The sequence below is a fragment of the Grus americana genome, chromosome 20 (genome assembly GCF_028858705.1).
Source record: "Grus americana isolate bGruAme1 chromosome 20, bGruAme1.mat, whole genome shotgun sequence".
NCBI classification, from domain to species: Eukaryota; Metazoa; Chordata; class Aves; order Gruiformes; family Gruidae; genus Grus; species Grus americana.
Window position 1 is genome coordinate 10,878,307 of NC_072871.1, and position 288,358 is coordinate 11,166,664.

Here is a 288,358-nt window from a genome sequence, read left to right on the forward strand (position 1 = left end):
GGATCCCAGCTACAGATACTAGGGGTGAATTTCTCCATTGATCATTTTTATTGGCATCGACCCAAAAGAAGGCAAAACGAGGTGTTTCCTGGAACATTGGCCCACTGTAGTAGAAGATGCTAATATGGACAGTAGGGGTGGAGACACCTGAACAAAGCCGTACATCCAGCCTGCCTGTGGTCACTTAATGTCCTTTTCCTTCCCTTACAAAGTGGAAATACTTTTGGAAAATACCCCCTTTTGTTGCAAGTTTATACAGCATGTAGTCCAAAGTGGCTCTGGGCCATGATCAGACAGTGCTGTGGTCCAAACAGTAAATCTAAATTAACACACATCCTCCTGTTTTGTTACCAACTTCCGTAGCATCCCTGGCGAGGGTGCGGGCTCAGCTCTGCTCCCTTTGCGGGGGAAAGGCACCACAAAGCCGTACGTGCTGCTTTAAGGCAGGGCTCCATGTACCTCGGGCAGAGCATCACCATAACGTGATGCGGCAGTTGCTAAGGTAACAGCACCAACATATTTTTTCATGAATAGCAAAGCAAATTGTCATGGAACAGTAAAACCCACATATGTTGGCAGAATATATGGCTCTATTGCCCCAGGGTTACAAGTATTTACAGGCTGTTTATTTTTTTTCCCCCATCTTGAAAAATGATCCCACATGTGCCCACGTACTGTTTATGTCCAGAAACATCGTTTGCAGCTACCTTTGCCCACTCACAACAGAGACAGCAAAGCGATGCAGTGCGTTTGGCCAATGCACGTGAGGGGACTTCATCTGGATCTTCCACATCGCCCCCCACGCCTGAGCCTGCTCTTTGCTTTGCTCTTTGGCTGCCCCAGCTGACCACATCTTCAATAACTGGCCCCTTAATGCCTCCGCACCACCCGCAGAAGAGCCTCTATGGACATGCAGAGGAAGCTGGTCATGAGGATGGCGTGGAAAAGGCGTGGATTAGCCACATCGGAAAGGTGACAACACCCCCAGGGCCCACGCAGACCCGGTAGGAGGGACCATGAGGCAGGAGCAGGGCTCTCCCCACTCCAGCTGGAAACGGGAGCTGGAGAAGGTTACGCTTTTTCCTCGGTGGTGAGCACAGGCAGAGCTAATGCTCAGGACTCGGGACTCGGTCCCACCGTCACCAGCGGGTGGTGGGGAGCAGAGCTGCGGGGTGTCAGCAGCAGCCTCCGTCCATGAGGGACACGATGCTTTGGCAGATGCTTTCCTGTAGGCACCACGGCCACAGTGTGCTCGCATCTTTGCTGCAGAATGAATGTCCACACGGACACTGGAAAAGCTGCCTCAGTATCTGGCCATACCCTGAAGTGCTGTAAACAACCTAGGGCCAATTTCAGCTGATTTCAGGCAAATTTCATGGATATACCTTCTTCTCTGAGGACCTGGTCTCTTGGGCTGTTGATTTGGGGGCAGGCGAGGCCACTTCCCATGCATTTTCACCTGCTGTCTCAGCACTCAGGATTCAAAATGCGCCCAAAGGACAGAGGAGATCAGAATGAAAAGCAAGATGCATGCATGCATCTGAAAACATGGCATGCTTTTTTTTTTTTTTTTTTTTTTTTTTTTTTTAAGAAAACATCTCTCATTCTTTGCAGCTCTTCACCTTCCTGCTCAGAAGTGGGTTGAGGAGCAGAAACTGCCAGACTTCAATTCATCCACTAATGCTTCAGGGAGACCAAGTGAGAACAGGTCAGCAACCAGCAGTGTGCACGAGGAATGGTAAGAACCAGCCTCTTCCATCAGAGAGAAGAAATAATAACAGCAGCTGAAGAAAAGGGGAGGTGCAGGAGACAAATAATAGGAAGGAAACTGGAAAAGACAGACTTTGTGGCAAGAGAAAAAAAACAGAACCCCTTCCAGGTTGATTTCTTTACAACATTTGCAGCTCGTCTCTTTGTTTGCTGCACTGCATCAGCACACGGCTGGCAGCGGTGAAGAGGACCGGGCGGTGGATGGATGTGGGAGACAGCAGCCTCGGTGGCATCCAGCCTCGGTGGCATCCGGCCTCGGCGGCATCCGGCCTCGGCGCTGCAGCCAGCTGCACGTCTCCGATTTCTGCGAGATGCCGAGCCCTTTCCCCACTGCTGCATGAAGTCTCAGATGACCCCAAGGCAAAGCCTGCCGTCAACTGCAGCGCCTCAGGCAGCCACGGATCTGTTACAGTCTTTCCCCTGTCACTTATCTTGAGTTCCCTCTTCCCGGTGCAAGCAGCACGCAGGTATTTTGCCTTTGTGTCCCAGTGACTTCCCAGAGTCTTTACAGGTGTATCCCGAATTTCCAGATGGTTGCACAGCTAGTTCCATTAGCAGCATTGTTTTTTGCTTTGCTTTCTGGTATGGTCATATTTTTTCCCCTCATCAAACGGTTCAGTCCAAGCCGCACAGTTGGAAATTTTGTTTTGCTGCTTTTAAGGAGTAGAACAGTGCCTTTCCTGGCCTCTTCATTATCCAAATAATTCAAGGACCCGAGCAAGAGAGATAAAATCCCATGCCAGGCAAACCTGGCGCAGGAGGGCAGAATTTTCTGAAGCAGCCAGCCCCAGCCCCTCTGCAAACATCGCCTTCCTTCCTGGCACTTTAAAGTGGTTTTTGCACTTGATATATTCTCTTCAAAAGAAAACAAAATCCACATTAGTAGATTTTAAAGGGCTTGCAAGCTTCCCAGCAGCCTTGAACTCACACAAAGATCAGTGCTTCATGATAACAAACTCGTCTGCTACCCAAGCCAGGCAAAACCTCCCGCATTTTCCTGGTGTTTCTCACACCTGGAGGGAATCCACGCTTTATATCAGATTTTCATATCAACAAAATGGGGTCAAGGAGGATAACAACTAATATCAGAGACTCGACAAGCCCGAGTCACACAGGGAAGATATTGCCTCGTGCAGTTTAGCAGCCTGATCTCTTTTAAAATAGCACTAAATTGTGCATCCTTGCTTGAGAAGCCCCTTGCTTGGGAGAGATTTCAGCAGGCAAAAAAATAGCTGGAAAAGGTGAGAGTCAAGTCGTTTTGCAGAGTTTGCCTCTTTCTTTTTATTTGTGGTGCATGGATAACAGGCTGTCTGACTGGTTTATGGGGCTTTGGTGTACTCTCCAAGAGTTTTTGTGGTATTTCTGGAGGGCAGCTATTAGATGGAAAGCAGTATTTAATACTGTTCAGGGTTCTACCCTCTCAGACATTTTGCAACTACTGGAAAGATGCAAAAAGCCTCAGATTAAAAAAAAAAAAAAAGGATAAAATAATAATAATAAAAAAAGAAAAACAATACATCCCTGAATTTCCAGAAGTAATATTGGCTCATAGGGAGGGAAGTGCAGACAACAGCTTATGTTGCTAAAAAAACAAGTTTGCACTGTTTTGGGTTCAGTGTTTTAGCCAACTGCTAAGAACTTTAGAGTAAATCTCAGCATTTCCCAGGGCCCAGATTGCATATTGGACCATATACCCTGAAATGTTTTTATTTCATTTGAGTCCACATTATGCTGCCTACATATGGTGACACACACATTTCATTTTATGTAGCAGATGCTGCTTTGCTATTGAGAATGTAATATACTGAGTACATTATAGTATCATTTGGTCTAGGGTAACTGCAGTGTTTTTTAACTCTGATTAGCCTTAATTTTAAACCTGATTTCCTAAGGAAATGAAGCCTATGACATCCCTCTCTGTATGCGTCTGTACATCCGTGGCTTGTCCATCATTTTTCTATTTCTTTAGAGCTCAGGGGGGCAATTTCAGTGCAGTATGGGAAAACCCGGTTAGCTTCCCCTCACACTGCACAAAATGACTTCATACGGGAGATTAAATTCATGATACAGGTTCATGAGTCCTGGGAAACCGAGCTGACATGGCACTTTCCCCTAAACCGTAAGCACTTCTGAAAATTAAAGAGATAAGGGTAATAAGGCCATTCTGCAGCAGCACCTGGGAAGAGGTATCAGTCAGGCTGAGTTGTGCTGCTCTGCATACGGACAAAAGCCCATCTCCCTTTTAATTAGAAGCTGATTAAAACCTACAGGTGTTTTCAGCTTCGCTGACCTCCCTGCCAGCTCACCGTGTGGTTTCCCAGTTTGATCCGCAGAGACCAGTTTCCCGTTCTGGTGGCCATCGCATCAGGGCGGCCCCGAGCCCCGGCAGCAAGGGGGTGATGTTTGGCCAGAGCGCAGGCTCCGTCCTGCTGATTGCACCCAGCCCACCCGCTCTCATTTTCAGGCGATTTCCACAGGCTCAGCTGAGCTCTCTTCGGAGGCAGCGGGGCACAGCTGTGATGGAAACGCGTGGCACTGGGAAAGCCAGGTGACGTTTTTCTGCAGCTAATGTTGATGGTGCTCTGCACTTTGACCATCCTCAGCAAAATATCACGAGAGCACAAATAGCAGAATTGCTGCCTGCTAGCGCCCAGAATTCAGCTGGGACAAACAAGAGCTTGGCCCTTTGCTAAGGGACCAGACATGGTGGGGTCCTCTCTCCACAGATCTCCAGAGCTTGGACCAGAGCGTTTGGGCAATGGGCTTGTGTGCCGTGGGCCAGCAAGGGCAGCGTGTCCATGGCAGGTCGGGAGCTGGCAGCCCCACCTCTCTCACCTTGCGGGGACCCCCGTGACCCCGATGCCAGGCTGCCAGGACCTCAGCCCCCCCCCGTCGGCTGTGCCTGCTGCGGCGGTGCCTGGGCTGATGCACGGTGCAGCCAGCACCCCGGGCTCCGCACATCCCCGAATTCATGAACTCTGCTGTGATACAGTGCAGGCTCCACCAAGAATGGCCATAAACAGCACTTAGTGATGCATAATATATGAAAATGGCTCATGCTGAGCTTTTAGATACAGAAGGAGTTTTTTTTCCTCTTAATACTATTACAACATTCTCCTGCAGCCATGGAAGCAATGTCATAAATATTTAAAAGGAGGTTTAAAAGACCCAATCTGCGCAGATTGAATATTTATAGCCACCAACCCCCTGACCTTTAGATTTAGGGTACGGCATACATAAAACAGCCTTGTTAAACTGTACACCGCAGGTCAGCCTGGGGATCAAATCCGAACTGAAATCTCCTTCTGAGCGTTTAGTGTTCTTAAAGTTCCTCATGGTAAACCAACATAATGCAATAAATAGGGATTTCAGCTGGGGGGACAGGAGTGGGGGTGCAAAAGTGAGCCAGTCCTGTGGGGCTGCACGGGGCCGGGGCTCTCCTCCCCTCGCCTGGGGAACAGCCCAAATCCCCCGTGGGCCTCAATTTTCCAGCAGAGCAAATAAGAGCAATAGTAAACAAGCAAAAGTTGGCCAAGGTGTTAAATGCAGAGAAAAATGCAATATTGGGAATAACAGGAATCGCTCGTGTTTTTGGAGAGTTTCCTCCGGCCAGCTCTGCTGCCTTGGATTTGTCCCGCTATGGCGCTGAATCCCTGGTAACACAAACCCGGGTGTGCTCAGCCAAATCAAGGCCTCAGCGCCTTCATTCAGGTTTTTCCAGCAGACCTGCTGCAGTTCAATACTTCAATCAGAGCCAATCAGAGATTTTCAAAACCGCTGTGTTTCCCAGCTGGCACATGGGTTTTTTGGTTCTTTTTCTTCAGAATTATGACTCACGCTCAGTGTTTTCAAGTTAAAGCCCCACATTCCCTCTGCTCGCTCAGCTCATCAACCCAGCACTTTCCTCCCCAAAACTCCTGCCTGAGATGGAGCCGAATCTATCCTGGAGAAGGATGGAAAGGGGGAGCCCGCTGCACGCGCTGCCCTGCGCCCCGGGAACCTCCTCCCTGCAGGGAGGTGCTGGCGCTGGGCAGATGATGCTGGGGCTGGGAGGATACAGGCAGGAGCTGCTGGGAGCCAGGATTGGACCTCATGCTGGATCCGGCGTGGAGGTACAGCAGAGGGAATGCACAGCATCCATGCATTTGTGGGGGTTTTTTTTTTGTTGTTTTTTTTTTTTTAGAGTAAGGCAGGAGCCTCTCAAGAGCTCAAAGGCCCTTCAGATCTATTTGTAGGCAGGAGTTTGAAATGCTCCTCTGATGTATTTGCATATTTAAAAATAAGAGAGAGGCAAGAAGATAAAAGGGAAGAGTTTGTGCATGGCAAGCACTGACCTGCAGAACCCAGTGCTCACAGGGACCACGGAAAGGTGGCACCCGGTGACATCCCATTCAAGCAACTGGAAAAAAGCAAAAGCTACGAGGTTTTAAATCCATTTTCATTTGTTCTTGGCCTACTCCTGCCCTTTGCTTTTTCCTGATTTTTTTTTTGTTCTTCCCTCCAGAGGAGAAACCTCCCTTACCTGCCAGGGCTCACGGCAGGTTTGTGCTCCCTCGCAGACAGGCAGGGCTGGGGCCGCAGGTACAAGCAGTCGGGTTTCTGACAGTTCATGGTCTAGCTGGACTGTGCGTGCCAGAGCCCACGTGTTAAATAACCCAAGCCCAGCATGGATGAGCAAGGAGCAAGGCTCAAGTGCCGTTTAAAACTTAATGGGATTGGTAACAAGTGCTGATGGTTCAGTTTGGACAGTCACATTTTGAACTCATTTGCAGCGCGATGCCAGATGAGCACACTCGGATGCCACTTACAGTCCTGCGGGCGGAGGTGCTGCAGGGAACGTTTGCAGCTGAGTTTTTGTGTGTGTTGCCTTGTTTCCAAGTGCAATTTCCCCATCTAGCCGGTGATAATCAACAGGGCAAATGTGCTTTTATTGCTTTTCTGATGATAGGTTTTCCACGATTCGCGTCCACTTCTGCGAGGCGTTGCTATTCCTCTGCCATAGCGCTGGATTAATTGTGCCACTAACGACTGTCTACCAGGTGTATGTCACAAATTATCCATGGGAACTGGACATCATTTTTCTGACATTTCCAGATTTGTTAGCTGGAATTGATCCTGCTGCTACATTAGCTGGAAAATAAACAAAACCGCAGCCAAGCTGGCTGCATGCCTATTGCTAGAACCTGCTGGAAAAGACAAAAGATCCAATATTGCAATTAATAGGTCCACAGGGGCGTTTTGGGAAGTGCTTCAATGTCTTCACTTTGCTCTAACACTTTGCAATGCCTTCGGTGCTTCCTTTCAGACCGAACCAAAAGCTGCTACAGATAATCCCTGTGCTTCCCAAGCTCACTCCCCACGGAGACCCACCAGGATCTGCCTTTCTCCTCCTGTTAGTGTCCTCCCAGGGCTGCTGACAGCTCGGAGGGCTGCAAGGAGAAGCAGGGACAGCTGTCTCCACTCCTTCCATCTCGGTTCCTTGCAGAGACACTGGACCAGAGAAGCCTTTTGCCATCCCGGGCTCCGACGGCGGGTCCCTTCGGACATAACCAGGCAGCGGCTCCAGGTGCTCATGGGCAGCCAGGGTTTGCGCAAGGGAGCCTTTAACTCGGGTCTTTCTCTAGCCAACTCCTGTTCTTTGCAAACCCAAGGAAATATCCTTAAAATCCCCTTCTCCTCTCAGGTTTGGATGGTGCCAGAGTTCCTGAGGGTGGAGCTGGCACAGAGGCAAGGCGGCTGCTTCGCCTTCTTTCCCCAGGAAACTCTCCCGCCTGCCAAATCAGCCAGCGATGTTTCCTGCAGCCTGGGGAGCCAGAAAGAGAAACTGTAATAATTATTTTTGTATGTAAATAGCTGGGAGATGTTCAGATGGGAAGAGCTGTGCAGATCATGGAGAGTCTTAGAGGGTGCAGGAAGGTTTCATTAGTGAGAGTGGCCATAGGATGTACAGAAACGTGTGCTGGTGTTTGTGGGGTTAAGACTGTTGGGGTCCAGCTCTCCTCTGGGGTGGAAAAGGCAAAGAAAAAATTTGGAGAGGTAGAACCAGTCCTTTTTATGTCACTAAAGGAGCCATCCCTCTCCTGTTTCTTTTGGGAGCCTCTTTAATAAACTTTGCAGAGGGAAACGTTTTCTCAGAGCCATCCAAGGGGGTACCCTGGGGAATCTTTGGCACATGAGAATTTGGGAACGGTCTCACTGCTTTGTTCCCTCGTGTGTTCAGCAATCTTGTCTCCTGTTCCAGTTGTTCTTACAGGCTTTGTTTCGCTATATATCCATCTCTGAGCCTGATGGTCTCCACGGCAGCAAGGGACCTCTGGGAATCACACGGGTCCGTGGGGAGCCCTCCCTTCTTCTGCCCTGGGGTTTGGGCTTGGGGTGCTCTAGCTCCCTGGGTTTTCAGCACCTGCCTGGAACAGGGCAAGGAGCTGATGGAGTTAAGCCATTTGCAGGAAGGGGGAAGGTTATATACCTCATCCAAGGAAACCTTTATGGGTGTTTGACTAGCAGCTGTTTGTAGGCACTCAGCACATTAGCAAAGGTGCTGCTATTTATTGTGCAATCATAACTTTAAACCCTCTCCTTTTCTTCCCCTCACTCCACAATAATCAAAATGGAGCGATAAAAATCCAACCCAAGGGCGACAAATAATCACCTTTATAGTTTGTCCCTGGGCCTGATTTGCTCGCTGTTGGAAAGCCGGCTGGGAGCACGAGGGCTTGTTTGTGCTGCCTGGGGAGGGGGTGAGCAGCACAGGGACACCCCAGACCTCTGCCGTGACCCTCCCTGGGATGTCTGTCCCCCAAGGTGGGACCCAAAGGTGAATGGGGCCATTTCGGAGCAATCCCAGCCAAGCCACCTGATGAAACCTCACCAGTTTGAAACTGGTCCTGCTTCCTTTTTCTGTTCTCAGGGAGAAGAAAGAGCCAAGACCGTGAAGGGAGCTGAACTGTTGTTTTCACTGGCTCAAAGGCACTCTAATAGCCGTGTTTTTTAAAACTTAAATGCTTGCATTCAATCGTATTTGCACTGTGTACCATCCTTATCCAATGCAATCACTTCAAATCACTGTTCTTCAAATCCTCTGGGGCATCTGCAGTGAACAGAGGGCCCAGGTCAAATATAAACCTTCTGGCTTATTTGGGAATGTGTGTGTCAGTGTTACCATTGCATTAATGAACCATGTAAATCATAGCCAGTTGTTAAATAACGGAGGGGAGAAGGAGGGGAAGGCAGAAGGGACTTTATACCCTTTATACGGAGAGCTTTGCAGCTACAAAAAAAAATCTGTGTCAGTGTTGCAGCTTGCCAGCTTGGAGGACATAAGTTTCCCATCCAAATATTGCTTCTTCAGAGGCTCTTGTTGGTCCCAAGAGATCCTGTGGAAATTTGTGAAGCCCAACTTCAGCATGCTTTTAGAGGCATTTACAGAAGGCTGATATGAATGTAAATATTTTTAGTTACTAAAAAAAAAAAAAAAAAGAAAAAGGTAAAGGGACAGGTTGCTCGTCTCCTCCTTTAAGCTTTCCCTGCAGTGCTGGGATGCAGGGACCAGACTCTAAAGTCTGTCGCTGGCTCCCAAATACGCAGCGATGTTTCCTGGTTTGTCAATCACCCTTCAGTCTGCACATCATAAAAGCTCAGTCCAGAGAGGGGTTTCTCAGTTCCACATAATGTACTGCTATTCCTTTAATCTTAAAGGAAAAGAGAGGAAGGAACTGGGTAACCGGACATATTGCTTGGCTGGAATTGTATTTTTTTTCTGGCTGTCTCCCTTTCCTGCCCATCTGTCCCAAGAGTCAGCGTCCTCTCCATTTCACAGCCCATAACGCAGCCCTGCGTTGCGGACAGACTAGCTGGGTTCGCCATTTCATCCCTGCTTGGCTGGATAAACCCCTTTCCACCCCAGGCATTGGGGCTGACTGCTCATGGGCACCACCCGAGGGGCCGCACCGGAGCAGACAGGTTATTTAACAGCCAGGGGGGTGTAAGACATTGCAACTAGAGCAGAATACATCATCTTAGCAGGAAACTACCTGTCCTGCCCTAAGACAAGCACCCCCCACTAATACGTACATACCCAATGTTAAACAGTTACTGTATGGGGCATGGTTTGGGGGGGTTTATACTCTGTTTTTCAGTGCTGCTCATGTCACCTGTAAAAAGTTTCTATTTCCTATCCATTTTGTCAAGGAGACTTGATTTCCACTGCATTTCCTCTCCAGAAGTTTGGCACTTACCTGTCCAGTAGAAGTCTTTTATTTGCTGCGGATGGGTTGAAATTGTAACACAGCTTCAGTCCTCTCCTCTCCAGGCACCTTTCCTGAAAATACGAACCAGGATGGTATAAGGCAGAATTGTTACTGTAGTTATCATTTTCCTAAGTCATCTTTACTAAATTCATCGTGCTGTTCCTGCCTGCGGTTTGGCTTGGGTTACTGTTGGCAATGGCGTTTTGGGAGCTTTGTGTTTGACATCAGTTAACAAAGCAGGTGAGATAAAAAACAAACAGTTCATAATGATCCTCACCTATTAAAAAAACAACAAATGGGTTATTTCTAAAATTAGCTTTAAGTACTTCAAGTTTTAAATGCCCTCAACAAAAAGAAAGGAATGGATTTTTTGTAATTACCCAGATTACCATCGGCTGTGTCCCTCCAGGCTGTGGGTGCCGCCCAAAGCAGGCACCGCGGGAGCCTGCATTCAACCCCAGGTATGAACACGTCAACCAGGGAGACAGTTTGGTTCTGGATTTGGGTTTGCAGAACTGAAATACGCTTGAAAAGCTTTGGAGAAATGGTATCTAAAAGCTGTGGGTTGGGCCGACTGGTGATAAAAGGGACTGGGGAGCTGCAGTGAATCATCCCAACACACCGCACGTGAGCGAGCCGTACGTCATCTGCGCGTTGGTGGATGCGCCCTTTGCCACCCTGATCCGAAATACCCTGCTAAACACAAGAAGAAAAATATGCTAGGCACATCCAGCAACACTGGGATGGTATTTTCCCTTCTGTCCTTATTCTCAGCGCTAGACCGCTTAGATCATTTACTAGAGCTATGGAGGAGATGTGTTTACTTATGCTGGCTTGTGCTAGGTCAAGTCTGGAATCAGTCATCCACAGGGTAAAGAGTGACAGTATTTCATGCCCAAGTAATCTGCCTTGTGAAAGAAATGAAGCCTACACGGTGCTTGGGCTGATGTGATCTTTATTTTCTGAAGAGACATATTTCCAGTGCTCATCATCATTATTAACACAAATGCTCATAAACGCATGCACCAGGCGGCTGCTAGGAAACATCCACCGCAACAGCAGCCCGAGCGAATTCAATTTGCCCTGCTCTAATAGCAGAGCTGGTCCGTGATTAGCCAAGGTGGAGGCTGATAGATCAGGGTGGCTGGGGGGTTAGCTGCCTTGTTTCCCATTTTGGCTCAGCTGGCTGCGATTGCCCAGGCATTCCCTGCTCCAGCGCAGGGCAGAGCATCTCCGCATTGTGGGTACAGGCATCTGCAAATCTCCCCTCTTTGTGGGGAGCAAAGAGACCGAGCAATGGACTGAGCTTAGTGGTCCATGATGGAGATGTCGGCTGGCCATCAGATTTCAGGTGGTTATAGCTGCATCAGGGAGGGCTTCAAAGCAGCGTATCCTTGAACACGCTCTTCAACTACATACAAGACGACCCTCCAGCATATGTCCATGCCAGGGTTGTGCAGCACATGTTGGTGATTAATTGGGAATGCAGGTGGAAGCATGGCCAAGGTGTGGTTGTCAAAAAAGAGGTTGGAAATGTGCTGCTTATTTCAGAGAGCTCAGAGCCAGGTTAGCAAAAGTAGCTGAAAATAAAAACCCCGCCTAAATGTTTTTCCCTAGCTCCTCACCAAGCCAGCTTGCTGCTGCATCCCTGGAGCAGCGCTTAACCCTGTAAATCATCATCCCTTTCCCGTGATGGATCCCGAGCGAGATGAATTGGTGAGTTCGGAAGAAGGGGGAAAGAAAACACAGGAACTGCTAAAGAAAGTGTTGCCTGTTGATTAACTGACACTGCTTGTACACCAGTTTTCTACAGAGAGCGCGCAGCCCTGGTCTGAAGCTTAATGGAGCACGTTGGCACGTGGGACGCGGCTCGACTCACCCTAATTGGCTTCATCACCAACGCACCCGCAGCAAAGCCCCCATTTGTTTCACTTAGCTTCCCTCTGGCCAGCGGCGCCTTGCTGCGTAAAACCAATCCATTTCCATCTCCACCAGGCCCACAGCACTGCTGCAAGTTTTTCTTCCTATTTTGAGGCTGACATTTGCAAATATATGTATTTATACATAATCCCTTCTTTTGCTGAGGTGTTTTTTTAACCAAGCTAGAATGAGACGGATATACATGCCATCAATGCCTCAAACTGCACATTTTGCTTCTGCAGGAGTCAGGTATTTACGTGCTGGAATAATGAACCATCAGCGGAGTTGCTACAGAGTGACAGGGACATTCTGCATTTTATGGCTTTTTGTGAAAACAGTCCCCAGTCAATAAGTACAGATTTTCTCAGGAGGAGGAGACCCTATTTGCAATTGATATTTTCAGGGAAACAGTGAGCTCTGAGCTGGTACGAATCAGGGCAACAGCACAGGGTGAGATGTTGCTGCGTTGGAAATAGCCAACGATCAGTTCAATTGATCCTCATCTGGATGTGCTTGTCTGGGACCTGGAGTTGGAGAAATATAACAACAACATAAATTTCTATTTTCCCTGCTGAGTTCAGTGGATTTGAAGCTCCATTACACTACCGTTTCCCTGTGATTTGGTTTTAGGGTTTTTTTGCAATGGTTGATGCCTAATGCCAAATACCTGGCAGGCAGCATCCTCTGCCCTGGAGCGTGTTGGTGGCAGAGGGACATCACCCCGAGGAGGTTGTGGCTTTCCTGCACGCACAGTCCAGGACTAATCATCTGCCGGACACAAACAGAAAAGCTGGAAAAGATCTGAAATTTCCACTCCTCGAGTGATTCCAACAGTCACAATGGGACAGAAGAAAGGAAACTTTCCCCAAACAACGCAACCCTTGGGCAGCTGGAAGGAGCTCGCTGACGACCTGCTCCTCTGCTGCCAGCATCCTCTGGCAGCTCAGCCCCACAATTTAATGGGAGCAGAATCAGACACGAGGTTCAGCTGTATTTGCTGATGAGCACTTTCTAGAAACACAGAGCCAAGTTGAAGTGTAGTGCAGGTGTTAACAGAGTGAGCAGCAATAAAATGTTTTGAAATGTTTGATAAGAAACTGTTCCTTACTTCTAGGCTTGCAGTTTCCCTTATTTTTCTCCCTCTTTGAAAGATTTTAGGGCGGTAAGGATTTTAAATACATCCACATAATGCAGCTTCAGACAGCAAACAGGATTAAAACCCATCTCCAGAAAAGGAAAGGAAGTCAGATTACTTGTCAAAATTAATTTTGCCTTTGGATGCCATTACTTTCTACATTAAAAAGCTCTGGGGATTAGGAGATAAAAGAGCTAAATCCAATCTGGAGACAGGCTCAGAGGAAAATGTCAGCCAGCCAGTAATCCAGGCTCTTTTCTTTAATAGGATCCTCCTGAAGTCAAAGAAAGTGAGAATAATTATTTAACTCCATTTTGGAGTCTGGCTTCTTTATCGACCCAGCTCAGCATCACTGTTTCAGTGGTAAATCAACTGGTGGCACGGAATCCACAGCTCCCACCAGCTCCACGAGCAGTTTGCTTCATCCTCCGTGCAAAACGTGCCCTGCAAGTCTTTGTGTTGTTCACCGATAGATTTAACCACAACTAAACCATGCCCGGCCAAGCAGCAGGGGATGGTCCCCACCATTGGGGGCTAATTCTTCACCATAGCCCATGACTGGCAGTAAAAGTCCTCTCTCAGACATTTTTTCCTTTTTTAAGGGTAATAAATAAAAAAGTATATTATGCTGAAGCAGAAACGTGCCGGCGCATGTCCTTGTGCCATAACCACCATAAAAGTCCGGTGCTTTCCATCTTCCAAAGACCCAGAAGGACGCAGCCTTTTCTAGCAGATTCCCCTTATCTTTTGAGTAAGCCACGGAGCCAAAATCACAGTGTGCCCCAAATATCCTAGCACCTAAAAGACTGTAACCATGGTTGCACAGTTATCTGCAGGCATGGTTATCCGCAGACACGCATGTATTGACTCAGAGGATGATTTAATTCTTCAGCGTGGTACAAAAGACACGAGAAGCTCCGTGCCATCTGACATGCTGATGGATTCATGCCGAAGTTTTCTTTAAGCCAGCACTGGACAAAGATCTTTGGCTACCACTGTGGATGGAAATTAGCAATCAATAAACATCAAAGTGTGTTAGGGCTTAGTGAGAAACCGTGCACGAGCGGGGCTGGTGGGCACGTGTTCTGGTTGCCAAACCCAGGGAGATGAGAAGATGGGGTGTACTTGGTCTTGTTTAATGCAGGCCCAGATCATCCTGGGAATTCAGAGGTGGGCAAGAAGCAAACGCTAGATATGAGTGTGTTATTTTTAATAGGAGAAGAGGAGCAGGCATCTCTGGAGAGCTAGAGAGATCATGCACTGGAGTTCAGCTGAACACGCGTGTCAAACTGCAGGTCAAGAATTATTTTTCCAGAGACACTCTTCTACTCTAAAAAGGAATCCAAAAATAGCCTTGGAAAGAAGTGATAGGGCCCTACCATCAAGTAGGGAAAACAAAGGCTCTACTAGACCCCAATGACTTTGGGGCTGGAAAACACACCTTCTCATGTAGAGAGGGCAGCTGCGCAGCTTGTAGGTGATACAGAAGATAAGTAAATGCCTAACAGGATGAAGAAAACTGCTTTTAAATCCTCCTACGTGTTTGCTAAGTACTTTTCTCTTCCAGTTCAGGCACATGTTGACACGCCAGCAGGGAAGCGCAGGGCCGGAGTCTCTGGTGGTGTCCCCAGGCTCTGCACCAACTCGCCGTGCCAGGGGCTGCAGGAACAAGGCTCGGTGGTGCCTGCAGGGGCTGCCTGGGAAGCGGGCTGTCCCCACGGCAGGCTGCTGCTCTGTACGTCTGTCCGAGGTGGTGGTGGCGGCCAGGAGGTTGGTGCTTCCCATGCATCAGCCATGAAAAGCGCTTCCTGCCAGGACATCACAGGGGTCTGCGCAGGAGCAGGACTGCGCATCCCTTCCGCAGAGCTCCAGTCACCCAGAGCACACCGAGATAGCCCAAGCAGCTCCTTTTAATTTCTTCTTCTTGTTTTCCTCTGCTAGATCTAACACGGTTTCTCCCCAGCCAGTTGCCTGTGGATGCCTTGTTACTTCCCGGCAGTTGGCAGTGACAGGTAAGTGCTTGCACAGGGATGGGGAGGGACTGAATGTAGGTCACGAGCAATCCTTTGCTCCCCAGGAGCATCTGCCAGCGCTGCTGACCGCCTGAGGGCAGGAAGAAAAGCAAGCAACCCTCTGCGTCACCTCAACCCCCGGCAAAGCCAGACCCAGTGGACCCCCGCCGCCTCCCTTCCAAAATTAAAGACCTGCCTCTATCCTTCAGATCTTAAATATCACGCACGTGCAAGGGAAAAGGGCAGCAAGGCCATTGCCACCAACCCTGGCAGCCTGTGTCATGCCCACAACTGCTGGAAGGGGTCTGCCACCCATCCCTCCCACAGCCCGAAGCATGCCCGTGAGCGGTGCAGGTGCTCGGTGCTGGAAGGACGGTGCATGGAGAGAGGCACCACTCGCTGTATTTGTTTCTCCTTTTGCAACCAAACGTAGCATCTTAGATGTTTGAGCCTGGGGGTAGGTTAATTTATACAAATAACAAAGGGCAGTGAGGGGAAAAACTGCAGCAAATCCGGCCAAGTGGATGCACTTGAGGGGCTTCTGGAGCTGCCAACGTGGGTTTAATGACAGAGGAAACTGCTTGGGTGACATGATCCTACCGGGATGCCACCGTCGGTGCCCGTGCCAGCCCTGCCCTTCCCGCTTTGGCACAGGGAAGGACGCCCTTCACATCTGATTCATTGCTTTTTTTAATTAAACTAGCTGTAGGGAAATATAACATTTTCCTCCAGTAATTCATCCCCACGGCTCCCCTATTTTGTCATTTTAATTAAAGCCAGCCCCAGCCACAGTTTGGATGTTTGCAGCGATTAGTATTAAATCAAGCTCAGGCCTTAGGGAATGGCCCCTCTTTTGCTTTTTCTCAGGTTTTTACAGCAAAAACCAACAGGATCTGAGGCTGAACGCGTGAAAAGGGCAGCACAGCTGCCAATGCAGAGACTTCAGGCTTCCTTAGGGGAGATTTTAGCCCAGTTTACTGAGTTCCCACTGCCTTTGCTCATCACCTGGAGAGAGATGGTCCGGTCCAGGGCTCTGATGGCAAACGTGAGGACAACCAGCTCCTGGGGAAGTTGCGGTTGGAGGCAGGACCGTGACTGCCACCATCTCCTGCAAGCAGCTCTCAGCTTTCTCTGCGATGGAGAGTAGGTAACGGGGTTGTCACGCCCCAAAACTCACCCTTGGGGCTCCCATGGCTGAGCTGCATTTTTCAACCAGGTATCTCGACTTGAGTTTTCTTTGGAGAACAGCCAGCTCTTTATTTTAATTGTCTCTCAGTTAACCCACTCTGACCCCTCATCTTGCATACACAGAGCAAAAGAGAGTCCCAGACCTTAGAACGTGAGGAGGTGAGGGAGCTGGCAGCTCCGTTACCTGCCCCGGGCAGACGATGTCTGACCTGGCTCTGGCCATCCCTCCCTCCCAGCATCCTTAAAACTGGATTTTTCCTTAATGCCTAACCCAAACCTTCCTCTCTTCAAAGTTAAATAATCTGCCCAGAGCTGTTTTGATCATTGTCAGTGTTTTAATCATGAGCTATTCAGCATTTTTCTTAAACCCACGGCTTCAAGGTTAGGTGGTTACCTGGGAATCACACATTTTACTTTTAAAAAAAAAAAAAAAGCTTTTATTGTGAAGCTTTAGAGTGCCAGTGCAAAGGTGGAAAAACATGATCCATGCATCAGCTAATGGCTCAGAAACAAAGGAAGGAAGGAAAGAGAAAGGAACCCAAGAAGGATTTCCTAAATCTGATTTTTTTCACACAATCACAAGTTTACCCTGTGCCCGATTTGGAGTATATCTGAGCAGTAGGGCAACGGGGCTCGGCGTTTCTGGCAACCAGCGGTGCTCAGAAATTACTGCACTGTCAGGACACGGCTTCATCATTGCCATAATCTGAGTTTCACTCCAAGCTGCTTCTCAGCAGGGAGTGATTCCTGGAGGTGCACAGGACCGGACCCCGGCACGAGCCGCCTCTTCTGCCCTCCTGACCCAGCACCCGTCACCCCTGGGTGTCAGCACCCAGCCCTGCAAACCCCTGAGGACTCAGTTCATTTTAGCAGCCTGGCCACCCCGGTGGAGACGATAGCTGAGCCCTCATCTCTATGTCTGCCAAGGAGAGGAGCACAGTGGGACTCCAGCTGAAACCAGGCTGGCAGGACATCATTACCCAGGTAATAAAACTCGAACTAAACACTGAAGCCACCGGCTGAAGGCTAAAGCCACACAGGGCTGTGCACACGTGTGAGTGTAAAACTCCCCAAAGACGGCAGGTACCTTCTTTTGACATTGCAGATAGGTTCATCTTCTGCAGCGCAGGAGGATGCTCAGCGCTTCGCTGCGGCATGGAGGCAAGCACGCCGGCCAAGGGGGGAAGCAAAAGGGAGGCAGTACTGCCAGCTCCAACTACCTGAGCAGAAGCAGATGGAAGAAACAGGAGGAAGTATTGCAGAATGAGTCAAGGTGGTGATTTTGCACAAGGGAAAACTGTTCTTTCCGAAAGGAAAAAAAAAAGAAAAGAAATCTTGTCAACAAGTCCCTGAGATCGTGGCAACCAATAGCCCTCGCAGGGACACCCAAAATTGCTCCAGCTTTTTGCTAGATGCGAGCTGCAGTTAGGCTGTTCTGCTGAAAGCACGCACAGAAGTAAAAGCAATGCAAATCAAGGGCTGTGCAGGCAGAAGCAGGATTTGTGTTTTGGTTTCTCATCCCGTACACACCGCGGGGAGGAGAGCGGCTGCAGACAGTGGCAGTTGCTCCTTGCCCCCGCCCTGGCTCCCCCCTGCAGTTCTCAACACCTTTAGCAAAGGTGCCTTTGAGGGCACACATCCAGCCCCTGGATATCTACCTCACCTTGACCCCTAGAAAACGACACCACGTATAGACAAAAGTTGAAACCTGAACACTGAGACCTCAGAGAAATAGCAGCCACGTCTAAATGCCAAGCAAAGAATGAAAGTATTACAGCAACAACCTTAGCCTCCAAAGGGAAGGACCACAATGATTGCACTAACCTAGAAGTGCAGAAAAACCTAAAAAGCTCCTGCTTTCAGCCACTCAGACTTACATAGCCTCCTTGGTAATGACGTGGTACTTAATTAATAGTCATTAAAGTTACTCATCACACCTGATTCAGGCTTGCCTGTGACAAGGCTGCAGAGGCTTTCTGCGATGGAAGGCAGTTTAACCCCGTCCCTCCCCAGGACCTCTGAGCTGCTCCCTGCTCTCACCCAGCCATCAGCGCCTGCCTCTTGGGGCCCCCTGTGCACCTTGGGGTGCTGCACGTTAGCGTCAAGCTGCCTCCGGATGTTGGGAAGGCTGGGGCTGACCTGGGTCCTACCCCATGTCTCGAGGTCATATCTGAAACGTCAGACCATGGATCTGATCGATGCAAATATCTTTACCATGAAGCACGTTTTTGCCTTTTGCTGCATCACACACAGCTTCCTGCAAACCACGACTGGGGTGGGGGGGCAGAAACATAAGCCTGCAAAGTCAGGGAAGCATCACGTCAGAGCTCTTTCCTGCTGTCCTGGCCAGTCCCAGAATCAAAGCGCTGTTTGCTCTGCCACAGATGTGCTGCAGCTGAGGGAGGGGGAAAACGCAGCCCCCAGAGCTGCAACGGGGCTGCGAATGCTGTGGGCTTGCAAGGAAACACCTTGCACTGAAGAACTTACTGAACTGACCTTCCCAGAGTCTGAGGGCAAAGGGATGCATCAGGCACATCAGCACAGCTTTATGTGAGTGCTACAGAAATGCTTAAGAATAAATTAAATGCATCTGACTCCCCCTAGAACGAGGGATCAATCTCATTTGCACATCTCACCCACACCTCTCAAAGTGCTGATGCTGGGAGAAAGTTCCTCCGATTTTCTTTTTTTCCTCCTTGCCTGTCCTGGCAGACCTCTCCCCAGATCTCTCCGGAACAGCCGTACACCAGCGCCGTGCTGCGAGGATGGAGCCGAACCAGACCCTGCAGGGGAGGATGGGCACCTGCACACATTTTACTGCGTTTTTGGGGTGCCCCTTCGTGCACAAGCTCATCTGCTGCTGCTCCCTCTGTGCTGCCATCCCCAGCACCCGAGGGTTGGCAGCTCCTGCTCACGGACCGTCCCACGGGGTCTCTCCCCACCAGCTCACCCATTTCCAGCGGGCGCAGAGGATTCAGCGATAGTAAAGCACAGCTTGCTGTCACTAAATTTGGGTATTCTTGACAATGACATGGCAGGAATCGGCAATCCTGGATAAATTAGCGCTGGGGTATTGTTCCCCTGTGATGCTACCTCTGACCAGAGAGGAGCTTTCGTTCCTGGATAGGTCAGTATCTTCATATCCACCACGTTAGCTGACCCCCATGTCAGCCACTATAAAAACCAAGTTCTACAGAGACTTCGGCTGCAGGGACTCTGCGCGTTTTATTGCAAAGGAATCAGTTTTGCATTACAAAGGCCAGCAAGGAAAGCTTTCTGGGCTAGCTTCTCCTGGTGCTAAGATGAGCTATAAACTCAAGCTGACTGGAAGCGTAAAATATTAATTGTTCGGTCTACTTCTGCTGGCCACACAGAAGTAATTGCTATGGAGTAAAACAGAGAAAAAAAATCTATTTATATGTCTCATGGAGTATTCTTCCCCACAGGAAATTAGCACCTCTCTCCTAAATAGGGACTGTATGATTTTTAGTCTCTTTTTGTATGCTTGACACAGTTTTTTTTTTTTCTCCTTCTCTCATCCTAAAATGAACACACCTGCTGGGTAAACAGAAATGCAGGAGAAATGCTAAAGAATGGGAAGAAGTGTAAATCACAAGTTCTTATCACACATACTAGAGAATTGCCGGGGCGATACGGCTCTCCGGTTACCCGTGGAAGAAATCCATAGGTGTAAACACACGTGCGTACAGAAGAAATTGGAGGTTAAAGCTGAGACTCTTCTATGTAGGTCAGGTACATCTCCAGCGTGGATTCACGCGGGTGAGCATCAGCAAGCAGCCGAGGTCCCCACCGAAGGTGTAGGTAAGAGCACACGCTGTCAGTGACGGCCGCTTACGTCCACGTGTGCCAACGGGACTGCAGGCAAGGGAACCACGCACTCGCCTGGCGCTGGGTGTGGAGGGTGAGAGACCGGCGGGAGGGAGGATGCTGTCCTCCTTGGAGGAGATGAACAGGATTGTAACCCCTGGGCATGCACCCTTTGGGTTGAGGTGCTCTGGGAGGTAAAGCAGACACATTTCTGGGATTTCATCCTGATCGCTAACATTATTACTCGTCTACGTCCAAACTGAAGTGTGGTTTATGGTCAGGAATTCTTTGGTCATAAATTGATGAGGTCTGAATTCATTGGAGCCATCTGGGAAAGGACTCTGGAGCCTGCTGTGGTTTTTTGCATAAAAACATCTGGTTGAAGCACAGCTGGAATGGTCTGAACCTGAAACACCTCCCTGGAACTGCAGAACCGGGCAAGAAGCATCCAAAGGGATGTGTGGTAGGAGTGGGGTGCACGTTTTGTCAACAAAACTACTTGTTAGGAGTAAGAATCAGAGATGACTCGGTGCCTTTCTCCTCGCAAGCTTGAGGCTCTGGCTGGCACCAACACCCACCGACAGCCCGGTTTAACCCTCAGGGGTGCATTTATACACCACTTTCCATGGAAAGAATATTTACACACAATGAATAAAAAAAGATGATGTAGCATCAGCTCTATGGGCTGGGCTCACTGGTACGGAGTAGGAGGAAGCCTGCAAACCCCAGCGTTCATTACGAGCTGTACATCCTGCCTGTCGTACGTAATAGTCTGTTCCTAACGAAGCTTGAACTGAAGCCAGTGAGGTTGTACAAATGTAAGGGAGAGGAGAAAAAAAAAAACAACCAAACCCCAGGCCTTGTGCTTTAAATCTTGTCTGCTGAATAGATATCAAATATTACAGATCATTTTGCACCTGTGGGTGATGAGAGGCAACAACGCTGAATGCAGCACCTGCTGTATTTCATGTTTAGGCCTAGCACAGTGGGTATCTAAGAGAAATGTATTGGAAAATATAGCTCTGCACACGTTGTTAAACATGATATATATTGTACCAAATTCTTCAATGGCTCGGCACAGTCTGTTGAACCACTCTAATGAGGAGGAGGAGGAGGAGGATCCTTTACTCAAAACCACTAGTTTATGAATGTGGACTTCATACACTAAACTGGTCTGCTTTTTATCAGACTAGCTCTGGCAGCTCTGAGGGTGATTTGGAAACAGAAATCACTTAGTGCATTGCCTCCAAAACTGAACTAAATAAAACCCCAAGGAATAAGCCCATCCATGGTCGCTGCTTCCATCAGGCTCTTTGCACTTGACATGTTTTATCTGCAGTTATATTACCGTGGTGCTGCAGGAGTATCTGTCCCATTTTTAAGCGTATCAGCTTTCTAATAGAGATGCTCCAGTTTTATACTTTTCATTTCCCCCTCTGAACACCAGCGGAAAGGAAAGGGCGATGTTGTCAGAGATAGGAGGGAAGAAAGAGTATTTTATAGGGGTGCTCACCTATTCCCGTACACGCACACTCACAGCTGGTCATTGCTGGATCTCTCTCCGCAACCCTTTTTCCATCAGTCCTTGATGATGCGGAACATTTGCCGTGGGTTTTGAGGGATTAATCAGAATTTCAGACTGGAAATATTTTTTCCTGATGTTCACGCTCTGAGAACTGAGCCAACAGGCGACGAGCAGTAAATGCCTCCCATCCACTTGAAATTTGAGTGGAAAGCTGTGCCAGTATAGCTTAACAGGGGAGAATTTAACTGTAAGCAAAACCTAGACCGTCTCAGGTTGTTCCTGGGGCTCGATCAGACACAACCGAAATCATTAAGAGCTTTGCCAGTGACTTTATCAGGCACTTGATTCAGTTCCCAAGTGATCCAGTAAGAGCTGGCCTGGCTCCAGTTAGTTACTGATCCTCCCTTGGCACCACCGCACACTCGAGGGGTCCCCGGTGGTCTCAGGGAGCAGTTCCCTACACTGGCACCCCAGGGATGAGCAGAATACGGGGGACACAGAGCACGGGTGCCGCACCGGGATCTGCCTTTCCATCGCTTTCGAGAGGAGCGGCCCCTCGAAGGCGAGACGCAAGAGCCCCGTGTTTTCCCTGACCCATTTGCTCATCAGGTGAAGAGCAGCGCAATGCATAATCCTCTGTGACAAACAGATTTTCCCCAAGAATCCCATAAAGGACTTGGAAAGGACATTTATAGCTTCATAAAGCACTTTGCTAACGACTTGCTTTACCACTGCTAAATCAACTGCAATCATTTAGCGCTGTCCTCTTGTAACTTTCCACATTTGGTCTACGGGCGGGGGGGGAAGAGTGCTGACATTTGCAAAATACATCTCAACCCATATTAGATGGTGTTAATTAAAATGACTTGCTGGGTAATGAGCTACCAAAAAAAAAAAAAAAGGAGATCAATCAGAGTCTTAGCGCAATTAAAATCCAGCTAGCCCTGCCCTGCGCCGGTGTGGGCAGCACCAGTCGCTCTGGTCCCGGCGGCACGGGGCTCACCTTGCAGCTGAGCCTGCGCATCTTCCTTCGATGAATAATCCTTTCCACGCACCACCTCCTTCATCCCTGCGACACGATGCGATGGGGCTCGTGCCTTTCGTAGGATTAAACAACTCCCGCGGGTGCTCCCGCAGGCAAGAGGAGCAGCCAGGCGTGCCTCGGCAAGGCACCGGGTGCGAGCAAATGCCTCTGCTGCCTTTATTTCCCCAGCATTTCTCACCCCGTCCCCTCGAACCGACCATTTCCTTCATTGCTGGAGAGCAAACGCTGGTCGGGGAGGCTGCACGCAGTGCTGAGCCCCTCGGCTGCCCTGGCCCCGCTCACCGCGTGTGCTTCCAGCCCCGGCTCTGATCAACACCAGCAGATCAGTCAAAGGGTGTTCCGAGAACAAGAAAAAAAGCAATAAAGGGGAGGGGGGGGGGAAGCAATATTAACGAAACACACTGTTTCATCCCCAAAAAGGCGCCTTTCAGGCAGTTAGGCTGTAGTGCAGATTAACAGCGAGGTGAGCAGTTTATAACATCGCTGCGGGCACTCCGTGTATTTGAAAACTGAATTGCAGAATGAAATGTAACCACATCTCCAAAGTGGAGGATTTCAGCGCTCTATTGCGGAGCGAAGCTTGGCTGTGTATTCTCTGAGCATTTTGCAGCTTCTGCTCCAAAATTCATGTAAACATCTGCCTTAGTTTAAGTGCTTCCTTAATACCAATGCTTTACTGAGCAGGGGCCTGTTTCAGAAGACGCAGTACAAGGCTTCTGCCTTCTAAAGCTCTTATTAAGTGTCAGAACAAAATGGGCAAAACTTGCTGGTAAAAGGAGCCCGGCTGACAGTGCTGGAGAAAAGTGGCCTTTATTCATCTTCTGAACAGGTACATTCAGACAAGCAGCGATAAAAGCTCTCTGCTTTTCCCAACCCAGCCCTGGAGGACAATATGCAGAGATAGAGACGAAGTTTAGTCTCGCAGGCTTGCCACCGAATCCATACAGCATATAATAAATAACAGTAATGGTCCTTTTCCATTGATTCTCTCCTGAGACTGGCACCTGAGTTACCAACCCGGGGAATCGCAGCAGGGGCTCGAGGGGGGAGAGGCAGCAGCTACAGCTCAGCTGGGCTGCGCAGGGTCTCCCAGCAGTCACGAATTTTAGTTAATTCCTTCTCAATTTGCGTTTGGCTTTGAAGCAATGCTGCAGAACCAGAAGTTTGTATTTCCAGGCTCATTTACTAGATCATTACATGATGTGTTACGCACCGGGTCCAAAACATTCAAATTTCACTAATTTAACTGTGTTTCTAAAGAGGAGAAAGAGTTAAAACGGAACCAGAAGACACACAGTTTTTTTCCTCGCTAGGTCTCATCATCCCTTGCGTATTCAGACACACCACGGAGCTAACATACCTTTCAAATTTTTAAATAAACAAGTTATTACTGCACAAGTATCTGAGAGCCTCCCCGATCTCCTCCCCCTGTTCTTTCTTCCCCAGCTGTGTTTCTCGCGCGCACAATGGGAACCGGGGCAGAGCCGACCGAAATCAGCAGGAGGCTAAATAGGGAGAGGGAAGAGCATCTTCTGTTCCCAGTGCCCATGGGAGAGAGCTCTCCTCCCATCTTACGCTCGCTCCATTATTCTGCCATTAACAATGAGGCACAGCTGTGATGACTATGGAGGAGGAGAAGCCCTGGATGGGGCTCGATGAGAAACTCTTTCTCCTGCTCACACGCGCACATACACAGCAAAGGAGAGGAGAAAATTCCTACTTGTCGCCAGCAAACAGGCACCGTTAAGGGGATGCGGGATTTTGGCTGTCAGCCTCTGGGCTGTTCACCAGCAACAACTGGCATCATGGCACGGAGCCTTTCCCTCCTAACGCAGACCCAAATAATTGATAAGCGCTGTCAGAAAAGGTTTGAACGAAGGCAACTGTACCAACAAGCCATAAGTAGAGGCTTTTATTTATTCCAGCAAAGCCCCTGGTGCGTGACCCTGTGAATCAGAAGGATGGTCACATATGCACTTCAGATTTAATTTTCTTAAATTATGTATTGTTAGAACAGATGAGAGCTGGGGAAGGGTTCTGGCAAGCCCGTTCGTGGTGATATACTGAAGGCAGCTCTGAAATGTCATCGCCGCGATACAGCCCTTCAGAGGACAGGGCAGATCACCGATCCAGATTTAAGGCTATGTAAAAACTGGATCATGTGCAAGAACACATGTAGCGAGTTGTTATGAAAACTCCTCCGCCTCCCTGCTGACAGTGATAAATATCCCTGAATTTTCCCCAGCGAGTGATAGGAGTGCTAGCCTTCGCTCTGGGGAAGGCAGAGCCAGAGAGACGAGTAGGATAGCAGATCAGGAGTGAAGTGGATGGGGTTTTTATAAAGCAAGGGGGAGTCTAGCCAAGCAGGGATGAAGTGTTTTGACAAAGCTGAATACCTGCTCAGGGCTGGGAGAGCTCCGGGTGCCGCAGTCACAGGCTGGAGCGTGCTCTGGCAGCTCAGGATGGATGCGACCCCCCCCTCACCACAAAATCGCAGTGCATCGAGATGGGAGCGAGTTCGCTCTTCACACCTCGGGAGGACTGAAGCAGCTCCCCCACACTTTCACAGCCAGCAAAAGCGTTCGCATTTTCTTAAAGGAAGACACTAAGCAAACAAATGGGAGTATAAGGTATTCATCACTGTCTGAAAATGGTTCTCTTTGACTCCCGTGAAGTTCAAAGGGTAAAGTATAGAAGTGGGCACACTCAGCCGCACCTGAGCTGTTTCAGAATAGCTCTGCTATGTGCATTTTTAATTATCTGTGTTGAGAGAGCATGTGTTCTGGTAACTGGAATAAAGATGGGAAGATAAATATAAATCCCTTTTCAGAATGAATTTTTACAGAAACCAAGCCAAGGTTTGTGCACACCATCACTTTCATATCCAGACTTGAAAGACTCCAGATCTAGCACAGGGACATTTGCTGGAAGAAGATGGGAGCTCCTGACTCAGAGCAGTCACTAGTAAGAGTCAGTAGATAGATTCTACTGTTGTCTCTTCCTCACTAGTTTTTGGTTTTGTACAAAAAAGTAACACAACCCGGTTGTCTATCCCCCAAAAGCACTGGGCAATGTCAGGAGCTGCAGGGAGACTTCAGCATGTAACCAGCATTGGAGGGGGGAAGGAATCATCCTCTCTTTCTTGTAAACTTGGCAGGACTCCCTTCAGTAAAAAGCAAATAAAAAAATACCTGTGTCATTAAAAAAAAAAATCATCAGAGGTATAGATGCCAGAGGAGCCTGTTGCCTTTGGAAAACACTTATCAGCACCTTTGTCAGAAGGAAGCCTTACTTTCCTCTTTTTTTCATAAGCTACCAAAGATGATGGGATGCAGAAATAAATGATGAATGAAAGGCCTTAATTAAATACAAACCAAGAGGGACTTGGGGCACTGTATTTTAATTCAGTTTTCTGACACCACTTCATAAGCCCGAGGACAGCGTCTTACTCACATTTTGTAATGCAAATGAACTGCTGCGCTAGCAACCTTCGCACCCCATCCCAAGAGAAAAAGATGGGAGAGTTGAAAAGTCTGGAAAAAGCAACTTTAAGGGGCCAAAAGGAATTAGCCATTTTTGAGAAAAATGCCACAGCAAGCAGTTTGCTTGGGCTCCAAAAGAAATGCCCTGGGAGCTGTGAACATCCTCCCCAGCCAACTCGCTTAGGTGGGATTGTCACGGGAGCTGCCTGGAGCAGCGCAGGGAAATTCAGTCACCCTGAGAGAAAGGGCTCCTCTGAAAACAGAGGTTGTGGGAGAGGGCACGAGGGAAAGGGACTTTCTCTGCCCATCTTTTCACATCAGAAGATGAGCCCTTTTGGTTGGGCGGGAATGGGGTTCCCACAGCTCCGAGCACACGTTGGTCCCACGTGCATCGTGAATTTGGGCAAGAGGCAGGAAAAGTATGCTGTTGCCTCTGAGCAGAGGAGGGTCACCAGCCCCATTAAAGTGATAAGAAACATCTTCCCAAATACTTTCAGGACCTTCGTATATTCTACCCAAAACACCGAGCCTTCAGACCCATCTGGGGCTGACTTGAGTAGCTGCTCCCTGCAGCTGAGATGGTAAAGGCAAAAAGAAAAGGATCAAAAACCAGTGTTGGACTATTCCACTATAAACATGCAGTGGCCAGTTAAAACGTTAGCCCAGTAAGACCGCAAAGGCGTCTCCCAAAGTAGCATTTGATCTTCAGTCCACATCACCATACAGCGCAGGAAAAGAACTGAAAAAGCATTCCCTCTGTGGGCTTTTTCTTCTTTCTCCCCTAGTCCTTCCAGATCTAATAAACAGGGCTAATAGACAGCTACATCCAGAGATTTACTGCGTTTAAGCCTGACACAAGGATCCAGAGATGGAGCCCTTAAGCGCTGATTTGTATTCAGCACAAGCCATTAGCTCGGGGAGCAATGCCAAACACGGCGCTGAAATTCCTGATTTCGCAGTGGAAGACTTAAAAGGCTACTGGCACAATGTCATCAGAGATGGTTTGAACTTGTTCATGAGTTTTTTAATAAGACTCCCAAGTTCTCTGTTTGGGTTATGGGAGGATTTATGGGTTTAGAGAAGAGCGGTTCTCAATACATCTTATCAACATTTCAAACAGGAGAATAACTCTTTGGGATACAAGTGACAGGGGAGCTGGCTCCTGCAGCTGCTTGTGCTCCTGTTCCCGAGTCCTCATCAGTGCCCAAACAAGTCTGCTCTTTCCCAGACCAGCTCGGATGCTGGAGAACGGGTGAAAAGGCAGGATGCTCATTCACAACCTGTCTTGTGTTCTCATTTGCCTCCACTATCCTGAGCCTTTAAGTATTTCAAGAAGCTTAAGTGTTTTCAAGTCTTTCTCTTCAGTCATACAATTAAGACACAGAACCTCTTTCCCATACAATCTGGGGAGCTCACTGATTTTAGGGGGGGGGAGTCTCACAGAGCAACAAATGTCAGGAAGCCTTTGCAGGGTCAGGGCTAATTTGGGCTCATAGGATACGCAGAGTCCAACGTCCCGCTGAAGGAAGGGCAGGTACCATTTGCATCCCAGCGTGATCCCATCTCATATCCTCCTCAGAGGCCGGGCAACTGCCGGACCTGCCGCTGCCGGCAGAGCACAGCTCGAACGCTGGAGTCAGACTCGCTACTCATCTCTGGCAGACAAACTGACAGCTTCGTGTTCTACCATCAATATTAATCGGCTCATTAACAAAGGCTTGTAAAACCAGTCCCAGGGAGAGGGGGAGGGGAAGGAAAAAAAGGGATGAAATCAGCAAACCAATCTGTCTTTGGGATTTTTAAGCTTTTGACTACAGATTTCTCTCTTCCACCCGGAGTCAGCCAGAGCAGGGAGGGGGCGAGACCTGTGCAGTTAAACAAATCAATTGATGAATTTTCTCCATGACATTCAGGGGCCGAGTCCTGGGCTAATCGTAAAAAGGCACTGCCAGAGGATTTTAATAAATCCCTTTAATTAAGTGATATGTTTTAGAATTAAATTATGATGAAAACTATAAATCCTTTCCCAATGAATGGAGTTCAGGGTGCACAGAAGGAAAAGGGCATTCCTCTTCTTTTATCTCTCTGGTTTTTCCACCCATTAATACAATAGGATTCAAACAATTAATTATCAAACAATACAGGAAACCATGTCATTTATCGCCCTGCAATCCAGCCTTTTAAATTAGTGGGATTTAACGTTGTTCTAACTAATCCTGTGCTAGCAGGATGGTTTAATTTTTTTCCCCTCCCCTCTAAAGGGCTCTGGGGCTTTGCTCCAGGGTAGGTCCCCACAGCTGAGGTTGGGGCCATACTGCAACCACCCTGAGTGCAGGTAGCTCCACGGGATGTCTGAACAGCATCCCCTCTTCAGCACGAGCAAGTCCCCATCCTCAACTTGCTAAAGTCCCTTCAGAAACCTCAGCCCCAGGCCTCATCCCCGATCCGGTGTTCAGCCAGCCCACCCCAAGGATATATGAGCAAAAGTATCGTTCACGCCGCTTGACTCCCGATTGAAAGCGCAGGAAGGTGCCCTTGTGCACGAGGGGTTTACACCAGGAGACTGCAATAAGCTGGCACAAGGTAGATGGGTCACTTGTCCCTGACCCCAAGAGACTGTTCGTGCACCTCACTGATAACCACAGCTAGCAACAGCACTGAGACCTGCTCAGCACCAGCTTTGGCAGGACCAGATCGGTGTCCCGCTCGTGCCCTCACGTTGATCCCTGGGCACGCAGCAGGCACTCGCCTGTTTTGCTGCACGTTTTCCTGAAGTAAGAAACATCCCTGTAGGACCAGGCTCAGCACCTTGCAAAGTCCCATGGGAGAAACAAACTGCTATCAAGCAGGGACATGCAGGTAGAGCAAGAAAAATCCGTAGTTCGTTCATCTCGACCAGACCCAAAGGCAGGGTGGAGAGCAGCTCCTTGCTGTAGATCAGTGGCTTGTTAAGAAGGGGGCTGGTAGCGAGATGAGAATTACAGGGGGGGTGCAGAGGAGGGAAAGATGCATCTTGCTGTGATGCTCGCACCACCCTTCCCTTGCAGCCGTGCCGAGGTTGTCTCTCAATTCCTGGTTTATCTTGTACATTGAGCGCAGAGCTCTCACAGTTCAGTACAGGGAAACCTTGAACCAGGGCAGCGGAGAGCAGGAAGGAAAGGACTTGCATAAAGCCAGTTTGGCAGAAGAAAAAAACCGTATACAGCACTGTACACAAAGCTTTACCTGCTCACTAGGTTGCTTTATCCATCACCATTTTGTTGTATAACACAAGAGCTGTCTTATTGCAGCACAGAGAGAGTCAATAAGGACAGAGGGAAAAAATCTTAAAACCAAGACAGATTGTTCCCCAAGACAGAGCCTTGTCACAGTCAAGGCAAACAGAGGCTCTTTGTTAGCATATTTACCTTGCTCCACCATCATTAGACTTGCTACATAAATAGAACTGTTCATTTTCTTCTCCCAGCCAGCTCACCTCCTCCGTTGGGATAGCAGTGCAAACAGCGCAGGGTACCAGGCCATTGCAATATCCTTTTCCAACAAGGCTGATGGTAACTTCAGGAAAAAAGAAAGAGAAAACAAAAAAGAAAACCCAGTTGGAATAAGTGCTGAAAGGTTGCAAACAAGGCAAAGGAAATGCACAAGTAAATTAATATACAGTACTGAGAAAATAAAGAGATTAATAATAGGAACTTTCTTAATATTAACTTCTCTGTTGCTACAGGAGGACCAGTGCCCTTCTGCTGTTTCTGAAATCCACAGAGGCTGCTCCAGGGCCACCGATGGCATTTATCACACATTCACAGCTTCCCCTTTCACAAAGGCTGCCCTATCACTAAGCAATTTACCCCCAAAGCAAGCAGCACTACCACCAGTTAACTTTTTTCATGAATCCTCTTAAAAGGGGAAGTACTTCAGGGTCTATAAATTCACAGAATATTTTTGTGTTCATTAAAAAAATTTTCTATTGTTGAAATAAACCCCCCCCCCACAAACAAACACTAAAGCTTGATAAGATTTCTCAGTTTCCAAATACCGCCAGCAGTCAAACCTTCTGACTTACCTCCGCTTGAGCTCAAAGGACAAGCACACACACACAAGGTAAGGTTCTTCTGAACCCTTCTCAGTTGGCAAGGAAGAAGCCAGCAGCTGCTGGCTTTTTATGGGGCAAAAGCAATCAGGAGCCTCACCTGGTGAAAGCCTGGTTTACTACCATGTGCCTCAGCACTCGCCTTCTCAAATCTTGGTAAATAATGCAAGTCTGAATACTTTTCAAAAGGAAGGAAGACATAGGTAGCCCTGAGGTCTCCCGCTCTGGAAACATTTTCTGGGGCTTTTCATCTACTTTGCCGTGAGCATCACCACCCACAGAACAGGGGCACTTTGCACAGGGGCATTCACCAACGTCACCTCGGGGTGGCAGGTACGTGTCGTACCTCTTTATTGCCCAGCAGCACGTTGATCCTGTGCTTTGCTGTTTCTGGCAAGATGCAAAAACCTACAGGAATCACAAGAAATGCTAAGGTGAGAGAAAGAGGAACAGAAGCTGCTGTTTGCCCATCCCTTAGTGAAACAGAGAGCCATAAATTTCCCAATTAAAGTTCTCTTGAAAGATGGCAATTGATGAAACATAACTTATTGCTGGTAAAACACAATTGTTTTCAATAATTAATATACAAGCTACCTTTAAGAAAGGCAGAGGTCTTGCGGAGTGCAAGGTGCAATTATTGTTTCATTAAAGATTGATTACATGTGTGGCCAGTCATTTGAATAATGGCTGTGCTGACACCTTAAATGGAATGATAAATGAGGTTGGGTCCACTGCTGTGACTTGATGCACAAGTTGACTCATGAATGCTAGTGAGAAACAGCAGCATCTTTCCAGCCCAAAAGGTCATCTGAAATATTAAAGAGCTGAAGATCAAGTAACTATGAATAAGGTCAAACAGAGTGTTATGGTGACAGGACTGGAATTAATTAAGTGATAATTGTCCTACATTAATGCATTCATTTTTATTGTATTGTTGTTATGAAAGGAATCCAAAGGGATGCCCTCACGCAGAAGTGAAAGGCAGGGTGTTTATAACAAGCCACAGCAGAACAGTTTCTCTGCTCAGAGGGAAAAGGAAGGTGTCCGTTTTAAATGACAGGAGCCATCTGGAAAAGGCTGGCTGCCACCATAGCGGTGTTATCTGCTGGTGGGAAAAGTGCCATGAAATCTCTAGGAGGGAGGGGAGCCTCCTCTCTCTGATCGGCAGAGCCTGCGGGTCACCCTCCCCTCTCCCTGTGGAGCAGGACCAGGCGTTTGGGGCAGGGAGGGCAGAAACGCGGTGGCATTTCTGAGGCTGCAGCACGGCAAAACCTGGCAAAGGCTCAGGACAGTGCTCATTAAATCCTCCACGGGCGGATCTTCCCACACCTGAATGACGAGCCTGGTGGGATGCTCCTCATTCCCACTCGCACACTGTGCTGAGCAAGGCAGATCCAACCTCCCCAGGCTGGGGCTGGCAGCGTGGGGGTTTGCAGGAGGAGATGGAGCCCTTGATTTGCTTCCAGTAGCCATTGGGAGCCGCCTACGCAGTCATTGCACAGCCCTGTGCCTCCAACTCCCCTCAACGGAAACAGGGAAGGAAAGCATCCAAAGCACGTCGTCTCAGGGAGCAGAGAGGGGGGACACGTTTGTGACTAAAAGCACAGTTCGCAGCTGAGCCCTGTGCTCAGGGCCCAGGAAGGCGAGCGATGCTCCGTGGGTGTGCACGCCGACAGCTCGCTGCGGTGCCGATGGGAGAGCGGCCCGGGGTGTGCGCTGCTGACACATGGGGAACCAGCGGTGAGACTTCTCCCCTCACCCCTCAGTGCTTCTCACAAGCCCTTGCACTAGCATCGATGCTGATTACGCTCGAGACAAAAGTGCGAAGCCCGCGATGTTTTGGCCGTTGCACCCTTGGGTTGTCGTAGCTGGAACAAGCAGAGAAGGGGGCGAAGTGGTCCCCACTTTTCAATGGCAAAAATGTCCTTCTGCAGCCAGCAAAGTTTGCAAGGCAGGAATTACAGTAAGAAAGAACAAGTATATGTTGGGGGTAAATGCCTCGATTATATTCATGATCGGTTTTGCCCTAGACTACAGCGCTAAGGAGACCCTCTTCTGTCAAAGTCAATTAAATGGTTGCTTTTCTCCTAAAGCCCAGCAATAAAACAAGAGCTGTACACATCCATTAAACTGCAGTACACATCCATTAAACTTGCTTTTGCTGCTGCAGTTCATTTACTGCCAGGTTTGGACTTGATTCTGATCTCGTTTACGTGAGTTTTACCCTGGTGTAATAGCAGAGACTTCGCAAAATCAGTCCTGCTGATTTACTCCAGGCTGGTGCAGATACTGACACAGTTACAAAGGGGATGAGGCAGATACTTTCATTTCAAAGACCTGCAAATAATCTTTGTGCATCAATACACTCAAGAGATTAATGGTTTGCTAAACAGCCAGGTTATTCTACACACATACAAATCTATATGCAACTCATTAAAACAAATTTCTCCTGGAGATAGGAAAGCTTTCTCCCTGCAAACACCTTGAGGAGGTTTGTGCAGAAGAGGAGCGCTGTCTGCACGCTCCTCCCGTCCCCTCGGATCCTGGGAAATGGAGTTGGGGGTGACGACGGAGGATGCAATGCTGGGGCTGGCTGGGCCTCCTGCACAAAGCTGATGTCCCGGTGCGTAACGAGCGTCACTCCCAAGTTAGCAGCAGAGCGATCCTGGGCTGGGAACCTCCAGGCCTTCAGCTGCACACAGTTGTCAAACTACATCACTTAAGAAGAACAAAAGGGTTTTTGTCCCCTTGTATGAAACTTGGCTGGGAGTCTGCTTGTATCGAGAGGAGTAATGCCCTTAAGTTTGGGACTGAGTTTCTCCTCTGTGTTTTATCAGACACCAAGAGCTTTACTGGATCTTATACTCTGCTGTCAGCCAAGCCAATCCTTTTAAAATAAACTTTCAGAAAAACATCTCGAGCTTCTCCCCTTTACCGAGACTGAAATCCCTGTCCCGCTTCCATCCCCCCAGAGCTCTAGTAGTGCCCTGGGCACGGTAAATGTATGTTCCCTCCTGTGTGTTCAGGTTTTATCATACAGATGGTATTGGGGATAATGCTGTGACGGCAGATATAGCTCCGTCACCAAGCATGGACCGTCGCGCATGCAGAAAGTTTAACTTTTTGTAACTACTGTTGGTATTTCAAAGAGCTCATGGGGCATCTGCTCATCCGGTGCAAGACGAGGTGTTGAAATTATCAACACTTTAACGATGCCTTTGCTTTCTTAAGATTTCCTTAAGAAGTCTCAAGGTAGTTTTCTTAAAAGGAACTCGAGATGACAGGGAAATGGTAGAAAGGTAGAAAAGGGAAAGGGGAAATCCATGTTCGCCTGCAGGCAGAGCACGAGGGAAGTCAGGCAGGCAGGGGGACCCTTTCACAAACATCCACATATATTAAAAGCTCCTGTCCCAGTGGTTTCATTCAAAGTTGAGCCAACGCCTTTGAAAAGAAGATCCATACATCCCAGTAGGCACCAATACCTCCGTCCCTTTGCCTCCCTGGAGACTGTCCACCATTAGCTGCCCTGTTTCTCACTCCCCCGAGCTTCCAAGGAGCTGCGGATGCTCGGGAGGAAACGTGCACGTAACAGTAGACACCAAGAACTTCTCAGTTTTGGATGATGTGCTTGATGTGCCTTTGGGGTGACCCACGGTTACGGCTTTCGTTTTGCCTTTAGAGCCGCTGCAAGCACAAAGCTCTAATGCTGCGTGGCAATAAGCAGGGATGTAATGAACCTGATGAGAAAGAAAAGAAAAGGTCACCACGCCCTTGTCTATTAACGTGGCCCTAAAGAAAGACCCAGTGACTAATTAGAACTGTGGGCTTCACAGCTAGGAATACTAATCCTTACATCTGTACTGGCCTTAATTATCTACCTCTGTGTGCTTCTTCGTGAAGGGGAAAAACAACCCATATTCAATCTAATTGGCTTAATTTTTATAACTGTGTTCCCCCCTGAGATCCATTTCTAAACCAATTTGGACTCGTCTTTCAATATCCTTTTCTTATATCCTTATGATCATCTCATTCATTGTAATTTGGAAAGAGGCCCCATGAAAGAAAGAAAAAAAACCCCGAGTTTCTTTTATGTGGTGCATGATGTGAATTTCCTGACAGCAAGACTTCTGGGTCTCCTCCTAAGCAATCCTGTTTTTTTTTTATTCCTGACTAGAAATAAAAACTACATTTTTAAGAAAGAAGATGAATAACAACAGCAGCCACACTCCAGTGCTTGTGGAGGAATTGTCTCGATTTCAAAATCAAAATAGCCTGTTTTTGTAAATGAAAAGTTCAGCTTCAAAGAAGAATAAATTCATTCACACACAGGAGGGCCGACCGGTCTCTCCCTGCTCCCTGGTCTGTAAATCTTGGGCTCTCATTCTCTGGGCAGCCCAAACCCTCCAGAAATACCCCCCAAAAGCATGGAGTTTGCAAAGTCTTTCTCCTTCTCAGTTTGGACTTTAATTATTAAAGAAAAAAGAAAAAAAAAAAAAAAAAGGAAAGGTGAGAGCTTTGAGATTTATAGCATGCAATAAAGGCTCTGTACACAGTGATTTACACAGCCACAGCAGTGGTCTGGCTTCAGCAAGAAAAATACGTGGGACTGTATGACTTATGAGCACCCACCTGGCATTCTCAAAATTCTTACAGCAGCAAACTACCAGGTCAATAACCCTGTTAGTGATCACCACGGGACGTTAGGTCAGGGAACAGACCCCTACATGCGCTTCTGTGCATGTTTGCTCACTTTTTTGAACCACATGACCATCAATAGTTAGCAAGGACACACTATGGGCCATAGGCACGGGGGGGTGGGTGTACCTGCAGGTTCCTCATCATGGCTTTATGCTCGTTTGCGTGGCCAGCTGCACTAAAGCCATCAAAACCAAGTCTTTTTTTTTTTTTTTCTACTATTTCAAAACTAGGGTGAGGTCTCCATGGCTGCAGAGATGGGGAGCTGGTGAATGATGCTGGAGGGCCAGATGTTACAGAGGGATTAGGGTGCCTAAATCCCTTTTAAAATTCCAGTCTAAAAGTGTGATTCACACCCATCTTCAGCTGTCGAAAGGTAAAGCAACTGGTGTCAGGGGTGCTCTTAAACTGGAGCCCCTCAGTTTGGCGAGGACACGAATCAGCTTCTGAAAATGTGTGGTCCCACCTGCCTGAGGAGACTGCAAACAAACTGCAGTAGCTGATGCCAATTCCAAAAAGGATGTATTCCCTTTTTAATCAGTTCCACAATGTTTCCATACCCCGGCTGTCTAGGAGACCACATCTGTGAGTGTCACGCTGCTAAATAATAGCAGAGGGAAAGAATAATTTAGTGTGCAAGGCATGGGAGCTAAGAAATGTTTCTAGTGAAGAATTGAAAAGCACTGGGGAGCTGATGAAGATGAACGGGGAGGAAGGCTGACTCAGACAGAGGTGTGATGGTGTGGAGGAGACGTGGGGGTTGCTGAAGGAAGAGGAGGGCAAAGAGCCCCTAATTTCTGTTCCTCTCCATCGTGATGGGCAGCAGACCCATTCCCTGGAAATACACACTTCTGCAAGTGCCTCGTTTCCCTGGAGCTGGAGCGATGACAAGTTACGGCGTGTGAGAAGCCTTCAAAACATATTGATATTTATGGGACATCATTTCATTTGCAAGCCATTACAGCAAACCTCAAGCTGGGCACGAAGCTGAGCACCGGAATGCTCTCTCCTCCTGCTTCTTTTCCCTTTCCCCCACCCCTCCTGAAATACGAAGCACGCCTTAGTGCCGAAATATATATAGCCAGCCTAAAAGCAATGGAATAAATGAGTCAGCAGCATCCGAGTTCAGTAATGAGATAACTCCTTCGAGCAAAAGACGGTGAGAACTACACGCCATAGTTAAGCTCTGAAATATCAGCCCCGTGCCGATGGTCCCTCTCCAAAGGAATGTTTCATTTTGTTTTCTTGGAGGGAAGCGAGCGCTGCTGGTCCTGCCGGCCTCGACGTGGGGCGGAAGCTCCTCGATGGGGACAGATGGACCCGGCCGTGAGTCACGGCGGGGAGGCTCCTCATGGCAGACGGCGAGAGGGAAAAACAACTCCACGGCGTGGCAATCTGCCCGTCTCCCCATCCGCGCCAGCAAAGCATGGGCAAAGCACCGAGCAGGAGCAGCCCTTGCAAGCTGCCCGTCCTCGTTGGGATGCCCGGGAGAGGAACCAGGTCGGGTCCTTGCACGGTCCTTGGAGGCAGGTTCCTCAGGGTGGCTGGAAGACCGGCAGCTCTCAGCCCTCATCTGCAGCGCTGGATCCAGCCCCGCAGCTTCAACCAGAAGGAAATTGTCCCAGAAAGCGTGGGGAGAGGATGAAAAAGTCATTTAGCACCGTGCGGGGGTACAGGGACACAGGGGGAAAGGTGCAGGGGAAGAGGTAATCGGTTAGAAATTATTTTTAGCAGAAGTTTCTTGATCGTTAGCATATTAATGAAGTTTTTAATAATACGTTAACCTTTCCTCATTCCTTCACCCTGGAAAAATCACACCACTTCTTTGGTTCAGTGAAAAGGGCTGCCCTGGGGGGGGGAAGCGGTTCTTCCAGGTGATATAGTCGTTAGATTCAGCATAAGAAATAGGTTCCTGTGAAAAACACTTTTGATGGCTCAAGGTCCCCTCGAATTGCTGGGATCCTGTCTGCGGGGCAATCCAGCCCTCTGCAGCTCGAGGTCCAGCTCCTTTCTCAGGATAATCTCCTTTTTTATTTATTTTATATTGTCGCTGGCATTTATTTATTGTTGGTTGGATTTTATTTTCTCATAAGCAAACATGACTGGGTAAAAAAAAAAACTCAGCAGGGATAATAGATGCTTTGTAGGTGCCAAATATAAAATATCAGCAGATGCTACACAGGAACTAAAGGTGTTAAAAAGCTTTTGCTGCTCTCATGCTCCTCAGGAAGCACTGTTCCTTCCCTCTCTCCAAAACTCTATTTAGTGAATGAAACTGTAGTTTTCTCATACAGTATTTCATACAGAAGACTCCAGTTACTAACCAAGGATGTGCGCTAAGGCAGAGGAGATCTCTTCCTCCGTCTCGGAGAAAAATAGCTTTGAATAAAATTGATTTCTTCGCTCCTTAAAGCCTTTTATTTCACACAGGTGGCTCCCGCCTTTCCTGAAACAGAATCAGCCCAGGCAGACAGTACAGATGATTATGTATTATTTCTCCTCATTACTATCATTGCCACAGGCTCAGAAATATCTCCTGCATGCAACACCACTCATAAAGGGCTAAGATGAAACCTAAGCTCTGGACACGCCACGGGATTGATGAATTCAGCATCGGCCCTGGTCTGGTGGGTCTTGTAAGCTCCTATAATTTCATTTTCCTGCTGTGATTTATGACACAAGGTGGAAGGCCCTGCTTGTGTTATTTTTGAGGAAAGCGCTGGGGGTTTGCAAACAGCTTTGCACTTTGGGACCGAGCTGAAAGGGAAAAAGAAAACTGCGCCAACATCAGCAGCAGCAAATTGTGAGACGCTGTGCAGCTTTGCAGAAAGAAGGGACATGGAAACTTCTCACCGAGTGTCTTAGAGTTGTTGGTGGCAATGAAAATACTAATCTTTTCTTGATTGCCCGTCAACCAAAATTATTCATCCCGGGTGAGCAGATATTTGCAAGACTGCATTTCTATGGTATTTAAACATATGGGCAGGGGATCCATCACAGTGATAAATGAATCTCGACAGATTTAGACAATCAGCTGCACCCCAAATCTGGACAGGGATCGGGAACTTTTTCCCATCTTTGGGGGGAGCTGGAGCATCCCCACCTCTACGCGCCACATCGCAAGAGAAACCTGCCCTGCCGCAGGCGCACGCGAAGCAGAACCTGTCGCGGACGGGAGATGCAGCTTGGGCTCTCCGCTGTCACAGCCCAGGGGGGTCGGGGACCACCGGGACCCAGCCATTTGGACAGCAGTAAAGAAATTAACAGGTAAAACCAATATAAATGGAAGGAGATGTTTATCCCCTGTGGCATCCCACACAATCTCTGTCACAGCTGGATCTCCCGAACATCCTCCTGCTTGATTAATATACACCCGGGAGGTGATTCCCCCGCACACTCTGGTTCTGGAAGCCTGGCTCCAAAACACAAGGGGAGCAGCGAGACCCCCGTCCCAGCCAGGAACTGTGGGGCTGGGGACGCCTGGGGGCCTCTCCCTGCACCCCATCGTCCCAAACGAGCCTGATAAAAATGCGACTCTGCACCCTGCGTACAGGACCGAAGCCCACGGATCTGATCCTCGCCTGGCGTCAATAGAGCATCGGTGCTCTGCACCAGCTGGGGAGGGGTCCAAGACTTTGCCTTCACTGAGTGCAGTTGAGAAAGTATCTTCATGCGATCCTCTCTATAAATCATCTACACAACGCCTATAAATCTCAGCAGTCAAAGGGAGCAATACTCAATGATTTATTTTTACAGCTGGCTGAAAAATTTTCCTCAAAGCATCTCTTTTAGGAGAAAATGGCTTTTTAACAATATGGACATCTGGCAAAGTTTCTCATTTTGAAAAGTTTTTCATGCAGAAAAGAGCTGTTTCTGAAGGTTTCTGGAATTTTGAATGATGAAAGGAAAATTGAACATTTTGTCTTAGGTCTTCTCCCTCTTCCCCACAAGAAAAGGCATAAATATATTTCAACCTGATTTCATTTTACATTATTAGTTATGTTTAGACTTCTACCACGTTGGGGGGACACATTACGGGGCATCCATAGCATTACATGATACAGAAAAATCTCTGACCCCAGAAGTGTACAGTCAGGTTTGAAATATAATGGACGAATTATGAGAAAAGAAAACAGGCAGGAAAAGCTGCAGACTTGGAGAGGGCGACAGGCTGGGACCCGACCGTGCATTTAGTCCCTTTATCCACCTCAGCCCCCTGCGCCCTTGACAGAGTCGTTTAAAGCATCCTCTCCCCAGCGCTGGCAGAAGGGGTAAGGCTGTTACATCTGCCTCAGACTCGTTCTTGCTCCCGTAAATTCTGTCTCTGTTTTCACTCATTGACCCCTATTTGCAGCCAAAAGTCTTTCAGGGCTGCTGCGATAAATGGTAATAGCAGCTATATAATGAGATTTCCATTTCCCCCCACCTTCATTTTATGTTTCAGGCTTGATTACTGAACTCATATTTCCTCCAGATAATTTACATTATCTTGGCTGCAAACAAAGGGGCAGTTTATTATTTGCAATTGGCCTCTGCAAGAGGACTGTGGCTGTTCTTGTACCAATGGGTTTGAGCTCTGGATTTTTTTTTTTTTACCTCTGAATGATATTTCTAAGCCCTTTCCCGGGCGAGGAGAGATAGTGCATTTGTTATTGATAGAATTTCCATTTAAATTGAGGATGTTGCTCAGTGCAACACGTGTACCAGTTAAATGAGACTCTTTCCTCCAGCAAAAGGCAGCAAATTATATGAAGAAAAAAGAAATGTTGGGAAGGGGAGGGGGGAAAGGGAGAAATCACAAAACTTAATATGAAATCCAGCCGGATATATGCCTGCAATAAAACATTTAGATCTTAATAAGGCTGTGGGTAAAGCTTGGATTACACACCCAGCTTTATATGCTATCTGCTATTCAGCAGCTGCTTCTCTTGAAAGCTCCTTTCTCTGCTTGCCAATCCGATTAGCTCTCTAGAAAATTAGAAACAAAACAACATGAAATCTTTTGCTTTTAAAAAACAAATAGAAATGCAGCCATGAGAAGGGGGGTGGATCAGCCCCAGAAAAGCCTTTTCAAGTGGATAATGGCTCCATGGGACAGGCATTTCAGGTGGATTTCCTTTTAGTCACAAATTGTTATTTGTACTGGAAATTAAAGGGAGGGATCCACCGAACAATAGGAAAATGCATCGTGATGGGGTCTGCGAGGTCCTTCCAGCCCTGGGCAGCACAAAGAAGGCTCCAGAGCTGCAAGAGGAGGATGCGTCCCCCAGCTCTGGAGCAATGCCTCGGCTGGGCAGCCTCTTGCAAACAGATTAACGGGGTCCTGACCGCCCCTCCTGCCCCCCAGCTGGAGCTGGGCTCTTCTCCCCAGTTAAAATGCACCGACGCAAACCAGACCCTGCAGCTCTGCCCTTGCAACGTGCGGCCACCAGAATGGGTTTGGGCTAACGCAGAGTTCGGGTGCGGGACACTGAGCCCACTTACTGCAGCACAGCGAAGTCAGGCAGGAGGGGCTGGTGACACGGAGATGCTCCTGCCTCTGCTGAGGGGCAGCCCCGGGTAGCAGGCAGCGGGTGTCCAGAGCACAGGGGGTGTAAGAGGCAGCTCGCTCTGCCACGGATGGTTTCTAGCCAGGAGGACCCTGTGGTACCCGGTGGGATGGCTCATCTCCACCCACCTGCGGCTGCTTCCTATTTCTAATCAGAAAAATTGCCGATCCCATCTTATCAGCCCTGGGCAGCTGGGGCAGGATCCTGGGGACACGTGCACGCCAGCCCAAGTCTCATCATCCTGCCAGGTAGAAAATACCCATGCAAACTACCTCGATCCCTGCAAAAAGTGGAAACCAGCCTGCATCTGCTCCGGGAAACACGCTCAGGCACAGACTCAGCTGGCCAGGCTGTCCCTGCTCTGGGTGCTGGGGACGAAGGAGGGACAGCAGCACCGTAAGATGCTTTCTAGGACTAACGTGCTGAGCCATGTTTCTGTGCTGGGCTGGTTTGTTCCTCCCAGGCAGCACAGGATCCACATGATAGGCTTTTTTTTTTTTTTTTTTTTCCCTTTTTTTTTTGCCATTTCCAGGGTCACCTCTAAGTCTAAATGACAGGTGTGAAGTAATCCGCTCCATATTGTACGTTGGCGGTTGCTACGGGGGAAGAAATGATTAATTTATCACCCATTCCAAGATCTGAAGAAAGAAAGATAGAGAGGGAAAGAGAGAAGGAAGAGCAAGGAGAACAGGGAAAAAAAGCACCCTCAGAGTAATTCTGCCCGAGCTGCACAAGAGCATTATTTACGGTCCGAAACTCCCACAACCTTCTGAATGTGAAGCAGAATCACAGCATCGATAACATTGCGCCCTGATCAGAGGGAAAAGACATCTGAGAAGGAAGAAGAGGGAAATAATGGCACATTTTCAGCTAGCTGGGGAGATTGCAAAGGAATTTTAATTCCAAAGATGCTGAACAAAATTGCAGATGAGACTCTATGAGAATAAATAGTGTCTGGTCGTAGATCAGCACAACTTGATTTTCTCCCCTTTAAGTACAACGGTATCAATCTTTAGAGGGAGTGAAAAAAAATCAAGGTGGCAAATGAATTATTCCTCATACCTTTCTCCTTACGCAGGAGAAAAAAAAAAAACCCACCCCAACCAACCTTGCAGCCTGCGGCGTTGCGACCAGGAGAGGAGCTGGGGGATGCCCCACGGCCACGCAGCCTTTTCCCAGCAAGGTCCAAGCGCCGGCTGGAACGGGTGATGCTGCAGGAGCCGGTGTGTGTGGGTTCCCCATTACTTTATCTACAGTATTTAACACAAATATTTTGGACCTGGAGCATCGCTGACCTTATTAACAGTGTTTAATAGCAAATAGCTGGCTTTCAACCAAGGGTCTCAAAACCTTTTGGAAACATTTGTTTAATTAGATTATACAACACACACAGCAATAGCAATGTCTGTGTTTTGCCAGACATGAAATGGGGAAATTACAGGAAAAAGATAGGGAGCAAAGTATGGAGAAATGTTCTACATCCCCCTCAGAGCTACTAAAAATACATGCGTAGTGCTCTGTGTTTTCCAGGCCCTGGGAAAAACACTAATTAATCCCTGGGGAGTTTGCATGTGGCAAATGGAAAGAAGTGTTGGGGAGGATTTCTGGTCTCTTTTTTGACCAATTTCAGGCTCTGTACTCGAGTCCCACTTTTCTTCGCCAGGCAGACCAGGGTCCGCTGGCAGCGGTTCCAGATGGACGGGGCAGGAGCAGCAGCATGGACGCTCCAGGGACCGGAGCTGCTCAGGCTCACGGATGCCGTACGCCACACGCAGGGGTTTCTGCCAGGCCTCCTCTGCAGGCAGGTGACAGGGAACATCAGCAGAGGCATTTTTGGGGTGTGCTGACCCCTGCCATCCAGGTGGGCTGTCTGGCGAAATCCCTCCCGCTGTACGGAGCTGAGCGTGCTCTCCTGCATGGAATAACTGCAACGTCAGAATAGCTGATAGGAAAGCGATTAACTTTGAGTATAAAACCCATAAGGATGAGAGATGAGAGAGGCAATTTGGGACTGAATGGCTTTTCCAAAGATGGATTTCAGCACCGATCCTCTCTTCCCTGAGTGCTGAGGCTATCAGCTAAGTTCTGCACTATTTTTGCTCCTCGGACATCAGCCGCGAGGCTCCCCAGGCACCGCAGCACCCGGAGCTGGGGACGCAGGAACAACGAACGGGCCCCGCTGCATCAGTCTGTGCTCAAAGGCAGCGGTTCCTATAAAAAACATTTCTATTCTTCAGCGGGGATAGATAGATTAGCAGCTGTACTGTGCAGCAAAGGCACTCGCGGTCTGGGGCGCAGCGTGACCCAGGCATGCTGCTTTGCTGGGCAGGCTTTGGCAGAAGCAGCAACTGAAATGCAAAGCAGAAAAGAAAGCAGGGGGGAGAAAAAGAAGGTATTTATATACAATAAATATTTAATGCTGCTTAGTGTTTCCTCCAGAAGAAACTTATAGCAGGGATTAATTTTTACACATTCAGCCTGCTCCGCTAACGCCCTTCAGCAAGGTTAATCTTCGCCCGATGCAAGTTTGAAAATTAAATCCACGGTGGTGTACAAACTTCCTGTGTGGTTTGATTCCATTTCTTTCATTCGCCACCTAAATGATATATGCGTTTCGAATACACAAACACTTCCTCTTAGAGCAGATAATTCATGAATAGAGGCTCCCCTCCTTCCTTCTCCCCCTCTCTCCCTGTTGTGTATCTTAATTAATGTTTCAAATCTGGCAGGTTTTTGATTTCCATTTCAACAGGGTTTCTGATCAGCCTGCTTGAAAGGAAAACCTTAAAAAGGGGCAATTTTTTGCTGGTGGCTGCTCCCGCTTTCTCCTGAAATTCGACATCGCCGAGGAGCAGCTCCGGCTGGGGTCTGACCTGCAGCAAGATGCTTCGGCTCTGGGACGACGGGGCTGAAGGGAGGCACTTTTCCCAGCCAGGCTTCTTTGTGGGAGCCCCCAGCAGACGTCTGGATGCGAATTATCACTGCAATCCCAAAGAGACCACACTCTTGTCTATGGCGGAGGTACCCCACTACCAGGTCGCAGTCCCTGCTCGGCCACCCGGGTGAAGTTTTTGCACCTAAAAAGGCACCGTCAGCCCATCTTTTCCCTCTGGGTCCCCAGGGCTGCAGGGCAGCACCTGCCTTTCGCAGGGCTGGGACCACGGCTCAGCTATGCTAAGGGATGTCCCCAAGGTCACGCTGGCTGTTAGCACTGACACGATGCTCACCCAACACGGGTGCTCTGTTGCCCACCCCAGGGTGCTCGGGGAAAAGCCCACTGAGTGCAGCCCGCGGTTCCACCCTGCCCCAGCCGAGGAAATGGAGAAAAAGGGACGTTTGCCCAGCTAAGGAGCAGCTGACAGAAAGCCAAGCGCGGTGCAGAAATTTTTTCTGCAAAGAGGAACATCTCGTTGTCAAATTAACATATTAATAATTAGTCAGAATGAGAACGTTAAGTCCCAACGCAGGGCCCGAAGATGGCACGTTCGCTCTCTGCGTTCAGCTGTGTCGAGCAGCGATTCCAGGGGTGCCTCTGAGCACGACAGCCTGCGCCTTACAAGATGTAATTTTAGCGCTTCAGAGCTCTCTTAGTTATGCAGCTCTTAAAAAACAAGCGTGTTGGCTTCTCTCTGAAGGAGAAAAACAGCTTCTTCTTTAGGGTTTTCATGTGTTTGATTTCTTTGGGGTGTTTAATTTTGCTCCTGGCTATTTGAGAAAACCCATTAAATACAAGCATAAATTGCTAAGTTTTGTTTGCTATGAAGGTAGAAACATGCAGGGTCTGTCTGAACTATTGAGTTTGTGCCTCTGGAGAAAATCACTTTGCTGCCATGATGCCCCAGGATGGAAAAAAATCTGCAGCCAGAGAAGTCACAAGGAATAAATGAAATGGCAATAGGTGCCATAAATAAAACTACAGCGCATTAACACTCCCCTCGCTTTGGAGATCAAAAGCAAAACCAGCTTACAGTGTCGTGACTTGGGGAAAACCCAGCGAGAGCCCCAAATCCAGCAGGTTGATTACGTGCCCAGAGAAGATGCTGGTACTGAAGCTCTCCTTGATGCGAGAAGGGACTGTCATTCCCCCCGCAGCTAGATGCACCGAGGGATGAGTTAAAAACAAATTATTTCCAAGGCTGTAACGATCCAAAGGAGCACTCCACAGTGCCTTTGCAGGACAATCCTGGTGGACCAGAGCTCAGCGCTGGTGATTTTGCAGTGACGGTCCCCGGTCGGTTGCTGACTGCAGCACAGCATCCTGCTGCTCTGGACCAGCGGTCGAGACCAGCCCGGGGGGAAGCACCACAGACCTGCTGCCCATCCCGGTACGGGGCTGTGAGCACTGGGTGCCAGGGCTGGTATTCCAGCTTTGTGTGGTCCCGTCATTGCTCAAGTCATGAAGGTGTTGACCAGCTGCATGGGTTAAACAGCGACTGACAGATGTTGAGAACATCAGCCCAGGTTGGCTTCAAAGGTTGCTCTTGCCTGAGAGTAAGAAAAATGCATGGGAAGAAAACAGAAAAAAAGGAGAATTGAGAAGTCCCCACTGCAGTGACATGATTTATAGGTAATTATGATAAACCATCACTTCCCACCTGCTGCCGTCGCACTATGCAGCACGGCAGAGCAGAGGGGAAAGCGGAGCAAAAACAGAGAGCAGAAGAGGTGGCTGTGTGGGGTAAGCTCAGATTCAGCCCCCAGCAGCACCAGGCGGCTGCATGGCCACATCCTGCCCCACCACCCGCTGCAGAGCCTGCGCACAGGCTGCCCCGGCTGGGTGAAACACAACTTTTCTCTGGAAAGAAGGGCCCAGGTCGCCCTGGCAGAGCCAGGGTTGTTGAGAATCACAGAGACTGAGCGCAGCTGACAGCCCTTGCGCCAATAATTCCCATTACCACTGCAAGCTGAGACATCACTGAGCCTTTCCAGCCATGCTGGGGGTGAAGGTCCCGGGCATCGCCGCTGCCGCAGGCTGCAGCCTTCACCCGAACCCTGCGGAAGATGGGACGCGATGCTCTTGGCAGAGGGACCCCAGGCTTGCAGCGCCAAGCGACACCAGAATCAGCCCGATGCGACTCACTGCTGCGGCAGCGGTGTGTCCTGCTCAGAGCACCCATGTTAAAAAAATATTTAAAAAAAAAAAAAAAAAAAGGAAATTGTCTGTCTGGTGGAGCGCCTGGCTGGCAGGAGAGCCAGAGCAGTGAATTTGCAGTGGCACAGTTCCTCTGCAGGGTGTTAAGAGAGGGGACACGTCTGACTTGCACGGTGCTAGCTTTTGCTGGAGACTCTGCAGCTTAATTTCCAGGTGGTGGGGAACTGCCAGGAGGCATCTCCAGCTCTTACTATTTCTCACAGAAAGTCATGGAGAGGTTCCCCCCCTCCCCGGGCTGTGGGTCAGATCAGTTCTAGTCTTTTGATTGAGAATTAATAGAAAAAGTCAAACCAGGCCTGGCTGGGGATAAAGAGCTGAACAAAAAAGCAGCCGAACAATGAAAATAGCTCTACCTCACCTCGTACGCTGCGAAAGCCTCGCTCTACCCAACGCTTTACATATTGTTTTCATGCCAAGGCACATTCCTCTCCCCTTCTCATTACAGCCTCCCACTTTGTCTTGCTGGTTCTCTCTTTCCAGGAGAGCTTTAGTCGCGCTAAGGAAGCCCAATGCTTTGTATAAAACACCCATTCACAGTTTGTCTCCTAGGTTGTTTGCCCAAACTCACCTAGACCATAGGGAAGAAATGCCCAGGGTCTGGTCTCTAAATTTAATCACAGCCAACACCTCTTTTTTAGCCATTTTTATTTTTACCAGTCTCACGTAAACACGGTATTTAAGGAGCCGGGAGGAGCATCGCTCTGAGAGACAATAATAGAGCAGGGTGCCCCCCAACCAAAGCTGTTGTGTCTTGCAGAGAGAAAACTGTGTGATCACGGTCTGTCCCCGCACGGCACAGATGGGGCTGGAAGCGGTGTGGGGCAGAGCCGTGCCTCTCCCGGCGTGCTGCACCCCCAGCCGCGGGTCCCGGCCCCCTTCCCCGCCAGCTCCTGGAGGAGCGGGAACGTGCCGGTCGCTGGCGGCGCAGCCCCGGGGTCGAAGCACGACTAGAAGGAGCTGCATTTTGGAAAAGCCACTTTGCACCGTGCTGGGCGGGCGCTGCCGCGCAGGCAGCAGGGCTGGCAGATGGCGAGCACATGGCTCCGTCCCCGCCGGCCCCCGCGCAGCCCTGGCCGGGAGGCACCTGCACCAGCGCTTCATCCCGTGTGAGCGATGGGTGCACGAGGCTGCGTCCCGCGTGGCCTCCTGTCCCACGGGTAACCTCTCAGTGGAGTCTCAGGTGGCTAATACGTGGCTGAGCTCACACTAGAGGCTCTTTGCCCCGCTGCCTACTCTTCCAAACCAGGCAGGGATGTGCAGTTTTAAGGATAGTCCCTGAAGCAAGCCACGGGGCTCTGAGAAACAAGACAAGGAGCCAACAGATGCACAGCTAGCATGAGGACCTGGGTCTCTTCCTCCACAACAGGACTAAAAAAATAAACCAAGAAGGAATAATTCCCATTTTACCAGCAGAAATCAAGTCACTCAGCAATTCACGTTTTTACCTTTGGAAACAGCGAGGATGCAAATGTACCCATCTGCACGTCTGGGTCAGCTCAGCTAACTGGATGGGAAAAACTTCTCAGGCTTTCACCTTCTTTCTGATTACACAGAAGTGCACAAATCCCCGCCTAGCTAAGCCCCTACTTGTTAGAAAAAAAATAAAATCACGGGCAGAGCAAAGTAGGCACGGGTGGCACGGCAGCCTTGCAGCTTCCCCGGCTCAGGCTGGCTCAGCGGCTTGTAAAGCTGTTGGAAACACGACGGGGCTCGGCTGCGCGTGCTTAACTCTCACTCCCCGAGTTGTACCGGGGGTGGGTGCTGCTCTGCTCCCCCCAGGGCTGCTGTGGGTCCTGAGCTCGGTCCTCTCGCTCTCCTCGCTGCATCGCGAGGTCTGAGCTGCTACCCCTGTCCTCGTGCAGCATCCCCGAGGGGGGAGGCACCTGCTGCGCCGGGGCAAAGCCCCAGAAGTCTGCGTGAGTTCGGGTGGAGCAGTCCGGTCCCATCCTCACCCCCATCCTCAGAGCAAAACTGAGCTGTCTTGGGTACTCACACTCTGTTCTGATAATCTGCTGCTGGTTTCTGTTGTGGATCTTCCAAAAATAACCCTCCATATTTCACCTGGCAGACAGTTCCTGCACTGTGGCTCTAGCACCAAATCATGGACTTTCTGTTGCATGAACAAGAGGTGAAAAATATGCCATGGCTTCTGCGTCTGGCAGCTCCGGAAACAGTCAAATCCTCCCTCAGATCTCTGCTTCTTCCTAATGGCAGATCAAAGCTCCTCTCGGCAGTGAGACCCCGAGGCATTTGCTAGGAGTATTTGCTGCAACCAGCAATGATCCGTTGCAGATCACGACTGGCACGTCAGCCTGGACGAGGTCAGTGTCACCTTGAAGCAGCATCAGGATCCAAGTTACATCTTTCTAGCCAGATCTAAGTAATTAAAGCTATTTCCCCCCTAGTTTCTTTCCGCAGCTGTGGTACCGCAGCCCTTCTGGGCTCCATTGGAATGAAGATTTGGCCACAATACCCAAGATTTCCCAGACTGCTCCTATAAGCTAATTATACACTTAGACTAAAGGATTTTGGCAACTTCTATGAACATCTCTCTTAATCTGAGATCTACTGCTAATTGCAGCCAAAGAACGAAGGGGAGAGGCTGATGGGACACACAACTTGGCTTGGTCACGGCAAAGCTTTGTGCGTGGAGGGGGGGTATGCGCACGCGCGTGTGTTTGTACCGTACGTACCTGCTGCGCTGCAAATAAGGACAAGTTTCTAAGGTGCGGGCATCTTCTTGAACCTGCAAACCAGCAGCACCAAACGAATCATCTCTGCAAGAAGCCCCCGAGAACCAGAGCGATGCAAATCCAGCAGCTCCGGTGACTGGTGTTGGCAGGCGGATGCAATTTCTTACAGCGGTTTCCAGAGGAGCCGTCGTCTTCTTGCACGTCCCTGGAGTGAAACCCGCAGGGGGTGAGGAGGAAAGGATGAGCTAAGCGTCCCCCACGTCGCTTCCCCCAGCACGTCCTGGGGCCGAGACATGAGTTTGGGGTTCGAGGAGCTCACCAAGAAGCTGAAGAAATGGTTTGGTTCCTGAATTCCCCTTGGGGTGAGAAGATCAGGCAAGGCGAAGGCTGCGGTGCCAAGCAAAGACTCCTCGGGCGCCGTTGCCGCTGAGCTGGAGAAGGTGGAGAGCTGGTGGCCACCCGATCTTCTTGTCCGAGTCCCAGCCACTGGAATCCCCGGGTTGGATTTTGGATTTTTCTCACTGAGAAAAAAAAGATTCCAGGCCTGGAAGTTCTCCCTCTGACGGGTCTGGTTTATTATTTTACAGTATGTATTACCTTTAAGCACTTTCACCGCTCCTCTGATGAACTCTTCGGGCTCCACTGGGCAGAGGGGTCATGGGGAAATCACGCTGCAATCAACTTCAAGAAGACATTCACATCACGTTGGTTTAGGTGGAAACAGTAAACTTGATTTATTGAAAAAAATCTATTACATTTATTCCTTTATTACACAGGTTTAAAATATTTAAAAATAGCTCTTATGGGCATTACACTTAAATTTTAGGACATGTTTATTGGACTTTGAAGAAATGTACAATATGTCATTTGACACTATATTTCAAAGAGGGCCTTATGTACTAAAATTTTTTTCCATAGGTTTTATTTTTCTTATCAACATTTGTTCAAGTCATATATATTAAGGGAGGAGGGAAATAAAATTACACAAAAAGAATGTCTGCAAATACAAGTAGTAATTTTATTGCAATATACCGTAGCTAAGTGGTCTGGGGAAATCGGAACAGTTTGGAGCTCAGTACAATTACAACACTGTGGAATTCAACAGAGGATTTTTTTTTTCTTAAAGCAAAGAAATAAAAGGAAAAATAAAAGAAAAAAACCTCCCTTGATGAAAATTTATAACAGAATCACATGACCTAGACAGACGCACACGTGTGTACATACATCAACATATGGCTTATCTGTTGCAGAGAGGAACGTGCAACCTTTTCTGACCTTCCCGCTGCTCCTGAACAAGGCTCTTGCCAAGGTGACTGAAAAGCTGAATTCTCCTATATATTATTATACACTCCTTTTCACTGCTTTGCTGCCGGAGTCTGCAGTTTTTAGGGTAGCACCTTTATTTTTTTTTCTTTTTTTCTCCCAAGTGGGGAAAAAAAAAAAAACAAACAAGAGAGAACACAACAGAAGGGAGACGGATGGACACGGCTCTCCCAGACCAAAAAGCACCGCGCGGCATCGCCGCTCCCTCCAGCACGGCTTCGCCTCGCTTCCTCGGATGCTGCTGCTCTCTCCTTGGGAAGGAGGGGGGAAAAGACATCATATATAGGCTTTTCTTCACAGTAAATGTGATGTCTTTTCCTTTACGGTGAAAGACCCCCCTTGGCTCAAGCGTTGCTGTAATACTCCAGGCCAAATAATAATAATAAAAAAACCCAACACCCTGCAACATCTATTTTCCAGCCGAGAGATCTAAACAAGGAAAACGGCCAGGGAGAAAACAAACAAACAAAACAAATGGAAAAAAGAAGATGGTGTCAGCAGGTTGCGAGCCGAAAACGCTGCATGTTTAAAAAAAAAAAAAAAAAAAAAAAAAAAGCCATCCTGGCAGAGCCACTGTGGGAAGACCAGGAAAATTGCAGACTCCCGGGAGCGCTGGGCGGGCAGGCACCCACGCGGCTTCAGCATCGCGTCAGGACATCCAACAAATACATAAATTAGCACCACAAACATTCAGCGACTGAGTACAATCCGGTATGGTTACCACCGTATAAAATGCATGAATATTCTTGGAAAAGAAAAGAAAAAGGAAAAAAAAGATGTAAGCACATTTAATACTTTTTCTACATGGGCCGTATAAGCTACCGCAATACAATTAAGGAAACGAGCGGCTCTTCTACATAACAAATATGAAGGTGGCATGCATTTATAATCAAAGACTGTAGCAAAAGCCTGCAGTCTGTGTTCAAAGTGGCTAAAAAGCAAAGGCTGGTGGGAGATTGGCCAGTGGCAGGGTATCACCAGTGTTGTATTAAAGTTATTCAAATAGATAGCACCACAGAGACATGTAAAAATAAAAAGCACCTTTTTTTTTTTTTTTTCCCCACTTTATATTCGGAGAGGACAAATGGATTTCTCCTGCCACTGCAATCTGCCGCTGGGAATGGATTTTTTTTTTTGTTATTAGTATTTTAAAAGAATGCTGAAGGAAAAAAAAAATTAATTAATTTAAAACAGGTATGCTAAGGTAAGCAAGTGTATAAAAAGGCAAAGACTCAAAGCAGTTCCTGCTTTTAGATCAGGGTTGTGTAGAAATCTTGTTAGAAAGTGGCTTTAATTTCCTTATTTCCAAGCGAATCATTCCAAAAGGCACCTGTGGCTCAGGGGGCTGCTTTGATGCTCACTGGGGCCTCATCCTGCAAAAACTCGCGCCTGAGCCTAACTCCAAGCCCCTCCAGAGCCAGGCTTGGGCTTGGGAAGAGACAGGGACTGAGGTGGGGACTGAGCCGCCGCCTTCGTTCCCAGGCGGATGCTTGGCCGGGATGGAGGTGGGAAGGGTGGAGGTTGTGATACAGACAGGGTCACATGCATGTTTTGAAGCCAGAAACATTTAAACATTTAAAATAATATACAATACAAATATTTACTTATAAACATACAAAAATATAAGCACCTTTAATACATGGGAAAGAGATGCCCGGTGTGACTTTTTAGCTATCAAATTCACGGGGTTAAATTTTGTAAAGCACAGAAATTACGCGATTCGATGGAGATATTAAAAATTCTGGAAATGGCCATGACGTCTACTTGCTAGAGCTGATCCAAATCTCGTGGAAGTCACCGAAATGCCTCCGACGAGCTTCGGCAGGGTTTGGATTGGAGCCAGGACTGCCGGGGCTTCAACGTCAAGCTGAACATAGGAGTTTCAAGTTTTTTCCATTTTTCCTTAGAAACAAACAAACAATAACCTATAGACAAGCGCTCGGTATCGCTTCGTGGCAAGAAGAAGAAGAAGAAGAAGAAGGAAGAAGAAGAGGAAGAAGAGGAAGAAGAGGAAGAAGAAGTCTTTGATGGTGGTGGGGTCTGCTCGGTGGCCGTGGAGCGGCAGCGGTGGGAGCGGCGGTGGCGCGGGGACAGGTCTCCGGGCCACGCGTGCGGCGGTCGGTCATGCGATTCTGCGTCTGTCGCGGGAACGGTCCTCTCGGTCGGCGAGTCGGTACGTGTGGGTCCGGTGGCGCTGAGGAACTCGGGCAAAACGAGGAACAAAACAAAACGGAAAAAAATAACCCATCGCTGTCCAGTTTCAGAACGTGCATGTGACAAGGAATTCTTATTTTTTTTTTTTTTTAATTAATTAAATGGCGCAATGAGGTTACGAGGTTGCTCATTTGGAGACTAGTTTTCAGGTGGCTCTTAGCCCATGAAGCAAGCTGGTCCCACCTCGAATCCAAATTTCTGTGACGCTTCTCCAAAGTCATTGAACATGATGTCGACTATAGGTACTTGCTCTACTTTGGGCGTGTTGATTTCCAGGACAGTCTTCTGATAGCCCTTCTTTGCCTGATGGGGGGAAGAGGGAGAGAGAGGAGCTCTGAGGGTGCCTCCAACCCAACATCAGCAACTTAGCATCAATCAGCGTTCACCACTCAGCTGGGAATACGGTGACGACCTTGCCCAGGCATTTTCTGAGCTGAATTAGAGGCACCCAGCACCCAAACGCACATTTGACCTCAGATTTAGCAGACATCCTCCCAAGCGGGATGGTGACCACTGAGATGACTGTCCTGAGCCCAAACTTTGGAGCAGAAGCAGCTGCTGCCACGCAGATCGAAAGACACTAACTCTGCTGTCAGCACACCTCAGAGCTGGAACAAGAACCTGGTAAAATTGTTGTGGCTGTGGTATAGCTGTTTTGCCTCCCCGAGGACACGCATGGGTTGTTGAGCAAATGCGAGCGATTTAATTTGAATATATTAGTTTGACTATTATCCGAGCGCTACCGAAAAGATCACATTTAAAGTTTGATGGAATTCACAAGGTGATGTTGTCTTTTTATCGTGCCTGGTAGCCATACAGTTATTTCCAAAATATAAATAATTATTAGAGGAGCAGAAGTGCACCCGAGGGCATACAAAGCTGCACAAACAAGTGAATTTATGGAGCAGCTTTTGGCTCTACCTTACCCTCTGATTTGTGTGCCTCGGTAGAATAGGCTGTATCACAGCTACTGAGAAAGGGCTGTAAGATCAGGAAAAACACATTCAAATAATGGCCCCAACATCAGCCCTGGAGATCTGCCCGCGCTGGCTGCAGCAGCCTCAATCATGGTCGGAGCGCGGGTCCTACCAGGACCTCTGCCGCAATGCCGTGCCGGGCAGCCCAACCTCATTTTGCACGTGGTGGGGCTCAATCTTAAACATCCTGCCGGTGGTTCTGGGGGGATGACCTGCCAGGGTACCGGAGACAGGACAGGAACACCGGAGATGCAAGGCTGCAGTGAGTCCCCTTGGCATATTTTACCCCCTTTTTACAGCCTGCAGGAATGTCCCTAGCAGAGAGGAAGGACTGGGACTTGCTGGTTTGGAGGTGATGCCCAAAGCTCTGAGCCAGGAGATGACGGCTCCGTGCCCCGCCATCGCGCCGGGGCTCCAGCAGCCTCTCCTGCTGTTAGCTCTTGCCACGGTCGTTTAGTTGTGGCACCGGGACCGGCTGTGCTAACGGCCGCCTGTGAGAAGCAACCGAGCAAATAAACTCGAAGGAGCTGCAGTCCTCTTTCCGTGCAAATATCCCTCCTTAGGGAGAGGAATGCAGGGCACCTGAGCCAAATCGCTTAAACCGAAAGGGTTTTCAGCAGGCACATCTGCTCTAAAATGAGCAAGGTGGGATCTTGCAGCATCCCTGAGACTTGAGAAGGGAAAGGCAGAAGGTACTTGTTACCACGGACCCGTTGCCTTAGCAGGAGATAGGATAAACTTCCCCACACGGCTTCTGAGCGGTTCCAGAAGCGGGATGGATGCCCTTTCCCTCTCTGCGAGAGTGTTAAAAGAAGTGATTCTAACCTGCTCTTCCTCATTGCTCCTACAGTAAAAAAGCGCATGTGTGCCAGAACAGAACCACTTTCATCTTAAATTATGGGGAAGGCTTTTTCTGTCAAACATCTCAAACTTTCCGTCCCGTGGGCTTCAAGCGCTGCAGTTGCAGAGGGTGAGAATTACGCATGCTTTTGCACCAGCAAGCTGGGTCTCAAAATAAACGCAAGCAGCACCTGCTTTGCCAAATTTTTAGCTTAAGGGTAGATTTTTGAGAGCTCAATCCCGGAACCATCCAATGGAAGGAAGCAAAGGGAGGATGCTGGGCCCCTCTGGAAACCGCGGCCAAAGCGAAGGTGAAGAACAGCGTGGCTGCGCGGGGAGAGCAGGGCTGCAGCGTAACATCTGCTCCTGCGCGCTCGGCCAAAAAAGTCCCGGGTAACAGGGACAGAAAGAAAGATGCTGAAGGTTGCATCTGCAATGCGAGCAGGGATGCAGACCTCTGTCTCCTGCATCCCATAGCATCATCTCATCTTGCTGTGGGGTCAAGCCTTGCTTTGCGTTGTCCTCTCCCCAGGGCACAGGCGGCTCCCGGGAGGAGCGGGGACTTGCAAGCACAGAGCGAAGCAAAGCTCCGTGCTGGGGCTCCTCTGGCAGCTCAGGGGACGCGGGGCCGGAGCTGGCTGCACCCCCGCGCCCAGCACAGCCCAGAGCCCTCCTGGGGCTGCACGCAGCAGCGGTGCCGCAGAAAAAGCCCAACCAACCCAATGCCAAACCATTAATGCTTTGCCTCCCAGATTTCCTGAAAGCACTGGAAAAAATTATCATCGAAGCCTGCAAAACTCATACGGAACTGGGTGCCATCGCTTGCCTCTCCCCGTGCGAGTAAATGGAGTCAGAGCGAAGGCAAGGGGGAACATTTAAAAGCAACCAGTGGTTTTAAGCAGGTTCCTTCCTTAATGCACGGCCAGCAATAAAGCAAGCTAATCTAGTTTCTAGAGGTGCTGCAGCTTTCCCCGAGTGGAATCATGTATTCCAGCACAGGGAAGAGCAAGCTCGGTGCCTCCCGCACTGGGGACAATCCTCAAGGCAGCTACCTCAACGGGCACAGGAAATTTGGAGGCGATTTGCTCCGAGACAGATGGTGCTGGACAAGCAGGGGAGAGGGGGACAGACATCTCCAGCACCGAGCCCTTTTGCAGGGACTGGCCGAATCCGGCTCTGCCCACGTACCGCGCAGCCGTCGAGGGCGGCTCGGATGTAGGGGTTGTTGTCGTAGGACATCTCCTCGTCGTTGGAGCCCAGGAAGCGGATGGCCTTGTCGTAGCTGTCGGTGGTGGCGTCGTGCCAGGCTACGGACTGGTAGCAGTTGTAAGTGATGTTCTGGTGGGCCGAAGCGCTCAGGAGCCGGAGGAAAGTCATCTGCACCACCCCGATGGGGTTCCCGTCCGAATCCACGTAGGAGAGCTGTGAGAAGCGGAGAAGGGGAAACACTGGGCAGTGAGGGGCAACGCAACACGTCTGGGGGGGCTCTGAGGACCACCAGGCTCGCCCGTCGCTATTTCCCTGCGCACGGGGCTCGGTCTCACGGCCCCGCCGGGGTGCAGACACCGCTCCTGCCGCGGGGCTGTCCTCCTGCGGCCAGGGCACGGCTGCCGAGGGCAGTTTGTCTCTCTTGCTGGTTGTGAGCTAAAAGAAAAACCCCAAGGCTAACGCAGGGCAGGAGGAGAAAGGAAGGGAGATTTCAGCCCCGGCTGCAAAAATGTGCGGTGCTCAGCAAATTTGGGGATATGTGTCTCAAGTTTAAGCCAATACTGAGAACATTTCTCCAGCTTTTGAAGAGGAGAAAAAGTAGATTTTTTTTTAAGGGTTTGGGGCTTTATTTTCCTGCCATTTTGGACCTGATTTTCTGACCGTGGTGGGTATTTTGTTCTGCACACACTGGGATATTTTTCCTGGGCATCACCGTACTGTTTTTAAGCAATCTTTGCACTTAACCCGCAGCAATCCTGCTCCTGCCGGTAAGGCCTCCGTGCTGCCCTGCTCCGCGAGGCTACGCTCAGCTAAAGGGAAAATTATTTTGCTGCCCTTAGGGCACATCATGAAACACGGAGCTGCGCTGCCACAGAGATTTGCTCCATCCTGCACATCAGGCTCCTTTTCTCCCTTGCAGGAGAACCGTGTCTAGAAATGTATTTCTGCAAAAGACAATTTATTGTAACCCGCTCTAGCACCCTGGGGATTCAGGGTGTTCTGGGATTTTCTCTTGTACCCCACCAAGGAAGCAAACGGGCGGCAGGTTTGCATGGATAAACTAACTGTACTTGAGGTGGCATCTCCAGCTACCAGAGCTGCTGGTCAGTACTGTCGTCTAGAGACAGCGGGTTTCTTTAGCAACGACCAGGAGAACAATACAGGCACGCAAACAGCGCAATGTTCTTCGAGGTACCACGAAACATCAAGTCGTGGTGCAAGCTGCAAACAGTAGAAGAGATTCATAACCAGACAATAAAATCATGAGTTTAAAAAAAAAAAAAATAGAATAGTAAAAATAAATAAATATACCAACCGGTTGTCAGGATACCGTTGCACTGTCCTCCTGAGAGTTAAATATGACTGACCATGAGAGAGCCACGCATGCCGGGAGGAGAGCTACCAGAAAACCACCAGGACGTGGAAGGAGAAGGACACGAAATGCAGCTACGTGGCACACACCCCATGACACGTGGCACCACTGATCTGCAGGACCCACTTCCCTTATTTATCTTATTTCTTCTAATTTCAAATTAGTGCTTGGTTTGGGAGCCTGACTGCTCGTTAAGGGGTCTCGGTTGCTGTTCTGCCTCTGCAGATTGCACAAAGCCCTGTCCCAGCTTTGCAACTGGAGCTACTGGGAACCGGTTGCATGCACGAGGCTTGCTCATGGGAACAAGGTTTTGCAAAAATCAATCCTTTCCTGTTTTCTCTGTGATAGTATTTCCCTGTGGCAGATGCCATATGGCTGTGAAGGATAACAGGACAGGATGGGCGGCAAGCCTTGTTAGAGCTACTGAGAATTGGGTGTAACACACACAGAAGGAGAGCAGAGTCCAGAAGAAAACATCTGCAACCCTTCTATCCCTCGAAATGCAGTCTGGCTTCATCAGGAGAAATGGTAGGAAATCAGCTCCAAGTATGCTGTCATTGATTAATGATGGAGCAGAAGCATCACACCAAGACGGTTTCTTTGTATTTCATATTTACTGCATCCCTCTCACTTTAGATATCCCCAGAAGAAAAGAAAGCATCGTCACGGCTGCACGCCTCGTGCAAGCACCGAGATTCATACGGAGCCCCCCCCCGCCAGCAGCCTGCGCTCTCGGCAGCGCTGAACAGCCACGTGGAAATCCTCCCCTCGGCTTCGGGGATCCCACGGGCTCAGCCGCACGAGAGACCGCGCTCGGGCTGCGTGGAAAGGCACCAAGAACCTTCTCCATCGAGGGGACCTCAAACTCATTCATCCCACCCGCCTACACACAGATTTCAAATGATCTTGGATCCAGGCAAATGTCTCCCTAATTTACCAGTCTCATAGTTCCAAATACTGACTGGGGTGAAATGAGAGGTACTTTTTTTTTTTTAAAAAAAAAAAAAAATCAAACTTTAGTTTTATGGCTTGTGTGTTTAACAGTTTTGTGGTTTGCTTAGGCAGGTCTTCTACGTGCTGGTGGCTTTTTTCCAAACAGAAAATGCAGGACAGGTAAAAAAGCAAGAAAATGGCAACAGAGAAAGATGGAACGAAGGGCTCCAAGTAGCACTGAAATTCCAATTTAAAAAAAAAAAGGGGGGGGGCCCTAAGCTCTAGGTTGGCATTTCAGCCTCTAATGTAGCTGGTAAACAGCCTGGGGAAAAAAAAGCAGAGCAAATGGAGAAATGGACGTACTCATAATATTAACTGATGAAGTGCTCTGTAATTAAGCTATGAGTAGTTGCCCTCCAAGGAGCGACAAGGCTGAAGCCTTGGCTTTACGGCCTGATTTGGTGGTGCAGAAAAGCTGCAGAAGCCATATCCTTCTTGTGGGCAGAATCAGAGCAAAACGTGTTTAGTGGCGATGAAATGCGGCTTAGGAAAACAACGCGGTGATTTTCTTTGTTGTTTGCCTTTTAAGGTGGAAGTTTGGGGCAAGAAACCTCTGCCCTGGGGAGAGGACGACCGCACGAGGCAGCTCTCAGGGCAGTGTGTCAGAGCAGCCCCTGCTTTCAGGGGCAGGTTTTTGGTTTTATCCACCGAATATTTCCTTCTTCCTTAATTCTCCTGATTTGACTGAGCTCATTAGCTGCATCCTGCTAATCCTACAAGAATTGATACACACATGGGAGATTTCTGTTGCGCAAAGAGACCTGGCTTACACTAATCACTTGCTGCTCTGACATCCCTGACCAGGGCTCGGGCTCGGTGGGAGCAATCTATCCTGTTACAGGACAAAATACCAGAGCTTTTTCTCTGTTTTACATCTTGCTTGCTGACACCAAGCATTGTTTGACGTTAGGACAGTTCTTCGCCCTTGAAAAAATCCTTAATTGCGACTAAGTCAAATTCCTGTCCACCAGGCTCGGCAAACGCACGGGGCTCAAAATCCTCCTTTAAACCAACGACTTCGCATCTCCCAAGCTCCGGGGGTGGCACGGGAGTGTTGCTCACCTCCACGCGTGGGAGACAAAATCCATCCTTTGAAAAAAAAAAAAAAAACCTGCCCCAGACCAGAGACGTGCAGATTCACAGCCTCAGCACCGTGCCCAGCGCCGGGGCTGGAGCATCAGGATGGGATGCTCTCGGGAAAAGGTTACACTGCTGGGGGAGAGCAGCCTGCGGACACCCAGTTTGCTCTTGCCGTCATGGGAAGGGGAACTGCTTAGGTTCTCCTCGGAGACAGACCTGCAACAGCTCCAGCTCTGCAGGGTCCCCCAGCACATCCAAGGCAGGGCAAAGCTCGGCACCTGCTCCTAGGTTTCCAGTCAAGCAGACCGGAAAAAAAAAGCGTCCCCATTGGGTTTTGTTTCTTTTTCAGTATTCCACCTTAAATGTTTTTACTGCGACTTGTGATGGTTATTAGTCCAGCATGCAGAGTGCAACAGGTCCGGCCATACCAAAGCAGATGACGCGCTCTGATTCAGACTAGAGGGCCGAGGTTAGCCACTTACCAAAGACCCCCGCTTGTATTGACTATACCATGTGGAAGGCTGTTCTTTGGGCCAACGAGCCATTTTACTCTGTAAAATATGACACGGGTTAAAGAAAACAGAAAGCACCAAGATGCATCTTACCAGTTTACCGCGCTTGAATTCACTGAACCAGGAGCCTGGGTTTTCCTTTGGCCAAGAAGTAATTCTAGCCTAGTTTGTGGACGGCAAGGAGGAAAGAGAGAAAGAAAAAAAAAAAAAAGAAATAAAAAAAGTTACATTCAGTTCCACAAGCAGAGTCTGCATGTTTTATTGAAACTCTCCAACTTCCTTTAAAATGTTTTCTGAATCCCTGTACGCCAGTAACAAGACCAGTCGGCAGAGCCCTAAGGTGCCAGCAGCCTCTCAGGCAGCACAGGACGTCGCGGTGCTGCCGTGGCACCAGCCTCCTTTGCTAAGCACTAACCACTGCTGCCTCCTACGTACTTTGGATGCAAAACCAGCAGTGCGGTCTATCGGCAGGAGAGATCAAAGGGAAGATGGAAGGGGAAAAAAAAGGAAATATCAAGGGTAAAAGATGCATTCATCTTCACGGGAGGGCTAGGGTGGAAAAGCAATGCTGGTGATGGAGAAGGCTGCTGTCACTCCAGATGCTGCGGGGCTGGGAAAGGCAAAGAGCGTGATTAAGGAAAAGCCTCTGCCTGCCTCCTGTGTTTGCGCAGCAATGAGGTGCAGCACAGGCACTGCATCCTCCGCAGTCGGTGCTGGACCATCACACATGATGGAGCTCCAATTACCTGGAGCGACGCAGGGGGATGACCTTGACAAGAAATGAGCTGTCAAAGCATCCTTTATGGCAGCCCCGTCTAAGCAGATGAATCACTTTTCTTGAGTCAGAGCACAAGGCAGGAGCGTGGCTGCCGTCTGCTCCCTCACCCTCCCACTAGCTCCCTCACTTCTGCCGTAAATCTCTCCAAAACCAACGGCCAAGCTGCATGCGGGTGTCTTGGGATTGTCCCTTCCTTTCCAGTATGTGAACCATGAAGCGAGTCAGTGTGTTTCTGCTGTGTTAAGGACAGACTGAAAGGGGATATGGCTTAAACTCTGCTGTGCCTTACAATAAAACCACCCAGCCAATACTTTATGCCGGTCTGGTAGCTGTTTTCATTCCTCTACATGGAAAAAGGGCAGGCTGAAGCGCTTTCTTATTTATGACAGTATTGCAAAAGCGTGGCACAATTTGCATTTGAGGAGCATCGCAGTGGTCAGAAGAGCATCTCCACAGTGGATGAGATGGGGCCAAAGAGCCACTTGCAGAATCAGCGTGGCAGGAGTCTGAGAAGGTGTAAAATCATGGGCAGATTCCACTTTTTTTAGCTGTCGACATTTTGAGGAGAGCCACGGCAAGTTAATGCAAAGGAGAAGAAATCCATCTCCTATTTAAACAGCCCTAACAAAACTCAAGGAAGATTTATGTCGCATGTTATTTGTCCTGCGCTGGCACATATTTCTGGTGGATGAAATTCAGCGTGCAAACGGCTTCCACTGGAGCGAACTGCTTTGTCTGCACCTTATCCCAGCTGGAACACAACTGTGACACTGAGAGCTCCCCCAGGCCGCTTTGGAAGAGTTTCTGCTTGGCCAGTGCAAGAACTGGTCCCCAGGCATCAGGGACGGCAGCTCCAGAAAACAGAGTGCATGGATATGGGACAAAAATGATGAGCATGGTTGAGCTAAACACATCATTACACAAATAACCTAATCAGCCTTGTGCATCGGTGCCAGGAAGAGCGCTGAAGCTAGTTGCAATCATTTAGGAAACCTAATACCCACAAGAAACACCAGGAAAAAATGACAGGAGATAAAACATTTATCTGCTCTGCCCGAAGACACAGTAAGAGTAGAGGAATCAGCGGTGCTTATGCACGCAGACAGCGGAGCGGCAGCCCGGCTGCAGGAGGGAAGACAAGGAACGAATTAAAGGAGGCTCACGGGGAGCCGCGGTTCCTGCACCGACACCCGCTTCTGCCTTTGTAAAGCAAAGTAAAAAAATAAAAAATTAAGGTTTTAGCATTTATTATGCCTGTCCCAAATCACGGTTTAAATCTGACTTACTCAAAGAAATTCTCTTTGTAAACATATTCCTTATTATTTTAGAAGCCAACGTTGTATAACAAAGAAACGTTCTGGATCTTTAATCCTTACTCGCTATTGTTCAACTCTCCCAAAATTGACTGTCTATGAATATTCATATTAGGAAACAATCTCTTATCACCATGATATGGGGGGTGAAAAAAACAAAAACGTTGTGTGGACTTACTCCTTCAGATTTCTTATCAGGGAAGATGCAAGTCTCTCCACCGGCCGTGAAATTACAGTAAACTTTGAAAGAGTCCCTGGAACATCCTTGGTTAGGATCAACCCAGTATTCACCTGGATGCACGAGAGGGAAGAGAAGGGAAGAAAGAATCGGCACGGTGAGGGAAGGACGACAGGCACTTCAGCAACCATCCTACCAGGGATGCTTCACCTTAGTCATAGGCTACTATTTATATGTATTTTTTTAAAACTGGTTATGTTCTGATTTCAGATTAGACCTTACAGGAATAGTTATTTTGCATTGTATATCCCCATTCTTCTCTACACACTGCTGCTTTGTCGGCCACGTGGGGCACCAGGGCCAGGCACTCCCCAAATTTACTTCTCCTCCTGCGCTCGCTTGTAGGGAGGCAGGGAACCCACAGCGCTTTCCCCGCACCCCCTCTGTCCCGGGACACACCGTCTGGGAAGTCGGGGTGACAGAGCTGCAGATCCTTGCAGGTACGTGCTGGGTTATGTTGAGTGCCCAACGGATGCTTCATTTGCTCGATTTCCAGTTTCAAGGAATTCAGCGAGCCGAAAATTTCCTCCATGCCGTCCGCATAGTCCATGTAGTTGTCGGCATTTCCATCGTCCACCAGCTGGCTGGCGTCAATGTTTCGCCTGGTCCTCTTGGAAGACTGGATGGGCAGCGGCTGGATGACTTCTCCAGGAGGCCCCTGTTTTGTGGGGAGAGAAGATAAACCTTCTCATTGCATTGCTGGTGGGGAAGAGACAGAAGACACGGCCAAAGCAGGCACCAGCGCTGAGAAGCACCATCACAAGGTACACACTAGACGTGTAAAACACCCGTGACGGTACTGATGAAAACCACCAGGCTTGAACACCGGCTCCATCTTCTCTCGCCATCTTCCCATTAGTAACTCCCCCCTTCACATCCTGCTTTCTTCCCCAGCACCATTAAGAGATGCCGATCCGTTGCTAGGACCCCTGATATGCTGAATCTCTGGCCGGAAATCTGCTCCCTAACATTGTGACACCCATTAAATCTGGACCTCATTTCAGACTTCGTGTAATGGGTTCTACTTACAGGAGGCCCTGGGGGCCCAGGAAGACCCGATTCACCCTTTGGACCTGTTGGACCCTGGATGAAAAAACAAGGGAAAAACATATGAGTCACTCAGGAAAAAGCACTTGTCAATTGTATCGCTTCCCAAACGTTATTCCTTTCAACAGTCTCGTGGCAAAAAATTTCCTCCTCTCCCTTCAGGCACATAAGAGGAGTCTCCTTGCCCCCCCCCCCCGCCAAGAAGTCTGTTTTGGTTATTTTTGATGCTTAGGTAAGAGAAAAAGATCAAACACCTGGGGTTAAAGAGTCAAATTTTGCTTAAGCTTCCTATGGAAAAGGAAGCATCTTCCAATGCATGAAAACATTAACTCTCCAAATCAATTCAACAGTTTTATAAATCAAATAAAATCTTAAAATTAATAAAACATTGAATTCTGCATGGGAAAAAGACTTCAGGAAGTTGCCTAAGAGGAATTTTTAGCTGCCTGCATAGGAGATCTGTAACATGAAGCTTGCTTCAGTGTCGCATTTCTCACTAAGTTCTTCACTTTTCAGCTTGCCACCTCCCGCTTCACAGTCTATTTTTAATACCCTCCGCTTTACAGCAGTAGGTTTTCTCCTAAGGACTATGCACTGGATTCCTCCTTATGATCTTTGCTGAACTGATGTTCAATGAAGTACAGTGTGTGCAACAGAAACCTTTCCCAATTATCATTCCTGGGCTTAGGCAGCCTGAAAAGGCTGCGGTTGCTACAGTCATCTTTGGCTAATTGCCTTAACGTCACTGATGCGGGTGAGTCGCAGCAGGTTATGCACTTAATAAGAGCTCCTCAGCCTCTTCGTTTAACAATGTCTATACTCACTGATGATCCTTTAGCACCTTTGGGACCAGGTGGACCCTGTATAGAGAAAAAAAATACAGAAAAGAGTCGGTACGTTTCCTAGCAGAGAAGTCAGTCTCTCCTTAGAGAGAGACAGAGCAGTGTTACACAAGGTGGGGTTGTTTTTAAAATTCACTTCCTTTCTGTTTCCACTTTTCACATCCACTTGAGTTCAGCCTTGCTTTTATTTGCCAACATACAAAAAGCATTTGTGTCAGACCAATCTGTGTCAGTGCCCTGCGCTCCTGCCCGGATGGGGACTGGAAAAGCTGCTGTGTGATTACCGTAACCCGGGGCTGATCCTGGCTCCGTGCTAAGGACACCCAGCAAGAGCAAATGCTGGTTGCCCAAGGGTGCAGGCTTTGGGCATCCAGTGAAAAAACCACAAATAGCAAAAAAGTACAAAAAAAAAATTGCCATGTGATTGCAGATAATCCAAAAGAAACAAGGTGGGCTAATTTCCCTGCCTCGATCACGCTGCGTCCCCTGTGCCCATCTCTCAGCTCACGCGTCACCCCCCAGTACTCCTGTAACTCATTCCAGTGTTTTTAATGGGCTCAGCTGGGCAAACCCATTCCCATCAGCACCCTCATACTGGGTCAGGCCAGAGGGACTGTGCCAGGTACATCTGGGAGCACCAACGTGACTCCAGAGGGACTGCGTAGCTCCCAAGGAATTCAAAGATAATTATTTATTTGTCACATACCGGTAATCCTGGTGGCCCTGGAGGTCCAATTGGTCCAGAAGGACCTGTGATACCCTGGAAAATAAAAGCAGAACAACATTGATTTACATGCAGCAATGCTGGCCTGTAACTACACAACTAACATCTGCTCACAGATGACCACCCGGTTTTGGAGGACCCCATTCAAATCTGGAGCTTTAACTGGTGTGCATGATCCAGACGAGAGCACGACCAGGGAATCTCATCACTCAGGCACACAGTTTTGAAAATCAGTCCTCTAGATGCATATTTAATGTCACCATCCCTCCAAGTCTATTTAACTCTTTTCATATGACTCTTGGGAATCTGCTTTCCACTAAAACAGGTAATTTTGGAGCATCTCTACGTTTCGCATGTAGAATAAACTACATTAATACAGAAAATATTCCTCAAAAATTAGTGAGAGTCTCCTGCCATCTCTGCTATGCCGTACCTGCTCATGGGCAGCAAACCCCGCAGCTCAAAAGCACAATTCCATGAAGGTCTTACGGAATATTTACCTGCTCTCCTTTGGGTCCTGCCGAGCCCTGGGGGCCTGGGAGACCTCTGTCACCCTTTTCTCCCTGCTCTCCCGGCGGTCCAATAAGACCAATTAAACCTGGATGACCCTAGGGGAAAACAGCAGATGTTAATTATGATCTCTCGCCGGAGGTAAATTAACGCCAAAGCTACCCAGCAAAGACATTTCTAGATACAACCCCAAATGCCTAAAGCGATGGGAGTGCGTAGCTATCCCTGACACCTGGAAGTGGCAGAGCAAAGCACTAGCTTTTTGCAACAGAAAATACTACAAATGTAGAAGCAGAGCTGCTGCACTGGAGCGCCTGCTCATTTCGGGTGCTAACATATATTGCATAAATTTCTGCAGGACACAGAATCCTGCCCTAAAGCAAGCCAGGTGTCTGCACCTCCCTGTGCTACAGCGTCTCCGTTCAGGCAGAGCTGCCGTGGATTGCGAGGGCCAGCGTAGGGCAACGCGGAGATTCAGCTCCTCTGTCTCGCCTCGCTGCCATCGGTGCTGGTGACGCGGGGATGGGAAACCCATGGATCCAGACGGGCCCTGACACACGCTCACCCACAGCACGACCCGGCTCATCCCGTGGGGCACGCTCACTTTAAAGGTATGTCTGATGCTTCCGGAGTATGAGAGAGAGAACGCGGGGCTGGTGGCACTCCTCAGCCTTGTCGTGCCAGCTGCAGCACCCCTCTGCAATGACATTCTTCCCCCCACACCCAGACACGGACATCAGGTCATGCAGCGAGACCGTGCGCAGCGTTCTCACCTTCTCCCCTTTAGGACCAGAGTCTCCTTTAAGACCAGGCAAACCCGGTGGGCCCTGCGTGAGACGGGAAAAACGAAAAAGAGAATGAGTTAATGTAAAATGCGTTCACCCATTTCAATAAGTCATCGAATTTGATGGTCTTGACATACCATTGGGCCTGGAGGACCATCTGGGCCAGGGGATCCCGGGAGACCTTGTTCACCCTGTAAAACAGTGCAATTCCCTCAAACCCGTTGTTCATGCCAGCTGCGCTCCCAGCTGGGATTATTCAGATTATTCACCCGTCCTCATGTGGTCCCTGTGCCCTGGCTTCTCACAGGTGGGTGAAGGCAAAAGGATTTCTGCTCCTTTCATGCTCAAAGCTCTACTGGAAAAGGGACTTTGGAGCTCATGGAAACGTTACCCCAGAGAGTGGGTGAGCAGACCCAAGACTCAAATAAAACTTGCTGGGAGATGTTATTCATCATTATATTGTTTCCACTAAAAATGTCAGGCATTTAAGCACAGATCAAACATTACGCTGGGAGAAAGGCACCTTCCCAGGCAGACGCGTTACGGTAAAGCACCAGGAACAACCCTGCCCAGAAGCTTTCTCAGACTTTGCTCAGTTTGGGAATACTCACGACTGGACCAGGAATTCCTCGAAGGCCGTCAGGGCCAGGCTTCCCTGGAGCACCTTGGGGACCAATTGGGCCAGTCTTCCCAGGAGGTCCTTCCAAACCAGCTTCACCCTGGATGCAAGAGGCAGAATGGTTTAATTTGCATTGGGGTATCAAACGATCTTCTCAAATACGCTGCGGCTGCTGCCAGGATGTCGCAGAGCGGATGCAATTCCATGCAAAGCATGTAAAACTTCTGTTCTCATCTTCCTACTGCTCCGTACCCCTTATGTGCTGAGGACGAGTCTCCAAACTCCCTCACTTTTCAGCCTTGCCTATTTCTGCTGATTTCCAGCAGGAACAACCCTTTGGCTACGAGCTCTCCGGAGCAGGAAGCCTTCCTGAGTTCAGACCCAGGAGATGAACTAGCAGAGGACATCCTCCGCCATCAGCGTTCCTGCGGCTGCTGCAACAATTAGACCTATAAATTGCCATCACACTCTACATTTCCCCACCACCCGTACCGAAATAATCATGGTCCAATAACGCTGTGTTTGCCCTGGGAAGGGATGCAGGGCTGTGCGTGCTGTATTATTTACAACATATCAAATTGCCAAATATGACACTTTGTCATTTCAAAACAAGAAAAACATTCCCATGACCTTACCAAGCTCTAATTATCTCCACAGAGTTTGTTAAAAGATGAAACATAAGCTTAGACCTGAAGCCGACGGCCCCAAATTCAGGCTAATTTGTTGTAACACACAGCAAAATCAAATCACTGTCTGTCAGACACCAGCGTTGTCAGAGGGTGCTCCTTTCGGCATAAAAAGGACGCAGTAGAAGTGCAATCCCGTTCAGCTCTTACCTTGGCTCCCTTCTCTCCTTGCCTTCCTTCGGGACCGGCTGGACCAGGAGGGCCCTAGAGAAAGCACAAAATAGATGCAAAACACGATTAGATCACGCTGATCTGGAATAGCCTATTGGAATTAGCAAAATTGCTACAGCCCCAGGGAGGAAGACAAAATGGAGACAAATATCTCTGAAAAGCCTTTTAAATTAGCTTCTTGCTAAATGAATCCCCAGGCTCTGCCAGCAAGGCAGGAAGAGCAGGAGCACCTCATACTTGTATTTTCTTTTGGGCGTTAAAATCTCAGAAAAATTCCATAGGATTTGGGTGACAATTTCCCAGCAATTTCCAATGGCCGTGAATGGCGCATCGATTTTATTGTTGTTGTCACTTGTTTTACGTGCTAGTGCCTTGCGTTTACTGTAGACCTAGGAATAACATTTGTTTCGAAAAATCAATACAAATACATTTGGAAAAATACTCCTAAACAATCAGCTTACCCTTTTTCCTGGGGGTCCGGAGGGGCCAGGCTCTCCCGTGGGACCAGGGGAACCCTAGATGGAGAGGGGAGGAGAACAAGCCATAACTGCACCACGAGAGGCGGAAGGGATGAGCAAACGTGTAAAACTCGAGTCGAGATCTAGAGTTTGTGCTAAGCTGAGGCGTGGGCGGCCAGTACAACTCCCGACACCTCCTCGGGGGTGCAGGTGGTATCTTGTTTTATCCCTTCCCACCATGAAATACCATAAGGCGCAGCAAAGTTAAAATGAAAGGCTTAGAATTTGTTTTTCTGTAAGTTAATTTTTGCTTTCAGGATGTCTTGCTAAGCAGCCCGGACGGATGGCAGCAGCCAGGCTGACACAGACAGGACTGGACGGGCACCGGGGGACCAGTGCAGCAGAAGCTGGTGGGAATCAGATGCCGTACGTCCTTCTGTGTTAAAAGTCCTCGGACCTGCCCACAGAAACCGTGAGGACTGACGGGGAGCAGATCTCATCTATCCAGTTACTCACAGTCTGTCCAGGTTCGCCATCATCACCTTTGTCACCAGGGGGACCATCTTGACCCTAAAAAGGAAGAAGAAAGAAACAAGCAGGAGCATTTAGGGTACAAATAGAGTTGAGCAGAGCGTTAGCAGCAGCAGGTGGGGCTCAGCTGGTATTCATGTCACCGGGTACCACCCCTTCCCATCTCCTGTTGGGAACACTGGCAACAGCAAACCTTCTGCGTCAAATACACAGGAGCTGTGGACAGCAACATTCGTATGGCTACTGCCCCAAAGGCTGTAGCACGGTCAAACCGTCGTGGTGGGACTTCCTACTCTTTCCCAAGTAAAGGAAGAGTAAATGCCAGAGGAGCTGCTGATGAGTGAACAGCACACAGTCGTATTTCACAAAACCAAGAGGAGGAACCTCACTGCCCTTCTGTGAGACAAACACTTACAGCTGGACCAGGTTCTCCAGGAGGACCAGGGTCACCAGGGAAACCAACCGGACCCTGTAAAGAGAGAAGGAGCATATCCCCAAGTCAAAGGTATTGCATCTGGAGAACTGCAGAGCACTAGTACCTGTTACCCCAGCGACAACGTGGGCAGTCACCCCACGGAGTAAAACCCCAGTTCCCTCAGGCACAATCCCAGGTCACATCCCATCTTTGCATCTTTGGTAATTCCATCCTGGCACAGCCACCAGTTCAGCTCTGCATCCAGACTACACAGAGCTCCAGTGTCAACGCTGGGACTTTCATCTAGTTTTTCATAAATACATCGGACAAGTGACAGCGAAATCCTCGCAGCTCTGGGGAATGTGCAGATTAGAAGATTTTGCTTTTGCTTACTACATGATGTGTAACATTTTCCACGTGAATATCCTCTCAAAGCATTTAACGACTAAAACACTTCACCATTCTTCTCCATACAATGTCTGTTGTGCACTTCAAATGATTCTGAGACCAGCGTTCAGACAATAGGCTTCAATCAATAAAGTGATATCCCAAAAACCCATCTGTTAAGAGAGATGACTAACTCCCCTGCCTCCTCTGCTGTTTCATGCCATCTTTGCTTATCACGTAACAAATTTCTTCAGCCAGCAAGCATCAAAGAAGCCGGCAAGATAAATACTGTACCATTGTCATCTGGTATAAATCAGTATAGCTCTACTGGCTTCAATAGAGCTGCAGCAATTAGCATCAGCAGGGATCTGACCCTAGAGGTGCAGCTCCTAAATTCACATAAATTTCCTCTATGCTGTTTTGGAAGCTTCGCTCTGGTGCAGAGGACCTTGGCAATGCATAAGCTCAAGCACAGAGTAAACCTACTGCAGGTCATCTCCGTAGGGGTGAGTTTTCTGATAGCCTGCAGAAAGGACTGATAATTCCAGTATTGCTGGAAGATATGGTACAGCTGGGTCTTTTCCTCATTAGCACCCTAAAGAAGGGGACTTATACCCCATAACATTAGAGGAGCAATTCTCTGGCTAGTAAACTGTTTCAAATTTCCACAAAAATCTCTGGAAAACATTTTTTCATGCAGAAATCTCTGCTGGGCAATACAAGGAAGCACTGCTTGGGCAGGAGGAGGAACTTACAGGACTGCCTTTGGGACCATCGTCCCCTGGGGGACCTTTGGGACCAGGTGGACCAGCAGCACCAGAGGGACCTGCTTCACCCTTTTCACCTCTTTCACCTTTAGGACCCTGTAAAGGAAAAAGGGTGTTTCTGTTATCCACAAAAACAACTTACTGATCTCTAATTAGCCTTTAATCAATTCTGAGAAAGAAGCTCTATTTGTATCTCAAACCATGAGGACATGATTTAGCAGTCCCTTCCCACCAAGATTAAATGGTGTTCATGTTGTTCAGTCGTGGGTAGCCCATATTCGGTGACTAAACGTTAGTTATGCCATAAACACCCAGTAACATGGTGATGTGTCGCCCGATACCCAAACCATGGACATGGCTGGTTCAGTCCCTGCAGCCCCATCCACATCCATGACTCTGACCCCCCTTCAACCAGCTCCTCAGGGGAGACCACTGAAGAAAACCTCTTCTCCATCAGAGCAAGAGCCACCCTGTAAGCATACTTACCGGGAGGCCAACTTCACCAGGAAGACCAGGCTCACCAGATTCACCAGGTTCACCCTGCAGAGTGGAAAAGATGATGAGCACACTTCTATTTCTGCAGGGTGTCGAGTTTGCTGCTCATGTGGCAAAGCTCCTGCATGAGTTTTGTTGCAGTAAACTCCTGCAGGCTTCCATCAGGTTTGTCTGGATGCTTTACCTTCTCTCCTACTGCACCAGGATTTCCTATTCCCCCGGGAGGTCCCTGTGGACCATCTGCTCCTGGTGGTCCAGATGGACCTCTGGGTCCAGGTGGGCCTGGTGGGCCCTGAGAGAGAGGGGAGACAAATTTAAGACATGTTTCTTGGAGCAATGTCTATGTCAGCGATGAAAAAAGAAGTATGAAAGCATCTTACCATTTGCCCAACGTCACCCGTTTCTCCCTTCTCACCGGGTGGTCCTGGCAAGCCCTGTGGAGGTGGAAGGGAAGAGTTTTAGCTGTGAACATCCCAGGTGGAGCCCCAGCTCTCCTTACCCTAAGCCCTTTCCTTGATGCTACGAATTACCTGCAAGCCCACTGGACCGGGGGGACCTGGGAAACCTCGGGGTCCTTCATCACCTTTCTGACCAAAGAGGCCTTGCTGTCCCCTGGGACCTGGCTCTCCATCAGCACCCTGTGAGGAAAGAGTCCAACACAGCTCGGCAAAGACACAAGGCAGATGCAAAGCTCCATCCCCACCACCTCCTGCCGCAGCCAGCAGCAATGCCCTACTCAGGCGTTGGGCATCAGCGGCGCCAGGCAGAAACCGCCCATCTTTGCAGTGCTGCCCAGGACAGCTTATGGCAGGAAAGAGGATTTCTGCCCACAGGGACAATACTCACAGCTGGGCCAGGCTGACCGATTGGACCCTGCGGGCCGGTAGGACCTGGTGGACCCTGTCACGAAACAGAAGTGCAACGTCACCATTAGGATCACAGAGTAAAAAAAACTCACCTGGAAAAGGTGATGCCCTTCAATACAGCCTCCATTAAACACGCGTTCACTCCCAAAACAGAGAGGGAGGACAGGGTCGAGTGTCCCCAAACGCAAGCATCCCTCAGCCCTGGTGCCAATGGCACAGCAGACACGTCTAAATCCGTTTTTGCTCCAGCAAAGCAACACCACGCTGCTCAGTTCTCTCTAAACACTTATGTGCGATTCATTTTCCATTCCTCAGGCTCTGAGCAGCACATAAAGGGTGTGCTACAAGCAACTAGAAAAGGAACTACAGCCAAACACCCAGCTTTAATGGCAAGGGCTCCTCGTGTTTCACAGATATTTACATAGCACATGGGTGACATGGAAACATCTCAGTGTGCTCCTCGGAGCTGGAGGAGAAACACACTTCAGGCACTCGCTCTTTTTTACGTCGTGTGGGTATTTGATGAAGCGAAGGAGAAGAAGATGAAGCAATGGCAGGAAGAGATTAAAATGGTATCATCTTCCGTTTCCAGCAAGTCACACGAGATAACCACACTCCTCCAGGGAAGCAGCTACGACAATGTCCACCCCACTCACCTGCTCCCCTTTGTCGCCCTTGCTGCCCTTCTGGCCAGGCTCCCCGATCTCGCCCTGCCAGGAACAAAGAGGCACAATCAGTTCACTTGGTGACCACTTCCATATCTCAACATTCAAGCAACGGTCCTGTGTGTCTGCACCCTCATCCCAAAGATGCCAATTCCCACAGAAGTACCCCACTGAGTTTTGGAAAAGGCCAGAGATTTGGCAGCTCCAGCTGTAACCAAACCCTTTTGCATCCTAAAACTTTCCTGAGCTGCCACGCGACGCAAGAAGCATCGTTTTGCAGACCTCGTTAGCAGCGATAAGTGATTTGTCCCCAGCTAATGTTTTCTAAGAATCCTCCAGTCCGGAGAGGCTTAATGAGAGAGTGGGGAAAGGTAATTAATTTGGAAAGGCCAGGCACCCGTGGGGGGGGGGCCACCTGCTACGGGCTTTGGGGGAGGCTAACCGCATTTCAGCAAGCGCTTTGGCTGGGAGAACACACGCAGCCCGGTCTGCGGCTGCTCCCCAGATCGGACGCTGCTCGTCTCGCGGGATTGCCAGCGCCACAGAAACACCCTTGTGTTACGACCCCAGCACACCCGTCCCGACGCGGTCAGCACGGTGGCAATGGGGCACGTTGCCCAGGTCCTTCCCGGAGTGACCCTGCGCAGCAGGGAGCTGCTCCCACCTTGTCTCCATCCTCTCCGGGGGGGCCGACAGGACCTGCTGGACCTGGGAGTCCCACCGGGCCCTGGATGCCGTCCCGGCCAGCCGGCCCTTGAGGACCCTTCTCGCCCTGGAAGCAGAAGGAGCAGGCAGGTCACGCAGAGCTCTTCTCCTCCCTCCCATCAACCCAGTACATCCCGTTAATGTTTTATTCAGCTGCTAATGACCCCTGACTACGTGGGCATGTACAGCAAAACCAGTTTCCAGCTGTGTGAGCAGGCTCCCTGTGCTTGCTGTCTGAAACAAGACAACATTTCTGTCTCGAGAGATAAAGAACAAACAAATCTAAACAGTGAATACCCAGATCACAGCTGCAATTTCACCGCTACAGCAATATAATCAGATTTAATCTGCACCCTCTGCCATCTCTCTGTCAATGACAAACAAGACCTCCACTAATTTTTATTCCCACAGCCAATTTTTACTGATTTTGGTCCTGGCTGTCCCAGCACTCAGTGCCTGCTCCCTCCCTGGCTGATCCCCAGCTAACGGGGGTTTCTCGGGAGGCCCCAAGCTCCCTCCTGAGCTTCTGGACAAAGGAAAACACGTGAAGTGAAGAAAGCAATCTCTGCTGGCCTCCTGCTTAAACATCTACTTGTATTCCTCAGACCTGGAGCCTTCCATCAAATTTGTTTGTTTGCAGGAACTGAGCAGTGGATATTTTTCAGTTTCCTCGTGCATAATTTAATTGCATCTGAATCCTGGGTGCTCTCTTCTGAATAATTAGATGCCACATAAATGGCCTATTCATCTATCCAGCGATACATCATACAGGTACTTGGCAGGACAGATGTTCATAAAGCTGATTCACCAGGAAATTCTTGCCTCTGGACTAGCTGCTGGAGTTTCTAATAAGCCAGCAAATGTGGAATACAGTGGCTGATAAACACTTTTGATAACAACAATCAATCACAGTAAGTGTCCTCAGCCAGGCTGAAATCACTGATACCATTTGCTCGTTTTGCTGGGTCTGAAGCTGAGTTTGAGGCAGGCAACCCAAAAGTCCCTGCAAAACCATTTGGGAGCGAATTAGAGACACAGCCTTCCTTCTCGGGACTGTCACGGTGCTCTGCTCTTCAGAGACAGAAATAGTCATCCCAGCCCACTCTCTCCTGCCCGCACGTGACATTTCACGCGCGTGCCTGGGGAGCGAAAGACGTGAGAGCTTGCGCGGGCTGGCTGGTGGAGAGGGACCATATGGCAGGACTCAGCCGTGCTCTGCTGGGGCTCTTGCTCAGAACAGCTCTTTCCACGGGCACCAGCGGGACGGCAGGGAACACGGACGCTGCGGCAGCACGCAGCATCCCGGGAAGCAGAGACGAAACCTCTGCAGCACCTTCCTGTGCTGCCTCTTGGCCGGGGCAGTGAAGGGGTAAGGATTTATTTAGGCTCAGTGGATATCGCCGCTGCCGGCGCATCCCTGTAAGCGGTGACGGGGTTGGCTCACTCCTCTGCCCAGAGGCCAGTCCTGTGGCTGTTTGTCACTAGGAGGTCACACAGGCTGTCATTTTACCTGTGCAGTCCTCATCCCTTCTCGTTGCCTGAAGACATTTTGGTCCCTGGGATCACATCCATTTTTGATAGCCCATGTGTCCCAAACAGGGCTGTTGAGCAGCTAACGTTCAGTGGTTTGGTGCACCCAAGATGAGAAAATTCCTTCCTAATTGAATTCCTTCCTTTTTTTTTTTCCTTAAATCTTTTATACACCTGCCCCAGAGAATGTCTCCATGCTCAGCTTCCTACTACACACATTCCAATTTGACCCACAGCTGTTAATCTTTATACTGGTACTTACTGGAGCTCCCTTTTCACCTGCGGGTCCTGGAGGTCCCTGGGGGCCAGGTCGCCCTGGCAAGCCTATCGGGCCGGCTGATCCTGCGGGACCACGCTCGCCAGGAGAGCCCTGTTGGAGAAGAAGGAAGCATTAATTGGAGTATCAAGCTTTATCTCTGTACAGACAGAAAGAAATCCAGCAGTAGGATGCTGCAAACGCATCATGAGTGCATTTGATGGGCGACCGCCATGTGATGACTTGGTGCCATCAGCCCAAGGGATGCTGTAGATCTTTTTTTACTTAAAATCCCTGGAAAGGCTGGGTTCTCCTCTGGATGGTGCAGGGAGGTCAGTTCTTGGGGGCACATCACCAGCCTGGAACAGGAGCACAAGCCACTTCATGGCCAATGCAGCAGGGAGGCTTGGATGATGAATATTTTCTTCCAGAAGGGCTGCACTGAGCACGAATCTCGAGTGGGGACAACTTTCAGAGGGAAAGCTGGTGACTTAGGAGCAAAATTCTCAATGTCCTGAATCATCCCTGTTCCCTCAGCTTGTCACGTATGTTCATAAGCTGACACCACAAAATGACTGAGCTATTACATGCTTGTCTTGTAAAATAAAGCAATATCCAGCAAGTCGGTAGTTAGTGCAAAGGGAATAACGGCTAAAGCACTGAGCTGTGACTAACCCTCCGGTTTGGCTTGCCAAGCTTGTAAACGCGTTAGGTGGTGCCTGTAAGGGCAAGGATACTCACTGCTGGGCCTGGGGGGCCTGGGGGACCTTCGTTGCCTTTCAGCCCTGGAGCACCCTGGAGGGAGAAAAACAAAGTAATTTTGGGAGCTGGGTGCTGCACCGCCTGGGCACCCTTCCCACCGGCAGGACCGGGCAGCCTCTACTCACAATGGGGCCAGGGAGACCTCTCTCTCCGGGGAAGCCTCGCAAGCCCGGGGGACCGTCCTTCCCTGGGAGGCCAGCGGGACCAGGGTCCCCCTGCAACGACAGCGATAAATGGCTGAGGATCTGCAGAGTCCATAGAGACCCAGCTCCTCCCTCTGGGGTCAAGTCGTGATGAGATGCTGCAAAACATCACGTCTTTTCTGAATCATCCCTCTCCATCTCTGGGAGAGAGGCAGGCGTCCAGGCTTGCAAGGAGAGTGAATTCAGCAGGCTGCTGGTCCCTACCTTGGTCCCTTCTTTTCCAGTGAGGCCAGGAAGACCTTGTTCACCTGGGGGACCTGGAGGACCTGGATGTCCCCGCTCACCCATTGGCCCAGTCTCACCAGTCGGACCCTGAAGAAACAGAGATCAGGGAGAAGGTGGTGGGTATCAGCAGAGCAAAGAATGAAGGAAGAGGTTCAGGCTATCGGTTCATTCCTTTAGGTTGCAATGGGATGGAAGATGCTCCTTCCCTCAGCTGTCCCCTGCAGTGCCACCAGGAATCCCTGCAGACATGTAAAGGGACCTTGTTTTGGAAGGGGCAACATTGCACTTGACAGACTAGAAGCATTGGGATCCTCTGGAACGAAAGCGTTCACATAAATGAGATATTATTACTACAATTATTATGCTTAAGGGTTTTTTTCAATTGAAAACTTCCTCAGTACTCTACAATCGTGCTGATTCTTCTTTATATGGGGCATAAATAATGGATTAGGCTTGTACTACATGCAATTACTGACTGCCTCTGTGCTGTACGCGGGCACTAACGGTGACGAGTGTAACGTAAGGCCCGGCGCAGAAGGTTCCCAAGTGACCCATTTTGGAGGAGGACAAAAGCCATAGGCACAAGACTGTAACGTCCCTGCACGCTGGTGTCCGCTGGGATGGTGGTTGTAATTCATGTCACGCTGCAGGGTGCCACTTAGCGTAAGCAGAACGATAACACTGCGAGCGCTCGGCAACCACAGATCACGCTAACTACGCACAGCAGCGCCAGATACGATCGCCACAGAACCTAATTTGCACTTGAGAAGACAGACACAGTCAGGGAATTGCCCCTAATCAGGGAATTTACAAATCAGGGACTTTACACTATCATTAAAGAGGACAAATTAATTACTTGGTAATTAAAGAGCAACTTCCCCAACAGTTCAGGAGGTTCAGCCCAGAGCCAGTCCTACTCAGTCTAGGACTCTGCCTATAAAACTGATGCACAAGCCTTGCACGCCCTTGCACGAGGGGTACAAATTCTGGCTGCGCAGTTACTATTTCCAGATTGCACAGAGCTCATTGTGACTAAAAGGAAAATAGGGCAACTCTGACAGAATCTAGCAGCACTTGACGTTAAAGAGGGATGCATTTCTTCATAACAACGTGTAAGAGCACTCTTGCATCACACTTACACTGCCCTGAGCGCCCCAGAAGCTTTACAACCCTTTGAGATTATGTTTAACACTCTGGTTGCTTAAGGTCTTTTAGTGAGGCTGTGTGTAGCTGGTCTCTCTCTCACCCTACACCAACTTTACACCAAGGTAGTTGTTATGAGTTCAGAGGAGCCGCCTTGTTTACAGCAGCCTTCAGCCACGTCTCTTTAAATACCATCCTAATGCCTCGACGAGGTGGGCTGGGACCCGTCGGGGTATTTCCAACCCTGGCCAGGAATTCCAAAGCCATCAAGCTTGCTTTGACATGACTTTGCCTCCCCTGGAAGAGGAGTCTCTGTGCTGGGTAACCGGTGGTCCCAGCAGCTCCAGCTAAACCATCAGAGCTGCGGGAACCGGCCGTGCCGCACCGCTGAAGATGAGGGCTGGTGCAAGCACGGGCATTTGCTTCTTACCTGAGGGCCTACGACACCGGGGGGTCCCGGAGGGCCGGTCTTGCCTTGGAAACCCTGTTAGAGAAGGGAAAAGAGAAAGAGATGACACTTCCACCAAGGAGCGCTCCAGCGAGGGTCACAGGCTGCTGCTCCTCTGGCGAAGCTACCGACCAGGAACGGGTGGACACCCGAAGGGAAAAGAAACAAGAAATCAAACAGAAGGTGGAAAATGTGTATTTGTACGTTTATACAGGGACGAAGCAGAGGAAGAAAAAGGGATTCTCAAAGCTCAGCTCTGCTGTTTTGATGGAGCTACTGTGGTTTGGCTGAAGGACTGGCCATATATACATATATAAAAAAAGTCTGCTATGCTCACGAAACCTATCGAGGAAATTGCTATTAGGAAGTCAGAATGTGCGAGTTTCTTCATGCTGGGTAATTCTTAATAAACATTTCCCTTCTCCTGCTCCCCGTTCTGGTACTGGTTTAGGCTCAGCTCTGTTTTAGGCTTAGCTCCCAGGAGGTCGGAGGCCGGGTGACCGTCTTCCAACAACCTCCAGCCCTGCTGAAGCCCCAAACCCACCAGCCTCGGGGGCTGAGCGGAGCTTTATTTCCTTCATCAACATCTGCTGAAAGAAATCACAAATGTGTTTCTCTCCAAAAGCCGATGAGTAGCGAAGTCTCCGTGACAGCTACTCATAATGACATTTGAAGAGTGACAATAACGAACTATCACCACTGCAATTGTTTAGCTCTCCTAAGCCACTCTTTAAAAAGCACATTAATTATCATTCTTACTATAGCACGCTGACAAGCTTGAGAAATGTCATTTAGGGCACACAGGCTATTTTCTCATTGCCACAAAAGACGATCAGATAAATCCCAAGCCAACGGTAATGTGTCACGCTAAAAAAACTACTCAGTGCTATTCTGTAGCTGTCTGCAGATCCCAGAAAATATCCTGTCATTGATGGGGAAACGGCAGAACATCTTTGTGAAATGAATGTACAATTTAAACTCTTATTGTAGAAAAAATATTTCAGCCAGTTCTGTGCAGGACTTTTTTATTAATCTGAAGAAAGGTGTTTCCTTTTATCCTGTTTGAGCCTTGAGCACAGAGTTTTTAGAATTTTTTTTTTTTTTTGATTCAATCTTTGTAAATCCAATACGGCCAAATATTTCAGCATCCTTCAGTGTGCCTATCTGCTACTAAATGAAAAGTCCAATAAAGGGAACTATTTGACAGACAGATTTCAAGTCTAGGTTTTCTTGCACGAAGGTGCAGAGTGCGCTGACAAGGCTACTGATGTGGAAATAATAGTTAATTTGGTTTTGTTTCTCTCCTCGCTTTTTGGCACTGTGTAAGGGAAGGGGGACAAAAAAGGGACTTCTGCTAGCTGGGTCTGCACAGGTCTGCGTGCACCCCGAGAGGATTCCGGGGAAAGCGAACTTTGCAAGCTTGTTCATGGCACAGATTAAGAGATTTTTGGTTTTCTGGAAGGATTTGCCTGTGATAGGTAAGCTACTGCTGCAGTGAGTGAAGAAAGCTTTCAGGGAGTACTTTCAGACCCCAAATAACTGAAAGCCCATTCTCCATTCATATTCATGCAGACTTGGAGGTTGATGCTTTATTCCAAGTTGGTAACGGCAGATGCAAGTGAAGTTTTTACTACTACTTCTAATTTGAATGTAGGAGTACTGGATGTTGTAGATAACTCAGTGAAGGAAGACTAAATGTCACGGTCAGGCTCTGGCAGGTGAAAACTCTTCTCTTCACCTTTAAGTTAATCCTGACCTGAGAACTGTGCGTTCGAAAATACCACAACCAGTGTCTTAAAGTCGGTCTCATGGAGTGTAAATAAATGTCTGGTGTTGCACTAAGCAGTATTTGCATTGCCTTGCTTTGCAAATGCCAGGCAAGTTAATTAAATTGTTGTGTGATAAGTTGAGGGGAAAAAAATGCATAATGTGCAAAGCCTTTTCAGTGCCCATTTGCTAGGAAAGGCAGTGCGGGAAAATGCAAAGCTGAGGAGAGGAAGTTGTGGGTTTTTTCCTGTAAAATAAACACAGAACAAAGAGTCTATCTGCTAACATGCAGCATGCAGTGCTGGGGAGAGGGACGTACCAACAGCAGCGAACGAGCTGGATTGTAAACAGCTGAGGAAAAAGGAATAAACATCCCCAACAATGCCGAAGAACACTAATTACTGCATGCAGAGGAATACATGGCAGAAGGATCATTTTTTGCTTAGGGTATCCTGCAAGCAAAACACGTGCAGAAAATGGACCACCAGAGACGCACGACAGCCAGGGTATCATACCTTCCACATGCCTCATCGTTCTCCTTTGGTGAGAAACAATGATTACATCTGCGCAACAAAACCTTTTAGAACGGACAAAGCAGTACGCGTACGATACAGTGAGGTACCTAAACAGCCAGGAGCTGCTCCGTGGGTTGCAGCAAGGGATTATTGCTGGAGGGAGCTCAAGCAAAACTTGGCGAGGCCCTTGTGCGTAGCTTTGGCTACAAGGCAGCGTCAGCAGAGATGCTCTTCTCGCTCGGGTGCTAAGGCAGCGGCTGACACACGAGCGTGCTGCAGTAATTGGTGCGGACAGAAAAACTAGAGAAAAACCATTGCACCCCTCATCTTGGCCAGGAACTGCCTTCCTCTCAAGCCAAGCATGGCCAAAACTGGGCTGTAACTCTTCTCTGCTGTGCAACAGCTCTTGGCCTCGGTCACATGGTGCATCAAGAGGTGAAAAGCATTTATGTCTCCCCGTTGCAGGTTCCAGAGAAAATAAAACTGCCCCTGATCTAACGCAGCTGGGTGAGGAAAGCTGAGCTTGTGAAGGATGGAGCCCGTCTCGCGTGAAAAACTCTCTGCTACCACAGCCCTAGAGTCGTGTCTCTGGAATAGAGAGACGCAAAACCTCCACATCTCCAAAGGATGGAGTGGGAAAGAAAGTGCAGACTCTACCCGTAACGCTCCGAAGAGCAGAGGCACAGCCTTCCCCCTTGGGAGGCCAAAGGGACGAGCGCTTCGGCGAGTCCTTGGGGTACAGAGCCTGGCTGCTGCTTGGAAATCACCTCCCAGCTCCTTCTCCACCTCATGAAAGCAAGAGCCACACCAAGTGCTGGCTTGTGCTGACCCAGACTCAACCCCAACCAACGTCCTCCCACCTTGCGAGGAGCTGCCTCTTGCAGCACCTATCACAGCAGAAACCCAACTGCCTCTGATGCTGGCCACCAGCATCACTACACCTCTGCTCACGTTTTCTCTACGCACGATACGTATGACCTCCTCAATCTACTAAAGGGACAGAGAGAGAGGAGTTGGTGCACAACCTTCACATAAATCATCATTAGACCGACCCGTCCTGCTCAGAAGAGGGTTGCTTCCCGTAGACCATCCCATGCAGCTGGAGAGACACAGACCTCCAGGGAAAACAAACGTGTGGCCACATCTCCCCAGCTGCACAAAAGGGTTTAGAAAAACCAACCGGCAAGACGAGACTCAGGACTAATGATCTGCCCAAGATTTTTGGCTACTTACAGTTTCTCCTCTCTGTCCGGGGTGACCAGGCAATCCATCCTTCCCAGGAGGACCCTGCAGCAGAAAACCAGGGTGAGAAGGAACATGACCAAATGCTCAGTAGTAAAATTGTGATAAGAACTGAATCAAACCTGCTTGCCTCCTTGCATGAGTTCCCATCCATTTCACAGTGAAATGGGGGTGCTCAGAACCCTAAAAGATACGACCCCTTCCCATGCACCTCCCAAAGGAAAGATTTATCTTACAGGTCCGGAGCAGGAGCGAGCTGTTCAGCACAGGGAAGAAAATCGCTCCAAAAAGGTTTCTGAGGTGCCCCACAAGCGTATAATAATTGCAGTGCTATTCGGTTGTGCTGTCCTCCCAGGATACGGGGGGAAAATAAAGAACAGAGCAACCATGAAAGATCCTAGCGATATTGAGTCATTAGGAAATGAACATTTATAATCAGCCGCAATTTACTTGGCTATTTAAAATCTTAAACCGTCGGGTTATTATCGTGATGTCTCACTAATGCCTTTTATTGGGTACGTCACTGCTTGTCAGAGAAGCAGCTAAGACTGAGCTGGCACAGGCAGTCACAGCTGGATGGGAAAGATTTTATACATTTCTTCGCACGTTCTAGAGAGAGAGTTACTTACAGGGGGGCCTTTTGGTCCAGGAAATCCAGTCGGTCCTTGAGGCCCTGGTGGTCCCTGGGATGCAGAACAAGCCAGAAAACATGGTTAAGGAACCTATAACGCTTTGCTATGAAATACAAGCTCTGTGTGAACAGCAGATAAGCACAAAGCTACAGAAAGCCAGCTACTTCTACCCTAAAGAAATACCCCAAAGTGCGAGACGCAGCTTCCATCTCTTGAAAAAAACTGCATGGAGAGGTAAGAACCAGCCGGCACGTTTAACCGAGCGGCCTGTCCAGCTGCAAAAAGCACTGCCAGCATGAAGAGGGCTATCGACCACTTTGTGCCTTTCCCTCCCAGTGCTATGAAAAATAGGTGTTTTCCCAGCCCAGCTCAACTGGGAGCACCTGGGAGCTACCAGCTCGTGTGGGAATGAAGAAGAGGAGAGCTGGTGGCTTTGGGGGGGCTGCTGCAGGCAGCTGATGCTCCTCAGAGAGCTGCTTCCCCGGAGCGGCGTCAGCAGCAGCTCGTCCCTGCGGTCACAACCAGCAGATGCAAAGCAGGGACCAACTTCATGTATTTCCTCCCTGGGCAATTTTGTAGAAAATTTACAACCAAAACCAAACCCAGGGGGGGAAAAAAAAAAAAAAAATTGAGGCAAAAAATCGTGAAAGTCCCATTGTTTCAATGTTTTCCAGCTAGTGTGCTGCAATCTGGGGAAAGCAGCACGAGGTCCCAGAGGACCATCTCCTCCAGAAAACCGGGGCTCCGGCTGTCTGCACGACACCCATGGGTGACTCTTCCCATGGAGTGATGCTTCTGCAGGACACCCAAGCTCCCATCTGAGCCTTCTTTGGAGAGCTCAGAACAGACCTAAGAGCTCGCAGGTGACTTGTGAGACCCCTCTCCACACAAGCCCGTTTCACCTCGTACTTCTAAACAGATTTGTCCTTTTTTGCTGACCGAGGTACGCTAACCTGCATCCTGGCTCCAGCGAGCTGCCCTCCCCTCTCTGCTTAACAGGGTACTTGGTAGAATGCTCGCTGCAAGAAAACCCCCAGCACCATCTCAGCCCTGCAAACCCGCCTCGTCTGCCGTGTCACACTCACGGGCTCGGACTGAGTCCTGCTTTAGCCCCACCGGTTTGCCTTACCCGTTCGCCAGGAGGACCAGGGGGGCCATCACCACCAGAGTTGCCCTTTAACGAATAAACAAAACAACACACCATTAAAAAAAAATACGTATTTCACCATTGCAGCTGCTGCGCACAAAGACTTCAAATGGGCACCAAGCCCACGGTGACACCGTACCCCACCGCCTCCCCCGGCCCCTTGCTATTAATAATTCTGTATCAGGAGCAGCATCCAGTGACAAATGAGCAGCTGCTCGTCCCCCCCCCCCCCCATCGCTTAATAAAAATACAGGAAAGATAACGTCAGTGAGCTCAGGATATTTCCACCAGATAACGGCCTCCCTCTGAGAGATAAATGCCGCCGCAAAGATGAGGTATTTATCAAAAATTCATGCCGACACAAAGCCGAGACATTTATTTTTAAAGCCGGCAGTGCGGTGGTGACAACGTCTCGCTACAAAAGCTTCGCTTCCATCACACCCAGCGATTAATGGTCACTTAATCGGTCTCTGCAGCAGGTTCTGGATCGGCTGGCAGAAAAATACCTGTTTTGCCCAGTGACCAACCGCGGGCCAGCAGTGTGCATGCAAAGTGGCTCGGCGAGGTGCAAGGTTCTGGAGACCAGCAGCAATATACGTGCCCCTTCGCCCGTGGCACTGCCTAAGGCCACGAAGGTGGTTCAAATGCTACTAAAACACCGAAAAATAGAGCTTAGGGAAAGCGTCAGTGGGTCGTAGGGTTGTGCTGGTCCCCGACATGGGGGTGCTCCTTCCCCCTCGGGTTGCAATGGCTCTTGATTCGTGCATGCGCTTGATGTCCTGCTGAAACGTGGGTCAACGCAGTTTTAGGACCTGTGTATATGCTTTACGGTTGGGTTAGGAGCCGTTTGGCTGGGTAACGAAGCTCAGGAGGGCTCAGCTTTCAAAATGCAATGGAGAAAGGGAAATGGAAGGCGCTGAACCAGATGGTCTTTTATTCCAACACTTTTTAGTGCACAATTCCACCAGCGTCCCCAAAAAACTTACCTTTGGGCCAGGTTTCCCAGTGCTTCCCCTAGGGCCTCTTTCCCCACGTGGACCCTTAAAAAGACACAAAATCCAACATTTTAGCCCTTCTTGCTCCCCACAGCACTACACCGCGATCAGGCAAAGCACCCAAGTGCCTGAGCTGCACCGGGTCAACGAATCATCCCACCAGCAGCAAGGGGATGATGGCAGGAGCCTTCGTCACTGCCGCTGGAGGTCTGATCTTGTTATGACCTTAAACCATGGCCACTGGTGAGCCCCAGCCCCAAATCACTGTGTCCCCTCTGCTTAGCTTTAGCCACTGAAGGCCAGATCCTACCCAACGAGGACAAAAAATCAGATCCCACTTTCCCCTGGCCTTAACAAGCTTTCAAAAGGCACAAGAACGAAGAAATGGATCATTACCGTTGGACCGCGCTGCCCCCTTGGACCTGGTTTGCCAGGCGTCCCCTGGAAGGAGAAAGAAATGGAGTTAGTGGCCGGCATCGCAGGCTGAGCTCGCAGCAGACGGACCCGCAACGGAGCCTGTTGCACACAAACTGCCCCCAAAACCTCCCCGGTTCTCATCTGAGAATGAAAAGGACCAACAGCTGATTTTTGGCTTTGGACTCTTCTTGTTTCTTTTCATTTATAATGCTTGTACAGGCCTGGACAGTAATTCCAATGTCCAGATGATATCCAACATCCGAGGGAAGAAGTCTCTTCTTAAGAAAAACCTATCCCGAGTCCTTTGAAACACGAGAAGGACTCGCAAAGACGAGGCCACCCAACTCAGGCCAGGCAGTCTCCTAAAAAACCATCCAACGCACCAGGGCCAGCAGAAAGCTCTTCAGCTCTGCCACCCCAAAACCTACAATCCCTTTTCCCCCCGATCTTTGCTGGTCCCGAGGTGGGGAAGGGCTGGTCCTCGCCCCGGCCGGGACGCAGGCTGGCTCATGCCAACGCACACGCGTGTTGCGAGCCCCGTGCTGTTAAATATTTAAGGAACGACAGCAGCAGAGCAGGGTTCCCGCTCTGAGCGGTTATTTTACGCCACACAAGCCAATTAAGCTGCCCCACATATTTACAAATCTTTCTTCGTCTCCGTGAACTTTGCGCTAAACAAGTAATTGAAGACATTGTTTTGCAGCAGCGACAAAGCAGCGGGCTTATGAGATCTGACAGATGCACTCAGCTTCCTCTAATGGGGCACCGTGATTAATTCTGACAGAAGAAAGACAGAGACGGCTGGGTCCTAAACCTGGCATTGCATTAAGCTCCGTTACCCTGCGCCTAAAAGAAAACTAACGGCCTGGAGCTCGCTCCCAGAAAACACCGTTCTGGCTAGCGTCAAGTTACCACAAAAATACCCACAGGTTTAACCTTCTTCCTTCGGACCTGCAGCCCGCTGCGGTTACCAATCACCTGCTCGAGGAAGGAAGGGAAAGGCTCGCTATGCAAGGAACGCAGAACGCTTAAAATATCACTTGCCGTTTTCTGCCCCAAATCCATCATCTCACAATCTTCCCTTCTCGTATTTGGCACTCGTTAACCAGGCGAACATAAAACAGGAGCTGGAAAACTTTACGATCAACTTTCTTCAAGCTACTAAAATTAGCCCTGCTGAATCCTCCTTGTTCTGTGGCTCCATTTAATAAACCCTGCTGGCATACCTTTTTTTAATTAATTACAGAAATCATTTTAAAGTACTCCAGCTGGTTTTCCTTTAGCTACGGGAGGCTAAATTCAGAGCAGGTGGAGAGGAGTGCATGGGGCTACCTGCAGGGAGGCAGCACACACTCCTCCTCCTTCTTCAATTCTATTTTTAAGCAAAATTTTCTCCTGCTTATTGCTATCATTAATCACGCATACAGCACCGTGTACTGTTGTGAAGAATTTATATAGCACTGTAAATGTACACAGACCTATATTTTTCAAACAGGGATACCGAGGGAAAGGCATCTAAATTCAGATTATTTTCTAGGCACCCAAATAAATGATCTGGATTTCGGTACCTTCACACCCCCCCCGGGCTCTGTCAGACCGGCGAGCGGGGAGATCTATTACCCCGTGCTAATGGCAGAGGCCTATTAGCTCTAAAAATAAGACCACTTATTCACATCTAACTATTGATTTTACAATCAGGTTTTGAAAACGTCCAAGCTCGCCTCCGGCTGCGGGCAGCTGGGTGAGAACGGGCACGGCGACGAGCAGCCGCTCGCCAAAACTATGCTGATATTTAACAGGTCACGCTTCTCCAAAAACACCACATATCCCTTTTCCCCCTCCATTTTTAACTTTGCCAGCCCTTTTGTGCAGCTGAACGGCCAGAAGGTTTGGTTTCAGGTTCGGGGAGCTTTAGTGCCGCGGGCTCTGCCAGCACCAAAATCCCGCTGCCCGCGCCGGTGGATCTGCTGGTGCTGCTCGTCCGCCTTTGGTTTTCACCTTTTTTTTTTTATTATTGAAGGACTTGGGAAGACTACTCGTGTTGCTGAAATCACGAGCTTTGAAAGCTTATTTCAAATCCTAGATGACGACGACTGTAAGAGAAACGCGTGATTCATGTTATTTTGGACACATAAATAACTGCGTTGAATAGCGTGATAGTAATACCTTGTAAAAAGAAAAGACAAACAAATGATTTTTGGTTGTTTCAGCTGCAAATTGGGTTACTCCACAATGCACCGGAGAAGCAAATCATAGATAGTCTCTTTCCTGACTATACGCAGATGTGCTCATAAAAATAGCAAATTTAGTGGTCTCAGGAGAAACAGAGCGGGATTTACCAAATCTCACTCAACAAGGCTTACATTAAGTTGATGGTGTCCCTTTGGTTTGAGCGGTGTGATCCCAGCTCAGCCTATCGGTCTGTATATAATTGCTTTTCACTTATTTCAAATCGGATACTTGGGAGCAAAAAAAAAAAAAAAAAGGCAAACCAAAACAGTTAGTGAAAAATCAGTATTTCTGCTATTCTTAAAAAATTTTCAAGCTGGGCTCCTTCTACTAAAGGAGAGATTTGTGCATGAAAATCTCTTTCTCTACCCCTGCTCTCACATACAAACACACAGATAAAACAAGTGCTATCTGCTGGACTGGGTGTAAAACTGCATAAATGTTCCAAAAACACACTGGGGAGAAAAACGCTTTAAAACGACCATCAAGTAAACCAACTTATTTCTATTTCACAGAGGTGCGCCAGACCGTGCTCCCCCTTAGCCGTCGGGGTGCCTGTCCCTGCCCCTGCTCCCCAGGCACAAAATCCCCTCGTTTCTCCCCAAATTCCTGTCTCCTTCCTTTGCACCAGAGGTTTCGGGCGCCCCGCAGCATGCTCCGGAGCCCGACCTGGCCCAGGAGAGGGACGGTGTCCCCCAGGCACCCCTCAACCCCTGCGCGGGCACAACGTCAGCTTCTGAGCTGGAAACGCAAAAAACCCCTGTTCGGTCCCGAAACTGAAGCAACGTGTGGCATGCCCGGGGGTGTAACTAAGCGTCCTCACTACCTCCTCCTAAGAGCACGAGGCTCGTTTAGAATAAAAGTGAGCAAGCTGCTGATTTTTTTTTTCTCTTCTCTTGTCCCATCATTGCTCGGTCCTGCAGTCGGGTCCCTTCCCAGCACACCTACTCCCTGCTCAATCCTTTTCAGGCTGAGCACTGCCAAAACTCAACCAGTTCATCCCTTGGGGTTTCTCCCCATCTCATAAACCACCAGCTCCTGGTACCTGCTCCGCTCCCTGAAAGGTTCCCCATCCCGGCGGGCTGCCTCTCCATCCCACCAGAATCAAATTAGCGGACGGAGCGAGAGGGATGCGGATGCTCGGGGATGCAAAGCAGCACGTCCCTGCCCCGCTGCGGTGCCCATGTCCTCTTTTACACCACCCGAACATCCAGCCTGAGGATTTTATTGCTGTATATTTGATAAGGCGGGTGGTAATTACAGGGCTACAGTGAATTCAAGGCTGTTGTGGCAGCTGCCTTATTCATGGCCTCCCTCCTCCCGCCCGGCTGGAGCAGAGGGAGGGGAGAGGATGCTGCGCTTGTAGTTCAGAATGAAATGAAAATTAGTCAGTGGAGAAAGAAAAAAAAAAAAAAAAAAAAAAAAGAAGGGGGGTGGATATAAACCAAATTTCAGTGGCATGATATTAATGCAGTGCAAAGTGATTTATATTTTCTGGGCTCCTATCAAACACGTCTGTTAGAAGTCATTTGTATTTAAATGAGAGCAAAAAGGAAACTAATTCCACTTGCTCTCCTCACTCCCTCCTTTTTTTCCCTGTGACCAGAGCTGGCGCAGAAAATGATTTTATGTTTGTATTCTGAATCCTCTAATTCAAGCTTGTCTTCCACAAAATAAAAAAAATCACCGGTGTATTTGACAATCCCTCCTTGGGAACAAAGTCTGTGGAGGTGGGGCGAGAGGTAGAGACAAGTCTGGAGGACGGAGCCCCCACGTTTAAGGGTGTTTATGAATTTAAAATAGCTCCGGTTATTAAAAGGAGGAACTTGTACGCATGTTTTCATCTACACACTTTGAATCTCAAGTTAGGCTAAAGATGGTTCTTGCTGCTTCTGAACAGATTCACCCATCTCTAATAATTACTGTTAATTAAAAAGCTCTCCGCGCCCTGAGCAAAGTCTGACAGCGCGGGAAGGATTCAGGTTCAGAGAAATCTCTTAAAATATCTTGAGGGAAAAAATTTCCAGCGCTTAATTGGAAAGCTGCTGGCTGCAGAGCTGGCTGTGCTGTTCCTGGCATCCTCCTCGCCCGACAGCCGGTGTCGGGAGCCTCTTGCCTGCTCCGGGCTCTCGCCGGTCCTGCGCTCCCCGTGCCGGGGACCTCATCCCGGGATGCGAGCCGGTGGGACGACCCTTCTTGGGGAACCCCTTCGTGCAAAAGCCACCAGAGCACCAGCCCAGCAGCTGCCTGCAACAGAGCGTTCCCCACCTCCTGCCCTTTGGAGAGGGAAAAAATCAGCAAAGCGGCTCGGCAAAGCGGCTCTTACCCGTGTGCCCTTCTCTCCGTTGGCTCCTGGAAATCCTGGGAAGCCGATTGAGCCCTTGGGGGAAGAGCAAAGAGAGAGAGAGCGGTTCAAGACACTGGAAGGGGCAGCTCTGTCTGGCCTGGAATAACCCCCCCCAGCGAGCGCCTGCTGACGCCTACAGCTCCCAACGCTCTTTTTTTTTTCTTTTTTTTAACCTCCTTTTAATAAAAACAAAAATGAAGACAGACCTGAAATGACCTCAGAAACAAAATTTCATCCAAAAATAACAACAAAAAAAAAAGGTCCGTGCCTCACTAGGAGTCGCTGCAAAGGCGCAAGCCCACAGTTGCAGCGGGTGCCTGGGGAACAGGCAGGCTTTTGTTTTTTAGCTCCTAAGTCACTACGTTGGCACATGAAAATTTAACTCCTAGCTTGTTCCTTTCTGATGTAAGTGCCTGGAGAATAACTGCTGCTGCTGCTTTTAAAATATGAATTAGCGGAAGAAATGCAAAATAACACCTACTCCAGATATAAAATGCAAATTAAAAAATAAACCATCAACACCACAACCAGGAAACAATCTCTTGCAGATAATTATGTCTCCAGTGTTAAACAAGCCTGTGGTTTTTTTTTTTAAGCAATGAACATGAATAATAAAATATGATTCTTGGAGAAAAAAAAAAAGTTAACAAAAACATAAGTTCCCAAAGCCTCCGGGGCATGTAAAAACTAGGCTGTAGCCTTAGTCTATGTAGTGAAATTCGCAGCTTTAATTTAAAAAGAGCATTTGAAAATGGCCCAAATGAAGGTGGGCGTGTAGATAAGATACAAAGGATGTTTGCAAATCTGCAAATAGCAGTTTTATTTTAATTTCAGGGAGACCCTGATTCACTAGCTCTTCTCCTTAGTTAATTAGCTAACACTAGCGCAGACCTCTGAAGATATAAAAGATAACGCAGGGAGAAGGACTATTACACCTATCACTAGCAGGAAAGCCAAGATGGAGCCCGTTTACATCCATCCCCAGAGCAGTCCCGCACGCCCCGCCGGGAGCTGGTCCCCCACCTCGCGTGCTGCAGCCCCCGTCCCCGTGCATCCCTTCCCACGCTTTTGCAGGAGACCTAAAGCGATGCAGAACCAGTCACTGATTTCCACCGGCTAAGGGCTGGGAACTATTTTTACCCATCTATAAATTTGTCCTGCATGGGGGGGCGGGGAGAAGGGGGGGACACCGCTGCCGTTCCACCTTGTCCGTCAGAGGACTGAACCTGGCCGAGTTACCTTTGGGCCCTGCCTGCCCGGGTAGCCGGGCAGTCCTGGCACGCCGAGTTTGCCCTGAAACACAAATAAAAGGGTGTTAGCGTAGGAAAGAGAGATCTTGCGAGCAGCTTCAGATTTGCACCGGCAGAAAGGGGAGATGCCAAGGGCAGAGAAGTCAAGACCAAAGCAGGTATCACACGGGTGGAATAAAGCTGTCGGGGCACCGCGATCATCCTCCGCCCTCCCTGGGGGGAGCCCAGTGGGTTCGATGCAGAACGAGCGCTGTAAATGTGTTGGGGACCGAGCGGGGACCGGTTATTTTTTGCTCTCCTTTTGTTTCAACTGGATGCACCTAGAAAGCAGACCGGAGTCCACGACACTTTCAATTGCTCCGTTTTTTCCTCCAGTCTTTTTTTTTCAAGATGTTGCCCCCAAGCAGATAACCCTGAAGAGACCAACGCCTCAATGCTGCCGCAGTAAAACCATCTCCCCTGGGTCTCCTCTGGACTTTGTGTTGAACAACTCAGGCCAGCCTTCGCACAAAGCACCCACAGCTCATCTTCATCCCTCTGCCCTGAAACTGCCCCCCCACCGCCACGGTGGGCGCTGCCCTGGCCACCCACCCGAGACACCCAAAGAAAAGTGGGTTTTACTCTAAAACATCCCTGGGTGATTCCATCCTTGAGACTCACCTTCTCTCCAGCAGGACCAAGAGGACCGGGATCTCCATTGGGGCCAGAGCGACCTTTGGGACCTTCAGGACCATCCTCACCCCGGGGGCCAGGAGGTCCAATTTCCCCCTGTTAATCACGAGACAAGCGTCGATGAGGCGGGCAGGTCCCAGACCCTGCGTTTGCTGACAGCAATACCCTCAACAACTGCAATCAGATACTCCACGGAGCTGCTGATACAACTCGTGGAGAAAGCCGGTCCTCACCAAGAGGCTCAGACGAGATGGTCATTGAGTACATTGCAGAGCGTTATGAGAGCACCAAGCGCTCATTCACACAGCCTGGCCATTCTCTCCCACAACAGCCGTCTCTTCCTGTGGCCCAATTATCCCATCTACACGCAGCGCCTCTCCACCGAAACAGCCTTCATTAGCTCCGATTGCAACGCACCCTTTTACCCACCTCCCCGTTCCCAAATCGCAGTCTGATGTGCAAGCAAGCCCTGGGAAGTGTTTAATTGAGGGCTGAACTGGGCAACTGGAGAAGAAAGACCAGGCTGGAGCTTTTGTGCTGAAAATCATTAGGAAATCTGAGAGCGGAGAGGACCGAGCTATTAGCGTGAGTTGTTGTGACGCTGCAGGCTTTGGCACACAAAGCAACAGTTGTCGTTTTGTCACGCAGGGTAATAGGAGATGCTTCCACGCTGCAAACACAGGCAGCCTTCTTCTCGCTCCCCAGAAGCTGGGTGGACGCAGATTTATCTGCGAGGCTCTCGAGTACCCCTGGTCCTTTCGCTGCTCATCATAAAACACAAAGAGCTTGGTGGGGGGAACCGGAGGCGGCAGCTTTGTTTGAAGGAGCTAATGTCTACCTGCATTTGGCGAGGATGGGAGTCGCCTCCCTGAGATGCCGCCTTTGCTCCTTCCTTGGCAAGGAGTGGGGGCTGCGGAAGCTTTCAATTATTTCCATTGCTCAATTACACAATTAAACACCAGGAGAAATGGAGGATTTGAGGTCTACTTTTACAAGCCTTCATGCAAGGGATTAATCTTTCCTTTAAACATGGGGACGAATGACGGCAGAGCTCTCCTGATCCCTGGGCGGGCTTCAGAGCTCGGGGGGATGCCCAGACCCAGGCGATGCATCACTCGGAGAGGGGACGAGGACAGGCCCCTGTCCCCAAGAGCTGGCGCAGAGGACGGACAGACGTGCTGCAAAGCCAGGAGCTGCAGCCGCTGCCGGCAGCCGCGCGTGATTTGGGGTCCTGGTGGTCTGTGTGTTCCACCGATTTTAAAAGCTTTTGTGACCAGGCAACGTGCCCTGCTGCTGAAGAGACGAGTCTAACATAACACTGCACCCCTGGCCGTTTTCACAGCGCTGCTTTGGTTTCTATTAAAGTGTGTTCCCAGAAACTTGATGCTTCACGTTGATGGTATGGAAGCACATTAGACTCAGCAAATAAAGATGCCTACCAGACCCTAGATGTAATATTACGGGGGGAAAAGAGATACTGGAAATAAATATATGATACAGCTGCATCACGCAGTATTCCTAGCAGTCAAAGCAGCAAGACAGGGCCCTCTACTATTACTCAGTTTTATTTTACGTTCAAGATGGGACTAGCAAATTTAGGGATTTACAACTGCTGTGCTCGACGTGAACGCGAAACTCCCGAGTTCCTGCCTCGGGATCGGACGTGCCAGAAGGACTCCGCCAAGAGCCCACCTCGCCGCTCTCCCGAGCCGCGTTCGCACGGTAACGCACGGGCTTGAAAGGCAAAGCATCACCGGATCACATCGGTCACCTTACCCGGTCTCCTTTGATGCCCATATCGCCTTTGAAGCCAGGGAAGCCATCTTCACCCTAAATAACAGAGGGGAAAAAACAGACAAGGTGTATAGATGGGGAAAAAAAGAAAAAAAAGGCTTCTCTAGCCTCACCGTATGGCCCCTACCCGGGCGGACAAGATCAGGTCCCCGACTGCCCATCGCACTGGCTTCTGTAACTCTGTGGTGTGCACGAACGGGCGTGAAAACCCAGCCAGGCTGCGACCACCGAGGTCCCCGAGGGATGGCAGCAAGTATTCCCTACATCCCGTCCTGGGCGCAAGTCAAGATCACAAATCTGGCCCGATGTGAATAACAACACCCTGCCGGTACTGGGAACCAATTATTTCTAAGTACAACTGGTTTTATTTTCACGGGGGATGTTTTACACCGTGCTTCGAGGCAACCTCTAGGACAGTGGCAGTATTTCTTTCAGCCAAGAAGGTTTAATTGCAGAGCTCAAATCAATAATGTATTTCATCCTACAGCAAATCTCTCATAGGCAACGAAGACACAGTTCCCAGAAAGACTTTTAAAGTTTGGAAGAAGATCTCTGCCAGGATTCCCTAGCTAAAACTGCCGGCTTTGCTGCTGAATTGCTGGGGGCAGGAGCGAAGGAACACGGATCTGTCTTCAGCTCCACTCAGTCACTCAAGATGCAAATTTTGTCAGGAGGAAATCATCCGGGTGCCGGACCCTCAGCTATCAGTAATCAGCAAAGAGCTGGAAACCTGAGCGTGCTGCGGAGGACTCCCCGGTCCAAGCCAAGATGTGGCAGAACATCACGGCCGGTACCCAGCCTGTGCCTGCTCCAAACCCGAAGAGGTTACCAGTCCTTCGGGTGCTCAGCCATCCTGCTCGTCTAAGAGAAACCTCCGCGCCGGAGAAAACGTCACGGGCGGCATCCTGCAGGACGGGTCTGCAAAAATGCTCGGAGAAAATCAATCCAAATGTACGGTGTTAACTCACCTTTTCACCTTTGGTGCCTTTCAATCCACGAACACCATCTGCTCCCTTGCAGGAGATAAAACAAGACGTTACAAGGGTGTAGGTAAGCTTAAGAGTAACGAATCATTAATCATGCTGATTTTTGCTTTCTCTTCTGTTGACAACGGTAACCCTGCAAACTGTGTTGTTCCTAAACATATTGCTAATCAAATACCAGCCGCTGACATCTGGCTTTTGGGTCACTAGCATGCACCTTACAGTCACAAACCTCTGCTGACTTGATTCGGCAGGTGGAGTCGGTGGTCTCTGCCCAGGAGTTATGCTTCCAGGGGTAAAACTCACTACGAAAAGTTTTTCTGCGTGTATTTTTTAAAAAACCCCAGCAGTTCCACAAACACCTTGCCGGCACACTGAGTCCACTCGAGTATTCACAGAAAAAACAGTGCTCAAGCCGCGCGTGGAAACTTGGGAACTGAGTCCATTGTAAAACCTCGGAGCACGTCGCCAGAGATTTCCGTGCTGCTCTGCAGCAGGTAGCAGCGCCGTGTCCGACACCCCCAGCAGTTAAGCTTGGCTCTGTTTGACCACGGTGCTCACCTCTGTGCACGCATTATTTTTTTTAAAGTACCTTCAGGCACCAAAAGGAAGGGGGGGAAGGAAAAAAAAAAAAGTAACACGACTGGTGTGGGCATTTGTGACACGGTGCAGAATCCAAAGCTTCACTGAGGCAATCGGTCCGTGGGGTCCAGCCTGGAGGTGAGGTGCTGAGTATGGTCAGGATCTGTCCCCTGCTACGCACCAGCGTAAACCTGTTGGACCCCCACGCTTCCCATCTATCCTGCCCCTTGGGATAAACCATCACCCTCAGGTATCTACACCAGCTGTACTGTGCAATGCAATTCTTACAATAAAAACAGGCGGCTTTGGGGTTTTTTGGTTTTTTTTTTAGGAATAATATTTTGCTTAGGGTATTTTAATTTTTTTCTTCTCTTTAGCATGTCAAGAAAAAGTATAATTAAAAGTACATCAAAATCTGTGCAGCAGCATAGGGTTCTGGTAAGCGAGGCAAGATCTAAAAGTTATTTATAGCTGCAAACCCAACGAGACACACTTTTTTTCTGAACTGGAGGCTCGTGCAGTTAACAGAACGCTGCTTGTAGGAAGCAAAATTGCGTCTGTACGCACTACGGGTTTGGTGCATGACACACTTTCTCCAGATCATTCTAATGTGGAACAGTTCCACTTTAGCGGTAAACACAACAGCAAACCATTCCCTAATGGACCACTACATCTCAATCTGCAGCCTTGCAATAAATGAGATGGAAGCTTGCTTCGGCTAAATACATCCCGCTTACGTTTCGAAGGCAGAACAGCAAATGGGTTTCTGCTACTGAAAAAATATACAAGGGCTTTTAAGAGGGGTTTTAACGTCACCCATAGTCAGGCCCCAAGCTGTGTTTGTATCTGCTCGCACAGACCCCTGCAGATTCACTGCACCTTCGGGATGCAGGATGCATCTGCACCTGAACTAATACATCTCGATGGGCATAACAGCCACAGCTGAATGGGGGAAAAACACCCACCGCCGCCTTATCAGCATGCAAGCGCTGCAGGCAGCAGGAGCGAGGAAAGAGCTGGAATTCAGTCGAGTGAAAAAGCACATTGGCGAGACGCGCAAGCTTCGTCTAACAAGGTTTTGGATCAGGAGCATGAAAAGCTTGCTTTGTTTTAGTAATAGGCTATTTTGTTTTATTAACAAGCCTTGTTAAAGTTTTCACATTCTGGCTGAGATTTACTTTGGTTGTAAACTGGAAATGATTGGAATGGGACCGAGCCATGCTCACTTAGAATTAAAAGAGAAGTCTCTCCAAAGCGCTGAACGATGCTAGGAGGGGGGTACTGGAGAGCAGGGGGCTTGTAATCCTCATGGCCTGAGAGAAGACGCTGGCCAAGGCTCGCTCGAGCAGTAAATATGGTCAGTGGCGGCCCTCAGCATCCTGGTAGGGCATCCGTGCCCACCGACAGCGTTCATCTCCAACACAAGCCAGAGAATTCGAGTTGAATGAGCAATGCCACGGACGCTGTTTCTGCATCCTCCTTACCTTGACTCCGCGTGGTCCTGGATAACCGATGGGGCCCTGAGGACCTGGTGGACCCTGGGGTGAAAAAAACGCAAACAAGAAAAACACATCAGAAATCAATATGAAGGTGCAGCAGTAAGGAGAATGCGTGGAAGATAAAATATCCCAGCCACCTAGCTGCTCCAGACTGGGTGGAAATGGCAGCGGCCAGCTGGAAATAGCTCAAAATAGCAGAGCGCACTACAGGAACATCACCTCGGGTAGGTGCACCGGGCTGAGCCAACGGCAAAGATCCACACAATAGGAAAGGAGGATGAGAAGAGTCAGGAGAGCAACAACTTGTTAGAAAGGGGATTTATGCATAAGATTGCTGATTTGTGTTTTGGATTAAAGAAAAGAACAACTTCTCTGAAAGAGGAAGAACACGTTCTGCTGTGTGTCCCCCCCTCCCAAACCATCCAGGTTTCACAGTGACAGCAGAGCTTGTGGTGACGACGATCACAGAGAGGAGTCATTGCTTGAGGCACAAGTCTCGGGGTGACATCCTTTGGCCTCTGCTGCGTGGGAGAGGAGATGCCCACAAAGCTCCTTTCGGGCACCGAAAGCTGCAAATCCCCAAGGACACCACGAGCTGTGCTGGACACGGGGCCTGATACGCACCCTGCAAAATATCTCCTTCCCACCCTTACTGCCACGCTGCCTTATACCTGCAAATAAATCACGTTCTTTTAGCTTTTATTTTGCTCAATGCCCTAACTAAACAAACACCCCTCCGCTTCTCCCAGCCTGCGACGGACAGCTTTTTCCAGCCTGACAGCCAGACGGAGCCGACAGGTCCACCAGCATCCCAGCCCTCGCACGAGTGTTGGCTGGAGGAGACCTGCAGCACCAGCGCTGCTCCAAGATCACCTCCCTGACGTTTGCTAAAAGGTCTCCCAGCACGGGGAACACCGGCACAACCACTTATTGGCTTCTCATATTCTGCAGAGGCCAACGTTTGAATTTTCGGCCTCGTGTGACACCAGCCAGACAAACGGCTGCGGCCGCGGGTTGTGCTCCCTGCAGCACTCGCGCAAGGCTCGAGTGGACGTCCATCAAACCGGACTGCGCTCTAAACAAAGACATTTGACAAATGTAATGTTTTTCAACTGAATGGGACACAGCGGGAATGCAGATGGTAAATCTCCCAGACAGACGGATGACTCTATAATTCAAAGACTCTAGCCTCCAGCAATATTCTCAAATATATTGTTAAAGAGGGACTTTGAGGGGGAAGGGAAGAAAAAGGAAGACCAGGAATACAAAAAGAGTTATTTTCTGCGTTCCCTGTGCCACAAAAGATATTTATTTGTGTCTGATTAAGAGAAGGTTTCCCTTCACAGTTTCACTTTTCATGTCCACTGGGCTACGGAGCACTGCTTGCCAGGAAAGCTGGGAGAAGTTAAGAAAAGACCAGCCCAAGCACCAGAAGAGACTCCCAAGCAGAAAAAAGCCGGGCTCAGCTTTCTAATTTCCACAGGGTTTGCTCCTCACCAGCTCCGCTGACCCACATCCCCTGGCTGCCCGGCCATCCCTGGCACCCCATGGAGATCTGTCTCCATCCAGCTACCGTGACCTCCCCCTTAGCAGTGACGAGGCTCTTGTTGACACTTACCTGACTCCCCTTCTCTCCAGGAGGACCTTCCTTGCCAGGATGACCCTGTTAATAAAAGAGACAAAGAGGGAAATGGGTTGAGTGCACACCTAATGCTTCAGAAGCCAACGAGCTCGCTCGGGCAGCTATGATGTATTTGTGAGGGAAGAGGTGCTCTCCAGGAAGCTCTTTCTGATACAAGTAGCCCCCCTGAAGCCAACTTGCAAGAGTAAGCTTTCCCCAAAAGGAAGAGAGCTGCATTTGGCTCCTTAGTGGTATTCTACCTGGTTATTTTAGACTTTTACTCTTCACCACCTTTCACCAGAGGAGTGCAAACCATTTTGCAATACTCTTCACGTATTAGAACACCTCAGTGAGTTCAGCAGCAAGCAGCATATAAATTTTGCAGATAGGAAAACAGATAAAATTAACTCCGTGTGTTAGCAAACTTGTGAAGGTCACAAGATGCCCAGACTGGTCAGAGCCCCTCATTAATTTCCTAATTCCTAGAGTCCATTACAAGATGTCATGACAAATGCTCAGCTAACCTGCATCCCCGCTAGACGCTGGCTGGCTGGATGCTGGCCAGCATTCCTCTTGGGATCTGATGCTGAATAACTCAACATCCAAGAGTTTCCAACACATTCTCCTTCACAGCCCATAGAAGCCTTTTGCTGGGATTGCAGTCAGTAGAAAAGAAAAGTGTGAATTGCCTCAGATGTAGCCTGGGGTTAGTGAGAAATGGGGGAAATCCATGAAAGTAGTTTTTAGTGTTCTCCTACTGTCGGGACCAAAACAGAGTCAGGATGGAAGGTGACTCTTTGGTTGGCAATGTCTGTACAAAAGCAATAAGCCCCCCGCGAGGGCACTCACTGCACACCCAGGGAACTTTTTCTTATAGAAAGACGATGAGAGCACATCCAGCTGCTCTAAAGCCACCAAGACCTTCTGCACTCAATGGTTTCTTTACTTATGAACTCCCTTCTAAATACACAAATGACTTTCTGGCAATATAACGAGTAAAATCGTGAGACCGTTTTCCATCATCAATCTCCAGAACGGGAATGTCAGACAAGCCAGATTTCATAAATCAAGCTAGTTTAATAAAAAAACAAAATGACAGCTGTCATTTGTACACCAACAAAACGTAGGAGAAAATACAGTCTGAATTTGTCCTGTGTTTAAATGCCACCGAGAGCATGAGTGCACAAAGGGGGACATCTAACCGTGCCTGCCTTCAGCTCCTGATATCTGCGCCCCAGGGGAGGCAAAACGAAGAGCAGCAAGATTTCAGAAGCCCTTGTCCACTCTACACTAAATCATCACCATTTGCAAAATGCCCATCTCCATTACTGCTACTAAGATCAAAAACTGATGAGCAACTCGGCTGGCTTTGGCAGCGAGATGCTCCAGGCCCTCAGGGATTTTCAGATGTCTTCCGAGACCAATTTCTATAAAGAGAACACAGGCGGGTTTTTGTCCTTGGAAAGAGCAACTCACCCGCTTACGAACCTACAAACTGTCTGCAAACTACACGGCTACCCGTGGTGAAGGACCTGTGTCCATGCAGACCCAAACGTGCTCAGTTTGCAGGTCTTATCCAGCCTTCGGTCTGCATAAAAATAGACCTGGCATCTTCTCCCGATGAACATCCCTGGAGGCTGCTGTAGGAATTTCACATCGAAAGCTACAGCCTTAGAGATGGTCTGGGCTTTGCTTTAGCTGCTCTGTTGATTCAGTTAACAGTTGTACGAATGTTCGGAATGCCCTCCGTAGGAACGATAATCCCAAGGTGGGAAATGTAATTTTTTTTTTTTTTTTTGCCATACTCTGCATTTGCATTAGCGGAATGTAACTATTTTACATTTGTCATTCTTAAAACCAGGTGCCTCTGAGCTGTGTAAAAATGAGATCAGGTCTAAAGGCCGAAGATTTTTTAAGACCAATTTCCAGAGCAAGGAGCAAATAATGTTTAAAATAGGATTAGGAGGAAGCTGCAAGAATACAACACTGACATGCAATTTCAACCTGTTCTTATCACCGTTCTGCAGCAGCGCCCAGCGGCCCCGAGCGAGATGAGGACCCACCCCGTGCCAGTGCTGCAGTACGCATAACCACGCACGCAGCGAGACCGTCCCTACCTCGGTGAGCTGCCAACCCACACAGAACAGAGAGGAGAAACACGAGGAGGGGAAAGAGAGGCCCAGAGAGACGGTGAGAAGTACCTAGCGCTGCGAGGCTGAGCAAAGCTTGGAGCAGGGCAGGGCTTCTCGAACTCAAACCCTTCCAACCCAGCCGAAACGTGGGCAGGGTGAGCCTGACCTCGCGGGCGCACGTGCTTCACAAGCCCAGGGTGCACCCCAGGCTGGATGGGTGCAGGATCGGGCCCCGCAGCCCTGGCGCCAAGCAGAGACCTGGGAGAGGATGACTTACCGGAGGACCGTCTGCGCCAGGCATGCCGGGAAGACCAGGTTTGCCCAGCGGCCCCTAAAAGCAAACAGAAAATCAACAGCTGCAACGGCCGGAGTCCCCAGAGCATCGGAGACACGTTTCTTGCTTTGCCTAGCTGCGAAAGGCTGCAGAGTGGCGAGTCTGTTGGAAAAGCTGCCATGACTCGCAGGGAGTCGTCTTATTCCTGTGGGCAATTGTTCCCGCACGCTCGGATGCGGCAGTAGCAGCCCCTCGCGCAGACGCGATACGGCAATGAGAGCTCAGCAGGAGACCCCGGGGCACGAGGCATCGTGCTGCCGTCCCGCCGAGAGGGCACGATGCTGCACGTGTGTAAGCACAAGCTGGAGGACATCAAACTATGGGGCTCACTGGACTGAGAAATGCCCATTCTTTGGTGACAAATGACAAGACAATTCACTGGTGAAGGAAGATCGATAATTCGGGTCCGCCCCACGCTGCCAACGCAAGCCGGGGATCCTCCCGGGACACACGCCGTGTCCCTGCTCAACGGGAGCTGAGCAAACACCTGGAGAATTACTGCTCTGCAGGCAAAACTGTCCCCCTTGTTTAAATCCTGATGGTCCCAGGGCTGCCCCGGGGGAAGCGAGGCCAGCACCCACCCCGCGCCAACAGCAACGCAGGATCAGAGCGAGCTGGCGCAGGCGGGGAGCGGGGAGGAGGCAGGAGGAGGGGATCTCAGCTGAGCCAGCCAAATCCGCCGGCTCTTCCCATTACCATCCCGCTCAGACTTTCAGGCATTTAGCCCACAGAAAAAGACAATTTTCAGTCCTCTCCTAATGTTTTACCATAGGCTGCCTTCAAAATGTTTCTCTTAAGATGGGAAATGAATGCAAATATTATGAATTAGAGGTAAACCGTGCCTTCTTGTCTCTCTTCCGTCTGGAATGAGAGGCATTAGACTTTCATAGGCACGGCTGCAAACAGATGTTACATATGGGGCAAAGGAGCAGCTGAAGTAGCAAATGCATATTAATGCAACAGTTGTCTTAAGTCAGAGCTGCAGTATTTAAACGTACTTTCTCTCCTGGGGGACCGATCGCGCCTTGTGGACCTGGAAGACCCTGTGAAAAGAAAAAAAACCTAGGGTCATTAAGGAACAAGTTATTCATTCCAAATGCATTTTGGCAGCACCTCAGCTGAGCATCATTCTAGCGCCTGCGATGGCTAGGGATTTCCCCAGCTCCATTCATTCTCAAAACGTCTTGTGAGAGACAATAAAATTTCATTTTTGCACGGCGTGCCTCCTCTGGAGAGCTGGACTGCTCCACGGTGTGCAGCCAGGCTCATCCCCAAGGTGGAAAGAGGGATGCTCTGAGGAGCGAGACTTGCTGAGAGCCATGCAGAAGGCTGACAGCAAGGCTTGGATGTCTGTACTACCCATCTGGCTCCAGAGCAACCGGACCGTGGGATGCTAAAAATCAGACACGAGCCACAAGATGCGACTCGGCCCAAGAGTCTGCTTGGCCCTGGGCTTGGCTTTGCATCACGGCAGCAAAAGCCAGGTGAGAACCAGGGGGATCTGAAACCAGGAGCATTTTCAGTAAGAGTTTGGGCCAGCGATGTATCATCAAGCCAATTACCCGCACCTCTCAATATTGCTGGTCCCGTCTCTAGCGGGGAAGCGGAGCTCGTTCAAAATTATCATTCCTGTTCCCCACCCGTGGAAAAGGAGCCTTCCTCTTACCTGAGCGCCTGGGTTACCCTGCTGTCCTGGGGGACCCGGCTCTCCTTGCGGACCCTGCGAGGAGACAAGGGCAGAGCTGAAGGCAGGAGAGGCGAGAGCAGAGCCGGCGCTTTCTCGGGCACGGCGGCTCCCGCCCCCGCGCAGCCCCGGGTCCTCTCGCAGCATCTCGACGCCCTCTCTAACCCGCCGCCGGGACCCGAGAGCTCCTGGGAAAGGGAAACAGCTTCTTTCCACCGTGGGACAGGGAGGGGGGAAGTTACTGCAGGGCACACTCGTTCTCTGCACGGATACGCAGCCCAGATCGGCCAACCTGGCCTTGCGCGCGCTCTTCTGCAGGGAGCCCATTTCATCCGATTAGTACAAAGTAGGAGGCATATAAAGATTTTTTTTTCCCCCCCCTCAAGTTAAATTACTATATTTTGATATTCATTAGGACAACACACATCTTGATGAAAACGTTTGATCTTTCATGGGGAAATAATGTGTAATTCCATCACAAATTATAATAAATTAACATCCATTTGCTGTAGGAAGATACCCTCTGTGGTTTTCACAGACTCTGATAGGAAGCCAGACCAGGCTAAAAAGCAATTAGCAAATCTGATTTAATAGAGTACATTTTACCTTTCATTCTACATAAAATCTGAACTGTCTGTGAAATTTGCAGTAAAAACTTACCACATTCCCCTTGGGACCCGTTTGTCCATCCATACCAGCCACACCCTAAGGATTTAAAAAACAGCACCAAGAAAATATCTCATTATTTTGCGCCACAAAAGCAGAGAAATTGTCATAAAAATAACAAAACATCAGGAGGCCCTTTGGACCACGTGGAAAGGCAACAATTTTCTAAAGGTGTTTGGTAAAGCAGCCAATTCCACGAATCCAGATTACACTTTCAGAAGTCATTTCAGCGTTTTCCCTGCTGGTTTAACCTGCCTGCGAAGCAGAATCAGCGCCAGGTCGAGCAAATCCTGGCTAAGCACCGCAGCCGATCGCCTCCAACAGCGAGCAGGAGTGGAGCAGACAACGAAAAGGAACGACCGGACAAAAGATGCGGATGCGTCGTTCCGCAAGGCAGCGGGTGAAGGCAACGGGGCCGCGCTGCCTTGCGCCAAAACGAACGGCAGCGGGGGTCAAACCCTGCCTGAGCACCTCCGTTAAGGGGGTAACACGGTACATGGCCAGCTGGAGATGTCCCGCTGGGGGTTCCCCGCCACCATTTTGCTCTGGGGCAGGGCAAGGTACCTGGGCGTAACGGCGAGGGACGGTTTTGGGGCAGATCCTGAACCCTCGCTAAATTCAGCAGGACGAGGGGCTCAGGGTGAGGATGTCTCCGCGTCCCAGGCGGGGCTAAGGGCTCCACAACGCTCGCCATTACACACTGATCCCTCTAGCTCCAGCGGCAGCCTGGCTTTCGGTTTTTAAGTTCTGGGACTTCAGCGAGCTGCAGTGATTTACGCAGAGAGCCCTGCGTCGGCACGGCGACAGGTAAGCTGACTGTCTCCCGAATAAAAAAACGGCACGTTCTTTCCTCGGCTTTTGCCCGAAATATGGACAAACTGCTTTAAAGTCTCACCAGCCCTCAGGCAGAAGTTAATAGCAAAGCCGCTGTGTTAATAACTCTCAGTCTTCCTTTTCAGCCTGAGCGAGACGTTAATATTTACTCAGGTGGGCCAAATCTCGAGTTGCCGTAAATGGATGTGACGCCACTGAAAATGGGGGAGAATATGCACTCGGAGCCATAACTTTTTTTTTTTTAATACCACTTCTTTCCATTGCACGGATGTATAAAATTATGCAGCTGTATTATCTGCTCGAATGACTAACGGGGACAGGGTATTTGCCCGGCAAGCTGAGCTGGCTGCCGGAGGAGGGCAGCAGCCCCGGGAACTCACCGGTGGCCCCGGGGGTCCTGGCGGCCCCTTCGGTCCCAACAGTCCTCGGGGTCCCTGTTGGGGGGAAACAAACGGGGTTAGCGTTTCCCGTCCCCCTCCCCTGCGCTGCCGTGAGCGTGGATCGGGGCGAGCTCGTGCACGGCTGAGCGCCGCTCGTCCCGGGGAAGCGTCGGGGCTGGCGCGGCAACGACCGTGCTGGTTTTGCAGTACCAGCGGCTTTCTTGGTTTACAAACCGGTCAGAGAAATCCTGTGTTCACAGATCCTTGAATTATAAAGATAAATAATATAGGCACAGACATTTATTCTTTGGATTGGAAGAAGGCCCGCTTAAACCAATGGTTTTTTATTAATTTAATCATATTCCTGGATTACCCTGTAACGCGCACAACGATGCAAAACACTTTGCAGCCAAGTCGTTCTAGCGGGGGAGTATTATGAAGAATGACCTGACACCACTAATGGATCATTAGGGTTAGCATTTCAAAATCTCTCTGGATTTGATTTTTATCACTGACAATCTACACATCTCAGCAAGGCTGGAAAAGGTTTTCAGCCCGCAGCATAAATGTACGTTTTCAAAGGCATTTGGTTCTTAAACCTTAACCAGTCAGGACTCCGGGTATCATGGTGGGTTTTTCTTTTCCATTTCTGGCTTTCTCACCAGATTTAACCTCACATCATCTTCAGGGAAATGGCTAAGATCGGAGCATCGCATTGAATAAGCAGAGACGTGGCAGGAGAACTGAATTCCTTCAACAGAAGCTTGGCAAATCGCACCCTGCCATCTCCTCTACCTTCAGCCTTCAGGTGGGTTTGTGGCGAAAGGAAAGGGATGGGGTCTGGGGTGCACTCCGCTGCGGATCTCAAAGCTCATCTTTTAAACACGGGCCCTTTCTTAAACTGGGGACCGCAGGGGGACTCGGGGTATTTACAAGGATGGTGCTCGTTCACTGTCATAGAGGAAAATCGTTCTTGATTGATGGGCAGTTTTATCTGTCTGCCCAAATATTATACGTCCCTTTTTATGATGCAGAGAGGACACAGGAATTAAAATGAAATGTTACAGGGTAAAATAGGAGACATTAAGAAAGTGCCTGATCTTGGAGACTGCGGGGATTTTGATCCCGCAAAAAAAAAAAAGCAGTTTGCCAGGGGTCTGTCCCAGCCACCGGAGACCTTCATGGGCCAAAGCTTTGCACGCTGAGCCCCTGCAGAGCAGAAACTCTGCTCGTACCAACTGGCGATGGGAATTGGAAGGAAACGGAGCAGGATGAAGAGAAACAAATTTTCAAGTCCCATCACTAGCTTCAGTTACCATTACACTTGGAAAGACCCTCTGTTGTCTCAGAGCAGAAAGACAAACGTGCAGATTTATTTATAACAAAAAGTTTCCTGCAATGCAATTTATACCTTTCCTCTGGCCATCACAGGTATTTTTACTTGTGTTGCTGAAATAAAAATAAACTTCCCTGCATGCATTATCATCATTTAAGTCCCTCTTTTGTTACTGTGTTACCTGAGCACATAAATGCTTTTAAGAAGTTAATAACCCATAAGTTATTGCTTAGACATGTGCTAAGGAGATAGCTAGGTTGATTAATCTTTCTCAGAAGTTAATCAGACATCTCGTCTATAATTTAGTTCCAGTGAGTCCGTAAATGCCAACCCTTCCCTTTCTCACACGAAGTGTGTCCAACAGTTCTCATCAATTACTCTCAGGCCACCACGCTGGGCCTTAGAACAACAAAATAAGACATTTTGAAAGCAAAGCCAATGGCAAATGATAGATAGTTAACGCTCGTTTCATAACAAAGGAAATGCATTTTGGATTAAATAAGCAGCCGACAACCGTACTACACACAAAAACCTACAGCCAGCCAGAAGCAGAGTTTACCATTGCCAATAAAGTAAAAAATACTCGGTATTGGGGAAAAAAATGCTTTCAGAGTCTCAAATTGACAACCCAACTGTTCTTTTTCAGTGGGATGCTCCCTGAAAGCATTTGTTTGGGTTGGTCAGGAGATTTCTGTTCAATGCCACTAGCATCTCCTTCAAACCTTATCGATACTAGGAAGGAATCCTTCCCTAGCCCTGGTTCTGCTGCTCCGGTGTTAGCGGCGTGTGGAGGCCCAAACGCTGACAAACCCTGCAGATTTATGACGTTTAATGCGCTGTGAACAGAATATTGACCCTACTGGAGTCAGGGTAAAAGTCCTCCTGAGTTCAGTCCCGTCAGGATTTCATCCGGAGATTTAAAAGGGATCGCTCGCTCTGCACAAAACTAAGCGTGGGAGCTTCATGGCGAATTGCTGCCATTGCCCGTGCAATAGCAGACAAAACCATTCCTCACTGGAGTTTGCTACGAACACTCACGAAAACTGTATTTCACGTATGTTTACCACACATAATTTCTACCCCAGCCTACTCACCTGAATCCTAAATAACACATCAGGAATAAGGAAAGGTATGAGACCAATCTAAGCTAATTTAAAATTATAGGGTTTAAATTTCAAATGCTAGCCAGGGAGCAATCAAAACCAATGAGAATTTTGCTCATTAAAAAAAAAAAAAGAACAAAACAAAACATCAACCAAACAAAGAAACCCAGAAAGCACCTTCGCGGTAGCCATTCTGGTGAAAAATAGCAAAACAGAGTTGCTACAGCAAAGGTAACGCATGGATCTTCAAGTTCAGTCCCTGCAGAACCTCAGGGCTCTTGCTTAGCGCCAGAAGTGCTGCTCAACTCCTAAACCACCGCTTTTGTATCGAGACCTTGACCAAAGCAGAGCTGCCAAAGGAGATACTCACAGGTTCTCCAGGTAGACCTCTGGGTCCAACTTCTCCATCATCTCCCTGCTCAGCAGCGAAGGCACAGAGAGAAGCAGCAAAAGAGACAGAACAGACCAGTTATATTTCAGTCACATCCCGGTGTTCCATTCTTGTTAAATAATAATCACACCGAAAACCAGCTTCCCTGGAGTAATAAAGGGTAGCCGTGCATAAGGAAGACCTCGTAAGCCTGGAGACTAATACTGCGTGTGCAGAATTTACTGAGGATTAGAAACGCTGTAAGGATACTTCATAATTCATGTCGATGTTTATAAAGATGGATTTTGCTAATAGACAAGATATCGTAGAAACAATTCAGGGCATGCGAGTCAATAACTGCAAGATTTAGTACCGAGCTGAACGGGAAGCCAGCATGGCAACGCGATTTAGGCAAATTAGCCCACGGGCTCCTCAGATAAACCCCAGGCAGCAAAGGGGCAATTGCTCACCCCTCCGCTCCCATCGCCTGCTGACGCCCCGCTGATTCCCCAGCAGCGTCAGACGGTGCTTCCCCCGAGCAGCTCTGAAACCACCCCAACCCTGAGGCTCCCTCTTAGGAAATCAATCCCAGCAGCCGGCCCTTGCAAAGCCCCCTCTTCTGCTGATAAAATCCACGCTCTTCTTCCCAGTCGTGCCCTCCGAGCTTCTCTCCCTGCACACCTTGAACGGTTTCTTTTTCTCTCTAGGATTACAGTTCTCCAGACACTTGTTCTTCCCCCGCAAGACACGGCTTTCGTCTTTTCAACTTCAAAGCGCTTTACAGCCACAACTAATTAATCCTCACAGCCTCCTGGGGAGGAAGGTGTTATTATCTGTGCTTTACAGAGGACACAGCCAAAGGTGGAAAGAAAACATTGTGGAGGGGGATTAGAGCCCGGGAAATCCATTCTCGCTCCTGCAATTAAACCATGCGCTCTTCACAGCTACGTATTCAGCATTTTCAATCTCTCCTCTTAAACCAGCCCTACTAGACCAGTAATCACTTAGTCTGAGCTTTGCTAAAGGCCTTTGACTACTGACTGAACAGCGTGGAAGGAGAAGGGAACAATTTAATCTTTGATTCCCACATCTGTCTGGAATTCCTGTTCCCCAAATCTTGCTGCAGTTTGCTGGATCTTAGAAAAATCAGAAGTGATAGTTTGCACACCTAGAGGGTGAACGTTTTTCTGGTGTTATTTTTTTTAACAAAACCTGACTTTTCTGACCGGATCTTTAAAAACAAATTCTTCTTTTCACTTGTACTCCCATCCCCTTGCTCTGCTTTCCCTCTCACCACGGCCACCCAGGGATGCTTCCCCAGGACACAAGGACGGGGCGCTGGCGCTGCCGACCGGCCGCAGACGACATGCCGGTGCCGGCTGCTCTTGCCACGGCTCTGGCTGATGTTGCATCTGCTTCTTGTTTACAGGAGTTAGTTACGAATTCAAAGGACTGCTGAATCCAGAGACGGACTTACCCTCTCCCCATCCTCTCCGGGTGCTCCCGGGGGTCCGTGGGGGCCTGGCTCACCCTATAAAGAAACAACAGGAAAAGCTTCAGAGAAGGCAGAGACACTCTGGGAACAGAAAACATCGGGTAATGCTGAGAAACCAAGCAACGGGCTCGACTTTTCTGCCTGCACTGCGTGCTGAAGGCGCTCGTACCCTCCCGGCTCCCCGTGCTCTGTGAAGCAGCAGCCCTTCTCCACCCGCTCAGGACCACGCGTGGGCGCCAGCACCGACGGGCTGAAGTCCTCCAGGGACCAGAGCTCACGGGATTTTACTGGTGACACTTCGGCAAGGGCCTGGGAACCAAGCAGGCGCTGTAGTTCCTTCAGGAGAGGGACCTGGGCTCTGCACGCAGTTATTGCTCTACCCCAGCCATGCTATTCCATTTCTGGCTGATCAAGCAGCGCTCTCGGGCAGCGGCTCCCCTTTCCTGCGTAGCCTGTAATCGCGATACGATCTCCGCTGTTCAAACACTCCCTTGCTTGATCAAGCAATGGCTGCACTCTCTAGGGAGGGGAAGCACGCACAGCCTGCCAAAATAATCGGCTCCTTGCATTTTCCCCCGCACTGTTTAATTACAAAGCAAAGAGAAGAATCCCATTATAATTTTTGGCAATTTCCATCACCAACTGCACTGCCCAAAAGCAGGTTTTGCTTCTTGCTTTATTTTTTAGTCTTCATTTTATTAAAACAATTTCCCCCCCTCCCCTTCCCAATTTCAGGGATGTGAACGCTGATCCTGGGAGGGATGCTGTGACATCCCCCGTGCTCTTAGGGGACACTTTCATCCTTCCCTAATTATACCTTTGTGGCTCATCCCCAGCAATAGCTGCCCTCCTCCCAGCACCTCCCAGCCTCCTCCTGCCAAGGTTTCGTTACAGACTGTGGCCAGAAGACACAGAAGAAGATGACTTACTCTGTTTCCCTTCTCACCAGGCAAACCAGCCAAGCCATCAAACCCTCGGTCACCCTAAAAGAAAAACCAGTTTAGTACACATTTCCACCTGCTGTTGAACATCTTTCCAATTTGTTTCCTTTCTGTGTCAAGGAAAGATCGATTTTCTCCCTCAGACATTCAGCCTTCACCTCCCATCAGACCAGTGATGATTTCAAAGTTAATAGATTAAAAAAAAAAAAGCTCAAAGTAATTTTACCTCCTCCCTCTTCCCCCAGCACCTACAGTTTTAAATGTTTTTCCATGTGGATTTCAGAGCTCCATGAGCTAAAGCATCTCCCTTCTTCTTATTTTTAATCCCATGGAATTACGAATGACAATCCACTGGTGAGCAAACCGGACACTAGTGTTCCCACGCCTGCCAACAGGTCCCCAAACACCACCCTGAGCTTTGCTACCATCCATCCCATACATTCTTTTAACCCTCCTGGACACTCCAAGGAAACAAATACATACACAAATAAATTCTGGAAACTGTCTCAATGAAGCCAAGGTCAGAAGACAGATCTACTTTGACCTAAGAAGGCATGTCATCAGCTGGTAAATTTGGTGACTTCCCACGGATGCTTAAGGGTACGGCGAAAGGGGCGTCTCCACGCGACCCCACAAAGAGCTGCGCGCTCTGCCTGACCCCGACCTGAGCAGGTACGAAGCCAGCTGGGAAACTGGGGACGTATAGGGGACATACAGCCCCAAACTACCCATACTGGGAAGGCAAACCAAGGCAAGGATTTACGTCTTTTCTTACACATCTCCAGCGCTCCTGCCACTGCCTACTGCTGTAAATGCAGCTCTGGGCCAGAGAGCGCTTTGGGCATCCTTCTGGGGAGCATGATGCCAAGCCCAAAATAATGAGCTCTGCTAAAAGACCGGGTGTGTTAATTTGTGCTTGGCACAGCGTTGAGAAAGTCATGCAACCTCACGCTGGCGGAGCACAGGCAGCGCTTGCCAGCATCTGCCTGCAAATGACCGTGCAAACGTCCCCTGAGTGCGCTCCTCACGTTCCCTGCCCAGGTGCAGGGATGCTCCCAAAGGAAGCGGGCAACGCTGAGAAATTTAAATGTGAGGAAGAAAAAGCAAAACACCCTTAGGCCTAGGGCAGGCGGGCAGCAGGAGCCCGCCTTCCCGGGGCTTTTGCCCACGCAGCTCCTCTGGGTCGGTACGTGGAGAGCTCATGGTGAACCGTGGCAAGCCACAACAGGGTTTCTCTCCAACCGTGTGCCCCTTTCCAGTCTCCTGTGTTCTGCGGGGAAATGGGGACAGGAATGCACAGACACAGCCTTTTCCTGAAAGCCTCAACTTGTTGGAAAAGAGAGAAGACACAGGGGCATTTGCAAATCGTGGGTGACACCATCTCCTAACGCCCAGGGCAGAAGGCAGCGAGTACCACTCAGTAGACAGAAAAGTCCCTTTTTCTCTGTAAAGAGGTGAAGCCACTTGTATCTTCCCATACTAATGGTATGTGAAAACAGTACCAGCTCCTCCCTTCCGCAAATCCTTTACCCATCAGCAAGGAAAGGACAGTCGGTTACACCTGAGCAGCTCGGAGGACAGATCAGTCTGGCCAAGGCGCACCCAGGGTACCCAACAGCTCTTTGCTTTTGGCAGGTCCTAGAGCATCGCTCTGCCTCTGCTCACAGCAAATTTCCTTCTCCTTTCCAGCGCTGCTCGTTATTCTGTGTTCCCTTCTTCCCTGGCATCCACTCCTTTGAGGGCAGTCGACGCTCATTAAAGCACTTTACTGGATAAATGATTTGCAGTCTCCTGTCTCTGTATCAAAACCCCTCATCTATTCCAGCTTTAAGTATCTACATAATAAAGTACTTAAACCTTCTAATACATGATTCCCTGAGCAAACTTTCTCCACGTTCAATTTCAGTAGAACAGCTTCTTTCTTGCTTGGTAATGCCGGCAGATCACAGCTGAATGAAGGGATTTTGTCTCAAATAAAAATACAGGGCATTAAAATTCCTCACCACGCCTCCTACATTTCCTCACCCAGTTAACAGGTATTTTTTTGGTAGTTATATTTTAAGGTGTTTCCAACTGCTCATTCATGTTTTGTTTTTCATAATTGGGATTCCAAAGTATTTGTTCTACAACTGCAGCCAAGGGAGTGTGTTTCTTTCTTAAGAGGATCCGGCAATTTTCAAAAATTGCATTAAAAAAAAAAAAAGGGAAAAAGAAAAGAAAGATTGCTATTCTGCCTTCTAGGTGTGTGTTTAACTTCCCTCTCTCAAACGTGGAGCACACGACTTCAGAGGAGTCGCTGGACCATTTCAACAACCTCCTCCAAGCGAGGTGGGCTCCTTCTGCCAAGGGTCCCTCCGTTCAGGCTTGCTCGGAGGTGGATGCAATTTCTAAAAGCACTCAAACGCGCGGCGCTACCTTTGGTCCTGTCTGGCCTGGCATTCCCCGGGCTCCGTCGCTGCCAGCTCGTCCCTGCAACAGAGAAAAGCAAAGTCAGATACAAAGGGTAAGGCAGGACCGCAGAGACATCTGCTCTTTGGTCTGCGGCCGAGTGAAGTTTTTATTTAAGTCGGAGCTCGCCGGCTGGGGAGCAGCTTCCCTTGGCGAGGGCAAAAATGCTGGTGGTTTTTGAAGCAGCATCCCGGGCTCAGCCTGGCGCTAATGAGGGGTGTGAGACAAACGGCAGCGAAGCTGCTTCACTGTATGGGATGCTGGGACATGGTCGTTGATTCTAATTTGAAATAATTATCTTCCAGCACATTTTAAGATACGCTAATGACAATGTCTGCAAAGTGAAATGAGATTTTTTTTTAATTTTTTTTTTTATTTTTAAAGCTAGAAGTGGGTCACACAAAAGACTTTCTTCTTCTGGCAAGCCAAATCATGACGAGCCAGAGGATGGAGTAAAATAAAAAATCAGCATCAGGGATGTGGACAGAGCGAGCGAGCACGACTTATACCAGGTCCAGAACCCCTCCGGGGACTGGATCCTCCTCGCACGCTGTCGAGACTTGGGGACTGTCCAAACCAGCCCGGAGCGTTTATGCAGCTACAACCTCAACGCCACAGAGCGGGGAAAAAAAAAAAAGAAAAGAAGACAACAAAGGAGTGGGAAGCGTGGACTTGCAGTTCTCCACACATCGCCCGGCTTTTAACTCTCATCCTCATTTGCGTCTGCCCAGATGGACAGAGAGGACCTGGACAAGCCACCGGCTGGCCGCTGGCCTGCTCTTGTGCAACGCTCTGGGCGCTCAGAAATCCTTTGGCAGCACAAACAATTTCTAGCAGAAATTGGAGTTCACGCAGTCATCAGCGCAGCTCCCAGGGCACTCACCCTGCGGCCTGGTTTTCCTGCTGGACCGGGAGGACCCTGGATGCCTCGTGGACCCTGCAAAGCATCGAGGAGAGAGGAAGAAATGCCATCACCCAAAGGCACGACAGACGGACCCAGTGCCTGCTGGCATCACAGAGCAGGCGCTGCTGGGGCTTGTCAGGGTCACCAGGGCTACAAAACGGGACATGAACCCCTCGAGCAAAGCCCGTGGTCCAAAATACACAGGAAAGGCTCAGGACTGAGCATCTCCAGACAGGAATCGCGTGCGTTTATCCAGGAGGAAGCCTCTGCCTTGCAAGCAGCTTCACATCGTGGAGACAAATCACTTCCTCCAGCATTAGAAGATGGGAACTTTCCCTTACTACAGGATTTACAGCTGGGAAGAACAATTTCCCGAGCGTTAGCGAACTCCCCACACTCCAACCTATCTCGTATTTACAGGGCTCCTCCGCGGATGTCTTTGCAGGAAAGGACAACCACCTGCAGAATTTTACACTGTTGGCTTAAAATTATGTCTCGAGCCTGCATTTGGATACTCGAAGGGACATTGATATGCAAACCAGATGTTCCCACACCTTCCCACTGTCAGCTGGCACCAGGTTACCGAATCGCTCCCTCCCAACAGCCCCTAAAGCAGGACTGGCTGCTCCACACCTTCCCTTCCCTCAGATCCCCCCGTCACCCAATTCGTCCACACTCACCTGAGGTCCCATTTCTCCAGCTTCTCCCTTTAGTCCTCCACTGCCCGGGGGTCCCTTTGGACAGAGAACATGACTTACTACATTTTTCCACAACAGAGCCAGAGGGAAGATTCATACCATGTTAAGGAAGAGCCATTTGCGCAGGTAACCCAGAGCATCCACGGAGCTGGTGCCAGCTGGGTCTGCTCCGTCCTCGCTTGCCCGTTCACTTACCATGGGGCCCGGCCGCCCCGTCAGACCCATCGGACCCGCTGGTCCTCTCAGCGCCAACTGCAACGGAAAGAGAAACATTGCTCAGATGGTGCCTCTGCTTCGTTGCTGCAACGGGACAAAGCCACCATCGTGCCACCAGCCACACGTTCTCACCTCTGAGAGCCACGAATCCTTGGAGCAATCTCCATATCCCCAGTGAATTTACCCAAGAACGTCCAACCTGCTGCCCCACCAAGTCCTTTCTGCATTCACAAACGGGCAAAGCCCCCGGACGGCGCGTGGGTCTGCTGAGAGGACACATGGACCTACACCCCGCACATCCGCACCGTGCACGTGAAGCGCAAACCCCCTGTACGGACACGTATATACACACCCTGGCCCAGACCCAGGGCAGATGGAGGGGCGAGGAGCTGCCTGCATTTAAATCGGATGGGAATCTGCCTCTGCAGCTCAGATCCCTGTCCTATCATCGGGTATAGACAGCATGAAATGGTCACTTTTGGCAATAAATTATGCAAACTAAATGACAAAACTTTGCCTGAGCAGGCTACGGGGGTTTGTTCCCATACCCTTATGATCCCAGTTCAGTTTAGGAGGACTTTTGCTTTATGATCCCAGGAGTTCAATTTCAGAGGAATTTTTTTCCTTTTTTTTCTGGTTATTTTTTAACATGCTGTAAACGGAACGACAATTCTATTTGCAACGGGGGGGCTTTTAGCTCAATAATTAAGGAGTCACGTAACCATGTATCAAGTCAGTAATTTCCATGGTGGGTAATAGGGCTGGTCCACACTTTAAAACATCACTTGGCCAATTCGTTCTCTCATGACAATTCAACACTTTAAAAGAGTTGTAATTATCTGTGTACTGCAGTAATTAAAACCTACTCGTGATTGCACTTGGAATAGCATAAATATTGCACAAGTGCTGGATTATGTGGCATCTTTTTACAACACCCCATTAAAAGGGAGCTGCTCTGAAACACTGCCGGCTGGGACAATGTTCAGTGTCTAAAGAAAGCCAAATTTTAAGGGAATAAATCAACCTAATAATGCAATTAACAACAACGATAACAAGAAAAACAACCCCCCAAAAAAGGAAAGAAGATATCCTCCCCCTTGCAGGACTTCTTTTTCATTCCTGCCATATCCTGTAACTTCCCTGCAAAAAAAAAATCATTTATTTCCCTTTCTGCTTTGGTATCACGGTTTTCAGCTGCAATTGTCTGACAATAGGTTGAAGTTCACCAAGAAATGGATTTTTTTCCCTTTATGGAAGTATTCAACTTTTCATCCACAGCCCAAAAGTCACCCAGGGTTTGTTTGGTTTTTGATTTTTTTTCCCCCAAAAACTGAAAATTAAAAAAGAACAGAGAAAAGGGACTTTGGGTGAGGGGAGGGAGGTTCTTTGTTTTTCGTAACAGTCACAATTTTCAACAGGCAGGAAAAAAAAAGAACAAAACCAGAGAGTCTGAGAAAGCAGATGCTTCTCATGAAATGTTCATCTGGTCAAAACCCCTATTTCCCAGCAAAATAAAATGCTGATGGAAAAACTGTAGGCAGCCTTGAAATTAAGACTGACAAGGTAACACCAGAAGCATAATCCACCAATATTATTCTCAGAGCAAGGTTAATGGACAGGAAAATGCAGTGGCTGATGGCACCAGGGCCCTGCACTCTACCTGAATATGTATAAAATCAAACTCCTTTGTACAAGGGGAGCTGGATGGAAACCAGAACAGCCCCAGCTAAGCCAAAATCCTTGTTAGGAACCTAAAAGGGACATGTACCACCCAGCTGGGCGGAGACCCCAATGGGCTTTATTTCATTCAAGGGTGAAATAAATTGCTTTTTAGCCTATTTCAGCAGACTAGCCCAAAAAGTCTGTGCTAAAGCAACCACCACCAGCTCTGAATAACAGACACACATCCCAGCTGCAGACAGATGTGGGCTTCAGACCTGAGCAGCCACCTAAGCTCTGTCCCTGGATGTCTCGCTTGCAGGGAGAGGAGCAACGCCCCCAGAGCTGTGTCCCTTTGCGAACTGCCTCCCTAAACTATCTTATATTTTCCCCTTTACTGCAAGGGTGTGCTTACGGCCAGAATTTGGTCCCTCCTGGGCAAGATCGGGGCAAACGCAGCAGGAGGGCACTTCCCCATGCGTTCCCTTGTGCTGTATAAGTGTGCCTCTTGCATCTCTGCTTTTAATACGTCAGTGATGAAATGTAACTTCACACAAGCATTCATGGAAGAAAAATTTCAAAGCTGTACTGGCTAGAAATTAAGTTCCATTTTGAACAGATGAGTATGAATCCTTATCCACTAAGGTACTCATCCAGGCAGGGAACAGGAGTTGTACTGGGAACATGCAGGGCTGATCTTGTTTCACCAGCGAGCCTATATAATAAACACCGCCAGGGATTATTTGATCATCATTCAATAAGGTCATCCAAGGAAAAAAAAGGTTGCAAGGATAGTCATCATGTATTTCCAAATAAATACATTAAAGAAAATTGCAGTCAGCCTGTTGAGATTCGTGGAGCTGGGAGCAGCTTACATCTGTGACATACATTTAATTATTACAATTTACTGGGAGGAAAAAAAAAAGAAAAAGAAAAGAAAGAAAGAAAACCCCTACAGCACATACCACAACTGTTCATACAGGGTCTCGAAACTGTCAGCGTAACAGCAAACACTACTGAAGCCAACAGGTCTACGTCTACTGGCACCAGCAGAAGGCCTGCTCCAAGGTCTGTAGGCAATTTAAAACCATGTTTCTAGGGCCTGGGCTACTGCTGGCCATTAGTAAAAGGCCAAGTTATCCAGGTGTCATCACCTCAAGCCACACAAGCAATTCCATCTCAGATGAGAGGCTGTCACCACCACCAGCACCATGGATGGTACAAGTATGACGACATCTCCTTTGATGCATTTATTCTGGTCCTCCTCCGCTTCCTTGGGTGCCTGCTGCAAGAGACGTGCCCACCGCCCTTCACTTACCCTGGCCTGCTGCAGGATGGCTTGGGCTTGGGCCTCCTGGGCTGAAACAAGAGGTCCTTTAGAGCCGGCATCTCCTCCTCCACTGAAGCGGAACTGATGGGAACAAGATGGAGAAAGCAGGTCACAGGGTTGCCGTCCCTCTGCCGTCACATTAGCCTGACTCCTAAACAAGTCTGTTCAGCATGACTGACCCAACCCCATCACCGTCCTTCCAGACCACCCTATTAACCACGGGGCTCTCGGGTCACCCAGCTCACGGGCACAAACCATTTCCCACGTCCATGCCCGGACAGCAAATTCTGCCAGCTCAAAGTAACGCACAATAAGAGGGATTGTAGGCTCCGAACTGTAAGGACCTCACACACCACCGTTCAAAACTAAACACAACGTTCTCACAGCGCTGATATTCCCTGTACGGATGCTGTTGGCCAGGAGATCCCTGGAGATGGGGTTGCATCAGGTTATTTGGCTGTAGCTGCCCGTTTGCCCCGGGACAAAGGCTGTATTTCTCAAGTGCGGCAGTGTGCTTCAAAGAACAGAATTTGGCCTATTGTTCAAGCCAGGATCCTGCAGCACACAAAGGATTTAAAAACAACCAAGCATTGAAGTTTTCTTTTCCCAAGCTTGAAAGGGAAGGAGTTCAATGTTTTCTTCTGCCTCTTCCACCCCTAACAGCTACAAGCCCACTTTCCAGGACGCACACCCCTCTCCTGCCTTAATTGCATGTGTGTTTGGGGTTTTGCAAGGACTCTCCAGGCTGCAGAACCTACTTGGACGGCTCCTTCACCTCCATTTCACCTCCACATTTCGCTTGGTTGGCGCTAGGTACATGACCACGCGAACTTGGCAAGCAGATTTAAAGAGATGCAATTTATGGGTCTATGGTTGGTTACTGTAGGGGCCAACAAATGTATTGTGATGGCCAGCTAAGCTCCATGTTGAGCACTTGGCCCAGGCTGTCCTAGGCACCCTGCCAGGAGCCTACACAAGTATCACCCTACCATTTGGAGCCCTTACAAGAGCGCTGCGGTTTTTCACTAAAGACTCTTTCCCTTTTGTACCTAACCACTTATTTTCAGCAGCTGGTTTCCTTAGGGTTTTCTCACATCAAAGCAGACACAAAATATAACCGTTCCTTTAGCGTCCCAGGACCAAGAAGGCTGACTCAGTACTGGCTGGCTTCACGTAGGAGGAAAAAAAACTAATGCAAATTAACCACTGGTCATCAGAAGAGACCGGTTCGTTCAGGTGCTTACAATTTTGGCACCTGCTCTGAAGAGCTGTTAGAGGTTCCTCACTGTAGGAGGGACGGTTCTGCCTGGAAATTGGGCCCTTGGAGGTGTCTCAAGTTGCTGCTTCATGACTTCCACTCTCCAGCACCATGCCCAGTCAAAAACACTTAAGCTTATTCATCGCTTCTGGAAATTTTAACCTAGCTGCCCTGTGCTTTTGACCAGTGAAGAAGTTACAGTGCTTTGCAGAAAGTAAATTTACAAGGGGAACCATCCGGATCCATCTTTTATACTGAGGAAAATGTGTCCTCAGTGTAACAGTGATGGGAGACTTCTGCAAGAACAGGCACTAAGCAGTAGGAAAGCCAAGAAGCTCAACTCATTTAAATGCTTTTTTAGTTACACTTGTACTTACAGGCAACATCAGCATTGTCCCTGGTGGCCCTGGTAAACCATCTGCTCCTGGAAGACCTGGGCGACCAGGTGGCCCCTACAAGAAGAATAAGAAATAAAAATAAACTTCTATAGCGTCATTTTAGTCACGCCCATACATAAGCAGTTGTGGCTGTAAAGGCATATGTCACGATACAAAAGGCTCCCTGTCTTGACAGACAAGCATTGAGCACGTAGGCAACCCAATGCTATGGCAAAATTTTGTGGAAGTACATCTGTAAGCACACATGATTTTTCTTAGCAATTCCCTCTTCTTGCATCTTAGCCCCCATATTTCCAGGGTCTGCCATATGCAATTTTCAAGCCAGCAATAAAAGTCTCTACAATGTTCGACATTAATAGAATCAATGTTTAGTCGGGTCTGTTAAAATCTATTAAAAAAGTACATGAAAATTCATAACTCAGGTCACTGAGATAGACATGTGGAAAGATAAATACGTTTCTGTACATGTTCAGTCATCTAGGTCATTCCATTTTTCTCTCTCCTGTCTTTTTTTTTCGGTCCTAAGAGGCTACTTCCATCTACAATGGAGTGATCCTGTCAGCGGCTGTAAATCAGCAAAACTCTGAGGATCTCAATGGAGCCGTGCTGATTAACATCAGTTGAGTATCTTTAACTTGTACTAAAGAAACGAGCATGCAGTAAAAGATCTATCGATGAAGCTATAAATAATCAAATAGGGCCAATTTTCCCAAGACAGCCCATAGATTATTTGTATTCCCAACCGGGTACTTGGCAAAAAGTTTAAGTTAACCCAAATTTGAACATCCATCCAGCAATCCTACGTGCAAGTGAGGATGACATCCAACTACTCAATGTGCATGCGTAATTGCAATTTTCACACCAGCTTAAGGAGCCAAGAGTGACTTGATGACGTCCCGGTGAGGCCAAGAGCAGCCCTGGTGCTCACTTCATGGCAAGACAGACAGGACTGCCTGGCCAACAGCTCAAGCTGGAGGACTCGGACACCCCCCTGTTTAGTAAACACCAATAATAAATCCATCCGTGGAGAACCAAAGCTCCTGGAAGGGCAAGGAACAACCATCTATGTTAGTTCTCACTCTCTTCAACCTGCCCGAAGCCCTCCAGCCTGCGCGGACACCAGACAAAAGTAAGAACAAAACCCTGCCACGAATCGCAGACGTGCATGGACGCAGCTGAGGGACACAGGAGAGCCAGACCTTGCTCCAGCAAGTCACACACTCACCCCACAAGGCAAAGGGAGGTGGAGAAAGGTGGGGAAGTGAAACGGGTAACAAAGTGCCTAAAAATCAGAACATTTAAAACACCCAAACCACCAAAGCATTTGACGTGTTACTGTTGCCCCATCGTCTTCCAGCAAGATCTCGGTGCATCTCTTTGCATCTCTCCGTTCCCTCTATGCCATGTTCAACTTAACATCTCCCTCGTCATCTCCCTCATTAAAAGGAACCCAAAACATTCAAGCCAAAGTTTCAAGCGCTAAATCAGAGCCCAGCGCCAGGGGAAGAGCTGCCGCTGCTCCACCCCACGCACGGCTCTGGCCGGGCTGCGGCTGGACCTGCGCCGCAATTACAGGGCAGAGCAGCGCTGCGGACCAGGAGCCGAGCTCTGCACCACAACCGGCCTGGAATAACAACGCTGCTCCCAGCGCTGCAGCAGACAGCGCTGCAGCCAGTGATTTATCAGCACAAAAAAAAAAAAAAAAAAAAAAAGAAGAAAGCAACCACCCAGCAGCTCCCTCAGCGCCGAAGGGAGACTGCACAACACACCAGCCCATCCATTTTTCAAGACAAGCTCCTGATGTTACATTCGTGCTGTTTACTTAGTCTGGCCGACACCAGAGTCCCTGACTTCGCTGATGAGGTGCAGAGGGCGGTCCCATCTGTTGGGGCAGAAGCGCAATAAATAATTTAGGCCAGGCTCATTTTATATAATAAACTTTCTTCCCTCTTGCTCTTCTCCTTTAGCCCCGGTCCTGCACGTGATGGATCAGGAATGAGCTTGTTTATCTCTCGTTGTGTACTCTGCCTGACAAACGTTGATGCAATGTTTTTACACATCAACGCCTCTCTTTGTTTCAGGTTGGGTGTGTGAGGTCTCTTCCTCGTGGGGTGGAGCAGTGGGGGGCAACAGCATGGAGGGAGATCAAACTCATAAGCGCACTTTGTAAATTTAAATCCATGAATGCCTTTAAGAAATGCAGCATGCCAGACTCTCAGTTGGTGTAAATCTGTGTCATCTCATTATGTAAACAGAGATTTGCTGATATATAGCAGCCAGGGACGGGGACTTCAACTTTCATTTGGTGCAGTGCTCTAAAACGCCATGCTGAGTGCAAACACTAATGCAATATTTCAAGGGAATGTTTAAACTGAAACCTCGGTGTGTTAGTGCTCAGGTTCCTCGAGGAGCAGACGGCGACAGAGCGGTGCCCAGCAGCCCACAGTGCCGAGCCTCAAAATCTGCTTTAAGTGTCTGTCTCTCTAGGATTATTTTTGTGCCATTTTCAGCCCTGGTCAGAAAATTACACAACAGAAGATTTTTCTCGCAGTGTTTGGGGTCTTCCAGGTAAGGCAGCGCTTCCCATCTGATGGAAAAAAGGGCACCCTGAAAGCATCAAGCCTTTCAGAACCCCAGTGAGGATTTCAGGGATCCTACTGCACTTCCGAGATGCAAAACTGTCCTCAGGGGGAGTGAATCCTCTGGGACACACTCACTGCCTGGGCTGGGAAGATAGAGCTGTTACTGCTTTGTGACCAGCCTTCCCCCAGCAGCATCTTCTGATCAAGCCCCGAGCACCCAGACCCCCCGGATTTCCAAACGCTCGGCGGGGTCAGTGGCAGAGCTGCAGTTTGCTCTAACACTGCAGCTCATCCCATGCAAAGGAGCACACGAAATAGCTCTCTGGTCTTCTAAGTGCCATATTTCCCTCTTCCCACTGCTCAAAGAAACCTGCCGAAGTCATCCTAAACCGCCCTCCTCCCAGATCAGTCCTCTGGAACCTCCCACAAACAGGCTGCTCCGCAGCTTTGCCGGTGACGCAAGCTCTTCTTCGCATTGTAAAATAGCTGGGATAAATGAACAAACTGACACGATGAATAAAACAGAGCTAAATGTGTGTTGGCCAATATTAACATAGCTGAATGGTGGTGGTATATTAATTCAGTGCACCTGCCTGATTGCAAATAAAACGTCTTTCTATCAGATGCAGGCATAGGAAATGTTCCTCACCGTACACATATAAGTGTCATGTAAATTCATGAGCTATGCGCAGGGTTAATAATAAACAAATTAAAAGAGGAGATGCTCTAATTGAAAAGGAGTATTTTAATACAGTTGCAGTTCCTGGCTCTGCAAGTTCATCACTCCTCTAAGCGCAATATGTTGTATTACATTCTGTTCTGGACACTTAGAAAAGCAGGATGTGCCGTCTGTGCTAGAATGCAAATTACGCCTTTCGTTTCAGGGTGTGGAGCAACACCATCGGGGACAGCGCGTCTGCGGCTGATTGCCTTTGCCCGGCCGTTCCGGGGGAGCCTGGCCAGCAAATGTCTGCATCTGCCTGGACAAACGGCAGAGAGACAGACTCCCTCGTCACCAGGGTCAGCATCCATCCCGCCAGGCAAACGAGCGGAGGAAGTGCATCGAGAGGAGAAGAGGAAAAAGCTGGGCGATGTGTAGGACCCATGGAGGATGAAGACCCACCACGGGTCTGACGAAGCCACACAGATCTTTGACTAATCCTAGACCTGTGGATGTAAAACACTGCTGGGACCTTGCCCAGCTTGCCCGTCCTCCATGAAGCCCGACACCCAAGGATGCAGAGCCCTCCTCCCTTGGTCCTTCTGCCAGAGTAGTGCAGGAGGAACCAGGACCGTGGTGTCTCAAGGGTTAAGCCAACCTCTCTGAGCGGTGGCCCTGGCTCCCGGCCACGGGCTGAGCCCGCAGCTGCGTATTGACTTTCCGAGCTTGCAGGCACCCGATCGATGGAGCGCAGTCAGGGCCTCTCGTTCTCAATCATGTCACAAACACAAGAAACATTATTACTGTTCCATCAAAAAACGATAAATACACCGGGAGTGTAAATGGGGTGGGGGTCTTTACAGCAACGCCCCAGGGGGATGCGGGAGCACAGCAGCCGGTGGACTCCAGCCGAGTCCCCAGGGACCAACAAGGCAACAAAGAGCCTTAATTAAAAAAACCCACAGGGGCCAGGTTAGGGTCATTGCCACAAGAATGCCCCAACACCTGAGTCACCTCTCAAGTACCCCTTAAAACTGCAGCAGACGCTTCCCAGTGCGGGCCAGCAATGATTTTATTTCTTCCAGTGCCTGTATTTTGCAACGTGCACATCATCGGGCTGGGAGGTGCATAACGAACCTCTGGAGTCAGCCGGTTGCTTTGTCCTCCTGCAGGCAGGAAAACCGGGAGCCCAGTCCCTCCTGCCCGTGCCCCCGGGGAAGGCAGCCAGGCCCCAAGGGGTCCCAAACCCACCCCGGTGGGATGGCGATTTTTCCCATCTCTTGCTTTTTTCTGACGAGCAGGTGGGATGGAGAACCACCTCGATGGGTGGGAGAGGAACGACGGCAAGGGCAGTGCTAGGGAAGGACAAGAGCCCAAGGGTACATCGGAGAGACAAGGGAACACAGCTGGATTTTAAAAGCTGAGGGGAGAAAGAAGGGGTAAATATCAGCTTAAAAAAAACCCCACCTCCACAAGTTGAGGCACAGTGGCTCAGTCTCCACTTAACCCCTGCAGAGCACCAGGCCAGGAAGGACTCAGGGGAAAATATTGAGCCATTCTAATTGGTGTTTTCATATTCTGATCCATCCCTTCCTGGTCTATAACCGTGCTCAGTCCCTTCCAGAGGTGCCTCAGCTGGCGGTGCCGTGCCCGCAGCCAGGCTGGGAGTAAGAAGAAGTGAAGACCAGAAGGTCTGATGCACACCTGATGGCGACCGCAGAGGGAGCATCGCCCCAGCATTAAAAACAAGGCTAAGCTAAGGTGAGATCCTTGACAGCACAGAGATCTTGTTCTGATCAGCTGCAACGGAGTGAATTCTCCCTCCTGTTCTTTCTGGGTCTTAGGTTACTCAAGACAAAAAAAGAAAGGAAGGCCACAACACGAATTCTTAACAGCAGTCGCAGCAGCGAGCTGTGCTACGACACGCATCACAGCAGCACAACACCCCTCATCTACCCAGACCTTCCCATTTGAACCTGGTCATTGGCTTTTCCCACCATTTCCAGGCAAAAATCAGCCCGAATCTGCCAAACACACACAGAGAACCTGGGTCACCCCAGCTTATCCTTCCCGGGCACCCAGGAGGCAAACGGGATGCAGTTCCCCGTCTGGAACCCAACCGCTGGATGGGTGGGGGATGCTACGGCACACGCGAGCGTGCCACGGTAGCGGGCTGCCTTATCCGCCGGAAAAACGTACTCAGGACCTCAGTGATCAGATTAGGGAAGCGTTTGCCGATAAGCGCTCCCTTCCTCCGAAAGGCGTTTTGCATTCGCTGGGTGACAGCACTGACGGCAGCAAGACGTTACGTGTTCAGGTGCCATCTCCTGTGACCTGTGTTGCTGCTACTGCTCTCCTCCCTCCTGCGCTTTTCCAGGAGAAACTCTGGAAAAACCAGACCTCCAGGCAAGCCTGCCCTCAGAAACCCACCCGTAGGCACATTTTTTCGCCCAGGCAGCTGCGTGCGGGTACGCGCTTGCCTGGCTGCCGCTGTCGGGGAGGGGGAATAGGCTCGAGCTGTGGGTGAGGAAAAGCAAATGAGGAACGTATTGTACGAGGGTCATTTCAGAGACTCAGCTCGAGGGGCGAGGAGAGCAGGGTTTAATTTTTGGCATCGCCAAGCACATGGAAAGCTGCTCGAACGGTGCTCGTGCACCACTTACTGACCTGAGGCTCGAGCTCAGCAGCTCCCAAAACACAGGTCATTCCTGATGCCAGGTGAGGGCTCAGCCATAACAAATAAACGCGCGGCTCTGACCAAAGCGCGGTGCTAAACTACGGGATTTGAGGTCACAGTCCAAAAAAGCGCTTGGGAGCAGCTGCCTTCGATGAGACACTCCAGAGCTGGAGGCTTCTGCAGGCAGCAGTTTACAAAGCAGTTACTGCTGGGGACAAAACTGATTTAAAGTAACATCAAAACCAAACACGCAAAACTGCATTGCTAAAGCACATAAATCAGTCTCTACTGCTTGCTGGTACAGACCAATAATCCACCTACAGCAAAGGCGAGGTGCTGCACGACAGCCACCGTCCCACCGGAGCAGTCTGGGACACAAAACGGGCGTAAGGAACGACCCGCCGCAGGGGTGCTGCCGTGACCCTGGGACCACCCTGCACCCAAAGAAAACCAAACCCTCCACCGGGACTCAACACCGGCTGGAACGAGGATGCAGAATCCCTGCTTAACTTCATTTTACTGTGCTAACAGCTATTTTGTGTGTTTGCTTATCCTGTTTTCCCAGTGCCACAGCCCAGTTCCCACACTGGAACAAGCAGCCACGTGCCAAAGGGTGCAAAGAGAGAGCAGGGCGTTTGTCAGCCTTCCTCTTGGTTTTAACCTGGAGAAAAACTACTTCATGCATTTGACTTAGCATGGCTGTTCCCCAGCCCTTTGCCCCTGGATGCAAAAGTCTACCCTGTACCTTACCATAAGCTCCTTTTGGGGCTGACCCAGAGGAAATTGCTATTACAGGAGGAGTAGTATTTTAGGGCTCCAGTGATACGCCACAGTCCCATTTTTCACACACAAAACCATCCATGACTTCGGCCAAAGAGGAGAAAAAACACGGGTACTCACTCTCTCCCCAGGGTCACCCATTAAGCCCACGGGTCCAGTTGGTCCTGGAGGTCCTGGGAGGCCCTAGCATAGAAAAGAGGAAAAAAAATAAGCCATTAAAGAAAAACGTGTTGTTATTCGTAATATATTTGTACAACGAGCAGGAAAAGAATTAGAGCTTTCTGTTTGTTTTTGCACCAGAAAATTGACCCCGAAGCGCTCCGTACACATGCATGGCATATGGACGCAATAGAGCCCGGGAACAGCTGTGTGCTGAGCCCTCCACATGCACCCAGCACCCCGGAGCCGCGTGCGTCCTTTGGTGCAAGGCGTAGACAAAGCGTCACTTACAGCTGGGCCTTCGGGACCAGGTGGGCCTTCCACCAGCATACCCTAAGCAAGAGGAAGAAACAAAAAAAGCGATTAGCAAGGCACATCCTCAAAGTCGCTTTGACTATAGGGCTGGAAAAACCAATGCTTCATCTGTTCTTAAATATTTCAGGTCTTGCTGCTAGCTCTAGGCATCCCAGAGCTGAAGGGTTTCCACCCTCTCCGGATGACATCTCCTGGGTCCCCATTGCCAGAGGCACAAAAGGCGCTGCCCGCTGAAAAGCCAAATACCGTCTACGTGAACCACGCAGGGCACAGCTAGACAGCCCTTTCCCCCGGCACCAAACCCACCCTCGCCCCAGCGTGGGGTCGCAATCCTAACCACAACTCTTCTGCCTCAGCTCATGGCCAGGCAAAGGGCAAACCCCGGGGCACGTCCAGCCTTGATGGTGCTGGAGCGGGAGAAGAGCTCCTCTTCAGGAAGAAGCTGTTTCTAGACCCAAGCAGCTTAAAAAAAAAGTTAATAATCAAATTGCAAGTTGGGTTGTTTTTTTTTTTAATAAAAAAAATTACTTTCCCAGCAGACTGCATGCTGTGATTTACTCTGTGTACCTAGGAAATCACTGTGTGGGCAAAATGGTAGAGTAATGCTATTCCATTCCTTTTAATCTAAATATTTTGTCATAACTTTAAATCAGGTCTATCATGTACTCAATAAAATTGAGCTTTTTTTCTTTCCTCCCCACCCCCCCTCACGGGTATGTAAGAGGCAGGAAAGAAACCTCCCAATAAACCTGGCGAATGCTTTCCAGAAGACATTAGGATGATCTGTTGGGAAGAGCCCCACATGGAGCACTGCCCTTTCATCTCTGGAGCAGTGACCGTGCCCCCAGCAGCACCCAGGTCGAGCCAAAGCTGTCCCAGCACTTGCCAGCTCATCTGTAGCAAACAGGGACATTTCTCCTACGGGATGAAATCAGCCTGGAAAGATCCGCACGTGTGTGGTCAGCTTGTAGGGGGGAAGCCCGGAGGAAGCAAGTGCAGGGACTGGTCTCAGGTCGCTGCTGGCCGGTCTTCTGGGCTCAGGCTCTGGTGCTAAAAGCCTTGGCTGACCCCACAGCAGCCACTACAGCAGACAGGGCTGAGCTGAACGAATCTGAAATGTCTAGAGGAAAATCCAGGCGTTCCTGCCCCAAGAGCCACAGTCTCTAAGCCCAGAGGAGCAAAAAATAAGATAAAACATGCGCCATGAGCCATCCCTGCTTCCATTAGTGGGATGCATGTTTCTGCACTGCTAATACACGGCCAGTGCTATTTTCTGTCTTTCCCAATTTCCATACTACCCATTACCACCTCGTTTAAAATCTGGCTTCCGCTTCATTTGGATGTGTTAGGGGAAATTTTCTGCTGCTGTCATCACAGAAGTGCCTGTGCAGTCGTTCTTCACCAGTAAAGAATTTAGGTCAAAGACTTCGCCCCGTGCCCATTTTGACAGCAATTTCACTTTCTTCCATGGAGACACTGCTCTTTTCTGGGCGGGAATTAGGGGGGAACCCACACGCGTATGGGAATTAGGGGTGAACCCATACACGACATTCCTCCAACCTGCACTACGTATGAGCTATTTGCTGTTGGAGGCTACCAAGAAGAGGCGAGCTATGCTGACGGAGAAGGTGCCCTGTGAGAATGACATCCACCAAGCTCCTTTTCAGACACACGATGAGGACATTGCACAGGAAACCCCAGAGGTCCCAGCAAACCTTTCTCCGTATGGACACCCCAAGGTCCATTCCTGCCGAGACCAACGATGGCACATTTTGGTGTGGCAGGCTCCAAAACAGAACCTAATCATTGTCCTTGGGCTGGTGCAGAGCGCCACAGCCCACGTAGGTCTCCCCAGGATGTTTTTGGGCTGCTGGGTGCCGGCATTACCACGGTCTGAGCACGCACAGCACTGAGGGTCTGCTTCCCATGGCCAGCTGCAGAGCCTCGGGACGCTGCTCTGCCTGGGGGAAGAGTCTGGGCTAATTAGCCAATTTGCAATGCAAACATCCTTGGCATCTTCCCATATTTATCTGTTGGTTTATGTTGAGCTCTCGCTTTAGGGACGTCTGGAGATTCTCCTCGGCGAGAAACCTCCACTGTTTATATGATTGCTCATCAACGGGAGCGATGGAAACATGGGAGAGTTTGGGGATCAGGACCAGCGCGGGGACGGCACCGAGGGCGATCGCCTTGGGGGTAGCAAGCAAACGAGGGATTTGGGACTGCCCCAGGGGAAAACGGGGTTGCTGCCACTCAGTCAACACCCCGGGTGCTACCCACGAGTGAAGCTAGTATCACAGAAACAGCCCAAAAGCCGGCTGCAACACACAAAGGTGCCGTGCCCGGGCTGATCGAACCCTCCCCGACGGCAGGCGTAAGCACCAGGGTCCCCCCACGATGGACAGAGGGGATGGAGGAGGCAAAAGCAGCCTGGGGGTCCCAGCCATCCCCGGCTGCATCCCCCCTCACCCGGCGCCTGTGCTGCCCCGCTGCCTCCAGCGAGCGTCAGCACAGAGCAAGGATTGAAGGAGAGGCGGCGTGAAGGAAAAGGAGAGAAAATCCAGCAGAATCCGACTCCCGCGCTTGGGTTTGACTCCCCCTCTGCTGCAGCTCCCATCAAAGAAACAAGAGCTAAAGAGCACAGCAAATCCGAATTTCTCTGCTGAAGAGGAACTGCAGGGAGAGGGAGAAGGCGGCATTTGGTCTTGTTTACTTTCTGGCAAAAGCTATACGTGCTCCAGTGTTTTGAAATAGCAAAGGCAGCCAAATTCTTTCTGGATGATTAAACTTAACTATTTTGTTCGCTTTGTAGCATTTCAGATTGGTTCTGAACAGGGCAGGCTGGGTTCCAGCCATCTTCTTTGTGGGGTTCCACTGCCCCCCACCATTCCCACACTTCCGATAAGCAAATCGCTCGCTCCTCCTTTTGTTTGCAGAGTGAGAGCGAGAGGCAGAAAGGAAGAGAAGGAAGGGAAGGTCGGAAATGCTTTTATAAGGTACTCATCTACGCTCTTCAAGCCCCGCCGCTGCACCCCAGCTTCTCCCTGTCCCCCCCACCCCGTTATCTGCAAAAGCGTCGGGCAAAGGCGGCAAGGGAGGAAAAATTAAAGGAAAAATAATGGCCTCTGAGCGATGGGAAGTGCTGCCGTGACGCTGGGCGCCGTGCTGGCCCTCTGCCAAGGGAAATTAGGTTAATTGAGTTGCTGGTGTGCAGCGAGCGTGCGCTTGGCCCTTCGGGGACCAGGCTCAGGGGAGGTGGTGGCGAGGACCCGACGCCCCGTTTCCAGCCCGGGGAGGAGCAGGCACAGGGGTACCTCGGCATCCTGGCACGCAGCGAGGGACGGGCACACGGCCGCCAGCCGACGGCCACTTGCTTCGCTCAGCGGGCAAACAGGAGCCGTCCCCACCGCGGGGGCAGCTGGGCAGCGGCTCCGTCCTCACCTAAGGGGGTGCTCAGTTGGGCACCCACATTTTTTGCAGACTGCAAAAGGCACAGGCAGTTTATAACCATTCTTTAGAAGGAAAAACCACCCCAGAAACAGGCCAGGGCAGAATTGTAAAGAAAGCAAGCGCTGGGTTCCACTCCCAGGACGACACAGGGTTCCTCTGGAAGTGGAAAGCTGGTGGGACCCAGGAGCAAGCCTCTCCTCTCCTGCAGCTGTGTGCAAGGAGAACCCTTTTATTTCCACAGAGATGAACCCATTAGTTGCACAATTAAAGCCGGCCCAAAGCTGCAAGTTCAGGTCAGGATACGACCTGGCCGCCGGCTGCGGGCGCTCAGGGGAGCGGGTTCGCTGCCGAGCCGGGGGCAGCTCAAACCCCCCGGAGAGGTGAGATGTGTCCTCTGCCTAATGCTTCAATTCTAAAGGCCTAGGTTTTACTCTGGTAAATGAGAGATTTCATGGGAAATTTTGCACTTCCTTTGTAATTTAGGTCACTTCTTGAAGTTTAAAAAAAATAATAATTACAGTATTTTATATTAAATTTTTCTAAATGAACCAAGTAACTCTTCCATGGGAAATCTTCCTCCCAGCTGTACCACTGAGAGCACCAAGCCATACCAAACACACCCCTTGAACCTTTTTCCCTGGGGAAAAAACCCACACCAAAAAACCCCAGCTGGTCCTTACCGGCTCAATAATCGCAGGTTCCCCCTTCTGTCCTTTCTCGCCCCGCGGGCCACCGATCTGTAGCGCACAAGGGAAACACAAAGCCAGACAGTCAAAGCGGACATTGCCTGCATCAGCGTCACCACCCCGCGCAGAAACCGGAGATCCCGGGACAACTTCTGCAATCAAAGGACCGCTGATGTTCGTGTAGGAATGAAACGGGGCACCTCCGCCTCGCAGCGCGGGTGGGTGGCTCCGAGCGAGTTGCTCTCGCTGGGTTTTGCATCGCCAGTCCCTGTGCTATAATTACGGGAAGACAAAGTTTGAGCTAGGCTGACCCTCGATGGAAAAGGCACGCTCTTACCCCTTCGTAGATGGTGTCCTGGTTAGCAGGCATGCCGGGGCCAATGTCGGGAGAGACTGTTCGGTCGTAATAGTTATCGTAATAATTCCCATCATATTCTTTTATCGTTTCCTCCGTGAAATCTTTATCCAGGTCTTCTCCTCCTTGAGCAGCCTGGAAGCAAAAGAGCAGCAGCATGTCAGCCTGCAAATCTCTCTAAGGCTGCACACGCTGGAAATCTAAGGGGAAGACCGTGGGAGAAGAAGCTTTATGGTAATAGTTGCAAATAAAAAGCACAAGAAAAGTTAAAGTCTGGAGTTTTAAGGTCTCCAGTGACCTCCAAGGGTCTTCTCCAATGGCGGGCAAGAAGGACGGGGGGATCTTTATGTCAAAGCACACAGCCTGGCTTTCCCCAGGATTTCTCTGTCGACCCCTGAAACAACACTGCGAGTGTAAAAGTTTGAGTGAGGAAAACAAAACACGGCACAAAGCAACAGCTCACAGCAACACTAAAGGTCTAAAGAAACAGGGAATGGAAGTCCCAGGCTCCAAGCCCTACTCATCTCTCACAGCCTCAGTATTGGAGACACTGGATTATTTAGCGTAAAAAGTCACACATCCAGTCGCCTATTTAAAATGCACATCAAAACCAACGATGTGTCATTGTGAGTATCCAATTACAGCAGGAAATGTGGAAAAATCCAAGTTTGCTTCTACAAAAACTGAGTTATGGACCACAAGCAAGGAAATCCAGACAAGTATCAGAATTTCCTTGCTGCTCTCCATACTCCTGTGCTTTCTGCAGCCTGGCAGGCAACCGTCCCTTGGCATCCTTTAGTCTGAACAGCATGGTAAAGAACAACATGTGCTGATAGGGAGTTTTTTTGTTGCTGGTTTTTTCCCCATCCAGGTAATGACCAAAATGGTCCATAAATTGAATTATTTCCAGTCCTTCCCAGAGAAATTATTTCCTCACTACTATGAATTCAAAATCACTTAAATGCCACCACCACTTGCAGACTTTGTTGCTGTGCCAACACTACTCAGAAATCATAAGCATGAGCATCTGTATCCAAATGCAAGAGATTTTAACGTAAGAATAAGCCTAGCGCTAAGGCAATCATCCCTCTGCCACCCCGTCTTCTTTTACCTCTGCAAATACCAAGTGGTCTCTGCAGAAATTACAGTTTGGCAATTACTCAGAAAACTTGGAAAAGTTAGCATTATTTTTCCTCTGTGCCATTCAAATGCAGCTAGCGCTATCGCACGCATCTTTTATCCTGCTTGAAATCTTTCATCTAGGTTTGCACTTTGAAACCTTAAAACCTGTTTACCTTGCTACAAGGCTTTTGGGGATAACATAGCAAGCTTTTTTCAAATTGTCATTTCTTGACATTAATGTCAAAAATGTCTGGTTTGATATTTTGATTAAGATCCCCAAGTCAATTTGCATGGAAAGAGAAGATATTTTGAATAACTGGGCAGAGGAGGAGGAAAGTTCTCCATGCTGAGATTTGCAGGTGCTTTGGAGAAAAACCAAAACAAAAGCCTAAAAATAATCTCCTTAACAATGCTGTTAGACGCCCTGCATCAGAAAACAGTCCACAAAGAAAAGAGGAGGTCAAAAAGAAAAATCAATGTGCAAAAAACTGGTAACAGCTTCATTTAAATCACCTTTTAGTCTTCCCTTTAGAGAAAGTGATGCAGATACGAAGCTCTGGTATACGCATCTGGACAAGTAAAGCAAACCGCCTGATGAATAGCAGGCAATGAACAAAATATATCTGTCCCCAGCTCCTCTTGTTCACGGGAGTATTGCTGCCTACTAAATCTCAGAATTGCTTCACTGGCATTTATCACGGAGTTATTAGCCATAACGAAACCCAAGCCCAGGAGAGTTCTGTGACTACGCTGCCTCCAAAACTGCCCACACAGGCTCCAAAGGTTTCACTCCTGTACAACTAAATCCCCCCCCTTTCATTCTCGTTGTAGGAATTAGAGTCTTCCCAAAATACAGACAGGTGAACTTCAACAGCGACAGCCACGCCGCGCTCTTGCAGCAGGTCTGTGGCGGGATGCTAAAAACTCCCGTTCTGCCCCAGACCGACAGCGAGCAGCGCCGGGGCTGGCACCGCCGGCAGCTCGGGGGACGCCCGGTGTCCCAGCCCACCCCCTCTTCCTCCTGTGCAGCAGCACGGGGGGGCTCCGGCTGCCAGCAGAAACCTGGCACCACTTGAAATTACACCACACTTACTCCTGATCGTGAGCGCTATTTTTTTCCCTAAACTAGCCAAAAAACTTATGAGAGGTTTTTTTGGTTTTTGATTTTTTTTTTTCCAAAGAGCAAATCAACTTCTCCAGCCACTTTAGCAGGCCGTACCTCCCACTGAAACCCTGTTTCTGATAACAGGTATTAGGCAGGCAATTGCACACGTGAGCTCCCGATCCCCACTTCCATATTGCTCGTAAAGCACCTTGGTCTGCTGCTGGATTAAAGGATTTGGTTTCCCCAGGAGTTCGTGGCCGCAGGCAGGGCCCTTAGCTCCCGCCCCAAGTGTAAACCTAAAATCCATATCCTCGTGGGTACGCGTCCCTCAGGCTGGCCCTTTTTGGGAGTCTTTGCTGTGTCACGCTGCGTTAGCCCTCGCCTCGCTGCACGGGAATCTCCCCTGGCCGGGCACGTTGCGTCCTTTCCTCTGCTCACCAGCTAAAAGATCCACTGGAGCAACTGGAGAAGCTGGAGTGACCCTCCCACCGCAGGAGCGGTCAGTCCTGCAGCCCTCCCCATCCCAACGCCGTCTCTTCCGGAGCTGCGGGACGGGACGGTTCGCACCACCTCCCTGCGAGATGCTTTGCTGAGAGAAGGCTGAGCTTCCACAGAGGAAAGCTTCGCCGTGCGTTTCCCTACCTGAACTTTCCTTCTCTTCTATTTCCTTTTCCCAACAACTACAGGGGCCCTGAAGCCTCTTATTTCCTCTTGCAATTTTTTTTTTTAAGGTCACGCTATCCAACCTTTAATTCCTCTCTATTAGAAAGTTCAAGCTTGGCCAAAGATTTCTGGCTCTTTGTCAGGAAACGGAAAAGTTTCCCATCCACGAGTTCCCTCAGGTTGGCGCTCACATCCTCGCTACGCTGGAGCCTTTTCTGTTTCTCTCTGTGTATCGTTTTGGGCTGCTCAAACTCCTCCTCCTCCCCTGCATTTTTTAGCCCCCGTTGGCTGGACTCGATCCCCGCCACGCCACCGGCCCTCGGGGCGGCTGGCTCCCTCCTGCCTCGCTCCAGCTGCTCAACTCTTCACTTGGACACATTCCCCGACACCTTTTCATTCAAGCTTCCAGGTCCAACTCCAAGTATGTTGGCCAACTTTCACTGTCTCTTTTGCCACCTCTCCAGCGCCTTGAATTTTGACAGTCCCATAACCAAGCAGTTCTTCTCCATTCGAGGAGGAACCACAAAACTCTGGCAAGTCCCATCCCACCTCCCAGGAAACATCATCCCACCATCGACTCCCCTTGCTGATGCTCCTGGATAACAAAGAACTTGCCTCATCTAGCGTAGTTATTTCCTTGCGTGGTGAGTTATACAGCATGCAGCTGCACAACAATTTATCCCGGTCTCATCTAAGGATGAGACCAACGTTCGTCTATTTAAGCACCAATAGGAAAGGCGAGAACTGGGCAAGTCTTAAGGATAGAAGAGTCTCAAGTGCAACATATTTCAGTTGAAGCATATTAAAAATGTAATCGCTCCAACAGAAACGTCAGCTATGGGATCCGGACTGATCTCATCTTTGAGCAGATCTGTGCACAAAACGGAGGGGCTCTCTCTGGGTGAATGCAGTACTCTGAAACTAAGGGTTTGTCCCATTGGTGAATGTGGGGTTTTTTTAAATCACAATCTGAAAAACATAAAGATGCTATTCGGTAGGAATGACAAAATGAAAAATACTGATGTTCTCCATCAAATCAACGTTTTAAGGATATATACTGATAGCTTTGAAATAAAATGCTTTTAACTTAGATTTTAACACCAACCCTCATTTTTATTTTTGTTGGACAAGCACTTCACATAGGGAAGTGCAGGTGTCAATATGAACAGGTTTTTCCAGGGGAATAATCCTTAACCAATTCCTAAATATGTGTGTTCCACGCCCTGAGAAATCTGGAGTGAAAATACTTTACAAGAAACTTCCTCTCCCAACAGCTGCCCAAACCACTTACAGATTTACCATATGGACGATCACATCCCCTTTGCTCTCAGGGCTATGAAATACCAGAATTAATAAAAAACAAAGTGAAAAGAAAAAACGTTCATCAAAATTACATCGGTCTCATTGTAGGTGACGACGGTACTCGTGGGGAGTTCAGCTTCCACGGCGTTTTCGGTGAGTCCGCCCTGGGGGTCTACTTCTTCGTTGTAGTTGACATCTTCGTAGGGGAGAGGCGTGAAGTACTCTTCGTTAATGGTTTCATAGTTGTACTCATCCACAAGAGGGTCATCCACCGGAGCATCCCCTTTCGTCCGCTTGCCGGGGTCCCCTCCATCAGGTAACGGCGTGGGGGCAGGATAGTCCTATTGCAGAAGCAAAATGCCAGAATTAGAGAAACAGAAAGAAAATTCTGCCCCACCCTCCAGCTCCCCCTCTATAAAGGTGCCGTTTATCAGACGCATCCTTGCCAGGACCCCGCGCCGGTACCTGCTTGGTTTCAGGTCTCTCTCCAGCAGCCACTTCGGGAGTGCTGGGTTTGGTGGTGGGCGCTTCTGGCTTTACAGCTTCATCTACGTCCTCATAGTAGGGGTACTCGTAGTAGTAGGTGTCACCTTCTCCTTCCCCGTCGGTGTACTGCAAAGAGAAGATGAGAAGCGGGAAATAAGCACGTTCCTGCCAGCTCGTTTAGACATCATTTCACGTCAACGGGGCACGCTGTGGTGCAGATGTGTGCAGCGATATCTTTCCCTTCCTCTCGTTCATCGGCTGGTGAGACTCCGTGATCGAGAGCCTGGCTTTGGGCTGCTTTGGCAACGGCTGTGGTTGGAGGAGGTTCCAACAACCTCTTGGTCCTGTGGCACGTCCTCCCTTCTCAGAGGGGATGGACCTACCCTGCAGCAATTCAGTCACCCACGATAACACAATAAAAAAAAAAACCCAACCAAAAAACCATTATTTTTTTTTTTTAACCTCAGATTGTTGAGACCTCCCAGGTCACACATCTGACATATTCAGAGAGGGGAAGAAAACGTTTGAATCACACAGCCGCTCTGAGAAGCGGGGATGCTATTTTTACTCATCCGACTGCACTAATAGCATCCGTGTGACTCCCCATCCACCCGCGGCCCGCAGGCAGAAGGGCTTCAAACCCAAGATATTTTCAGCGTTTTCCACAAGGCGTCAGTCATTCTTCAAAATGAAATACAAACAAAACATTTGGTTACAGCCGGGCATGGCAAATTTCTTCGCCAGTCCATCGCTCCCACTGGCAGCAGACACCGGCGCGTGGAAGAGTTATTCTTACACAGAGCAACACAGCCCTAAGACAAGCCAGCCCTTGTTGAACTGCTGGCTCCGAAAGAAGAGTTTTATTTTCTTACTACCACGTATTTTGACCATACCAAAGCCTATTTTATTTTACTTATTTATTGTTTCTCCAGAAGTGCTGGCAGAGCGGTTACGGCACTTCCCCGGGGCTGGGCGGCTGTGCCTCGCCTGGGAGCATCGCCCTGCTCCCCAGAGCCCTGCTAGGCGCAGGTTGTTAATCCAAGCCCTAAGCTAAGCCAGAGCGGGTTGATGGTGTTGCAGCTTCGGGAGGATTCGGCAGGAACCCACGGATCTGAGACCAGCTGAAAGCAAGAGACCGGCAAATCAGACCAAAAGAGCAGCCAAGATGTGGAGAAGCAGCTGAGGATGCCAGACACTTATTGCTGAGCCCGAGACCTCTGATAAACGTGTAAAATTCAGGTGATGCTCCTCTGGAAATCAGCCACACCCAGACATTTCCAATTGAGCAGCAGAAATAAAAAGGTATCCTGTATTAGGGGTTTTTTTTCTTTCTTTTCTTTTTTAAAAGAAAAGATCTGAGGCTAACTCTTTGTAGAAAATATATTGAGCACAGCAGCTTATACAGATGAGCTGGGAGCATTTCTGCCAAAATGAAATTCAAAGTGCAAATAGATAGGTAAAAATGTTTCCCCCTCCTTTAACACCTGTTGTTTCAAAGATTATTGAAAAAGAACTGCTTAATCTTTTTAAAAGTTCAACAATAAAATTTAAAATTTCAAAACAGGTGCCTGGTTTGGACAGGGAAGGTCAGCATTCCACACTCAGCTCAGGTTGTCTCTCCTGCAAGTTTTCGAGCTCCAAGCAAATATTCATTCACTCCCTGGAAATGGGAGGAGCGCAGAAAAGGAAGGGAAACTCTGAGGGCAAGAGCCAAGACTATAAACCTGCAAATCTTAAAAACAAGCTGTGCCTCAGCTCTTACAGATGAGTCGCAGGGACGGTGGACAGGAGGAAGAAGCTGAGCACGTTTTGCAACCGTGGCGTGGAGCTGGATGCTGCTGCCCCAAAAGCATCCCCATCCCCGGACGCCCGGGTCTCCCCGGCCCGCGAGAGACACTTACGTATTCGTCCTGGTTGGGGTCCTGGGACTGGGGGGAGTCGGGGATGGCGGTGTCGCAGTCGGGGCTGTAGTGTTCGCAGTAATCGTAGGCTGCTCGGGGGTCCGCCACGATCAGGAGCTGCTGGATGTCGCCCTGTGGGGAAGGAAAGGGAGAGGGTCAGGGAGATGGATGGTGGAGCCACCAGCCTCAGACCGCAGTCAAGGGGTATAAAACACCGCCAAGAAATGAAAAGCAAAACACTTGGCAGGGTGACCTCCCTGGCACGGGCACGTCACCCGAGATGAGCCAGGCGAAAACTCTCCGTGTCCAGGGCCGGGTCAAGCAGCCGCTTATCTCGGGCTGCTCCGGGAGGTGGGAAGCCATCACGCTTCACGCCTGGTCCCAGATGCACCTCCCCAAAAGATAACCACATCTGCAGAGATGTCACCCCCGTGCCTACAATACAACAGCGCTGACAGCCCCAGGCAAGGCGGGCGCAGGAAAAATAAAAGGGCTCTACGCACCCCAGAGCAGCAGTGTCCTGTGGACAATAAACAAACTCCTTTTCTGCCTGGTCCCGTGCAGCTCTGCAGGGCTCTGGAGTTACCCTTCCCAGTCCAAAAAGCCATTTATTTGCCTCAAAACCTTTCTGCTTCCCCCACCCCGTCAGTTGGTCTCACAGAAGACATCACCCTTCCTTTCTACATCTTGCCTCACCTCGATTTTCCACCCAAAACAGCACGGCAGACGTAGAAAGACATTAGAAATGCATCTGATAATCAGAAAAAGAGAAAAGAGGGAAGGGGTTTGCAGCGGCTTATTGAAAACCAGGCGCAGAACGAGCTCATTAGGCACCGAGGCTGCTTAATGGGCCACTCGCTAGATAGCGAACGAAGCAGCCACAGCCCAAAGGTCGGAGCTGAAATCGCTCTTTAGTTCCCTAAAGAGCCACTGCATCACTTAACTGTAACGCCAAAACCCCGTTTATTCAGTAGACAGTTACATAAGGCAAGACTTTACTACTTGGGCTATTAGAGCTGATACTTGAATTAGAGAGGAAAAAAAAAACTTTTTTAATAATAGAAAAATATGGCTAAGGCATCAGGGGAAAAAGAAGGAGCATTACAGCAAAACTGAGAGGATGACTTGGGCACGTAATAGGAACCAGAAGCTCCAAACGGAGTCTGGCCAGACTGGCCAACAGCTCCATGGAAAATCAAAGGATATTTTCAAAATTACGGGCCAAATCTGCCTTTGTTCATACAAGCTGCGCTCGGTCCGGCCACGGGTGCCGCTGGGTCCATGGGGAGCTCAGCCTCCCGTGAACACATACCACTGACTTCACTTTTTCAAAAAAAAAAAAAAAAAAAAAAAGTACTGTTGACATTTTTGGCAGATATCTGCAGGGAAAGGAGGTTGCAAGGACTGTGTGGACCTGGCCGCATCCTGCCCAGCTCCGAGGGAAGAGGCACCTTATGGCTGCCCGGGGTTTCCCTCCTTGATTTCCAAGTTATCACACCCATCTCTGCAGCAGCTCACCATAGTGTCTGGGCACCTCTCAGGTGCTATGCAAGTTACCTTGAAATTGAGTGCTGGTTTAAGCTTATTAGTCATCGTTTCCCATGAATAACCTTTACAAAATTAACAGAAATGTCTGCAAAGTGGTTTTCAATCTTCTAGTTTAAGGAATAGTCTTTCCTTCCCTTCCCCCCCCCTTTTTTTTTTAATAAATCCATAGAGCAGTTCTGTCATTACTGTACTGGCTTTTTCTTTTTCAATGTAACCACCAAAAATGGGGATGCAGTACTGGGAAAACAGAAAATGCCAAGTTTGTGTCTCATAGAACATTTCCTGTATCCAGCCAGCTCTGGTCACCGCCCGACAACGTGACCTCCATGGGGAACTCGGCCATGGTGTGACCAAGGGGACATCACCCAGCCCTGAGCAGGGACTTGAGGGAGCTCTGGGGCGTTACGGGGTTACTCACACCCTAGAACATCATCCCTGTCTCCAAAGGCAGTACAGAGCAACGAAACAGGTTGTCTCTTTGGAGCTCCCTCCAGTGGAGGATGCCCAACCTGGCCAAGGTAATTTGCTTCAAGTTGATGATGTGAAGATCCTTCCAGCTGCTATTTCTGCACACAGGACCTCAACCACCCCTGCCCCTCACTGACAGCTGAGTTAAGCCATTTACGCCCTTCTCTCACTTAGGTGGTTAAAGCTCCCCACTTTCCATAGGGTTATGGGGAGTGTCCAGCACTGTTGGGATAAGCTGAAATAAAACAGCCACAAAAGCAGACTTGGTACTTGTCTCCGAGAGGCAAGGAAGGAAGGCTGAAAGCTTTTGCTTCCTGATAAGGTTGGATTTACACCTCAAGGAGAGCTGATAGTCCGCATCCTATAAGTGACCAGGACTATGACTGCGTTTCCTCGAGGAACAGATAAAGCAAAGAAAGGCATGCTGGCTAAACACAGTGCAAAAGGTTAAGCGGAAGAGAATTTGCTAAAGCTGACTTTGCTTTTAGTCTCAGCTGATGGCAGCTCCTGAGCTATGCATGGGGAGAAATCCTGGCTCCGTCCCACCCTGCTTCCCTGCAGCACAAGAGGAGCCGAGCATCGCCTGGGTCCGATGGCTCGAGGCACTGGCAGCTCCTCTGAGCACGCAGAAGGACATCACCTGCAAGTCCCAGGAGCCACGGGCTCAAGTCTCGGGTCCACAGCAGAAACCCCAACCTCACTCACCACACCAAGGGATGGTGTTGGCCGTGATGTTGCTGCCGACTGAGCAGGAAGGATGAACAAGGGAAGCTTCCCACTAGGTCTGGGATGAGAACCTAAGAAAATCAGCACGTAACTGAATAAATCTCGTACACGAATAGTACCAGGAAAAAGCGTGAGCTGCATCAGACAGCTCCTTCAGAGCTCACCACACTTCATGAGCATCATTCAACATGCCTACGATTTCCCCATTTCCTTTTCAAACCCAATCAATCACCTGCCCAGCAAAGTTCATCCTTTTCTTCTTCTTCCAGCAGCAACGTGCAAGCACGCAACATCAGAAGGAAAACCAACGCACCCGATTTTGGAGGAATGAGAGCCCCAGGGAGCGTCTGAGCTCAAGCACACCAACACGGGTTGAGCAGCTCGGTGCTGGGGGAAGGAGGAGAGCTCACAGGGTTGCTAGACCATTCATCTTTGTTTCATTAACAGCGAGTGCACGGCACTGGTGGATGCCCCGTGTTAACACTTGTAAAAAGCAGATGGGAGTAAAACCTTGTTAGCGAGATTCCCAGTCAACTGACCTCATCCCTCAGTGCAAAACAATAAAATGGGCTAATTTAGCCTGTAATAAAAAGCCCCACTATCTGAACTTCACAAAAGATGCACAAAGCTCTGCTGTCAAGAGCCCCATTTCTTTGATTTAAAAAGCCGACTTTAAATAGAGCAAGCCGTGCTGGGAGGTTTGCGAGCCTTTTGTGTCCTCTCAAGTGTGTTGCCGCTAATAAATTTCACCAAGAGATAGCTGCCCCCAGCCCCGGCGCGGGCTGACAAAGGCGGCAGCCAGCTCCGCTCCCTTCCCTCGCTCAAGTGTCTATTTGTTTCACTGTTATGGTTACACAAAACACCCAAGCCTCTCTCCTTCCTATGTCAGCATCTGCTTTTTTCAGCAAGAGCAGCGATAACGAAGACACCATTAATTTCCACCCCCCCCTCCACGCACAGGCACCGGCTACCGATTTTCCATGAAGCCTTTGTAAGAGAGAGAACGTACAATTACACTAAGAGAGCGGTTTAAAGACTTCGCCAGCCAAGTCACTTAGGTTTTTAAGACTTATTTTCAAGTAAAGAGTTATCTTGAGTCAGGGAGCAAGTCAGCAATTGCACTGGTGTTGCTTCGAAGGAGAAGTCATCGGCAAGATGTACTCCAGCCCCAGCCACCCGCGCAGGCGGTGGGGTCAAGTCCTCTTTTGGCACGTGAAAAGCTGGGCACACCGGGCTCAAGAAAGCGCTCTAGCAACTCGGATGCTTCTTAGCATGCAGGGGCAAGGCGTAGTTGAGCCTTCCCGGTTTGACGGAAAAGAAAATGTCAATTTTTGCCTGAAAATAATCAGTATTTCATCCATCAGAAGAGCTAGTTGTTAAAAGGGGAATAAATCACATTTTGACCTTTATTCCTAGAGCTTCTAGTGAAGAGGAAGAGGCAGGACAGCACATTTATGAAAATGATTGTGAATTGCGAGGCTTTTATTTGCTCCACCAAACAGATGTAACTGCTAACTGTCAGGACCAGTAAGAATCTGTCTGACATTTATGGTAAAGCCATTTATGCCTGATGACTCATTTGCTTTATGGATTAAGTTCCATCAAGCCAGTTTAATTCAACTCCCCAGCCAGCTCCCAGACAAGACTGGAAAAGCTCTTCTAGAGCATTTTTTAACACTTATTCTATATGTGTGCAAAAATGTCACATCACTTCCAATGACATCAACTTCAGTAACTTGGAGAAATCGCTGTGGTTCAACAAAACAAACAGCTGGCAAGGATAATCGGAGTGACTTCATCTGGCATTGGCAGCGGCTCCATAAATACTGGGATTCTTCGGGGCTCTCACTGCAACGCACCGACAATTAACTGGACTGTTGTTTTAGTGCGCTACCCCAGAAGTCTTAGAGACTCTTAACATCTGTAAGAATAAATACTGCTTCATGTGCTTTTTTAAACTCCTACATTTAAGCTGGATAACAACAGGCCCAGGATGTACAATAGTAATGCACACACACAAAAAAATCTTAATTATTGGAAGCAATTGGGATGTTGCCGAGTTTTATTGTGACAAACTCACTGGTTCCATAAACGCAAACCCAGTCGTGTGGCTTAAGAGTGGCAGAGGTTCAACGCAGCTCTATGATGAAGTGAAAGCTTAGAGATCCCACCCACCAGCGAGCTTCCAAAAAACCTAATCCCTGTCTCGGAGACAGCCTGCCAGCCCTCAGATGTTCCACTTGATAAAACCTGTCATCAGCACTCACCCATGGACGGAGGCTCTCTGCTAAGGACACGGCGGCTGCCCTGCTCCAGGGCTCCTTGTCTGCACAGGTTGGGGTAAGAGTGGTATCGGAGCAGTCAGGGAAGGGAAGCAAGGGGTGACCCAGAGCTCACCGTGCCCCCGGCTCTGCCAGCGCAGCGAGACCCCGAGCCAGAGGTACAATAACCGCTCAGAGCGTCGGGGCATCCTTTGTCGTACTGGCATCATCCCGGAGTCCCTCGTTTAAACGCAGCTGCTCCAGAGAAGAAGCCGAACCGCAGCGATGGGGTCAGAGGAAGCCTCATCACCCCTACCAGCCCCTGTGTCCCGAACCCCTCTCCATGGCCAGGAGCGAGCTCACCAGACAGAACAACCGGTACCTAAAGGGCATCCTTTGGGATTCCATAAATTTTGAGCTACAAAATGGGAAGACAATAGTTGAGGTCTGGCTTAAAAAGGAAAAAAAAAAAAGCAAAAAAAAGCTTGACTTGCACGCAGTCATGAGTCAGCTACAAATACTTGGTGGTTTGGATAAATCCAACCCGGACGTTTCCTTCCCCATCCTGCGCAGAGGGGTTGCAGGAATGGACGGGGCAGCTTTGCTGCGAGACCTCTGCTATTTCCCCTCTCGGGCTCCACTTCCCACAAGAATGGCGCGCTCTGGCTTTTGGCACTAGACAGGAGCCTCTTCTGAGCCCTCTTTAGAAAAAAAACAGGTTTAATTAAGCAGAAAAGGGATAGAAGCTTCACTAGAACCAAATACGGCTCCCAGGAAAAGCCTCGCAATGGCCGATAACGGTTTCTTCCTCACCGTATCTCTGCTGGGAGAGCCGGTACCCTGAGAGACCCTGCTCTCACGACACATCAGCCTAGTCCTGCATCCCCGCCCCAAAGCCGTCTGCATTTCTGATATTAAACTTACGGAACGCAAACTACAGTAATTATTTGGCCAACCCACATGCCTCTTTCCCTGACCACAGCAACTAGAAGAAAATAAACCCTTTGGCTCAAAGGTAATTAACCTCCCTAGTAATTTTTCAACCTTTATATTTTATAATCCCAGGGAGGAACCCAATTTCCTATCACGTGAGGATCCATCAACTCGCTGTCAGCCCCAGCCGCCGGCTTTGGAGCCGCTGGGTCCCCTCCTCCGCGCCTCTTCCCCTTCCCCGAGCCCGCTCCGAGCTGTCCCCAACACCCAGCGCTGCTCCGACCGATGGAAACACGGTGCAGGAACAACGCCACGTCGTGCCTCCTCCATCCCTAACTGCTGGATCCCCGGGTCAGCCGCTCCGTGGCTGTTTCTCAGAAGCTTTTCGGAGCAAGGGGCTGTATTTCATCCACATTTGCAGAGACCACAGCACGCTGTAGGTCTGTCGGGATAATATCGCAATACAAATTACCGGCAGTTTAGCAACGGCTCCTGACTGGAAGGGAAGGACAAGCGATTCTCAAGGAGGAGAAAAGCCAGATGGCTTTGCTAATTCTGGAAAGCTCTCCTGAAGAAGCTGTCGCTCTGCCAATACCCAAATACCAGGCAAGGACTCGAGCCATTAGCAGAGCAGCAGACACTAACGCGAGGTTCGTTTCCAGGCAGCTACTTCCCCCCCCAGCCTCAGCTCTCCTAACCGCGCAACGCAAATAACGCCCGGCCCTAACGCAAACACTCAGCCCCCGGCGCAACACCGAGCACCCGCAGCAAACGCGAAGCCAGAGCTTACGCCAAAATCCTTCTTTGTTTAAGTGACAACGCAGAGCTAATTCCCAAAGACAACATACAACGCGTTCATCGGCAGTATGGATTATTTACACTTCGCAGGCGACAGACGGACCCATCCGCCATTCCAGTTTCCTATTCGTGATGGGTGAGAGATTTTTTTGCCTTTCCAAATGGCTGAGTTTGTCAAACCCATTAATCATCGCTAAATTCTTTCTGCTGCTTTCCCTGGAATCCTCACCAAATCCTGGCAGCCCAGAGCCCTTTCCTCTCTCCGGTCCCACCTAACATCTCTACAGTCACCCTCTGCTACCCCGGTCCGCTTAACCGTCACGTCCTGCCCGGAGACCTGCTCGTGCAGGGACTGGCAATGCCCTGAAAAGAACAGAAAAGGGAGACGATGAAAAAACCTGACCAAGCTCAAATGGCCGTTTAATGATGGGGCAAGAGCCCAAGCCAGGCTCCAGATTCACCACCCGGACCACACGCTCTCATCCTCCCTGCACCAGCTCCCCGTCCCTCCACTGCCAACACTGATTCATCCCCAGGCACTTCGCCTAATTGAAACCTCCATCCTTTCAGAGGAGACATCTAATCACCAGTTTAAGGATCCCAAAAAGCTCTGGGGCTGCTTTATGCTTTCAGGCAATTGTCCTTCACCTTATTCAACCTTGACCCTAACTGACTGAGAAGGGGGCCGCAGCGCTCGGGTGAAGCATTCCGTGTGCGTCGCACACTTTGTTACCCTGTGCTTCCCACCGCAAGCCGTAAATGAGCGTTACTGGCAGCGGGCGATGTGTCTTTCCTAGCTAAACGCTGACGCCTGGACCTTGGAGGACAGTTTTTGTTCGAATATTTACCCAACGGGTGGAAAAACCCAGATAAGGCAGATTAGCAACCTGTCATTTAATTAAGATCCAGGAACTTAGGGGACGTAGGGCAGAGAGAAAAACAATCCTTAAGAAAGAGGCAGCTTGCAAAACAGGTGGCACTGGCAAAAGCACAGAAAGCATCAAATCTCCAAAGTGTTTACTGCAAGGCTATCAGCGCAATGCGTTTCTCCAGGGTTTTTGTTTCAGAGCTGGAAAAGCCGCTGTGGGGACAGCCCAGCATCCCTCGCAGGTCAGCCCCACGCAGCACCGACGGGGCAGGGCTGCACGAGAGGCACGGCACCTGGTAGCACGGGGGGGGGGGGGTTTCTCCAGCAAATGGGAAAAATTAAGCTGAGGGGGGGAAAAAAAAAAACCCCGCAACTAGAAAAAAAATCTGAAGGTAGACACAGCCAATACAGCGGAAACTGGACCGTGGTTTAAGTCTCCTGTCCTAACGCTGGCTGAGAGGCTCCTGCAGGAGCATCCCGGGTCAGGCGCTGCAGAGCAGGAGGCAGCGTCCGTCCCACGCACGTACCAGGGGACGCGTCCAGCTTTCCCTTGACTCATGTCTGGTGCTGCAAACCACCAGACATGGGCTGCGTGCTCCACAGGCTGCGCTGCAAAGCAGGCGAGTACTTTTAATAACTCTCGCAGCTAATTGCACAAGGGAGCAGGACCTACCCAGAGGAGAAATGACTCCTCGGCTTCTGTTTATCCTCACGCCTTACAGGCGGCCTTAAATCAGCCACTGCAAACGCGGTGGCATCACAGCCACGTCCTGCAGTCCTTTGGAACAGAATATTTGCAAGGTTTGGTTTTGCCCTTCCGCTTCAAGCTCCCTGCTCCCCTGCTAAGCCAGGTCCCCCCTAAAACCGCTGCCATCGGCGCGGCCAGCAATGTTGGTGTCTCTGCACTCCTCCTCCTTTGAGCGAGCACCAACACCGTAACTCTTTCGATGGGACGGGAAGGTACGGCCAGGGCAAAGCAGCAGCCAAGCGGTAGGGATTGCAGGAAAGGAAAAGGCAGCCAATATGCCTTAAAAAAATAAAGCAAATACAAAGACCTGCTAAAAACACCCAAAGAGACAGATATCCATAAATCAACAACCATCGTGCTCAGACGCTCAGCTCCGCTGGCTATTTTTATCTATTTATGTCTGTTAAACAGACCACAATATCTGCTAGGATTTTTTGGGTGTGAAACAATCAGTTACGGACACGGAAAGCGGGCTGGGATTGAACGCCTTCCCCTACCCAGCAGCCCCAGCCTGGCGGGACGGACGGACGGACAGGGAGAGGGGCTGCGTAGACCGGCGTGACAAAAGGCTGCTTTGTATCCCCTCCTTCTCTGCAGCCCGGCCAAGCGCTGCGGTAACACAGGCAAAAATAATACGAGAGGTTTCTGCGGCTGTTTTGCGAAGGGGAAAATTAATAGCGCACAGTTCAGGTTTTTAAAGGCAAAAAAAGAAAGAAAAGAAAACCCCTGACAGTCCCACCTCTCTCCACCCCAATAAAGAGAGGACATTACTCTCAAATTTCATTTTCCTATTGTAAAGTCAGTCTTTATATTTGCAAAATGAGCATTTTTAAGCTTTTTTTTTTTTAAAAAATTGTATGTTCTGGGCAGATGTCTGAACCCCCCCAGCAGATTAGAAACATATGTGAAGAACAAGGAATCCAAACCACACATTTTTATTAAACTGCATGACTTCTAGTTCAAATTTCATCACATCGAAGTAAATATTTTCTCTCTAAAGTAGCAGCTGCATGTTAGGTTATCCATAATAGATGCTTCATATATGCACACGTGCACGCAGGCGCCCATATATGCGTGCCCCGTGCTTGCTGATAAACTTGATAGATGTCAATGTGAGACCACACGGGCAAAGCTGATTTTGCAATTTTTCTTGTAAAACAACCCGCGCCTGTGCACACACATACACAATTTAAAAAAAAATAAAACTGAAAGGATTGCAAAACTTCAGAAATGCCACATTTAAGGTTGCATATCCTAAATCCATCACTCCGTACAGCCATATTAGCATATAGTCGTTAATTATTACCCAGGAACGTGATACTTTTCCAGAGTACTTCCACTTCACGTGATGCAGGAGTGACAGGGACGTAGCTTTCCTCCGTAGTCCCTTTGCACGCCATCTGCACGCTTCTCTAAGCTCAAAATGGATCCGCAGTGCTTGCGTACATGTTTCGCACATCCACGCTGCATATCTAAGCACGTATATTTACGTGTGACATCCGCAGACGCAGATGTTAAGCGCTGCCAACTTAAGCTCCTATACTGATAGAGGAGGAAAACAACCAGATGTGGATAATTTTGAAAGACTGACTTCCTAACGACTTAGTTTCCACGTCAGGCATGGGGCACGCACCCTGCTAAAGCCTGACATATCCCTAGCAGCTTTCCTGAAGCCAGAGCTTAATCCTTACCCCGGGCTCATCCTGCGAAAGCCGGGACATGTCAAACACAGCTTACAGAGCGCCGGGGCATCGCCTCCGGAGCCGAGCACGCATTTCGCCCTGCAGCACCGACCGCATGCCACGTCCACGGGGACGGACCCTGACCTGGCCAGCACAGCCTCAGGAGCCCACACCAGAGGCACTGATCTTACCACGAAGCAACCTGCAGCCAAGGGCAGGGTCCCCGTCCCACCCAGCCCGTTGGAGGACACCAGTACTCTCCACCAGCCTTGAACGCCTCCTCTGAAGGGCTGATCCAGGCCAGCTCGAAGCCAGCTGAGCAATGGGCCATTCACCCCCTCACCAAGCCAAGCCCTGATAATCTTTGGGATTTCCATCACCTGCAGCAGATGTAAAGCCAAGCCACAAGACCTGCTCGTGGTACCCGACCGTGCTCTGATTTCAGCCCCAGTAGTGCAAGAAGCCCAAACCCTCAGCTGGTGAACACCAGCTCCTGGGGGACCTTAGGGCTGGAGGATGAAGAACTGCATCCATCTACAACAAGCAGCCTGCTGTGGCTCTCCTGGCCAGCTGGGGACCATCCTCAGCTGACACTCTTCTCTTGTGAAACCATTTACAGATCTCGTGCAGTTAACACCTCCCCCAAGAACAGAAGATGGGACAGGAGCTGCAGTCCCTTGGCTTGCTGGGACTGAGTCACCGAAGGCCCCAGAGGTTCTCATAGCTGTGGGATGGAAACCTTGCAACGCAATCTATCTAGAGCATGCTACTTAGCAAGGCTTGACTGGAAGAAAACTCATTTGCTGGCTAATTTTTGGGTTGCTGGCTGGGCAAAGGTGTTCCTTCTATTTCAGGGGAAGAATTAAAAAAAAAAAAAGGTAAAAAACCTGCAGAGAACCCTTCCAAAGTGACTCCGTTTTCTTTGGCTGCTCCAATACTCCCATGAACATGGTAAATAGCCTGACTCTTTTTCCCCCCTCTCCAGTTTTGACTGAAAAATAGGAAACCCGATTCTGAGAAGAGCTGGAATGAGAGAAAAGCAGGTTTAGACTCCGCATGCAGGGCCAGCTTGGCAGAAGGACTTGGCACACTTGCACCATCTCCTAGGGAATGTGAGATGTTAAGGTCAGACCTGGTGTAGGTCCTCAGCAGACCTGATCTGTGCGTGCTCCTTGTGTGGGATCTTAAACGTTGCCTCCGTTCAGCTAGGCAGACCCAGTTCTTGCATTTTTGCCAGCATCAGGAGCTACAGCAGAACTGGGTCCCTACAAAGATCCTACCTAGAGGAAATACGTGGAGTAGAGCTGTTGTACGCACAGCGGGCATGCTAGAGAAGAACACCTTCGCCAAAGAAACAACCCAGCATTCAGGCCACCTCTAATGACACTACTAGCAACTAAATATTCACCTCTCCTGTGTATACCAGAAACACACTGAGAGTTATTTAATTTGAAGGTTTAAACTAGCACATGAGGAAGCATTCTCCTCTAATGAATTCATTAGGACAGCAATGCATTTTTTTGGCTGGTTTCCCCTGAAAGCAAGCCATGAGTGATGTCTTTGTGCAGCCACAGGTGTGTCCGTCTATCTCAATAACTCTTGAATCCGATGGCTGATTTCAATCACTTTTGACAGAGGAAAAAGGCTCAAGATAATTAAACTCCTATAAATATCATGGAAACAGACAGCCAGGTAAGAGAAAGGCATCGTACAAGTTCACTGTCTGAGGGGAGGCTTTGCAGCGTGAGTTCACATCTGATCAGACAGACATCTCTTTAATGTTCCTGCCATAGGAAAAGCTCTAAGCAACCACGAGACACAAATTAGAAGGCATCTAGACCTGACTAATCTCAAGGCATCTCTGAGGTTCCCAATTCCAACAACTGGAAAAAGATGAGCCGAAGCACCACAAAATAAGCAGTTCTCCTTGCATTTCTGCCTATACATGGAAAACACCCTCTTTGCTCAATTTTGCAGACCCAAGAAGAACGGAGGGGAAAACCAAGCATCTCCAGGTCTCAGCTAGCCAGCTCCCCTGGCAGCTCTCAGGGGGACATCACGGGACACGGCAGAGCCCGCGGGTTTGTTCCTACCTGGCATCAGATGCCAGCCACGTTCGGGCTGGCGCTGCCACCCAGGCAACCTCAGATACTCAAAGGCAGCAGCTTATCCCTCTGCACGACAGACCTGCAATCGTCACTGGCTCTCCAGCAAACACACTGGCATCAAACCCTTGGAGTTATTTTTTTCCTGCGTGACCACACAGCAGCTTGCCACTCTGTGATTTCTGCCTTCAAACTCTTCATTTGGTAACTTAAAATCAGCATTTATGTCATACTTCACACAAATTACAGCGTTGATCCCTAAAAATAGAGGCCCCACAACCACCGTGTGCTCAGTTGTCACCATCTTTACATCTCGCCCGAACACAACCTTTATAGCACGGTCACCAAACGGCTGCTGGGTTTCTTCCCCCCCTCCAGATTACAAATGCTTAGCCAGGAATAGTGTAAATCTATAGGAGAGCTTTGAAAGAAACGCTTTCAACCGCTCAAAAATTGTACCGCTGGGTTCACAGGTATTCTTTAATAGATGCACCCACCATCTGTTTACAGTATTAATACCACCCGCTGAGAGGGACTTCATAGCAAGCGATTATTCAAAAAAACCAAAAGCTATCTCTCAGATATCTATCCAGAATTTAAACAGTTTTCTCTTTCCTTTTAAGTTATTGACTATTCCAAAGCGTTTGCAAAATAACGAGTGCTAATAACTCCACAGAAGGTCTTCAAGCAGTTCCTTCCAATTGTTTTCCAATCTATTCACACGGTGTGGTTTTGTTCCCTAATTGAAGCATCAAGGCAGATTACGCTTCTGAACCCTTGCAAGCAGCAAATTAGACTATTAAAAAAATAAATCTCTTAATACTTGCTCAAAAAGTTTGCTTCCATGGATATGCTTAAGCAGGACAACTCAGGAGGCACTTTTGCAACTGTAGCCTCCTCTTGACAGTCAAGAAGAGAAATTTTCGTGCAAGGATAAAATAACGGGACAGAGTGACAAGGTGATGCTCTCCCTGACAGCCATCGCAAGCGCCCAACACGACAGGGGGGCTCAGACCCTGCCAACCCGCGATGCCGACTGCTGGGACAACCTGGGGAGGTACCCGACCAGGCAAAGTCTGGCTTCAACATCACTGGTTGCAGTGAAAAAAAAAGAAAGATTGTTTTCCCCTCCCCTGCACGCACACGTTGCCTGCAACTCCGAGGAGCAGGCAGCATCTTGCACCCACACCACCGCCCTCCATCAGGGTGCTAATTGCTTCGGTGGTGCCCCGAGGCCAGGGTGAGGGGACTGGTGCAGGTTGGCACTGCCTGGACAACAGCCCCACGGGCAGCATCCCACAAAGCTCACATTCTGGAAAGCTGTATTAACTGACAGCCTGCACGTTGTGGGAGGCATTTACATAAAGGGAGGACAGTGTCAGCCTGACCTTCCACTGTCCAGCATGGAAATTAAAAAAAAAATTACCATGAAAGCCCAGCCCAGGCCTCTGAGAAATGAATAGGACAAAATGAATGGATGTCATTGTCTATCATGATCTGCCAGCCCTTTAACTAGCAGTTAATAAAGCTGAGAGGGAGAGAGGAGAAGATGAAACAATGAGCAATTTTGAAATAACGCCCTCATTTTGCTCCCAGTCTATTCCAAACAGCATCGCCTTTCTGAAGCATACGTTCAATATCCTGCGCTCCACAGATCAGGCTCAAAAAAAAGTGATTTTCTCCATTTTCTTCATTGTGTTCCTTAGGAATTCCTGGAAGAAACCCAAGTCCCCATTTCCCCACGTCCTCCGCTGCTCTTTGAGCACCAGGTAGCCCAGGGCTGCCCGGCTCTCCTCCCCCCACCAGTGCCACCACCTCTCCGGGTCCCAGTTGCCACCACCCGAAGGCCATTCCCATTGCGGCGGGACCAAGGCACGAGGTCCGAGCAGCCCCACAGCCTGGCTGGTGTCCCCGTCCACAGCCTGAGGGCCAGCCCCGGGCAGTGCCCTTTCATCCGGGCTGTATTGCTCATCCAAAATGAGGAAATTGCAGCGTTTTCCTTGGAGAGGAGACGCAGCCTGGACGGGAGCGCGCAAGTCTCTGAAAACTCCACGTAAACCCAAATTAGAGCCCACAAGGCTGCCAAAAGCTGCCCGGCCTTCACAGTTCTTCGTGTGGTCGTGCAGACCCGACCACATACTCCAGTTCCCTATTTTCTTTACCAGTTCATTTAGTGCTGCATCTCCCCCATCCAACTTCATCTCCTGATGTCACCGCCGCACCAAGGGCAGATCGCACTGTTCCAAGTTTCCTCTCTCCATCCAAATCAAATAATCCAACTAATAACCGAGCTAAAGGGCTGGCTTTTTCCTATAGAAGTTATTTTTCAATGACATATGTGTGAACCATAAGGGATAGTTTAAAAACAGATTCTCCCTCATTACAAGCTGCGGCGCAGCACATCGCCGCGTTGCTCTTTTGTGTCTTCCCCCTCCGCGCCGAACGATGCCGTTTCCTGGCTCCGGTTTCACGTTGATTTATTTCCCTTTCATCTATGGAAAATTAGGAACGAGATCAGCTTCTGCTGGCTGCGCCGCCCACACGGAGCTGGATACGCCAGCGTATTGTAAGGGGGACTCTCTCACAGTGGAAAATATGTAGTAAAGTGAAGCTCTTGGCTTAAGTTACACATTTGAAAACTCGCTGTTGGAGCTGCACAGAGCCAAAGTGGAGGCAGTTGCTCAGTTTTAACTCAGCCCTGTGTAACCAGGGTCGTGGTGCCTGCCTGGGAGGTGATGGTCCCAGTGACCCACAGAAAGCTCTGGGCTTTGTTCCCACCCGGGCTATGGTGGAGGTGGGGGACGCAAAGGGACAGAGAGGGTCTAGAGAAGGTGGTGAGCAGTCTCAGGAGAGAGCTGAGGAGCAGCCGGTCTTGGTACAGAAAAGGAAGAGGCGGCAGGAAAGAAATCCAACCCAAGGTCTCCATCGACCATCTAGCCATGACGGTCAGACACAGCAGACGGCGTTTTGCAGCTCCATCAGACGATTCACACAACTGCTACAAGGGCAGGAAGAGCAACCAGGGGCAGCCCCACGCTGCCGTTCCGTGGATTTCTCATCCTCTGCCCTCCTCGCTCCCGAAACACTTTGCAAAATCCAGTACGAAACCCCAGGCGAGCCCTCAGGCAGCTCCAAAGCCCAAGGTTCATTTTGGAAAGCCTCAGCCTCCCCCAGTCTGGGCTCACTTCCATCACCCAAGAGTGGCTCTTCGCTTCTAGCAGCACATCAGGGCTTCCCACTCCCATCCCACAACAGCTGGAGCTCTTCTGAGCACTGACATACCTAAAAGCTGCACATCCCTTGCTTTTACTCCAATTTTTTTCCTCGTAGCTGAATTAATCTGGAAGCTGAGCTGCCGGTTTCTCAGCCCCACAGACGGGCTTTTCCATCCCCCGACTGCCACAACCCCAAGATCCACCCTGAGGTTTTCTCCTCAGCCCTCTACACCGAGGTGGCTCAGGATCAAGGGGTTTGTATACACAGAGGCTTTTAATCAGGACTTGGAATGTTTTCTGCCCCAGGAGGTAAATACAGAATCCAGGTTTTATGGATTAAAGGGAATGGGGGGAAAAATAGACCTGGCTGCCAAAGTTATCTCAGGATATAAATGGGATTACATGCTTAGCCTTGGGGACATCTGCTGACACACTCAGAATTTAACTTAACACCAAATTTTGGTTGGGAAAGAATTTTCCTGCATTTGGCAGGCGACAATCACCAAGCCATGGAACACCGAGCAGGACACATCTGCTGGGACCACCCGAGAAGGAAACTTTTGTGCAGGTTCCTATTGCTGTTTCCCACCAGTGCTGCAAATTTGGCCAGCGCTGCTCAGGAAAGAGCTGAAAATGGATAGCTGAGCACACGAAGGTGTAACACCTCTTGTCCCTACACCTTTCTCCCTCTTTCTCCAGGAAACTTCAGCGATGTTCACACACCTCTAACCATCCGTGCTCCAAAGTATTTCAGCAATTATGTTTCAACACTGTTAATTGTCCATGCAAGATAATTTAGGGGTTTTATTCCTGCAAGAGAACCCCTGTGCAGCATCCCCCATCTCAAATTCAGCATTCAAAAAGTCTTGCATTTAATCACAAAAGTCTGCGCAGCTCCCGTAACAAAGCTAATTGGGCACCACCCAAGATTTTCATCCCAAGAAAGGGAGCTGGGTTTGTACACCCTATGGCCTGAAGAGCAGATGTGAAGTTCTGCCCAGAAATGTGGTAATCTGAACAAAAACCATTAAGGAACAGGAATGGATGCAGCATGACCGACACGGTCAGCAGTAGCTGAGCATCACAGCTCAGATTTCGGTATTCTGAGCGGCAAGCTGGAAGAGGGTAAACATAATTTGCAGATAAATTTGCTTATACAAGGCATCAAAGCCTCAGGAAAACCTTGCTATGTTTGCAGACATTCCAGAGCAGAGAACAGTGCACAAAAGTAATATTCACCACAAATTCTCTCATCTCCCCACACATTTCGCTTCAGTGGCCAAAGCACTGTTTGTTCAAGCAGACTCGACCTCCTGAACCACGGCCAGTATGTGGCTACGTGTGGAGAACAATGAGCCCACGGTTAGAGACTTTTTTCCGTGTTCTTGGAGGGAATAGAAAACACATATACACACAAATACACAAATCCCATCCAATATTCTGCACAACTCATTAGGAATACCCTCTTCCAGCTCCCATCCCCAGGGTGATGTATTTATTGTGAACATATACATTCAATCCCACTCGGCTCTGTCAAAGTAAGTAGTACACCTGCACGCTGGGGATGTCTGGAGTGGGCTAGGATTTTCCTTTGGGCTTTGGCAAGCAGCCCAGACTGCCTCAAAAAAAAAAAAAAAATAAAAAGGCCTCACCATGTGTAAGGAACATGTGTTTCATTTGTTCGTACCTAAATGACAAGGGAATGGGTTGAACACAAAGTCAACTGAGAGGTTTCTAAGTTAGGATGCTATTTTCTACACTGGGTTTACTCTGTCCTTGCTGCACTGAGAGGCTATGTGCGTAAAAACCTAGCTCAGAGGAGCGACAGACTGCAAGCAGTGTCCTGCAAAGGCAGGACAATAGCATTAAAGACCTAAATTTCAAAAAAACCCAACCCCATCAGCTTGAGCACAGCCAGGTCAACACGGACACAAGCCCACCTCCCTGCCTGACCAGCTTGTAGCAGAGCTCAGTGCTCACCATCCTCTTCCTCAACGCAGTGGCTCTCCCACGAGTTTGGCTCAGACGAGCCTGTACTTCCTACAACGGTTTGCTGCAACAATGCAAATCAATCAAGCTTTTTGTATATGGAAAAGGATTTTTTTCCTATCCACAGGCTTCTATTCCAGAAATTCACTTTTTTGCAAATAAGACTAGTCGGTGTGTCACCCCATGCATAAAACAAGGTTCCCAAATTAGCAGGCAAGGGGAAACATGCTCTGATTTGGGCCAGTGGCACGCTATCGCTCTCTGCTCTCAATAATCACTTTTCCATATTGTATAACAATGCTGCCAATGAAGTTCAGCTGGAAACTTCTCCCCAATAGCAGGAGTATTTGGCTTCTTCCCCATGTTCAAGCTGAGGAAAATCATCTTTCCCAAACATGTCCCTTCGCTCTGCTCTTCATCAGTGCCCTTCTAACGCGCTGGGTCCCTTTGCGGTGCCTTTTCTGCTCCTGAAGCCCCGTCCTGCTGCCCGCTCCCAGCAGACATCCATGTCCACGACGCCACTGCAAACCTTGGCATGATGTCACCAGAGAGGAGCAGGTTTCCAGCATTACATCACCCTGTCTGGGCTCAGCAATCAGCCTTCTGCACCTCAGAGTTTCCATGGAAGAAACCGAGCCCCCTTCTCCTCCCTCCTGCTATCTGAGGTGGGGGGGGGGAAGCAAACTACAAACGAAGCCGTCAGCTGAAAGAGTAATGACACTACACCTAGGAGCATCCATCATGTATAACGAGCCTGCCTGGGCTGCTGCCTGCCAGCATTTACATACAAAGCTCTGCCAGGTGAATGTCAGGAACAACCAGACACAACTCTGCTCCCCAAACCCCACAATCCCTGTGGTAGATGGAAATTGTTTTGAAGGATGAGCTTTGCTTTCCAGAAACCACTCAGTTTTCCTCGTTAGCAGTTTCAATTGGTTTCCCCACTCTGCAGGAGGTTTCCCAGGCCAGAGAAAGTTAAGCAACAGCCTACCTGTCCTCTCCATGTCACAGCCCAAGATGACAGCAGCGATGGAGAGCCCCGCGCAGTATCGCTTAGCATCCTTCCCACCGACAGTTCTCGCTCAGCACCCTTATCCATGCCCTCCAAAACGGTAAAAGTTTATCTGGACCAACTAGCCTGCCAGGGTCCCTAAGTAAGCAGCCATCAGGCTCCAAACTGCCTATCTCAAACATAATAATAATTAAAAACTTGTTTATTTCCCACTTCAGTAGCCCCTGGAGCCATGGCACATCGTTGCTCTTGCAACCACTGTCCAGGAGCAGGTCGGGAAGCCAGCGGTGCCTCAGACTGGGCTGAGGTCCCGTGTCCTTCACCAGGCACTCAACGAAGGCATTACCGCTGGATTTTAATGAGGGCCAAGTGCCCCGTATCCCCAGCATTCACCATGCTCTGCTAACAGAATCGTAGAGGGACCCCTCAACAAGAGATTGCTCTGGGCTGGGTGCCTTTTCCCATTTAGACGACACCATCCCGCCGCTGCACTCGGGCTTGTGACGGGCGAGCAGGGCTCCCTGCAAACTGCCTCTCACCTCCAGGTACCTCAGTGCTGTGATGCTGCCAGCGCTTGAGACGCTCAGCCTGTACCCAAGACAATTTTATATTAAACAATAGGCTAAGCTGCACAGATACTGCACAAATAGGATGGCACAGCCAAGCATCAATTAAAAAGCCCTTACTCGGGACAACACCGAAAGAACTAAATCCCCTTTCTAGACAGCAGCAGCGAGGCCAGGACAGGCAGCCAAGCACATCGCTATTTCACACTGCCAGGCTTCCTGGGATTCTGCCTTCTCCCCATCTACTTCCATGCAGAGTCCTCCCTTAATCTCCTCTGCTGGACACAGGGATTACCAGGAGGGTGCGTTGGGTTTGTGCAGCAAGGTTTTGGTTATCCGCATTAACTAACGGAGGTGTCTGAAATCCGGACCCACAGCAGTCAGAGCCCTGTTTGACACAACCTATCGCTGGACGTTAGGAGCAGCCCCCACCCAGTAAGAGACGTCCATTGCCTTGAAGGTAACGCTCAACAGCGCCCAACTGGAGATGAAACCCGTGCGGGTCCTCCTGTAAGACTGGGGCTTGACCCTGGACAAAGTGCAGGCAGCAATAAGACCGTGCAGCTTCCTAGGCTGATGCTTAACTTGGCCATATCAAAGGATAAACGATGCACCGCGTAACCGTTAAACATCAATAAAAGTGCTTTTATGTTCTGTTAGAACAATAAAGCATACAACGCATGGGGAGACATGCTTTCTAAGTACGTTCAATACCAGCAAACTGCAATAATTATCTACACATGCCAATGAAGAGTGTCTTTTACAGTTTATGAAACAGAATTTACCACTGGCCAAAAAAAAAAAAAACCCAAATCAGAAAAGTTAGAAACATTAAATATGTGTATTTTGTAATCATGGCTAACAAGACTACATCATTACAGGCAACCCTGACCCAGTCACAAAGCTTGACTGCAGTCCAGATGGCTGAACTGCCAATTACCCAGCAAATCTAAATAAAAAAAACCCCAGAGTTTGAGCAAAGTGTATGCAAACAATTAATCTGATGTTTCCACCCAAATCCTCACTTTTCTTGCTGGCACCCGACAGATAGAGGTCAGATGAAATGGTGTCAGTTTAGGATTCAAACGAAACCACCTGAAGCACAGACTAACTTTTACAAGCTGTTTTGCAATTCTTATTCTGGACCCTGTCCTGCCCCTCCCCTCGGTACAGACACGCTGATAAAACCAGATGACGTCCCTGGGTACCTGTGTAAGGCGATGCTGTGTGCGAGACCTTGCCAACTGGAGCCAAATATCACGTTTTGATTAGTCTGACCGCATCACTTGGACTCTCGCACAAAAATCTCACCATTAATTGCAAACCCATCCAGAGGTATAATCCGCAATAATTGTAGACATTTCCTAGGCAGCATTGCTACTCTGGAAGAGCCGAGTTCTGTGATTTAATCCATATGTCTCGAGTGCACCATTTTGCTAAAGAGGATCTCTTAGAAAAAACAAAAGCAGAAGGAATGACGAGAAAACCAGCAACTAAATGGAGAATTATTAGGAGACTGGGGAAAGCTACAGACATCTTCAATAAAGAACCCTAACGCTGGCTCAGAACGTTTTATTTTCCATCATCTCACACCATAATATAAGCTGGTGGTGTAAAACATCGACTCTTTGCACTCCGTGAAAGGCTCTACAGCAAAAGAGGTGAAATCAGATTTGGCAGGGCCAGGAAAGCAGGCAGCCAGGACTGTAAATTAGCTTCTTTCAGCAGTCTGCCAAGGGAGGGAAAAATACACGGGAGCGTGTATCTGTGGTGCATCTTGACAGAGAAATTCACGCTAGTAAAAAACCCTAATTAAAAAGATGCTGTCCGAAGGTTAACAAAAACTTAATAAAGCATATGCTCTGCCCAGTTCCTTCCTGGATTAAGCCCAGATCTTGCGGAACACGATGGGTTCAACCCCACGCTCATGAGAAGCCTCACCGAGCTCAGTGGGGCCATCAAGAAGCTTCTGGTTTGAAGATACTGGGGACCTTGCTGCTCCTCCTGTAAACAAATCAGTAAGCCGTTCCTTGCCACGGCTCCGTTTCCATTTGCACGAGACCCTCCTGCAAACAGGAACAGCAAAGACAGCCGTGCCGAGGCAAGCTTGGCTCCAGATGTGAGTCAGACACGGATACAGAGCTGAGAAAGTCCAAAAATTTTAGTTACCACCAATCCGGCCTTCCCCGAAGCCCGCTGTACTAGTGGCATGTTTTCTACGTGCTATTGCAGGAGGAAAGCTATTTCAGCTGAACAGCAGGTCCGCCTGCAAAAGGAGAGCCCTAAATCCCTGTCCTCAAACAAACAAAATAAAAATACCCTAAGATGCGCTTACATGTATAGGGACCTGTTTTCCTTCGCACGCCTTTCGCTAAAGCAAAAGCTATTGAGCCAATCTTATAACCTTAGAGGGGAGCAGGAAAAATAACGTACAAAAACTTCAGCACTTTCCAGAGCTGGAAAAGCTACAGCCAAGAGCATGGGAAGGGAGGGAGAAAAACCTGACAATAGTGAAATGAAATCTGGGATTATCAACTGCAGTGATAATTGGGTTTTAAGTGTAAACAAGGCAGAAGATGAAAAGAGAGTTGGCATTTCAACCCAAGAGCAACGCAGCACCTGAACGGCCCCAATGTCTCAGCTAAGAGCATCGAAGCGTCTATTCTGCTTTGTCTTGTCGCGCCTTGAAACATTCAGCAGCCCTAAGAGCACCTCTGGCACCTCGCCCGGGCTTTCTGGCTGCCCCAGCACACATCGCTTTCCCTCCGTTTCTGATGTCTTGATTTCACTAGTGGTCTTCAAAAACACAAAGGAGAAAAGAGACTAAAAAGCACCGTCCTTTCAGCATCGTCCAAAGCCCAGCAGCGCGCCACATCTCATCCCAGGACAAGCTTTGGCATAAGCTAAAAGCAAATACTTCGTCGGCCCCTCACGATTTCACTGCCTTGGCAGATCCGTGTCCGCGGGTATCCAAGACCCTCTCACTTTGCACCTTGTTTGGCAGGATCAGAAGGAACCACTTGGTTTTACAGTACCAACTGGACCAATGAGACACAGTTATGGTACTCAACTCGACAAAAATAAGCTCCTCTTGCCTCCAGAGGAGCCAACAGTAAAAGACACAAACCTTAAAAAGCAATTTACACACGCACTAAGCTTTTCCACTTTTGGGAAAGCTAATTTCATCTACACCAATAGCAGAGACAACTCCAAAACATGATTTCTAGAGGGTCAAAGCACCAGTTCCCTTGTGGGACAGCCCTACAACATTTTAAACAGAGGAACCAAAAATAATTCACGTCAAATATACTCACTTCTTCCTAGGGTATCCTCAGCAGTTTTACCAAAACCTACTCTTTTTTTTTTTTTTTTTTTTTTAACCAATGTCCACATCACAATTCTAACGGTGCCAACGCTAGCTCTGCCAGCCCGGCGCTGTACGGCACTGGTATAGGCACAGCAGCTTCACACAACAGTCTCTTCCTGACAGATCAGAAGACAAAATGGGATTTTCAGCAGAAACGTGGAAGGCATCACATCTGGGAGTTTGGCAAGGTCTAGACGAGTTTCATTTTGCTCATCAGCCCATCGCTGGGAAGTGCTGGTCTACAGAGTAACACTGAGTAGTAAAACAGTGCTGGGGCACACACTACTGCAGAAACCACGCTTCTGTGGAAATACATGAAACTTTTCAAAACACCATTGCAAAGGGGTTAAATCCACCTAATCCAGCCCAGGGACGGTAACGTTTACCTGCCACAGGCGCTGTGCAGCACTTTCCGTGCATAAAGGTCCTCCAGCTGCGCGTGATGGGATTTCTCGGTTCCCTGCTGTAATACAGGCGCTGCTGGGACAGAAACGCAGCGCCAGCGACCTCGCTGAGCCAGGACCTGAACTTTATTTCAACCCACATCTGCTAAACCAGAACAACTTCTTCAGCCCAGAGCCGGCTGAGCTCTTTCCCACAGCAAACAGCAGGTTGGAAAAGCCAGCCCACGAGGAGATGCCACCCGCGTGGGTCCTGGGACGCGGTGGTCCAGTGGATTAAGCGAGTTGCACGCTGCTTTGGCTTCACGTGTCATAGCCTTGTCAGGCTTTGGTTGGGGGTGGGAGAGAGACCCTACTGAAGCCTGATTGCTTGCCCTGATGGAAGGAGCGAGCCCCAGGGAGAGAGATGCTGTACCCTGGTAAACCAGCGAGAGCTGTGTACGGAGCAGAAATTCCCTGGCGCGAGCATCTTCCAGGGAGGATCTCAGATGAAAACCCACAAAGCAGCCACGCAGCCCACAGCCACGGCTGATGGGTACAACGTGCAGAAGCGTACGTACAACAGCCAAGTAAACCCTCAGGAGAGCGAAGCCCTAGCCTGACGAGCACTCAACTTATTCTCAGCTCTTACACCAGCCCAGGCTACCGGGGATCACCCCAAGCAAAGGCTGACGGGTCAGCCCTGGGATCGACACGCCGCTGCCAGCAGAAACGGGCTCGCACTTCTAGTTTCTTGTTATCCGCACAAGAACCGATGGGATGCTGCACAGGAAGGGGACTCCCGCAGTCGATCACGGGCACGGACCAGGACCAGGCAGCTCCTGCGGCGCATGACTGCGGAGCGGAGGCAGGAGCAGGGCCATCACATCACCGGGATGTTTTGGAAAGTCTCCCTGGGTTTCGGGCAGAAGCTGCTTTGCTGTCTGGGAAAGGGACTTTCCCAAATTTCATCCTCCCTCTCTCTCTCCCTACGCCTATTAGAGTGTGCTAGGGCTTGGTTTCAAATGTATGTTTAAATAAGCACATCAAAAAGAAACAGTTAATCCCTCTAAAAATGAGATGCGTTCACATGTCTTCTGACTTCCTTCCCGTGCTGCTGTAGCCGCAGGAACGCTGCTCGCTACAGCCTGCAAGCAGGGAGAAAGTGTTTATCCTGCACCGTGGGCTATCTCTTTTCTCTCTCCTCTTTCCGCAGAAAGGCCCTTTGCTGTCTCACAACAGCATCCTCAGTCACAGCTTGAAGCCAGCCGCCACTTCCCAGCCCCGGCGCGAGAGCCTGTCCTGACATTTGTAAACTTCTGTTTCGAACAACAGCTCAGCACAAAACTTAACTTGTATAACCTAGGCTCCAGGCTTGGCCCCTTTTCAAACCTACCCGGCATTCCCCCAGCCGTACAGAGAGACCCACACAGCCTCCGAACTAATTGAATTTTAATGAGAGGAAGTCATTTTTCCACTGGAAGAATGTTGTGCTAGAGAGAAATATTTTGAAACTCCTCTAACCTTTCCTGCCAGGCTGCTGCTGCGGCAGAGTACGAGCGAGGAAGTCCCCATCTGGGCACTCGACTGATGAACACAGCAGAGCCGCTTCGCTTGCGACCCCAGCTAGACCTGGAGCTTAAATAATTACAACTTTCAAAACAAAATAAAAAGCGTTTGGGCTCTTACTTTATTTCAGTCCTGACAAGGAGAATATAAATTCCCACTGCTTAGAGCTCCTGCTGATCCATGCTGAAACACAGCCTAAGCCTTCCCCAACGCTGCCATCCATCCCGCTCCCACCTAACCGGGTTATTTTAATTTCCAGCAAAAGCAACACACACATAAAAGCCAGGCGACTCCACGGGTGCAAAAACCACTGGGGAGCATCTTGTTAGCTGAGGTTTGCAGAGCAGTTGCCTACAGGATGGCAGCAGCTTCATCTCACCGTTCTGCATTCAGACCAGAAATTACCATGTTTCTGGGAATACATAACTTTAACAGTTTACACCCATTCCCCATTGTTCTGAGCCACAACTTTCCCTACACCGTTTCTGCTTAGGCTTGCAGATTGCAGAAAGAAGAAAGGAGGTACCAAAGGAAATTAAGTTGCTGAGATATGAAGGAAATTATGTTATAGTCCACTGCCTTCACAAAACCTATTAATTACATTCAGTTTAAAGCCGCTGGTATCCTGATTAGCATGTGTGTGAATACCCCGAAACCTTCTTTGTTTGTTGAGAATGACAAAAAAAAAAAAGCACAAATACCAGAACTTAATTTTTTTTTAAATATATATGCTGTATAATATCAGTACATATAATATAAGACAGAGAGGAAAAAAAATACTTGCTAATTGTCCAGTTCTCTAAGTGCCTGCAATAACCCTACAGCTGCATCTTGTGCTCAGAACAGGCGACAGGCTCCAGCGGAGGGGAACGCTTGCTCCGTTCTACCCCACCTCCCAAGACCGAGGAGGTTTCACGAGCCCTCCGAGCCCGTACCCCCAGATAAAGCATTTCCAGCAAGGGGGCTGGTGCCAGCCCCACGGGAAGGGCTAACAGCGGAGCTGGGGAGCGTTGCCACCCAGAAGCGTGCGTTCCCTTCCTGGCAGAGGAATCGGCAGTCCTGACTCCAGGCGAGAGCTAAAAGCCACCGCAAGCTTCAGGGGCAGTTATGGAAACTTTTCATTTTGCAAAGTAGCACAACTGCAGGTTCCTTATGAGGTTTGGATGTGATACCCGGTTCTTTAAGTGGATCTACTAGATCCCCGGGCACAGCGGCTCCCCAGAAAAGCTCACCACTTTATAGAACAACTCCGCTTAAAATACGGCATCCAGCGCGACTGCTGGAATTTTTGGCAGAACGTCCAACACTTGCGAAAGACGCTCCAGCGCCCGTTAGACCCAGCTTTTACTTTCCGTTTTAATTGTTAAACTTCCCAGGAAACGTCTATTCATTTAACACAATCTAAAGGTTCAGCTCTAACTCTGTAACTGAGATTTTGGCAGCAGCGTTCAGCCCGTGCATTCTGCTCTGTTTACAGCAGACCAGCTCCCAGATGTTGGTAATGTTAAACAGACTGGAACTTTCCTTCCGAGCGACAGCGCAATGCAGACAAGAGCTGGCTTCGCTGTGCCTCTAATTATCCACGGATAGGAAATGTTCCCCATCCCTTTGCTAGGTTGGGGAGGCCCATGAGATACAGCTCTTCCTCCACATAAACGCAATAAAAACGAGGAGAGAGAGAGAGAGAGTCAATAGGTCTTAGTTTACACTCCGTTGCACTGGCGCTGATTTTCAGGGAAGCAATTCTATCTTGCAAGAAAGATCAGGGACAAGATTCTCATACATACGGAAGCCTCAGAAGTACGGCAGACCACAGAAGTTGAGATTGTTCATGAAATGCATATATTAAACTAGCTGCTAAACTATGGAAAGAACTTCTACCATATGCGCCGCGTCTATAAATAATCCTCTATCTCTTTGCTTAAATCAGAGGAGCTCATGGGAACATTCCCCTCCTCACGATTTTGGTTTGCTTTTTAAAAGCAGTCGCTGTGTGGGAGGGGACAGGGCTGCCAAACAAGCTGCGAGGACAGTCCCCTTATGTCATGGTACAAGAAAGCAAGAACCAACGGCCAACGCATGGGAAAAGAGCAAATTCCTATAGCCCCAGAGCGAACTGCGACTCGCAAGGGAGCTGCTTTACCCAGCCTTCATTCGCTGCCCCTATAACATTAAATCATAAACCGGATGAATGAACACCCTGTGAGCCCTTCCCATGCTAAATGAGCCACGAGGGCAGGAGCTACAGACCTACAAAATCCCACTGCAGGGGCTGGCCTAGAACCCCAGCGAGGGCGTGAAACCACAGAACCTCACTCCAGCAGGACATCCGACCCACTGTTTTCATCGTTACTACAGAAAGTATTTACCTGGACAAAACAAACTTTAAAAAAAATTAAATTGCGTACAACAGTGTTCTATTATAAAAACCCAATACAACTTTCAAAATGAGCTGTAAATACCTCGCCAACCAGAACCCAGCTCATCATCTCTGTGGAGCATCTCCAGAGCTGTTCATTGTCGTGACTTACCTCAAAGACTTCCTCATCCAATATCCTTGTTCCAAATACAATGATGCCATTGACGTCAATGATGGGATGGTCACTTCGCTCCAGGAACTTGGTTATCTTCTTTTTACAGTCCAAAATCAAAGTGATGTTTTTCTTCTGCACACTGATAGCTACTCTGTGCCACCTAGAAGAACGCAGTCCACAAATGCGTTAACCAGAGCCTTGGGCTTTCAAGAACAAGCTAACAATTGTATAACAATGAAGCTTTCAGAAACTGGTGTTCTGCAAACCTTCATGCCAGCCATCATCTGCAAACACGTGAAAAGCATCCTTGGGCAGACCCTGGAGATGTTATTTGAAACGGCTGTATTGACAGATGATGCCATTCACTTCTCAGCCCTCCAAACCGGTAGGGGAGTGCCAGTTCTGGCTTCAACAAGAGGCAGAGGGGGAAAACCCCACCGATAACCCCCTGGGCATCCCCCTTTTCCACCCTCCTTGTGTCCTGCAAAAGACTCGGTGTGGATTTCGCAAGACAAACTAATTTCTTAAGGCCCTTTGCAGCAAAAGCCAAGCGTTCCTATCCCCGTAAGCGTCAGACAATCTGCGTGACCGGTACGTGATTCACGCTTTTTACATAGGCACGATTTAGTCAAAGGGCAAAGTTTAAGAGTGGGACACCTAGCAGTAGTCAAAGGTGCATATATACATTTATATATACAACTCCTATTTCACACAACGTTCAACATGCTGGTATCGACACAAACAATGTACTGGTTTTTTTCCTTTGTGCACAAAATTTCACTTACTTGCCATCTGCTAGGTTAATGCCTCTAAAGAGAGGATAGTCTTCTGGGCCTGGCTTTCCTGTATGGTCTTCATACAGGAATACAGGAGATCTACCCATCTCCACACCAATTTGCTGGATCCCTTGCTCATTGTAAATTGAGATCAAGAAGGACTGACCTCCTTTCTTCGCTTTTACAGTGGTTAGAATGGAGAAGTCCTCTGGGAATGGGGAAGCTGGAGTGGAAAAGCAAAGAGGTTAGCCAGGTTTCCTTGAAAATTAATCCCTATAGAAACAGTCCTGTTGTCTAACGACCCATGGGGAGACCAGGGGTTTATCCCTCCAGATGTGCACGCATCAACTCTAAAAATTTATATTGGGCAGCATCTTAGTTGCCAGGTGAAGATCTGGCTTTTCCCCAAAGCCGACTGTGATATGGGGTTGGGATGGGTTGCAACCCAAAGTAGACTGCACCAGCAAAGCCAGTGTAGAGCCGCGTCCCCCAAGAGCTACCTGCTCTAAGGGCACATCAAAAAAAAAGTCACGGACAGGACCAAGCACCTTGGAGGCTCATTCATTTATGATCAGAATCTTTTTCCAGCCTTTCTGGCATTGTCACAGAACCAAACGCCACCCCACGTTTGAATGTGCAAGCAAAGGATGGCAAGGACTCCGCTGTTTTGGGATCAGACCATACCGCTGGGGAAACAGGGGTTTTGAAAAAACTTTTGGTTAACATCTGTATTATTTGCACCTAACCCTTAGTGTGCCCTAGAACTTTTTCAGGAGACAAGGCAAAAAACTTTGTTTCATATATCATGAGGTCCCCAAATTAACTTGTCAGAGGGACAGAGGAAATGCAGCATCCCCTGCAGTTAGGCACACACAATATTGAAGGGTTTTATTTAAGGGACTAGCGAAGTTTTGTCTATTCCAGGTGAGAACAGAGCATTCCGTGGCTTTGGCTTTCAGGGTTGGTGCAGACAAAAAAAAAACCCAAACCTGAAACCAGAAATAAATCTGGCAATCAGTAGGAGATGCTAATTTGTCTACATATTAAAAAAAAGCATCTAACAAAGTTCCTAGCTTTTTCTCCAAGCAACCCTGTCTGATCTCAGGTGATTCCTGTCTGTATTTTTGCAAGGTTTGGAGGATTAAAGCCATTGAAGCGTAGAGCAGGTACAGTCAGCACAGAGGCAACGCTTTGCACAGGGGAAGGGTCAATCCCCGGCAACACCAAATGACCACGATTGAAGTTCAGGGCAATACGGGCATCAAGTCACACCCTGGGCAGGATACAATCCGTCTGGAAAGATAAGCTCAAACTGAAAAGCCTGGATGCACATCCCAAAGAGGACATCTCAAAAACACCAGAGGCATTAGTAAAGGAGCTTTCTTGATCAAATTATTATTGGAGATGGGACCTACTGAATCAGAGGGTACCTGCAGGGATAACCTCCTCAGATGCTGCGGTTCAGCAGCGTGAGACTTGCAGGGTCTCTCTCCTTTAAGGTCCGGGCTTTCAAAAACAAGGATTGCATTGTACCACTGAGTATCTGCTTGAGAAATCTTCAGCCCTGGCAGGGCAGAGTGAAGCGGGGCAGCCCCGCCGCGGGCACTGCGGTGTGTGTGCTGGGACCATCTACGTGTGTGGCAGCCGGCGGCGTGCAGGGAAGGGAACAACACAATGGACCATTTTTAAACTGCAGATCCGCAGCCATATAAAAACCACAAAAAAAAGCGTCAAGCTCAGTGCCCATAGGCTTCAAATAGATTTCCTTCACCCCTTTAGGCTTCGCTTAGATGGTATCTCACAGCTGCAGAAGGGATTTTGACCCAGGGAGGGGACCAGGAACATGGGAGTGGGGAATTCTTCCAACCGCTGCAAAGCCAGCAAGTTCAAACACAAAGAGACCATGAGCTCACCCTCTCCTCTTCTGCCTGGGAGTTGCTTTAACTTTTTATTAATAAATGAACATTTAAAATGCATCTAGCTGCCTCGCATGGGGCAGCGGAGGAGGCACGGGCAGGCTGGGCTGCAGCAAAAGTGAGCTCTGCTGCAAACAGCTTGTGCAAGCAAAGACACCAAGTGGGACATCTGAGGGTGCCTACAGAGACACGCTGTGTTTGCACCAAATTAATATCCCTCACCTTAGTTAAATAACATTTAGAAAGAAACATAAAGCAGCATTCTGAACTGCGGACTCACAGTAATTAAATGCCATGATTACAGCCTGATTTCCCCCAGGAGACAGACCCAGATATTTGGCAAAGGCAGGCATCCGATTATTGTGCCTCCCATAGGATGCACTGAGCTTTATCTCCCTCCTGCTGTACACAAATCCTCCTGTAGCAATGAATCGAGACCATACGCCTTCCTGGTTCCAATTACAGGCTACAGTTTTGGGCCTTTTATGTAAAATAGTTCATGTCCAAAGTTTCATTATGAATCCACAATATAGTACCTTTCAACTTGGACAAGCTGCCAACTCATTAAAAAGCTGCTTTTAATTTTTTTTTCATTATTATTAAAATGTCTCCATGGTAATGCGAGTTTCTCAACCCAAATAACCATAATGGATGAATTATAGCTGACATTACTCTGTTACTACTCTGCTGTCCTGGCAAAATAACAATGCCTTCACTGTCATAGCTAGAATTGACCCAGGCTATTAAATGATGTATGAAAATGCATCCACTCAGAGCGCAATACTAATAAATACATCATAATAAATATATGAAGCACATACAAATTGACCCAAATCCCCTTAAAGACAATGAAGACACCACTCCAACAACGGGTTTGGGATTAAGCCCTTATATTAGTTCACTTCTTCAAATGAGCTCACGCTGAGAGTTGTCACACATCCATCTCTTCACTTAACGGCACCGCACCGATGCTGAATTTGGCTCAGCATTGCTCCTCTACCCCGTGGCCAAGTCCTTTCCGATTCACTACACGCAACCTCCCGCAAGGCAGCAAAGGGTTAAGACCCCAATTCTGCCGATGGAGCCATGGAAAGAGCCAAGGAGGGACAGATCCCCCACCCGCCGATGCCATTAGCTTCACTCGAGCAGACTGCATCCGTGGTATGCCCCAATATGCAAACCAGGGGACTCAGGCTGAGTTTCTTCTTTCCCAAGCACCACAATTGGGGATTAAAAGGTTCTTGTGCAATCTCATGGTCTTCAAAACAGGGAGAGCTGGGACCTCTTCCTAACCCAGATCCTGCAGGTGTATCCAAACACAGCCTCAAATAAAGAGCCCTGCTGCTGAGCTGGGAAGGACAGGAAAGCTTTAGCTGCTTCTTAGCAAAAAAAAAAAAGTAATCAGCAAAAACAATGAGCTGATCCAGTTTCTGACACAAACACAAAGCAGATCTGTTGTGCGAGGTGGTGTCATTTCCAGAGCCACTTTTCAAGGAAAACAGCTCTTCAACAGTGTCACCAACTTCTGGCCTTTTTCTTCATCAAGAAGACTCTCTATTTTGGAATGGCTTGTTTTCCTCGGAGATGACTGTTCAAGCTATAATAGAGATTTTTGAGCTCTTAAATATATATGCAGACACCCACAAGCAGTGTGGAGAATACAGTTTGCTAGAAGAATGCAAATGACATTTTCCTGGCTGCTACTGCAAACTTTGCCTTTCTTGCCTCTGCTGGAAGAGCACGGTTTTGCTGGGAAGCAGAACTTATTTAGGGAGCAAGGACAAAGAGCATCTCAGCAGATTTTCTCACTCTTGTGGGCTTGAAAAAAAACAGACAAGAATATATATATATATATATATATCTTGTTTTGCTGGCTGTGGAAGCAGAATGCAAAGCCCATAAAATTACCATCTTCGAAAAGCACGGACTTCTAATTAACACTAAATATTATGTACGGTGTACATTTGCCTAGAGTGCTCTATAGCAGAGAGGGAAAGTTATGCTACAACCCACCCGCCTGTTAACGTGAAATCACTAAAACCGCATTTTTCCTGGTACATTGCACTGCAATTACTTTGTTATCTTTATCTCTTCTCTCATTCATTTGGTGCTCTAAGCTGAAGTCACATCTAGTTATGGAGATGTACCGAGAAAACATCTGTTGATCTGATGGAAAACACTGGGGGTTCTTCACTTTGCTCTTCCCCTCCCATTTCCTTCGCAAGCAGCAGAGACAATTCAATGATTTTGGAAGTCTCCAGAGAGCGACAGAGCTGCTTCAATCACCCTGTGGTTGTCCAGATGATGAAATGATTGAAAAGTTGCTTGATGACACCAAGGAAACACCACCCAGATCTTCTCACCGAAGGAAGACAGTAGATGCAAACCAAGACCTCAGTGAGGACATACAAGCAGTAAGGTGGGACAACAGCAAGAAGATCTCCTACAGTGCTGAGTTCTGTCCTGTGACCACGACTCACTTCTGCATGCTGTCTTGCTGCGTTAACCTTCGTCATAAGTGGTGTCATCCAGACTCCTTGCTACGTTAGCCAGCCAGAATACTCCATCCTCGTTTTTATATCTTGGGGCCACCACTGTTTGCTGGTTTCCACAACACAATCAGGCAAGATTTCACAGTGGCTACAGCAACTACTGGAAAGCTCTCAAATCCACTACAGTCGTATATTCCAAACTGGAACCATTTTCTTCAAGCATTTCTGAGCTTGATGATACCAGCTGGGCCAAAACTTTGAGTCATTTCAGAAACACGGAAAGAAAGTATGTGAAAGCGGTTAAACACACGCTGGTTAGGTTGAGGTGATCTTGCCTTGGGACAGATGGATGGACTCAGGGACCACCACAGGGCCCTTGCAGCCTGTCCCTGGGATGACTATTCCCCATATCCACAGGCACAATCCTCCAGGACATGAAGACACACTCCAGCAGAGGGGTGCAATTGGGCACATGATGATATTATCTACAGTCAGCAAGGACTGTCCTGCCCTGGGCAGCAATAAAGACAAATACAGGCTCTATTCTGCACTTCTGCAGACATTGAAACCGCGCTTTAGGCAAAACTGAGCAGCTCCCTCACTACGAGCTGACCATGCGATGGCAGGCTACCAGCCTACAGCCCTGGCACAGCTGCTCTCCTCTGCACGTCAGCCTTTCAGTCCATATGCAAGACACAGGGTATGCTCCTGCTCACCATGGATTAAATATAATTCACCTGCTTATTGTCACAGCAGGGAAATAATGAAGACTGAAAATAACCTCAGTGATAACACGTGCAATGAAGGAAATACAGGACTGGAGGATGCAAACACATCGGCAGTCCAGCCTCGGAGTCCTCATTTAGACCATTGACAGGCTGGGTCTGATAGATACAGCATGTTAATTAAAAAGCATTGGTAGTGGCATGCCACATTACCTCTGATTTAGCTAATGTGTTTTGTATCATTAATTCTCTCACAAACACCAAAGGAGAACGTGCATGTCTGCTTGGCTTAAGTCATCTACTGCTTCACAGACGAGTTACACGCAGCACCTTTCTGCCTCGCTGCTAAACCTTCCTCAAAGGCACCGTCCCCACCAAACCTAGAAAGTCCCACCATGCCTGCTCCCCGCATTCCCCCACGCAAAACAGGGTTACAACAGTGCTCCTGTACGGCTTTGGAAGGAAGACTTCTGATGGTGACCACGTGTTCAAGACTGAAGCTCTCTGGCAGTGCGTAGTTTGGGTCCATAATGGGTCCAGTCTTTTTACAAGCACGTTTTACTCTACAGTAGTGACTGTCCCTCGGCCTGAAAAATTAAAAAACTCCAGTACATCCTCAGTGACAAATAAAGTGGTCAGCAGCCCACGTGCTCTTCAAGGGCTTTGCGAACTCCTGCATCTTAGTGGCTTTCTCTAATCAACCTCCAATTTCTTCGAACAACTTTTCTTGGGACATCTGTTCTTGTGGGGCAGTCTATTATTTTTATACGGTGATTATTTGTGTTATGAGAGACACCACAGCCACAGAATAAGACCCTACTGTGCTTGGCACTCCACAAACGTGGAACAAAACACAGTCTGCGTTCCTTTGCATCTTCCAAGTCTCTCTCCCCAGCTGGATGTCACTGTGCGATAATGAGACAGTAGAAACTTTCTAATATAGGAGGGAACAGATGTAGGCAGCGGCCACATCATCTGCAGGGAGAGCCGCCACCATGTGCAAACGCGTGATAAAAGAACAGCTTACTGTAATGTTATTCGATGGTTGAAAGTTTGCAGCTCCCTGAAACAGCAGAATCACTCCCTGCCAAGGGAGCACACTTGGAAAGTAAAGGACTTACGCAGTGTCCTATGTGTGCCTGCAGAAACTGAGAAAAGGATCAGATATATCTGTACGACTAATAAAAAGCTGTGGACTCACCAGGATACAGCTGCTTTGTCGGTGCACTAAGCTGAGCATCTTTTGTTACTCTATAAGCAACATCTGCTTCTTTCGAAGATCTTCTGCTTGTGCAAAACCCTGTTGTTTTTGTTATACCATCAGGTAAATTATGAAAATCTAATACCTTCAAGAGATCTGCAGGTTCAGCTGTAAAAAGAAAAGGAGAAAACAAGAATTAGCAGGCAATAAGACTGGCATTTGCTCAGATCCAACTCATTATTAGCCTGCCTCTCACAAATCATTCATCACAACTTTAAAAACAGATGAAGTGTTTTCAATACATCTGTAAATACAACGTTAATACCAGCTTCAAAGCTAGGATGCTGTACTGCTGGTCAGAGACACTAATTCAACGCGGAGGGGAACTGCTGATCAGCTGTCTGCACGAGGGCAGAAGGGAGAATATACTGTCTTATTAGCTATAGTAGTAATATTTTCTGGATGTCTTCACCCAATCTCCATCATTCAAGCGCATCCTGAAGATTAAGCATTAGACAGGAAATTCATAATTGAAGAGAAAGGCTTTAAATCAACAAGTTGCCATCACGCTTAGGTTGGTTGATCCAAAAAGTTGTTTTGAAGCAAATACCTGAGCAAGCTTCCCCAAAGGATTACGCACACGCCCCCCCATGCAAAACAACCACATACAAATTCACACTACCCAGGATAACAGGTAAACCCACAGCCATGCCTCGGGGGTACAAACAAGTTTTGGCAGAGCAGCATCCCAGCACGGTGCTGTGGGGCTCACGGGCTGTTCATGCTGCCCGCAGGCTCGCCCAGACCCCGGGAGGGCTTGTGCCCAGCGTCTGACGCTGCCTGGGGTGCAGGCAGGCGGCACAGGGCAGGGATGCAGCACAACTCCACTGCAGGCAGCCAAGTGCCCCCCCATAATTCAGCCCAGGCAAGTCCCATCAACTAATTCCCCTTCTTCCCCCCCATGACACACGGATTTCTGCACAGCCGCCGGCGCATACAAGGGTGCAGCTGGACTGGCCAACAAAACATGTACACTTCACAGAAGAGGTAAAATCCAGTTACTCCCCCAGCTTGGAAAAAAGCTCGTTCTGGTTTCTGTGGCCTCATCGTGCCGTCTGTCCCTTCAGCCAGGAATTCAGGGCAGACTACGGAGACAGCAGCTCCATCCTGGCCAGGAGCAGGCTGCAGCAGGGCACAGCACAGCCACCACCGTGCCCCATCCATCATCCCTGTCCCCCTCCTCAGGACAGCACAGTGCCTGGGGATGCCTCAACACAAGCTGCACGGGCATTTTGACTACTGACATGAAGCAAAAGACTCCTTTCCTTAACAGCCCTCCTCGACCACATCCCATTAGGCTCATATCCTGACTGCGGCTCTCACTGCTTCAGACATTAAACTAGTTAATGGAGAGCGCTCGTCTCACGCCCAGCACTCCCTACACCAGCAAAGTTGGGGCTGGTTCACCTCCAGATGGTCAGGTCTTTAGAACATTAAGTAATGCAAGTGCTATGTCTCATTAACCTCCTAATCCAGTCTTGCTCGTGTCAGGAGAGATGGTGTCTCCAAAAGTGGAACAACCAGATCTGACTTTAACGCTTAAAAAATTATTTTTAATTTTGACTTGATACTTGGAGCAAAGTGCTGTCAGAAAGATGAACCACCCAACTCAAACCCCTAGCAGTGCCCAAAGCAAATGTCTGCATGACAGCTTCATTTAGCCTTGCCTGGACAATATATCACAGCTGTATTCTTTTGCCACTTGATCCATTATTTTCCCCCAAAGAGTGATATCATTCAGATCTTCAGGGACAGGCACACATTAGATAGTCTGATGTTTGCAACAGTACCCAAAACAAACCCCCTGGGCTGGCTGCACCGGCTTCCATCAGGATCTTGGGGCATCTCGCCATGCTGCGTGGCCACGGGCGCAAAGCTTATCACCAGCTCGCAGAAGGACCACAAACAGCCCAACTGCATTCAGGAAGGTGCGTGGCATCGCTGCTACTGCAAAAATAGGACAGATCTCCCAGAGGGCAGGAAAATATAGGGGGGGGGGGGGGGGAAAACTTGCAAAGGCAAAAAAAAAGTGTGTGTCATGTTGGGTTCAAGTATATTACTAGAAAAACCGGAAGGGACAAAGAGGGAGGGGATTTGCAAGGGATATGCCATATGCACCTGGCTGCATCCAAAGGGAAGGGCTAGAGCACGCACATCAGCACTGGCCACAATAAACCACCCAGCAATGGAAAGAAATAGCATGAACAGATCTTCTACAATATAAAAAGTTTTGGTTACCAAGATGATCAGCCTAATATTTGCATGGAAAAATTCATGTACATTGTTAGGCAGTTTTTAAAAAGTTTCCACAATCCTGAGAAGTTGGGCCCTCAGTGAGACATTACAAACATATGGCAAGTCCAAGTCAACACTGCAGATAAACCAGCTGAGAGCGCCTGGCCCGAGCAGCACACAGCCGTAATGTTTCCTCATCTCTCTTACTCTCGTTAGACAGTATATGGATGACACATTTGTCTAAGCTGTCCTTGCCACTTAGACCTTCCTGCTGCCCTTAACCATGTTTTATTTCACACAAATATCTATGTGTGTACAGCCCAAGCTGTGTTTAAGCAACTAAAATTACAATAAAACTCCAGCTCTTCTTCCAGTTACCTCCCTGTGCTCCGAGAGATTCAAATCAGCCAGCTCCTATGAGCTCCTGAGCTGCCTCCAACATTTATTTAGGGAGGAGAGGGGAAAAAGGCAAAGACAAGGGGGAGGGGATGTGAATTCCAGACTCCTGACATCAGCCCGGTCCCTACGCCGGGTGTGGGGGGATTTGAGCCTGGCTCACAGCACTGCACATAAACCATCCCGTGGAGAGCGGCCACGGTGGGGCCGAGGTGTTGGCAGGAACAGAAACATCTGCAGAAGAATCCATCGTCAGAAAGCTCAGCTGCTGTCACGACAAAAACCGCGTGAGCATCGTCTCCTTCGGCGAGGGAGCCCCGGCGGATGGAGCCAGTCGTGGTCACCTCATAGGAAAGCGTACGGTGCCGGAGGAGTTAATGCTGCTCGTTGTCATGATCTTACAGCTGAAATTGCGCAGCGTGTTGCCAGGAAGGACGTGCGACATGAAAACAGAAGATTTCACCGGCTCTGATTAACAGAATGACACCACTCGCAAGCCGTACGGCAACTGCTTGCAAAAGCTCCCGCAGCAGATACAGCAAGGCGATGGGCATTCAAGGGAGCCGGGCGTCCTGCAGAAGCAGCCGGCTGGGTGCTCAGCCCCTGCTCAGAGCCCTCTGAGCAGCCCCCACCCATCAGCAGTGCCCTGGTGCAACGCTTCCCATCTGTAAAGGATGCTTCAAGCATCTGCCCACTGCCCTGCGCTGCTGTGAGCCTCCAAACACACCACCACGCAACTCCCCTTCGTTTTGAAGGAAGGGTCTCTGTACCCCCGTGACTATGATGGATTAGGTCAAAGCGAGATGTTAAAGTAGAACAACAGCCTGGGCATTGCACAAACAAACTGCAAACCGCACAGGTAGGTAACCAGCAGGAAATAACCTCTGCTCACAGATGCGCACGTGCATCTCACCTCTGCTTGCTCCTGGAAGTCAAAGGGGAGGTGAGGAGCCCAGCTGAAGCCCTACGGACCACTCGTGCTGCACTTCACTAAAAGCAGCGGTTTGAGTAGGACTTCAGCAGCGCAAAAGTCTCCAGCCCTTTCCATAAGGATGAGCTTCACGCAGAAGCAGCTCTTATTCCTGCAGAGCTAATCTGTTTATTTATTCCCCCTTGATTTTTCAGCCAAATCTAAACTCAGCAATCTCCTGTTAGGAGCTATGGCAGCATCGTGCACAGAAGGACAGAGACTGGACTGACCCAAACCAGGCCCTGCAGGGTATTTCTTACAAGCTTACACTGAGCTTAGCCTTCATCCGAGAACTGAATTAGCTGTTGCTTTATAAGAGCTTTTTTTTTTTTTTTTTACTTGCTATTTTATGAATCACATGGCTATGCAGCGTTACACACAGGATCATTCTTTCACTCGAGATGCACAGGGCTCCCCAAAGAGACCGGCAGCTCCATCCCTGCTGTGCTGGAGGATGGCAATAAACCTGGGACACAAATAGCCAAAGTTAGACCCAAAATCAGACCAGAGGCCGCCCCAGCAGCATCTAAAGCCCTTGAACAAGACCAAAAAGGAGCATTCCTTCCCAATTTAACAGAGCAGAGATGAATGACTTGCTGATGAACTGAGAGTGGCAAAAGGAGGAATTAAATCCATAATTCCTCCGTGTCTGTCCGAGGCTTTAACCACAAGAGCAATCCTTCTGTGTTAATCTGATTCCTAATTATTTAATTACCTGTTAAACCTGGAACAGGGGCAGCTGGTATTAAGCTTATAACTCTACCCCCACTCGGCAGTAGCCAATAACCACTTTGTCACATCAATATTAAAGCACATCACACCTCATTCATTGAAACATTCCTCAGCTTTGGGCACAGGCTCCAGCCAAAACAGGGTCAGCGTGGCCATGCCCTGCTACCCTCCCACCACGGCCAGACCGCCTGCTCGGACTCAGCTGTGGGATGCAGGAGCAGAAATATCCCCAAGGATCTCGAAAGGAAACCAGAGCATCATTAACACCCGAAGGTGAACGCCAGGGCACGCCGAACGCCCCTGCCTGTGCACACACCCCATTCCCAACACGACTGGGTTCTCCATCTCACCTTTCCTTTGCCTGACTATTCTTTAAATCAAATTTTAAGAGGGAAAGAGGTCTTAAGCCCGACTGATCCTCAGGGACACGTGCAATAATAAACAAGGATTTTTTTTTAAAAGCCACTACACTTGCTGGTCACAGAGCAGAAAGGGGACAACCAGCCCTTGTTCAGCGACTGCAGCAAAGGTCAGTTCAAGACTTTTTCCATGTGCCATCCACCACACAACCATTATGCAAAGGTTAAACAGTTCAGTTTCTCCACCAAGCTTGGTATTAAAGCTCAGACACTCCTAATTTTGTCTTCCCTGGCCAAGGCGTTTGCTTTGCTTTCACCAGGAGAAGCTATGCTGTCCTCGCTTCACGCCTGCCAGCGTGCCCAGAGAGGGCACACGCCCCCAGTTCCCTGCTCCTCATTTCATCACTCCCTTGGCTGCTCCCCAGCTTGATGTTCTTAAAAGGGGGATGGATCAGCAGGAAAATAAGACGTTATTCCCACCTCCAAAAAAAACCCCAACCCACAACCCAAGAACCTAACGGAAATGGTGCTACTGAAGTTCAGTGCAAGATGGACCTGCAGCTTCTGTAGACCGTGCCGAAAATCCCAGTATATACAGCATTAGCCAGAAGTCATTAATCTAAGCCATGTTTATGCCTGTAATAATAATTTTTAACACCTGAAGCAAAGCTCTTGAATGAGCCCCAAAACACTTTACCAAGCGTCAGGATACATAAGTCGCTTATACGTTACTTGTGGGTATCTGCACTTCCAGTGTCCGAAAAATTACCAAATTACCAATAACAAACCCTCAAAACAATTCTCTCTACCATCATTTTTCAAGGTCCTTAATTAAATCCTTATCCCCAAGGAAACCCGCAATATATAAACTTGCCCCTGAGCAGAAGGCAGAAGCTGTTGCAGCCTTGCGGTGCTGGTGACAGACATTCTCCGTGGCATTCCCTGCTTTATGCCGTGGTAATTCCGAGGCGGCTGCTCTCCCCGGCCACCCCGCACAGCCCATCAGGGTGAACTGAGCAGCTCTGGCCAAAAGACAAAGACAGACATTCAAAAAAGCACAGTCTAGATTTCCAGGAAATTATAAAGTTTAAATAGATTTATTTTCCCCAACTATATATGGCTGGTTTTATAAATCTGTTAAAGTTGAATTATGCACAAGAAATTTTATAAATCTGTTGTGAAAGTTGCCTTCAGGTTTTTCAGTGCAATCTTCAAGCTTTTCCAGCTGTCGTTTGGGAAGATTTTTTATTTTTTGTGAAGCGAAGCAATCACATGGCTCCAGGAGCAGAGACTTTCAGAAAAAGAAAGCAAGAAAACCCCACTAGATATCACAAGACCCCTCATGCAAATCCCAGCAAGCTGGCAGTGCCCCGACACTGTACCCCAACTGCAAATTTAGCAGCGGGTACTGAGCGCAGGGATAACGAGGACTCAAGGCAATCCAGCTCTGAGCCGCTCACTGGCCGGCGGTGCTGGGTGCCCCAGGGCTGGGTACACAGCCTGGGACTGGAAGGAGCAGAAATGCTGTTTCTGTGGTACAGAGAGCACACCTGGAAAACCCACCCCAATTCTTAGCAGCTCTGGTGCATGTGTTTGATTGCTAGTGAAAGGCACTGGCTTGACATCCCCAGAGGTCAAAGCCAACCCTTTGAGAACATCTGCAGACGAGCTCCCGCTCCATGCCCAGCCTGTTCCTTCCTCTGAGGGGGCCTCGAAAGACCACGCATCCACCAGTCAACAAGAAAACTACTTCCACAATCAGGCCAGCGTCCTCACTGCAATGAGAGTTGCAGCAGTTCGCATACTCCAAAGGAGTTAGCGCCTACATCTGCCTCTTCACACCCCTACGCATCTTCCAGTGGTAGAGGATGCTATGTACGTGGTGCATTGCTGAAAGCAGATTTGGCTTTCCAGCCACCTTTTGCTCATCTCACCGAAATGGTCCGGAGGCCCCCGAAGATCTCAATTAACCAGAAGCTGAAGAGGTTTTAGCAGAGCAGTTTAATCAGCCAAAATCACACACACACCACTAGCACTGCCCAGTGCAAGCTGCTGTCCACAAAACATGGAAGCAGCTTCATAGCAGCTGTATCCAAAATTGGGCTTGAGAGGTGAAAGCCTTCCCTTCTCGCTAACTACCGCTGCCATCTCAAAGTGTATCTGTAGCTTATCCAGCCTCATCTGACAACACGGAGCGTGCCTTCAGCATCTTCACTGAACACGTCCCTTGAACTTAGAATCAAGACAATCCTCTTTCTTCAACTTTTTGCCTTACAATACCCTTCAAAGTGTAAAAAATTCCTGATCAGCATCCTGAGACGCACATTTATTGCGCAGAGCTGACCTGTCGCTGCATTAATGTAGTAATTGAGACATTTGGGTGTCTGGAGAAGAGGTCACCATCCTGTTAACAGTAGAGAACCAATTCCTCCGTCATTCGGTTTCATAACAGCTAAAGGGCATCCAAAGACCTTCAGAACTTCATGACACAGCACTTAGTCATACTACAGTTTATGTGCAATTATTGCCAAAGGTTTGAGGCCGTAAGGTGACGAATGAATAAGCATTTACGTTCCCAGCTCATTCCAGGTGCCCTCTGCAACTTTCTCATCATTTAGTATGTAACCCACCAGCCTGGGTATTTGTATCCGAGTGTCACATCACCAGTGAAGCGGGTTTACTGGGGAGCAAAGCCTTCCTATATGAACAAGCAATATAAACCAAGCTTGACGTCTTATCCCGCAGCAAGTAATGACAGTAAATAATCCTTATTTCAAGAGTAGCATCTCCTTGAAAAATACCTTGAGTCTCGCAGAAAGGCAGAAAGAACAGTTTTAACAGAGAAAGCAACGAGATGCACTACAATTAACCTACCTAACATTAATTAAGTGGTTTAAATGGCCCTGTTTCTCTTGCACACAGGTTGCTGGTGGCATCTGGGCTGGCTGGAGGTGGCTCCTGTGCCCAGCTGGGCTGCGGTCTCACCCACACAGCCTTGGCCAAGCCAGTTAGTGTCAGGTAGCTCAGGAGATAAGGTGGATTTAAAATTCCCAGCTTTAATGAAACAAGGTCCGCTTGTACTACCAGAGAACCTGTTCCTTAACAGCTCCATCTCTCATTTTTACCATCTTTAAGCCAGAAAAATCATCAGCCTCTGTATCGAGGAGATTACAAGAGATTAATTTTGTAAGGTGCTTTCAAGTACTCAGATGACAAGTATAGCATTATTACCATATTTTCCCCAATTAATATCAATGTATCCTGCACAAAAAACCATTAGGCAGAGCACCGCCCTGTCTCACTGCATCACCTTCTCCAACAGAGAAGGAGAATTCTGCAGAGCTGCCTGACCACGCAGCAAAAACCCATTCCCGGGAAGGGAGGGAGGAGAGCCTAATCGCACCTTTTTAAGGGAAAAGGTCTTTTCCCAACAGAAGCCCAAAAAGCCCCCGAGCTGTGAGAGGTCAGCCCAGGGTGCACCCACCCAGCGGCACGGCAGTGGTCGGGGCCAGGAAGAGCCGGCCGTGCCCCAGCAGCAGCACCGCGCATTAATCCTGACCCGGGAAACCCAGCCAAGGTCGGGTCCCTCCAGGAGGGAGCTGAGCCTCCGTACCCACTGTGCTCCTGGCAGGGCAACACCAAACACAGACCCTTTCCTTTCTATCTTTATGAGCTTTTGCTTCTTTAAGAATAAACTATCTTGGGAAAGTATTTAGTGCTAAATAAACACTCAGTTATTTCCTCTGGAGGACCCAACTCCGACTAGCAGAGCAGAGCGTGCAGGGAGAAGGATGCCCCTTTCATTGTGTTTGGGGTTTCTCGCTGCCCAGAGGTTGGAATGGGTGTCTTGGCTTATACTAAGAATTAAATACCAAGGGAGAAACACTCCTGTGCTGAGATCCATAAAAACAGCCGAACAGAGGAGAACTGGAAGCTGCTTCGCTTGGTGATGTATTTTTATGGAGCCTGGAGTCTCCAGGTCATGCCTGTGGGATTTCAACAATTTCTGTTCCTTATCTAAACACTTTTCACCACTGTTGACCTCCTAGCTGCAGCCCTTGGATAACTGACTAAAGACAGCAGAGGCTAAAACAAAATATAGACAAAAAAAGAATCTAAAGCTCCAGTTGCCATTGCTCAAGCATCCTTTGGATGGACTTAATACAGCCACTTGAATTCTTCAGCATCCCAGCAGCCCAATAAAACAAAGTGATATATTTGGACAAAGAGGAAAAGCATTTTAAGGAGGAGAATCGAGGAATCTAAACTGCAGGATTGAAGATAGAAAAGTTTGTTCCCTAGGAAGGTGCATAATATAGCAAAAAAAAAAAGCTCAGCTATAAAAGGGCTTGGATACTCATCTGGTGCACATCAGCTTCATTCCAATAGCTGCAACAGAGCTGTGTCAATTCACATTGCTCTAGATAGCCGAATATTTCACCAATGACTCATGTCATCCCCTTATGGGGTTTTTTAAAGGCCCAAATAGTCCCAACTGTGAACAAAGGAAACCATTATGCAGAGTCAGATTCGAAAGATCGCATGTATAATCCCAAAAGGGAAAGAAAGAAACCCAGAACTGATACTGGAGCAGCTCTGCAAGACTACATTAAATTCAAAGAATCAAATAATCTTTGTTCCTTTGAGCATAAATCTTTTTTTAAAAAATAATCAATCATTTGGGTTTCTAACAAAGCAGTGGTGTTAGCAGCTAACAGCAAGCAAAGTTCAAGCCTTTCCTCCACAGAATATAATTAAACCACGCCAAAAAATATCCCTGCTGCAAATGCCATGCAAAACTTAAAGACACAACACACAAAACAGGCAAACGTTTAGGACTTTGGGGGAAATCCCAGCCCCATTCAAAAGCAGCAAATATCCCATTCATTTTAGAGAACTGAGGATTTCAGTAGGGGAAAGAAAAAATACAGCAGTATGGGCCGGCTCCACGAGCACAGGGATTGCTCGGTGGAGGAAAAAGGCTGCTAAAGGGTCAGGGAGGAGGAGGACGAGATTTCTTCTGACGATGGCCAGGGCGATTCCCACCCTGCGCCAGCGTGGGAGCTGGGGCACGTCAGAGCGCAGCCAAGTGACACATCCGTCACTGGGAAGTCAGGGACAGCCGGCTGCTGCCTGCCAGGGCCACGCAGAGCAGAGCGCCCACGGCGAGGGGGAGTCTGTCCCTTGGAGGAGCTGCTGGCCCCCCATTCCCACAAATCATGGGGGGGGGGGAGCAATGAACAAAATCAGCACCCAGGGAAAGGGCAGCGGTGGGGTCTCCGGAAGGGCAGGTCCAAGGGTGCAAAGCCAACGCACAGCATCCCTTGCCCTGCTCATCCTGCAGGGATCAGTGGGATTTGCACTGGGTTTCGCCAGTTGTTTCCCAAGGCGGCGGCCACGGCACCACTCCTACCCCCCTCTCCGCCGAGGCAAACCATCACACCAGCTCGAGAGAAAAGCACGAAGCCTTTTAAGGCAGAGCCCAAGCCGAGCCCTGCCTAACCCCCAGCCCACACCAGCGCAACTGTTCAGTGACTGAGGAGTTTTTACGGGCCCGTCCCAACAGCGGGGTCGAAAGCATTAGGTGAATCACCAGCTTCCCGGTTGCCGTCGTTGCCTCTGCTCACGCACCCGGGGCTGCAGCAGAGATGCCTCACATACCACCCTGCCCACGGCCCCGCTGCTCCCATCCCGGCCAGCCCCGCTCCCTGGCTAGCTGGGATCCAAGGGGAGCTTTCCAATCCCCCTCCAGCTGGATCCAGTATTTCTGGGTCACTGTGACATTTTGGGAAGTTTTCCAGCAGAAGTTTGACTACTGGCAGGAGTCTTGCCCTTTAAAAACAACTAAGGGTGAATGGAGTCTAAAACTTTTAGAGTTACTAAAACTACAAACTCACACGCTCAGCAGATCTGCAAAAGGAAACTGTGACGGAGCACGACTCCATCTTCGGAATGATTAACTGAGAGGTCTTAAAAGGCACTCAGTTTTAGGAGCGGTTTCCGAAAGCCAGCCGTAAAGGGATGCATAAAGGCATGCCAAGTGATGTGCAAATGAAAAGGCACTCTCCTCTCCTTCCCTCCCACCCCAAGTCTCCGGTTCCTTTACTCAAAACCCTACTTTAAAAGCCTTGCAAGGCCCCTGGCTTGTCCCAGCTCCAAGGAGGCACATGGATGGGTACCAGCAAGAGATGGAAATCGCATCCAAGGAGTCTGTCATTCTTCTTTGCTCTTCCCAAGCAAAACCTTGGCACAACCTTTCAGAAAGCAGCTCTGCAGGTACAACACTAAGGTGGGGTGGAAAAAACCCACCCTCTAACATAACAATCATCCCCTCTCTGCCTACAGCACCTCATTTTTTTTTTTCAGGAGGTGATGAAGGAATCAGCTAGCATCTCTGCAGACATCTGACCACGTGGCCTGGTTTGGTGACAGGCAGGACTTGATGCGCACAGGCGGCACCTTCCACGCTGAGCCATCCTGACACGAGGCAGAGCTCACAGCTCAAGCCCAGCACCACTGGGGCTGCAGGGACCATCAGCATCACTCGGGTCCTCCGAGTCACGCTCCACTGTGACCACGTCGCACAATCAAGGCAACCCAAGCAGAGGTTTCATTCAGGCTAATAAGTTATTTACTGCTTCTATAAGTGATCGCTATTTTCCGGCTGGGCCTTACAGGGTATCCACTGCCCTTCCCAGTTTCGCTCTGCTGCCATGGGACTCACGCCTACGCCAGCTGCAGCCAACACCGAGGCTCCTCGCAGCTCAAGCAGGTGCATTTGCTGATGGGAAAGAAAATTTCAACCTTTTGTCTTTGTCTGGAAACACATGGCACTCCTTAGAGCAATCTGGTACTTAGACAGCATTTTCTTTTTCAAAGTACTTTGTAATGATCAACCACTTAATGCTCTTTGCAAGATTTAATTAGGCCCTGATCTTGCAGCACATTAAAGTCAACAGAATTTTTGCAACTAGTTTTAATGGGGTGCAGAATAGTTACTCCTGCAAGGGAAGAAAGAAGCTGGCACGCTCATCTCCCAGACAGGGGGAAATAACACACGAAGACCTGACACAACAGTGTCTTTGTCAGAGCAAGTGTGAGCATCCTCCCTCGGCCGCTGCCGCAGCCAGTTGCAGTGCTCTGCCAGGGCCACCATCTGCTCCAGCACATCATGGAGGGCACCTTTCTTTCTTTCTTTCGCCAAAGCTCCTTGGCATTGAATCAAGAACAAGAGGGGCATCACCCTTTGATGAAAGCCAGTGGCCTCCTCTGCATGACTTCTCTCAAAACCAACCAACAACCTTCCAGAGAGAAACAGTAGTCAAACAGCTGAACGGTGGTTTTGCAGCCCTCTGGGACATTTTATGTGGGTGACCATCCCATTGCACCCCAGAGGTGTCACTGAGCACTCAGCTATAGGCCAGGAATTGCATCAGGCTGAAGCCATCATATGCAGACACACAGTCACGCTGTACACCCAGGAAGCCCCACAGCCCATCTGTACTGAATGTCCACAGGCACCCAGCAGCCTGCGTGCATGTCAGGGCAGTTTGGGAACAGAACAAGCCATGACTGGGGCTCTTCTCCCTCCTCCTCCCATTTCCAGTAGCTGGAAGCACAGCTGAACACCCCAGGATGCACAGAAAGCAGCCCACAGCTGTATGGGACGGCCAGTGCCACGTCTCTTCTCGATGCTTCAGGGTTAGGGGAAAAAAAACCAAAACTCATCAGGCCACTTTCTAAGTGGCTGTCTGTGCCACAGGAAACAGGACCACCCTCACAAATTCAGCGCAAAGGATTATGTTGCCTCTCAGCATCTTCCAGCAGTATTCTGGGAAAATGGGAGATGCTGAAGAGGTACCGTTAGAGCAGGCTGTCCAGCAACCACAGCTGGAGCTGCTGTGGCACAAGGACACAAGGGACAAGAGGTACAGGAGGACAGGCAGCATCTTTTATCAGCTAGACCAGCAGAGTCTGGAAAGAGCAGCCAAAACGGACAAGCTTGGGGGGCAGAACGTTAGTCATTAACATCTCTCCACAACCTTCCTAGAACCATGCCCAGCCCTTTAATTTCTGTTGTGGTGCTGCATGTGGATTGCCCAACCATCAGCTTAATTAAACACATTAACACAAGCACCTGCATAATTACAATCATTTCCACCACGGTAAACATTGCAGCTACAGTCAGGCTGGCAATCAGCATCGCCTGGTTGGCACATCACATCAGCCACTTCGAAGGGAACAAAGCCACAGAGGAGTTTACTGCAGGGCACTACCCCACACCATGCAGGTAACCCAGCTGGGATGCTTCCAGGATACAGCCATTTAGGAGCTAAAAACTCATTTTCATGCACTGTGGGTTTTTAGTTGTCCATAAAGTTAATGGGACCAAGCACAAGTAATTTTTATTTTTAAATATTTCATTGCATGATTTTTAAAAAGCCCAACGCTGAATTATTTCCAGCACTACCGTACACTTGAATATTTTGACACGGGGGAAGAGGTGTAAAACCAATTCTTTCCTCAGATGTTTAAATCGATGCACTCGTAGCATTTACTTTATATCTATATCTGATTTCCCTTCATAAAAAAGGTAGCCAGAAGGCAAATTTCAAATTCATATCTGCTTGACTTCATGAAAAGTGTTTCTGAAGCTTGTTTTCCAAAATTCTCAGGAGCATTAGTTCCTCTGTGAGCTTAAAAAGCCCAGGTCTGCCCACAGGCACTGCTTTCCAGGCCAGAAGAGCAGGAGGAAGACGCAGGTCTGAACTAACCACCGCACCCAGCCACGAGTTTCATCAGTTCTCAGCAAACACCACAAACCAACCCGAGAGCCAGGATGCCCTCAAGGGAAGTCTGCAAGCAGGGAGAAAATCGCCACTTAAGTCATTAATTCCTAATGATTTTCTCAGTTCTAATCTGTATTTATTCAGCAGATCTTATTCCCAATTAGGTGTATTAAATGGATTTCTTTGTTAGTGTCACCAGGGAATGAATGTTACTTTACATCAGGCCAATTGAGGGGTTTTTTATGGACCAGCTAGAGTAATATATAGTCTGTTGATGTCCAAACATGCAGAAGAGGCTCATCCAAATACAACACTCCAGCTCCCATTCCTTTCCGATTTCCAGTCCCATTATAAATAAAACATGAGTACATGGTTGGTGTATTTCCCTACTGCCCAAATTAAGAAATGGCATATGGTGAGGTTTTGCATTAAAAGCGCAGGATTCCTCCCCAGCCCCAGCCCTCTCATTCGGCAGCACCAAATGGTGGAAGATGGTTTATCGCCATTAACTGAGCGCATCAAGTGGCATTAGGGTAATATCAAGAAACTCCTGTTCAGCCTTGACCGACCTCTGTGATCTCTGATCCTCGGTCATTAGGGGAGAAAGCCAACCCATTAACCTCCTCCTCCACTCAGAGCAGCATCTCCATTACAAATAGCTATCGGGAGCCAAACAGGAGCTAATTACCCAGCACCAGACCCCTCCACCCTGCACCGTCCTACCTGTGATGGGAGACAAACCCTCCCAGAGGTAGCAAAGCCACATCAGAAACCATCTCTCACTACTGTTCCAGCAGCTGATTTAAAGGAGATGATGGATTTTTTTTTTCTCATCATATACCATTATTCCTATAAGATCATGGCCTCATTTGCTTGAAACTCACAGCTGCCACAAAGGTGTTTTACAGCAGAGACCAAGTCACACAGGGACAAGAAGTGACTATAGAAAATTTGGATCACAGCTGCATGATCGTTTCCAACCCTCCTTCAGATACTTTCTATTAAACTGGTCACAAAGATTTGTACATTGACTGTTCTTGGAAATATCTGCTGCACTTAATAGCTGAAATGTCATTTCAGGTCTTCCATTATACATGAAGGAGAATTCAAACCCAAAGATAGCATCTGAATTGAAATATGCTACTATAAAAGTTAACAAGAAATATCCAAGATATCCATCCAAAAAGCTTTCCCAGGACTCAAACTAACACTGGCCCAGACAAATATTTACATAATTATTCACATGGGTTTGTTTTAAATAGGAGCCTTTTATTATTACTTTGGCATCAACCATCTAATTAGGGCCCAATGACAGTTCTAAAAATCACTGCGAGATCTCCCAGCAGCACGGACAAGAAGTGGTACCTGCGGGATGGGCAGCGGTCCCTGCCCTCCTGGGGAAACCAGGAGAGGGGACTGTCAGGAAAGGGACTATGTCCCTGCAGACACGAGGGGATGGAGGAGGGATGGCTTCTGTCTCCGACCGCATGCTGGGGAGATGAAAAACTGGTGGGCAAGGGTTAAGAGGCACCGTGCTAGGACTCTGGACTAGTCACTTTTACGCATCTCTGCTCTACGTATTACCTTTGGACTAGCCTTTCCCTGAATGCATGCAAACAGCCCGAAGCAAACCTCAATTCTAAAGTCCTACTGTAGCATACAAACATAATGTGGGTAGAAGTACTCCACTTTGCATAGAAAAATAGAGATAAACACATGCCAAGGTATTTCTGGTGGTCTCTACTGAGAATAAAAATGTGCACGACCCAGTTTTAAGATGAGGTTTCAAATATACTGATGAAGTGGAAAGATAAGAAAAACCACTCCTGGCTTGCAGTAAGAAACTGAGATTTGTTCAGAGTCACTTCTGTCCACACTCCCAGCTCACACTGCTGGAGATCCCCGGGGCTCCCTGCACACACAGGCTCCTCAATCCCATTATTAAAATTGCCTCTCTGCACTGCTGGAAAGCAAAGTGGTGACACCACCTCCAGGGACCTTGTTTCATCAGGGAGCACAGGAGAGCTGGTGATAGCAGACCACAAGCTGCAAGAGCAAGGGATCTGCTGGTCTGCAGCCCGTCTCCTGCCAGGGCACGTTTCTGGCTGCACTTTGTGCAATCGCTGTAAAAGTCTCCAAACCAGGTCCTGCGGGACTTCTCTACATGGCCACTCTTCCCTGGGGCCTGGCTCAGGCACTCAGGTCTCAAGTTCACCAATCTGAGCAAATAGTCAAGTTCAGCACCTAAATCCCTTCATGCTCCTGAGCCTCTGGAAAGGACCTTCCCTTACGGACTTGTTTCAACGAGTCCCTGCCAGTCCAGCCTCCAAGCCCTATCACTGCTTCAGCTGCTGGTTCCTAAATCCCTTCCAACTTTGCCCAATCTAAAAAAAAGGAGATGAAGAGACAATATTCCATCACAGCCTTACTCATAGCATGCATGGAGAAACCAGTGACCATGCTTGCTCCCGGGCAGGACCCTCATTTTGCACAGAGATTTCATTGTCCACCTCACCCCGCACACACTCCCACATCATGCCACTAGCTGATATCCAGCAATGGATGGCTGAAGTACATAATCACTTGCTGAGTATCTTCCTTCTCTTCCCTCAGTTTTACTGTGCTCCTGAGGCCTTTTGAGCAGAGATTCAAGTTACTGAAAGCAAGACAATCCATCAGAGCATGGCTGAGAAAGAACAGAAATGAAGCTATCTGGGACCATAAAAAGCTAAGCTAAAACAGTAAGAAAAAATTCTCACCCTTCCTATTGATCTTTCAACCCCAGGGCAGATGCAAAGGGAGGAAGACACCAGCAAATGACGCCTTTGGAAGCAGCTACACCTTCACAATAAGGAGGTGGCACAGACCTGGTGCCTCATCACTGCTTGCTTGGTTAAACACAGGTCTGTACAAGATGTTCCTGGGGAGCCTGATGGAAAGGTGACCCTCCGTATTTGCATTCGCAGGGAGAACTTGAATCACTGCAAACCCATTTAACTCAAGCAAGAAAGCAATTAGTGCTCCCTCCTAGTAAAAAGGTAGATAATAAATATCAGGTAACCTTTCCACGAACCAGTCCCGAAGCACCAATAAAAATATATGAAAATATATTTTCCTCTGATTCCTTTCTGGCTAATGAATGGAAGCAACTGAAGATTTCCTTATGCAATATTCAGCTAGCGTGGTGACCAGTGTTGCATTTCTTTCTGTAGGTAAGAAGAGGGCTTTGTATTTCAGTAGCTCCATCTCCAAGACATCTCAGGCTGCAAGCAAAAAACCAAAGCCAACCTTGCTGTGCCTCAGCATCTGTGAGAGGTCATTTCCAGTCTCAAGCTTATTTTCAGTTGCCTGGAACTGGTTCATGGCATGACCTCTTAATCATACTTGGAGGTTTAAAGAGCTCAATCGCAACTTTGATCAGTCAGCCCTGTAATATTTGCAGACTGCTATAATGATGCTTTCCATACCCTAATATGTATATACTCCAAGTGCTTTCAGGAAATGATACTTCTGGCTCAGCTGCAAGCAACCAACTTAGGTGAGACAGAAGCAGGAGCTTGGCAGACGGATGAGGCGCTTGGCACTGCGTGGGTGAGCAGCACCGCGGGCGAAGACAGCCAGACCCTGGCAGCAGCAGGATGCTGAGCCCTTCAAACCACCACTGCCCGCTCCCGACGGACAGCCGGGCAAATCCTCATCCCCAGGCAGGAAAAATAAAGCACTAGAACAGGGCAACGTAAAGGGTGGCATGTGCACGCTCTTGGCAAAGGGACCCAGTGGGATTAACGGCTGTCTTTCACACTTCTCCAGAGCAACCTGGCCCACCCTTGGCACATTCAGCAGCAATTTCCACCACGTTTTATTTTCTCTGCCTTCGCAGTCATGGGCAGTGGGCAGGAGAGGGAAGCCCAGCAAAATATTGTCCCTCTTCAACACAGGCTTCCGCTTCCTGGCTTGCCAGTTCTTCAGATCGTAGTTTGCGTAGTGCCTTAAACCCAAAAGCGTGGATTTTGGGGAATGAGCAGTATAAGCAATAAAGAAGGAAGACACACAGGGACTCTGGGTGTAAAGAGTGACGAATCATCCAGATCTGAGCTATTTCAGAGCTCTACCAGGGGTCAGACACAACAAATAGGAAACAAAGTCTTGGTGCAGCTTCAGGAAAAGATCAAAGATGAAGAACATTGAGTCTCACTGCCAGCAGTAGTGAAATGCAGTTTTAATCCCAAATACAGACTCCTCCTCACGTTTCAGACTAAAACCACAAAATAGATTAAAGAGATGCTGAAAGATTAGTGTCACTGCTGGGCCACTCTCCTGATGTCTCCCAACCTAAAAATGGTGCCAAATCTTTAAAAGGAATTCAAAGTTTTACCAAGGAACAAATGCTTCTCTAATTGTTCCGAGTTTCCTGGGCACGAATCAGACAACTACACAGATATACTCCATTTAAAGCCAGTGAAGTGCAGAAGAGCAATGCCTTGATATACCAGCCAGTAAAAGCTGGGCTTTTTTGGTTTTGTTTTTATTTTTTGCTAACACTGAAGAAACAGTTTTCCATCAGACAACTGATTTCTCTAAAGGGAAACAAATAAACTCCAGTTTTGTAAACAAGACACCTTAGCAGAGCTTCTGCAGAAGCCCTGCATGGCCACGTGCCCCCCCAAAAACTCTCCCAGACCCTATTCCCACTGAGGAATAGCACACTGCTTTGCTTTCAAACAATCCCAGTACATTTAATGGCAGTTTACTCAATAAGGTACGGTGATAAGGCTGGCAGAATCTGTCCCTAAGAGATGGGTAATCAAAAAATAAATTTGGGTAAGAGCACACAGCACAACGAGCATTCATTTACATGATGTTGAGAGATGCAATCACAGCACAGACACCCAAGCGAGATCTACCACGGCAACCTCAGGCACCTCCAGCAGCAAACCCGGTGCCCCAAGCTCCAAGGGTGAGAGACTCTGATCCTGCACCAAAAGCTGTGCAGCCCCTGAAAGCCATTTGGCTTCAAACGATCGATCCAGCATAGCGAGACAGAACGCAGATTGGTATCGATGCGTACTCTACCTGTGTCTCAACTACTGTACAAGCAGAGCCCACATCACTCTCACCGTTCCAAAGGGTGCAAAAATGCAGCAGGTAAAAACCAGATGAGTAAGAAGTAGCACAGAAATCAATACCCTGACATATTAACCACTTTTTAAACTGTTCTCTCCTTAACACAAGACATTTACCTTGACATTATCCCCTTTATTTGTTTTAAAGGCTCACAGCATCTCTTGTTAAATTTATTTTCTTCCTTTATCATCAGCAGGATAATAATACAAGTGGCCTTGAGCAAGGTCACGAGTCAGAGATGAGACTGTTCATCTGCAGCTCCGAACATTAGACCATACTGACTTGACCAACCAATAAGCCTCCCCTTAATTACTTATGTTAGCCATTAAATGTTAATTAAGCATGTGCTTTAAGCCTTAAACTGGCATTTTTTCTGCCACTACAATTTAGTCCGGAATGCATCGTAACCTTCCCCTCAAGCACATGCACGAGAACCTGCCTCAACACCCAAGCGTTCAGCAGACCCTCCGTGACGTGACAGCCATCCTATGAAGATGACCACTAACGTGCCACCCTATGGCCCTTGAACAGTTTTTAACCAGACCCCAGGCTGTTTCGAGCAGACAAGCTCATGGGGCAGGAATCTGCTCACACACCATCTATGAGGAGCTGCTGTTGACCACCTCCATCCACATGCAGCCCAGCTGGGCAGCCCCAACCACCCGAGCAACTCCTGTGCAGACCTGGGTGGGGAATTTTTATTTGTTTGCTTCTTTCCATTTCATAAATCAAGACCTATCAAGAAACACCTGCTCTTCAGAGCAAAGCACACCAGAAACCACCTCTCACCACTGCAGAGCTCCCCCTTCCTTCCCAGCTCCACCATCTGTCCCATTCCAGCAGAGCTGTGAGTGCAACCAGCACTTCTGTGCCTGCAGTTAAACTACTCATCTCCCTTATTTCTCCTCAGTTCTGCAGAGGGCATCGGGAAGAGATCCTCTTTCAGGCCCCTGATCCGCACAGCAGCGAGCTTGTCTGTGGCAAACTCACTTTCTGGTTCTTTCTCCTGCAGAAATTGCACAGTATCTCAAAATGGCTTTTTTGACTTCAGAAAGCACCATGGTTAACCAGCATAGACACTGACCTCCTCCGCCAAGCACACCTTTGCACTCAAACAAATAAAAGCATCATCCAGGCAAAGGCACCAGAACGAGAGTGCCCTCCTCATCCCAAAGCACGGGGATGTACGAGGATGCCCTGGAAGGACAGCTGGCTCCCAGAGATGCATTTGGAAATGCTGCCAGTCTACACCACAGCCATCATGGGTGGCAAAGCAGCAGCGCGGCCGGCTGAAGAGCTGAAGGCAGAGGGAGGAAGAGGCAGTAACTGTGGCAGGGGATGAAGCTGGATCTGCAGAGATGTTCTAAAAAAGCTGGCTGACAGGACGAGCAGTGGTACGGCTGGGGACAGTAAAGGTAGCCAGGTGAATGAGGGATGCTGCTCCAGCCTGGTGACTGAAAACAGAGCTGGAAATGTTTTCCCAGATAAGTCTGTGCCTGCATGAAGGCCAGAGCTTTGATCAGCAGCAGAAGAGGGATTTTGATTAATGATATATTGATGAGGTAGGAAAACAGCTTAGCTGTACAGAACCAGGATACCACAGAGCAGATCCTCGCATGGTACAAAATCAGCGTCACCCCACTGAAATCCCAACAGAAGTGGGCAATTCCTTGCAGGGAAAGATCCTTCTCCTACACATAGGAAAACCACAGTCTCAGCATATGACAGTCAGCGCAGGAGAAGTTATCGGGTCCTTTGTCTGGACATGATCCTTGAAAAGCAGCCAGCCAGGATGAGTGAAGATGCCACTGAGTAAGAACATTTCAAATTCAATGATGACAACTATTAAAGTACCCACGGAGGCAAGTATGAGGGAGTCACACAAAACACTGCCAGCTTTAGGCAAAAGCAGATGGAAGGATAATCTGAACTCCAAGCGTGCAGTCCCATCCCAGGGGAGCCTTACAACACACAAGTAGGAAATATTTGGGAAAGTTTGGAATCTTGTAATTAAAGTTCCTTCCAACTTAATCCAAAGAGAAGACTCATGTGAGCCAGCATGGCTGGGTATGCACAGGTAGAAAGGGAGCTGAAAAACTTTTCAAAAAAACGACTTACTGCAGTTAAAAGAAGGGTCAAGGGGAAAAAAAATACAAGCAGGATCAAGTCTAATTAAAGGAGCAAAACTAAGTGACAGCTACAAAAAGGCAGGGGCTATTTTCATACGGAGCAAAGGGTCACTGGCACGTATTTTGCAGAGCCCCAACACCCAGAAGGCAGGAGAAAAGAGGTCCTTTGTGAGAGCGATGGGGAAGCATGGGAACGCAGCAGCCCTGGGGTAGCTCAGAGGCATTACTGTACTTAGCACAAAAGAGAGGAACAATAGAGGGCAAAAGGAGACGGGCCTGGTTATTTTTCCGGGTATGGTAGGCAAGGGAGGGCTCAAAGTGTTGGGAGAGACACTGGAAAAAGTGGCCACTGAGGAAGGGAGAGTACCAGGGCCAGAGAACAGCCCGAGAGGCACGGGACCACCAGGGTAAGAACGGGGGAACCCTAAATTAGGGAGAGTTAGAAGTCCTCTGCTAACAGCTATTTCCCTACAGTAAATGGCAAACTGGCAGTCTGCTGGAAGAACTGCTACAAGGTGTCTCCTGAAAAGAGAAGCAAAACCAAGAAATGCAAAGGATCAACAGGAATTACCTAGAAGAGCCCTTGCAAGAGCATGCTCTCTTTTTATATGAAGCAAAATGCAGGATGGAAACAAGACACATTAAAATACATCCACAGTTATTGTTTCCAAGGCTCTGGATGAAGCCTCTCAGCTCTGCTTCTGACCCAGGGCCTCCATGAAATACCAACCATCTCCCCGGAGCTCCACGCAGCTCCCGGAGCCAGGACAGACACCAGGCAACAGACCCCAGGACTGGAACAGCAGAACAAGAACAACAGTTTTGGTTACTCCTTCAATTCCAACAGGACCATCTTGAAACTCACCCACCTCAGTTTCCAAAAGTGCCAAGAGCTCCAAGTCTTTGTTCAGGGAGCCGCTAAGCTGAAATTCAGTCCTTCGTTGCCTTAACTTGGGCACCCCGATCCAGCATCCATCCCTGGAGCTTTGCCACCATCTGACCAGAGCAACTGCTCTACAACCCTGCCCAGCTTGGGTACTTCCACAACTCCTGTCCCCAAAGAGCCTGAGAACTTACCAAGACACTGTGCAAATAAAACCCAACAGCATCATCTTGCAGATAAAGTAGAAGGGCAAAAGACTACAGGTAGAGCGCTCACTGGGGTGCAACGAGAGGTGCCCGAGCAAGCACGGGGATACCAGCACTGCAATCACAAGCAAGGCACTTCCCAGGCAAGCTACTGCATTCGTGCCATGCACAGCAGGGAAGAAATCCAAGACAAAGTTAGCCTTTCACTCACCAAGCCCATTCTTCCCTACCAAGACTAAACCCAGCTTTCCCCATGAAACCAAATAAAGACTGGTCATCCTGCTGCAAATCCCAATCCTTACATTGCTTCCAGTCATAGTTCAGTGATTGCATTTCAGGTCCTGAAGGCTGTTCCTGCTGCGGAGTGTGCAGCTTCACCCCGCGCTGCTGAAACGGAGACAAGAACCGCTCCGTCACTTCGGTTCAAGTCTGGTAGTAATTAGTTTCATTGAGTTTGACATTTGAAATAAATGAAGTAAGGAACATGCTTCCACCATCTGGAAAAGTGCATGCTGACACTTCCAATCATTTGTGCATCCACTCGTGAATGTGTATAAGTAATGTTTGGTATTTTTACATATAGAGAGAGAAGGTAAATGACACATCAAGGGCATCAATCCATGCAGACAAGTACAGCAGCCCAGCACCACTCATCATATAGATGAGCAAAAGGCATGTTGAGCAGTGGAAGCAGCCAAACGAGGTAAGAAAATATTTGGGAAGCAGACAAGGCAAATGCCAAGAAGAGTTATCAGAATATTTCGAGAAGACATTTATACATGGAGCATGCTTGATATTCTCTCCATCACTAAAATAAGCAATATATGATGTACTTTGTACTAGGGTATACAGAATAGCTCAAAAGTGATCTGTGTACATTTCCTATGCCCTCATTCATTACTCAAAGGGAAGACAGACTTTTCTTAGCTACAGGAAAACAAAGTTTGTCCTTACAAAAGTGCAAAGAGGTCACTTACAGTATGTTCCTCTTCCCTTCATTAACATGCTGAGATCTTTTTCAGACCAAGGAGAAGGGAGGAGACATTCCCTTTGACATTAAGGCAGACATTCTACAAAATATAACATCAGCTGCATACAAGACTCAAACCCATGAGAGTTTGGAAAGGACTCTGCCCTTTTCCAGTGCCATCCTGGCTCCTCCTGCCTGTTCCCATCACAAACCATCAGGACACACATGCAGAGAAGTTCCAGGTCCATCGCTACATGCATGGATAACGGAATAAAATAATTCCGTATTAAAACCAGGACATTACAGGTCAAATTCACCACCGTGTCAATTCAAAGCAGCCATAAACCCAGGCTAAGCATTGCTGAGGTCGGTGGCACAAAACAGGAGTTTAACACTAACCAGGACCGCCCAGCCTATATAAAAAGGCTCCAGTAAGGCCGGAGCTGCAGTGCACACATTGAGTCCTCCTTGTTCCATCTGTAAACACCTAAAATAATCATATCGAAGCCCTCAGTACTACGGAAAAGCATTTGTGCTCTTCGCACCCAAACCTTGATGGAGCATTCATTCCTCTCCCGTGGCAACGACCTCCTCTCCAAGGGGCACTGACATCTCAAGCCCCACATCCATCCCTTCCTCCAGGAAGCCCTACATATGAGAAGACACCTGCGAGCACAGTAAGGCAGAGCTGCTCAGCACCGCAGGATGCTCTCAGACCCGTAAGCCTCACCTGCGCCAAGTATGCCCCTGCCAAACTGCTGAGCCATGGCGTGGCAGACTTCCAGGGGCACAGACAAAGACTGTGCCTTGCCTAGAGCAGGTTATTTCACCTCCGAGTTCTCCAGTGATTGTTTCTCACTAGGCATTACTTCCTAGAAGAATTTTCCACATGCCTTATTTAATCCTGCGTAGACTGACATTACACAGGCATAACATACCTGCCTGCATTAAAACCCCCTCTGCTATCATTCATTGCTCACTAAAATGGAAAGAAAAGTGTTGAGAAAGATCTGTTTCCCCCAAATACATTTCTCAGGGCACATCCGTAGCCTTTGGTCCTCAGCATAGAAGAGCCCATTTCAGTTTCACAGAAGCTCCCCCTCATCTCCTACGCTTATTTTCAGCCTTTCCATTGACCGAGATTTCATATAAGATACCCTGAGGCTGGGCATTTTGCCACTACCAGAAAAACAATCAACTTGGCCCCACGAGTCACAACAGGGGCAGGTCTATGGGGACCCAAATCCCACCTGGGTTCTTTAGGGGCCACACCAGCTAAGTCAAAGATGTGGCAGATTTCACTCCCCAAAAAGCAGATCTTTCAGCTTCATCCTTAACAAGCTTAGTCACAAATTAGCCCGCTTTGCTCTGGCAACAGAGACTCGGCTACTTCCAGGCTTGCAGGAATCGTTCTCGCTTTAGCAGCGTGGCTGTTCGTTATTTGGCACGAGTGTCCCCAGGGCAAGAAGGGCCCCGGCTTGTCTGGCCAAGGCTTTGGAGAAGGGAGCTGCAGGGAAGGAAGCACGCTGGGTTACTCAGTTACTCTCAACGTGCAGAACATCTTTAACTGATGGTCTGACTCTGACCATTTCAGAGCATCTCTAAGTTTATTGGTATGAATTTAAGTACCTTCAAATGAGGAACCCAAAGCTCTTTATAGATATTTCCACATCCAAAACACTCCAGTTTTCATTCTGGTTCATATTTCATAGGAAAAAGTCTTAATCAGCTTGGTGTTACCCAAGCCTATTCCCCATTGCCACAAGAAGTCACACTGCATTTCCCTAGGCTGAATCCCAACCAGCACCATGAATGCTCCACAAACTGCCAAAAAATGCAGGCCTGTGGGCAATGAAAGCAGCAGGGCAAAAGCAGCGGTAGAGAAGAGATGAAAGGTGGGTTTGTGCTTTAGGTCTGACGATGTTATGCTACTTCACAACCTAAATTCCCCACGTCAGCAGGAGTCGGGTCCCAGCCCCGCATCCACCCACAGCTCCATGTGGACACGCTCCTGCAACAGAGCAGCGCTGCGAGAGCCGGACTCCCAGCCAAGCAGCAAGAAAAATCCCATCCCCGCGCAAGCACAGCACCCTGGGCCAAGACAAAACGCAGTGTGTAAGCGCCAAAGGGTCAAACCAAAAATCCTGGCCCATGCACAGGGATGACTTTCCCCTCAGTGCACAGGAATCCCCTAAGCAGGGACCGCAGCTGCGTTCGGAGGCTGGGTACAGAGCACCCCGTCCAGCATCCTTGGGCACTGCTGCCTGCCAAAGGCTGCAAAGCTGCTCGGCTGCGCTTCCCCATTTAAGGAGCAACGGCCTGATCCTGCCCAGCGCTTAGCTCAGCTCACAGGGAGCATTGCAGTCAGACCCTGCTGTGGGAACGTGGCTGTGGTTGGAAAAGAAAGGGATGGTGAGACACCGCAAGAGGACTCGACCCTCCGTGCCAGCTCTGGAGAAGGGTTAAGCATGCTGCTGCCTTTTCTATACATAGTCTTGTAAGACAATAGCTTCCAGCGCATAAAGGCTTTGCTGCTTCCCAGTATAGCTCTTTAATTACAGAGCACTGGGAAAATTGATATTTCTAGAGCAGATATGGCCCTTATTGTTTTTCTGTTTTGCATCCTGCAGGGAATGAGGACTGAAGTTGTAAAAAAAAAAAAAAAGCCAGAGCCAGTTCTAAGCACTGGGGTCTGTTTGCTCCTTCCAGTCCCAGCTCCTGAGGTCAGCAGGGAAAGCATCCAACAGTTGCAGAAAGACAGATCATTTTAATTTAAACAGTTGAGAGAGGCAGAGCAAGGGACTTTCTCCCAAAGCATACAAGACGTGATAATATGCCTCTCCCGATCCTTGCAAACCCTTGCAAGAACATTCCTAGCAGTTTTCCTATACGAGCACCCGCCAGCGTATGCCAAAGGCAACGACCAGGACGAAAGCCGCTTCCTCCTCCCATCCTCACATTGCTTTTGGAGCACAGAAACGATGAGGGGATTTCTTCGTGATCTGCCCTCCCTGTTACAAAAAGCAGAATACCCCACAGGATCAAGAGAAAAGCATCAGCCTCATCAGGAAAAGCATCTGCAGCCGCAGGGCTCCAGGCAAGCAGTCCTTATCCTTCAAGGAATCGACAGCTTTCCAAGCTGAGACACTGAGCAGCCCGTGGTCAGGGAACAGACACTGTACTCGGGGGGATGGACAGACTCATATCTTCCAGGGGAAACCCTCCGAGGGGCACGTCCGGCATGGCTCCTGCCCTGCGGCGGGATTGTCCTGCACGGTGGCTCCACGGAGTCACACACACCTCACACTGCCAGAAGCGTTGTCCTGCTGCCAGCAACCAAACACACCCACCACCCACCTCATCTACCTGCAGAAGTCTTTAACTTCCACGCAATACCAACGCGAGGGTCACAGACCCAATGCTTCACTGCACAAACCGGGCACGGTGCTCCCATGCACGTGAGCTAGGAGCCATCGACTCCTGCCTTGCTACACCCCTGGGTCAGCATCACCTATTGCATCACTAGCAAAACAGTGCAGGTTCCCAGTCATTTGATAGCACATGGAATGTGTGAATTTTGGGCCACCTTGGATCAAAGCTATGCTGGTAAATTCCTTTGAAAGTTGTTTATGGAAGCGATCTTACATTAGGTGGGCAAGAAAAACGGCTTAATTTTCTGCTGAAGGTGTATTTTGATGGGGGAGGATAAGTCAAGATTCTACAGCTTTAGTTATTTTTTTGGAGGAATACGTTTTACACCAGAGGAATGATTTCAGAACAGAAAAATCCAATGGCTAGAAATCAAAAATGTAAATATTTTTATGTACTGTCTCTCAGGATTCGTATTCTGCCAAAATACCAAAGCAGTGCTGGACAATATGCAGGGGTGTCTGCCACAGCACACCGTCTTGAGTCCTTTCCAGGACAGTGAAAAGCAATTAGCCAAAATGCTGATAAACCCCCCAAAGGGGGGTGTTTCAGCCATGTGAAGGAAGAAACCCATAGGTACAGGAGCCCATGACTTAAACTGTACTCCATTAAAAAAAGCATTAACAACTTCTGAACCAGCTTCTGTTTTCTGGTCTCCTGGCCACCACTGCTGTTTTATTGAAATTGCCCCAGCAGTATCAATTAAAGGAAAATTCTGGCCAACTCCCCATCCTATCCCACCCACTTGGCATTAACCCATCCCAAGCTCACCGCTCCCCCTTCCACACATGCAACCCACGAGCCGCATTTCTATTTTCAGCGCTCTGCCAGTGTGGTTAACCAGCTGCCTGGGGCTTGTTGAATGAAGCTTTCGGGCAGGAAATTAAAAAAAGCTTAATTTACAACCAGGCATTTAGTAGGGCCAGGGCAGGGGAATGGACCCATGCTTACCTCCAGGCACCCTGCAGATGCCACCACCCTGCTCCGCCGCTGCAGCTCCTGTCCCCAGGACAGTGCAGGAACCGAGCTGGGACCCTGCTGGTACCCATTGCTCGAGGGGCACGCGCCTTCCCACCAGCATTTCAAGAGATAATCCTGTCCCATGGCAGCAACTTCACAACACTGCTAACCCTTGCTCTAAGTGTTGGAGGCTCAGTATTAGCAGTCTCCAGATGGTTTCGGAGGAGGCCTTTTCTTCTGGATACCCCTGGGTGTATAAAGCCCCGTGCAAGAGCTTACTAACCCTACAAACTCCGGCTGCTTGTTTTGCAAAACAGCAGCAACAAGCCCAAAGATTCCAGAATATTACCCGGATTTTCCACACACAGCCTACATCAGCAGCTGCCTTTGGAGCCCCTGGCAGCTACAATTGCCAAACCCCAGCTCCAGCCCCTCGCTAAATGTTAGGTGCTTGAACACTTCAGCAGATCTCAGCTGAGATTTACTCTTGTAACTCCCTGAAAGTACAGTGAAACAGAGCTGTTTGGCACCAGCTGAAACACCTGGCTTGGAAGCTCCTTTTTTTCCATTTCTTCTGAGCAGAATGACACTTGTATTCACAGTGACTCATCTCCTTGACCTTTCTGTTCACTTTTAATGGTGCAAGCTGGAAATAAGGGCATACGAACAATGCATTCATTATTCAGCCGGTGAACTGCAGCCCTCAGACCAAATCGCTACCCTGCAGCAGACAAGAGCACACAGAGTAGATATCTCATTCCAGCACATCTAGGATGAACTCCCTTAAAGACCACACAAATCCACTGCGTAATTCATATTTGAGGGGTGCAACTGAAGGAGCTGCACAAAAAAAAATCACTGTGTAAAATGCTTGCAGGAGTACAAGAGATCCTGGGAAACTGGCAGTGTCATCTCCAGGAATTCAGCTGCAATGAATTCTTACTTAAGTATTGTCTTGGAAACAAAAAAGGGGGTGGAGGGAGGAACAGCAGAGGAAAAGAGGCCAGCGAGGCTCTCACTGAGGACACGTGAGCTCAGCCAAAGCACAGCTCTTTCCTGTATATCCACACTCAAAAAATAGAAACCCCAGCTGACATGCAAATGAAACTCTAAATCTGGCCACTAAAGCTTCCTGATGGTCCCTTCAAGCAGGGACTCCAGCAGACCCCGCAGTGACCTCTCCTCTCCAGGAATTCCCCCCCATCACCTTCTTACAGCATTTCCAGCAGAGCTGCAAACTCCCCTGTCCTTTGCAAATTAGAGCAGCGAAGTGCAGAAAGGTGAGGGGGAAACAAAGGGCTTTAAACAGTTTGCTTAAAAGCTGAGCCAGGAGAAAAAACTTATTACTTTATTTACTCTGAAGGAATTAGCATCTCCCCGGCTGCAGATGCACAGCTAGATCCAGGCAGGGATGGCACACAGGGTCATCCCAAGCTGACAGTATGATTTACCTGCATTCAAGCTAGGCAGATCATCCACATCTTCCACAGGATGCAGCTTCTTAAGGAGAACAAGAGGTCACCTCCCAAACATGCCCCTCCACCCCTCATTAGGAAAACTGGGTGCCCAGCTCCTTTGGGTGACATCCAGACACTGTTCAGGCTAATGGCAAGCTGTCCCTGAGCACAGCCAGACTAAGGTTTGGCCTCCAGGTCTTTCTCCAGTGAATCTAGAGCAGCAGGGCTGAGCACCACAAGGAATATAGCATCAGGCACGGATGACTTCTCAAGAAATCAAACCAAACCTATAGGGATGAATGCACTTAGCAACAAAATACACTGAATTACTTACATCAGCAACACAGCTGGATGTCATCACACCAAAGCCAGCTAAAAGAGATTGACATCAGCTCACCTGGTCTCCTGCCCCTGCCCACAGCTCAGCCTTAGCATGCAAAACCCTGCAGGGATATCCAACTTCAGGATCCAGCACCCCGCTTCCGTTTGCATCCCTCCACCTTCCAAAGGTGGTGTTTTTCCCCAGGAAACTAAAGTATTTGTGTGGCTGCCTAAGAGATCCTCTGCCTGCTTTGGATTTCATGTATAGAACTAATGCTTCAAAGTGTTCTGCGAGTGGTCAGTATAACAGCATGGTGGTCTGCATTGTAGCCCACCATATAATCTGCAAGAAATCTGTCCAAATCTAGGGACAAAATCCAAACAACCTTCTGGATTTGCAGTGTGAGGCACTAATGCTGCTAGACAGGAAAGCACTGTCCCAGTGAAGTGTTTTTCAAGCAGAAAACTCCTAGACCACAACCACTAAGATAACCTGAGGCAAAGGGATGAAAAGAGACTCTTAGAACGCTTCAGTCCTTGAAAACACACATCTTGTTGGCATATCAGCATTAAACTTGTGTTAAAGCAACACCTAATGCCAGGTTCCATACAGGGAGACAGGATCAGGCCCCCAGGCACTGGGAACAGGGACTTGCCTAAGAGCTGGGAGAAAGTCTGCGGCAGAGGTTAGGAACAGGCACGGGTGTAGCTCATTCAATGCCTAAACTGTCTTTTATTCCTCTCCAGCTTATTACACAATCTTGAAGGAAAACTCCGGCATTGTAAATACATTAATACCATTTTCCTAGTTTCAAAAAATGACATCTCAACATTGTGAAAGCTTCCAGATGATGCTAAGAAACCTGCTGGCTTCTGGAGATAAAAAGAGCCCAGACTCAGAGCAACCAACCTCAAAAATGCCTTTTGTGTAGCTCCTTCATTTGTTTATTTTAGTTCTAAAGATTTTCCAGACACATCCACAGAGAAACCATGGCATCATTTGGACAGTTCACTCAGTGTTAGGCTTCAAGAGCCTTGAAACCTGCCAACAGTAACCTGCTGGCTAATTATACCATGTTGCCAACCTGAGGTTTTTTCCATATAACATTAGAATTTAACACAATTTTTCCATTCTTTCATGTCTCAACTTTTTTTGTTTTGCTTGTTCTTCCCAAACTGGTTTTTTTTTTTGTTTCACACTAAGGTTTATTTTATTTTTAAGAAAAACTGCCAGCTTACAAACTCAGTACCTTTCACATAAGCTCTAATCTAGCTAGTAAGAATAAAATCTTTGATATGCAGCAAGACCAGACTGCAGCTGGAGAAGACAGTTCCAGGAACCTCTCCAGCAAGCCAGGAGAGCAAAGGAGAGGGAATGCACTGCCTACCTTAACAGCTGAAGGTATAGGTAGGCAACACCAGGAGGCAGAAGAAGAGTCTTAAGGGTCTAAAGATCGCATCCTGCTTGCCTTGGTCAAAGCTTTGCACCCACAGCCAGACAACGAAGCTGCTAGCTCAGGACACTGCTATGCTTTGCTGATGCTCAGCCAAAGGGGAACAGCCAAATTCCAGCAATGAAACTGTTCCCTGATACAGATGTGAGGCTGTCTGCCTTCTCCAGAAAGCACGAGATACTGTCCATCTGGAAGGGTTTCCCCTCCAAAAAAATCTCCTAAAACCTCCTGAGAAAGCCACCACCCCATTAGCAGGGAATAAAAACCCACCAACATCTTCAGACTGACAGCTCTGTACAATAGCTGCACTCCAAGAGGGGCCATAACCAGAGAGAAATAATAAAAAACCCCCAAGAGCCAAAAAGGCGCTGAGCAGTCCTGATCCAGAAGAACATAACCAAGCACAGAGAAGCCCCATCTCAGCAGAGCCAGAGCTTGGAAGGAAGCACAGGAGCAGTGCCTTGGGTTGCATCAGCCCTCCTTGGGGCTCTCCCACCACATCAGCCGAGCCAAGGAGAACCCCCTTCATAGGGACAGTGTCTCCCAGTGCCATGCCAGGACCGGGTCCTACTGCTTATATCAGACTTGCCATACATCCAAGACAGATGGTTGCACTCCATACTAGAAGGAAGCTAGAAGTCAAGGACCTACCCAGATAGTGCAGGGAAACCAGTGGAGATTATCTCAGAACCACAGAAGCAGCATAACTCATGTGTGCACATGCCTTTGCGGTGACACGGACTTCTATGTGGGACAAATCCTGCAGATCTTAAGTTTGACCTAATTCCAGCAGATGACTGTTTCAGGCCTCAACATTCCCAAAATATCCTCAGCAATATCAGAGACCTTCAGCAGAGTCAGGGCTTTCCTAAATACGTGATGAGTGGAAGTCTACACTAGATAAAAGCACAGAGTGGAAGAAGTCTTCCTCCACGTGAAAAAGTCTGAGAAGAGATGTTTTGTGGTTCATTCTTGGTTTATTTCCCAGACAATTCTTCTCATTTTAAACAGATTCCATTTACCAAAATCTAGGTATTGAAAAGTTATAACCATGTTTGCAACAGAATCCAAATAATGTTTTAAACCTTCTTCTGCAAAATAATTCATTTTATAGAACAACAGTTGCATCCTGAGGATAAGCCTCCTGCTAAACAAACCAGGCGAGTACATACATATGTGATGAAGCACCAAATTTATACCTGTAACACAGCAGGGATTTCCCCCGTCTTAGGGGCTGCTACACTTCAAAGTCAATTCACACGACAGCAGAGCACGAGCTCCAAATGGAATCACTTTTCCCAAATCACCCCAGATCTGGGCACCTCCACCCCGACCCACAGCACAGACAGGCTGGTCCCTGGTGCCCAACGCCAGTGCCAACCAGCTGGCCAGAGAGGCTCCTAACTCAACCTCTGGAAGCCCTTTGAGGCCAAGCAGCCCCCACCTGCACCCCCCGTTTGAGCAGGGTCTAGACCACCTCTGCGCCCGCAGCGTTTGCTGCCATGCAACAACCCGGGGGGCTCAGCTCCCCGCTCTTCCCAGGTCCCACCATTCTCCAGACGCATCTGCAGGCAACCACACAAACACATAACAGTAAAACCATCAATCACCATGGTGATACCTTATTGCAGCATTTTTATTTTTTTTATAGACTATCCCCCCAGAGGCCAGCTGGCCTGCCCCCCCTTCCCTTCATTACCCCCAGAGGTTTGCCGGGCCATAAAGCCCCTAACCCTCAATCTGCTCGTGTGGAAGCGTTCCCAGCAGCATCGGTCCGTGCAGTTTTTCCATGTGTAGACTGTCATGTTTACACAGTGATGGGCCATCCATCCTCCCTCTGCTTCGGGAAGGGCAGCTCTGCAATGCGGCCCCAGCATCCAGGTAGTGTGGGGAGAGGGAAGGTGCAGGGAGCGGGTCAAAGAATCAGGGCACAAGACAAAGTAGAAAAAGCAACTGTTAAGAATTGTCAGTTTGCTTTACCTCTAGAAAAGAAAAAACTTCAGTCTAAGAGCAGTTTCCTGGAAAGTACTCCCACAGATTTATTTCTGAAGTCCAGAAAAGCTCAGATTATCCAAGACACATCTATAAATGGTACTTCACACAAATACCTCTGCATTAGCAGCATATGCCACAGCAGTGCCTTCTGCTTCCCAGCATCTGTTACCACACCGTCTCATCTTAAAGGCTATATCTTGAATTCAAAGCAGTTGTAAGAACACATACTCTAAAAGCCTATGCCCCGAAACCAGGCTGCAGGACAGAAGGGGAAACTGAGTCACCAAAGCAGCGACGACAGACAGCATCAGGACCAGACCTCAGCTTCAGTGTTAGAAGAAAAGCAACTGGGCACATGCTACCAAGGGTGACAGGACATCTACATGTCATTGAGGGTCTGAGCCTCTTGGATGGTACCAAGGATTTTCATGCTGGAGTTCTGAGAAAAAGAAAAGCTACTTCAAAATTAAAACTTATGCTGACCACTGGTGGTACCAGCCATACGAATGGCGCTCCAATTAACCACGGGTAGGGTGTGCCCAGTTAATAAGGCTCACACCTCCACCACCCTCCCGCAGCAGAGGTGGGAGATCAGCGCAGGAGCCGCACTACGAGTCTCACCCCAAAGGCTTGCAATGGGCATTAGCACAGCCCCTGCAACACCACGGTGTGCTGCGAGTCGTCACGAGACAGAAACCTCCTAGCTGGATTTGCTCTGCACTTCAAAAGCCACGAACCTGAAGAGTCCATCTCTTTCAACGAGAAGATGTAAGGGGCAGGGACAGTACTCATTCAAAATAAGGACACATCCTCTTTACAGTCCCTCCCTATTTTTCCTAGGGCAGACTGTCTGCAAGCAGAGGTACACCAAGCCAGCTTTGTTTATTGGATTACCCTCGCTCTTAACAAGAGGTTTCAGATGTGAGGATCCAGTATTAGCAATCCAAGCTAGTCGTGCCAGCAGGCAAGTCCACGCTCTCGTCCCTCTCTGTGCACCAAAAATCAGCAACTCTTAACAGGTTTTGCCTTAGAGCTACCCCTAAAGACCGGAGATGAAATGGGATTTCTCCAATCCCCAACAAACTATTGTCCAGATGACACTGCAATGCTTCGTACTGAAGAGCCAGAGTTCCCGTTAGCTTTGGTGGGAGCCAACACCACCGGCTCCTCAACCACGAGTCTGAAACCAGCTCCCACATCCAGCACAGCTACAGCACCACGGGGAGGCAAACGCAGGAGCAGCCTTCAAAAACCACCTTCAAGCAAACAGTCAAAGATTTTTTTTTTTGTCTTGACCCCAGCTTACATGGAAGAATAACATATTACCTCAGCTGAATGCCTCAATCACATCCCCTGGACAGGGCATGTCCGACAGCTGGGTGCTTTTAAGCTAAAATCCTGTTCCAATCTGGCAATTCATGGACAGCATAATCCAGGTTTTACACTGGAAATCAGATCTGCCCATCAATTCCAGACTTATAAAGTCATATTTCTTCTTGTAAAACAATATCAACACTTTTGATTGGCAAAATATTAAACAAAACACTTCTAACTGGCTGGACAAAGATATTTTTTTTTAGCTCATTCTAGATGGCTGGGGAAGAGCCAAGGAGAGAAGCAACAGATGGTAACAGGATACTTCAAAATTTCCAACATTTTTATTGCTTTTAAAGGGCATGCCATGTATTCTTATTACACTTTTCTTTGCCACTAAAGGAAACTGCTGCTTCCAAAAATTTTCACCCAGAAACCTGATTCAATTTTATAGGGATTTGTAAAAGCAGAGACAGATTCCAACTTTGTCTGTGGGTTAGATTTTTGTGTGACATCATCTGTTAAAATATGGGAAAATCTGAGCTGGAAGGGCAGTGTTCAGAGGCAGTTCAGTTCATGCTGCTTTTGACATTGTATTTCTCCTCCTGGAAACCCAGTCTGCGAGGTTTCTTCCCCTTTCTTTGGAGCCACCTGATGGATCTGCTTGTGAAGACTACAGAGAAGAGTCACCGCTCTCCATACAGAGCAGCTGATTAAAATGAAACTGAAACAATCTGAGCTGAAATAAAACCAAAGAGAACTTGGAAAGATTAAAAAAAGAACTATAATGAGCATTAGTCAACGCCATCAGCAGTCCCAATGCGACTCCTCCCTCATCCAAATTATTTGATGTCCTATTAGGAGGCTCATTAGGAAAACTCAAAGCCTTTCACTGCAAGAGTCATTGCTTGGAGCAGAACATTGGCCCTACAAAAGCTCTCCAGCCACGCACCACAGCATTACCTCCAGCCAGCCGTCTGCTTCCTCCAGCTGCAACCCACAGCTGGACCCAAAAGTGTCAGAAAAGTTACCAGGTAACTTTAAAAGGAGCTAAGTCTTCTGCTGAAGCTGTCTGAAGGATGCACACTGACAGACAAAGTGCCTAAGGATGCTCTGAAACCGTTAAAACATTAGCAGACAAAAGAAAAAAGAAAACTTTGTCATCTTTCCTTTGAAATAGTTGAGATTGGTAATAATTCAGTTTTCAACTAATACAGAGTCAGAGTGGCCTGACAAGCTGGCTGCACAAAAAGGGAAGCCAAGCTGAGTAGTATCGCTCTGGTATTCTCCTGGTCAGAAAGCTGCTGTAACAGCCCAATAGTTCTGCAGTACAACACAAACTCCTGCGGTAGCTCCCACTGCCCATAACTTCTCCTGCACTGATGTTCTAGAGGCATTTTATATTCATTGCCTAACAACTTATTTTCCATCTTGCTTAGACTTTGCAAGCAAACCATTAATGAAAGCATTCCTCATACACCCACCTTTTCTTCCTTAAGGTCATTTTAAGAACCTAGAAGTTACAATAATTTGCAATCACGCTGCTATATACAGAATCCCACATATATTTGTCCTGGTAACACACAAGCAACCCTGCAAACATCACTGCCTGGGCTTCCCAGGAAAAAATACCCGGAGCACGCAAAAATCAAGCATAAAAGTTGAATCTCAGTTCAGCTCTTCAGAGCACTTCTCACTGTTCCCAAGTTACCCTACAGAACTCCATCTACTTTAACTTTCTACATTTCAAATTCAGCTTTGCCAACAAACCGCTTCTTAGTCTTTCCCTTGAAAAACAATATCAAAAGACCTCAGAGCACCAATGCCTCCATGTGTCCGCTACAAACTCAGAAAACACTCTGAAAACACAGAGGGAAAAAAACTTTTCCAGCAGATCCACAAGTCTCCATCTGCCCCGCTCGGGCACTTCCCAGCCCACCCGGGGAAGGCAGAAAATTGAAAGCAGAGCTCTAGAAAGACTCAGCAAACCCAAAGCTGGTGAAATAAAGTGCTTAGTCCCCCTCCTGCACGACTGTAAAAAAAAAAAGACATTCCAGGATTTTTTCTGGTTGCATGTCTAGTGCCGTGGCACATCTGGTACTTCACAGAACTTCCTCTTGCCACGCTCAGCCACAATTTTAGGGAGAAACCCTGCAAATTGGGGCTGGTGGGGCAGAGTGCACCTTGGGGTCCCGAGCAGAAGGGGCTGCAAAGCTTCTGTGTCCCGAAATCTGCCGCTTTGATGTGGAGGGGGGGAGCAGATTACTTCTGGACAAAAAGTTTCTTCTCCTCAAGAAGGAGGAACTACACAAGAAGATAGGTTTCCAGTTGACTAAATATATATTCACCTATATATACACAACTAAATATATATCCACCAATATATGCAGATATATAAAGACCTAGAGCCTCCAGAAACAAATCCTGACTTTTGCCTCAGAAAAAACAAGCTCAGCAACAGGCAGCTCTGCTCTAAGAAAGGCGAATAAAGTATTGTTTTAAGTTTTTTTTCCCCTTTTACGGGCCCCCTGACAAATGGCATTCAGAGACTCGGGCAGCTAAAGGAGGTTGTGTGGCTTTTTTCGCTGGCTTTTTTTCTTTTTTTTTTTTCCCCCCCTTCCCTCGGAATGCACTAAGGGAAGACAAACGCTTTGCCCCGCACAAAAGCCACCTCGCCCTCCCCACCCGCACGGCCCCGCACGCCGCTGACACCCGCGTCCCTCCCGCGGCAACCGGGACTCGCCGCCCCGGGGATGGGCTGGGGGGGGCCGGGGGGGCCGCTTACCTGCCCGGCCGAGGGACAGGGCACCCAGCAGCACCAGGGCAGCGGGTACCGACCAGCTCCGTATCCAACTGCGCCTTTTCCACCGCGTGTGCGTATCCATGGTCCACAAAAAACGGGGTACCAGCTCGGGACAACTCGGGGGAAAAAGGGGGGAAAAAATATATACAAGCGAAGAAAAGCTGCTCAGACCCCCCCCGCCAGCCCCCCCCGGAGAGCAGCCGCTTTATAAAGCCATGGGGCGGACGGAGGGCTGTCGGGGGCTCCGCCGCGCTCACTCCCGGCCCCTGCTTGCTCCTGCAGCGAAAAACTTTTCTTTCTCTCCCCCCACCCCCCTTTTTTTTTTCCTCTTCTTTTAAACCCAAGGCAAGACTTTGTCAATCTCGGAGCCGAGCAGCAAATCAGGGCCGGGCGGTGCGGCCCCCCGGCCCGGCCCCCCCCGCCACCCCCCCCCCGCTCCCGGCCCGGCCCCGCGGCAAGTTTGAACGCTGCGGGGCTGCAGCAAGCGGGCTGCCCCGGCCCCCAAAACAGGGCTTCTTCCCCTTTTTTGCCGCCCCCCCCCCCCCCCAGGACTTAGCACAAGCCGGAGTTTTTTCTCCTTTCCCCTCCCAGCCCCCTGCTCTTTCCGGCTCCCGAGGGAGACAGGGCCCGGGGCTTGTGGAAGCATGGAAAATGCAAGGATTTGGCAAAACAAGTGAGGCCGCCGCTGCAAAATGTGCGTGCAAGGGGTAAAAAGTGCAAGCAGGAAGGAGCGGAAAGGGAAGACTGCATCCCCTGCCAGGCTAGCTGGGCGCTGGGCTGGCAAACCCCTCCTCTGGCAGGGCAGCCAGGAGCACAGCAAGGGATGGAAGCGCTGCCAGCCCTCCTCCCGCTGCACCCACAGCTCGGCCTGGGGTCCAGCACTGCTCCCCTCCTGGGGCTCTTCCTCCCACCATGCCACTGAGCACTGATCACCTTGGCACACCAGTGGCAGCTGATGCATCACACCAGTAAACCGATTTTACTTGTTCTGGCATTGTAAAGCAGCAATATTAGAACAGTACTGAAAAAAACCTAAGAGCTGATGTGACTCGCCCCCACTAGATCCTGTCCTCCAGCAGCGCCCTGCCTCAGGTCCCAGAAGAGGACAGACCTCGCGTTGTAGGACTAGGTGGCACACAACACTGCAGACCCCTCAACAAAACCCAGATCAGGTCACCTGCAGACCAGAGAAGAACCACCAAATGCAACCCGCTCCCTCAACTAAAATGCTTTGAAGACACTTGCTGGTATCAATACTTGCTTTGTGAATGCCGTTACAGATATGAACATCATTGCTAGCACACTTCCAGGTGACAATCCCAGCTCCTGTGACTTTAGTAGTTGGAGTTGTGCTGATTTTTCATGGAGCAGTGATTTCACTGAGCCACCCCAAAGCATCCCAGCCCTCCCCAGTCCTTGCACTGCATCATCCTTAAAGCCTTCATCATCCACAGGGAGAACAACCATCACCTGAACTCCCACACTCTGCCTACCCAGGACTCCAGTCTCCTTGTCTATGGGTTTGGTCATTCAGCGCCACAAGAACCTGGGCAGTCACTGCCCATTGTTTATCATATACAAGGAGGGCAATGTATGACTTCAGGGTCACTTATCCTGTCCCTGCTTTGAGCCGTCTGATGGAAGAACTCAGCACAACAGGGGCTTATGCTGAGCTTTAGCTATTCACTCAGAATAAATCTTTGACCTGGAATGAAAGTTTCTCGGACAGATAATTGATATCAAACTAGCACATCAAAACCTAGAAGCACAGGAGGCCAAATCCCACTATATCTGCAGAAGGAAGCAAGAGGAAATGGGTACGCCCAGTCTGCTCAGCTTGTAGCCTAGTAAAGATGCTATCTAATGGTTCAGTGGAAAAGAGCTGTAGAAAAATCTCTCTACCTCTGAACCTGTTGAGATGCCTTCTCCCTCCTACCAGCCTCCCCGTGAAACTGGAAAGGCTGGAGCACGACCCACACGCAAGAAGAGATTCTCTGCTGAAAGAGCCTTTCACCGGAGATGCGAGAGGCAGATTGGCTGCAAGCCCCCGAGTCAGGAGCTGGGAGGAGGCACGCAGCGTGCGTGTGCTGGCTGCAGCCACGTGTAGGGTGGGTAAGGTGCCAGTGGCACTCCCAGGCAAATCTCACAGATGAAAGCCCATTCCAGTTCTTGCCTTTCATGAGTAACCAGATGACTAGAGGCTGGCGAGACAAATTAAGTGATGCTCCATACCCAGGAGGTGCCTGGAGGCAAGTTCTTCCAGTACAACACCTGTGCAACCCTGCAAACACCACTACAGAGCACCCGCTGGATGCAGCCCAGCAGCGACAGTGTCCACCACCACTGCACCTCCCTCCTGCTTTAAAATATCCTTCTGCTCACAGCAACAGCCCTTTCCACAGGCTCACAGCTGCCTCCAGTATGGAGCAGAGCAGCTACTCCACAGCATGAGAGATGCTTTCTCTCCCCTCCATCTGTATGGCCAATGAAGCATCTCAGGCATTTGGCTATGGAACTAGGACACCTAAAAGCACCAGCAGACCCTGTGGGTTGCAAATACCCTCCTCCCCAGTAACCCTTCTTATTATGCTAACAAAGTAATAACTTGATCCACAGTATTTCTATGGATGCCAAACCACCCTTGAGAGGCACTACCAGCCTGACAGAGGTGGCGACCAATTTCAGCCCCAGTTACCCAAATGCCAGGATCCCGGGTCTTCTCATTCCAGATGTTGGCATTTCTGATCATACAAACAGCTCATTGTTTTGGAATGAGACCCTGTTTTGTCTTCTCCAGCTGCCAGTGAAAAATCCCACTAATGCTCGAACACTCACCGAAGCGTTGACACTCCCTGCCCTTCCAGAAGCATACAGCTATAGGAAGGGGGATACCTAAACCATCAGAAGCACTGCAGACAAGGAAATAAAAGCAGCTCAGAGCAGTACACTCACTGACACATCACCCATTTTCCACGGGCTCCCAACTCCAGAACCAAGCCAGAATACGCAGACTTGAGCCTCCATCGGATGCAAAGCAACTTTGCTTTACACCAGGCCCAGGAAGCTTTTGCTGAGCAGAAAGTCTGAGTTTCCAGTTGCTTTCCAGGTGATTTAGAAGCTTGCACAGACCTGTTTGCCCCTCCTTGACAATAACAGAGAAATACAGAAATAAGCTTGTAATGGCAAACTGAAAAATTCCAGCATCTGCATGCCAAGCGTAAAGCGCCAAGCTCTGAGTAGGAGCAGGCCAGATCTGGTGGTGCAAGCTCCAAGTAGGTTTACACGCGCTGGGTTGGTTGATGCCAACTCAGAATCCCTCCAGCAGCCAGTCGGGGTAACATCTGAATAGCCAAAGGAATAGATCCCAGCAGTGGCAAGTGGCCAAACACCTTTAAGGAACAGGAGTTTGTAGAACTATTTTCAGGACTAAATGCATCTTGAGCCCAGCTAGCTGTTGTTTATAGGATGGAGGACGCATCTGTGAATTTTCAAAAAGAAACTTAAGATACATAGGTAAAAAAATTAAAATCATTTGTATGCTATGAAACCAGACATGAGCATTCAGCCAAAAAACCCCAAAGGGCATTATTCTGTAGTTTGAAAGTAAGTATTGAGATAATCAGAAAGAATAGCCCTAGGTGTTACTGATAACAAGTTACACCCTATGACCAGCTGATGAGAACAGACTGAAAAATGAGACTTTCTTAGAATTGCCTGAGCTGTTGCATAAATAATCAGGAGAGACAACTGCTCTCAGGAATGATTTCAAATACTATTTATGAAGAGCACATGTACCTAAAAAGACAATTTTCCTCTGCAGTCTTATTGTCTGCCTTTATTCTTGGCACAGATTAAATATAGTTGCATCTCTACCCCTAACTCAAATTTTATGAATTGTCTTATACTGAAGTCACAACCTTGACTTATGATCTCACACCTGTTGCCAGGAAATGATTGATCTCAAATTCAGCCCAAGAGAAAAAAAAAGATAATTTAGTGCTACTGAGACATTCTGGATTGAGACTTGAAAAATAAAGCTATCCATGTATCCACAGAGGAGGCACCACATCTGGTATCCCAAAGCTGGACACCATCTCAAGCCTCAGTGCTCTGTACTCTGCGTGGTCTTTAATCTGAGCAAAACTAACTGTACTATCCAGGACTGTTCACATCCATTCTCACCCTCTTGAAGAGCTGCAGCGTGGCAGCAATTTCCCCAGCACCAAAAACATTGTTCAAAACAAAGGCCATCACAAATCTGTGTTTATAGAACATGGTGATGGATAGGGCTTCACCACTGATACTGCAATACTGCAAGCTGTCAGGTGGTACCAAACACGCGGAGCAGATACTGTTATCTTCTAGTTACACTCCTGACTGGTGACATGATGAATAGATTCAACAGGTACCTCCCAAATGTAAAAAATATACAATTCTAGAAAGAGTTAAATTTTTTTCTCCCAGAAAGACAAAACACAGAAATATAAACCAACTCCTGTGGTTAAGCACCTGTTTTGGCTTTGCAGGCCAGTTTCTTTACAAAACAGCTACAGTGCTGTGAGGCTAGGAGCTGGACAGCCAATTCTCCCAGATCCCAGCTGCTCTGGTGGAAATTCAAATCTGATTTTTGCCATGAGGTGGCACCAGGACAAGCCCCATCAGTGGAAAGAGCAGCCAACACAAGGTGGGGCTTGTTTTTTTGTACATTAACTATGAAACATTTGAGAGGTTTGTTTAATAGAGGAAATAGCATTATAAAGGGAACAGACTTTCCACTCCTCCTCTTTTTCCAGTGTTGTTGCCTTCTCTTCAGTTTCATGTTAATGACTTCAGGCCTTGTATGTGTTTGACTGTACTGATCTACTAAATGCAGAAGGACAAATTGCACCATTGTGGCTATTTAGAAGGATGAACTGAGTTCACCTTCTGCTTTCATCTGGTCCCTCTCCATGCCCAGTGCCAGCCTGGAAGACTGGCAGGAGCTGCCATTCCCTCTTCACATCCCTGTGTTTTATTTCCTCAAGCCCTATGATCTGCGGTCAATGGCCCAGGCTAAACCCTATATAATCTGTCTAGACTTCAGGGAGCTAATCCTTGGAGCTACAGAAAGCGTTATGTTAAACCACGAGGCTGCACATTAACAAGAACCTGTGACTTACCCTATGATCTTCACAAGGGTCAAAAAAAATGAAGAAGTTCCTAAGTGACTTGGGCTAAACTCTTGCTGACCTCAGTGAAGGTTGCATTGAATATAGACCACAGTTCATTTTCTAGCTCCAGTTTGTCCATCATAATCATGTCTGAAGATTAAAGGTGAGCCCAAACCACAAAGCTTATGTACAGGTCCAAAATCACCCAGCAACAAGCTTCAGGGGTTGAGCTTGGGTGCCTGTTAGGAATATTTTCATCTAGACCACTGTGGTGTTTATTTTCAAGCCTATCCACAACAGCTTTAATATTTTCCCCAGGATGAATGGGGATGGGCAGGAGTCAAATGAACAGATGACAACTTCTCATGTACCTCCACTTCTTAGACATCAGTTGTGATCACCACAATACAATATGTTTTTCAGCAATTTTTACATACCAGGGGTTTATCCCCTCCCTCTCATTATTCCAAGAATGCAGATGAGCAGTTTTGCTGCTAAAGCCATTTCAAGAACTGAGGTCGCTCTCCTCCCTGCTGCCTTACATTTCTGAAATAATGACCAGGACAGACATCAATTCTGCTCATCCCCAGCCACCTATCTCTTCAAGCAATCACTGTGCCATTTTTGCCAAATATTCCATGCACAGTTATTTGATATTAGTAAAGATGATCATCTTCAATAGCTTCTAAGCATAACCAAGATTTGGTGTAGTATCAAGGAGAAGCCAGCAACTGGTTTTCCCCTACCACGTTTACCTACAGTTAGCTTTGAGCAGAGCTCTTTCCTATGAGAGATGTGCTAAAATCCTACCCAGGAAAGTCCTGAATCCAAAATATAAATTGCTGGAAATCCTGGGATATCAGACTGAATAAGTCAGCAGAAGTTGTAAATCTTGATCTATAGGATATGGAATAGCTTTTTGCAAGTATGGCAACCCAACTTCTTCCCTGCAGAGCTTTTCTCAGAAAGAGCCATCTCTAAAGATGTCTGTGCAGTTTTGGGGGGTTATTACAACAGTTCCAGAGCTCTGTACTCTCAAAAGCAGCCCATGCAACCTGAGTGTGCTACCCGCGCATATGTGAGGGTACAACACCAAACAGGTAGAGTTTAGGGCATGCATGAGATTACTGGATGGAAGTTAATTAGCACAAAATTCAGACTAAGATGTCAGGAAAAAATCCTTAGATTAAGATATCTCAGCTATGGAAGATCTGATAGACTTCCCAAAGGAAGTGGTGAAAAATTCCATTGCCTGAATCACATCAAATCAGTCTGAACAAACCTATAGGCTGTTGGGAACAATCCTGCCCTGGCATGAGAGTGGGTTGGATGACCAGAGAGGATGACCACTGATAGTTTCTGCAGCTCAGTAATCCTGAAAAAATTTGGGTGAATTTCACAAGAAAATGTGGTCACAGGACTAAGACAAGTCTTGTGGCTCCTGCTCCCACCATTGAGCAAGTGGGTTACAGCCTTCTCCGCCACATACGAGACAGCCCAGCAGGCCTTCTGCCTCTTGATCACAGTACGCTCTTCAGCGCAAGGAATGTCATTTGCTAGGTTTAGACATGCACAACCTGGCAAAAAAAGTCACAAGTGGTTTCTTATCCCTATGAGCAGTAACAATACTAAAATTTGCATGTTCTACATATGTCCAAGCACACCCAAAATTAGCATCATTTATGAATTATTCTACCCCAGTCTAGTAACTGATTAAAGCATCCCAGTACATTTTGGTTGCCTCAGCTGATGGTCCTTTCATCCTTCAGTCTTTCCTAAAAAATACAAAGCATCTTAAAGCCTAGAGATTTTATCAAGCAATTTTCATCCATGTTTTCCCTTTTCTAATATTTCTGTCAATTAACCACATAACAATTTCCAGGCAACTATTTCCATTTATAATTTTGTTGCATTAACAATACCAAAAATGGCACATTCCATAGATTCCCCTTTGATTTCAGAAGATTACAGGTTCATTCCACCAAGGGCTTCTGGAGTGACAAAACCCTTAATTTTGTTGTCTTTTCCCCCTCCTGTTGAAGTAGTGGTTTAGAAATTATGAGAATACAAGGATGCTATGCACACCACCCAGCTATCAAAAAGCAATTCAAACAACAGGCAACAGTGTTAGTAAGTCTCAGCTACTTTCTAAATAGAGAGGGGAAATAAAACATCAGGCAAAGCAGTCATTTTTGTCAATGAATCACTCCAGGAATCCAATCCAGCTACCAAGTGGTCTCTAAAATGACTAATTTTTACTTCTGTCTGTTCAGTGTTTCCAGTAAGTCACTTTCTCAGACACATCAGCACCTTTCCACAAGTCCCCGCAGTAACTTATTCCCTTCTCTCCCCACTGATGAATTTTCCAGTTTGGGGAGCTCTGGAGAGAGCCAGACAGCGTGGCCGAAGGTACCGACCTTGGCCAGAACAAGGTGCCAGATCCTTACCATGAACTAGGGACTCAGTGCTCGTACATCCAGATTAAGCACCGATATACCACCCCGGATCACCCCACCGCCTGCTAGCTCTGGTTCACGCTCCAGTCTCTCAACCTCTTATTTCAGCTGAGTCGCCAGGATGCAGCACCCACACATCCACCAAATTTCTACAATAGGTGCTCAGCTACTGCCTGGGGGACAACACCTTCTGGTGCTGGGGTCTTGCTGTAGCACCTGCAGTCTTCTGAAACTGTTACCAGTTTTTACAGCAATCTGAAAGTGCAAATTGGCTGGTTACCTCTTAGAGTTTCTCGCTTAATTATTTTTTAAATACAGACCTGGTTTTTCCCCAGTTCAGTTCCAGACCAGAGCAGCATCGTAGATCTCCTGTTTACATATTTTGGGGGTTTGTGGGGTGTTTTGGTTTTGTTAGGTTTTTTGTTTGTTTTTTTACATTTCTCAGACATCTTTGAGGAAGTCCAAGGAGTTTTGGCCACACGTTATATTTTCAAGATCAGCACTGCAAAATACTCCACTAGCATTTCACTTCCCTTGGAGGATCTGATCCAGAAAAACCAGCAGAGTATCAGCCCTAATTGTTCTTTCCTGAGGCATTAAAGCAACTGTGTCAGGGAAGACATAGCAGACAGACCATGGTCTGCCATGCTTCTTAATTGCAACTAAACCATACCTTTCAGAAAACATAAGCTGCCTAGTTATGGGTGTATATATACACCATCAGCTTGCTTCTTTTTTTTGCCTGCAGACCCCTCCCCAGAGGGTGGGAAGATCTCTAGGAGCACTTATACTTATCCCGCAGGTTATAACTATCTTGTTGGGTTAAAAGGGTTTGCTGCATCACCATACCCAACTTCAGAGTGCAATCGCAGCCCCAGCTTTGTCACTTTGTGCGGTTTCATTAGCCCTGGGAAGAAGCACCGTACCTGCTAGGGGTTCTGCAAACATACAGAGAAACCCCCAGCCATCTAATGCATACAGGCAAGTCCCCAACATTAAGAAATAGATATCTGCATAAATTAACATTTGGGGAGATTAAGTCAGCATAGAGTTCCATGTGGTCCTGATTAGGACCAGATGTGGGATTTGGTTTTTTTTTTACTGCTGGTGATCACAACAAGAGGAATTTGGCAGTGCATCTCAGAGGCAGGAGGGCTGGCAGACTCACAGCTGGGTCCTGCCCCTTCCCTGGGCCCCAGCCCTGATGGCTGCTCACCTGGTTTGGTCCCTTCCACCTCCCAACACCACAAAACACAGCCTCACAATGCTGCTATAGATTTATTCTCCTTTCAAGTCTATGCAGATTTGTACAGATAAATCAAAAGCACCAGGGCTACTGGAGACTGCAGTCCCAAAGCCTGCAGCACCTGAAGCAAGGGCACCTCCTCCAGAACATGCTCAGCATCCACAGAAGCAAAGCCCCTCTGGGAGGGCAGAGCACTGGGCAGCTCATTACACCTCCCAGCTGGGTGGCTTCCACATCTATGGGTGTCTTTAACCCTTTCCTGCCCCAGTGCCTTTTATTTACCTACCATACAGCTTGTTTTCCTCTGGCAAGACTTCCCCATGGCTTTGTATTCATAAATCATGAGGCCAGAGGGGTTCATGTTTCACAGAGGCCATGGGGCTTCAATGAATTAAGTCTTGTTTGAACTAAAGTATCTTTTTTAGCAAACCAAACAAACTTCTTGACCTGACTTGTACTGCAGCAAAATGAGCCCAGAAAGAACTCCTGGCTGCAGCGGGAAGGTATTTTGCTTGAAAAGTCAATTATAACAGCTTCCTCATGGCACTGCTGAGAGAATGGAAGCTCTGAGGAGACACCCTCATGTCAGACATTCTACTGGGTCCAAGGCTGATTTACATAAGGGCCCTTTATACCCTTCTGGCAGCCCTTAAATTGCCATCAGTGCCTTCTTGCAGTTACGGATGCTTTTCCTGGTGTCATGTTTGGCCCCACTGAGCAGTGTTTCTCCTCCTGGTCCATGGCTTCAGCAGCAGCAATGTGTATATTACCCAGATCAGATGCTCAGCTGATTTAAATTGACATAGCTCCAAAGGTGACAATACTTCACATTTATGCTTGCAGCATCTCTGCCCCCATGCCTGCCTTTAAATAAAAAAGTCAACTTCTTAATCACCAGACATGACAGATCTAATTTCCAGGGTGACATTAAACCTTATTGCTAACTGAACTCATTCTACAAGCTTCCCCAAGATCCACAGAAAATTCAGTCCTTTTCCAGAAACGCTTTTCCATTCAGACAACAACTTATTTCCAGCTCAGACAGCTCTCATGCAGGACTTCAAACACTTACTGATCAATTCTAGGGGCAGTGCTAAGTAGCCAGCTGCATGAGTGGGGCTCCCACGACTTAACTCATGCAATGTCAAACCTAAGATCAGAAATTCCGGGACTATTTGCCCCAGACCTGCGCTCTGCTAAACCAGCTATTCACTTTAGGGACATTTTAGCAGAGATTCCACTTTAAAAGATCTGTGTATTTAAAAAGACAGAAGAGTCTTCAGATGAAGGATTCCTTTGACAAAGGTCACCAGCAAACATGAGTAATCCATTATGCTGTTAAACAACTCAACATGCAGGGGTTAATCAATGCTAGCCCAAGGTCTAATCCCTCTTTCTGCTAAATAAGTCACTGAAAACAAACTCTGCCTACTAATGTTCTGGAAAGGAAGATAAATGCATACGAGGCTTGAGAAGGTTCAGTTTTCAGAGCTCTCGGTTACTATAAAGCCTGACTACTGTCAGGCTGGCCAGATGTTATTTCCATCCTCGCAAGGATATGGATTTGGGGAAGGTTGGCTGGCGCTCTGCCAGGTTACAAGAGTCAAAGTGCTGGACGACTCCTCAACCTGGGTTAGCAGGGCCATCCTGCACAGACAAAGCAAGAGGCACCATTCCCTTGGGGTTCTCTGCATATTCCAGACCCCTATTTATAGCTGTGATTTGTGCTTTTACAAGATGGTAATTTCATGCTGCTCATAAATCTTTCCCTGAAAACTGGTATTTTAGGTCAGCAAGGAGAAGCAGCCAGCAACCAAAATTGCTGAACTTCTGCAGAAACTGTACAATTGGGCCACAAACACTGAAATGCAATTAGGAGGAATCAAAGAACCTTGTGTTGTCTCTCATGTTGGAAGGGGACATGTTTGTTCCATGAGGATCAGCGGCTGCTGCCTACACATTGAGAAGGTTGTTCAGGATCTGGGAAGAGGGTGACACCATTTGCTTACCCAGAGGACACAGCTTACTGCATCAACGTACCAGCCAAGTTTGGACTGGCAAGGCACGTCACTAACTTTGTCATGAAAGCGTTCATCCCTTTTGGGTTTTTTTGCATTTCTTATACCTTTGGGATTGTGTTTTCCCCTCAAAAGGGAACAGAGACTCAGCAGAAGGTTATTTCCTTTGGCATTTAAAGATATTGGGAGGAAACTAATACCAGTTTAGGCTCTACCATGTTGGAGAGCCCACAGATACGAGTGCTAACTTGTCCTTAAGACCCTCCTGTGTCCCACTGATTTTGGGGCAGATTTGCAAAAGTCCAGTCCCTTGGAATGAATGTCCACAGAGTTACTGCAGGTCATGCCAACTTTTAACAAGCAGGTACTGCAAGCTGGGATCCTCAAGATGCAGGGTCTCAGATATTTCTTTTTCCCTGTCAACGCTTCTAACACCAATAACTACAGGAAACCCTTAGGGCTATGCCCATCCTCGCATTCGTTACACCCATGCTGTATCACTGAAGTAAAGTAGCTTTTACTCCAAATGCCTTACTGTTACATGTAAGCAGGGTTTTGTAACTAGAAGAGGTGCTCAATTCCTGAAGAAAAATGATTATGACAAACCATTTTCAAAGTTGCTTTCAATTGCAATGGCACTCCAACTTCCAAATAACTTCACTTTTCATCAAAACAGTTTTGCCTGCCTCAGATTAGCAATAAGCAACTTGCAGGATGTTTGCTGTTTGGATAAGCACCCAAAATGCTTCTTTTCTAAGCTGATATTTTTTTATGTGCCAGTGAAAATTGCAAGGTTCACAAATAGCTCCATAGTAAATTTGCAAGCTGCTGCTTTTCCCTAAGCTCTCCAGAACCATCTACAACCTGAGACACCAGCACCCAATAAAAATGTGATTACAGAGCAAAGAGTTTGTCCAACACTAAAACTCTCAAAAAACTAGCTTTAAAAAATCAAGTCTCCTTAAAGACCCTGTGCCTGACCTCTGCTTAGTTACACCCAAGTACATCAGTAGAACTACTTACAGCCAGAGCAACCCTCTTGCCCTATGAACCTCTTTGACTTCATTGAGTTTTGTCATGCAAAAAAGGCCCAGGTGCCCCAGCCTGGGATCTGAATAAGGACAGTCATTCATGGAAAGCCAGAATTGCGTTCCTGCGTGCTGGCTTCACCATCCACCCCTGCACATCTCAGGCTGTTAGCAGCAGGCAACACAGCCCCCCATTTCCCACCCTCAGCACTGGAGGATCTCGGCTGGGTGGGCCCCCCCAGAGCGTGGAAGGGAGCAGGGATCTCACCCAGCAGCTCTGTCAGACCCTTGCTGGAGCAGGAGGCAGCAAATGTGGAAAGCAGATGCGCGAGTGGAGGAAATCAGGTTTGCAGAAGGCAAGGAGAGGAAGCACAGAGCAGCCTCGGGAGCAGCACCTGTCCTGCTCCTAATAAAACGCCTTTGCAGCGGAGGCAGGCACACCACCCAGCCCGTTCTCTCCCACACCCTCCGATTTGTCTTAGCGCAGCAGGAAGCAGTCTAGCCTTAAAGATACTGAGACACATCAGCAGCGACCAGGCTGAGGACTTCCAGCAGCAAGATGTGCGTAGCTCCCGCCTGCATTGGTAGCTCACCAGAAGAGCCAAAGGAAAGAGCCTTTTGGCTGAGTCACTGACATGGGGAAGAAGCCTAAATTATTTCCCAGCCCCTCTGACCTTCTGGTGAATCAGTCACTGAAGTTCGACAGCAGTCCCTGCACTGGCTGCAAAACTATATTTTTTTTTTTTGAGAAAAAACACTGAATGCTGGATATTTTGATATGTAGTACTGTCTACCTGGTTTGCAGCACATATTTAAACCTGGCCTCTTCCTCCTCCTCCTCCCCAGCTGTGGAAGATAAATGATAAGTTTCCACAAGGTTTAGTCCCAGAGAAGCAAAGCTTGCCAACCACAAAGGAAGCAAACATATCAAAATAACTCTCAGACAGCTCTGAAAAATATCCTGTAAATCTTTCACCTGTGACTTTTCACTTGATCTACTCCAAAGCAGGATGAAAGAAAAAAAATCAGAAGGGGCTCTTTTCAGGTATGAAGAGCTGTGGTTTAGTTCATTACTAGTTCTGGTGTAGTGGAGTGCTGGTCACGGGTGCATGTGCAGTATCGTACTGAAAACTGTTCAGTCACAGCATATAAAGTTCAGGGGTTTTGGCATATTGTATAGTAGCTAAACTGTCCTAATACTAGGAACATCGCAGATGTGCTGGTTCAATCATTTCCCAATAAAGCTATATGCTGACCTCTTCAGCGCCTGCATTTTTGCATCCCCAAATGAATAACTAAAAACCTCTGAATATCTGTATTTCTCAAGTCTGTAGTTTAAGCATGGATTGAGCAAATTCCTCAGACAGGTTGGAAACATATTTATGAAAATATCAGTCTGGAGTCCACTGTAAAATCATTATCCCCCACACAAATCCCCATGGCGTAAGTAAAGCCAGACAAGCCCAGTTGCTGCTCTGTGTTCCCCTTGCTACAGTCCGGCTTCTCCCGGACCCTTACAGGAGGGGATGCCAGCCTCCCAGGGTACTGTTTGAAACCCCAAGAGCAACCCCCAACCCCAACAGTGACCCACTTTTTGCTACATTTGCTTCCTGTGGTTCATGCTCTCACATGCAACACAATCCCCATGGGACATGACAAAACTCTAGCCAGTGGCTGTTTTATTTACTGCCAGCTGCAACTTCTCCTCCGAGTGCTGCAGCATCTGGTACATCAAGCCCGATAAGCTGTATACATGTCTTCCTTATCATCCTGCTCTGGCTTTCCATTTACTGAAGTCCCACGAAGACAGCAGCACAGAAGGAATCCTATCTTGCAATATACAGTTTGGCCTTTGGAGACTCTGAGCATCTTGGTTCACTACAGATGTTTGGCATGTGGCAGCACAAGTATCATTTAATAGCAGGACTGAGATCAACGTTTGCTGCTAAAAATGTCAGTTACGTGTAACTGAAGTTAATTCGCATGCAGATCCTCCCAAAGCAAGACAAAGATGGTGATTTGTGCACAAAACTGAGCTTTGCCAAGAATTATGCATACAACAGAGCAGAATCAGCATTTTCCACAACAGCAGCAGCATCACAAGAACCAAGAGCAAGTTTGAGGTGAGGTTTAGGCCATTTGCACAAAACCCCAGGGGCAGATTATTTGCAGAATTTATCCCAGCAGCTCTGAAAGAGTGGCGTGCAATGAGAGCACTGGCATTAGAGAAACCACTGAAGAGAAGAGGGCAGCTCACCGAGTGATGAACTCGGGGACCCCGCAAGCATTGCCTCCAGGAGAGCTACTGAGGTAGAAGCACTACATGTCCATGCAGCCCAGAAGAGCCTCTCCTTTTCCTTGATTTATCACCTTCCTGGCACTTCAGTTGGAAGCAGGGTGTGCAAACAAGAGCACTTGAGCCATTGTGGCCATCACAACCCTCTCCTTGGGGGTCTCCCCCCAGCAAGGACCTCTCCCCTTCCCTCGCAAGGCTCTACCACACTGCCCCAGGACCAAGCATCAGCAGCATCATCTCTCCTGCGCAGTAAAGGTCATACAATATAAACAGCATGTTTTCATCCTTGTGCTTAAGCCAAATGGCAATTAACTGTACAGGGTTATTCATCCCTTTGCTGGCTAGGCTACGATACGGAGTTAACATTATTAGTTTAAACAGGGGCTTCGTTGTTTCCCAAATGCTTTGTTGGCATCAATAGCCCTGGGGATGAGGAAAAGAGCTGCGCTCTGTAGCCATCACTCCCATCTCTTCCAAAGCACAGTAATACGAAGAGGAGATAATCTATGGGCTTTGTTAGAAAAAGGAGAGGCTGCAAAACTCCAGCTTTCTAGGGCTTTTGATAATTCTATGAGCATCCCTACCAAAACACCACCCTGAAGCTGTCGAATGGCCCTTCCTAGACACAACATCCCTCTTGGGCACTCACCATTCGTTTCCTTCAGAGAGCAAGAGGCATCGCTCCAGTGTGTCCCCTGCCCCTTCCCCAGGTCCAGCTGTCACGGTGACTGCGCCAGCTTTTGGGGGCCTTAGAGGGAACTACTTCCAGCATGTACTTCAGAGGAGTCACCAGTTCATAAACAGCGGTTTGCCAGCAGTACAGAAAACCCATGCCAAATATTACTGCCACAGACCTTGAAGTAAATAAAAGTTTATTGCCACCATGTCATGGGTTCGCCTCATTACACCGCAATCTTCTTTCCAGCTCACTGTATTTACCTGCATAAACTGGAACTAGTATGGAAAAAATCTTGGTATTCAGAGGTGAGAGACAAGACTAGTGCTGCGCTTCAGGGAAAGGTGGAAAGAGGAGGAAAGTGCCATCACAAATGTTTTTCTCCTCAGCCTACACCAATCCTGGATGCAAGTTTGGAAATTCAGGTTACATTGGTTCTAGCGAACAGGCAGCATGAACATGCACATGTGCAAAAGCAATGTATTTCTATTTTACATCCAGGGAAGAGTTAAATATGATCATTTTCAGGATATTTAGTAAGGTTAACTGAAAATAAACCTCTTGCAAGAAAAAGAACAGCACAGTATATCAGCCGCCTCCTAAAGCCAGAAGGAATTCGGCTCTTACTACGTTCATCACTTACTCTGTCCAGAGGTTTGACGACAGCGCAGTTACAACTGACAACGCACACGGTGTGAAGAACCAGGGCCAAGGCTCGATCCCACTCTGTGGGATACAGGCCACAATCTTAGCTGCTGACTTCCAAAATTAGCCAAGCTATTTGCATTTCTCATACATACCATGGCTTTCTTTTGACGCAAGAAGAGAAAGAGGGATTTCTCCTTGCCAAACACATCTTGCAGTGAGAAGACATCATAATGAGTCTGCCAGCCCTTCCATGCAGAAGATATCATATGGAAAAAGCTACAGTCCTTGAGACTGTTGGACAAACCTTACTTTTTCCCCCTTGTTAGACTTGAGATGGACATGGGGAACAGCTGGGATGTTGTTTTAAACAAGAGCAACCAATTTAATGAAATGTGAAATTTATGAGCTGGTCAGCCTTAGGAATAATTAAGTTCAGGGACCCTCTGGGGTCCAGAGAGTTTCTCAGTAATGGAAAATCAGTTGTCTTCCTCTAGGATCTATAGGCTGCAATGAAGAAACCCGTAACCCCTTTGGGTAGCCCAGGGACTGATGTACCACAACTGGCATCACAATACAGAAGTGAAATCCCAGTTGTGACCTGGAATAGCAAACTCCCAGCACTTCCACTACACTACACAGCTGGCTTTTTCATTTCTTCTGTGCTTTTGTTTCCTTAACTGCCTCCAGCGATGTGAGCCTAGAGTTTTGTGAATCAAAGCTGCAGCAGGAGCTCCGAGTCCAATTTTGACTCAAAGCATGTAAATCCACTAGCAAAATTGCACGTGTGGACGCACCAGCAAACGGGGAGGGAAGAAGCTGGGGAACTGAGGATGGGAAAGGCCAGAATGTGCATCCAGGGCTACAGGAATGCAAGAGGAGAATAAAACACACATTTCTTTTGTACTCCTTTCAGTTAAGTGGTTGGGTTTGCCCATTTTTCACATGGGTGAACAAACTGCAATATTCTGTAGCAGGAATGGATCTATGATAGGAAAAGTTGCCATGTTTGGGCTGCACCGCAGCTGTCGGAGGCCACAGCAGAGCACGAGCGTGGGATGAGCAGGGGTAGCAGTCCCTCACCACTGCCAGCGGAGAACAGCCCTCCCTTACGGCACTCCTCCAGACACTAATTTGCAGAAGAAATAAATATATCCCACAGATCAGGGCAGCAAAGATCACAGTTCAATGCTACACTGAGCATGCACATGTATGAGCGCCAGAACCTCCCTGAGTATTCCTCCAAAGTAAAATAACAGCAAAGCAAAACAATAACTGTAATAAACACAGCAGCTTCCAAAAGGGACAGATTTAGCCAGTCCCAGATAATGGAATATCTGGTGCTCGCAGCGCTGTTCTCTTCACTTATCCGCCTAAGCACCAGATAACACTGTGCAAAACCTATCCCTAACATCTGGCATTGCACAGTATCCAACCACCTCACCACAGAATGGATCCACCACCTCCTGGGGTGTTTCCAGCACCTCCACAACACAATTGCACCTCGCTGGGTCCTGCGCAGAACCGCAAACAGCAGAATATTTTGCAGGAGCAACCAGCCCTCACATCATGTTCCCAGCTCCAAGGGGAAGCCTAAAACCCAAGCAACTTCCAAAGCCATAGATTGAAACGGCAATTCAAAGCAAGGAGAGTGGCCCAGGAGCTGCTGGGCCAAACCTGGCCCCCAGAAGGGCTGGGCAGCCATCAGGCCAAGCAGAGCAAGGGGATCGCTGTGGCTCCGCTGGCTCCAGGGCAGGGGCTGCCTTTCCCTGGCCTGCTGCGTGCACCTGGACGGAGCCCTTCACCATTAGCCTGGTAACATCAGTGGCCCTTGGACAAGGAGGATTGGGGCAGCCCTGCCACAGCCTGCCCCTTCTGCAAACGCTGCCTCCAGCCCCAGCTGCAGGGCTCTCGCAGGGAGGGGGGCAGCTCCTTCAGAGGCATCTGCGGTCCAAGAGCAGCTCAGCCACTCTTGCCATCACGGGAGAACAGAGGTTTTTCCTCTTCTCCCTCAGAAAGGTCCCGCAAATCTTTAATAAATCAATCACATAGTACCTTTGCAAAAAAACTTAATACCTGGCATTAGGAAGGAGCTGCCAAGATACTCTTATTTTTGAGACAGAAAACAGTCTTCTCAGAAATCCCAGTGTAGTAAATTAATCCCAGGAGGTAACAGACTGAGCTTTTGCTACTGTAAATAGACTTTTTCATTATTCTGGAGCATTTTGAGGCCAAAAGACCGTCCCAACATATTGGAAAGTGTAAGTAACTGTCTCACTCCTCTGCAGAAGAGGAACATTAAACAAGCAGAGCAAGACAGATTGATTAGTTCTTCCATTTAGCTGGCAGGGTCTAAAGAGTGACTGTTGTTGCTGCTTTTACTTCTCTTGCTGGGGAGGGAAGACACACACCCCAAAGCCCCCGACACGTGGTGGAAAGAGCTGGCACTGGGAGAACAGAGGTCCAGGTCCATGTTCTCGACAGCTTCAGGGATGTCAGACACGGGGCTGGTAACCACCACCGTGAGCTGATGAGCTGCCCCAGTGGGTTTTTTCCTTCTCAGCTACAGACACCGTTCCCTCTTGGCTGGACTCTACAAGGTGACACTTATGCAAGCTGTGATGGAAACTACCAAAACCCTACTCATACTTTTTCTTTTCTTGTTTTGAATATAGGAAGCGCATGTGCCTCCTGCCTTGCAGCAGGGTGATGCCACATAGTTTGTCATAGGCAGGAAGGTAGTCGGGAGAACTTTAAGCTCTCTGCTCCATTGAACTCAGCAGCAGTGAGTAACATGCAGCATAATAAGCATCCCCACGTCTGGTCTCCTGTGCAGCAAATGTGCATTTAGGAGACAGCTTGCTGCATTGAGATGAAAGTTTAGTCTCTATAACATCTTTTTGGCTTGCTCGCTCCCTCCCCTTCCTTAAATTATGCTATGGAGATACCAAACAACTGATAGAAAATTATGGAAAATATTAAAGAATTATTTAATCATGCAATCAGAGTAAGAAGCTATGCAAAATTGGTAATGGTTAATGAAGACTGACTGTGAAGCTGCTCAATAGGAAAGTATGAGCTCAAGAGCCATGAGGCTATAAGCAATCTATAAAGCCAAGAGGGAAAGGAATATTGCAGGGCAGTGGACCAGCCTGGCTGGGCAAGGGGAGCAGCATGGTGTGACTTCAGATGTACTTCATGAGTCAAGACATGATCCCAAAGCCTTTATTTGAAAAAAACATTAGCTCAGTGAAAAATACAAAATCTGCAATTCCCATCTTACAGGTGATTGGAAGCAGAGAAAGACAGAAGGCCAAAAGGCAAGACTGTATCCTGAATAGGATTTTGGATCAAAAGCAGCCCTTCCTTTCACCTTCCCTCCCTGCTCCTGGGCAAGGCAAAACATTTCCCTCTCCCCACCCTGGGGGGACCTGATGTCCTGCACCAGGAAACAGCCCCCACTTCTCCAAGCATCACCCCCACGTCATTACCACTGCCTCCCTGCACCACACGCACACACAACCGGCCACCCCAGCTCTGCACACACTAAAAAAGCCAAACAATTGCCAGACCTCCAACTTGGGTGAGTTGGCTGGAGGGGGCCAGACCCCAGCAGGGCAGGCTCGTCACCCTGTTTTACCAGGGCAAGGGGTCCAGCAGAGCCCCGGGGGTTTGAATCTGCAAGCCCCAGCACTGGCCCAGCAGCCACACCCCCACGGGGCCCCTGACAGCCAGCAGCTGTACCCCACACAAGAGCTCAATTTCCACCTATTTAGCAGTACTGCAGAAAGTGCTTTCAAACTGCATATTTTCCACCAACTTCACATTTCACCCCACAGCTTCTCAATTAATTTCCCCAGGCTTTTAGCACCATTTTCAAGGGCCTGTTTGGCAAACGATGTCAGGCAGACTGCAAGTAATGTCACCTTATTCCCTTTCCCTAGTATTTGTACTGACATCCTTTGCACAAAGCAGCGCTGATCTCTCCATCCCCAGCTCCCTGGTTCTCTAGCAGATGCCCAGCTACCTCCCTGTGCCATCCCAGGGACTGGGAGGACTCTCTCCCTCACTATCCCATCTTTTTCTCCATCCATCCTCAAAACCTGCTTTTACTTGCAGTCTGCAGAGGGATACTGAGTGAGAATCACCAAGTAGAAGAGATGAGCTTTGCTTTCATCTGGGCAAAGAGGAGAAACATCTCATACATCAAGCACAAAGAAGAGTAGCAGATTTGACTGAGAATGTCTGCATTGCTGCAACCACAGTGTGAACAGCACATTAGTGCACCTTAATGTGCATTTACAAGCAGCATGAACTACTGAGGGTTTCTCACCTGCACAGAAATGGAAGCACCTGAAGACACCTAACAAGCATTTGGGGAGAAACCTGGAACTATCAGCTTTGCAGTTTGCAAAACTCAGGTCATCTTCAAGGAGCAGCTGGCAATTATTGCTAATAGCTGGAACTAATTCATCATTGATTGGGAACACAAGAGACAGTTGAGAAGAAAGCAAACCAGTCCTCCAAGTGCACCTCAGCACCAGCAGAGCTACAGAACCCCAACCCTCCTCCTCGTTAATTCAGAACTACATATCTTAATTGCTCATAAAGTTATTTACTTTTAGCAGCACTGCAAGAGGATGCTGGTTCACATTTTCCTGGGACAATTTTTTCAGCTTCAATCACTGCGTCATGTTAGAGCTGCTAAACCCTTGTCTGCAAATAATTAGAAGCAGTAATTTTGGATTATCTGTAATTAATGAGGAAGAAGACATGGTGCCTCCAGTCTCTGGAATGCTATTCTGTGGTTATGTCACAAATTAATTTCTAATTTTTTAGGCTGAAAACTGTCTCCTCCCCTCATGAGTATCACCCACTGCTCCTCAAGGGTTCAGCTGGACCTAAGCAACCTGCATCAACTTTCAAGCTAAGGCTACAAATAAGTTCTCACTATTTAAGGTCCCCACTCACAAGCTTACAAGCATTGCATGTTTATGCTGACTAGAAATCCAATTTTGCTACCAGCAGTCAATGGGAGTTTTCCCATTGACAAAGGTATAATAATTTTCCCATCAGCTTCAGTGGGAAGCATGCATAGCTCCGTGGTTTCCCTTCCCAGGGATCCCAGCCAGCTGTCATTTGGTTTCAATTTAAATGGATTCACACCCCTTGACTTTAATGTGGCTTTGAAATTCAGGTTCAAGTGAATCAAACTAAGCTGTAAGCAATAAATATCACAAACCAAGATGTTTTGCCTTCTTTCCTATCAGCATTAAGCAAAGCAGAAAAACCCAGTCATTGGAAAGTCCATTATTGTATTTGTAAAGCTACTACTCATTCACAGGAATAGTTCTTGCCCTCTAATTAAATCCCACTTCAGCAGAAGTTAAAGCTTCCCTGCTAACAGCAGCCTGCGCTCTCCGAGCAGGGTCAGAAGAAACGCACCTCTCCAAAAGCCAACGTGTCCTCAGCCCTTTAGGTTACAAGGTCATAGGACAAGGGAGTGCCTTTTGGCTTTATATTTTACATTCTGTGCAAAATAACGTACCAGTCTATTGCTGGGGTGTTACTATAATACATATATGTTGCTTTCACATAAGCACACCAAAATGACTGTGTCTTTCATACCAAGAACACACACATAAATAGCGCTTCCCCCCATCGACATCCCCCTCTCACTCTATAGACGTGTGCCTGTAATTTCTAGATCACCCAGTAGCAGACTTGCTCTGATTCAAGCCATAATATTCAACCAGCTGTTTCTACAGGACCACTCAGGAATTTTAGCCTGTCATTACCCACAACTTTCAACCTGGCCCACATCAAAAGCACACAGGCTTTTTTTAGATCAATGCATGAGGAATATATTAAATCTCCAGAAGAAAGAGAATCCCCCCTTTGCCTTCATTCCCAGGAGGGAAGCCCTCCCCAGGCAGAGCTCCCCAACTGCCCGCAGCACCCTCTGCACCAGGAGCTGGTCCCCCCAGACAGAGAGGAACATTTCCCACCTTTGGTGCTTAGCTGAGAATCAGCATCTTGAAGGGGCTTCCTGAGGACAACAGGCATGAAAAAAAATTCGATGTCCTTCGGCAGCATCATAGGAGCAGTTACCTGGTCCGCCTGTCCTCCAGCTCAGCCCTGCCTGCCCCAGCACCACCCCAGGCAGAGCAGAGAGGAGGGGGAGGCTACCTGGGGGCTCCTAATAAAGCACACTCCTGCTTTGCTCAATCACCCAGAACTGGGCTCAGCTGGCAGCTCAGCTGTTAATAATGTGAAACTTCGACCTCCTGCTGCTTTTTCCCTAAGCTTGGCTATTGCAAGGTGTTTCCTGTAAATCTTTCCCTCTTGTCCTACAACCCTTCTCCCCTGGCAGAGGTAAAAGCCCTGCCAGAGCAGGGCTTGCAGAGCAGCCCCGTGCAGAGCCCCGACCTCCGCCAGCAGGACAGGATAACGTGCTGTGGGATTTGTCCCGATTGCCCTAGAGCGGGCAAGCAGATGCTTTGCTGCAGATCTCTTGATGGGAAATAAAAAGGACTGCTCCCACCAAGGCACTGCAGTGCTGCGAGAGCAGAGGTGTCAGCCGCCGCTTTCCTGGCTAATTCCCACATCAGGGATGCGCCTTCTGCAGACACGAATTCCCACTGCGGTGTAAATGAATGCAGAATTGCGTTTTACTTCCAACCAACTGATGGCAACTCTTCCTCTCTAACATCATATGTATAATTCATCATACAGTGACATTTCAGGGCAGATCAACTCCGTAGCTGCTACAGTGTCACAGCTTTACAGGTTCAAGAAGTGTCTGTTCCTTTGCATTTCCCTTCCCTTCCCAGCTGCCATGTTTCAGCATTCAGCCATTTCACCGTGCATCATTAAGCCCCCGCTACACTGCAGCCCAAAGATGGCTGCACGTCACAATGCCAAAAAAATCCCTTTGTGTAGTCAGCTCGTAGTTCTTGTAAAGCACCGAGAGGCTGGGGGAAAGGCACCGTCGTAAATCAACGTTCGGTTGGAGATTTGTGCGGCAATTACAAAACCAGGTCCCAGGTTAATGGATAAAACGATATATGCGCTGTAATAAACCAACAGATTGCAGACTGCGCAATTTTCCATTTGTATTTACAACCCTGCGATGTCCCTTGGCATCAGAGCTCAGATCGGGACAGAAACCAGAGATATGCTTCGAGCGGGACGATGTATTTACGTCCTGCCCTAATGGACATTTGCCCACATGTAGGACAACATCTGCGTGGATCTGCAGTGTTCGGGGGTCACCCCCGTTTGTTGCGCGTCAGTGTGTTTAACTCACCGACGCAGTGAATACGGGGATTTAGGAACCACCCCGACCCCCCCTCGCTCTCTCGCAGAAGCAGCCCTGGGCACAAAGCTGCCCCCTGAGCCTGCGCTTGTGCATGTGAAACAATTTTTTTCCTTGCACCTGCCTCGAGTGCCGGCTGGTTTTTCTAGGTCGGTGTTGGGAAACCAGCCGTGCCGTGGAAGTGTGGAAAACATGAGCCTTGGCACAAAGAGTCCGCTCGCTCTCCTTTATTTTCCCTTCTCCCTGGCTGACGTATAATCCTGTACCTAAGCACACGCACCTCAGCGCCTGGTTTGTTTGGGGCAGGTGTTTCCCATCCCTCCACGTGGGAAGCGGGACCCTCATGCAGCACCAACTGCGTGTGGGAGCACGGAAAACAGGCATGGGAACCAGCTGCAAAAATCCCACTTTGGGGCTGGCTCCAGTTTACGGGCCAGGCTCCATATGTTCAGTCATTCTCTTAATCTCCAAGCCATTTGTACTCGTCAGGTGCCGCAATGAGTTCCTGATCAAAGCCCTGACCCGCCGGTCAGTGGCTGCATCTGAAATTTCCTGCCACCACAATCACGTTTCAGCTGCCTGCTGCTCCCTCCAGGGCTACAAATGAGATAAGAGAGAATACATGTTGATCTAGCAGTAAATGGAATTGTTTAAGTCAAAACTTGAAGCTCTCTTGCAGGAACGGCGCTAGAATTTGATCACTGGTGACTAAAAAAAAGTGTGAGAAGCAACTCTTCATGTTCCCTCCTGTACAGCACAAGGGATGAGAGCTTGGTTGTCAAAAAGCTTTTTGTGGAGTTGCACCCTTAGGAAAATAGCTGGCCACTGCCCCCAAGCCTTAGCTTGATTCCTACCAGCTTTGCCTATCACGGAGGGGACGGACTGGATTTACTTTTGGAGACATGACATATGACTTACTGCAGAGGGACAAAACACGTCTCTGTCGCAAACCAAACCTCACCGATGAGCGGTGAGGAACCCAGGAGCCTCGCTGCCCGGGGTACGTCAGGCTTTAAGTGTTCTGTGAGCCCGCACTGAAGAAATCCCAGCTTCAGGAGATGAAGGGAACACCCGTCAGCACGCACGGGGAGAGGATGCCAGGGATCGGACCCCACCACGGAGCAGGGCTTGGCCGCCTGGCTGGATGAGCTATGCCACGGTGTGGGCAGAAAGAAAGAGGCTTCTTTCCTGTAAAAACACCCATCACACCTTCCAGTTGCTCTGGCAAGTGCTAAGCAGAGGATTTGATTGCTGGTACCCAAACCCTGCAGAGAGATGTGCTTATAAACAAGCTGATGTTTGTACTTGTTTTGCTCTGCCACGCTTGGAGCCGAATCCACCGTGTCTCTCCAGCACAATAGTTTATTATTAATTTATTAATAAAAAGAATGGAGGGAAAATAACTCTCCGAGGAGAGGTAGAAACTTTAATTTAGCAGCTAAAGGCTTGGCTGCGCCAGCTGGAAATTCCTGGAGTTATGAACATGAGGTAATTCTGACGTAGGTGAGATGTGAAGGTGGAGCATGTCCTCGGAGAAGGGTTCAGAGCCTCCCTGGCACCTCGGGCTGCACCTCCCGCTCTGCCGCAGCCACATCAAGTGCTGCGATGGTTGCGTCCCCCCACACCCCACCCGCCCCCGTCTCCCCCAGGAGCTCCCATCGGACAGACGCCTGGCTCTTTCCTGCCGGAGCTCAGCCCTCCAGCCTGGAGAGCCAGGAGAAGTCACCCTGGAAGAGGGAGACCAGCGCGAAGGCTCCAGCCCTGCTGTTCGCTGTCGCAAAGGCAGGTGTGTGTCCTCTCCAGGACTGGGGCATGAAGGTCACTCATCAGCTTTTATACTTTTATTTGGAAACGGGACAAAGCTCCGGAGTAATTATGATTTGTGCTGTAGCAGCACACACAAGAGAACAGCCTCGTGGTCAAAGGCTTAGATCTGGATTTCATTCTCAGCTCTGCCACATGTTCCTTGCGTGACCTCTGTCAAGCTGTTTAATTGCTCCGTGCCTGGGCTGTTTGGCTGCAAATGAGCGAATGGTTCTTTTCCACCACTCCTTATCTCACTTATCTAACTCACATCTAATTTTGGTCCAGCAGCTCGCTCTAACTGTGCACTGTGGGTCCGCAAGGAATCCTCCAATTTCCCTTCATAAAGGAGACGAGCAGGTGAATCCCCTGCAGATGAGGAACTTCCCTCGCTGAAGCAGCACAGCTTGTTCAGCCCAGCAGACCGGAGCAGAGGAGATACACCCGGGGACCGGGGCAGTGCTGCGAACCGAGCATCGCAGCCCGTGCCACTGCCCCAAACCCGACTGCTGCGGCTGCTGGCTGAAGGGAGTCGGGGGATACGCACGTACCCCCCGGGAATAAACGGTGGGGAAAACTGGCGCTCTCAGAGGGGGAACAGCAGTAGGAGCAGACAAAGGAACGTTTTATTTTTATTACTGTATTTTAGTCCAGTGAGCTATCAGCAAAGATCACACACAGTTATGTCCAAAGACCATGGCAGAGTTTATACACCCTGGCCAAATATATAGCCGTGTACATATGTACACAGATTTGCAGAGGGTGGTGCACTCTGCAGCACGGCATGATTCAAGAGAGGTTTAAGAGGGGCTGGTGGATCACAAGGGACCTATAGTGGGCTCCTGGCCTCAGAGGCCTCCAGCTGCTGAGCCATATATATATACACCGTTCCCAATTCTGCATCATTGCATGGCACTGTGTATCGAGCAGCTGACCTTCCAAACCCACCCAGGACCGTAGCCTTGCGGTGCACAGCAAGCACGCAGCACCACTCCACTGCAGTTAAAATCCACAGCTTCCCTGTCTCTGCTGAGCTGTTTTTTCCATTTACCACAAAACCATCTCTTTTTTTATTTTAACTTTAATATAATAAGCTTTAAGAACACCGTGTCTTAGACTGGGTTCAGCATTTGAACGGGACCTTGTGGTACTATTGGTTTTAATCAGAGTTTCAGTAATAACGTTTTTCTTTCTCCGACTGTTCCTTTGTTAAGCTGCTGCTTCTCCACTTTCCAAATTGTGGAAGGTACTGGTGAACAGAGCACTGTGGAGAAAAAAATATGACATAACCATCTTTCTGGAAGGCTCCTGTGTTCTCAGACAGATGCTGTTCCAGGTTGTGTACAGCAGCCTGCAAGCGGCCGGTCTGATGTTAGATATGGAGTGATCTGTCTGTGTCCCCCCCCCACGAATAATCACAGGTTAAACACCCAGATCTGCACAATGAAGCACAATGGCAGAGAGTTTTACAGAGTTCTTTTAGGAAACCTAGGCTTGCAAGCAGGATTCCTCTCTCTTTGGTGTGACCAAAAGATAACCACGGTCCCCACAAACGCCCCCCCGCCCTGAAGCCCATGCCCAGCTCACATCGCTGCTCGGAAGAGGAAGATGCAGCCAGAGCTGGTGCTTCCTCAGTGCAGATGAGATTTCCATTTTATACTTCAGCAAGCAAATGTCATTCCTGCTCATTTCAATTGGGGAGCAGCTAAATAAGAAGTAGCTCAAGTGAGGGTAATTGCTGGCTGGCAAATAGAGGAGGCAGAACTATTCCAGCAGACAGTGCATTTGTAAATTGAGCCCCTCATGGTTATTATATGACGATTTTACGTGAACTTTCCATTTTCAGCAGGGTTTCTTCTAAAACTTTGGTAAAACTTCCCCAGCAGAAGTTCTGAGCACACCTTGCCTTCAGAGCAAGGCTGAGCCGAGGGCTGGCAGCAGGTCTGCCCGCGGGCTCTGAGCACCGGCACTCCGGCCATGAGCTCCACGGGCAGGAGCTGCCGAACCCGAATACAGTCCTCTTCTCCAGAAAACCCTGGTGACAATGGGAGCTGGTCCTCTGGCTTTGCTGAGCTCTGGATCAGGTCCTGGCTTTGAAACGGAGGGTGCAGCTGGCCTGATCCAAGCTGCAGTTTTGTGAGCTGACAGAGGGAGAAGAGCATCCAATTCTCAAGGAAATAAAAACCAAGTAAAGCTTAAACAACAGCTTTGGGACCAGGCTCAGGTTTTTGTCTCCAAGAATACCTACTGGCTTGCAGAGCAACCTGGCAGCTTTCCTCCTCTGTATAACATGCAGCTTGGAAGATGACAGCAGTGATAACATGGGATTCCTCAGCGGATATCGAGTGCCAGCTAGAGAGCAGTATCCATCCCCTGCGACAGCTCTCGGAGTGAGCGGGACAAATGCAAATCACATCCAGTTTTGTGGCTGCAACTCCTGTGTAGTCTGCCAGCCGGAGCTGGCATCGCGCTGTAATCTATTGAGCAAAGTGCCTCAGACAGTGGTAGACCAGGACTCAGCATGGGAGAATCATTTTCGAAACGAGTTATGTGTTACGTTATCCTCGCTTGTTCATAACCAGCTTAAGGAAAAGAGCTGCCTGAAATTAGATGTAACAAAGCAGCACCGGTTTGCCTGTTTTGTATTGCAGTGGGAAGCGTGATTTCTTTCTAGCCCAGAGAGAAGCTAAAATAGAGAGGCAGTTTGAGCTGATGTAAACCCCATCAGAAAAAAATCCCCTGTCGCAGGGTCTGCAGTGGATCTGAAAAGGTTGGATCCAGCTGGCCTCTTCCCAGAGCAGGAATTCCTGGATTTGGGATCGATGGGAGTCAGAAGTGGGGTCACCAGCCACTTCCACTGTGCTCAGTGCCAAGCGGTCCCAGTGAGATGCTGGCAGGGGATGAAGGATGCTTGTTTCCTTTAGCAATTTTAATTGCATTTTAGACATTTCTCAGAGACTCAGCGTTCAGAGAGCACCTCTTAGCATTTCAAACGCCCAGACAAACAAATTATTTAGGGCAGCTACCCAAATGGCAAGCCTCTGGGTGCTAGTCTGCCGGCCACGAGAGCATGCTGATGTTAAGAATTGATTTAACTACAAAACAGGGGATGAGAAACAGGAAAAATCCCTACCCCAGGCGTAAACCCCGTGCGTGGCTAAGCTGGAATTTGCTCCCAGGTCAGTGGAGGAGCCGGGCTCTGCTCTAAGTGGATTCCTGTGAGTTGTGCCTGGGGGCCCTGGGGCCGCCTCTTTTGCAAGATGCCAACTGAGCCTGAGACACGCCGCTTTGCACAACTCCCGCTTGAAGCAGAAAGGGCCGTTCCAGCTACCGACCCTAAAAAGTCAGTGGCATCTAATTCGCTTCACTGCAAAAGCTTTTGGAGACATGGCATATGGAAGGTGCTGTAAAAACCCATCTTCTGCTCTATAACCCGTGTCACCGTATCACCGCGAGAGCTAATTGCCTATCAATATGCCAGGTTTTTATAAGGCAATTCATTCTTCTGCACTCAAAGGAGCCGGTGGTGGAAGGAGAAAATAAGAGAGTTTCTTTGTTGTTTTCTAGCTTATTTTAAGCTTTTTCTGAATTGGCATTTGCTTGTTTTACCGGTGTTTTTAAAGCGTCCCTTGGCCCATGCGGCATCCTGCTACGATACGGAGTATTGAATGAGAAATGTGGCTGTTCTGTGTCTGAGGGGCTGGTGCTAAAGGAACCAGAGGCAAATTACAAAAGTAGCAACTGCATTTCTTCAGAGGAAGAAGAGGATTTTTTTTTATGTGCTCAAGTGCAACAGCACAAGCAAGCTAGATTCTGATTTTGATTAATAGTTGGCTAGAGACAAACTTAAACTATTGTGGATTAGGGAAACGGTCCTCCAACACTGAAATCTTGGAAAGGAAAATCTGTCTGTGAGCCAAAAAGCTCGAGAACCAGCTTAGAAACAAACTAAGAAAGCAAAATTGATGTGGACAGAGTCTCAGCTGGTGACAGCAATATTGAAACCCGTGGAGCTGCGTGGCATCCACGGGCAGCACGTTCGGCTCAGGAAGTCTGAGCGCTGCTGTCCTTGGACATGGGAGCAAGGAAGACGATCGGGTATTTCCTCCCTCTGTTACGAGGTGGGGATTCAAAATGCGTATACTTACACAAAAAGCTTAAATAACAGCTGAAGACTTGAAATGATGTTGCAAATTAGTAACGTGCCTTTAAAACAAAACGAAATAAAACCTGCAACAGAAAATCCGCAGCCACGAGAGCCCGGGCAGCGCCCGCTGCAGCCCCTGCGCTGATGGGGGGCTGCTGGAGAGGAGCCTGCGGCAGCCAGAGCAGTGGGGAGCTTCCCTGGGGGGATGCTTTTGTGCTTCATCTCAATAGATTTTTCTCAGCGTGGAGCTTTATACCTGATTTGAGGGGCACGGGTATTTTCTAAACTCATTTCTGCGGCTGGGCCAAGGCTATCTGCTGTTCGGGCCAAATCCCAGGCGACTCGCTGTTGCCTCATTGAGGAGAAAAAGCCGGTGCAAGCGGCCCCGCTCCGCTGCAAGCAGAGCTGCGGCCCCAGATGAACAGGCACAGCACGGAGAACCCAGCTGCGGTGTGGGACACCCACGGAGCAGCCTGGGCAGCCTCCAGTTTATTCCCAGTCCCACGCAGATGCCGTTGAACACGCCAGGCAAAACAGCAAGGGGGTTTGCTAACCAGCGTCCGCAGAGCCTCGCCGACTTGGCCCTGTGACAAAAGTTGTGACATCGGAAGATGAACTGAGAGCAACTGAGTCTGGAGTTGTCCAAGGAGCTGCCAAAACCCCGGCGAGAGTCGGTCTGGAGACCCCAAATGCCAGTGGTGGGTCCCAGGGGACTTGTCCGCAGCATCCAGCTTGCTCTGAGCAAGCCAGCATCTCCACCCCAGTCTTGATTTAAATTCTCCAAGCAATTGGAGATGCGTTATATCCCTGGGGAACCAGTTCCAAGGCTTAATTATACTCACTGTAAGAAAAGGATGGTCTATTTTCAGCTTTTATTTTCTGGATGCGTTTCAGAGCGGCACAGTGAGGAGGAAGAGCTAAGACAGACTAAGTGCTGTGAAGATCGTTAGGAAGGTATACACAGCGAGGGCCAGTTTCTGCCCTCTTATACAAAAATAACTCCCTGAGTAATATTAAAGAGCTCTGCTCAGGTGTCTGAGAGCAGGACGGACCTCAGCTGATCGCATTCTCAGACAAAAATCTTTTGAAAACCACACAGCTCTTCTCACCAAGAATTTGGACAATTATTTCCCCACTGGAAAAAAGGCAGTGTTGGTGCCTCTGTACAAATAAATCAGCAAGTGAATGCAATTCTGCAAAAACACATCAGTATATTTCTGCAATGACAGCAGCAGCAATGACAGGTAGTTTTCCAATTTTAGTTTTTCAAGAGAATTTAATCACCAGGAATCAGGAGCAAGGCTGGCTTCCAAAACTGCACAACTCCCTGAGAAACCCGATCGGTCTGCTTTGTCTATAAATCTCCTCAAAGATGCAGAGACATCTCAACACATTTGATCCTTCTTCTGTCTTGTGACATCTCAAATTGCTAAGAGGGAAATTCCCTTATTTACCTTTATTTCTTAAGCGTGTCCAGTTGTAAAGTTACTAAAGATAGGGCTTCTTTATTTCATTAATGTATGCTTGATGATAGCTAATAACTGTGATTATGACTACATGTATTCAAGTTTAAGGAGAGATCCCTTATATATTACTTTCCTTTGCTTCAGATATTAAAGACATATGCTTTTGAGCATGCAATAAATGTCTTATAATAAGAGAAGGACTAGATTTAGTAGCAGAGGTTTTATTAATTTCTTAAAAATATTAGCCAACTATTGAAAACATACTTGCTGAAACTTAGCAAATCTGAAAGGGGTCTATACCTACAGCACGGTTAATCCCCAATATATTTATTTAACAATCTATTGACATATATTTAACCTACCACCAGAGCCAGTGTCGGGAGCAGGCAGCGGCAGGCAGGAGCCAGGAGGACAGGGTCCGTGCTGCCGCCCTTGCCTGCTCCTCCCTGGGTCTAAGCCTGGCTCTGCTGTCCATCCGTCCATCCGTCCACCCAGCGCAGTATGGACGGCACACTGGGTGCCAAGGGGATGCTGAACAACTCCTCTGCCCGTGGATTTGTGGTGCAACACCCACCTCGCCCAGCACAGAGGGTTTTCCGGGACTTGCAAGGGACCTGTTCTCCCACGTCACCATGTCACCTCCACGGCGCCCAAAGAAGGGACCTTCCTCATCATTCCCAGTTACAAAGTCGAAGCGACTTGGTCAATCTCCCTCCCAATATTTGGGGAGATATCTACCCATCTGAACCCTGAGCGTTGCGCTCAGACCTGCCATTTGGGGCTGACACAATTGTGGCACCAAAACGGGCATCAGCTGCCCTTGTCCTCCCTGGCATTCAGCATCAGGGACCTTCACGCCCGAGGAAGTGCCTGGCCCTGCAGATCCTAAACTCTGTTCTGACCTGCACATGGGGGAAAAGACAGTCAAAATAAATGAGGCAGCAGCATCTGTGCAAGGCGAAGGGGAACAGGAGCTGCTGTTTGCTGCAGGCTGGTTGCTGGGTACATCCCACCGCTCTCCCGCGTATCTACGCCAGCTCCAAGTTGAGCACATGCTCCTCAGCCCCGGCTGTTCTCAGCCGAAATCTCCCATGCATATAAACTCCTTTCCCATTTTTCTCCTCCCTGATGCCAGGGCCGAGGGCTTTCTTAGAGGCTGGTCCCTGGGAGTGAATTCTTCATATGCAATCAAGTCTTCTGATGCAGGAGGACATTGGCCAGCGGGATCCCAGCTCCTCTGCAGGGCAGTGACCAACTGCATCCGTAGCTGCTGGGACCCACAAAGCAGAGCTGGGGCGGTGGCTTTTTCGGAGTCATTCCCTCACTGAGCCCAGCGCTGCAGAATAAGCTGTGCCCAAAATTCCTGCGGTGCACGCAGGTTTATGTTGGCCTGTTCAACGTGAGCTGCAAGGGCCAAGGCAAACAAAAGGGGAAAAGTGATTCTAATTATTTGATGCATTAAGGGCAGTGACATTTCCAGGAAAAACACAAGGGGTGAGATGAGGTTTTTTTCTTTCGTGTGTTAGAGCACATGTCTTTTATTTTTTTCTAGCTCCGGTACAAAGCATCACTTGTGAGCTTTGCTCAGGGATGTGGAGGAAAAAAGGCAGCAACGGCAGCAGAGCTGACGGCTGCGTGGATGCCGCCTCCGGGAGAGGGGTGAGATGTGGATTCATGGGGAACCCGCTGTATTGACAAAGGAAACATTGGTCGTGGTGCTGGGGGAAACGTGCCCTTAAAGCTGGGAGCTTTGAACAGCGCTGCTACAAAGGTCCCCATTTATTGTGCATCAGCAGAATTCAGCTAAGCTGGAAATTTCCCAAACAGATCTTTACCTGCAGCAGCGCTGCCAGCCCTGGCTCCCCAGTGGGGTTTCAGACCCTTCTTTCTGCTTTTCCTCGCAAATTTTTGCGGGTTGCCGTAGCAGTCTGGGACCTGCCAGGGTGCTCATCCCCAGCGAGCCCAGGTACTGCCTGGGGACCTCTCCTGTGCCAGACCCCGGCCTCCCTGGAGCAGGGATGGCTGCACCCCCCGAGCACTGCTGGACGTCGAGCATGGCCTTGCACCAGCCCAGGAGCGCACACGTGGGGAGCGGGGCTGGGACCTCGCAAGAAGCAATAGCAAAACTGCAACGATACAGTGGTGCACCTGAAATACCCAGACAAACCTGGGAAGGAAGCCAGCCTGGGCAGAATTCAGTCCGTCAGGCTGTTCTTGCTGTCCCTTTTGGTGGAGGTGCATTTTGTTTTGTGCACATTGAAGGATGTGGCCGGTGGGCAGAATCTCTACCGAGCCTCCAGAGAGGCCGGTGCTGTGTGCCAAGAGCCTGATGCTCATTTGACCACAGCCTCATCCCGCTGACCTGACTGAGCAGCCTTACCAAGTATCAGCTGCGTGAAGTCTAACATCGCCCTCCTATTCAGCAGAAGGACTGTTCTTCCCCGAAGCAGCCCCTTCGGGCACATCCTCCTCTTTCAGACAAAAAGAGCTTTGGCTGAGTTTTGTTCAGCCGTTTCCCAGAAGCGACAGGCTGCTGCTTTCCTAGCTTGGCAGAACACCGGCCATGCTGGGGGAAGTCATGCTTTGGACCTACCGAGCCCTAAGCTGGCGGTGCTGAGCAGCTCGTTGCAAGCAGCAGCCGGCTCGGGGCCAAGAGGCAGCTCAGCGCGGTGAGCACTGCGGCTGTCAGAGGGCTGTTACAGACCTGTAAAGAGACAGACTGTGGCAGTAAATGAGATGAGATCCTGGTGAGGACTGGGACTTAGCGTGCTGCCTGGGGCATGCCTGCTCACTTGCTCGCCCAAATTTCTCCCCACAAGTGTGCGGTGAAGACCAGTGACATCTGTAATATCCATATTCATGCCGTCCTGAGGTAAGGGAAAGTTGAAGTGGAGCCTGAAAGAGCTGTGTGCGTACAAAACTTCAACCTAATTCTGCTGAGAAAAGCATCCCCTCTGCAGATATTTCTCATTTCCGTGGCTTAACCTGGCCTTTGCCTGAAGCAATGGTTCACGCGGGTAAAATGCATCCTCGGCTCCACTCATGTGCGATGTCTTTCCGGGGCAGTGAAGTGAACCGAGCACCAGCCAGCGGCCGTTGGCAAGGCAGGCACCGAGCTGTCGGTGTCGCAGGCAGACGGGCAGCTCGGCAGGTGCGTGGTGGCGAAGGGAAACCGTGCGATCCCCGGCGGGTACGTGCCTGTCCGGGGCCGTTACTGCTCCTCCTAACGCGTTCTGTCAGAAGGCATTAATGGCATTGCTCAGCTCCTCCACCACCTTGCAACATCCCGCTTCCAGTTCATTTGCATCTCCCAAGCGGATCTCAGGCTGTAGCAATTACTTAGCAAAAAAGGATACTAATTAAAAGGCTCATTAATAGGGTAGCTGGAAGAACCACTTAACCCGAGATCTCCCTTTGATGCATTAAGTGCAGAAGAAACAGGGAAGCGGTCTGGGAGTACCGAGGTTGTCCCTGACCTTACAGGTACCGAGGGAGGAAGGGACTGCATGGTGGGGTTTGCCAGATGAGGTTTGGGACCCTCTGCAAAAGCTGGCGACCCAGGGAACGAAGCAGAGGTTGCTATGAAATTCAATTACAGTCCTGAGCGGTGAGCTTAACGCAGAGCTTTAGTGCTGGAACTTGATGCGTTATTAATATCGGCATAAACTGCCTTAGGCTGGGGCAGATAATATTGATTTGAATCAGGAGTGTTGCTGGGTTTAGCTTCAGCACAAATTGGACTTTCTCCAGCTAAGCAAGCACCAGCTGCTGGGAGGGGAGGGTAAGGATCACCATGTACCCTGCGCTGAAAATTGGAGAAATGGGGAAAGTTGTAACTAAAATGTTGAGCAGTCCTGGAAAGAGGAAGAAGAAGAAGAAGGAAAAAAAAAAAAAAGAAAAAAGTCGTACATTGAGTTCTGTTGTGTCAAGGAGCGTGCTGGTTGCTGCAGTGGGAAAGCTGGGGTCAGCCAGCTGGCCCAAGGCCACCAAGGGCGATCTCACAGGTCCCCTCGTTGCAGACCCATGTGCGAAGCGAATATGAGCAAAGGCAACGCGTTGAACGAGGAGGGGAGGAGCACGAGGAGGCTGTGAAGTGCTGTTAGGGACACAGCTGGCAAGCCACCCGGCCATGCAGGCCAACACATCTCATTTTCCATGCAAAAGGACCAGAATCCACTGGCCAGACAGTCCTGCCTGCAAGGAGCTGGGCGAAGACTAGAAAATAGCCCCGAAGTTCATGAGAAGGTCAAGTTTCTGCTGTTTGGCATGGGCTGTCCAGTGGTGCCTCCATGGGAGCCAGGAACATGAACACCGGAGCTAAAGCAGAGGAGATAAACCCTAGTCCTACCACAGACTGCAAAAGTGCGGGGATATAGAAGTATGCTTTTGCAAAGAAGCTTCCTGGAGAGGTTTTTCACTTCTGTTTGGGCCACCATGGGCCAACCCTTTCTTGAGATTTCTCAAGCTTTGGTAGCTGGAGAGCATGGAAGATGGAAAGGCTGGAAAGAAATAAAACTTGCAAGGAAAAAGAGAAAACAAGTATATCTGACTATTCCCAAGCATCTTTTTCCGGGTTGTTCTGTTAGATTTGGTTGCTGTTGCTATTTTTACTTACATGGCTTCAAACTGCTTTCTCATTCATGAGAAACATGTGCTCTGTCCTCGGTTCAAAGAACAGGGGAAGCAGTGGGACAAACCCATCGGCTCTCCATGCTCACATCCCTTGTTGACAGTGGAGGGGAGAACATCAAGCTGGATCCCAGGGGAACAGGACGAGGAGATGTAAAGAGAAGGAGGGAGCTGGGAGCGTTGGGGTTGGAGGAGGAGAAGCAGCAGGCAAGATCCCTTGCAGTAGAGGAGGATCTGCAGTAACAGACTGATGTGGAACAGAGGCCTCATTTAGTGTTAATTCAGCGCTGGGAGCAGGAAAAGCATGTCAGGAAAATGAAGGTGGCTTTTTGACACCTGCGAGGGGGTTGGGGCCAGGGCCAGGCAGGCTTTGCTCCGTGGTCGCAGCAGCCGATGCAGGAGAGCATCAGGCTCAGGCTGTCCTGGAAAGTCCTCCTGCCCACGGGAAAGACACTCAAATCCGCTTGCAAAGATCATGGTCTTTTACCAGCAAGCCTTCCTCTAAGCTTTGCACCTGCAGCTCTAGACATGCCAAACCCCGAGTGCCTCAGGAAAAAAGAAAAAAAAAAAAAAAAGAAGAAGAAAAAAATAAAGAGCTCTCAGGGTCACCAAGCTCTCTGTAGCAGGAGAGCGAGCCACCCGAATCCAGGGTTTCTGCCTACACTGCGTCTAAAATCAGCGTGAGCGAGGGTGGAGTGGGATCAGATGTGATCTGGCCCCACTTTTTAGGTGCCTGGTCTAGGACAAACCAAAAGAAGGTGTGCCGGAAGGGCCAGCTCAGAGGCTTCCATCTCCCCTGTTCTGGACTCCCGTATGGCAGAAATCGTCGAACGCCAGCTGCCAAACGCCCAGCTCGTGGCATTTCATGGGGTAGCGCTGGGCGCCCGAACCCTCCTGGAGGCATCCTCTGCAGCCCCCCAGCGCCCTGCAGCTCGTGCAGCGTCTGCAGCAGCGAATGCCGGGGGCTGGCGGGGGGGGGGAAGCACCGCTCCAGTCCGTCGCAATGACTTTAAGGGACTTTGGGTGAGGCCCAAAGCAAACACAGTAAATTGCACGTAGAAAATCAGACATGCAGATTGAGAGGCAGCTTTTTAAAGCCTGGATCTCTCAGGGCACTCGAAGAAAAAAACACAAAGTTTGTATTTCATTGCCTCTGCTTGACTCTTTCACCTCCACACTTTATTGATTCACTAGAACTTTCTAAATACAGTTAATATCATTTTTAAGTGTTTATATTTGCAGTACTTATGTTTATTAAAGAAAGGCTTCTTTTTAATATTGGCTCTTTCTTTTTCTTTCAGCTGACAAGCAGCTCCCAGAAGCTTGTCCTGATTCTGATCAGATGTCTAAAACTTTCCATGTATGATGCCAAATTAACATCTCTATCTGCAGAAATGACTGTGGATAAACGTGTGTATATCTAGGAAAAACAAATGCTAAGGAAAAAATACACAGAGCTGCGTGTGAACTGGAAATGCCTCTCTACTTCTCCATCAGAGCTGTGCCAAAATGTGAGATGGAGGGAGCGGGGAGCAGGAGGGTGAAAGGGGGAAGGGAAGGATCCAGCCCTGCCCTCACTGCCCGGATCCGAGTGCCCATGGTGATGCCATGGGGGTGGGATGGGGAGAAAGTCACGTAGTGTGAGAAAAGGATGAAAAAAGGGGGATCAGTAAACTGCATCTCCATGAAGGCTGATGGCACGCGCCTGCTTTCGAAGGTAATAAATAAGGGAAAAGCTCCCAGAGCAGTGGTTAAACCAAAGAGAATTGGCAAACAGCGTTCTCTAACATCTGCTACCTTTAAAAACATATGTCTCTGAAACATAATCATTGCGCAGGACTCTCTGAAGGTCTTGCCTGGTCCTTGCTTGGGGAAGGGAGTTGGGCCCCGGGAAATCGTGGTGCAGGGCAGGATGGAGCCCACCCAGCTGTACCGCACTCCCCTTTGCAAGGACAGCGGTGCAGTGAAGGTGATGCTGATGGAGAAGGTCTCCTGGAGTTTGCCAGGAGCTGCACCCTGTGTCCAGGAGTGAGGTATCAGTCATGGCACACCTTGCTGAGCAAACGCAACTGGATTAAATCTGTTTATTCCTCCAACAGCTATTTGTACCTCTATCAAGCATCCACTTGAATCTTGTTATCCCCAAATCCTTTCTCCGATTTGGGGACTCAGTGAGCAGCTCATTAAAAGCGCCCCTCTGTGCTGCACCGAGGCAGCCTTGTCCCCAGTTTGCCACCGTGCGCCAAGCCAGAGTCAGCAGACTTGACGATGAAAACTAAGTCTTAGCAATTAGGCACGCGTCTTGGAGCCCTTTTCATCCTCCTCTCACGCTGATTCTGCTAGCTGGCTAACCAGGTGTTGATAAAACTGATGCACGGTTGGGGAATGTTACTCATCCAAAGCTTGGCACTTTCAACAGAACATGTCATGGGAATGTGGAAGGCATAAAGGCGGCTAATTTCTACATGTAGAGCAGCAGCATTTCAGGGAGGAGAGAAAATTCAGCTGCAGACTTATAAAGACTGTTGCTGAAGGTGCTTACTCAGCTCTCATTCTCCAGAAAGAAAAACTCCCTGCTTTTAGTAAGTGCTCAGCGCAAACTACCAAACCTTTCTCGCTCTGCTAACTCCATCCCAAAAGCACATCTTGCCCCCATGACACCCACATCTGTCTTGTTCACTGTCGCAGTAATGGCACCACAAAGTCCCGACGTGAATGTCCACGGCTCCCCGGGACGCCCCGGTAGGATTGCGTCTTCGCAAATAGGCGGTGATGGGACTGCCAGCACCACGTCCCTGCCATGTCACCAGGATTCAGTTCGCAGGTCGGTCACATGCAGATGAGAAGGTCTGAGTCGCCATGTGGCACCCGTCCGCCCGCGGAGCACCGCAGACCAGGCTTCAAAGAGAGCTCTGCATCCTTTTTACTTCTGAGTAGCATATGGTCCAGAGCAGAGACACATTCCACAGGCGAGGTTGCCATCTGGGCTCTGTCCATCTGTACTGAAGCATTTAGCTGCAGCTGATGAAACATGAGGGCTGGAGTTGAATTTTCCAATATCTCATAAATGTTTAGCAAAACTATCCGCTCGGCGTTATGCATTTAATAAAGTTTTTTTGTTGTTGTTGTTGTTATGTTCTGTGTTCAGAATAATGCTTAAGAAAGCATAGGAGCAAGCTCTGCTTTCGCTTATTCTGGGTATCTAGAGGCCATACCCCATACTTCTGCCTGTGGAAGTATGAGGAGAAGATGGTCTGTAATTTTAATTGCTATTTTAAGTATCTGTAAACGAAAGTGGGCTTTCTGTCTGGTTGGTAAGCCGAGCTGTTGGCAGATGTTTCCAAATACCTCATTATAAATGCAAACAAACCAGAGTTTTTGTGCTCAGAAATTTGCCAGGAGATGCAGAAGAAAGCAATAAAGCCCTGTTAGGTGATTCACAGGGCATCCTCCCAGGAGAACAAAAAAATATATATTTACCATCTGGTGTAATCAGATGCCTTCCAAAATCAGCAAAGCCCACCCCTTTTTCATCAGAAATATCTTCATGAGCAAGGGACAGAGGCATCCTTGGACGCATCCAGAGCAGGGCCAAATTACACCAGAGGAACGAAATCTCTTCTTTCCCCTCCATATTCTGTTTCTAATTTATGCTAATTATGTACATGTTATTTTTAATTTATCGTGTGACGGGATTTATCCTGTGATGGGGAAAAGGGCTGGTCCCATGGTTCCAGCAGGGAAAGAGGACTCAGGTTATGCTCTGTTTGCAGTTACGCTGGCGGCTGTTTGCCTTTTTGCGGGGGGGAGAAATCGAGTCCATCCCTTGAGGGACACGGCAAGGTTCCTGCAGACCATCTGATTCTCGGGTGCTGCCATTTCCCTTACTGCAGAAACAGTGCTAACTTATAAATAAAGGAGATATCTCCCTGATAAAAGACCCAAAAGCCCTTGCATAAGTGGTTCCTGGATGTGCCGAGCCGTTCGGGTCAGGCGGGAGCACCGGGAGCGGGGACGGTGAGCGGCAGCCCCGGCGGGAGCAGCAGCAGCAGCAGCAGCAGGGTGTGCAGGAGCAGGTGTTCTGCAGAGGAACGTGTCGGGGCGATCCCAAGAGGAACGTGCCTATTTTTTTTTTGCAGGGCTGGGATGATTCTGATTCACCTGGACAGGATCTCCTTTGCTGCAGAGAAAGCTTCGCTGCATCCACGGACTCCGGTCCAAATTCAAGCTGAAAGCAAGTGGGGGCAGAGCTACCTCGAAGGCCACGATCTGGATGAAGAATTAAATTTCTGCCAAGATGCTTTCAAGGAGTACGTTGGCTCCTGGGGCTTAATTCTCCAAAGACAGTGATTAGTCTGGAGAGCGCTGTTCAACATGAAGCACCCCAGGAATTACAAGGAGCTTTGGTCTCCCAAACCCACTGAATTTATTTATTTTTGTGTTTGCTACACTACATCTCCTACTCCCCGGCTGCCAGATATGTCTCGTTACAGACCCCAGTCAGTGTTGGGGTACCAGCTGTATCTCCTGGTGACATGCACAGCGCAGAGACCCCATGGCAATAGGAGGGCAAGACACGGTTAGATGACCAGGGCCACAAAAGCCACATTGAGGTCCCACGGCTCCCTTTAGACAGAGCCTTTTCCTCCCTCAGCCAGCCCCTGCGCTTTTCAAAGCATCCAGACAGCATTCCTCTGCCTCGTGAATGAATGAAATAGGCTTTTCCAGAGGCTGTCTGCAGTCCAGATGCATTCAAGGGACAACTGGGCTCCTCTTTCCAGGAGACCCTTTGATCTCTCCCCGAAAACGGACGTAGCATTATTATTTCTTTTTTTCAATATGCATTGCCATCTATGGGAGATGCAAAAGATGTAGGACATTTGGTTATCATAACACAGTGGTTTCAATTAGCCAAACTCCTCTGCCCTCTTTTAAATCAACTGCCCTGCCTATCAAAAGTGTCGTGATGGCATCTGGGGCACATGTTGTGACTCTGAAGCTGAAGAGGTTCTTGTGAGCCTCCTCTTCCCTTTCTGTGCTGAGGTCGTTCATGGAAAACATGCTGGTTTAATATATCCCAAATTAAAATGTCATTCAATCAAAGACCTGATCGTTATGGATGCCAGGATTTTTTGTAAGCAGAAGCCAGAGGAGGGTCACAGAAAATAGTGTTGGTTTGTTTTGCCTTTTTTTTTTTTCCTCCTTTTTCCTTTCTTTCTCCCTCACTACTGGTTCCACATCATGAAGAAGCTGGAAGATGGTGCAGAACAGCTCCAAAAAATGGACAAACCATGACAGACTGTAGCCAGCCACGCAAACCAGCCGTGCCTATCTTCCCAAGCACAGCACCGGACCATGCATGGGCCTGGAGTGCTGCACCGGGATGCCGGGATGCCAGGACACGCTCCACGCCAGGACCTCACATCACCACCCGGGTGCCCATCCCCAGCACCCAGCCAGCTATAGGCTCCCCCTCTCCAGTGGACAGCTTTTCTTGCAGAACCCACATTCTTTTTCCTGTATTTGTCTCGGCATTCAGGAATTTCCCTTCCCTGCCCAGGCCCACCGCTCCCCCCTGAGCAAACACTCGTATCAGCTATCCACAAGGCAATTTCCTCTCCGAACGCTGCTCGCTGGACGTGAAGGCCAAGCTGCCATGCACCGGCCTCCCGACGTGTTTCCCCTCTCCCTTCCCTTCTGTTTTATTCTCCTCCACTGCAGCAACAGAGCTCAGGAGCTGAAACGAACCTCTCTGATCCCCCCTCCAGTGACTCTTTTGCTGCTAAGAAAAGCAGCAGTGGAAGCGGAGATGGAGAGGAGCGTTGCCTGTTCCTGGAGATATACTTTCAGCGTCCTGCAGCCCCTCAGGGAGGGAACGTGTGGCAATCTGCTGCAGGAAAGAGCACTGATGGGAAGAGGAGGTTCCCCGATTTCTGCCTGCTTTGCAGCACCTACGTGATGCAACCACAGCCATTCCACAAGCACATTTTTAGACTGTGAGTCAAATTTCACGGAGTTTTTGCAATCATCCCAGAAGCATGTTTGATTTATAGTTACTTTCCACCAGAACACATGGAAGGACACTCCAGCTCTGTTAATAATATCTGGAAACAGAGGCATTATGCGGTGAAGGATTCTCACAACATAAATTAAGCTGGGAGTCCAGTTCTCATGCCTAGTGCTTTCTGGAAATTGGACGAAACACTGCGCACTGGTTTTTCCTTCAAAGAGCTCTCAGGCTCCAATTAGCATTTAGAATAAAATTGCAGATAGCTTGATCCAGCCCCTAGATTTAACCCCAGACTGCTCCGAATGCAACCTGCATTTATTGGTGTGTCTCTCTGAATGCAGACACATGACTTTTGCTCTAATTACACATGTTCAGTCTGTATTTTGGGGAAAAAGATGAAGATTATTAAAAGTGGTGTTTCATGCTTGCAACAGGAGAGTAAAGCACAGCAGAACCTGCTTATCTCTGCTTGGATGTAAAGACACTCAAGAAATTTTAGAATAAAATAGAAACATGATCCTAACTTATTGTCCATTCCTTTTGACTCTAATTAAACAGATCCTAGTGGGCAATGAGCAGGGCTTGCGTAGTTCTCTGCTTGTTGGACTACCTAGAAAATTACTGCACTCCTCTTTGGTGCCTAGTGATGGCCAGCTGTGGGGAGAAAAGCCACCATGCCCTCCTGAGATACCTACAGATGGAGCAGGGCAAGGCAATAGGGGACATGCCCTCTCCCACATCCTTGCAGCACAGCTGTTGAGGAGCTGGTCTGGACACAAGCGAAGGTCCACGCGGAGTCGGGCCATGATCTAGACTTCAGGAATTAACTGTCGCACATCCTCTTCCAAGAAACCAAAATCCCTTCTGTTCATGCCCTCATTTATCCCCTCCTTTAGGATAGCATCAGTAAATCCTGAGCCTCAGGGATGCTTCATGTGCTACTGGTGCAGCACAGCCAGTTGAATACTGCAGAAAAATTAATTCTGGAAATTTTGTGTTAATTATAAATTCTTAATTAGGGTCAGCGGACTCACCCTCTCCCTTTATGCTCGCTTTGCATTAGCTCATGGGAGAAGCTCTGCGATTGCTGGTAGATGAAAGTTGTCAGGATTGCAGGATCAAAGCCCATTGCATGAGCAGGAAGGCAAAGGTGCAGCATCAGCACGAGCTGCTCACTCCGGATCATTTGACCAAGAGTTCAGAGCAGCGACGATCATTTCTGCATGCATGGAGGGCACTCTGCATTGTAGCTTCCAATTAACCATTGCATTTCACTTTCTTTTGAAAGTATTTGCCCTGGAGACTGAGAACCTCAACACACACACACAAAAAAAAAAAAAAAAAAATGTGGAGACTTGCTGAGTAAAGGCGCTTTCCAGATATGATGGGCTGGATCAGAGCCAGAAACTGGTAGGAAAATAAAGTCCAAATTGTTAAGGACAAGCTCTGAAAACTTGACCAAAAATGTAAGTTAAAGGCTGTGAGAAAGATTTCTTTGCCATGAGGAAAACTGCTGAACTGGGCTGGCGGGAGAGCAAGAAATGCAAGAGTGGCAAGGTCACAGCCGTGACATTTGCTCTCGATCCGCCTGGCACGGAGAAGGGGACCCGTCATCGCATTTTGGGGGAGAGCGCAAGAGCGAATGGGTGACTCAGCTTTTTGGACCAAGCTGAGTACATCCAAGAGGAGAAGATGAGGCGGATGGTCCCTGTGAGACCTCCGGAGGGGGGTTAGACCTGGATCAGGTACAGCCCGGGACTCTCACCCATGCTCCCAGTATGTGCTCTGGGGTGGTTCCCGTTTCCACCGGCTATCCTACCCTGCACCCAGGAACCTCCCCCCCCAGCAGAATTTTCTCCCAAAAGAAGACACATTTTCTTGGAAAGATTTACATTTTACAGATGCAAATGATATTGTAAAAATAATAATTTTCAATCAGTTTTACTGCTGAATCCCTAACTTCAGCACAGTCTTCAGGATGCTCTGGATATCCCCAAGCTGCTGGGGACAGAGGCTGATTCCTGCCCATCACAGTCAAGGAAAGCTTTTTCATACTAGCTCCCACTGTAAAATTTAAACACCAAGTTTTTCTTCTGTGGGAAATAAGCAACTGTGATAGTTTCAGGCTCAATTAAGGGTGGATTTGAATATCAGGCTGATTTGGCTTTTGAGCAATTTAGAAATTGTGGGAAAACAATCAAACTTTGTTTTGAATACCTCCTCCTCCCCAACTGGAATACATCTGCCTGGGTTTGAACAAAGCGTCCAGGTTTGAGTCCAAGCTTTAAAATGTTTGTTCTTTTTAAGTGAAAATCCCAGCCTAATGGATTTGATATTTCCAGCATATCGTATATATTTGTTTGCTGGTTCTATAGAAACATAGATCTATAGCTTGTTTCCAATAACTTTCTATTTCAAAATAACTTTGAATGTTTATCTTTTCCTAAATGATGAAGCAGGTAGGTTCAATACACATTTTCAAAGCACTCCAGTATCTTTGAACCTGCATTTTGAAAAAGCTTTGTGAGAAAATGTCACCTATCTCTGGTAACAAGTCAAACAAATAAAAAGCTAGAAAATACAGTCATGCGCGCGCGCGTGTGTGTGTGTGCTGCATATAATCATCTCCACATACAGGATGTACTGGGAATGTTTTCATAGCTGGAGAAGTAGAAGGCTGCTTCTAGGAAATCATCTCCTCAAGGCGCAGACTATATGAAACACCACAGACTGCGAGGTTTTCTGACGTGGACTACACTGACTTGAGAGTTGAGTAAGAATGAAAGATGGTGCTTTAATGGACCAGCAAGATCTTAAGTGACATCCAAGGTTTCCACAGCAAGAGAGGGAAACACCATATCCTTCAGCTCACAGCAAAAGAGGTAGAAGAGCAGCAAGAGATGATGTGTTTATAGAAACATCCCCAAGCCTGGATCCTTTCCAACGCATTACTCGGTGCGAAGGAATGTATTAAACAGCTTTTTGAAAATGTATGTTGAAACACACAGCTCCATATGTCCTATGTCATCGCCTGCGTGATATACCACACGGCTGGGATCGCAGGTCCGAAAGGCAGAGCCGGACTGGTAACGCACCCCTCGCTCGATCCTGCTCGGAGCTGAGCACCCGCAGCCTCCCGCCTGCCTCTTCTGGCGGGGACACGCACATTTTGTCCCAAAAGGTCTCTCTCTAGCGAAGTTCAAATGCAAACCCAACTGTAATGCTAAGGCCCAGCTCTGCAGCATCGCAGGGGTGGGAATTGCTGTCTGCCTGAGCTCTTTTGCAGGAAAACCTGCAGCTAATCGACTTTGTCCTAATCCTGCTGCAACAGGGAATAATTAAGGTTGTTTCTATCAAGCAGGAGAAGTGGTGCAAGCTGCAGCAAACCCTGGAGGCACCTATGCACGCAGCGCAGGGGACCAGAGGTTCGGCTCCTGCGCTCACGGCCCCGTGTGCCCCAGGCACCGGTCCCCCGGGCAAGCGCTGGCACTCAGAGTGACGGTGCGAATCGCCTCTCCCCTCCTGAACGCGCACCACCACCGGGCTGAAACACATTAAATAACGAGCCCTTTGCCTTCATGGCCTCTTTGCTTCATTGCTTCCAGGTACTGGCCGGGTCAGCTCAGGCCAAGCAAGTGGTGCTGGTTAACAACTGGCATCGTCTGAGCAGACGGAGCAACTGAGAGTCAAACCCAAGTCCTGGTGGTGTCTGTCTGTGTCAGGGATGGGACCTGCTCACCCTGCCGTGGCCCAGGAAACCTCAGCACGGAGTTATTCTGCTTTCTTCCATCAAGGCTTTGCTTTACGCTTTGTGCCGAGGTCCCCTGAAGCGGCGGGGGTGTTGTGAGTCTCTCCCAAATTCATCCATGGGAGAAAAGCCGGTGGGATGGATCTGCTCTGGGGAGAGGGCTTCCCCACCAGACGGCCGGGCTTTCATCCCAAATCCTGGGGCAAACTTGGACCTGGGGCAACCGCTCTCGCTTCCTGTTATTTAAACAACAGCCTCATGTTGAGATTCCACCGATAAAGTCAAGGCGATGCTTTTCCAGGCAGCGAGATAAAAATCCCTTCTGAACTTGCAACTTCTTAAGTTATCTGGGGCTGCTGCAGAGCTAGAAACAACTTCAAATAGATGGAATTACAGTGTGTCTTTACAAGTTATTTTGCTGTTTCTTCACTGCAGAAATAAATCCCTTTGTTCTGTCAGATAAAAATGTGCAAGAAAAGCCAGTCCTTAACACAAACTCGACGCCTGAGTATTTCTTAAAGTAAACAGAAAAAGTTAAGAAAACAAATTGAGTTTTCTAAGGATACCTATACATCAGGCATTTCAGGTCGCAGTTAGGGGTCATGTCCCGTAAGGGCAGGGTCTTTGGGTAAGGGTTGTAGTTGGGGTGTCCGAGCCAGCGAGCGTGGAGTTGGGTTGCTGATGCCCCCGGACTGGATTCGGGGTCTGATTTCCCAGCCTGAGCTTTGCTTCTCCAAGGGTGGGTTAATCCAGACCCAGTGCCCAGACCGCAGTGCTGGGAATATATCGGGTTGTCTGCAGGAGCTTTTTGGCTGAAGTGGCCGAAGGTCAAAGGTTGTGACATTAAAGCTGCTAGGAATTTGCCATCAGGAACTTCTTCTATTGTTTTTTTTATTTCTCATCCCAAACTAAAAATCCTGCCAGAAAATTCTACCCTGCATCTTTGCTCCCTTTCTCCTTTGTCATTCTTTTTTTTTGCCTCATCACTGGAACAGATAGTTCTTTCCATTACGAAAGAAGCAATGGAAAAATTATGGTGAGAGGAAGATGAAGGAAACTGTTTTTCTTCCTGTTGACACATTGGATCTGTAGCAGTGATTAAAGAGAAGTGGCAATTTCCAAGGAACCTATGGCATCACGTGTCTAACTTTCCAAGGAATTTGGGTGCCAAATTCCCTCCAGATTCCTGAGAAAAGCACAGCCCAGATGTCTGTGTAAGAACAAGTAGCCCTGAGCCTTAACAGGTCTCCTCCCTTTCATGTCAGCAACAGACCTGCTCAAGGGTTAACGGCGTCTTTAACTTCTGTCAGCCGGATTGCGACTCAATTTTACATTTCATCTCTATTCACAGAACTCCTATTGATGTCAATATCCTGTTAGGGCTTTTTTTTTTTTCCCCTTTTGATGTTTGATTTTCTCCTGCTGGCTGCGTGCATGTACACGGAGGCTGATCAGAGTATATGACATTTATTTTAACAGGGGAGGAGAGGGAATGGGATGTTTTGTCTCGCTCAACATCCCCTGCTTTGTGAGACGAGGTAGCTGTCACAAGATCTCCTGCACTTCGCGTATGGAGTATACAGTTACTTGGCTGACAATAACGTAGCTGTTAATTGCAGAGAATGAAGCCTGCCCGGGCTGCCGAGGGAGTCAAAGCCCTGAAACCCTTGCACAGGTTGAGGAGGTCTGGGGGGGGTCAGTGAAGTGGTGCTGGGACACAGGACACGTTCCCATCCAGTGGCAATTACTAGTGACGGGACACACTGCTACCAGCTGTCGCTGCGGCACATCTTCATGGCGGGGAGATTACCGCTGCAGACTGCCACGTTTCTTGGCAGGCTCCGTTCGGCAGGACTTTAGAGGCTGAAATCCTCCTCCCCTGACAGCAGGATGGTCACTCCAGGTTCAGGCTGAGACTCACAGCTGCTTCCAGTCCAAACTTTGTTTTGATGGATGCCCCTTGGATGAGGATGAGAAGTTGGATTTGCTATGTGTTTTTTCTACAGTCCCTGCGTAAAGTCCATTCTTAATAAAGTAATGCCTTTTTCCTGTGGCACAGACACAGCAGGATGCCATAATAATCTTTCAGAAAATTAGTATTGATGTTGGCATCACTGAATGGCATGAGCTGTATCCAGGCAGAAAACATTGGCCATGAAAAACTTCCCTAATTTTGTCATATTTCTTGATAGAAATATTGCCAGCTTCAGAGTTTGGAATTCAAAATTTGGGTCCAGATTTCCTTTGGCAGTGACTTCTTCAACTTAGGATGGGCTGACACAACTGGGGAATGAAGACATGTATTGAAGTCTGAGACGATTTGGACTCTGCTCAGAATCCACAAGTTCAACCCATCTCTTTGCAAATAATTTCCTCTGACGAGGCATGCCTGCTCCGACTTCTTTCCTCTGGCTCTGGGGAAGAAGGGTCAGTGTCTGGGAGGACAGATGTGAGACTGTGCACATTATGGGAGTGCCATGCATTCATGCTAACACACGACTAGTCAAGAGCTTGTGCAACCAATGGATGTTTGTTTTAGTCCTGCTGGAAGTGGCTAAGACAACCTTCCCAGTGGTAGCTAAGCTAATAATAATTTAACAATGTGCAACTGCTCTGTTTATGGTAAAAATGCTGACCACGTAGTGTACGATGGTTTTCCATGCACTGTACCTCACTAGGAAAAAATGCAAAACCCACGAAGAACAACTGAAGTCTGCAGTTTTCCCAGTCCCCAAATCGTTTTCCCCAGTAGCTGGAATGTTTCTGATGTGGCATTTCCTACCATCCCACTCATGGGCCAGGAGCTGCAGGAAGGCGGCTCAGGAGCAGGAACGGTGGGTGGCACTGAGTAGACTCCATCTCTGAGGGCTTTCCCCATCCACTGCTTAACAGAGGCAGACGGGAAGCTGTCTTTGAGACACAAGTGGGGGGATTTAACCACAGCCCTTCCAGGAGCAGATTGGAAGACAGATCTGCTGTTGTCTTCATTCCGTCATAGCTTGTTTTTTGTAAATTACCAGCATCGTCATTCAATCTAAAAATCTCTTCCTTGCTAAAATCACATGCTACAATCAATAAGCCAGCATGTCTACAAGGCTTTGGGATTCCCCAGTGCAAGACAATATAAATAATAATCAGATCACTATGAGACCAGATACTTTTCTGTCTTGATTAGCAAAGAACACACTATCTTTCTACACACAGCTGACAGGAAGGAAAATGTAATAATAATAATAATAATAATAATAATAATAATAATAATAATAATAATAAAACAACAACAACAACAACAACAATAATAATAATAGCAATGGATAATATTATAAATTGCTATGCAAATCTGCCAGCCATGAGGAAAGCATTTTACCAGCTTCTTTCCATATTATGGAGTTTAATTAATGTGATATATGGACAAACATGCATTTTATTTCCAGAATGGGAGTTGTAATTTCCTGAGGCTTGGAAACCCAGATGTTTTTGAGTTTAGAATATATAAGGATTTGGTTTTAGAGAGTATTCAGTAAAGGTTGGAATGGGGGGGAGTGTCTTTTTATTTAGTTCAAAGTTTACTTTGTGTGCTTTCAGATGAAGTTCAGAGCTTCTGATCAGATGCTTGCTGGAAGCAGGGACAGTAAAGGGCTGAAATATGCAGACAGCCATGGGACAATAGCTGTGGGAAGCCTTGTCTGCTTTTGAAATGAGCTTTCATCCAAGGATCCAGGATGGTCCCAGGCTGGAAGAAGCCTGGGATACTGACCGGTGATAGGAACAAGGATCATGGCCCTCGAAAGCAGGACCCAAATCCAAAAATAAACCTCGCCTTGTGGCGCAGGCTGCCCAGCCACCATCATGGTGTGGTACTGGGAGGGTTCCTGTACTGGTTTAAAATGATACCCTTTGAGATGACACAGTTAGAGAGTTCCTGGGGTTAGTCATCCACAGGCATAATAAAGACCCATTTCATCTTTTCCCCTGGGTTTCTTTGCCTTGTAAGGACTGGAATAGTGACTCATGTCTTAAGTACATTAAACCTATCTTAATGGGCCCATGGATGGAGAAATCATTAAAGAGTTGACAACATCTCTAGATCAAAAACCAGCACACACTGAGTCATTAAATGTTCCTGCAATCTGAATGCAAACCACTTTGCTGTATCTCTACCCCTTTTTCCCACCCACTTTTTGCAAGCTTGTGTTTCTCATTAACTTTTTCAAGTCCCACCACCTCCACAGAGCTGTCATGAAGCATTATTCCAGATGTGCAATGCCATCCTCTTCTTGCTGCTGGTTACACATTCATAGGATGAAGTATTTCTTGAAAAGAAAGAGCCATTAAGCCCAAAAGAACAGAGGATTTTTAAAAGGCACAGAAGTTCTCATTTTTCTCATTTTTCTTATCCTGTCATCTTTTTAATGCTACTGGTTGTGGGAGCAATTACAAATCAGCTCTTCTGCCAGCACCAAAAAGCTCCTCTGATTTTCTCCTTCAATCTCTTGTAGGAATTAATTTAAACTTAATTACACCTCATTTAGTGTCTCCCCTCCTTTTCCTTTGTTGAGCTCACCAGATCAGAGCATGATCATTTGGAAACCTGCTTTCTGCAGCGCTGAGCAAGCTGTCGTGCCCCCATCACCTCCATGCCTTGCAGAATCAGGTTCTTCTTCAGGAGAAATGCGTTTCGACAGAAGTAATTTTGTACCCAAACACTCCAGAGCCTGTTTTTCCTAGATCTCTGCACAATACACACAAACGTCACTTTTTGTGCTTAGTGGAGTCCAAAGAGTTTCAGCTCCTCTTTCCCAGCAAAATTAACGTTGGCTATCGACTGCGTCTGCATTTGAGAGGCCAATAATTGTAGAGTTCTTCAATCAAGTTGCATCTGACGGTGAGCTCCTACTGCCTTGGGTCTTTGTAACCAAACACATGGCTGAGTGGTGCAAATGCTAAAAACACTCAAGCTGATTGTTGGACCAGCGCTGGTGGATGGAAACTGCAGACTCAACTTTTGGTCTGCTCAAGAAGTTTAAATAATAGGGCTATTAGGTAACTTGATTTCCAAATCAAGCTGAGTGCCAGTGATAATTGCAGTGGAGTATATGTGAACCCGATGCCTCCACTAATCAGGGTGGGTTTTGTGCTGTCACAGCTACCTGGAGCAGGGCTGATTGGGATCCTGATGCTTTTCTACAGGCAGAGTAAATTGCTCTTAGGTTGAGTCTGTTTGCACCGTTAGAAAACGTGTTCTGCCGGCAGCAGCTCACAGCCCAGCAGCAAACTTGCTGTAACCTTAGGATGCTGCCAACATGGCTTGAATTGGAACAAGCTGATCTGCAAATGGAAAGACTCCATCGAGTCCCCTGGGACAGTCATTCCTGGCAGTGTTTCCCTTCAGAGGGTTTGGTGGATGTTGGGTAAAGAAACTCTGCAGTCTGTTGGCAGTCCTGGACTCAGGACTGGGAATTCCAAGCTACACCAGTGGTCTGGAAGCTAGAGGGGTCTCCTCCATAGGCATAGCAACCCCAAGCCTTCAAAAGTCATGAAATGGCTCAAAATATCCCATTTAATAACAGTCTTGTTCCATTTCCCGCCCCACTCCAAACTTCATCCACTGCAGGTCTCCTTTGCATTGCAGGGATCATTAAGGATGAGAGTTTCCTATTTTTACAGAAAAGGAAACAGCTATTCTTCCATAGCCATTGGGGCCACCAGGAAAACACCAAATATCCCGAGACTGCTGATAAAATTAAGGGCTGACCATGAGAACTGTCCTACCACCATCAGAAACAACAGATCGGGTTTTGGAAATGATGTAAATCCCTCCATACCTAGGTCCTCTAAATGAGGACCTAAAAATACAGAAGGCTGTCTAGACATATTTTAATCAAGAGCTCATTCTTCTTCCGCCTGCTATTTAGCGTGTAAGCACCATGGCTGAAATCGTCTTGCAAATACAGAGATTTTACAAAATTGCAGGGAGGAGCCACCAGCATATCATTATCCTCCTCAGAAGAGCCTGGTTAAAAATACACCATATATCCATGCAGAAGGGCAGCAGCTTTCAGACGCAGACATCAACTCAAAGGGATCTTAATTAGGGATAAGCAGTCAGCTGGGATACTGTGGGTTTTAATCTCTTGTTTTGTATTCCCCGAACGGACTGTGCATCAGTGAGAGATTCCTGGCTGAGAAGTGGGCTCCCATCTTCTGCTCAGGGAAAGCAATGTAGCACCTTGGAAATCAGCTCATTAACAGCCAGTGGATGCGGTGGGACATCCAAACTGAAGGAGGTGATGTCCTCGCCCGTAGCATTTCGGAGAGGATATACAAAGCAGCCATAAAGCATCTGCCACATGGGAAACAGTCGTGCTTACAGATGTGCTTTTGGTGGCTGTTGTGTGAGTGCCCATGCCCTGAAATTGTTTCCTGCTCCCTTGAAGTGTCAAAGTGAAACAGGATGGTAAACAGCTCTATTTCTGCTTCTATTTCAAGCCAATGTCAGCTTGCTTCTGCTTATGTTCAGTTCTGGAGCCTCAGACCATGAGCTAATTTGGCTTCTTGGAGCAGAGGCAGAAGCCAAAAAGAAAGGGGAAAAAAAAAAAAAAAAATAGAGCAAACAAGCTCCCCATTTTCCAAGGCAAAGGGCTGTGATGGCACCAGCCCGCTCTTTCCATCCAGCCCCTTAGCAACGTAATCCTGCATTTTCGGTGATCACTCCCTGCTCTGAATTTTGCATGCGGCTGATGAGGGGCTGGAGCGATCGCTTATAGCTCACCACAGCCAAGACTGTTTTCATGTGGTCTCGGTCCCCTCTGAAGGATACAATGCTGAGGAATGAGAATATTACAGCCTTCATGAGCCGCGGCCTCTCCTTGCTCCAGAGGAACATTGCATTTCGGTGAGGTAGGAGCGCCTGGTAAGATGCTCCCCTGGCACCTCTTCCAGGATGTGCTTAAAGGAGTCGTAAAAGTCCCTCTCCAGCCCTTCTTTCAGCACCTTTTCTACCGAGCATCGCCCACCTCATGTCCACAAGCTGCTGCCAAGTGCTCCAGCCCCCGAGAAGCACACAATAAGGGAGAAGCTCCTGGAAAAATGACTGCTGAAACAGTAGAGCCCAGTAAGAAAGGGATTTTTTTGTGTGTGTGTTTCGTGTGATTTTTATTTGACAAATGCTGAATGAACCTAAAGCATTTCAAAGGACATAGTCAAAAATATTTTCACCTTTTATTATCACTCCCAGTTCCAGTTTTTCGTTCCAAATGGGGATAGGGACGGGGGATTCTACCAGGACAGGAAAACAGACCCTTTCTGTTCCTTTTCCCAAAACCTGCTCAACACCTTAACGTTAAGCCAATTTTCCGATAGAAAAAACAAAACCTGCAAATGCCATCCTGAAGGATGGCTGAAAGGCATATATATATATATACACACATATATATGTATACATGAATTGAAAAGGAGATTACCTGGCCTGAGCACAGACCATTAGAACATGATAAGTCCCCAAATTTTAAGCACACCTGATGTTTAATTCTTTCCAAGTTGTACCCTGGGACAACTGTGTTAAAAAATCAGGGCTGAGAAAAATAATCAGTGACGATACAGGTACCAGCCATGCCAAGAGATGCTCCCAGTGAATCCCCAGACCTGCACAGAGCCCCACCAGCTTCGGTTCCCTCTCTGCTGGCTCGGGCAGATGGGCAAAATGTAAAATCAATGCAGGACAGTGAGGAAAAAGAAAGGAGACACTCCAAAACACTGTCCTTTTCTGAAAACAAAGGCCATCAGAAGTATTTTTTTTATACACTGTTCACCTGGGCCAGTTTCCCATGGGGAGCACACAGCAGAAACGTAACTTATTATCACCAAAACAGCTGGTCGAGAGCACCTTTTCTCCTGTTTGCAACAAAGAGCTCAGATCCTCCCTTCTTCCCACACGAATTCAGACTCAGCCTCTTGCCCAGAAGGGTTTCATTAACAAACCACCAAGGTCTTTGCAAATTCTCCTTAGTTCTGCAAATTCAAGAGCTGTCAGTTCCCAACACTGGGAAAACATCAGGCTCTTGAGGGCATAACATGGCTCTTCCTTGTAAGATCATTGGAGAGCTAATGGCCATTCATGAATTCCAGTGTTGCAACATGATACCTTTTTTTTTCCAGGGTGATTTAAGAAAAAGAGGAGAAGAAAAAAAGAAAGAAGAAAGTCTTTTAGCAAAGACATTTCAACAATTCCTTTAATGGGTATATAAACAGGAACAAAATCAAACAGCAATTAGCTGTAATTATACTTTAGCCTAAAAAATCCCACACATGTGAAATGATTACCATAGCAATTACTGAGGACTTCTGTGCACATTTGGCTGGCATAATTATACTGAGTGTGCCCTTCAGGAGAGAGCAAATTCCTTCCCCTCCTGGTTGCTGGGTTTTCCTCCTCCCTGCAGACCTGCCATCTTCAGCGATGGCTTTTGCAGTGGCTGGAGGTAAGCAACCGGAGTGCTGAAATGCTGCTCCTGGAGTGAGAAGACCATGAAAAAAAATAGAAAAAAAAGTAATTTGAAGACTTTGTGTGTGTGCTTATGGGAGAGGTGATAGCCGAGGGCTCAAGGCAGCTGGCTGCCGGTGCCGAGGCCACCTTTGTGTTTGCACGCTTGTGCCACCTTTGCGTTTGCACGCTTGTGCCGCCTTTGTGTTTGCACGCTTGTGCCGCCTTTGTGTTTGCACGCTTGTGCCGCCTTTGTGTTCGCACACTGGGCTGCAGCAGCCCAGGGCTGGGGGATCTGAAGGACATGGTGTTTTGCCTGGGAATGCCACACCGGGCTGCAGCACGAGGACAACACGAGGTCTCCACGGTGCTGCGCCAAAATTCAGGATTTTCCACCAGGCAGGTGGGGCCGGGGCTGACTAGTCCTTGCAAAAGGCAATAGCACCAGCAAGAGGGGTGACAGCGTGAATGGCAATTCCACTTGTCCCCATGGAAATGTATTCTCGAGTTAGGACAGAGCCTGTGCCAGGGCTCATTCTTCCTCCAAAGACAGCAGAACAGCCGGCAGGCTGATTTCTATTCCGACCAGCACCACTGTTTAATCCTGACTTATGGAGGAAACATATGGAAAGTATTGAAAAGATATTGCTGTACTCTCTGTAGCTCCTCTCTCCCTCTCTTTGGAGCAGGGACCAGAAATATTAAACATCTGTGATTCCTTAGCACAGACTGAATTACCCGGGTGAGCTCTCACCCCGTGGGCCACTGCTTAGTCCACCCTGCAGGTACCACGGAGGGACGTGGCATGCATTTTGCTGAGATCAGACCACTCTCCAGGAAACGTGATTTACTTTCTCAAGACATGGGGTTTGCAGATGGAGGTAGAACTGCTGTCATGCCCAAACCTTCCCAAAGCTTTCGGCTGTCAGGTCTGGCCGAGCAAAGGCCACGGGTCCTGCCAGCCCAGGCGATCCATCACGGGTAGATTAGTGTCATGGTCTCCTGTGATATCCAGTTTTTGAAAGTCTATCTTTAATAAGTGCAGTTTTCTTTTAAAAAAAAAATCAAAACCCAAACACAACAGCTCCTCCCCAGCCCGCATGTTTTTTGTGACCGGCTGCTGCTGTGCAGTGACAACAACCACCCGTGCTACAGCAGACTGCTCTGACAAGCCCACTGCCCGATGACATTAAATGGGATTTCAGTACTGCAGAAGGTTTTGCTCTGCTCAGCATGGGGCCGAACGTTACGCCGGGCTATCGGCATTTCAAGTGTGCTCTCAGAGGTGCAGGGAATTGGTTGGGTGTCCCATGCAGAGCTCAGCCCACAGGCAATTCACACCTCCCGCAGCTGCCGGCATCTGCAAGCCGGGAGGAAACGTGCTCCGACTTGCCCTTCAGATCAACAGGGCTGCTCGCAAGAGATCAGGAGCCAAGATCCAGATCCACCCTTTCATCTATCCTTGCGTTTTCAAAGGAGAGCAGAGACAGGCGAGAGCGTGTCAGGGTCATACGAGGGCACCGTGGTTTCCAAAAACAGCGAGAGCTGTAGCAGCTTCACTGCCCTGTGACAGCCCCACCAGAAAAGCCGCTGGGTTTCATCGCTGTCTTGGCCCTCAACAGCCTTTGGGGCTGTCCCAGCTGGAACAAATACTGTTGGCCTAGAGACCCTGGGCTTCACTATCCTTCAAGACATTCGTGTATCAGGGCTTAGCAGCAAAGACTTAGCTCACCATGAAACACCCAGGTTCACGCAGCCAGTGGACAGGACCCTCTGCCAGAGCTGCAGCGGTTGCAGAAGAGACCAATGGAGATGAAGTCCATGCTCCTCAGCAGCTGTGATGGGAAAGAGGTCTACCTGCCCATACCGACAGCTCTGGAGCCTCTGGGACAGCAAACCTCCTGCGTTGGTCCCTCCCAGCGAGGCACCAAGGTGCAGAGCTCAGCAGTATCCCCTTTTTAACTCAGAAGATTTATGACTTCAGCATAAAGTCTTCCATTTCTTGAACTCACCCAACAGATCTTATGTCAACTTAACATTCTTTCTAAAGTGCCTGCAGTGTTTATTCAGTCCAGCCACTGGTTTATTCTAGTTAAATATCTGTTTCAATTTGAGAAAAGTTCATTGCAGGTTCCTATTTCCCCACTGTGGAGCTTTAGGATAAAAAACCCACTTGACAGCTGAGTAAATGACACCGATAAAGAGCTCTAGCTGGCCTGTGAAACAGCTGAGAGATCCAGAGCAGAAAACTCTGAGCTAAGGATGTTTGTATGTTTTATATTTGTTGGTACTGCTCTGGCATGGACTCTGTGCTTTCCTATGGCTTGAACCAAGTGCCAGTCTGGGTATGCTGAAAAAAAAAAAACCCAAAACATTTCTTAATTGTAGTTGTGATTGCTGCTGGGAAAAATGGCTCATTTACTTCTGAGGGCTCAGCATGAGCTGCAAGACCCCTGGGATATTGCAAATGGGAAACATATATGTGCTGCCTCCCAAAAGGAGGAAGAATAAACTACCAAGGCTGAAAACATGGGCTCTTTCATGCGACCCAGAAGGTTCCTTTGTATGTGATTGATTCTCCTGCACAGCCATTTCTAGATATTTTTCTGGCTTTTAAGCTAAGAAAGCAAAAAGACACCAAACTCAGTGTTCTGGAAGGATTTCAAATTAGCACAGCCCTTCAGCTCTGTGCTTTGTGGTGCTGCCTGACATTCCTCGTGAGAGGTAAAAAACCCCTGTGGTCCATGTGCAGTAAAAGGATGGCGAAATAACCACGGACCCTCCTAAGGACTTTGGGAAAGGTTTGGTTTCCTTCTTGTGAGCTTCTATGAGGCCATTTATAACAGAGCTTTGTGGGTGTGGATGTGTGTTCACTTGGGGTCTGAGCCAATTGAACTCAGTGGGAGTCCTTTGAAAGTCCTCTCCTATGCCCTGAGCAGGCCCTGGACTCGGCTTGTACTGAGAATATTCATGGGGAAGCGTTTACTTGAAGGAATGTTTTGCGGAAGGAGCAGATTTTCAGAGCGTGTTGATAGAAAGTGATTACCGACCTCATAAATAAGAGCATTTGCACTGGCAGGGGTGAATTAAGTGAAGAGTGTATTAGGAGCGCAGATCATCCAAAGCCAAAACCCAAGGAAGAGAGTCTTTTAACTCCGAGAAACTGCTCACACACTATCAATCCTCCCAGATATTCTCACTTATAATCGCATCGCCTGGGCCATGCTGCTTGCAACGTGAAGTGATGTGGCAGGAGGGAGCAGAGGCTGTGTAGCCCGTGGGGTGCCGGGATTTTTTGCACGTAGGGGTAAATATCAAAGCTCTGCAGGTGCTGGAAGAGTGGGAGCAGTCAGAGAAGTCCCCACTTCAGCATGCTGCTCCCCGGGAGATGGGGAAGGACCGTGACAGCCAGATCACCCCAGGGATGGGGCCCTTCTCCTGCACTGGGCTGCTTCAGCTCCTTACGCTGTTTGATTGCTCTCCCGGCCTTCCCTTCGCATCAGCTGTGCCAAACATTGAGTGGAACCATCTGATAAAAGCTGGAAGTGTATCAAAGATATGATTTGAACACAGTAATTTAGTCCTCATCTGCAGTCCAGAATCACCATCTGCTCAACGTGTCCTGCCCTGGTTCTTCACCGCTCGGTGAGGACCGTGTACAGCATCACCCAGCTTTGTCTTTCACTCCGGTTATAAAATGAACCCAGAAACCTGATTCTCCTCTCACTTCTGGACTTTTATTGATGTTAGAAGAGGAGAAGTGAACCCACAAGTTGTTGCACAGCTCATGGAAATATCAGAAAATGGTCAGGGGCCCAGAGGGATTGGTTTATGGGGGAGAATTAAAGCCTCGATGTATAGCTTGGCTCGGAGAAGTGAGTTAGAGAAGTGGACATGATAGCAGCCTGGAAGGATTTCAAGGGTGTGAGCACAGAGGACTGAGATGAAACTTGTGGGATGGTACAAGGAGGTATGACTAGGAGCAAAGGAATGATATGGAAGAGGGAAGGACTGTACATTACAAGGTGAACGTGATCAGCCCATGGCCCAGTTTTACATTGTTGCCATGAAAAACTGGAAAATATCAATTTTTAGTTAATTGCTTCATTTATTTTGTTGAAGTGCCATTAAACATCACCATTTTTTGCCAGCTGGTTTGGGGACTTTCAGAACAATCACGGACAGTTTTTGTGCATTATCCCTCTGCACAGCATTATGCATTGTGCAGTTTGGGGAGCTTAAGGGTCCTCTCAGTAAAAGCAAATACAGATATTAAAGGGGATATGCAAAAGTTACTGTTTTTTCCACAATAAATTGATGAGAAGACAGCATCCATACTCTAAAAGATTTTAGTCTTCAACATGTGTGACTGTGGGATCTCATCTATTTTTCATCTTTGACTGCACAAATCTCTATTGGCGCATAAAAAGAACTGAGAATAGCTATATTTTATCTTAGCTGGGAGCTATTCATTAAAAAACCCTCTGCATATTCTTACGTCATGCACTGGAAAGCTATTACTAATTAGGGACAGATGAATCAATTCAGATAAAATGAAATCCTGTTTCAACTTTTGCCCCAGTTTTCAAGTGACTCCTTTCCTGCAGTTTGCAGAAGCTTGCCTGGAGTGCTTGCCTTGCTCTTCTCGTGGCTTAGGTTGTGTTTTGGTGGCTCTGGTTTGCAGGCTCAGGCCTTGGCTTCTTTGCAAATACAGGCACTGGGATGCTTTCTGTCCTGCTTAAATGAAAGCAAAAAGAAGAGCCGTGCATACTTCTTAGCAAGGAAACCTCAGATTGAATAAGCCTCAAGGGGACATGAATATAAACCAAAGCTTTATTTTGCTGAAAAAAAAAAAAAAAAAAAAAGCAATTTACATTAATCAAGAACCTCTTAAGAGCTTTCCAACCCAGTTTTTACAGACTTGAGGAGCTTTGCAGACAGAGGATTCCCACCGGCTGGGTCTCTGCTGGACCACAGTCTCTGCTGGCATCTCTCTTCTGCCTCAGTGGAGCAGTCAGAGTGTCTACGGGCAAAAGGCAGCGCTGCGCTCATCGAACAGGATGTCCCGCTGATACCCGTCAAAGCACCTCGCTCGGTGGTTTCTTCGTCAAATCTAATCACCTGTGGTCGAAGGAGCATGTGCCTGTAGAATGACATCCAAGGGAAAACTTGGCGTGTCAGCTTAAGTACATTTACTGCTGATTTATAATCAGGTATGTAAGCGGAAAATCAGGTTTGCAGTGTTCGGATAGACACCAGCATTTTTTCCCTTAGCCAAGCTGAACCCCTAGGCTTTCTGAAATTCATTTATCACTGTGCTCCCAGTCTCCTTGGGAACAGCTCTGCAGCAGGCAGAGGATAATTCTGTATTCCACAAACTTTCCTCACCTGCTGCTGAATCCAGTGAAAGCTTCTCCAGTCACTTCCCTGACCAGGATTTGCTCTTCCACAAATCTGTCAATAAAATATCAACAGCAATCTTTCCTTCTGGACAGAGGAGTCCTCATGAACAGCGAGCATAGGTGACAGTCCCATGGCAAATCAGTGCTTGAGTCAGGCTTCGAGTTTTACAAGCCAGTTTCCAACACATTCATTTTCTAACAGGGAAAACTTGATATTTTTCCCAGAAAAACATATGCAAATCTCATTTCTCTGTTTCTTGCTAAAACATTTATTTTTGCTGCGTCATCCTCCTCAGAGTGTTAGCAGCTCGGATGTTTTGTGGGACAGAAAGGTAAAGAGAAAGATTCAGAAGAAGAACACACACGTGTATACGTCCTGATGTACACGTTAGCCAGCTCTTGACTCTTGTTCACAACCAGGATGACTCACAAACTCATATGGCTGACGTATTTCCTGCCCAGGCATCATCGCTGCCTCTGGTTGTGGGGCAGCCCCTCAGGATGGGACTCTTGTGTTTTGGGGGGGCTTTCCATTGTTTTTGCCATTGGCTGAAATTTCTAGCCGAGGAAGACTTTAAATCCTCAATTTCCACCGCTCTCCCCTCCAGGCTGAGCAGAAAGGCCCTTCCCACCCTCAGAAAGTGACTCCCCGCACTCTGCACCACGGGGTCCTGCCTCTTGCCAGGATTTTGCTCCCCGGGGCACAACCACGAGCGCGACCCCCATCCCAAAGCATTGCCAGCCACGTTTCAGCTCTGGGCATCAGAGAGCATTTCCCCAGGGCTGGGGGGCTGCCCGGCTGTTCCAGACTACAGCAGCTCTTGGGGGATCTCTCTCACCAGCTTTCATGAGCCCCTCAACCTATTTCTGCTGTAGATGCCAAGGAGCTCACCCCACAACACCCCATTTTCCATCACGGGTGCATCACTGCGGGCAAGAAGCCATGCAGGGCGGTGGGGGAGAGCTGCTAAAGCAGTGGTTCGGTGCAGATGAACCCCCAGGCTTTCCCGCAGACTGACACGTCATTGCCCGTGGCTGTTTGAGACAAGATTGACAGCCGTCAAACTTATTTTGGAAGCCGCCTTGCAAACATGTAAAGAACAAACCGCAGGAGGCGGCTGGGTTCATCCTTGCAGCATTTGCAACTCAGCCACCACAAGCTGAAGGGAAAGCAGTTCTGCTGTAGATGTGCAGGGAAGAGGCCAGAGATGTTTTAGGCAGCTTTCTATTTCTCATCTTGTTTGCAACGTGTGCTGTTTAGGTTCTGGCTTTAGCGCTGGAGCTCTCCTTCCCCCACAAAATGGGCTCTGTTTTTCGTAGGGAAAGCAAGAAGGATTCAGCTACCATGAGCTCACGCCAAGTCTCCAAACAAATCTGTTTGAAGGTTCCTGGTCTGGTAGTGATTAGTGCAAGATGTGGGGGGGAAGGGGGGAGTGTGGAGAGAGAGGGAGAAAGGGGAAAAATCAAGATAAGAAAACCTTTCGTGCAGGAATATTGTATTGCGTTTTACTTTATGAACTCACTGGACTCTTGCGGCATGTTCTTTTCCAATTTGTCTGCAGTAAACAACAAAACAAGATGCCTTTCAACAAGGCAAGAAGAAATTGAAGCTTGTTTCAGGCTGTCGCCAACGTTTTCATTCTGGTGCATGGCCTCGAAGACCAGCAGCAAACACCCGTTCCCGAGGCACTGTGCCGCAGCCAAGAGGGAACGGGCTGGAGGACACCATCTCCATCGACCCAGGGCAACCATGGATGAAGCACGTTCCTGGAAGGGCTCTGGCTATGAATTAAATCGATCAGAGTGTTTTCAAAAGAGCATCTACAAAATATCTTGGCTTCCTTATTGGTGACTCAAGTGGAAGAGCACAAGGAGCAAGTGGGAATGTGGCCATTACAACGGCATTTGATTCATTCCGCTGATGCTTTTTTGCATGAAGAGCCTCCCATGAAAAGGAGCGCAGCAAGCTGGGATTCACAGGCTTGATTCCTGCCGTGGCAGTTAACAGCTTTTTACGCAGCTGTAGGGAAGAAATCCAACCTCCGGGTTTCTAGTTCAGTCATCTCCAGGAGAGGCACGGCCATAGCTCGTTACCTGCGCCTTCCCCTCTCGCCAGCACCAGAGATGTGGGAATCAGCTCCCAACCTCTGTTAAAGCCATTGGAGGGGATGGTTCAGTGCCGGGGCAACATGCTGTGGCTCCAGGGCTGTTGCAGCCTCCTGTCTCAGATGCTACCAACGTGAAGCTCAAAATTTCCAGCCAGCCATCCAAGCTCTGCTCCCTCTTTAGGGGGCTGATGCTCAATCTCTGGTCTGAGCTTGGCTTCAAACCACTGTTTCAAAGAGCAGTCGAGAAGAGGTCCAGCTAGTTATTCTGAGTGGTTTTGCTGGTTTGGAAGGATGTTGCTACCATGTACCTTGTCCCCACATCGCAGCATCCGGCAGTGATGCTGAGGACAGGCAGCAGACCATTTCCCTACCATGTCCAGAGGACACAGGGCTGACCCTTCTGCACTCACACCCAGACTGGCACATCTGAGCGCTCAGGAGTAGAGCCTGGAAGGCGAATTTTGTCAGGCTCCCTGCAGAGAAAGCCAGTCTTCTGAGGAAGGCGTTGGGGCCATCCCTACAACCTGTGGGCCCTCCAGCAAGTATTTGCATGGAAAAGGAGAATTTCTTCTCCTCCATCGCTGCTTACAGTGGTAGGGAGCCCACAGGGTGGTACAGAGAGATAGGGAATACGTAGGGTTAAAAGCAGCCCTGGCTCAAGTGAAAGTGATTGTGAAACCCCCTTTGACTCCAGTGAAGCAATTTTCCCACCACCGTCATCAGTTCTTTCTTCCCAGAAAGGTGCAGGACACAATGGGAAGTTACAGTCAGAGCTGGGCAAATAGTACAGTTGATTTATTATGAATACATGTTGGTATTTCTGTAGCAAATTCAGTCCTCCTGTGGCCGTGCCTTGCAGCTTTGTTTTTGTGAATTCTCCAGGGAGCTAATTTAAAAAGCAGGTGTGTTCACAAAAAAAAAAAAAAAAAAATGTCCTGGCTCCATTGCTGGTCCCATTAGCTGGGAAGTGGAATGTAGGATCCAGAAACCTTTGAGAAAGGCATAAACCCATCAAGTCAGGGCAAAGCTATCATTCATTGCTGCAGAGCCGGGATTTTACTTCTGGACTGGACTTGCTTCTAGCTCTCCCCTGACACGCTCTAGAGAAGTCAGTTATCCTATTTTTGGTTAAGGCTGCAGGCTCCCCTGCAAACATGGGCTCTATAATTTAGGCACAGTACACTAGACGTTGACCTGCAGGTGCAAGGAAAAATGCTGATAAACCTATTGTGTCGCTCCAGCAGAGAAACAGAAACAAAACCTACACCAGCCGCAGTTTGCGAGGTTGCTCACGAAAAGTGTTGCAGGCCAGAGGTGTTTGCAGGAGCATTCTGAGTAACTTGAATGATCAAGAAATTACAGTAATCATGGTCTTTCCTGAGACAACTAAGAAATAAATGCATAAAATAACGGGAGTTTGGAGAGAACTTTTTGATCATTATTACGATCATCTATGCAACAACAGCTTCTGCTGTGCGGTGCCTTTGCCATTCTTCATACCAGAGTCACTGGGAAAAAACTGTGTTAGTGCTGATGTTAATATGCCACTGAAGGGGAATGAGGGTGTAAGAGGAAGGCTCTGGGCAGCTAATGCATTTATTCAGGATGAATAAGCCCCTTGTGGTAAACAGAGCTCCCTAATCTCCCTCTCTCGTGGTGTAACTACTCCGATGGTATCAGATCTTTGCTATACCCGGCAATTTTTCCTACCAATTACCCACCAGTTACAGTTCATCTCCCTCTGAAATAACAGGCAGGTCATTAATGTCAAATTCCAATAGGCTGATAAGGGAATTTATTGCTGAGATGATCACTGAAGCTGGGGTGATGAATGAGCTCAGAAGGATTTTAGGGTATTATTTCCCAGCGTTCACCAGCCAGTTATCTCCTTCGCTCGGCACTTTGTGTCTGTAGCTCGTAGGCTGGCTCCTCTACGGCTTTTCAGTTTGCTTTTAGGGGGTTATTTCTGTACGAGGACGTGCATATTTCTCCAGGCTCTATTTTTGTTACAGCTCTTCTTGTTCAGGAAACAAGACAATGACAATTAGATCCATGATGGGGATGATGTTTTTGATTGGGTTTGTTGTACTCGGCACCCTGTCAGCAGACAGGTCTATGATGAAGAAGGTGCACGTTTAAGGTACTTTAATCATTGCTGAAGTGCCGTGTAGTGTGTTAAAATGAGCTGCTTTGCTTTTGAAGCTGGTGAGGAGACGCAGTTTGAAGATCGGCTCCCCACTGCTGCTCAGCTCCAAGATTTAGATTGTTTGGCTTCCTTTCCTAGAAATGAGATTTGTGGCTTTATCTGAAGCTGTTTAATAGCAGAGATGGATCAAAGAGAAAGATTCCTACCTGCAACCCAATAAATTTGGGGCACAGGCTGGTGGTAAAGCAGGTCATCATCTGAAGGGCTGGTCCAGTCCATGGTACAGTTCAGGCTTTTTAACAATTCCAGCCATCAGGAGCAGAAAAATGTACAGCCACTCTCCTTCACCCAGCCAAATTTACACCAGTGGGCCGGTAGCAAGAAGCAAAGCAGAACCCGGGAAATCCCTAAATTGCTGTTTCCAGCAAAGAGGAGGGAAAATCTGATCTGTTTTAGCAGCCCTAGTAAGCCTGAAGACCTACCAGAAAGCCCCAGCAGATCTTCACACATAGTTTTTCTCTCCAAGCCAAATTCTTCAGTGCCCTTTTCTCATTAAGTACCTTCTGTTGGATCACTCTGCAGGAGCAACGTGATGTACAAAGCAGTCACTACCATCTCATAGCAGCCCTAGCACAGACAGCCACTAACAGCGGTGTGTGTGCACCATGGAGCACACCAATGGAAGAAAAATATAGCCGAGGACGCAGGGTTACGGTTTGTTTTTGTAAAAACACGATCTTTTTAAAATTTGGAATGATATCCTGACCATGTCCTAACAAGGAAGGGCAGGGGGCACTTCCCAGGGATTATAACCAGCTGGAAGATTTAACCCTGGCTGTTTTTCTCATTCCTGGAGATACGATCAGAGCTAACATGCTTTTTGGTTACTATAACCTGTGGGGAATTTTCTTTCCCTAGCTCTGTCTTTGGTCAGGCGTGGTGCAGTTCTTGACTGGTGCTCTGCACGCCAGCACAGCCAGGCCTTGCAGCTCTGCCAAAGCACGAGCCGGGTTTTATAGAACTGCTCAAAAGTTATTCCATCTTCAGGTGGGCAGAAACAGGAATTAGATGTGGCTTTTATTTTTAGCTATATTTTTGATGCTTTTTGCTTTTGCCTCTGCAGGTGGGCAGGTAAGAGATAGGGCAAGTCACGTTCAATGACGAGCCCCCCAAGTCTGTCTAAAGTCAAAACAATTCAGAAAAAAAAGAAAGGCAGTCTAGAAAATCTTCATTTCTGTATGAGAAAAAACCCTCCTGTTCCAAAGAGCAAACGCTTTATGACTGAGGAAGTAACCTGAAAATCTCTGGAAATCTCCCTGCGTGTTACAAGGAGCAGATGTAAAGCGATGAAATGGCATCTCAGCACCGTTCCCTTCAGAAACTCACCCCAGGTCCTGGGATCGCTGCAGGGAGCAACCACCATCCAGCTCCGGTGGTTTCTACCTCCCACCTGGCTACTGGCTGATTTTGGATGAGTCTATTCATCTCTTTCTGCTCCCATTTTCCCCCTATAAAGCAAAGAGATCTTGATCTCCTGTAGCTCTGCTCTACATAGCAGGCGGTGGGAGGAGCACTGCTCTGCCAGGTTCAGCTGGCCTTTGCTGAAACGCGGGATACTGATGTTTAGAGATCATTAGTCTGATCCAGGCGGGCCTCATCTATAATATCTCGCAGAGGGAAAAGCCCAAGGTGTTTAGAAGCGAGAGCCCTTGCTAAGTTTATATGGAGACGCAGTTTATACTATATTTAAAATTGACCTGAGGGCAAACGTTTGATCTGTGTTCAGCCTTTCCCCACTTTATTCTGAAGACGGTCACATTTGGGGATCTGAAGTCTGGATCTAATATATAGCACAGTATTAATAGATGTTGGAAAGGGTTGTTACAAGCTATTACTGAGGCAAAGTAAAAGAAATCAGATGTTTATATACAATTATGCTATTGTGCAGATCAGTGGCTGGGAGAGAGCAGAGACAGTACAAAGGAAAAGCACCTTTTCGCATTTGGGGATGGCGTCGAGATGGACGGATAACGAGAGGAAGGCACGAGGGGCTCGGATTTCCCTGACAGCCCTCTTGCAGAGCAGCGCAGGGGAGAAACAAGTCCCAGATCTGCCGATTCCTGCTCCATGAGGACAGGGGGGTTTGCCCTGCTCGCGGTGCCCCTGCCGAGCACCGAGCCATGGGTGGATGTGCGGCATAGGAGCCAAGCCTTTACCCTGCCCGCGGTGAGAGCAGTGCCCTGCCGACGGCACGGGGAGCAGACCCCCTCGGCTCAGACCAGCACCCAGAGGGGCTGCTCTGCTCTGCTCTGCTTGGCTGCAGCAGCAATAAAACAATTTTCAGAGAGGTTGCTCTACTTCTCCTTTAATCATCTGGCTCTATAGCCCACCCAGCAGACAGCAGGATTCCCAGCAAATCACAGAAGGTGGCTCATCTCCACCTTGACATCGGGGCTGGCGATACCTCTCTGTCCACGCACACACAAATGCCAACATCGTGCTTTCGTTTGCTCCGTCCAAGCCCTCTAACAGAGGGTTCCCCAGGCATCTGCGGTGCTGAGCCAGCCTGCATCGCTGGTGCTGGCCCCTGCCCTGTGCTGGGGCAATGCCTCGTGGTACCCGAGCCTGGTGAGAGAGCCACCCGTGCCCCTCGGGATGGCGGGACTGGCACGTCACCCGGCAGACACCACGACCCGCAGCCACCCCATGGTGCTGTCCCAGCCGGAGCTCACTCCTCGCTGCAGGCACAGGCTGCGAAAAAAAATCCACCAGCATCCCCGGGAAAGTTCCCATCGGCAGCGCCCCGGCTGCTCACGTGGCCCATGGGAGGATAAAGGCAGAAAGAGGGAGGGGGGGGAGAGAGATAAACAATTTCCTACACAGTCGTAGCTCGAGCCCATCTTACAAGAAACACATGGTCCCTGACACAATATTTAGCTCTACTGTAACATGGTCCATTTGGAGGCTGGTGGCTGTGTGGAGAGCTGTAGTAAAACATTCTTTACTGGTAACACACACGTAGACAGAAAAACCCACCCTTAGTAATAATAAATGTGGTTAACTCCATGCAGGCTGGAGAACAAGATGGCCGTGAGCTTCTTCTGGAGCAGGGATCTGTTTCGGCATCCCGGCAGGCTGAGCAAACCCCCAGCTCCGCTGGTTTGAAATGCTTATCCTGACGGGTGTTGACCCCTTGGCTTTGCCCCATTAGACCCAGAGGAGAGGAGCCAGGGGCTGGATTTTTTCCTTCAGTGTGCTGTTTCTCTGCTCAGAAAACAGTCCCGGGGAGGATCGCTATGTTAAGCCAAAGAAAAAACCTTTCTTTTTTTTTTTAATTCAACTTTTCTGCTCATTAGCTCAGGAACTTACAGTTGGAGTTGTCACTAGGCTCCTCCTGCCAACATATTGCAGGGCTTCGCAGGAGTTACATCATTTGGCCTCGGAGGACCAGCTAAGTGGAAACACATTTGCGTTCAGTCATGTTGCTCGGACTCCTTTTTGCTCGCTCCCTCGTTTCGCGGGCACAGAGCATGAGGTCAGGCGGCTCTCGATGTCCGTGCAGCACGGGGCCCTGCGCCGGGACATGCACTCCCCGGGAGGTGGCATCCTGCGGGCACCACGGTCTCCCAAACCACCCGAAATCCTCCTGGAACATGTCCAGATCACCTCTGCCCTGGTCCTGGGCAAAAGCGTGAGAGCCCGGGTATTTAGCTCATCCTGGCTAACCGCAGCAGGGAGTAATCCCTTCTGCCTCCTTACATTTTCCCTCAAATTTCTCCTTCCCCTCCCAGCTCACTCCAAGCCAGCATGACCCCATGGTCATCACTCTTCTCTTTCTACCCTTCCCACTCCTTTATTTTCTGCTCTGGAGTCCAGGGTCTGCTTTGCCCAGGCAAAATTTCTCTTTTTTCTCCTGTTTCTCCAGAAATCAGATGGTGTGTTCCTCCCCAATTAGTATCAGTGAGGAAATGGCTCTATCTAGCATGGTTCATCGCTCTGGTCCTCATTACCAAGAATAGGAGGAGAGAAAAAGGGGCTAGATGGTCATAAAGAACTGATTGTTTCTTTAAATATCCAACATTAAAGTGTTTTGTAAAATAACTGAAGGAGAGGCAAGTTCAGAAAGCCTTTTTGTATGTCCCTCTCCCCTTTCACAGCTGGAAAGTTCAAACAGAGGATTTTTCTTTACAATTAACACTGGCACATCTTTCGTCTTACAGCCTGGGGGCAGAAAGCGATGTTCTCAGCACTCAGGGTACCTGCTGTTGGGAGTAGGTGAGTTAATACCATGTCCTTCACTGGGAAGAGTCTTTCTAGAATAGGTGGCTAAAATTAGCGATGGCCTGGTCCCACGTGGTAGGAAACACATCTCCCTTGGCTGTGCTACTGGTCCCTGGAATCTGGAGAGAAAAGCTTGTGGTGGTGAAAGTCCGTCTGCTGAAGTCAAAGCAAACCATGAGTTGTTACAGCGGAGAACGTCACATTTCTGAGCTTGCAAGTTTGGTTCCGGTCCTGGAATAGCCCCATTACTGAGCCCAGAAACGATGTCCATCTGGGCCTGTTCATTACCCAGCTGTGCTTCCTCTGCCCGCTCAGAGGATGACGGTTTCCATCTCAGAGGAGGCCACTTCCCCGCACACGGTGGCTTCGCTTCAATGACTGTTTCGGAAAGAACGGGCACCAGTGGCCCCGGCTGCAGCAGGAGCTTGTCAGCACCACCGGCCCCCTCCTCCCCAAACCAGACATCCCGATTTCCAGCATTTCCCTCCCAAATGCCACACAGGACAAGGAAGACGGAAATGCTTTTTGCAAGAGTTATTGAAGCCACCGAGCACTTTCATCTCAAGGCTGCGATTTCACACTCCAAACAGGTTTTGCAACCTGGGGAAGGTAAGTAGCACACCAGAGATGTCCCTGCTGTGTGCACGGGGCAATTCCTCCTGCCTCAGTGTGCGACTCGTTCCATCCCTGTCCTGGCATGGGCTTCCCAACGCTGTCTGAGGAACGGGGAAAGATGGCAAAGGTGCTCCCAGCTAGCGTGAGCGATGGGGAGCTGCAGGAAGCGAAGTAACGCCAATGGTTTTCTCCGGTGCAACCTGACTATTTGCATTTGCAGGGTTTGCATCACAGGAGAGCTCCTCTGCTAAAGCCATTTCTCGACTCAGCACAGTATTTGCATTTCTGGCCTGCAGTATGGATTTTCCACTCTCTTAGTGCCGGGGGACCCCAGGGGCCCAGCGCTCGTGCAGGACAGGTTTCCGCGGGAGCCCCAGGGCTGTCTGCCACTCCTAGGCAGCTACCGTGGGGGGTTAACACCTTCACCTTGAGTGCCGTAACTTGGACACCTCAGACGAATCCCCACCCAGACTATGTGCTCGCTCCTATACATTATATCGGGTCATTAAAAACTGAACATAAATGGTCCGTTAATGCCTGTGCATTTAAAAGAAAAATCAAACTTTACTAAAGAATTGAAAACACTACCAACACCAGCCCAGTCCTGATATAACCAAGGGCAAATAAGATCCTGCAGAAGAAAATGTATTAATGATGCAGCCTGAAACACTTCAGACCATGATGGGACCGTGCAGCGTTAATATTGCCTACAATGGCTTCATTCGCTCCGCTATTAGTCTATTAACAAAATTACAAGGGTGGCTGGCACGCAGCCATGCCTACAATAACTCTCTATCTTGCGTGTTGCTGGCACTTTTCTAACTGCCCTCAAACCCAAGGAGAAGGGGGATGATAAAGCAAAAGACGAGGGTCCCCGCTGACAGGCTGGAGTGGATTTTTAATTAGTTGCAGAAAGGTGCTGGTGACTCCGTCGCAGGGTGCCTGGCTGGCAGTGACTCCTCACCTGCTCATGCCCCAACCTGCCCCGGGAAGGGGACTTGCAGAAGGCAAGAGCTGATTTGAAACTTCCCCATCAGTTTGCATGTCAGTGCAATCCCAGCTGCTCCTCTCCTGGGTGCCACAAGGAGCTGCAAATAAATAAATCATTATTTACACTAATAAAGTCAAGAAGCTGTCCTTTTGGAGGCCACCCCAGTGGAGCTCCCCGCCGCCCAGGTCATTAGCTTGCCACAGGAAGCTCTTTTAAAGGAGATGCGTCTGAGCAGCCCTCACCAACACAAGCAACCCCTCTCCCTGCATCTGCTTCACACCGCGACGTCAACACCAGACTATCCTCTGGGCTAGGGAGTCGCCGATGATTTTTAAGTAAATTTGTGGTCGTGGTTCATTTTTTCTGTACATTGACATTTAGTCATGAGAAAGCAATTTCTTCAGAGAATGCCCTGAGCTTCTCTTGCTCCTGTGTGGGTTTGTCTTGGAGGATGTGGTGCAGGGATGGCTGCAATGACTCACGGCTACGTGAGCCCCACGGGAAACGGAGGAGCCCAGGGAGAGGAGCCCAGTGCAGTGGGGCTGGCACGTGGCAGCAGATCTGACAGAGTACGTAGTCCTCGTCTCAGAGAAAGCAGCCACCCAGCCCTCGTCCTCCTCCCTGCATCCTCTCTGCCTTTAAATTCAGCGTGAGGAGAACGGCTTTTGATTAAAAATGTCAGGGACTTATTTGCTCAGCCTGATATGATCAGATCCTAAAATCAGGATGTTAATTAATCTCATGCGTCTGATCAAACAGCCAAAGCTGCTCACCTTGCCAGAAGTAACCTTCTGCAGCAAAGCGGTGTCAGCTGCTGAAGGTAAATGATGGCCCTCTTTCACTGCACAGTAAATGCTGTCCAAGTGTTTCTCCATCCTGAATGAGATCCATTGGTGGCACTACGAGGCCAGTGAGGTTGGTGTGACCGCTGGCATTTGAGTTTGGATTTGCCTTGGTCTCTCTATGTGGTTTTCTTCATGTTTCTGTGTTTCTGGCTCCAGTTACCTTCCAAGAGCAAGAACAACCGGGTTGGTGGCACTCACATTTGCAGTGGTGTGAGGACTGGCGGAAGCCATGACCTGGAAAGCTGGGGTTTCTCACAAATGGGACAGAGCTCTGGGTTCCCTTGTGAGCTCTTACACGGACCTATGGGTTGACCGCAGATAAGTCACTTCCATGGCTGAGTTGACAATGCTGTCTGTGGAGGGTTTGCTTGCAGAGGAGGGTGGGAGCAAGTGGGAGGATAAAGCTGAGAATCAGCAAACTGAAGCCTTGCTTTGATTCTGCTGCTGTGGATGCTCTGCTGTCCCTGCCCTTCCCGACAGGGCTCTCTGAAGACTTGAAATAGCTATATCTCATCCAGCTCCATAAGAAAAATTACATTTAGATACCTTTTCCTGCAACAATCTCCAAGCACCGATTTTCTCCAAGGGACGAGGGGCAGCTCTGTCCCCTGAGCTCAACCTTGCGAGATTTGAGAAGTGCCTGGTGAGCGGAAACATGACATTCCCAGACACATTTGTTTAGTGTCTGGCTGTGGTGGCTTATCAGCACTGAGTCAGCTGTGTGGGTGAACCCTTCTCCTTCCTCCTTGTGCCCCAGGGCAATTCATCCAGCGAGGAGGGGTAAGATCAGCCAGCTGTAGCTCAGGCTGTGCCTTATCAGCCAGATGTTTGGAGAGGGGGTCCCAAAAACCAGTCATCCTTCCTCAAGGAAGACCCTGTCCTACCAGCTCCCATTTGAATGCCTGACTCCGCCAGTGATGGGGGGATAGGACCCGCAAAAGGCTGTGCTCCAGTGGTAGGGACTTGCTTGGTGTGGGGTTTTTTCCCAGCTCCTCACCAGCACAGGGAGCACCGACTGGGAATTACAGCCAGTTGCCCCTACCCACGCTGCAGTTTTGCTTCCATGGCCTCAACAAACCTTTGCCTGGTCAGGGTTCATGTCAGCACAAACGGATGCAGAGAGGGAAGGGGGATCCCCACACCCCATCAGGCTCACACCTACAGCAGCAGCAGAAAGAGCAGGTTCCCGTTAACACCCCAGGGACGCATCCTGCCGGGATACATGCTGAGCCCGGCCCCGTTCCCTCGAGAACCTGGAGACAAGCAGAAAGAAGCGAAGCATCTTCCTCATCGCCACTATGGCAAGACCGCTGTGTGCCCAGGGCCCCGGGGAGCGGTGCCTGAGGACCACCGGGAGCCCCCCCGAGCATCCCCGCGGCGCTGGCTCAGCCGGTGCCCGCTGCCCGGGCGCTGCTCCGGTGCTCCGGGAGCTCGGGAAAACGCAAGCGTTAGCACCATCTAGTGATGCCGGCTGCCGTCCTCTCGGTGGAGGGTTGCCCGGGCAGGCCCTGAGCCAACCGGCCCCAAAAACCCCACGGTAGCCGGGGATGGGCGCCGGTATGCTGGGTTGGGTGCCGTGCGTGGCGTTCCTGCCCCAGGCAGGGAGTAAGGGGAGCGTCAGAGACAGGGAAATTAGGTAATCGCTTCCCAGGGGTAGATCCTGGGTGGTGCAAACCCTCCGGACCCTGCTCAGTAAGTGCGCTGCAGCACTTGGTCCATCTGTTGCAGACGATGCCCGCTCTTCCACATCAGCCTCCGCCATGGGAGCACGTCGCAGGGCTTCCACCATCCTTTGAGCAGCACAGGCATCGTTAGCTCTGTGGGATGCTGCTCCAGCTTCAGGGTGTGTAAGTCTCTGCCCTGAAAGTGCAGAGGATGCAGGTGTCAGCAGGATCCCGCCTGGGCTCGTGAGACATGATGGCATTTGCTAGCAAGGGTCTTGGGGTTGCAGGTACTCTTCTTAAAGATCCATTTCCCAGAATCATGTGAATTTATGAGAGTCTCAGCTTTCATTTAATAGTACCTATTGGAAATGCTAGGAAAATCTGAGCTAAGAGAATAGCAGAGCTTCAGAAACTTGGAAAGCCAAGTGAAAGATGTATCGCAGATACTGAATTTTAGAGATGGGTGGTAAAAGGACAATTCCACTTAGTGCAAATTTTCAAGGTATTGAGGGAAAATGTGGCCTGTTCCATACTGAAAGCAAAATGTTTAAAAGTTGGGGGGTTTGCCCAGAAAATCAACCCTGCCCAGGACAGGGACCTCTGAGACTGGGGCATCTCCAGGCCAGTTCTGTAGAACTGCATTTTGAGTGATGAAGTGCCACCGACAGCCTGGTATGCTCTCTCACAAGGTGGGGGTTGTTGGTTTGGTTTGTTTTAAACTCGCAGCTTTCAAGATAAACCTGCTGGTTTCTGGTTCCAGACTGGAATCAGAAATTATGCGTTTTGCTAACAAAGCCTGGCCTGACATCCTCTGAACTCCTAGCACAAAATATTCATCATATTAGAATGATAGAATTAGAATTCTTTGCCCAGTTCCAACTGAAAATGTCCCAAGCACCTTGTCCCAGAACAGCTGATACCTAAAGCACAACAGGGGACAGGCAGGCAATTTGCGGAGCATGGCAATAGCACGGATCACTGCAATTATAATAACGGCAAGCATTTGGGAAGGGATTTTCAATCTCAATCTTCAGGGTTTTGGTTGATCTGTTGTTATTAAAGACCAGGATGAGACTTAATAGGGGCAGGGAGACCTGCTGCCGTGAGAGTCCTCCACCTGCCTCCAGCACAGCGGTGCCTGGCTGCTCTAAGAGATGCAGATGGGCTTCAAGTCTCATTTAACCTGGGATTTCCTATGTCCTCCCTGAGCAAGGTTTGACCATGCCACTTAGACCTGCCTGCTGAGCATCAGCCCACTTTTAGGTTGCATCCAGTGCTCTCTGCATCTCACTTTTGCTGGTGCCTCTGCAAGAGGCAAGGGCTTTGTCCCTATGAACAAGAGGGCGACAGCCAAGCCCCAGCTATTTCAACTCCTCAGGGTGTTTTGGGGTCCGTGGCAGTGCGGTGCTCGGTGGGGATTAGCTCTGTTCGCAGCTGAGCCCACGCAGGAGAAAGGCAATGCGGCGGAGGGCTGCCCCAGAGCACAGGGCTGCTGCCCACGCCTCCGGAGCCTGAGCTGCGCTTCCTGCCAGCTCCACTCCGTCTCTCCCTTTTTTTAAGGGATACACATCATGTTCCCAGGCTGGGACGACAACCAGTTTCCCCTGTGTCCAGGGGCCCACTGGCCCTTTCCTAGGTGAGCTAAGCAAGCACAAATGTCCTCCCTAAACAACAACAGAGAGGAGACAGCTGGATTCGAATGCGCGGTTCTTGTGCAGGCTCCCTTTCAAATGAGTCATAAAAGTTCCTTGGCAGCTGCCTCTGTATATCTAATTGGGATCAGGTTAGGGGCAATGCGGATAGCTGAGGATGGAAAATATGTGTCGAATTTACTCCTCTGTCCCACTGCTGATCCGAAGGCTTGGGAACGCTCCTGCTGGAGCCCTCTGCTACACGCCGGCTCCTTTCTCTCTGGTCCGAGCTGTTCAGGGGCTTGTTCTCCTTCCCGTTCCCCGCTGGAGCCTGTCCTTCCATCCTCTCCCGTACGCCCCTCTGTCTCCCCCCTTGAACCCGAGGCAGAAGCATTGCCTTGCCACGTCGGCGGGGCAGAGAGGCAGCCACAGCGCTGGGGGAAGGGGGGGGACAGCAGGCAGCAGCCTCGGATGCCCCAGGCACTCAGCATGACTCACATTGTCCAGGCCACAAAAGAGGGGTGAGGACTGAGATTTTTTCCATCTCTTTTTTGTCTGAGAGCAGCAGCAACTGGCAAACAGCCCCGACCCCTCTCGGCAGGCAGGCGGGGAGCAGCAGCACCCTCCTGCCCCGCTCACAGAGGTTTGCTGGTTAGCAGAGAGACCTAGCAGAGCTCTTGTTTGTGCAAAGCATGGTAATTCCCCCAGGCCACCTCTGTGGTGCAAAACCCTCAGAGTGGCTGCGTGTTAGATCTGGCTGCCATTAACCGCTGTTCTGCCGCTCGCCTGCTCAGTGATATTATCCCACTGGAAATTAGACGTGCACATCCCCAGTGCAGCCCAGCTTGAGTCAGTGGAAAGCAAACTCAGTGAAAAATACTCTCAGTCTTCTCTGGGTATTGCTTTAGCTTGGAAAAAAAGTGGCAGGGGCTGGAGGAAGCACAGTGTTTCGTAGTGCATGAGGTGCAGCTGGGACATGGTGCCCAGCACCTTACTCTGTGCACCAGTGCAGCTGGATGAGAGCATCCCTCTGCCCTTAGTCCAGGGGTGCTCGCCCCACACTTCTCCTCCCCACAGACCCACAGCAAAGAGAGGAAGGACCAGCATAAAGCTCTTGGAAAGAGATTCCCAGGAAATTAAGACACTAAGTAGTCCCTGAAATCCTGATGGAAATGGAGCTCTTGGCAGAGACCAGAGCCATGCTTTTTAGTAGATTTATATTTGTTTGAGAGAAAGAAAAGCCCCTCTAAGGAGCCTCTGCTTTCAAGGCAGAAGACAGCACCCTGGTTTGAACAGAGCCTGGAAGTAAGGAGGGAAATCCTACCAGAAACATCCTAAGAGGCTGCAAATTCCCTCCTGCTTCCCCTACCCTTCCCCTCGTCAGGGCATCTCTGCCGTCAGTCCCACCGCCAGCCGTAAAACACGGCTGTCCATCTGCTCGCCTCCCATTCCCACAACCCTCCTTTCAAACACGAGCCATGATAAAAGACACCCTGGAAAGCCCTCTGCAGCACCCGCTGCCACTGGGCACATACGTCCCGGCATCACCATCGGTCAGCCAGATACTCCCCAGGCCTGTGGCCAAACCAGCCCATCACTTTTCTCAGCCATTTCTCTGCCTTAAGTGGACATTTAAAAAGGAAAAAGTGAGAAATGAGCAGAGTACTGCGACCGCACGTACAGGCTCGCAGGGCCAGATGTGTGACCCCTCCGTGACAAACTCCCTGTTCGCTGCTTCCCCCGACGTCCCCTTCTTGGTGGACGCTTCCAGGGGCTCCTCGAGGTGTGAGCCTGTCCCACTTTCTACTTTTTCCTTACAAGGGTGCTGAAGACCCCAGGAAAAGCATGAGCTCTGCTTAAACAGTCCCACACTGGTGATCCTGAGCCACCACATGACATCTTAAAAGACCTGGTCAAGCCAAGGAGGAATGGTGCTGGGGGTGCTCTTTGCCAAACGAGGACTCACTTGGCAATTTCCCTGCTGCTTTATGGGGCAGTTCCTCCCGGATCTGGGAGCTGGTGCCCAGCTCACAGCAGAATATCACAGCCCGGCCTCATCACAGCTGCTTGTGTCCATACAGGACCCATTTCTATACCGGCCGGCGAGCAGCCAAGAGCACAGAAGGATGCCTAGGAGGGAAGGATTTCCTTGGGCAGAGGGTAAGGGACAGGCAAGGCTCATCCCAGCAGGGAGGACCCATGCAGATGCTCTCTCTGGGGGATGTTTGCAGAGCAAAGAGCTGGATGCTCCTGGCTCCTGGCCCGGCAGCGTGCCCCTGCCAACGATGGGGACAAGCCGATAGGACGTCTACAGTTTGGCTAAGATGTCTGAGTTCTTCCACTGTTGTTTTTGTAAGCATCGTCCTGATGGTGTGTGGCGTGATCACAAAAAGAACTTTGCCCTTTCTCAGCTCACACTTTTGCTAAGAAAATAGGTTTGAGTCTTTGCCAAGAAGCCAAAAGTGAAAAAACTTATCTTTTACAGTTAAGATCTTCACTATTTTTGGTGTTCAGAAGTTTTATAGAGGAAAACCCCAGACCGAAAATACCTCTACAAAAATTCTAAAGTAGTATTTTGACAGAAAACGTCATTTTGTGGAAATTTCTCATGGAGGGAAAAAAAAAAGTAATTGAAGAACCATCTCAGCAGTGATGCTGATCCTGGAGCATGTGGCACTCTCAACCACCAGATACTCTGGGGGGACGGGGGCTTGATCAGATGCTCAGCATTTATTTGGAGACTGTCCACTTACAAGAAGAAGGAGTGAAACAAATACAGGGAGGAGTGATAGTCCTCCTGTTTTAGGACACTAACCTCGAACGGATGGGAACTTCTCACAGGCAATGGGAGGTCACAGCTGGGGTAGGACGTTGGGTAATGTGGACCATCGGTTTGCTCTCTGATCTGCTCAGCAATTGTACTAGTCCTAAATTCCTAAAATTCCGTGGTGGAAATATTTTTAGGTTAACATTCAAGCAGGGAACGATTGGCTCCATATTCTGGTGATCTGTGGGATAAGGAGCGCGGAGCACCGTCTCATCCCACCGGGTTAGCAGAGCTGACGCCAGGCTCTCCGCTGCTCTTTGGGAGTTATTTAGAAATCATGGAAGTCAATAAATCTTTGAATTTATTTTGGGCTGGAACCCAATGATGTTTAATCAGAAGCAGATGCTGATGGAGGTCTTTCCTGGAAGGCTGGTGAGGGGACAGGCACATTAGCTCTGAAATACAGAGAATTTTTCTTGTTGTTATTATATGTTAATGTCCATGCTTTAAAAAATATTTCAGCTGTACTTGGATGTGCCATTGGGTGCCTTGCACCAACAACAGGCAATGACTATACGTTTCAGAGCAACTGAAAAACAAATGAGAACCGGGCTTTGACGAAAGCCCCCAAATCATTTGATTTATTTAGGCTAAATGTTCCTGCAAAGTCTGCTGCACTGGATGGACATGGTGGATGGACGGCTGGGTGATGGGCAGTGGGCTCCTCCATCCCTGGTGCCCTCAGGCATGTTTTTCCATGCTTTTTGGACTGCCTCCAAATCTGCAAAACTGACTTAAATATTTCTAAAACCGCTGCTTTCTGGCAAGAAACAGCCTGCCAAGGCCAGGAGCTGGGATGCTGCCTTACGGATGAGGTCTGCTGCCTGCATCCCAGCCCATACAGCGCGGCATCCCCCGCCGCAGCCTGGCCGCAGCCCTGCCCATCAGATGATGCCCTGGGCTCCCTTCGCAGGCGTGAGCCGAACACCGCCTTGCATCGACAGCTCTTAACGGCACGTTGAAATGAAGAAGGGGGACACACAACCCTATTATCTTTCCTACCCCATAATAACCAGAAAGTGAGACAACTCCGCTACCACCCTGCAGCCGAAGGCTTTGCTGTAAGGAGCCACAAGAGGGCATTAGCTTTGTATTTTTCCTTACCCAGAGAAATCCAAGACAATTTCTGGATAATGTTCCTTTTTCCTGTGCCCAAGTGGGACTGTGGGAATACAAGCCTGTGAATCCTAAAGCCATAAGAAGATGGGTTGGCTAATAATGGTGAGCCTGACTTTCTTTTCATTCTTGCAATTTGGCTTTTTAGTTGCCTCTGTGGAATAAGAGGAAGGCAGAAAGTGTTCCCTCCATGTGGGAAAAGAAGAACATTTTGACAATTAAAAAAAAAAAAAAACCCCAAGAAATAAACCCAAACCACAACATTGCCAGCGCCTGAAGAAACTGAATAAGAATTAAAAGCAAAATTTTTGAAAATGTTGCAAAACACCGTACTGATTACACCTCACGTCTCAACAGCTCTTTAGGTAACACAGGTAGGTGCAGCATGCCTGCTGGCACCCAGCGCTTCCTTCTGAGTTGGATTTTGAAGGAGATATTTCCTACTCCGACAGCATCTGTGCTCATGTGTGTCTGGTGTCACTCCAAGGCATCCCACTGTCCCTAGCTGAGTTCACTGCCTCGAGTACAATTACGCTTGCTGGATTAGGGCAGTGTGCTGTAAGTACCCTGCAAGCATGCAGAGATATTTTTCAACTGTAAAGTGCCATTAGACCTAGCTCCCTTAATGAAAAGATCATGCAAACCAGATGAATGTCATCAGGCTGAAGCCGAAAAGCAGCAGAGTTCTCCTTCGTCTTCAAAGTAGTTTAAGTTTTCCAGCAATATTAGTATAGAAACAGAAATAGGTAAAGAAATCAATATAGACCAACGCATATAAAAATGAGCCTTCTAGACTGGTGTTTTGAAGAGGAAGTTATTATTAAAAATGTTACAGCTGCTATGTCCACCCAGAAGTGAAAGATAACATTTGGTCTGCAAGGACTGGTGCAGCAGAACCTTAAAAAAAAAAAAAAAAAAAAAAAAGTAAAACCTTGAAGCAATTTTATGACGATTTATTTCCTTTTTGTTTTGTGTTCTCCTGGGCTGCCTGACACATTTGGAGGAGAGTCCAGAGAGACACACGGGACAGAGAGAAGCTTTCTGGGACATGAGGCCAGGTAAATGCAGACGGAGTCAGCCCAAACTTTGCTTTCCCGGCACGGAGCAGCCCTCAGCGGCTCAGGCAGCACCGTGCCCTTGGCGAGAGGCGGCGTCAGGGCTGGAGCAGCGCGATGGGAATTCCTCGGTGGAGATGACAGCAATGCAAAAGCACAGCAAGGTCCTGGCACTGACTCCCTGCTCCCTGCACCCGCTCGGGGCTTTGCAGCCGTGCACATCCCTGCCAGGCTGCAGCGGGGATGTGTCCCCCATCCAAAATGGGACACGTCCCAGTGACATTGGTGTGTGGCAGTGGGCTGGCATTTCACATCCTGGGGTCTGCTGCAAAAAAATATGTTCTAGGGAAGTGCAATACCCTGAGGAGGGCGAAGGCAGACCTAGACCGGTATTGAGCCTGTGCTGGTCTCCTTGTGCTATATAAGTTGTTGGTAGACCCAGCCCTGACCCCGGTGTCCTCATGTGAGCTGCCCTCCTTGTGCAGTGAGGAAGCTCTGGAGCTGAGTCTTGCAGACCGCCATCATTTCTTGTCTCCCCATGTAAGAGGCAACACAACGGAGCTGCTCAAAAACCATGCCCCAAAGAGCTTTCTCGAGTTCAAACAATGCACCTTTGGCTGAAACCATGGCTTGGGGGACAATGCATGCACTCTGTGTAGGAGGCGTCATCCTGGAGGTAAGAACAGCCAGCAAACATATGGGAATGAGTGGTGAAGGGACACAATGGTGGACAAGGAATGCAAGAAAAGGAATGATGAGGGGAGCGGCACATCCTCAGTCAGGCTCCTGGCCTCCTATGATTCCCTGCCTTCCTTCTTTTCCTCTCACCACGTGCCAAATTTGATTAAAACATCGCTGGTCTCTGCCAGCTCAAGAGACAGAAGGAGAAGAGAGGAGAAGGAGGAAAACAAAAAACAACCAGCCCTTTCTTTCCTGCCTTTCCAGACTTTGCACGGGCTGCATGAGGTCTTGTCTAGGATGCTGCCGTGCGTGTTTCTGGGGCGGTCAGGGCCCGTGCCAGGGAGCAGCAGACATCCTTCCCTCCCGACGGCAGCACTTGGCTCCAGCACGATGCTCAGGGGCTGTCTGGTGGTTTCCTTCCCTTTGCTTCTCCTCTCTGGCCCCAGCAGCAAACACGCAGCATGCTGGGGTGGTGCAGGGGTCTTGCATCCATCTGCATCACCAGGTGCCTCTCAGTGACACCCCCGAGGGGAAACAAGCCACTGAGCAAAAAACAGGGGATGGCATCCGCACTCCATGGGGTGCTACGGCCCTGCAACGCCAGAGCTCTGCCAGCGTCCAGCAGCACAGATCCCCAGCCCCTGAGCAAGGGAAAAAAGAAAAAGACACAACCAGAGGGATCTCATTCTCTCCGCTGACCCCATAAAATGAGGGGATGAAAATATTGGCAAACCTGTCCTTCAGCTAATTAAGGATTGACGAATGAGGCAGCATGGACACAGGCCCATGACAGCCGTGAGTGATTTTCTCCACATTTCCACTCTGCAATTTAATATTCATGAAAGGCCAAAAAAAGCCCGTATCACCTCTTATTTGAAGGCTAACTAGAAAACAAAACCAGCAGAAGAGGTTTAGAGGATTGAGCCAGCCACAGTCACACCACGTATTTATTTCTGGAGGTGCAATGAGCCCCAGCTCAGCCCGGTGGGGCTGCACCCACCCAGCCGTGCATCCACACGAGGCACTGGGACCAACGTCTGTGCCACCAGCTGAACCTTGAGATCTCTCCACAGCGAATTCTGTAGAGGGGGTGTACAGGGAAAAGGGATCTGGGCAGGACATTCCCCTGCCACATCTTCCCCTGCTGTCAGGAATGGCCAAGCTGAACTGTGAGCAGCTGAGGATCATCAGAGCTACCCTAGAACTGCTCAAATTTCATCAAAACTGAGCAAATCTCTTAATCCTCAGACCCAGGGAGGCAGAAAGGTGGAATATGCAGCACAAGGAATTCAGCCGCCAGCGCTGCACCTATGTGCACACGCCTGAGTGTGTCTGCAGGTGTCTGAGAGATGATGAACCACTCTGAATCCTGTCCACGAAGAACCCTGAAGTCATGGGGGAGGGCTGGAAACTCTGCCTCTCTTCCTTGGGGGATTTGATGTACTTCCAAACCATTTGGAGGCTGCCAGGTTCTCCAGCTCAAGGGGAAACAACAACGCGCATTAATCAAATGAATTTCAGGTTCCTGCTGCCAGCACGTGGCTGTGGCACATTCACTTCCCGAGCTGACATCTGCCGTCATGCAAAGACGTGTGGATGCCAGCCCTCGTGTAGCAGCAAAAATACCTACCGCAACTAACCCACCCCAGGGGAAGCCGGGATGGAGCCAATGGCACATACCGAGGATGAAAAATAAACCAAATCACAGCGGAGAGGGCACTTCTCCGGTCTGCCCAGCCACCTCTCCTGGTCCAGGGTTACCCGGGTTGTCCTTTGCCACCGCCACCCTCCATGCCTTGGTGACCGAGCCAATACTGAGCTAAAACATGTTAAACGTCCCAACAGCCTTGCTGCCGTATCAGCCGGGGCAGTGGCATCCCCAGTGTCTTCTGTATTCTTCAGAGCTGCCTTCTCCTCTTTAATATGATATATTTCAAAGGCCAGATAATAAGGCCATTAATTCCTTGGCTCATGCTGTGAACTATTTAATGGAACATGACAAGAAAACAGTGTTTCTTTCCTGGGAGTAATTATTGTTTGACTTTAAGTCTTTACCTACAGCAATAGCTGTAAGGAGAACGGTCCCATTAAAGGCAGGTGGGGACTCTAAATCCTTAGAAATGAGGACCGTTTTTTAACCTGAAAGACATCATAAATGACCATAGCCGGGCCAGTTAATTTATACCTAATTTCAGAACATTTAACGGTGCTTCTTTTCATCACTGAACCAAGCACTTGGAGTCCCTAATAGCTGCTGTTTTCCCACATTGCACCTCTTCCTGTGCCTGCAGCCAGACCGGCCGCGGGGCTGAACAAGCAGGAGGCAACAAACTATTCCTCCTCACAGGGATGTTTCGGAGAGCTGCCCTGTTTCTCTTTCCAAGAATCAGTCTTTTCCAACAGCAAAGACAGCATTTTTCAGGATGAAATATTTTCCCCATGTCAGAGTAACTGCCCCTTTCCTCGGCCATGGCGGAGGGATGCATCCCACGCTGAAGGCAGTGTTCAAGCGTATGCTTATGTTTCAAGGAGGAGGCTTAATTAAAGCCAACCACATGTGAAAGCACCATCCAGACAAGATGCACAGAGCAGTCAAGGCCTGGTTCAGAGCCTGCTGCAATCCCTGGAGAGGCTCACGCTGCCGTTCGGCAGCATGTGGACCTGGCTCCCGACGCGGTCCAGCCGTGGCCAGCAGCTCTGACTGACATCAGCTGGGCTCTGGGGACATCGCACGGCCGGGAGGGGGTCTGGGGGGGTCCACGTGGCAGTCTGTGATGGCTACCAGCAGTGCAAGGCCAGCGAGCAACAGCCCACGAAAAGGATTTGGAAGAAAAGCTTTAATAGAGATAGATGGAGGGAGGATGGGGAAGGAAAAAAGGATGGAGGAGTTGTGAGCAGCCGGCAGACACAGCGCTGACCTCGAGGCTGCATCAGGCAAATGCTTTGTCTCTACTTTCCCTCCATCCCTGCCTCTGCTTGCTGGAAAATCCTCATCAAACATTAATAGTTTATATGGGTTTGCTGTATAGGGTTCTGAGAGCTTCTCCCTCTGGTTTATTATTGTAGGGTTGCTCCCGATTGCTAGGCTACGCAGTGTTGCTGTTGGCGCTGAGGGATATTGGCTGTGTCGGAGCCCACATGTGCAGTGGTAGGTGACTCATGAGATCTGGAGCGAGCATTTCAGGCTGCCGTTAAAATTTCTCAAGAAGAACATTCCCTTCTGCTGAGGCACGGCCCCGGCCACCGTGGCTCCCCGACAGCCCGCACCGGCACCCCGGGCAGGACCAAGTCCCGGGCAGCCCTGCTCAGGACCTGAGCACCCGCAGGACTCCAGAGCTGTGGGCAAAGAGCCCTGGAGCGACTGCCCCGCTCCCGTGCACCCATGCTGGGGGATGCTGGGGGACACAATGACCTGGGGGGCAGGACCCCGCAGCACTGGGGCAGCCCTTCTCCTCACCCAGATTTCCCCAGCTGCAAGCCCTCATCACAGCCCCCTTTCCGAGGAATGCTCAAAGAATGGTTGCAACGTGGCCAGATTTCCCTTTTCAGAGCAAGCCGCCCAGGGGCTCTCTCACTAAATATTGCTCTCGGGACAGACCACACTCCCCCCGAATGAGATGCTCTTTGCGTGCAAATCCTGGACACATGCTTTGGTCATTTTTGTTGATTATTTGGATGTCGCTTCCTCTGCTTCTTGGCACCTGAAATGGTGTGTTCCGAGCACCTGATCTGAACTAGCAAGTGCCAAGAGTGATGGAGGTTCCATGGGTGAAAAAGCCGCCCCTGGGGAGCCACGTCCCCCGACGTCCCGGGGGGCTCCGGAGGAGACGGCTTTTCCTGGAGCCAGGGCCAGCCCAGGGCTGGGCTGCAGCTCTGGGAAGTGTGGAGGAGTTCAGGAGTTCACCCACGGCTGATGCGAAACGTCTCCAATCTGCAAAATTGGCCTGGAGGAAGCTGTGTCCCAGCCATTGGCTTCTCTTTAAAGTCAAAATCCCAGGAGCGGATAACAAACTCGGAGACGACCAGCCCCGCTCCGGACAGGGCTCTACACTGAACTCAGCTCGCAGCCGAGAACCAGCATCCCACAGCTCCCATCTCCTTTGTTTTAACAATGTTTTGCTCCAGAAATCAAAGAGCTACAGAGAACCACAGCTCACCAACAGCTTTGCATATTTACTGCCAAACACACGCCTAAAGGCCAGACCTCTGCATCTCGCTTCCCTGCCTTGCTCCCCGATTTTCCACAGCTCCTCAGCCTGCAGCTCCAGGCAGCCCTCGGAGACACCGAGCGGCTACAAACTCCATTACAGGCACACAAAAGCCTGGTAGCTGTGAGCGTCGTGCTAGAGGATGGCCCTACCTCTTGTCCCTGTCCTTAAAAAGTCCTGGCATGTCTCTAATCAGCCCCTCATGTGCCTGCTGGATCCCTGGATAGTAATAAATCTGGGATTCCAGCTTGCAGAGATTTTATAAAAGGAGACAAGAAAAACTGTTCCTCAAAAGTCGCCCTTTAGTAACAACTGCTTCTGGGACAGAAACCCCATTTTGTCCCAGTTTGTGCGGTGCCTTGCAGGGGGTGCTCTGCTCTGCACAAGCAAACAAGTCTCGTGAGGACGGCTGGGTGGCATCTGGCAGGGGCTGTATTTTGGGGTGCATTGCCCTCTGCTCTGGGGATGTGGGGTCCTGCTCCTATCCCACGTGCGTGGCTCTTTCCAGCTTATGCTGAGCAGCTCCGAAGCGACTGGGGTTGCAATGGTGAGCAGAGGCAGCACCTGCATGAAGGGGCACAGGGGTTACAGAGCAAGATTGAAATAATCTCTCTTTCTAGTTTCCAGCCCAGCTTTCTGCAAATTCAGTGTTCAGGCCATC

The 288,358-nt window shown here is 48.8% G+C and overlaps 1 protein-coding gene across 2 annotated transcripts; it reads right to left on the minus strand.

Moving 5' to 3' along the window:
• Positions 1-49,042: 49,042 nt before the first annotated feature.
• COL5A1 (collagen type V alpha 1 chain) lies at positions 49,043-205,308 on the minus strand. 2 transcript variants are annotated; one of them, XM_054848417.1, is made up of 66 exons: positions 204,992-205,308; positions 168,424-168,591; positions 162,099-162,312; positions 161,311-161,473; positions 134,545-134,676; positions 132,623-132,769; positions 132,250-132,498; positions 127,948-128,100; positions 127,605-127,661; positions 123,451-123,492; positions 123,121-123,183; positions 116,280-116,354; positions 114,633-114,725; positions 111,635-111,691; positions 111,422-111,475; positions 110,721-110,774; positions 109,805-109,858; positions 107,378-107,431; positions 106,431-106,484; positions 104,954-104,998; positions 102,145-102,198; positions 100,925-100,969; positions 100,247-100,300; positions 99,579-99,623; positions 98,524-98,577; positions 96,112-96,156; positions 94,479-94,532; positions 92,398-92,442; positions 91,412-91,465; positions 89,624-89,731; positions 88,953-89,006; positions 87,693-87,746; positions 83,117-83,161; positions 82,712-82,765; positions 81,708-81,752; positions 80,576-80,629; positions 79,938-79,991; positions 76,405-76,458; positions 74,811-74,918; positions 74,529-74,618; positions 74,383-74,436; positions 73,648-73,755; positions 71,815-71,922; positions 71,142-71,195; positions 70,466-70,519; positions 70,150-70,257; positions 70,000-70,053; positions 69,804-69,911; positions 69,611-69,664; positions 69,113-69,220; positions 67,971-68,024; positions 67,541-67,594; positions 67,028-67,081; positions 66,546-66,599; positions 65,702-65,809; positions 65,228-65,281; positions 65,079-65,132; positions 64,296-64,403; positions 63,778-63,831; positions 63,054-63,089; positions 62,212-62,265; positions 61,582-61,840; positions 61,123-61,235; positions 58,947-59,015; positions 54,876-55,109; positions 49,043-52,173 (listed from the first exon to the last, which is right to left on the minus strand). In XM_054848417.1, exons 1-66 carry the CDS (start codon positions 205,089-205,091, stop codon positions 52,027-52,029), a joined length of 5,514 nt encoding a protein of 1,837 aa, XP_054704392.1. In that variant the 5' UTR covers positions 205,092-205,308; the 3' UTR covers positions 49,043-52,026. The 2 variants fall into 2 exon arrangements, with proteins under 2 accessions (XP_054704392.1, XP_054704393.1); XM_054848418.1 differs by lacking the exon at positions 58,947-59,015 and adding an exon at positions 58,824-58,892 and having other exon boundaries at positions 204,992-205,302.
• Between the last annotated feature and the right edge of the window lie 83,050 nt (positions 205,309-288,358).

Bases quoted from the DNA above. Each gene is read 5' to 3' on its own strand.
- COL5A1 (XM_054848417.1), bottom strand. From the start codon at position 205,091: ATGGATACGCACACGCGGTGGAAAAGGCGCAGTTGGATACGGAGCTGG. The intron at 92,443-94,478 runs GTAAGGAGGATG...ATCTCCTGCAAG, and splicing joins CAGGACCACGCGGAGTCAAG to GGAGCAGATGGTGTTCGTGG. The intron at 70,054-70,149 runs GTAATTCGTAGC...CCACCTCCACAG, and splicing joins CCGGTCCAGTGGGCTTGCAG to GGCTTGCCAGGACCACCCGG.